General features: G+C 32.5%; 11 protein-coding genes across 14 annotated transcripts; 5 read left to right on the top strand and 6 right to left on the bottom strand.

The window, feature by feature from the left end:
* Positions 1–8,291: 8,291 nt before the first annotated feature.
* LOC132756858 (multiple epidermal growth factor-like domains protein 10) lies at positions 8,292–13,036 on the bottom strand. The gene is made up of 5 exons (XM_060748004.1): positions 12,297–13,036; positions 10,745–11,884; positions 10,417–10,558; positions 10,073–10,107; positions 8,292–9,506 (listed from the first exon to the last, which is right to left on the bottom strand). Exons 1-5 carry the CDS (start codon positions 12,412–12,414, stop codon positions 9,379–9,381), a joined length of 1,563 nt encoding a protein of 520 aa, XP_060603987.1. The 5' UTR covers positions 12,415–13,036; the 3' UTR covers positions 8,292–9,378.
* Positions 13,037–23,255: 10,219 nt separating this feature from the next.
* Positions 23,256–25,453, top strand: LOC132756861 (uncharacterized). The gene is made up of 3 exons (XM_060748006.1): positions 23,256–23,372; positions 23,809–24,859; positions 24,983–25,453. The coding sequence occupies exons 2-3, from the start codon at positions 23,831–23,833 to the stop codon at positions 25,451–25,453; spliced, it is 1,500 nt and encodes a 499-aa protein (XP_060603989.1). The 5' UTR covers positions 23,256–23,372; positions 23,809–23,830.
* Positions 25,454–34,479: 9,026 nt separating this feature from the next.
* LOC132756857 (low-density lipoprotein receptor-related protein 4-like) lies at positions 34,480–55,906 on the top strand. Of its 2 annotated transcripts, none has more exons than XM_060748003.1 (15): positions 34,480–34,644; positions 38,270–38,497; positions 40,065–40,254; positions 40,790–40,917; positions 41,777–41,930; positions 42,399–42,514; positions 42,723–42,854; positions 44,402–44,626; positions 46,190–46,379; positions 47,861–47,991; positions 48,888–49,041; positions 49,507–49,622; positions 50,622–51,360; positions 52,009–52,153; positions 52,403–55,906. In XM_060748003.1, the coding sequence occupies exons 1-15, from the start codon at positions 34,557–34,559 to the stop codon at positions 52,562–52,564; spliced, it is 2,898 nt and encodes a 965-aa protein (XP_060603986.1). In that variant the 5' UTR covers positions 34,480–34,556; the 3' UTR covers positions 52,565–55,906. The 2 variants fall into 2 exon arrangements, with proteins under 2 accessions (XP_060603986.1, XP_060603985.1); XM_060748002.1 differs by having other exon boundaries at positions 52,006–52,153.
* A 9,497-nt stretch (positions 55,907–65,403) lies between these two features.
* LOC132756859 (low-density lipoprotein receptor-related protein 5-like) lies at positions 65,404–95,409 on the top strand. Its single transcript, XM_060748005.1, has 21 exons — positions 65,404–65,556; positions 69,572–70,040; positions 71,307–71,559; positions 73,183–73,352; positions 73,383–73,486; positions 74,743–74,859; positions 75,846–75,995; positions 76,259–76,369; positions 76,806–76,962; positions 78,010–78,124; positions 78,824–79,010; positions 79,176–79,286; positions 80,347–80,589; positions 80,883–81,069; positions 82,138–82,268; positions 83,223–83,376; positions 83,892–84,007; positions 84,211–84,342; positions 91,902–93,108; positions 93,440–93,566; positions 94,063–95,409. Exons 1-21 carry the CDS (start codon positions 65,469–65,471, stop codon positions 94,342–94,344), a joined length of 4,611 nt encoding a protein of 1,536 aa, XP_060603988.1. The 5' UTR covers positions 65,404–65,468; the 3' UTR covers positions 94,345–95,409.
* Positions 95,410–99,974: 4,565 nt separating this feature from the next.
* LOC132756856 (probable maltase-glucoamylase 2) lies at positions 99,975–104,979 on the bottom strand. The gene is made up of 5 exons (XM_060748001.1): positions 104,875–104,979; positions 104,534–104,665; positions 102,561–103,113; positions 102,072–102,225; positions 99,975–101,813 (listed from the first exon to the last, which is right to left on the bottom strand). Exons 1-5 carry the CDS (start codon positions 104,888–104,890, stop codon positions 101,580–101,582), a joined length of 1,089 nt encoding a protein of 362 aa, XP_060603984.1. The 5' UTR covers positions 104,891–104,979; the 3' UTR covers positions 99,975–101,579.
* A 2,196-nt stretch (positions 104,980–107,175) lies between these two features.
* LOC132756855 (low-density lipoprotein receptor-related protein 2-like) lies at positions 107,176–169,740 on the bottom strand. Of its 2 annotated transcripts, none has more exons than XM_060747999.1 (14): positions 169,539–169,740; positions 116,149–116,617; positions 115,688–115,940; positions 114,648–114,798; positions 113,254–113,370; positions 112,404–112,553; positions 112,014–112,124; positions 111,211–111,367; positions 110,614–110,754; positions 110,044–110,158; positions 109,003–109,162; positions 108,311–108,431; positions 107,590–107,814; positions 107,176–107,314 (listed from the first exon to the last, which is right to left on the bottom strand). In XM_060747999.1, the coding sequence occupies exons 1-12, from the start codon at positions 169,624–169,626 to the stop codon at positions 108,370–108,372; spliced, it is 1,974 nt and encodes a 657-aa protein (XP_060603982.1). In that variant the 5' UTR covers positions 169,627–169,740; the 3' UTR covers positions 107,176–107,314; positions 107,590–107,814; positions 108,311–108,369. The 2 variants fall into 2 exon arrangements, with proteins under 2 accessions (XP_060603982.1, XP_060603983.1); XM_060748000.1 differs by lacking the exon at positions 169,539–169,740 and adding an exon at positions 122,892–123,042.
* On the bottom strand, positions 148,849–224,736 carry LOC132756854 (low-density lipoprotein receptor-related protein 4-like). Of its 2 annotated transcripts, none has more exons than XM_060747997.1 (21): positions 224,578–224,736; positions 218,543–219,011; positions 218,029–218,281; positions 216,983–217,133; positions 215,343–215,459; positions 214,537–214,686; positions 214,172–214,282; positions 213,516–213,672; positions 212,931–213,071; positions 212,333–212,447; positions 211,288–211,447; positions 210,615–210,734; positions 209,890–210,114; positions 209,424–209,610; positions 208,780–208,910; positions 207,675–207,828; positions 207,108–207,223; positions 206,788–206,919; positions 205,933–206,113; positions 151,012–151,165; positions 148,849–150,765 (listed from the first exon to the last, which is right to left on the bottom strand). In XM_060747997.1, exons 1-21 carry the CDS (start codon positions 224,663–224,665, stop codon positions 150,514–150,516), a joined length of 3,564 nt encoding a protein of 1,187 aa, XP_060603980.1. In that variant the 5' UTR covers positions 224,666–224,736; the 3' UTR covers positions 148,849–150,513. The 2 variants fall into 2 exon arrangements, with proteins under 2 accessions (XP_060603980.1, XP_060603979.1); XM_060747996.1 differs by lacking the exon at positions 205,933–206,113 and adding an exon at positions 151,859–152,177.
* Positions 171,272–175,457, top strand: LOC132756853 (uncharacterized). Its single transcript, XM_060747995.1, has one exon. The coding sequence runs from the start codon at positions 171,368–171,370 to the stop codon at positions 173,186–173,188; it is 1,821 nt and encodes a 606-aa protein (XP_060603978.1). The 5' UTR covers positions 171,272–171,367; the 3' UTR covers positions 173,189–175,457.
* LOC132756849 (3-ketodihydrosphingosine reductase-like) lies at positions 180,969–193,449 on the bottom strand. Its single transcript, XM_060747992.1, has 9 exons — positions 193,317–193,449; positions 190,480–190,538; positions 189,289–189,408; positions 188,110–188,205; positions 187,418–187,609; positions 186,736–186,819; positions 185,079–185,162; positions 183,340–183,441; positions 180,969–182,173 (listed from the first exon to the last, which is right to left on the bottom strand). Exons 1-9 carry the CDS (start codon positions 193,447–193,449, stop codon positions 182,060–182,062), a joined length of 984 nt encoding a protein of 327 aa, XP_060603975.1. The 3' UTR covers positions 180,969–182,059.
* Positions 224,737–231,015: 6,279 nt separating the features above from the next.
* LOC132756852 (uncharacterized) lies at positions 231,016–238,560 on the top strand. The gene has a single exon (XM_060747994.1). It carries the CDS (start codon positions 231,215–231,217, stop codon positions 233,033–233,035), a length of 1,821 nt encoding a protein of 606 aa, XP_060603977.1. The 5' UTR covers positions 231,016–231,214; the 3' UTR covers positions 233,036–238,560.
* A 13,774-nt stretch (positions 238,561–252,334) lies between these two features.
* On the bottom strand, positions 252,335–262,300 carry LOC132756850 (3-ketodihydrosphingosine reductase-like). The gene is made up of 5 exons (XM_060747993.1): positions 262,081–262,300; positions 261,396–261,479; positions 260,145–260,228; positions 254,270–254,371; positions 252,335–253,605 (listed from the first exon to the last, which is right to left on the bottom strand). Exons 1-5 carry the CDS (start codon positions 262,264–262,266, stop codon positions 253,492–253,494), a joined length of 570 nt encoding a protein of 189 aa, XP_060603976.1. The 5' UTR covers positions 262,267–262,300; the 3' UTR covers positions 252,335–253,491.
* Between the last annotated feature and the right edge of the window lie 1,084 nt (positions 262,301–263,384).

Here is a 263,384-nt window from a genome sequence, read left to right as displayed (position 1 = left end):
ACCTTATACTTACGTTAACGTGTTTCACGCCTTAAAAAGCGTGACTGATCTTAACATCAGTTGACTTTCAACTTCAGTGTAACTCAAACTCATCTATAATGGTAAAAAACTATCATTTTAATTGAAATTATTTCCCTCGCCGTATGACACAAATCAATTATTTAAAGCTCTTTATTTATTCTGAAGTAAATAAATTTGGTATTTTATATTGTTTGATATTAGACTTTTTTTTGCGTTTTCCCGGCTTATCCGAGGATATAATAAAAAAAACATACAATTACAGCGCAACAGGTTGACATATTTATTGTGAACGGTAGTGTACAATGACACTATCATGGTAAAAGTTTGTTTGTACCGAGGGATAAACTTGGAAAACCCCACACTCTCCGAGCTACGGATAACAACATATTGAGCAGTGTCAAGCAAAAAAGGTCTAAAAATGAATCAAACCCATTTGGATAATGATGGTATTAAAATAATGCTATGGCATTGAAGTTTGCGATTAAAACATTTGTTTATTACGATTATAGGATATTGGATTTAAAAGAACAGAAGAAGTGAAGTATAAAATCTGAGCTCGAAATCATCGAATCCAACTAGACCAGGAATAGATAAAATGTGTATATCAACTTCGATTTATTCAGCAATTGTCATTGTGAAATATACATATAGGATTAATTAGATCTTGCAAAATGATTTCATAATATTATTGAAATTCCAAATATGTATGATATAAACAGTTTGATTTATAGTCATATTGCAAAATTCACCCCATAATTCCAATTGACAATCACTACACTTCCCACAGTCCGGGTCAACAAGAATAACATTTGCCATCAACTTTATCATCACCATCAACAATATAATCGTCATCATCACTGTCAAATACTTCTGCTAATCATTACCTCCATCACTTTAATCATCATTATCATTACTATCAACATACTTCTGTTCATCATCAATATCATCATCATCATCCTACATATTTACCATTATCAATAACTGTTCAATCGCCATTATAACAGTCAGTGTTTTGAAATACAGCTACAAAATGTATCTCAGCTTGACAGTTAAAAGATAAGCATGTGACTTTAAAGGAACCCTAGCTATGAGAAACAGAATGTTGAAAGCAGAGCGTTAATTATCGTGATTGCCCATTATCATTTTCGTATGTATGTACTTATTTTATTTTTTTTTCGTATAATATACATGAATAAGTTGTAGTAATAAATTAAATTAATTTTCTGTTCTGTTCATATTATATGGATGGCCTATTAACACCTTCACACAGGTTAAGTGTGAAGATATTTAAAATATGACTATTTCCTGTTAGTAATAAAGTAAAACAAAAATTGCACGGCTTTCATTCTCTAAATTAAGAAAGTATACGAAATATATATGTTGGTTGTGTGGTAAATAAAATATACTGTTCTTCTAAATTCAATTACTTCTCGTTAATCTAAGAACAATTTACATTAATCGATCATACCATTTTGATATTATAATGTGTTGTACAAGTTCTTCAATTATTACATTTTGCATTTTAATTGCAATATAGAAGATAGACATATAAATTCGAGTAGCGTAGTGGTTAGAGAGTTCAGATAATGAAGATCTCAGGTTTTGAACATATTTTTTTTCGAGTTCAAATCTGCGATTGGGCACATTTCCCGAACAACAGTTTTACTTTCAGAATACGTTTTTACATTGTGTCACGTAAATTTTCATTTTTTCTTATATAATGTTTTGCACAATTTAAAGATAAACGTATGATTGTCGAGCAAAATTGATTATATTTAACTTTAAACTGTCATTGGACAGTGTGAATAGTATTATCGATTTTATTCTGTTTGAAACTCTGAATTTCATTCGCCACATTTTAAACAATTTTGGCTCAATGTATATACATGTATATTTTTTTCCATTGCTCATTTATCACCATAATTAGAATTAACTGTGTTATATTATGCTTAACCTGTTGAACGCGAATTAGAGTATAACTAAACGTTATCAAATAGCATTTTGTGAATGGTGTTAAAGGGGAACTAAATTCCAGTTCGTTGAAAAAAAGAACAACAAAAAAAAAAAAAAAAAAAAAAACATGAAAGAAAAGAAAGAAATGTCTTTTCAGGATTCGAACCAGGGACTCTACACTCAAAGAGTGAACATTCTTCCATGCTAAACGCATAAATAGAGATTCATCGGGTGGTAAAAATTTAATTTAGGCGATGTATAGTATGTTTTTATATAAGAATTATCGACACCCCTTATTTGTCAATGTTGATGTAAACAGATAATATAAGAAATAGCGAATTCGAGCTGTATCCGATCGTATAAGCACATCAAACGGTATGTTTTTTTTTTGTTTTAGGGCATAATTAACCTTCACTCCTAGCGATTTTAAGAGAATTAATTGACACCTACATGCATTAATATGTATTATGCATTCAACCAAGGTTATAAATAAATTCCTCCGGATATGACACTGATGATTTTGATCTAATGGAAAACTATTTCTTTATTATTTTCCACATGAACAAGATATGTTTATCTTAGAAAAAATAAAGCAAAATTATGACAAACTTTAAATCATATTTTTTCTACTTAGAAATATGGATGGATGATCACCATACTTTGTCTGTAGCGTTCTTAGATTATCTATTATCAAATTTGTTGAAATTAATTTGAATGGCCTGTAGTTTAAATTTAAGAGACCTGTAGAACTAAAATTAGAGAAACTTTTAAACATCTTCTGCTAATGAACTAATTGAGCTCAATATAAAAAAAATCTAGTAACCTGAGATGACATGCTTATTTAGCAAATGTCAGAATTTCACACCAATTTTGACCAACATTTGCTTTGAAAATTTTGCCTTTTCCATCAACACATCTCAGGTTAGCGACCCGGGGCCATTCTGGCTCTCTTGATACATAGTTACTCCAGTTTAGCAAGTGTACTAGCTGTGTTTCATTTTTTTTCCAAACGAGACAATTTTTTAAAATATTTTTTTTGCTATGCCAGTTTCCCAATTTCTGTCTAGGATATTGGAGCTTGATTTAATAAATAATAATTAATAATAATTAATGAATAAAATCAAATATTTTACTGCTGAAACAGTACTTTAGGATTAAGCAGGGTTTTGTGCGGTGAATATTTTTGTATTTATTTATTTATTAATAGTATTATTTTTTTTCAATTTTTGTAACAAATACAATAATTTTGTTATTTCATTCTATTATTTATTCCTTTTTCTCAAAATTGGATACTTAGAACACGTAATTCAAAAGCTATAAATAACTTTAAATGGAACACTTTTGACTTTTGAAACTTATACTTTATACATTTAAAATATTTAAATAACTTAATCTAATCACTCTTAGTATCATAAATTTATTATAATGCTTATCTATATTTCTATTCTATATATATATATATATATATTTTTCTCTGTTAAATGTTCATTTGATTAATTTATATTTACATATAAAACATTTTTTAAATTAGTTCATGAAAATTAGTTCCTGAAAATTACTTAAAACTGAAAGTGATAATTATTTGATATCACACATCTTTATTCAAATAGTATAAACTTATTTCTGACTGACCTCAGGGAAGGGCCCACGATAATGTTGTTAGAACTTTTGGCCCAACCCTTTTGTATGTACACTTGATTATGTCTGTAAAATTATGAAATTGTATATTGTGTGTATAGTTATACAATAAAATATTATTAAACTAAACTAGGATATTGGAGCCCACACTAAATACCGTATTCTGGTATATACCGGACAAGGCGCTTGGATGATAAAATGTTAATTCTTGCCTTTTTCCCAACGGGATGAACTTTAAAAGGTCTAATGCATCTTTCCACACCGATTTATGTATGATAATGAATAAAAAAAGTAATTATCGGCGAAAAAAACAGGTACAGGCTGTACAGCTCCAGTCGTGCAGTTCGAGTTCATGGAGCTAAATCACAGATATATACATCTAGCTCCATGTATTTATATACAGTATGAATAAATATATATGTAGTCAGTTCCTTTTAGTTTGAATATGGCTGCTAGTGAAAAGTGAAAAGAATTTGAAGACATGCCTGTCTTTTAAGGCGAAGCGCTCGCGCACTTATTAAAGCGCCTATCCGGACTATAAAACGCTAACAAATCGTCCTGAACGAACTCGCCGACACAGTACCGTTCAATACGGAATATAGCCAAGAAAAGAATGGCAGCCCCATTGAGACGGATGACACTTTTAAAGTTTCCTGCATTGATTTTGGTTAGTTTGGACTGCAATTCAGAACTGGTTGGTTTTATTAGCAAAATGCAAACAATAAATATTTTACACCTGAGGAACAATTAATCTGATGCAGTTCAAAGGAATAATAGATTCTTTTTTTTTTTGGGGGGGGGGGGAGAGACTGTTTATCGAGGGGAATCCGGAAGAGGCGAACTGTCGCCAAAATTATAGCTTATGGTCTTCAGCGTACCCGTTTATATACTATGACATGCCGCATCAGATGAAAAACAAAAATGTTAAATAGCGGCTTATAAAGTTTTGGAAGCCAGAACTACCAAAATTATTGTAGATCTATTTTGTTTTAGTAAAAAACCCCAAAGAACTGTTTTGCCTAAAAATCATTAGGGTAGGAAGATTTTGCAAGGTAGGAACGACAACGCTTTTTAGGCCTTAACCAACGTCGTGAGACTACCCATGGTCTTTAAAGTTGGTCCCCGGTCCAAGCATTTGAATAAGGAAGTGGCTAGCCGTACGGGCCAGTATGGCTAGGAAAAAGTTCTAGGCATAAGTGAGTCATGTATGGCTAGCCAAGACACACTATTGTCTAGCGGCACAGCTCTTAAAATTGTATGAAAGTTGAAAATGCATATGTTATTTTATGTTTAAACGAGGATTTTAACCAAGAAACAACAATTGTCGTCGTATGATTACTTTTATACGCCCGTTTCAAAAACAGGTCGTATTATAGTTTCCCCTTGGGGGCGGCTGGGCGGGCAGCTTTGTTAACCACTATGAGAAGCCGTTTCACGCGCATGAACCAGGCCTTTAGGTTAAAGGTCAAGGTCGCACTAAGAGGTCATTGAAAAACGCTTGTCCGGAGCAAAACTTCTACATGGATAAAGGGATTTCAATATAACTTGGCACAAATGTTCACTATTGTGAGGCCTAGTGTCACGTGCAAAATTATGGTCCCTACGATCAAGGTCACACATACATATGTAGCGCCCATTTTGTGCCCTACGTGCATATGTAGGGGTCAAAGTTCAGATAAAAATATGACAATGTGTATTAGGACCATTTAGTCATCATTTATTGAGGGATTGAAACACAAATGGTCATTATCATGACTACTGGTTTGAAACATGTAATTTTGATTAATATATGCGAGGTCAAGATCACTAAAGATGATTGTCAAGGTTACTTAAGATGATAAAAATTTAAAGATTTTGTCCAGAGCATACCTCCTACACATATGGAGGGATTCTAATGAAACTTCATACAAATGCTCACCACTAAAAGAAGCCGTGTTGTGCGCATGAACCAGGCCTCAAGGTCAAATGTCAAGGTCACACTTAGAGGTCATAGAAACACTTGTCCGGAGCAATATTTCTACATGCATAGAGGGATTTCAATATAACTTGGCATAAATGTTCACTTTTGTGAGGTGGAGTGTCGCATGCAAAATTTAGGTCCCTGCGGCCAGGGTCAATGTCACATATAGGGGTCAAAATTCAGAGTAAACATCACTAGAGATGATAATATTTCCAGATATTTTCTGGATATAGCCCAGAGAATGTCGACTATATGCTTATCGTTTATGCCCACATCTCTGTCAAAAACTTCTGTGACGGGCGTATATTGTGACAATGTTGCCCTTGTTAAGAGATGAATTGCCATGTTGGCTGAAGAAAGTACGGATACCGATTGTTGTCATTTTCCAGACGAGAAAAAAGAGAGTTTAGTAACAGTTGAAAAGCATCAATTGAAATCATTGTACCAGGGTGTTCGTTTGACCCCTGACACGTAAAATTTTTGAAATGCACTTGTTTGATCCGTCATAAAATCAGCTTGCATGTCATTTTTGACACGTTATAATTTCCGATGGATGCATGTGTCAATCAATAATTGCCGATGCAAGAATTTCGCATCAACAATTAGCCATTATCCCTGCCTACAGGTACAGTAGGTGTGTAATGATTTATCCGCATTAAAGCGGTTTAAGCTAATCACTGACGTGTAACTAGTGGTGGCTTGCATCTGATAGCGAGAAGTAAAACTGAAAGTATTCCGCTAATCAATATGTCGGCATATGATGTGTACATAATAATTTTCATTAATAAGTAAACAATAGTATTATGTACGCGTGCCGATTTATCAAATTTTCGTATGAAGTAACACTGAGGTAATTATTGTAATTTCAATTGTAATTTCATCGGTTAGATTCAAGCATTTATACAGGTAGAATTTTAGACTGTACCATTATTGTTAATTATCGACGCCTTTCTTTACATATCGTAACCTCGTTTTACTTTCTGGCGATGAAAACAGAAAACAATGGTTTGTTCAAAATATTATGGAACTGTTCGTTCAAGATTCTCAGCATAGTTGAAATAATGTCCATGTAGCGTTCAGGTCTCAAAATTCGAACATTCAATACCTACTTTATGCTGTTGACTAGCACGTCTTCATTTTCTCTTTGTAAAGCCTGTTCGACTTAGGATTTTCTGGCACTAAACATTCTCAACAAAGTAAAATTCAGGGAAACTTAGTTAGAAAAATTCATTCAAATTTTGTCAGTCCCTGTATAGGCTTTTATTTAGGCCACAAATATATTAACAACGAATAGGAAGCTCCGAAAATAGACAATAGTCAGATTCAGATCTACAATCCTTTATGTGCTCCGGCGATAATCAGGTTTTCTCGCAAGTCTCCGATTTTCGCGCTCTAGTCTTACTTTTCATTTGTCAGATTGCTTTTTTTACTATTTTTTAAGCACAATTCACACAGTTATAATCAAAAACGTTAAATACACTATAATATCCAGCCGAAACTGTTTGTGAAAAGCACTGTCTTTGACAGAATGACAGTCATGTAACACAAGTCAGTTTATCTTTTAAATTAGCATTAAACATTTTATTTCTCTCATTAACTAATTGGAAATTGAGGTTTACCCTCTGTCTCTGTTCGCTTATATGTCCATCCTCTCTCCGTCCACACTTACAAGAATAATGCGGCTACAAGAACAAAAGGTATGTCATCCATTCTGTCAGATTTTATGTGACTTATTTCTATTATGTAGCCAAAGAGAACATTAGAGAGGGCAACGTAGATCTCGTAACCACATAAATACTGTCTCGTCTTAAACTGGATCCCGTGATTATTCAAAGAGTACTGAAAATACGTTTATGAAACTTGAACTATGGATTGATTTAAATACGGAGACTATGAACGTCTTCTTTTTCTTCCGATGATAAAAATTCAAATTGCTTTGAAAAAATATATAACAAATTTGGTTAAAGGGTATAAAGCTATATCTTATGAGATATTTTTATAAAAATTTTCTACAGTAAAATTATATTGGTTGCATTATAAAATGGTTGATTCCCGAAAAAGTTGTATAGAATGTCTCTGTTATTTAACACACAAGAATAATCTACGTAAATAAAATATATTGTTCCGGAAAAAAACATTATTTTGCTATTTTAAGTAGGGTTTTATCCGTTTATCAATGATTTTGTCCATGCACAACTCGCCTTAAGGCAATTAATAACCATATTTATTTCATACAAGCATTTTGACAGTATTCTGCTTTAAAATTCAAACAATAATTTAGTATCAGATATACAAGTATAGCTTTATATACACTTTAAGGTACAAATATATTGTGATTATTCAAAAGTACTTTAAATATTTCTAGGCGAGAGTTATATTGTCCAATACCGTTTATATACGGCCATATAACCTGTCAGGAAACGAATCTAACATAGAGCAAACTTTATTTATGAGAGAGAAAAAAAGAGTTGTTTTTCAGCAGTCGTGAATATAAAACTGTACAAACGTCATGATTATCCAATGAAAAGCTACGTTTCAAACGTTCAGTATTATATATTTTGATATATCATTAACTTAACACCACACCCGACGAGAATGACATGATATGTTGAACAGTAGACCAAACGCATTTATTTTAATGTTTTATTTTTGCACTAATATATAGATAACTACATATCTACATTTAAATTTAACTATGATTAATTCAAGTACAAGTACATGTTATAAATATCATGAATACGGTTGCTGAAATGCTCCATGTGTTTATTTCTAAGAGAAGCTCCTATAACAAATAATGTTGAACAAATTTATAGTTTTGATACATCATCTAATATTACTTATATTAAGAAATAAATGAACTGGTGAACTGGTGACTCACTCTTTATCCTACTGTTACACTCAAATGTGTATGTGTTATGAATGATACAAAAAAATTTTGGCTGAAAATGTAAAGCATATTTAAAAAGCTGAACCACTTGTGCAATGTTCCTTTTTTGGAAATATAGAATATTTATCTATGAAAGCATAATAGTATCTAATCTTAGGTATGGAATACAGGCTATTGAAAAAAACGATCAAATTTCAGGAAAAAAACTTCTAGAAGAACAAAAATTCAAACAGTATATATACTGATACACTTAATTGTACGAATTATAAAAAATGTTTATAAGTACACGATTTTAATTTGATTGAAACACACGTTAGGGAAAATAATTTTTTAGTAATAAATTATTAATTGATTAAGATCATCAGTTGATAAGTTGAATATCTGAGACATAATACAACGAAACAATCGAACTGAGATAGGCATCTCGTTATCTTCTTATCCAATCAGGCGCAAGCGCCACGATCATTGCAAAAGAATATTTTTTGAGCGTGACAAGCAACAATTATAAGCCAACTATTATAAGCCAACCTTTTGCATTGATATGGTATTATCAGTAAGTATGAAAATGTTTCAGCGTTTTCACTTCAAATACTAACGTCGTGTGTATATTTGATGTACACACTTGAGCTTATCTGGTCGATAGTTGCATGTCCCATTATGTTATGTCCCGGCAAAATGTTCAGATTCCTGTTATTTTTTACATCAACCACTAAGGCATTTTTACAATATCTATCAAACAATCTTATAAAATTTCTTTTTAAACATTTCAACAAAGCAATTGTGTTGTTGTTTCCGAATTTTTAAACCAAGCATATTTTGTTAAGATTGATATGTGATATGATAAAAAATTCTTCAGAACCTTTTTTGCACATCAAGTGGTACTTTGTGCAGTAAAACTGGTTCTACATAACATTCTTTATTATTTTAGTTTCTCGTAAGTATGATCATCTGATGTGTTAACAGGCTCCGCAACATCGATGTTCATCTCATTTCTTGTACCTTGAGATGTTTGTGTAGTGGGTGTACCAGACATCTCTGATAAAGAACCTTCAAAAAAATAAAAAGAAAGCTGTATATCAAATATAACGCTTTTGAAACTGAGTGCAACAATGATGTATTATTATGTTATCGGTGCTATCTATCCATTTAAAGTATCATACTGATTGGAATAAATAGTTCTTATGTATGTGAAATAAAAAGATGGTAATACCAGACAAAGCAATCATTGACGTTTGCAAAGCTGCCCTTGTTAACGCATCGTTTAACCTTTCCCGAACGCCCACTTTAATGGAAATGAGAAAAATTGGAATCTATGATTCACAAAGAAGTTATAACATTTTACTTTCAAGTAAACTTGTAAGAACTACCAAACCTAAATGTTTAATGGTATAATTATAGAATGTTCGACTGTAAAACATATTGGCAAATATGAGGGGTCAGATTTTCTTTGAATGGGATATCTACTCTTAAATTATATACATAAGGGTATAAAAGCTAAAGAGTATTTTATTACATTCAGTGCTAGTGTGAAATAAAGGTCAGTAAAATATTAATCAATGTAAATTGTAAACAGGATAATAAATGGAAATTCAATAGCTATTAAGAAAATATACCTTGCATGTCCGCACTTTTCTTGCGTTTTGTTTGCCTAAAAAAGACAGAAGCATGTTGTATATTATGGTCAATGTAAAATATTTGATGTTTTTATTATGGAACAAAACAAAACTAGATGTCATATAAGAACCTCAATGATAATTTATTATAAAGCTTGAAGAAATTCAGCAAAATCTTGAAAATAACAAAGTTAATGAGCAAAAACCTGATTGTGCTTTTGATGTCAAAATACAATATTTAAATATTATGTAGTATACCCAAAACATTTTTAAACTATATAAAACCAGGTTAATATATTTGTAGAATGTTTATGGCCTTTATTTAATCTTTCAATGTTATTTACCTGAATCTAGATTTAAGGAAGATAAATGTTCCAACTCCTGTTACAACAACAACCAAACTAGTAACCACAGAGATTATAACTGTTATGTAACTTATTCCTTGTGCCGGCTCCTCACTGACTGTCAATTTATTGCCAACCGCGTCTGAGATATAAAGAAACACGTTTTAACCAAGATCATGAATATTTTCATACAAATAATACATGTAATAGATAAACAATATGCACATTAATCGTAAAGTGTGGAATATTTAAATAAAGTTTATGCAATTGAAACATTAATAACGAAAGTTGATTGAGTTTATATATTGTGATTTCATAATATACTTACCAATTGTACCCGGGCAACTAAAGGAGCATGCTCCAGAAGAGATGCTGCAACAAGGACATCCATGTCTGCATATATTCTTACAAAGTGTTCCAAATCGTCCAAGTCGACAAACACTGCATAATCCACTGTCGATATAGCATTGAAGGCATGTACCTGACTTACATTTAAAGTCGCACCTAACGCCCCAAAAGCCAGGCTTGCATCTTGTACACAATCCATCTGCTTGTGAGCATACATCACAATTTGATTCATTGCACATGTTCAAGCAATCTGTACCCCAGTATCCAGCTTTACATGCACATTCGCCTGTCTGTTTTTTACAGTTCCAGGAGCACGATTTCCTGCACAAATTTTCACAGTAGCTTCCCCATTTACCAGTTGGACAACTTCTGCATTCCCCCGAATCTTTGTCGCATGCATTTGACGAACAACTCCCGACACATTTATTTTTACATGATATACCCCAGTAACCATTTTTACAAATCGAACAGGCACCATTGCTTCTATAACAACTCTGACAATTTTTACTGCATGTTTTATTGCAATTGGTTCCCCAATATCCATTATTACACGAGTCGCAATATCCAGTAAATCTTGAGCATGTATTAGAGCAACCAACACGACAAGTGTTATTACAGAATGTACCCCAGCGTCCATATGTACAATAATCACATTGTCCAGAGTTTATATCGCATCTCCTACACGGGAAATTGCAAGTATTATTGCAATAAGGACCCCAATTGTAGCCTTTACAAGAATCGCAACGTCCATTATTTTCATCACACGAATAACAAGTTGAAGCACAAGTCTTATTGCAAAATTCACCCCAAAATCCCAATTCACAATTACGACACTTCCCATTATATCTATCACAACTGGTACAGTGAACAATGCAAGGCCTATCACATATGTCACCCCACAATTTGTTTCTGCAAGAATAACATTTTCCGTCATCTTTATAACAGCTTCCACTGCAATAAACACTGCAGGTGTTGTTACAATAACTATCCCAAAATCCTCTGTGACAACGAGTGCAGATACCATTTAACTTGTCACATGACCTGTCACAATTTGTCGGGCATTTTTTATCGCAGTTATCTCCCCAAGAGCCAGTTTCACAAGCTCCTACTGCGCACTTGCCTAAAATAAATATCAAAATCAAATTGTGTTCAACATAAGCAATAAAATGAGTAAAATAGGTACACATAATACATATTGTGCATCCATGTGCAACATATTTATATTTATAACTTGAAATACGATGTAAGAATGTCTATGTCTCATCCCTGTTAGTAACAAGTTGTTAACTTCTTATGCTTGTATCCTTACATACTTTAGATAATTGTTTTTTTATGCTTCCACCACCCTCAATCAAATGTGACTAGTGCCACTGCAGTGAAATTATATTTGACATATCAGTATACTGTCAATCATCATAGCTACATTTCAGTACATAACGATGAATTATGTAATAAAAAGATTTTTTTTGTAAATTTAAACATCATTTAGTAAATCATAATCTAAAATTAAAAAAGGTTGTATTACTACTCACAGCGTAACAATATCACCAAAAATAATATTATAAAGCGAACGTTCGTCTTCATCGTCGATATGTGGGTAACTTTCCATGTACTTTTCACAAATTGTAAATTAAAATTGGTTTTAAACATCTATTCTAAACTTCCTTGTTATTCAATCTAAAAAGAGGCTAATAGATATTTTGCCAAACTAAAAACAAAATATCGGTCGTTGTTATTATGTAAGTTTCTGTTTAATCTATTTTCAATCCCTATAACACATAACTCTTTCGTGATCTTCCTGCTGAAAACATCCAATAGAAATAATCGTGAAGGCAGTGTTTACACCACAACTTTAAAATATTTGAATGTTTTTACGTAATATTGGTAAAGTGACATTGACGAATTATATATCCATAATGGGTACCTGGAACTATATTTAACAAGTCAAGTTAAATACAAAAATGTTGTTAAAAGTTTGAAGTTACAGACACGTGTCAGAAATGCAAATTTAGCATTAATTTAAAATAGAAATATTTAAATTGGCAAAAGCAGAATATTTTGTGCCAACAATCGAAAACAATGCGTTTTTTTAAGATATCCCGTACCTTTTTTAGGCTTTTCATAGAGTTCACAAAAAATGGAAGACGGACAAAACTCCACACCTAAAAAATGTAAAGAGTAGATAAACCCCATACATGGATTTTATAGAGTGGACAAAAACCACACATCTTTAATTTTGTAGACTGGAAATAAACCGCACTTTTTATTTTTTATTTTTACAGACCTTTGATTGACAAAAAAACTGGCATTGTTGAGTGTAAGTTATGAATTAATAGATGTTACCCTTTAATTTTTATTTAACAGTTTGTAATATTTGAATATTTACTTTTTGAGTTTTATTTAACAGTTTGTAATGTTTGTATAGTCTTTTATTATTCAATCACATTGTATTGTATATTGAAATAAAATAAAATATAAGATACAATTAACAACCATGATCAAAGGCTATGTAAAGGAAAATAATCTAAATGTAACTATATCAAACTTTCGTTAATCTTTTCTCACAATAACTTGCATGATCAAAGTCATATGAATTTTATGGAAACAAAAATTGGAAAGATTTGGGTAAAAAATAGATGTGAAATATTATGATTTCATGATATTATGAATAAATATTTAAAATTTCATCCAATCAAAATCATAACATTTCTCATTTATTATGAATCGATATGAAATATTATGATTTTGATTTGATGAAATTTCTAATGTTTATTCATTAAAAATCCCAATGTTTAGTTATTCTTATACAATTTAAGGCCTAATATATTGAAAACCGGGAGTACGAGGACTTACATACAAGATAAGATAAGATAAGAATATTTCATTTCAGTCTCATTCACATTATATATACACATTTTACATATCTAATCTACAATTTGCATATAAGTGACCAATCAATTAATGATTTGTAAGAGACTATATATTTATATTGATATAGAACACGTGTACATTGTAACATCTAAAACCTAAAACTGTCTATGTATTAGTTAGCACAAATCTAAAAATATTAAGATTGACTAGAATTTGTGCATTTACCTTATGCAATACAATGTATATTTCACAATTTAAATGTGCACACTCAAATCTATCTTACATATACGTATATACCTAAAATAAGATTTTTTAAAAGAAAAAAAATTTTGTAAAAAATGCCCTTTGGCGGCTTGATAGAAATAAAAAAGGGCTTTTCCCCCATCTTTTAAAATGTTATGGCAGGTTTTGCCAGCAACACACATTAATTTTTCATTACTAAGAGTCAAAATTAGTTCATCATTGTCTGATATATTATCATCTGATATATCAGTTTAAGCTAAGACAGAAAAACCCTGACTTCATCATATAAAGGGCAATACAAGAGAACATGTTTTTCATCCTCAACAACACATTCGCAGTTAAAACCGCATCTTTTATCTAAAGGTAAGTTTTCATATCTTCCCGTCTCAAATCTAAGAGGAGCTACACCACATCTAAATTTAGTATATGCAGATTTATATTGAAAGGGTATATTCTTAAAAAGGTATTTTCAGTTTCAAAATCTGAATTAAACAATCTATATGTTCTGAGTTTGTTACCACAATTTCATCTAACAGACTGATCCCTAACTAACATATCTTTCCATTTTTCTTTTTCTAACTCAAACAATTTGGACTCAATCAAGGATATTGCAGGCTTTGCATTCCCAATATGTTCAATCATCAAGTATTTATAATCAAGATCTTGCAACAATTTCAACATTCTACTGAAACTATTTCTAACATTAACATTCCTTGACCATATGAAAATGATTTTGTTTTTTCTGTAATTTTGTATATTACAAACTCTAAAATACTGTCTAAAGACTGAACCCCATAGTTAAACATTTTTGTTGTTTCCAGCCCATCTCCCCATTAATTGCTGCATTGGGAGTGTACCTTCCACCCCCCCCCCCCCAAAAAAAAAAAAGGATAACGCTCTATATTGAACAGCATTTATACATGAAAAATTCCTATCTCCCCAAATAGGTGCACTGTAGTTAATAATGGGCAACACCAATGAATCATACAATTTTGTAAATGTTGATTACTTGAAACCACCAAAAATCTTACTTTTTGAGATGATCAAACCAAGTGGCCTTGAGGCTGACATAGCAACATTCTTTGATATGTCTTTAAAATCGAAAATTCATTTTAAACAATACCAAGATATTTATAACTATGGACATATTCTAACACATTTGAGTTTATTCTAAAAACATGATCAGATCGTTGCATACTATTTATTCGAAAGTGTGTTATATTTGGCTTTTCACAATTCACAGTCATTTTATTATTGGAAAATCATTTATATACAAGATGAAAACAACCATTGGAAACAGGTGACATCCTTGTTTCAATCCACACTTAATATCAAACAAGTGGGAATCAAAACCATTTACACGTACACTATATTTAACATCCTTATACAATGACATTTTGGCTTGAACAAGTCTACCCCCCAGTCCCAAATGCCGCAACTTTTCCCATAAACAATTTCTATCTAACAATATATCATATGCCTTTTTAAAATCAATAAAAGAGGCAAAAGTAGTAAAGACATGTACATGTACGTAAATAAGACTAAAATGAGGACAGTAACAATTCTGGATAAATTATAGGAAGCGGTTAGTTATTGTTTTAAGATATATATTAATGTTGGAGAAAAGTGATATTTGTATGTTGGATATAAACATGTAAGTAGGGTTTACTTTTTCGTTAAATTAATGACTTCATAAGTTGAACACAGCACAGGGGCTATGGTTGTCTAGTTCATCGTCGCTTTCGGAGGTAAAAAGTGATTTTGTAGGTAGCACTTGTTCAAGCATATAATGGTGAAGTACATATGGATCTCCGTCAGCGATTTTGATATAGATTATACACAATGTTCATAAAATCAATTCATATTACGGGAAACACTTCGTTATCATGAACTGTTATGATTTTACAAAGCAAATACTAAGGCAATAACCGATAATTTTATGTTTAAATTGTGAAATATAAACTAACTCAAGTGTGTTCTACACGATCAAATATAAAATTTAGTATGTAAATATGATATCCACTCAGATTTGAATCAATACCATATATTATATGATATAATAAATTATAATGTTCATCTTCATGTTTGTAAAATAAAAGGACGTATATTTCATTATTTACACATTACGCAAATTTGCGTCTTCAAAGGGATAATGTAATTATGCGTGCCTTAAAACCCACGTATTCGGTTTATAAACAAAGGCGGAATTATACAATACGACCTAGTTGATTAATTGGAACTTGTGCTACAATTACAGGTTAATGAAATACAAGACTGCTTCTTTAAAAAGAAGCATGCAATGGGTCTTTTTGCAGCTTAATTGTCCAAATGGCGAATTGCATCTGTGAACAAAAGAAACATATCGGCTATTTCCGTCAACCTCCAGATAAGTTCTTTTCATGAATAATTGGCGAGGTGTTCCGAAGTTAAAAGACCAGCACAATTTTGGCGCACTGTCCATATAACAATACTTGGTTGTATTGAAGCTTTAGTGTTTACTGTTACTATTTTTCGAAATATGAAATAGTAAAACGCTATTCAGAAAATAAAGTCAGTTAAAAGAATAAACATGAGCTACCACCGGACGGAGACAAAGCACGGCATTTTTTTCTTGCATATCAGACTGGCGTTTCCGTTAGTTTTACCCATGCCGGAAATTTCATCTGGCATGGGGGGTTCCAGATGAGTCGCGTGCTGTACAATGGCACGATAAAGATGACGTCATTTTACCATTATGAATGATTTTTTAAAAGAAAATTATAGAAAATAATAAATAAAAAAGCAAAAGTAGGTCATTAGGTCAAATTTAGATCATACGGGGTAAAAAGCACGCAGTTCGTTACCCAAACAAACAAGATGGCGGATGCAGCCGCCGAAAAGTAAATTTTTCATTTTCTTCTCTGAAATTTGTCATGTTCTAGTGTAAAGGTATCTATAATAACTTTCTCCACAATGTTCCGTGCACAAATGATTTTGTTTCATGATATTTTGTCCCGTACGTCATCTGAAATGCGCGTCTAAGTATCAATGCCCATTCTATCTAGGACAACCGCTGTAAATATTAATATCGGGGCATTTTCTGAAATGATAACGTATGGTGCACAAATTATCAGTGATAACGTACGGCGCATTTTTCTGCATTATAATTTGCCAAATATTTCACTGCGTAGTTTGCTGTATAATGTACAATGGAGTAAAAAATGCGTTTTATTTTCAATTTCATTACTAAAACACTGTGTACATATTCTATCATGCAATGGTTTATTTATGTACCTCCCAGTTTCAATTCGTCACGGAAGTATACCGCAATGCATTTGAGTTTTTGCCGATCGATCATTTTTCGGTAAGTTCAAGATAATATATTGTTCAGTTACAAACTCTTGTTTGAGTAGTCTATATGTTCTTAGTTTTGGATATTATTGTAACGCTGATTGCCATTTAACTGTTAAATGATTGTTGAATTTATTTCTTGCCAATTGTATATCAACAATAGACGATCTATTGGTAAATTGTCTCGGAAGCCAAGTATGTCCATGACAGTTTTTATATCATTGCTCCAATAATTTTGACACAGTCTATAGTCTATATGAAGTATTCTCTTGGTCAGTCGATTATCATCCATTAATTGTAATCTATTCCAATATCTAAACATATTTAGCCATCGTCTGTAACGACAATATAACCATCCTAAATCTCCTGAAAGTGCTGTAACCGGTGCAAATCGGTGAACTTAGAGAAAATAACGTATATAGCCAGATGCTGTACATTGTCTGATGCTTGATATTGTTTAAATCCCCAGATGCTTGAACAAAAGTCTAAAACAGGGACGACACAACTATGATACAGTTTATCAAAAGCCTTAAAACCAAAATCTTTGTGTGATAATACTGTCGAGTGCTCGCCCGCAACCTTTACTAAGCGCTGTGGAGTGATTGGCAAAATTACACTTTTCGGTAAAAATAACCCCCAATTATTTATATCTATTCACCAAGTTGCATTGTCTTAGCTTTTCTTCAATAAATCGCAAGATTTTACTTTTATAACTTTTATCTTTTTCTTTAGGGCATACCACGACATTTCAAATTTTGTATTTCTGTCTTTTATGCTATTTCGATGCTTTTATGTTCTGTTTTCCATTTTTTACATTTTATTGGCAAAACTGTCCAACTTTTTGCGATGCTTATTCATTTCCACAAACTTTGACAATCGAGGTCGCGGTCTTTACTTTGTTTTCGAGTTCACTGACCTTTAATTCCATTGTTTGGATATGCATGTTTATGCTATCAACATACATTGAATTGAATCTAATGTGGAAAGTTTACTGTCAATACTTTTATATCAGTTTTGCATATTCTATCAGTAATTGTAAAAACTATTTTCACAGCATATTGTTACATTCCTTTGGTGCGATGTTTCCTACTGAGATTGCTCTTTTTGTATTTACAACTGATAGGGGATATTTTTTGCATAATTATATAAAAAACTATTTACAATATTGTAAATCTAAAATATTTCAGAAATTACAATAAAGAATAATAAGTTGTCGAACTCATTTAATTTTGTTTTGCATCATTTTATCAAATATATATTTCACAATTTTTTGTAGCAAATTGTTTTCAATGTAAAAATAGAAAACAACTGTCAAAATACTCTTTTTTAAGATGTATCCTTTCTCAAAAGAATTTCTGTATAAAGATATATGTTTAAATTTTCTCCTCTTGCAAACAAACAAATGAACTAATTTCAAAAAACCTTTGTTACATAAATAAAATATTAAAGAATTATTTTATTTCAAAAGAAGATTTTTTCAGTGAAATTCACCCTTGTACAGAAAGGTTTCAAAAAAGCTGTAACATTGTAACCTGTCTTCCATACAAAGACTAAATTGCTTTTATTTATTTATTTTTGTCGTTATTAAATTATTTCTTAAAACGTTTGTATTGAAAGTTGTAAATAGTGTAATACTGATTTACACAACCACTGTGTACTAGTATATCCAGTCACGCTGGAATGTGAAAATAACGCACGATTCGTGTACAAAAAAAACACTGAATTGTGCAAGAAATGACGGTCACCTTACAGGATTTACAAGGTGTATGTCATTTATTGCACAATTCTGCGTTTACTTTTGCACGAATCATGCGTTATTTTCACATTCCGGCGCTACAGGATATGCACGGTGAATGTGTAGTTCAGAAATTATACTCTATTTACAATGTGACAAGTTAGAGTCATTAACCGACAAAACGTTAAGTACTAACGTTTAAAGAATTAATTTAATGAAAAATATAAATTTCATTCGGTTATAAAAATGTCTTTGTAAATCAGGCATTCTATAGAGATGCTTGTATGATATTCAAAACATTATTTACATTTTATCTTACTGGTAAATCCAACTTTTACTTAATCACCTAAACCGTATTTCATATTTCAACTTCTGTTATATTTATTAAATCAATTGGTATGGTCTGTGTTTGTGTTTTAAGATTTCCGTAGAGTATACACGGCTTATAGAGCATGCATGATTATATGCAGAAGAAGTTCACGAAACTTGAACACAATGAAATAAACGTCTTGTTTGACAAAATGTAGATGTAGATGAACATATATTATATTAGGGATTGATTTAGAAGCATTTATTAAAATAATGCAAAATGAAAAGCATTTTAATACTCCTTTTATATTGTTATATTGTAATAACACAGTAAGTAGTGACTTACATTCTTCGTGATTTTGTCACTAGAATAAAACAGTGTTAAACTGCCAAAAACACCGGTAAGGGACGGCATGCGGCAGTATTTTTTTTTCTATCTCGATAAGGTAGTGTACAAAGTCCTTTTAGGACAACAATTACAATGCAATTTATTTGTATTTTCCGTTTTCATTATGTTTTCTTTTCATATGATGCTATATAAATAAAATAACATCTCACACACACTAACACCATAGGTTTAATCCAGATTAGTTGATTATTGTTGGTTCAAGGTAATTGTTCTTAATTACTTTTCAATTTATATTTCATTATCTTGTTAATAATTTGCATTACATTTTTACTATCTGGTATTTCATATTATTACTAAATGTAATAAGTCACACTTCAGCTGTATCACCGATTAATTTATTTCTTAATTATTATAATAGTAGATGATGAATCAAAACTTTTACTTGTTTATCATAATTTGTTATCAGTGTTAGAAAAAACACATGAAGTATTTTAGCGACTGCATTTATGATATCTATAAGATGCATGCACTTGACGTTTCACATGCGTATCATTTAATGCCCAATTAACGATGACATGGGTAACTGGGTATAGTTTATGAATAGACACATGCTTGTTCGTAAAATGCGTGTTGAAAAATTCTATTACGATCGAAAACTTCCCCATAGCATAAATTAAGCAGGAAGATTAATCGCTGTCGTAAATGATGTTAATAGTGAACAAGGAAGATGATGGTTCAATACTCATGAAATCTATACCAACATTTAATAAATGTTTGATCACGTATGTACATTTATAATCTGTAATCATTTATGCATGGATTACAAAGTATAATGTAAATAATGTGAAAGCATTTTATAAGAAAATCGTAAGAATTTATCAACATAAATTCTTGCAATGATAAAATATTATTATACTTAAACTTATGATGTACTTTATTTGATCTTGAATCTATTATTTTCAATACCAAAACGTAAAATTCAAATGTAAATGTAGTTGTTGATACAGAAGAGTAAAAATAAAGAATATAAATAAATCTGTTAGGTCTGCTTTTCTATAGACCTTTTTACGAAGCGGTCCGTTGCTATGAAAAATTGACCGGAAGTAGTAGTTTTTCGCGCATGCGCAATTTGCGTAGGGCAAAAAAGCCTTGCCCTACATAGAAATGTAGTAGAAATTCATAGACAATTCCGAGTTAGTTTAAGGTAAAAATTAGAAAATCATATAAAATAGCTTTTAACAGAAACACAAAAGATGCCTTCATAGCTTTATGGCCAAGATTGTCCAAAAATGGTACGGAAAGACGATTTTTTAAGAATTCCCCCTTACGATCACGGACCTGACATTGAAATTATTGTTGTAAAAATGTGGAAATAATATATATTAGCAAATAAAGAAGTCAATTTAATTGTTGTTGAAATCGTCCATATAAAAACTATTTTATTAACACATATAATATATAACATTTTATATAAATTTTATAACATTTAAAATCGAGGTTAATTATCATTCTGAAAAAAGTCGGAACATGTGTTATAATGCACTTTTAGTTTTCAGTTTAGCTAATTTTATCCTTTATCCGACTTGACTGAGATGCCAAACAATTTTTTAAGTCTCATATTGTGTCCGGTTCCTTGTAACACATGGAAATGCACGTCACGTACACTATTTGTCACTTCACAAAATCAATAAACATTGATGAGGTTGGTATAAATAAAAGTTACTTAAATTACGATTAATTATTTTCATAGGTTTAAGTAAATAACTATGTCATGTTACTAAAACGACCCAGTTGAAGGATAAACTAGCTGGCAAATAACAACCGGTCACGTGTCAACCTGTTTGACACTTACCGCCTTGCCAATCCACTTTCAAAGGAATACCAATTGTGTAATATTATGTAATACATGGGTAATAAAATGTGATCTTTAACACCCTGCTGTTTTAATTTAAATTATTGATGAAAAGGTCACCTAATAATACCTAGAACAGAGGACTTTTGGTCGTTGAATTATAAGTCCCGCTAATTTTGTATATCTGTTATAAATATCAATTTACGCTTTAAGTACTTACCGCTTCAATTCATCCCAAAATTTCTTTTTTCTGGATGACATAACTTGAAATCACGCCTTTAAAAGCCTTTAAGTACACTAACATGTATTCTATCTTTATTGAGCTTTTGTCCTAAGCAGGATGCGCATGCGCGAAATGCAACATACGTTGCTATGGAAAAATCGTACTGTAAAAAGGTCTATATACATCATATCATCTTCTTCGTACATGATGCGTGTTATTAAAATACATAAAACTGCACGTTTGTAACCACGCTATTCATTGATTATATTATACTTTATTTTGGTTTTGGAGTGATATAATTATGTAGATATACAACATGCCGAGATTTTATATCACCCGAGACGTTAGACTCTGATGAGAATTTTAATTTTGTGGTTAAGATTCACCATGTCCATTACTCTATTTTGGTAAATATTTTATGTTTGACAATTTAAAAGTGCTTGTATAACTAAATTTACACTGCATAGCCAGCCCGCATAGCTCAATATGTTAAAGCGCGAGACTTGTAATCTCGACATTGTAGGCTCGATTCCCGGGCTGGCCAACTAAAATTACTAATCAGTCTTTCGGATGTGACTTTAAATCGCGGTCCCCTATATGAGTGCTTTAACACTTGGCACGTAAAAGAACCTTGCGGCATCTTTCTGTATCTGTATCTTGCACAATCCTCAAAAAATCTAAAATGACTAATACTCTTCTGGGGGACTCGTCCATATGGGCAAACTGTGGCGAGTATAAACAAACTCAAATACAAACAAACAATTTACACTGCGCAACATAATGCCGTACGCGCATGTGGTTTACAACGTAGGGTATCCAACGGGGGGAATATAATGTGTATATGACCTGTCTGGCTCGGTTATATCAATTTATTTCGGCGGATCAATATCCAATCAAAAAGGGGGGAAATCTGGAAGGATAATAAAGTTTGATCTTAACGGCAGCTGTAAACTCATGAAGATTTTGTTTTCTCCAAATTGAAGTTTGCAGTATTATAAATTCGTTATGAGGATTCCTGACATGTTATATGACCGTCTATAAATGGCTGTTAGCAATATAACCCTCGCCTAGCGGCTTGGGTTATATATGCAAACATATGTACAACCGTTTAAAAGGACATATAACATGTCAAAAAGCTTTATAAGTAACCATATATATTCAGTACCTTTTGGTTATTACATGATCTAGTTTTTGCGGATGAATAGACAAGCTTTAAGGCAAACCTAAATACCAACCGTTTAAACTGGTTTTCCAAAATATGTTGCTTTATTTGCCATGGTTTAAGCCTATTTGTTGTTACAACAATGAGAATTTTCAACAAATTTATGAAATAAAAATACATAGGAAAATGAAAAGAAAAACGTGTGTGATCGCCATTTAAGTTTCATAGAAATATTTAAAGTACGTTTTGAATGATCGCAATATATTAGTATTTCAGATATATTTCATGTAGCCTCAGTGCAGTAGTCTTCGTACGTGTAGTAGTCCTCGTACGATTACACTATAAACACCGTTTATTATGTCATACATTAATATTTGAGAAATAAACTAAACATGGGTGTTGACAACTGCTATTAATTTTCCTTTTGTTCATTCGTTATTTTCACAAACATCCGGTTTTTCACGTGAGCGTAAAAATGTAAATAAGGAACATCGCTGGCTTGGTCTCCGTACATCGCATGAAAATAAACAACTGGTAAAATCTTATTTTACTTAAAATATTTATAGAATTTATATCAAAAGGTAAAAAATATTTATAAAAGTAAATCTGCCAGAATTTTTATTTGTTTGTAAACAAACAATTATTTTTAGACTGGGATTCCCAGTGTTGCAGACGAGGTAAACAAAGATGCAGTGAATAGCTTCTTCTGCTTCTTTTTTAAATAGGGTATCAATCCCCTAAATTTTATCATGATGCTAATTTCCTATTTTTTTAACATGAAAATTTATACACTTAATCACTTAAATAAAACTATCATTGATAATAACAGTGTTAAAAAAGTAATTTTTTTTATTTTGTATGACAAATTGCTGATTTAAATCAAACAAATTATTCAGTTGTAAATATTGCAATTAAAGTGCAAAATAATTCCCTAGAAATATTTGTTTATACATTGTTTATCATTTAACAGATGATAACTGTTCATTGAAGACATGGGGCCTAAAAAATACACTCAAGATGAATTTGCTAAAGCCTTAAGACAAATTAGAAATGGATGCTCAATTTCAAGTGTTTCTAAATCAACTGGGATCCCGAAGCAAACTTTATATGATCATTCAAAAGGCAAATACAAGAACAAAATCACACAGATGGGTCCAAATAGAGCATTGACTGAAAGTGAAGAGAAAGCCTTAGTAAATTATTCTTTGTATATGTCTGACAGGGGCTATCCCTTGACTAGAAGTATGATTAGAGCTTTTACAAGGGCAATTATCAAAAAGTCTGGCAGAGATACTAAAATTAACATGCTTAATGGTCCTTCCCATGAATGGATAAGAACATTTCTAAAAAGACATCCAGAATTGTCAGAAAAGCACCCTGATGTTTTAGTCAGAGATAGGGCACATGTTACAAATAAAGAAATTACTGAATACTTTAATCTGTTAGATAAAGTTCTTACATCAAAAAATCTTCTTGATAAGCCACAATGCATATTCAATTGTGATGAAAGTGGTTTCAGTGCTAGAGAAAAATTTAGAGGCAAAGTTATCAGTCGAAAAGGCAAGCATTCATACCAGCAAGTAGTTAAATTCACAGGTCATACTACAGTTCATCTGGCAATATCTGCTGCAGGTAAAGTCATTCCACCTTGCATTATATATGAGAAAACACTGCCACGTAATTGCGACTTTGCTCCCAAAGAATACCGACTATCTGCAACTCAGAATGGTTACATCAACATGAAATTGTTCTTCGAGTGGTTCCGTGACATATTTGTACCCAACTGTGGGTCTCAACGTCCAGTTCTTCTAACTATGGACAATCATGCCTCACACTTTTGCCCTGATTTGGTAGATCTTGCTATTGAGGAAGGTATTGAACTTTTGTTTTTGCCTCCTCATGCTACTCACTTGCTAGAACCTCTGGATAAAGGTTTCTTTCATCTTCTGAAATTGAAGATGGCAGAATCAGCTTTATCAGTTGGCTATGCTGGGGCCCGTGTAGTGCCAAGAGATAAATTTGCAAGTCTTCTTTACCATGGGATTAACCGCATTTCACCTCATGATATCATGTCAGCATTTCACAAGACTGGCATGTTCCCATTAAATCCAACATAGGTGTCAAACCCTATTGAATTTGCCTAGAACATTTCTAGTAGTGGTGAAAATCCATTGGAAGAAGATGAATCTTGTCAAGAATGTGGAGGACATTCTGTTACAAACCGTCTTGTAAAATTAGGTATTGTCCCTGCAGATTTGGCACATATCCTTGTTGAACCTCCACTTGTCAAATCTAAACAAAAAAGAAAAAGAATTGAAGGTGCAAGGTGGATCACGATTGCAGACCTGAATTCATCCGAATCTCAGAGTGCCTCAACATCCTCAGCAACAGCTGAAATACATATGGAGACAAACTCCGATTGTGATTACGTTGATGATGGTATTGACTGTTCAATATGCAAATTAATGGACATGGGCTTTTTGGTAGGATGTGACAACATCATATGTGATAGGTGGTTCCATTATGAATGTTTACCAAGTAGTCAACAAACTCTTGTTGACTTGAGTCTGGTTACAAAGGATGAGTGGCTTTGTGAAATGTGTCAGGAAGAATAAATCATATTAAAACACAACAAAACAATAAAAACAAACACAGTGACTTGTTTGATTGTTTTATTCATTGACAGAAATATAAAGTGTTAAAACTTTGTTCCAGTATTCACAATATTCATTTTGTCTAACAATTATATACATGCAGTTACAATATTTACTAACCTTGTTTGTATTGTTAAGCATTTCCACAGAAGGAAAAAAAATAGTGTTCTGTACTTTAAGAATTTGAGTGAAACTATTCACTACTTGTTGTTGTTGTGTTATTACCCAAAAATAGAAAGAAAATGATGCACACACTATTTGAATTTGAGATATTTTATCAGTTTAGGTATATATGAAGTGATTTCAGTTTAGTTTGTGAAAATTATACAGTTAAATGAGATAAAAACCGGGTGTACGAGGACTACTTCACTTGGGACTAAAATAGTGTGCAGTGAGTACACTTGTAATTAAGTGTCCTATAAAACGGATGCATCTATGGAATCGGTTATTTCTTGTTTCAAAAGTTAAGGGATTATCTAATGTTGATTTTAAAAAGGTAAGTTCCCTTTCATGTTTTCCTGTATATTTTTACCATGTCATTTCTAATAAATTTCTCCGAGGACTACTGCACTGGGGCTACATTAATTTTTTTATAGCAATCTGAAGTTTCAACATCAGAATAGAAAGAAGACGTTCGTTATCTCCGTACTACAATTAATTTATATTTCAAGTTTCATAATAGTATTTTCCGTACTTTTTGAATTATTATTGGATACAGTTTAAGAAGACGGACTAACTGACAAACGTCCGTTTAAACGAGACTGTACTTATGCAGCCACTCCTTTGTTCTCTCTAATGCTCTCTTTAACTACATAAAAGAAATAAGTCATGTAAAGTCTTACGTAATGAATTATATAATAGAAATAGTATAGTTACCTATTGGCTAGACAGAAGAGCAAACGGAGGGCAAACCTGAATTCCCCTTTGGTTAATGGTTAAACTGGGAAATGTTTAATAATGAATATGAACTGACTTGTGTTCCATGACGTTCATTCCGACAAACGCAGTCTACGGAAATTTTGATGATGATGACGTACATCTGTGTTATGAAATATTTGTTGATAATCTTATGGTGTATGTGATGTTTAATTTTAACGTTGTGATATGTGCTTAATTAATACTTTAAAATAGCAATTTGATAAAGGAAAAGTAATTTTATTACTTTTTACTACATAGTTAGTTGTAAAGTAGGGAATTGTAATTGCAAAATTATATTGTTATTATTAGAATGCATTAATGTCAAATAAAATTTCACGGATTCGAAGTAAAACAATATAATATATAGAATATAGAAATAGAATTTTCATTATTCTTATAAGCTTTTGTTTGTTTGTTTGTTTCATTTTACGCCTTTTCCCAACAGTATTTCAGTCATATAGGCGGGTAGTTTCCTAACCATCGTTTCTGGAGCGTTACACCAGTACTAGACTACCTTCCTCCGTGCTAAACTACCAAAGCAAATAATCCATACAAATTGATGTTTTTTGATTACTTTGTTTGTATACATCTAGGCAATTATGTGCATATGATTCATTTGCAATAACCCTAACATGTGAAAATAATTTTACATAAGTTACTTTATTTTTCTGTCCATTATATTTTTACTGTGTTATATTATGTGCTTATTGTTTATATTCATGTTGCACAATTTGGAAATAGAATATTGTTTAAACCAAGAGTCATGGGACAGACAGCAAAAATTGTTCAATTGGCAAATGGCGGAAAAATTGTGAAAATGTAGGCAAGAGGTCATGATCATGATGTGTCATATATTTCGGTGTTCCGACAGGTACAATGTTGTATGCTGGCAGGCAGATGATTTGTATACAAATAGGTGCACAAGATAAGATTATAAATGTAAGTCAGAAAAATGTTTTTATTGCACTTTGGGCAATAGAATCTGCAATTCAAGTCAACACCATGTTGAAGGAGATAATTGTAAGAGCAATATATAAAAATTTCAATGAAATATTAAAAGTGGCAAAATGACTGACTCACAATCACCCAGTTCATAATGGCGTAGATTTTTCTACATGTAGCGTTGGCTTCACAAACAAACTTAAAGGCTGAGTTAAAATGAAAATCAGACCAACTTTCCTCGTAATGGCTCTTTCATAATTGCCGAGTTTTCTTTACATAATTCCGTAGTCAAATTTATATCAGCCCTAAATTGGAAGTGTTAACGCGCTCAATATTGCATGGTTTATTATTCTAAGCTTATAATAACTAAGTATATTGTCATTATAGATTTAATTAGTTTAATTAGCTGTGAACTATTTATTTCATTGGCTTTGTTGACATTCTTACTCTTTATATGATATGTTTTTCATTTGCTCTATTCAAAGAAATTATTGTATTTTGACACCTTTTTCACCATACACAATTCAGTTCAACATTGTTTTTTTTTCTTGTTTTAAAAGCAAATAAATGTTTAAATGAACAAGGAACACAAGTACATCGAGTGGCATCAATAATATTAAGGAAGTCATCATCATAAAGTATTTTCAAAATTGTTACTTGTATGTTTGTGTTATTGCCTTTTTAATACTGAAAAGATCTTCTAGAAGCAAATGTTGATCTGTCTTGTTAGCATTTAATCACAATTGACATGGTAAATCTTAACCACAAGTGTGTTGTTTAATTTTGATTTTTTTTTCATATAAAACATTGTACACAAAAGTAGAGCTCATTAAAGATAATAAAAGACGCGTCAACTAATAGGCATATCATAGTAAAGAAATATACAGTAAGGTTATCACTCTTTTTATAAGACCTAACATTAGTTCTACATAATTTGCTATATGATTTTTACCGGTAATATGTAAAACTGTTGGATGTAGTATTATAGTTAAGTTTGAATTTCATGAAAATTAAAAGTTAACCGGTGTAAAGATCAACCATGTTGAACAGCTATATTGTATAATATTGTTAATTAATAGCTTATTTCAGCGAATTGATAAATGCAAAGAACATTAATGTTATTTGTTTTATTACACGATATATAATCAACTAAAATTATTGAAATGTTATAATAGTGAATGATAGTTTCATTTTTTCGCAATTTAGTGTTTGAAATTATTTTTGGTCGTTTTATGCCATTCTTTACCGATTAAATGTTGTTAATAATTAACCTACACATAATTGTCAAATATAATTTCATTGATGTACAACGGTATGTGCGGGTGAATAATATATGTCATTAAACAGAAGCCAGGGTTGTTTTAATCACAATTGTGCACATGTTAAAATATTATTTATATGTGTACGTACACACAGACAATGATAATTTTGAAAGTTATATAAATAAGTGAAAACAGAACGTCCATAACGTTAATTGAAAATGTTGCAGGATCGGTTTGATTTAACCTGTTCATGCATGGTACTTAAGTGCAAGCTACCATCCATGCCTTCCCATTGGCTTCAGCAGAATTCAAAATTTAACTCATACGTTATTGGCTAATGGCCATATCTGTTAAGAAAAGTGATCTGTTATTCTAGTTTTTGATGTTGTAACAATATTGCGAAACTGTACTTTGTGTTTTTCTTGCACATACGAATTATAATTAATCATCACATTTTGAAATTGTATATTATATACTATTTGACGTTTCAAATGACGTTTATTGAGGAACAGGGGAGGCTCTTCTGCCTCGTTTAGCCTTTAATTAATATAAGTCCGCGCGCATTACATGATTCCGGACTCAGAAGGTACCACCTCCGAGGCTAGTGACGACCTTCTACATACTCTAACGTTTTGTAGCTTTTACCACGTCACACTACAGCCTATTATTTATCTCAACCTGCCGTTGAATATATTTTGACGGTTTAAAATATTTTCCCACTCTTCGCGATGGTTTCGGGCTGTCATATTTGCTTGTCCCGACCTATCTGGATAAACATAGCGGCGATCTTATAATTCTGCTCATGATCGCTGGGTTGAGGAACAGACACCTTAACATAACAGCGTCTGGTCCATTTTGATGAATTTTCAATGTCTCCAGTGCAAACAGACCAGTCTGCGAATTACTGGCGGTTTAATGTTAATTACTTTGATAATAGAGTATGAGCTAGAAATGAAAAAGGTTACCCCCTCTGGGTATTTTATTGGACCCATGTACTTTTTAAAAATAAACATATAGGAAGACATTTGCAACTTGTTGTCTGACTGAAACGTAACCTTTAAGACGATTCCTCTAATATCAATCTTATCAATTGTTTCTTATTTTTATTATTATTACAAAAACCTGTCCAGTCTTGCAGAACTTTGGTGTTTTTTGCCTTTTATCAGGCATGTATTACTCATTCCTGTTTGTGACATTTCTGCAGATTTAATAAATTCTGCTTTGTACTATGTCACAAAGTCTGCACGCTCACATTTTGGTAATATCTCAAAATCTTTTTCAGCGCGTCTTAAAGGATTGAAGGGAGACAAGAAATTGTTTGATACATGTATACCGTATAACTGGTTATTTCTGCGGATAGCTAATTTCTGCGATATCTTGCGGGTTCCTGCGGACCGCAAAAATTAAATTCGCAAATTTTTCGTAGTTTTATATGTAATTTAACCCGTTTGTCACCTCAATTTACCTGTTAAAGATATACTATGCTCAAATTTAATTAAAAAATATTGATAATTGCTACACAGTCATTTTTAAATATATAATAAACATGTTTTGACTTCACACAAAGTAGATATGTCATGTTAAATACGCTACACACTGTAGGTGGTCACAATATGAATCTGTAGTGTCTTTAAAAAAAACTTGCATTTTTTTGAAAGAAAAGACCATCTTTACCTGTCCTGTAATAGGGAACATAGCTTCCAATCCATAGTTTATTCATTTTTTATTAGTTTTAGGCATATTCCGTAAGAATTTTATAGATTTCAATAAATTTCTTTGAATAAAATATTTTACTCACTGGTAGCCTCTCGCTCTAGTGAAAATCGATAAAGAATTGTGAGATGTTTATAACACGTTCTCGGTGTAGTCAATTTAACACAAAGGATTTTATATGTAGTTTATCGTGTAATAAGTTAAGCAAGTTTGTGTTTGTAGACTGTATATCTGCCAAGTTGATTATCATTTTCGGTATTCTGCTTTTAACTTGTATATTTAAATGTGCTATATGAATATATTTTATCATATGAAATACATACTTTTTAAATTTTATACCTTACCTCTCTCTTCAAAGAACCTGCTCCCAAAAGTTTAATAGAAAAACGCAAAAATTTTTTTATAAAAGTTTTTGATGAAAAACGCAGAAATTAAATTCGCAAAAATTAGTATACCCATTTTCAGTCCCAAAACGCAAAAATTTGCACCGCAGAAATAACCGTCATACGGTATTATGTTTTTGTTACCTGGCCTCTGTGCATTGTATAATCGCCTTCGAGATCATGCATTAGTTTTGCATTGTCAGTCTTGGTTGGTAAGCCATCTGCTGTAGCTAGAGACCAAGGGACTGGTCCAAGCGGGTACGTTAGTGTGCTTTTAATGGTAATGACATTTTCTTCTGATAGCATGATAAGCAGACAGAAGAAAATGCGAGCGGGCCTAACTTCGACAAGATTGTCCTGAGTTTATGTCACTTTCTTAACTTTCTTTTTGTATCGGCATTAAAACTAACGGTTTTATCAACCAGACGTTCTTGGGCGAGCTTTTTGTGTACTTCAACTCCATTTCGGTAGGCAACAAGCAGACTCTTTTCGATCTCCTCTGGCGCAGGAGCCCCTGAACGAACTTAAACAGCACAACACGTCCCTATTATCTGTTGCAAATATAGTCATAAAGTTAGTTATTGGTTCTTTGAGTATCGTGATATTTTTTTTCAAATGCAGTTTTATTTGCTGGTTGTGTATCAATGTGTGTAAGAGAATCCGCTAATGATATGGCCATGCGGAATGTAGCCCCAACACAGCTGGCTCTCGAGTGTCGTGTTTGACTCAATCTGTAATAGGCAGCAAAATTTCTGCTGAATCCTGTTATGCCTTTAGGAGGCGTTGCATGACTGTTTATTATTTGCTCAATAGTTATTTAAAAAGCATTACAAGAGCCAGGTACATTGAATCTGCATACATTGAATCCGTTATTTTGAAGAAGCGTTCTTGATTCTGGGTGTGTTGAATCAATTTATCAACCTGAAAACATATACAGATTTATATGTTTGATAGTTTTGATGATAATATACAAAGAATAATTGTAGCACATTTTGCAATGTTGTAATGTATAAGTCAAGATCTTTTTCCTTCGTGGCTTTCATAAAACGAAGAACCAGCCAAATCTTAGCAATAAATTTATTCAAAACTGTGCTGTCTTCTTTGAACTCTTGATACCTCTTGTAAAGTTCAATGACAGAATAATTAGCTAACACATCTTCAAGGTGATCACGTCTCTGATTCTCAGCTAGTGCATTTAACGCTTGGTTGATATCTTCCAATGCATTAGGGTTGTGGATTTGGATAACTGTTGCTACAAACTCTTCAAAAAGCAGTCTTTCGAGGGCTTCAACTGTTAACACATAAATACATTAACTCAACTCTATCAGGATTTCCGAGAAACCACTTCTACGAAGCCGTTTGCCAATCGCCCCTAGGTATGAGCCAAGCAAACGTAAAGACCCTAAATGTATGCTATACAATATGCTTTTTAGCAGCAGCCAAATCAAAGGTCACAAATGTGTACTGTTGGTTTACAGCTCTTGAAACACTTGAAATTTCTAGAATTTTCTAAACAGTGGCAATTTTTGTACTTTTGGTATAAGTAGGAGGCTATACTCTTCTGTAGAGGATGTTTGATCTTGCAACTCAGAGGTTAGAGAGATCAAGCCAGCCCAACAAGGGAATACTCTGCTTGTCATGTACACATGAACCAGAGACAGTCAGAGGAAACAGCTAAACCCGAAACATTTTCTTTGTCGAAACTTATAAGTAAACGGTTCTTATTTCCCAATAATTAAGCATTCATTCATTTTTTTCAGGTTTGTATTTAACAGTGCGTGCCTTAGTCGCCTGTATATTTGATATATTAGTGGATGTTTGTTCTCTTTTAGTATCATCATCATCTCCTTACGGCTGTTCTCTTTCTTGAATGACAATTCCGTGTGCGGTATGAGCTGATTTTTAGGTGGAAATGGTCCCAGCAAATATGTGTTATCAAATTGCTTTTTGCAGAAATAGCATCACGGAGAACAATGTCCCGATCAAGAGTACTTTTACACAGTTTCCAACTCTAAAATCTGAGAGTATGACTGACAACATCCGAAATGATTCATCAGTGTCATGAGTTCTGCACTTCTGTCATATGACGTGTTGCATTTCAAAAAAGATTTAATCAACAAAATTACTATTAAACAATTGATTTTAAGAGAGAAGCATACTATACTGTTGTCTGCCTTTTTTCTAATGGCGCAATGAAAATAGAGGAAGTTACTTTATAATGTTTTTAAAGAGCAGTAACAATGATAATGAAATATTATACGTTAATCTCAATTATTACTCTAATAATAATGAAAAACTACAAACTAAAGGCTTAAGTCTTTTTAAAAATAAAATAAGAGTAAGAACAGTTTCCTTTGGTGGAACTCAGCAGCGTTTCAGTCAAATAGTCATTGTGGTGCGGATAAGCTATACAATTCAATATAGTCATATGGATATACAGAAGCAGGAACGGAACGGAGAAGTCAAATACCAACTTTTCAAATTGTTTCTCATATAAGTGAGTATATTAAGTTTCTAGAAAGGACAAAAAAACATGTTCGCAGGAAATTCAATTAAAAGTATCTTATCCAACTCTAAAGGCAGCTCAAATCGACCCCAAAAACAATAGTGGTTCATTTCTCTATAACATTGAAATAATATTCAAGAGCAGACTATTTAGAATTTTACTTAGCATAGGGTTAATTTCACTAAGAATGTCATATATAATCAATAATTACATCAAACTATGTATACGAGTAAATGGGTATAAACACATTAAATATTGTTATGAATTGTTTATCTGTTCAATAATTGGCGGCCATTTTAAAATGGCTGACGCCATTGATTATGTTATTTTTTATGTTAAAACTTAAATTTTCTTTTTGTATAAATCATAAAACATATATTTACAACTCAAAACAATGTTTAGATCACAAACTTACTCCGTCATAGAGAAGATATCTGAAGAAATCTTATAAAACTCAATATATCGAAAAAAAATGATTCGAGGAGAGATAATCATCTTGTTCTATTGGATTCAAGGTTAATGTTTCAGCTCAACAACAAATGCAAATCGATAGCAAATACCCTTAGCTTCAATACTATATAGGTGTACAAAAATAACCAGGGGGGGGGGTGTAAGGGGGGTATGCTAGCCCTGCTTCTATAATAAGAATTTCCTCAAACATTTTAATGGGTGTTTCCAAATTCATGAAATAATCTGTAACAGTAAATTGAACAGGCGACGGATAAAAAGGGATGTAAGAATATAAAATGATAAAATGTATAAGCAATGTTTGTTCTTAGTTTATGTGGAATATCTTTCACTGAACATAAATTATTTGCACGAGTCTTACGTTGAATTCACGCAAAGATATGTTCGGCAGATTATGTGAAATAAATTCCATTTTTTAGTTATCACATTTAAATATGAACTAAAGTTACTGTGACTGAAAGACCCTCCCTTAAGCACTCGAGCAGTCTTGTTGTGTTTTTCGTTTAATGACGTCAGCTTAAAAGATTTACAGTAAAACAGTAATTCGATGCAAGAATGATTCAACATTTTTGCGATACAATGTACTAATTTCATAAATCACGTTATTTAACATATTTCTTAAATAATCTTATCTTTTAATCATACTTTTCATGTAAGAAGTTTCTCTACATCTCCTAAATAGATTTAACGTATATTTATTCATGAGTATTAAAACTTTCTTCTTTTTTGCGTTATGTTTTAACGATCATGTCTATAGAAAAGACGTTCAACTAGGAAGTTTAAAACGATTGACCGGCCAGTGAATCGTTAAAGCCGTGGATATTTGTCCGACATATCAGTTCTGTTTTGGATTAAGTTATATCTTTTTAATAATGGAAATTAAAACGGATGCCCTTATTCTAACAGTGCTGTTCCTGTCGGCAGTGCCCTTACGAACTGTTGTTTTGGTGCAACTAGCCGGTACGTTAAAATTGTTTTATGAGGGGTTTGACAAATATGAAAACTCGTTTGCGTAGTTATCAATTTCTTCATTGGCTTCATTTCAATACGAAACTATTGTTTGGTATATGAATTGTTTAATTGGAAATTGTCTATGGTTGTCAGAAATGCTTTTTATTTTTACAAAAATCTGAAAATTTTAGATTTAAAAAATCTGAATCACGATTATAATTATAGATCTAAAAGAAACAGAAGAACTTTCAATCTAAACATAAAATAAGAAACTGATGTGCATAAATATAAAATAAGTAATTTTTACCCTTTTCGTTAAGCTCGTCTGTAATTTTTATTGGATACTATCGTCTTTTCGCAATTCGTTAAAACCGCTTTAATTTTCGCCGTTTGAATGTTGTCTTAAACGTCAGGTCACCGAACGATACGTAGTCGTGTTTTCACGCGCCGATTCAAAATGTATGAATATCGAGAAATCTACTTTATTCGAGTCTGTCATGTCATCTTTTTCGGAGTTTTCAGAATTTGAAACTATCATCCTTGGGGATTTTAATACTGATGTTTTAAACCGTTCAAGTACTTGTGTTTTAGTGAAATCATTAAATACTATTTTAAGTTTTATGAATTACACCCAGTTAATCTCAGAACCAACAAGATGCACTGTTACATCAGCAACAGCAATTGATTTGATATTAGTATCCGACAACAGCAGGATCTCACAAAGTGGTGTAGTACCTATTGGAATTAGTTACCATTATTTAACCTTTTGTACAAGGAAATTAAGGAGACTTGACAAAGATTCTACTGATCATAATACAGTAAATTTACGTTCAATGAAAAATTACAGCAAAGTTATCTTCCAGGAAAAATTATCAACTCTTGACTGGATGTCTATTCTATATTGTGATGATGTTATCAAAGCATGGTCTATTTTTAAAAAACTATTTTTGAGTGTTATTGATGAAATTGCTCCAGTGAAGCAAACACGCATGAAAACTCGAACAGAACCTTGGATGAGCAGTGATTTACTTGATTTGATTCAACAGAGAGATAAACTTTGTGAAAAATTTAAAAAAATCCCGTAGTGAAGAAGATTTCATACCTTATAAACTAATTAGAAATCAAGTGCAATATCAAATAAAAAAGTGTAAAACTGATTTTATCAAACAAAATATTGAAGACCACAGAACTGACTCGAAAAAGTTATGGAAAACATTAAAAGGTTTAGGTGTACCATCAAAAAAAGACTCTTCGACTTCAAATATAGGTTTAAACATCAATAATAGTTTATGTTTTGATAAATTTTGTGTTGCTGAAAAATTTAATGAATTTTTTACGACTGTTGCTCAAAAGTTAGTTGAAAAACTTCCTACTGGTATGAATAATTTTGGAAGAAACTTTATATTATATTTTTATAGTAAAAAAGGTGTTGTACGTAACAGCTTTTCTTTATCTGTTGTTACTAAGGGAACAGTAATTAAGTACTTAAATAAACTAGGGGCCAATAAAGCTACAGGCTTGGATGGTATACCTGCGCGATTTATAAAGGATAGTGTTCACAACATTGCTGAACCCCTTACTCATATACTTAATTTGTCCATTATTACTGGTATTGTTCCAGATGATCTCAAGTCTGCCCGTGTTGTTCCATTGTATAAAAAAAATAATAAGACTGAACCTGGTAATTATCGACCAGTGTCTATTTTAAGTGTAGTGTCAAAGGTCCTTGAGAGAATTATTTATGACCAAGTAGGGAGTTACTTATCAGAGAATAACGTACTTTATACCCATCAGTCTGGTTTTAGACATAGATATTCTACTGACACTTGCCTTTACACCTTACAGATTTCATTAAATTTGAAATGGATAAAGGTAATTATGTTGGTATGGTCCTTTTAGATTTACAAAAGGCGTTCGACACTGTCGATCATAATATTTTACTCATGAAACTTGATGCTATGGGTTTTTCTAGTGATGTTATTCACTGGTTTAGGTCTTACTTATCTAACCGTACACAAATGGTCAATGTCTCCGGTGTACTTTCATCTAGCACCAATGTAACTTGTGGGGTACCCCAAGGTTCGATCCTTGGCCCTCTCCTATTCTTGATTTATGTTAATGATATGGAGGCTGTGGTTCGTAATAAATTGCTTCTGTATGCTGATGACTCAGGTATTTTAGTATCAGGTAAAGATATCCAGTATATTACCTCTCAGCTTACTGATGATCTCAGCAGTGTGAGTAAGTGGCTCACTGATAATAAACTTTCCTTACATCTTGGAAAGACAGAGTCTATTTTATTTGCGTCCAAACCAAGACTTAGGTCATGTGATCAACTAAATATTGTATGTAATGGTACTACAATAACATCCACCAAATCTGTTAAGTACTTAGGTGCTGACCTAGATCAATGTCTATCTGGTGAGTCTATAGCCAACCAGGTAATTAAGAAGGCCAATGCAAAACTTAAGTTTTTATATAGAAAAAGTTCATTTTTAAATAGGTATACTAAACAGCTTTTAGTTTCTTCATTTATACAATGTCATTTTGATTATGCGTGTGCCTCCTGGTATTTAGGGTTGAGTCAAAATCTAAAAAATAGACTTCATGCCACACAGAATAAGTTGGTGAGATTTATACTTAATCTCAGACCCCGTACTCATATAGGGAGGGCTCATTTTGAGGAAGTTGGTTGGTTACCTGTACATCTGAGAGTAAATTTCCTTATTCTTGGTCATGTACACAAGATACATAACAATAGTGCACCTAGTTATTTAAATGAGCATTTTCAAATTGCAAATGAGGTACACTCTTACTCCACTCGATTTAGAGATAGTAACAGTTATTCTATTCCAAGAGTTAAGGGGTTCGGTAAGAAAACATTTGTATTTAATGGTTGTCAGGAATGGAACAGGTTACCAACACATCTTAGGTTCATAGCAAGTCGTGATAATTTTAAAAAATCTCTTAAGGAACATTTAATGCAATCAATATCTGTTTAGTCATTTTAATCAAGTCATCTTACCTAGTTTTTATTTATATATATTTTTTATGTTTAGTGCATATTTTAGTAGAACCTATTCATTGTCAAACATATCTGTCATAATAATTATGATTATAATACATGTGTGATAAATTTTGTGATGGAAATACTTATGTGCAATAATTGATATAAGAAATTGTGATTGAATAATTTATGTGCAATACTTAAATTATAATTAGTAAATATTTTGCCTTTCTGGTGCCATATGATCATTTCTAAGGACCACAATAGAAATAAGTCGGCTTATGCCTTCTTTTTGTGTCATCCTTGGTATTGAATATATGGCATCAACACATGCACTTTCATGTTTACATGTATCTCTTGATGTTGACATTGAATTTGTAGTTGTTTTATGGCATGTATTTTTTACCAGAATAAAACTATCTATCTATACTCTGCTATTTCTAACGACATTTAATGGTTCATTTAAAAGGACATTCATTATGATAAAGGTAGTCGGGAATTTATAAAGCTATTGTAAATGCTGTTTAGCAGCACTTAACGAGTATATTTTTTATTTAAAGGAATAAAATGACGTTTATTTTTTATTTATTCTTATTTTTTTTATAAAAAATGTCTCTTCTCTTGCAGCTCCTATGACAGACAATATTCTCGTGGTTACTGAATTGACACATAATACGATATATCAGGTTTCCCTAGTTAACGATAAAGAAGTCAGAGCTATTGACACGGACAATTTCGGGAGCCCAATCGCTATTGCGTATAATTATATTACAAGGGAGCTGATGTGGAGTACCAAGGAACTGATTCATCAATTAAGTCTGGAAAATCATAATTATAAGGTTTTCTTTAAAACTGGTAAGTATCAAATCGAAATATGGCCATATTTTATTGTAAATTTAAAATGTTGGTAAACAATATTGTTTCCTAATTATTTCAACTTCATAAAATGATTTAATATTATTAATTATTGTTTTTAGAAGGGTGTTCAAATATGAATGCAACTGTGCCAATATCTCGCTTTTTAAGACGTTTTGCACGAACTATGTACATGTAACGCATATATGGTTGTGTAAGCTCTCAATTGATACAATAGTTTGTAAATCAGTTCAGTTTAGCTTTGACAATAGCGTGATTAACGCTATTTACTTGTGTATACTAAAGCTAAAATGGTTGGGAAAGTGTTTCCTTTCACTGACCAAATACGGTTCTATATCAACAACTGCTGTATTCCTGGTATACATGCGAAAGACACATGGTGGTGTAAGAAATTTAATAGTGGTGTGGATTCACTAAAAGATGCACCTCATGCACGCCGTCCGAAAACTGCAATTTCGACAAAAATTGTTGAAAAAGTAAAGAATTTGATTGCTACTGATGCAAGATTTACAACCAGGTATATAGCTAAATGCGTTGGTATTTCTGTAGGAGCATACAATTCTCAGACTTGATTTAAAAATGAAAAGGATAAGTGCCAGATGGATACCCCGTCTGTTTACAAAAGAGAAAAACCTTGCTCGGGTAAAAGTATCCAGACAATTATTGAATCAGTTCCCTAAATACAACAACCGATCTTTTGCAAAATATCATCACTGGCAATGAGACGTGGGTTCACTTTTACGAGCCCAAGCGAAAGATAAATAACAAAATATGGTCAACCAAAGGGAGTCAAAGACCTTGAATAGCAAAACGCAACTTGAGCGTCAAAAAGGTCATGTATGTAATTTTCTTTCCCAATCAAGGTCCTGCTATTCAAATTGCCGTACCAAAGGGTAAATCTGTAAATGCCAAGCTTTACAAAGGTAAGGTCCTTTAAGAATTAAAGACACATTTAAAAAAACCGTCGACCAGCATCTGGTCTTCGTGGTGTCCGGTTGTTGTATAGCAATGCTTCGTCTAACAAAGCGGCCATTGCACACAGGAAAAGGCTGTCGAGCTCCCTCACCCTCCTTATTCCTTATTCGTAAGATCTGTCCCTTGTTTTCCTATTTCTGAGGCTCAAAAAACACATTGCTGGAAGAAAATATCAAACAATCAAATGCGAAAATATCTCGGTACGGCTATTTTCCAGTGTCTGAACATTATACCCCGAAAGTATTATGAAAACGCATTTAAAGATTTGATTAAAATACTTATTTTAAAACTGTGTATATCTCATGGTGGTGAGTATTTTGAAGGATTGAGATGATTATTTTTACACTGTTCTTTAAGCACTTCTTAAAATTGACATAGTTGCATACATATTTGAACAACCCTGGTATCAACATTGTTTGTTTTTCTCAGACTATTGAAATCTATGTAGCCTTAATTTACCCATATTTTGTTTGATTTTATTTTTGTAAATTCTCGTTTACTATGTTGCAAATACTATGTTGCATATATTTTGTCTTTTAATTTTGAAGTTTCATTAATAAAACAATTCCAGCAGAGTTACTAGGGTTTCATGCAGAACGTTTTGCTATCGACTACCCGAGTGGAAACTTATATTACACCGCTAACCCTACTTCAGAGACAGGATTTGTTGGAATTGGTGTTATTTCACCGAAAAGCCTCCACAAACATCTTCTTACTATTCAATCAAAACCAAAAGATATTGTTCTCGATTCCGATGAAGGGTAACTATAAACTTAGTTATGTTATTCGTTAAACTACTTTTTCATCTTGCAAAAGAAGTTTTATACAAAACTAAGAATATAATTTATACCCAATTTTACATTGCTTCTATCCCATCATATACATGTATATCATAAAACTTCAATACATAGATAAACCAATAAAATAGCTCCGAATATGCCTAACAATTCCTCACTTTGGCAATTGGAGCATCATTTGAGTATAAAGGGTTATATTTCAAAGCAAACCAGTGACAAATAAGCTGAGAAAAGTATTTTGTGTAAATCGGCTGTTTTTGGTACTCAAATAGTAAAACAATATGACAGACAGATTTCATTTTATCATAAGACTAAATTGCAAAAAATCAATCCCTTTTAATTAAGATACCATTAATTCTTTGTGTTCAACGACAAGGAAAACTCAAAGAATATTAAACATGTATGGAAATTAACTATATGCTCTTAGTTACACGGTTTGTAGAATCATACTTATAATATTCTAAATATTCTGATATCAATATTGTTGTTTTCCTGACAGACTTATGTTTTGGACAGACCATGGATATGATACACCCTATGTAGCAAGAGCAAACATGGATGGTACAGACGCTAAGAATATTACCAACGATCTTGTCTGGCCAAATGGTCTGGCAGTTGATACAAAGGGTATAGTTAATCACTGTGCTTTTATTTAAAGAAAAATGAAATATTGTGTCATTGTCACTAACTAGCATTAGAGAAATAGTACTCACTTATCATAAAGCATATTATAAAACAGGCCTAGTGTTTTCTCAATGTTTCGAATTAAGGTATGTACTTCATTTTCAAACGACTTGGTGTCGGGAAATTTTTAGGACATTCGTCCAATGGATCGCTTCATTGGTCTAAGATTAACGTTTCTATGTTGTTGTTTTTTTCATTTAAATAAAGGCAGAGGTTTGTTTAATATAACAGTATTCATTAATTTGTATGATTAATTATAATTACCAGACACTTGTGTAATTTGATTACTGATTGCAAGTACTATTTTACTAACAGTTAAAAACAAACGTGAATCAATAAAAAATGTAATGTCAAAAGATACATTGATAAAAACTGAAATGTGTATTGAAAATATAGGAACCGCATTTCCCCCTGATATTCGTGCGAGTGGTACACGAAAAAATAATTTAATAGTTAATAACTGTTATTATGATTGATTGATATGACGGAGAATGTTAATGAAAAAGGGATACAAGTTTAAACAAAATTAGCAACTTAACTCCATACAAAATCTAACTTACATTCAGTTCGTATCTATTTTGGTACTTATCAAGTTATTATCATTTTATTGAAAAACAAATAACCTCTAAAGATGAAAATGATAGGCGATACAATATGTCAAACGTTTATACATTTGTATATCTAAAAAAGAAATAACTGCAGCTTAGGGTTATTGTGTTAATTGAGAAAAAGGAATCGTTTATGATCTCCATTGCATTATTCTTTTTAAATGCTTAAAAATATTTCTGATATGTTGTTTCAGAACAAGTTTTGTACATAACCGACGGTAAAAAAGATATTGTATACAAATGCTCATACGGTGGTGATTGCACGAAACATTTTACAGGCAGTGGGTCTCACCTCATGGATATAACACTACTTGGTGATTATATGTATTACACCGCTTCGAATAGACCGTAAGTTGCATGCAAAATATTATGTCTTGCTTAAAGGTCAATTTCCGTTCATTTTGTAAATATAAATACGTACTTTTATAGTCTTCTCATTTTTTCTCAATATTATATATTAACTTAAAGACAATTCTGAATATTTCCTGGAAACAATGGGTCAATCAAACAGTATTTAAAAATATTGAACAGTCCCGACTTCAATTTTGTAACATATTAGATCCTAGGAACTGGCTAGATTTTTCTTAATTGAATGTATTAAAACAAAATTATTTTTTAAATATATAACTCCTAGTACAGCGTCAACTTTTGTTTAAATTGAAATATTAAGGACTATTTTGTGTTTATCTTTCTAATTACATGATGTAAGTTGTATTTGCAACTTAAAATAAAAAAAACCGTTAATTGTATACTAAACGTTCGCAGAAATATGACATACATTGATCATAATATGAAGTATGAACATTTTATATTTAGCTATATTTCCAAATTGTCCAAAACAAACCCTTCAAGTGTTATTGAAATTGGTTACAATGAGGAATTTGGGAGATTGGATTCGCTAGCAATTTATAGTTCAATGCTAGACCCATCACGTAAGTTATATTTTTCTTACTGGTTTACATTTTATACAATCATGTTTATAACTTAAATGGAATTTCTCATTTTTTTAGGGAATATGAAGCGATAGTTATCAATAAGAACATTTATAAATTAAATTCTTTTTCTATTTCTAAAGTTCATTGCACTTCCTTCTAATAGGTGTCTACCGTCTACTGATGATTAACATTTGAATATTTACAGAATCAGCAGCCTGCTTTGAGAATAATGGGCTTGGTCCATGCAGTACATTTTGTCTTCCTAAAAAAACCGGATACACGTGTGCATGCGAAGACAAAGTAGCACTAAAAAGTGATGGCAAAACATGTGAAAATGGTATTGTATTTTATAAAGCATGTATGTTTTATATTACTGATGCAAAAATGTAATATTGATACATGTTTCTTCCAAGTTTAGCTTGCATCTATGATCAGATGTATTTAAGGTAGAGAAGCAATGTTTAAAAGATACATGTAATCTTATCACGATTCATATTCCTTAGCTAAGCGTTGTAAAATACCTTGTTCTAAGGTAAATGATAGGCATAGAGCATTTTTCTTGTTATGTATAAAAATAGAAAATTTATGAAAATCTGGAAGGAGGTTGATCCCTCTGAAGCATTAATCACAACAAAATTACAATGACAAGTGTAGACTCGGTTTGATTGAGTCTGTTTATGACGGATAATGAGAAAGTGCAAAATCCCTTACGTCCTCTTACACTGGCTTGGGATGAAAACAATTTTCAACACTTAAAAAAGTGCTGAAGTCAATCATCCCAAAGTGAAGTACTTCATTTATGTTTGAAATTACATGTTTTATTTATAAAAAAAAAGCTATTGTTGTGAAAGCACTAGTGTATTGTTGAACTTTATCTTAAAATTTGCATAGCACAATTTTTTCAGTTTATAATTATTAGCATCAAATTTTTGGGTAAATGTCAAAAATTTTATGTAAAGATGTTATTGAGTACATGTTTAGAAGTGATAAAAAGATTATGTTATATTTATTGTAACAAATGAAACAATTGCAACTGCTCCTTCTATTTTACCAACTACTCCTGCTACAACAACTACATCTACTACAACTTCTACTACTACAACTACTTCAACTACTCCTTCCAATAAAATTCTGGAAACAAAGTGATCCCTCGGAAGCATTAATCACAACAAAATAACATAAGAATTGCATAATCGGTTTGATTGAGTCTGTACATAAGGGATAATGAATAAGTGCAACATCCCTCACGCCCCCAGAACTACTACTCCTACTACAAATACTACAACTGCTACTACTACTCCTTCTACTAAAACTACTCCTTCTACTTCAACTACCCATTCTACTTCAACTACCCCTTCTACATCAACTACACCACTACAACAACTACTACTACTACTACAACTTCCTCTAAAATTTAAAGTTTAAAAAAATATGAATAACGATTATAATAATATCTAAAAGGAGCAGAAGAAATTTAAATCTAAACATTAAATGAGAAACTGGTGTGCATAAATATCATATTATTAAGTAATTTTGACCCTTTTCGTTAAGCTTGTCTGTCATTTTAATTGCATGTTATCGTCTTTTCGCCATTCGTTAAAACCACCTTGATAATCGCCTTAAACGTCAGGTCGGCGCACGACGCGAAGTCGTGTTTATTCTCACCCCGATACAAAATGTTTAGAATCTACTCTGTAGTTCCTAACGACATTTAATGGTTCTTAACAAAAAAGCATATTATGAAAAAGGTAATCGGGAATTTTTAAAGCTATTGTAAATGCTGTTTAGCAGCTCTTAACAAGTAGATTGATCTTTTTAGAATAAAATGACGTTTATTTTTTATTTATTATACTTTTGATAAAAAAAATGTCTCTTCTCTTGCAGCTCCTATGACAGACAATTTTCTCGTGGTTACTGAATTGACACATAATACGATATATCAGGTGTCCCTAGTTAACGATGAGGTTAGAGCTATTGACACAGACACTTTCGGGAGCCCAATCGCTATTGCGTATAATTATATTACAAGGGAGCTGATGTGGAGTACCAAGGAATTGATTCATCAACTAAGTCTTGAAAATCATAATTATAAGGTTTTCTTTAAAACAGGTAAGTATCAAATCGAAATATGGCCATATTTTATAGTAAATTTAAAATGTTGGTAAACAATATTGTTTCCTAAACATTTCAACTTCATAAAATGATATAATATTATTAATTATTGTTTTTAGAAGGGTGTTCAAATATGAATGCAGCTGTGCCAATATCTCGCTTTTTAAGACGTTTGCCCCAACTATGTACATGTATCGCATAGATGGTTGTGTAAGCTTTCAATTGATACTATAGTTTGTAAATCAGTTCAGTTTAGCTTTGACAATAGCATGATAAACGCTATTTACTTGTTTATACCAAAGCGAAAATGCTTGGGAAAATGTCTCCTTTCACTGACCAAATACGGTTCTATATCAAGGACTGCTGTATTCCTGGTATACATGCGAAAGACCCATGGTGGTGTAGGAAATTTAATAGTGGTGTGGATTCACTAAAAGATGCACCTCATGCACGCCGTCTGAAAACTGCAATTTCGACACAAATTGTTGAAAAAGTAAAGAATTTGATTGCTACTGATGCAAGAGTTACAACTAGGTATATAGCTAAATGCGTTGGTATTTCTGTAGGAGCATACAATTCACAGACTTGATTTAAAAATGAAAAGGATAAGTGCCAGATGGATACTCTGTCTGTTTACAAAAGAGAAAAACCTTGCTCGGGTAAGAATATCCGGACAATTGGTGAATCAGTTCCCTTAATACAACAACCGCTCTTTTGCAAAATATCATCACTGGCAATGAGACGTGGGTTCAATTTTAAGAGCCCAAGCGAAAGATAAATAACAAAATATGGTCAACTTAAGGGAGTCAAAGACCTTGAATGAATAGCAAAACGCAACTTGAGCGTCAAAAAGGTCATGTATGTAATTTTCTTTCCCAATCAAGGTCCTGCTATTCAAATTGCCGTACCAAAGGGTAAAACTGTAATTGCCAAACTTTATAAAGGTAGGATCCTTTAAATATTAAAGACACATTTAAAAAACCGTCGACCAGCAACTGGTCTTCGTGGTGTCCGGATGTTGTATAGCAATGCTTCGTCTAACAAAGCGGCCATTGCACACAGTCAAAGGTTGTCGTGCTCCCTCACCCTCCTTATTCCTTATTCGTAAGATCTTGTTCCTTGTTTTCCTATTTCTGAGGCTCAAAAAAACACATTGCTGGAAGAATATATCAAACAATCAAATGCGAAATGCGGTTCGGCTATTTCCCAGTGTCTGAACATTATACCCCGAAAGTATTATGAAAACGCATTTAAAGATTTGATTAAAATAGTTATTTTAAAACTTTGTATATATCATGGTTGTGAGTATTTTGAAGGATTGAGATGATTATTTTTACACTGTTTGTTAAGCACTTCTGACAATTGACACAGTTGCATACATATTTGAACAACCCTGGTAGCAACATTGTTTTTCGCACACTATTGGAATCTATGTAGCCTTAATTTACCCATAATTTGTTTGATTTTATTTTTGTAAGTTCTCGTTTACTATGTTGCATATACTATGTTGCATATATTTTGTCTTTTAATTTTGAAGTATCATTAATAAAACAATTCCAGCAGAGTTACTAGGTTGCCAAGCAGATCGTTTTGCTATCGACTATCCGAGTGGAAACTTGTACTACACAGCTAACCCTACTTCAGAGTCAGGATTTGTTGGAATTGGTGTTATTTTACCGAAAAGCCTTCACAAACGTCTCCTTACTACTGAATCAAAACCAAAAGATATTGTTCTCGATTCTGATGAAGGGTAACTATAAACTTAGTTATGTTAATCGTTAAACTACTTTTTCATCTTGCAAAAGAAGCTTTGTACAAAACTAAGAATATATGTTTTATTATGTTTATCCTATCATATACATGTATATCATGGACACTCAACGTATAGGTAAATAAATAATATAGAAAATAGCTCCGAATATGCATGGCATTTCCTCACTGTTGCAACTAAAGCATCATTTAAGTAAATTGGGTTATATTTTAAAACAAACCAGTAACAAATAAGCAGTGAAAAGTATTTTTGTGTAAACCGGCTGTTTTTGTTACGCCAATAGTAAAGCAATATGACAGGTAGATTTCACCTTAAGATTCAATTGCCAAGACGTCCTTGAAAATTGAGGTATCAATAATTCTTTTTATTACCCCTCACTTTTTTCGTAATGCTAATTTCCCATAGGCCTCTGGGAGTTATTCTTACTGTTAATGCAAGTGTACCTCGTGACTACGAATTTTGTACTGATACATACTACATAGGTAACAGTATTTTTTAACAGTATAAAATCTGGTCACGTGGTCTATTTTCTAAATAAAATGAAATAAAACGGCCGCCATTTTTTTTTCTCGATTCATTCTTATTTTCGACGATAGGGCATCGCCGAAGTAACTATTACTCTGATAAAATTTAGTTCTTTGCACCCTGGAGTCCCTTTCGCGAATTAAATATCTTTTTGTTGAATAGTCAACAGGAAACCTCCGTTTTCAACGGAAGTAATTGTAATGTAAATAATTTTGTGTCAAACTGGAACATGCAGACAATTAAAGCATGCAACAAAGGATAATTTAAAAATTTTAACCAGTGAAACGTTACAGATAGAGTTGGTGGACAGACATCTGTAGGATATCATCGTTATTTTCTAAATGCACTTTGTCAAAAACCATGCGAAGAATATTCTGGATGCAGAAGGATCAGATTTCACAGATCATAACCTTATAAATGGGTTAGTGTTTTGTTTTCTGAATAAAACACAGCTTATTTTATGTTTATGACTGGTAGATATCATCACTTGCCTAAAGAATAAAAGAAAAACAGCTTCTCAAGTAGGCCTACAGTGCACTTAAAACTTGCAAGGTAAGGACAGTTTAGTTATTGCTTCTCTTGGCTTATTTTTGTTACAGTTAGATTTAGTTGCCAAATTCAGATCATCACAGTATTTGTTCGGGGTAATAAAATAAATAACACATGGGTTTGTGGGTAACAGTAAAAATATCATCCCTCGTATAAATACTGTTACCCTCGGCTACGCCTCGGGTAACAGTATTTTCCTCGGGATGATATTTTTACTGTTACCCACGAACCCATGTGTTATTTATATAATGTTCAACGAAAAGGACAACTGAAAGAAAATTAAACATATAAGGTAATTAACTGTATGCTGTTAGTGACACCTTTGGTAGAATCGTACTTATAATATTCTAAATATTGTGATATCAATATTGTTGTTTTCCTGACAGACTGGTGTTTTGGGCGGACCATGGGTATGACACTCCCTATGTAGCAAGAGCAAACATGGATGGTTCAGACGTTAAGCAAATCATTAACAACGGTCTTGTCCGGCCAAATGGTCTAGCAATTGATACAAAATGTTTGGTTAATCACTGTACTATTACGTAAAGATATATGAAATATTTTCAAAATATTTTATTCAAAATTTAAAATAGAAAAAATGTTATTGTCACTAACTAGCATTAAAGAAAACCTACTCACTTATCAAAGCATATTACAAAACAGGTCAGGTGCTTTCTCAATGTTTCCAAATTAAGGTATGATATACATCTTCAAACGACTTGGTGCCCTTAAATTTTTAGGACATTCGTAAACTTGATCCCATCATTGTTTTAAGATTAAAATGTTTCTATATTGGTTACATGAATTCGTTTTTACTCACTAAAGTTTAGGCAGAGGTTTGTTAACATAAAATTAAATTAAAATCAGACATTTGTGACATTTGTGTTACCACATTTACTAACAGTTAAAAACGAACGTGAATCGATACAAAACATGTAATAATGAAACATTGGATACAATTTTAAACAACATTAGCAACATAACTCCCTACAAAATCTAAAGTCAAAAGATACATTTATAAAAATTGCTATGTGAAAATATAGGAATCACATTCCCCCTGATATTTGTGCGAGTGTTGCAAATGGTACACGATAAACTAAAACAGAGAACAGTTTCTTATAACAATTGTTTTAACTATTGTTATATTGTAATGATTGATTGATATGACGGAGTATTTTAATGAAACATTGGATACAATTTTTAACAACATTAGCAACATAACTCCCTACAAAATCTAAATTACGATCAGATCATATCTAATTTGGTACTTATCAAGTTATTACCATTTTATTGAAAGACATATAGTTTTCAAAGATGAAAATGATAGGCGGTACAAATATGTCAAACGTTTATATTTCTAAAAAGAAATAACTGCAGCTTAGATGCTTGAAAATTTTTCATATGTTGTTTCAGCTAATTTTTTGTACATAACCGACGGTCAAACAAGCATTATATACAAATGCTCATACCATGGTGATTGCAAGGAACATTTTTCCGACAGTGAGTCTCATCTTATGGACATAACATTACTTGGTGATTATTTGTATTACACTGCTTCGGAAAGACCGTAAGTTGTATGCAAAATATTATGTCTTGTTTTTAAGGTCGATTTCCGTTCATTTTGTAAATATAAATCCGTACTATTATAATCATCTCATTTTTCTCAACATTATATATTAAGACAATTCTGAATAGTGCCTGAATGAAAACAATGGGTGGATAAAACAGTATTTCAAACTACTGTGCAGTCCCGACTTCAATTTTGTAACATATTAGGTCCTAGGAATTGGCTAGATTATTCTTACTTGAATGTATTAAACAAAATGATTTTTTTTTCAAAAATAACACCTAGTGCAGCGTCCACTTATGTTTAAATTGAAATATAAATTATGACTATTTTGTGTTTATCTTTCTAATTACATGTTATTACAAGAAGTCAGTTGTACTTGCAACGTAAAATTAAAAACCGTTAATTGTATACTAAACTTTTCATATGACATACATTGATCACCGTATGAATATTTATATTTAGATATATTTCCAAATTGTCCAAGACAAATCCTTCAAGTGTTATAAAGGTTGGTTACAAGGCGGAATTAGGAAAATTGAATTCGCTAGCAATATATAGTTCAAAGTTTGACCAATCACGTAAGTTATATTTTTCTTACTGGTTGACATTTTATACATGTACATAACTCAAATGGAATTTCTCAATTTTTTCAGGATTATGAAGCGATAGTTTTCAATAAGAACAATAAAATTATTATAAATTACATTTTGTTCTATTCATTAAGTTCATCGCGGTGTCTATTGATGTTGAACATTTGAATATATCAAGAGTCAGCATCCTGCTCTGAGAAAAATGCGCGAGATCCATGCAGTACATTTTGTCTACCTAAAAATAACGGATACAAGTGTGCATGCGAAGACAACGTAGCACTAAGAAGTGATGGCACAACATGTGAAAATGGTCGTATTAACATGTAGGCTTTATTACTGATGCAAAAATGCAATATTAAAATATGTTTCTTTCAGGTTTAACTTGCGTTATAGACCAGATGTACTTAAGGTAGAGAAACAATGTTAGAAATACATGTTAACTTATCACGATTCTTAAGACAAATATTCCGTAGCTAAGCGTTGTAAAATACCATGTTCTAAGATATTAGAAAATGATAGACATAAAGGATATTTCTTGTTTAATTTTTAAAAATCTTTGAAGCATTAATCACAACAACTTACATGAGAATTGTAGACTCGATTTGATTGAGTCTGTTTATGAGTTTGTTAATGTGGGATAATGAGAAAGTGCAACATCCTTTAAGTCCCCTAACACCGGCTTGAGCTGAAGCAATTTTCAACACTTAAAAGTGCTGGAATCAATCATCCCGAAGGAACTGAAAAATGTAACAACACTAAAGTGAAGTACTTCATTTATAAAAAAAGCTATTGTTGTGAAAGCACTAGTGTATTGTTATACTTTATCTTTGAATTTGCATAGCACAATTTGTTCAGTTTATAATTGTTAGCATCAAATTTTTGAGTGAATGTCAAATGTGTTATGTTGAGTGAATGTCAAATGTTTTACAAGATGGTAGATACATGTTTAGAAGTGATTAAAATATTATGTTATATCTATTGTAACAGTTGAATTGACAAAAACAACTAAAACTACTTCTACAACTACTACACCTACTACTACAACTACTACAAAAACTACACCTAGTACTACTACTACAACTACGACTACAACTACTACACCTACTACTACAACTACTCCTACTACTACACCTACTACTACAACTACTTCTACTACTACTACTACACCTACTACTACATCTACTTCTACTACTACTACTACACCTACTACTACAACTACTCCTACTACTTCTACTACTACACCTACTACTACAACTATTCCTACTACTACAACTACACCTACTTCTACAACTACGACTACAACTACTACACCTACTACTACTCCTACTACTACAACTACACCTACTACTACTACACCTACTACTACTACTACTACTCCTCCTACTACTACAACAACTACTACTACTACTACTACTACTACTACTACTACTACACCTACTACTACAACTACTCCAACTACTCCTACTACTTCAACTACTCCTACTACTACAACTGCTTTCACTACATCATTAGTACCTTCAATTAGTTATCCCAAAACAACCTTATCATTATCTGAGGTGCAAACGACTACGACAAATTCAAAGGTGGCAACAGTGTTTGAAAAAGCCAGTCCGTCAACACCCAAACCGAAAACTACGCTACCGATTGCAGCTATTGTTGGGAGCACTGTCGGGTTTGCAGTCTTCATCATTGTCATAAATGTCCTTGTTTGCGTTATCGTTAAAAAGTAAATATTTTTACTATTATGATGCAAACGCCAGAGTCATAGATTTTGTTTAAGAAATAATATATCTCAAGCTGTGATTTTATCGCTCAATAAAAATACTGTTTGGAGTTCGGATGCAAGGAACGACAAACAGTGATTTTATCAAGCGATAAAATCACCGATTTGGATATATTATTTGATTCTAACACGACATCAACTAACAAATGCTGCCGTACCTGATATTAAACTGAATTATTCCTGATTTGTTTCCGTACTTATTTTTAGCGCGTCACATTTTTAGTGGTTACGTCACGTGTATAATGATTACTTCACTTGTCTTATTATAGAACGTCAAACAGTGATTTTATTGCACAATGACACACACTTTAGGTTCTTCTATGCGGATCGTGTTAGAATTCATAATAATGCATGACTTTCTTCAAAAAGTTCAAATCAAGACTGACATGTTCTTGTTAATTTGATCACATAATCTTTTCGGAAAAGATTTAAAGAATTACAACGTATTGTAAAGTAAGGACAAGGAGTATAAATAATTTTAGTTAAATTATACACGTAGTGTCATCATTATTTTGAGTTGTACCTTTTTTCTGTCACTCATTACCATTTTATTTTAGAAAAATTAAATCTCTTGACTTTGACATTAAGCAGACGCAACAAAAATGGAAACAAAGGCGATGACCGTGTGACTTATGCTTCTGACATAGCCTATATGACACCGCCTGCTAATAAACCAAGCAGAACCGATTCAAGTTATGATGTTATAAGCAACTTTGATGAGCTGGGGAATCAGAAAGTTAGTATGTTATAAATGGTCTTTATTCATAAATTCACAAAACAAAACCTTATTTTAAATACCCAATAAGCAAAATGACTCACTCAAATCGTCTCGAATCTCAATTTTGTTTTTTAAATTGCTATTTAAAGTTTTAAAAAAATTGATATAGTAGACACTGATTAACATCTACTTTTAAATGGTGGGACGTTTGAAGTACATTCTTTCAGTGTCAAATTTCTAATGAACGATCATCAATTTTATTTTAAGAATCAAGAGAGTGAATACATGAGCTTAAGTAAGAAACAGAATGAGTATGAGCAATTAAGCTTCAAGAGGATTGACGTTCCAACAAGCCAGCTCAGTCCATCTGCAGTTCCAAACGTCTATGAAAGCATTAATGAGACTACATTGATTACAGGCGAACCGTAAGAGCCATCTCATGTAAATCCAACTTTCTCTGTCGATGATGCCGACTTCAATAACTCGGTTCATTTAGATGAATGATCTGTATCACAAACAAAAATTTTAGGTTTTCTTACATAAAGTAAACTACAATAAGCTAAGCAATAATATACATATATACTGGAATCGTGTGTAATTAGACCTTGTGCGAGTGACAAATATATTTGATTATAGCCTGGTTTTGTAACAAGTTATACATATAAATTGATACACCTCTACAAGTGAACACATTGTGTATTGTTAACACGCCACTTGCATGCTTATTATACGGTGAATGCACACACAATATATTAATCTTCGATGGACTTTCGGTAAGTTTAATGAGATGTACGCAGTAAGGTGTAATTAAACTTTATACGTGTCTATGAAATACTTAATATATGAGCGTATAAAATTATAATAGCGGTATATGTAAACTAAGGAATGTCCTACGTGTTGTTAGTTCAAGACCGCGTGGGTCAATGTTTATTTCTTGCTTATATTTTCAACATTATTGAAGCTTTGATTTTTTATGCTGTTTTTTTTTGTTTAATTATGTTTTGCACTTATTTAGGTAAAGTTCATATTTTATAGATAACGTGGTGTGATAATAAATATTAAAAACCATTAGGATAAATGTCAATAAATGTCATTTCAAGGCCATAAAGTACAATTTAAAACGATTAAAAAGGGAATTTCTAAGTTGCTTCAAATGCGTGTAGACAATTTTTCAAGCACTTTGCCATTTCCATTAGGATATACTGCAAAAAAGAGTAGATCTAAAAACAATGGCAACACTAGGAATTGAATCACATACCTCTCATATATAAGCTGTGCTATTGCGGACATGACGACGTCAAAAACATTAGGCTAGTATGACTTTTCAAAATATTTGTTTTACACTCGAAAACTCGACGTAGGATCGAATATTTAAATTAGTGATATAATGTATTCATAATTGACAGATCAATAAAATCAGACTATAGCTATATACACTGAAATATTACACACATTTTTTACAGTACTCAATCGGATTAAATTATGTTAAAGCGAATAGTAAATATGTACAAAAACTAAATTTGATATACATTTTTAGCGCAGTGTGATCTGATTTTATTTGGACTATGTGCCAAAACACAAGACTGACTTGTGTGGCTTTTGTATGCACCACCTTCTCTTGTACATATTGTATATAAGGTATATTGGCTGGGTTAAGGTTAATTAATTACATTGTTTTATCATTGTAAATATGTTACGTTACTATACTGTTGTACCCAGCCAATTATATATGTCAATTATATTGAATCGTCATTTATATATGTAAATAAATGACATAAGCACAATACAATTGTTGTTGTTGCTTCCCTTAAGGATGCTTGTATTTAAATCAATGTAAAAGAGAACAAGCTTCGAAATGGCATCCTTTTAGGAATTTCAATTGTTGTGTGTATAAAGGCAGTTTTAATATAAAAGGTCTTTCATTAATGATAACAGAGAGGGTAAATGCAATATAATTAGAATTATGTATGATACATTAAGATGTATGAACGAATTATATCAAAACACACATTTTGGGTGGCTATTGTTCTTTAACCAATCTGTTCACATGATTTTTTAACCTTTATTTATTCTTGTATTTGAAACTTTTATTGAGATTTAAAAAAATAATGTAAGATCAATGTTTTAATCAATAGAGGATTTTTTCTCTATGTAATGATATTTGTGTTGCTTTCAATTATGTTATAAGTGTAACAATAAACATCCTTATCAAAGCAGTTATAGAAAATGATAAGTTAGAAGGAGTGTTACCTTTAACGATGGGGTCATATTTAACTAAACTGATTTTCCGTTCTGTTTCTTAACCTAAAGGTACATAATGCCTTATAAACAAATAAATGTATCTTCTTTTGAAGGACAAACTTGTTACCCGAAGAAAGTATCGATTAATGTAAAATAACTTTTTAAAGTCATAAATGTATCAGAATGTTAACAAAATAGTATTTTGACTTCCATACAAAATTCTAATTCACTATAACTATACTTGCCAAAAAGCAACAGATGAAAAAAAAAGTTTAGGTAATTGGCTAATATCTTCTTTTGAAAGACAAGCACGGAACTTGTCACCTAAAGAAAGTATCGATTAATGTGCAATACCTTTATCAAGTCATAAATGTATCAAAATGTGAACAAAGTAGTATTTTGACTTCCATACAAAATACTATTTACTATAACTATACTTATTGTCAAAAAGCAACAGATGAAAAAGATGGTTTAGGTAATTGGCCAATAAGTAACTTTTATTGATACAGTAAAAGTACAACAGTTAAAAGGTTTTTGAGAAATAAACATAAAATCATTTGTGAGGCATATTGGGCCTTTAAGAAATTAATGGTAATTTTTTTTAATCATTTGATTGAGCATGAAATTCATTTTGAACAATGTAATGAACATCAGTTATGGTTTAAATTATAACTGAACTGACATGTCATTTGAACTGTTCGGAATCAAAAGTGTTGTGTCTTTATTTTAATATAAAGGGATATTCTTGGTAACATATTTTTCTGATTTAAATATGTTCAATCCAAGACAATATTCAATTGTTTGATATGTATATATGTTGAATTTGCGCGTGTATATTGATGGCCTTTATGAACTTTATGTAACAAGATTGTTTGGGTATTTATAATACTGTAAACGTGCGATTGCTGTTTTACTGTAATAATATATATAATATCTCCTTCTGGTTTACAGATCATTTTTATAAAGATACGCCCGTACATAACTGCTACATTCAGACTTTAAAACGAAAAGAATAACTCATAAGAGATCGATTGTTTATTGTCTAGGACATTCTATTAAAATATGTAACTATACACAATGTTTAAGGACCGTATTTTGCTGTTATTCGGCTGCCATAAATTCAATATAGAACTGTAAATAACTAAATAACTTAACATCTTATTTATTCCTCGAAAATAACTCAAATATCCGTATTACTTTAACGATTTGACAATATCTGCTTGTTATATCAATTTTCAATGAACAGACCGGTTTAATTAAACAAGGTCAGTGACCCAGTTGTTATGGTGTTCGTCTCTCAACCTACGGATCATGGCTTTTTGTCATGACCATATTGCCGTAAACATGTTTTTAATCCTGTAAATCAATTTTGGTTTTATCTTAGGTTGAAACTGCTATACTCAGTTGCTTTAATACACTTGTTAATCTAATTTCAAAATCTGATTTAATCCAAGATATTATCATTTTTTACAAACATTTTGTAGTGTGGAGTATATTACCAAATTATTCACCCTCTTTTTCGTTTTCTTCTTTTATAGCGTGTTAGAAAATAAATAAGATTAACAAAAGTATTTTAGTTCTTATCTATTTTATACGTATAAAGCCAGGTTATATGTGATAATGGTTACATGTGTCTCTTATAAATTTCAGTTGATTGACCTCACATGTACTTGAAATGTATATGAATTGTATATACTGTGTTCAACTTGGTAAATGTGAGAAAGAAACTTAAATTAACGAATAAACTAAACATTACAAGAACATATTTGACTAAAAAATAATGGTTTATGAAATTTGAGAATGTTTAATGAGACAAGAAATTATCTAAAACTCATTTAAATACATTATATAATGCTCAAGAATTTGTATATCTTTACCTAACGTTATCACATTTTGCTACATTACATTAATTGTTGTTTTAGATTTGAAAACTTTGCTAAAAGATGCCTATCACACAAAAAATACAGTTTTAATGAAAATTATGATTGTGACAAATGAAGGGGAATAACTGGTTTAGCTTCACATAACAATTATATGTACATAAAATCTTACCAAAAAAAACAAAGCAAAACAAAAAACAACAACAAGAAAACACAAGTAGAGATTTTGATGCTAAAGCATCACATCGCCGGATAGAAAAATGATTGTATTATCATAAATATAAGAAAATATAAGTTTAATGGTTCAAGTATAAAAATAAGAGGAACAATGAGTTGAGTAATGTTTGCCACTGAGGCTTGTAAGGCAAGTGCTATGCTTGTAATTCTTCTTGTAATTATACTTTATACATATACTGTTGTACCATACATTGAAATCCGTATAGGTTACTAGTTCAGATTCAGATACTTACCGACAAATAATTACCGATCATCGAATATTTGCAAAGTGACTATGAAAATATATATTTAATTATTACATGAAACAATACAATTTTACTGTAAAAGTGTTGTACATCATTATTATGTGCTATGAAAAATATATTATTTAGTTGAAATCAATACACGTATTCCAATCGTTACATACGATATATAAAATTAACGTTTAATTGCCCTTCAGTGCGATAAACTATCAACACAAAGATAGTTTATTATTTTTTTCAAGTATATCTAATACGATTCCGGACCCTGACGTCATACCGTTTTGGAAACCTGGGTGACGGAAACCGACGGAATATACCGAAATCAACGATTACCATTATATATTTCAATAATGTGCCTCTTAAGCATAACATTACTTTGGGATGTTCAACCTAAAGTAAACAAATGAACTTTCTTGTCGAATGTTTGACAGAAAGGGCCAAGTTAAACCCTTTACCAAGAAGAAAGGAAAAGGTTTTGAAAATGTATTTTTAATGTAAACAGGTTTCTCTTATGATATAAAGTATGAACCTGATTAATGAAAAATAACTTATGTAATTATCTGTACAAAATTACAATGATATACATCTTATCAGTTACCACCATTAACAAGTTACCTGTCTTACCAGCAATCTGTAACTATTAATAGATTTTATAACGATATACAACATATATAAACATGTAGTCACGTGATTCTTACAAAAGACCAGGGAGCATTTGTTTATAATTAGATAAAATAATGTAATATAAAATGTCTCATAAAAAATAAACAATAAATAATTCTAAAGTGTCATTTCAAATATCATTCATGATTTATTTATTATAAAATAGCAATGCTTGACACATAGAAAAAAGTAAAAGTATCTCTAATATTCAATGACTGATCCTTGGGGATACGTTATTGATTCATTTTATGAAAATTGTAATGTTGCTTTTTAAGACGTCAGTTTGTGCATATTTCATCCCACTGAGCAAAGTTATCATATGTTTGATTTTTTGTGATTACTGAAAAAGAATTGTTGTCTTTGATTGTTCAATGATTGATATGCTTTTATTTTCAGATTTTAAGGGCTACTCCTACCATAGGTATAATATTAAACTATTACAAATATAGTCGCCGGTTTCTACCGGCGACTAATAATTTTTTAAAGAAAACCAGACTTATTTCCAACACTAACGAAATATAAATATCAAGATAAGATCTAATTTTGGTATTTATTATTTATTATGTGTTGGAAAACAGACAGATGACACTTTTTTAAAATTTAATTTTATAAAATACGAATATAAATCCAAAAGAAAATAAGTACAATATCAGATTCACATATAACTTAACACATCTACTGGATGAGTGTACAATGGGTATTTAATAGTGACAATGTACATTTAATCTTACCAAAAAGATAACAAAAGCAAACAAAAACAGAAAATCAGAGCAAAACTTAAAGTTAGTATATAATCATATACTGTCCCTCAATCTAAAAGCTTTATCACAGAATACATAAAAAATTTACGATGAGTTTGCGTTAATAAAATGAATGTATTCATACTCGTGTTGGAATGTTACCTTAGCTCAGACTTTATCGGATATTTAAGGATAAAGAGAAACCTGACTATAACATAAAGTGCACTTTCGTTAATTCCTTTGTAAAAAATACAAAAAATACTAAATTTAAACAAAACTAGACATAATAATAAAGATTTCCAACACATAACTTAAAAAAATATCAAGATAAGATGGTATTTATTGGCGTCCGCACCGAAGCGCGACGCCCCTTATAGAATGAAATCAGATTTTGTGAAAGGGCAATTGCAACTTCTCGGGCCTTTTAGTCGGTCATAATCATAATCATTCTGATTGGTAAGATGTTTTTTTATTAAAAATGAAATGCCTCGATAATATTGTTTTCCGTCAATTAATCGCGCTCTTCGGGTTTTTTTTAATCATTTTGTAGTACACAGTGGGTTATTATGTATGTTATTGTTTTACATGTATCCGAAAGCTATAAATAGAATGACGACCTTATCATTGTGAAAGTCCGAAAATCTATTTATTTTGAAAGTGGCTAGCCGTATCTGTTGACTATTTAACTTATTAAATAAACATACTATTGTTTATGTATTTGTTAAAAAAACGTCTGCATTCATAAACCACCATACTTCACAACTAAACATTTGAATACAGAAAATACTAGGACATGTGCAGCCAGTTCTGTTGTGAGAAAGTCACAAGTGTTGGCAAGCAAGCGGCAGTGTACGAAGAACCTAATTTACAAGGCTATCTGAAAGAGAAAAAATATGATCAATGCAACCTAAAATATCATTAATTTTCTTTTATATTATTAATATTTAATTTATATTTAATCTCTGGCATAAACTTGGTTTCATAGCTACAAGTCAAAAACTACCAATGTATCAGAATACAGAAAATGCAAACAACAGAGGCTTTAATACATAATTATTATATTTGTAAAACACCTATCTAAATTATACGCATATTCTTTGATTTCTGAAATGCATGGTCTAGTTAAAATATTTGTACTTCTGCAGAAAAGCCTGTAAGAGACCAAAATTAATGCTAAACCTCGATGTTTTGTTAACAATGTATTTACTATGTTGAATGGCGAAATAATTCTGTCAAGAAACATATTAAAGGCCATGTGGCAAAACAAATGGTCACGTTATAAAACGTATAATGCATACAAAAAATTACTTTTTGGTTGCCAGGATTTCAGATTTTCTTATCCCATCGTTTTATAGTGTTCGTCAATGTCCACCTTCTTCACAAAAAGTATTCAGGAATCTAAGTAATGACATTGTGTTTTCTGTGTTTTGCCAATTTGAGCATCCATATATTTGGAGAGAAAAAAATCCAAATTAAAAACCTACGTAAAGAAGCAGCATAATATTTTGTCCCGGAACATTTTGTTCTGTTTATGTTTTTTATATTAAAAAATATTCTATGCTTTAACTCTTAAGGGAGCAAACCATGAGATTCATCCATTTTTGAATTTCATAAACAAAATCATTAGATAATCATCAATAAACACCTTTCTGTCCTCACTAAATAAAACATGAGTGACCTCAAATTGACCTAAGATTCTGCAAAGCGTCTATATTTTATAACTGAAACGTTTACAAGTTTCCATTTCAATTAATCAATTAAATGCTGAGTTGCTCGAAGTTTTCAAAATGTTGAGTTTGATTAAATTGGGCGCTGGATAAAGATTTCATTTCAGGATATGATTAGATCTATATCTTTATAAGAGCTGTCATTGATACATTATCAAACTTCAATATTTACTTCAATACAGACTAACACATTTTGAATATCTATACAGTTTTAAACCCATTTATCCCTTTCTTATGCAAATATCTCTATATTTTTCTGAAAAGAGAAATCAATTCTTCCCCTCAATACTAACTTTATTTATTGAACTTTATAAATAAACAATATTGTGCTCGTTTATATGACTTTATAAAAAGAACTAGTCTTCAATGGGTACATTTCCATAATTACTTTCACAATTTGATTATCCCGTTGTATATTGTCTTAGATATCAACTTATTCTAAGTCACAAAAACAATCTTGATAAATTAATTATTTCATAATAACAATTTCTTTTCCACTAACTTTCGTTACAATCAAATAAAAAGTTTTGTACTTATAAATATGTTCTGACAATGTTAAAATATATTATGCTAGGATTTCTTTCTACTCGAAGTTTTTTTCTGAAATTTGTTTTTGTTATCAAAGCCTTTATTCCATTCCTATGATTAGATACTGGTAAAGATTCTAGGTTAATATAAAAAAGGAAAACCTGTACAAGTAGTTAAGCTTTTAAAATATGCATTACCTAGTCAGCCAATTAATTTCTTTTATCATTTATGACACAAAAATCATTCGAGTGTAAGAATAGGATAAAGAGTGAGTCACCGATTATTTATTTTTTAATAATAGATAATGCATCAAAACTTTTTATTTGTTTATCATAATTTGTTATCAGTGTTTAAAAAAACACATAGAGTATTTTAGTGAATGCATTTATGATATCTATAAGATGCATGCACTTGACGTTTCACATGCGTATCATTTTAATGCCCCATTGACGATGACATGGGTAACTGGGTATAGGTTATGAATAGACACATGCTTGTTCGTAAAATGCGTGTTGAAAAATTCTATTACGATCGAAAACGTATCATACCATAAATTAGGCTAGGAGATTAATCGCTATCGTAATTGTTAATAGTAAATGAAGATGTTAGTTCAATACTTACGAGCTTTACCAACATTTAATAACTTTTCAATAAAGTTTGTACATTTTTAATCTGTAACTATTTATGTATAGACATAAATGTTTACTCTAAATAATGTGAAAGCATTTTAAAAGTAAAATTTAAGTATAATTATGTAGTAGTTAATACAGTAGAGTAAAATATACATCATATCATCGTCAGATGTGGTGATCAGTACATGATATGTCAAAATTCATAATATTATACTGTACATTTGAAACATCGCTTTTCATTGGATAATCGTGACGTTTATATATTCACGGCTATTGTCAGTTTATGAAGATTTGTTTTCTCAAAATTGAAATTTGCAGTATAATAAATTCGCTATAAAAATTCCGGAAATGTAATATGATCGTTTATGACCGGTCGTTTCATTTTAGCCCTCTCCTTGGGGCTTGGGTTATATATGCAAACAACCGTTTGTAGTGTCATATAACATCAGAAACCTTTATAATTTATAATATATCCAGTACTTCTTTGTTATTACAGGGTCCAATTCTTGCAGATGAACAGACAGGCTCTTCGGCAAACCTGAAGTGCCAACAGTTTAAACTGGTTTTCAACAATATATTGCTTATTTGCCATATTCTAAGTCTATTTGTTGTCATAGCAACGAGTTTTTTTTAAATACATAGAAAAATAAAGAAAAAAAACGTGCGTGATCGCCATTTAAGTTTCATAGAAATATTTAAAATACCTTTTGAATGATCTCAATATATTAGTAATTTAGATATATTTTATTTATATTTGCTTTCAAAACAATCTGAATTTTCAACATCAGAATAAAAAGAACACGTTCGTAATCTGTTTACTATATTTCAAGTTTCATAAAAGTATTTTGAGTTCTTTTTGAATTATCATGGGATCCAATTTAAGAAGACGGACTGACTGACGAATGTCCTTATCAACGGTTAAACCTGGAAGGGACAATGAAATATTTAATATGGAAGATGAACTGACTTGTGTTCCAGAACGGTCATTCTGACAAACGCAGCCTACAAACAATTTGATGATGAAGACGCACATCCGTATAATGATTTTTTTTGTTATTCTTATGGTATATATGTTGTTTAATTATTACTGTGTAATATTGGCTTAATTAATATTTTGAATTAACAATTTGATTAATGAAAAGTAAGTTTTATTACTTCTCACTACATGATTAATTGAAATTTACGGAATTGTACATGCAAATGATATAATAATTATTAGAATGCGTTTAATTTATTGTCAAATATAATTTCATCGAAGTCAAACAATGTAATATATAGACTATCGAAATAGAAATTTCTTAATTCTTCTAGGCAAAAATAATGAAGACAAATTGATTTGTTTTGATTACTGGTTTATGAATCTAGCTGATTATATGCATATGTTTTCAATTGCAAGTACCCTAACATGTGAAAATGTATTTACAATAGTGACCCATGATATTGTTACTGTGTTTGATTGTAATCCTTATTGTTTATATTCATGTTGAACAACTTGGAAATAAATTGTTTAAACCAAGATTTAGAGGACAGAAAAAGTTGCACAATTGGAAAATTGGGGAAATATTGTACAAATGTAGACAAGAAATCATGTTCCTGGAAATGTGGCATATATATACAGATGGATACAACTGTAAAGCTGGATATTTCAACAGGTGCAATTAATGGAAATGCGTTTTATGCTGGCACGCATCTGACCTGTACCAGTATATAAGTTTCAAGCAGTTTTGGTTATAAGTGTTAGTCAGAAAAATGTTTCTATTGCACTTTGGGTCGTGGAATATGCAGTTTGTGTCAACACCGTGATGCCGGAGATCTGAAAATTTACATTGCAATATTAACAAGAACACAATGACATCTGCACCTATTGTTCTAAAATATTGCAACAATTTCAATGAAATATTAAAAGCTGCAAAATGACTGGCTCGCAGTCACCCCTTTCATAATGTGATAGAGGTTTTGTTTGTGTAGCGTTGGCGTCTTAAAGGTCGAGTTAAAAAGCAAATCAGAATGTCCAAATCGTGTAAAGACCAACCTTTTTCGTTATGGCCGTGCTCTTTTATAATTGCCGAATTTTGTATTCATTATGCCGTGGTGAACTTCATATCAGCCCTGAATGGAAGTGTTAACGCTCCCATTATTGTATAGTTTATTATAAAAACCTTATAATAACTATGTATCTTGTCATAAGAGATTTAATCAGGAGTTTTAGCTGTGAATTATTTGTTTCATTTGCTCTGTTGATATTCTTATGTTTACATTAGCTCTATTCAAAGAAATTATTGTATTTTGACATCTTCACATTTCAGTTCAACATTGTTTTTATTCTTATTTTACAGGCAAATAAATGTTTTAATGAGTTCACCAAGTGGCAACAATAATATAACGGAAATCATCTTCGTAAAATATTTTCAAAATTTTAACCTGTATGTTTACATTATGGCATTAAGAGAGATCTGCTAGAACAACATATTAAACTGTTTTGTTATTTAACAAAAATGACATGGTGAATCTTAACAACAAGTGTGCTGTTCAATTATGGGTTTTTGATATTTTTAATGTACAAATTGTACACTAATATAGAGCTCATTGATTTTTGAAATTATTATTTGTCGAATAGGATTGCAGTATTTAATATGAATCGTAACAATTTAACTTTGGTAAATCGGCAAACTATTAATCAGTCTAGTAAATCGGCTATTTAAAAGTAATTTAAAACACTAAGCTGGTTTAAATACATTCTTTTTTGTTTCAATGTAGGCATAAACTCAGAAAGTTCACGTGAAACTGGCTATTTGGGAGAGAACTGCGATAAGAAACATTGTTTATTAACTTTCTTTATTCAGGCCTAACGTCAGCAAGAGATCTGACAATCGTTTGCCTAGTGCTTACATTAAAATAAAGCTCTCATTTTGTATGATTTAAATTCATGTCGCATTTTTGTTGGTTGTAACAGAGATTACACCGAAAATGTAGTCGTTATTTTAGAATTGTGAAAGGAAACAGCGGTTAATCCATTCCAGAAGCGCGGATCCTGTTATTTTACATATATTTTACATGTCAGCTGGGACTTCGGGTTTTAATGTTTCATCCCAAATACCACCAGCATAGTTAACTGAGGAGCAAAATAAGCTCTTCTGTCGGGCTTAGTCATTTAATTAACATTTAAAGCCCGCGCATAATGCATGATTCCGGTTTCAGAACGTTTGTAACGACCTTCTACGTACTGTCACGTTTTGTAGCTTTTACCACGTTACACTACGGCCTATTACGTATCTCAATCGCATATTGTCTGCGGTGGATACTATTCTGAGGATTTAAAAACGTGTCTCGCAGCCACGGTAGTTACGGGCTGTCATGTTAGCCTATCACGTCCTATCTGGATAAACAAAGCGGCGATCTTATAATTCAGCTTATGATCGCTGGGTTGAGGAACAGACACCTCTGCTCCATTTTCATAAATTGTTAATACCACCAGTGCAAAAAGACCAGTCTGCATATTACTGGCTGTTTAATTTCATTACTTTGAATAATAAGAATCTCGTCAAACATTTCAATGGGTATTTCCGAATTCATAAAATAATCTGTAACAGTGAATTGAACAGATGACGGAATAATAGCGATGTAAAAGCAATTTTTGTTCTTAGTTTGTGTTAAATATCTTTCATTGAACACAATTATTTGCACCAGTCTTACGTGTAATTCACACCAAGATATGTTCGGCGCAGATTTTGTGAAATAAAGTCCATTTTTGGGTTATCACATTTGGTTAATACAGAATTTATTTTAGTTCGATTGTGTAGGAAGCTATAAGCTTATAAACACACTTTCGAATCCGTTCTTGGAACCAACCAGTACTGTGCAATGAGTGTAAAGTTTCTTGCTCAAGGAAAAAACGACTTGCCCCTGTCAGGGTTTGTGAACCCATGCGGCTAGTGATAATAAGATTACTAGTCCGAAGCGTTAACCATTCGGCCATGCCGCCACTCTTTATCACATTTAATCACATTTAAATATGAAATAAAGGTTACTGTGACTGAAAGACACTCCCTTAAGCAGCCGAGCAGTCTTTGGTTTTTTCCGCTTACTGACGTCAGCTTATAACAACAACACTAAAAAAATTACAGTAAAACAGCAATTCAGTGCCATAATGAATTAACATTTTAGCGATACTAATTTCTTAAGTCACGTTTTAAACATATTAAATAATGTTAACTTTTAATCATTCTTTTCATGTAAAAAGTTTATCTACAACTCCTAAATATATTAAACGTATATTTATTCATAAGTATTAAAACCTTTTTTCGTTATGTTTTGACGTTCAACTAGGAAGTTTAGAACTAGGAAGTTTAGAACGGTTGACCGGTCAGTGTATCGTTAGAGTCGTGAATAGTTCTCCTCAGTCCTGTTTTTGATTAAGTTATATCTAGTAAAGTTATATAAATTATGGAACTTAAAACGGGTACCCTAATTCTAACAGTGTTGTTCCTGACGACAGTGCCCTTACGAAATGTTGTTTTGGCGCAACTAACCGGTATGTTAAAATGCTTTTTTATGTTGGGACTTTAAAATACATGAAACAAGTTTTTGCGTAGTTTCTAGTTTTCAATTTCTCCGCTTCGAAATAAAATATTTGGGTATTTGAAATTTCGTGACAGTAAGACGATTTCATTACACAATTTCAGCAGTTTAAACGTTACATTTGACCAAGTCATTGGGGCTCAAAAACGATTGATATCAAACTTTTATCAAAATTTTCCCGTTAGTGTTAAGTTAGGTAAATGACGTATTTACCATACAATTGTTTAAATTGCATTTTTATCGTATTGTTAATACAGTATCACATTACATTTTAAAACTGTAATTACTGTGCTAGATTTAAATAAAGATGTTCTGCGGAGTGTTTCTCAATTCGTTTTACGTGTGCATATTTGAAGTAATAGGTACATAAATGATATTACATTTTAGTTTACATTATTCAAACGGAAATATTTAAATTGGTCTACGACCACTGGATCTGCTTTTGTTTGTTTGTTTGTTTGTTAATTTATTGGGTTTTACATCACACCGAAACAGTAAAGGTCATATGGCGACGTTCCAGTTTTACTGGTGGAGGAAGACCTCAGGTGCCATTCCGTGTATTATTTCAGGCACGAACGGGCACCTGAGTAGAACCACCGACTTTCCGGAAGCTAGCTGAATAGCTTTCTCACTGTCGGGATTCGAACCCACAGAGGTGAGGGGCAAGTGGATTAAAGTCAACGACCTTAACCACTAGGTTACGGACGCCACCATGGGATCTGCAAAACTTATATCCCACTCTCGCTAGATCGAAGATTCTAGCGCACCGGAAAAATATAAGCGTTAATTCGGTAGGTGGTTTGTAGTTAAGACATTCTAATACCCAACTCCCCACTAGCTGATTGTTGGTTACTTATTATTCACAACTATCTAACAGCTGGCAAATGTTAATTTAATCCACTATCACTAGAATGAAATGTTCGAACACATCACACGTTTTATACACACACGGAGGAGACCTAGTTGTGTCTTAGAAGGTAAAAGGTAATCCGGACATTAAAAGTATTCTTCTGAAAACAGAAAAAAAAATCTGGATTATTTGTAACGGATATGTAACAAGATAAGTGTGTCCAACAAGATGGTTATACCCACTTCCCAAAGCCGACGAAGCGACTCGCGGTAATCCTAAACTACCAACCCAAATATGTTTTTTTTTTAAACATTACATCTGGGTTTTTTTTTCTCAAAATAAAAGGTACATTTCAAGTATTAAATTTACGAATATATAATAAGATAGGTGTGTTTTGAGATACGTAGTAGGTAATTGGAAACTAAGTCACCCGATGTATAAATATAAGGAGGCGGGGTGTAACCAGTTTTCAAAACACATATTTTGTCATATGTCCGTATTTGTTATTCCAGGATATATGTTTCAATTTTTTTGGGGAAAACATGCATAGTTTGAATAACCAATACCTTCTGATAGCTTCTTGCAGTTAGTTGTAGATCCGCGCAAATAGCCAACTAGGTCCCATCCTTTATACTGTTTTGAAAAAGAATGATGTGTTCGAACATTTTATGCTGGTGAAAAATTATCAACTATCAACTTTTAAATAGTACGGAATTACGAAAAACCAACTACCAGCTGGTTCATGGATTAAAGTTATTTAATTAGTTGTCAGCGACATGTGGAGAACAGCATTACGTACTTTGGTATAGAAGGGAATTTTATTGTTTATATTCCTAAACGTACAGTACCAAATCACAGTTACAAACCAACCTCAACATAGGCACAAAGAATTAAGAAGCCATATCTTCAAACCGGGCTGATCTAGTTCTATATAACGATTTTGAATACAAGCAGTGCTTATACTATATTTTTAAATTGAATTGCGTTTTTTAAAAGTATCTGCAGTTACTGTTGTTGGTTATAATTTGTGTTGTTTTATAAAAACCGGCATGCATGCGTTGTGTATCACATTTCCATGGTCCAAACATCTTGTCATGATTGAATTGAATTGCAAGTCTTGCAATTTAATACAATCATATTCTTTGTTTTTTAGGAAAATGTCATAGCATTAAGAACTCTTGTCACACCAGGCCATCGAACGTATTATGCAGACAATAGATATATTATTTGTGAAATCTTACATAAATCTACTATTTAAATCTTAATTATTTTTCCATGAGGGATAGCGCAACATGCACTACGACTGTAATGAAATATTTGTTTAAGCAACTCGATATTTACTCACACGCGACAAATATTAAAATAGTTGCCGTTTTCAACGCAACCCTGCATAATTTCCCATTAAAAACACTGTTAATTCACGTCATTACGTCACACCGACGCAGTATAGGTCATGGAGACGTTCCATCTTTACTGGTTGTGCATTGTTTCAGACACGAACGGGCACATCCTTTTTAATGTAACTAGTTTAATTTAAATTAATATTTTCTAAATATTGCACTTAACAATCGAGAAGATTGAATATTTGTGCATGTGTTCTGCCTCAAAAGACTTTTTTGTTCTTTGCTTTTCCTTGAGATGCCGACGGACAATCAAAATATAAAATATAGTTATGAAGTTATGCTATTGAACTATTACAAGCAAATTTATGAAATCACCGATTCAAATTGTTTTAAAATGTAATGTTAGTAATTAAGAGTTTTCATAATTGCCTTGTTATTGGACTTCAGAGAGTCATATTAGCCTTTTGCCTTGACACATGGCAATGTTTACAAAAAGTACGATACACGCAATTCCTCTTTTTAGTGCTACCGCTGAAAGGGGTCTTGTAGTTTTGGAAACAAATTTTAGAATAATCCTTTTTACAATGACGTCGAGTATTATGTGAAGCGTTTGCTTAATACTGATCGAGTTAAACAGCCAATCAGAATACCCGAATCTCATAAATGTTGACTTGTGTTATTTCATCATGGCGCGGTTTTCTATCCGTAATGCCGTCGGTCCTGAATTGGACCAATAGTGCATAGTTTATAAAACAGTATAATAGTTCATAAAAGTGGCATTATGTCCGTCCTAGAGTTTAAAGTGAGTGAATAGGTGAAAGTAAAAAACAAAAGATTACATTTTGTCACAATTCCTTTCAATTGTAAATTTGATTTTGCATGAATGATAAATAACGCACGAGGCCAAATGAAATTTCTATAAATATATATCGGTATTTACATGTAACGTTCTATTTATAAAAAGAGTTGGATAGTCTATTTATATTTAAGGCCTTTAAATATTTTATCCTTATCAGTGTCAAATATTAACTATTGGTCAATCAACATTAGAATAGTCAATCTTTTGAAATATATAGTCAGCTCAGTGCAACTTGACAATGATAAAATGAACATAATGTCACCAAATAATAAAACCATGTAAAAAGAAAATGCGGGCAAGTTGTTAAAGACATATCCTCACATGAATATATATATATATATATATATATATATATATATATATATATATATATATATATATATATATATATATATATATATATATATATATATATATAAAAATCCAACAGCAAAAGTAAATAAAATGATGCAAGAATTTATCTAAATGGCCAATAGCCTTAACAATAAAGGTCAAGTTAATTGTAGATCTCTGCTTTTTGTGTTAAATCGACAATATTTATGGATATATATAAAGGGGTAATTCACCATCAAAATCTAAAACCGGGAGTGATCAGTCTTTGCCAACAGAATACAGCCAGGTCAGCCTGCACCAAAACTCGTAGTCTGAAGAAACTCTATATTATTTGTTGGTTAACTTTAGATTTGATCATGTCAATTTTTATTTTTTATTTTTTCCTTATTCACGTATTTCAAGCACTCAATTGTCGTATCATCTTTGATGATGATGTATATAGCACATAATTTCAATTATTTTCTGTTTTTCCTGATCCAGGTACTGATTTCGAACACTTTGTTGTCGTCAATGACTTTGCTGCAGGATGCATTTGTATCTAAAAATAATCACATTATGTCAATTATTTTTTCCCTTTATTCAGGTGCTGATTTCGAACACTCAATTGTCGTCTCTTCCTTGATGAATAACGTATTTACAACACAAAATAAGCACATAAACATGTTGCCAGGAACCTTGCATGACGCGGGCAATATTACTGCTACACGATATATTGGATTGAGTAACGTCAACACTAGACTTCTCAACATTGATGTCGACTATGCAAGAAGTCGACTATACATTTATGACTCAAACACGGCTTCTATATATGCAGTGGAAAATTTTAACTGGAGAGATTTCTTTTCCAACCTTGCCTTGACTGTAATTCATTCTGGTTTATCAAGGTCTTCAACTCGTATATCTGTAGATTGGGTTTCAAACAATATATATTGGACGGATGCTTTATATAGTTGGATTGTAGTTCAGTCTGCAGACAAAGATGGGGAGTACAAAATTTTAATAGATAATGACATTGAAAAGCCATACGCATTGGTGGTTGATCCCATTAGCAAGTAAGCTAATTTTGTAAATCTTTCTAATATATTGCAATCTTAATAACTAGGCTATGATTCATGTACTTCATAATGATAAAGCATGGGACTCTGTCTTATTGACGTTGTTAAAGTTTTCTATATGTCGGCATTGAATTTTACTGATGAATTTAATAACTGATATTTTGTGTGAAGCAGAGGGGATTCAACTAAACATTGCATTTTTGGCCGATTTGCACATGCTCAAACGCGGGTTATAGTATGGCGAATGATTTGGCGGACGTGCGTTGAAAATTTTCGTTACAGTTTTCTCAGCAACTACTTATTGCTATTTTTGACACATGGTCCCATACTGTGGGATTCGGTTTCAGGTCTGTCGCTCATCCACTTCCTGTTTACCGACTTAGTTAAATTTTCAGCAATAATGGTGAATGGAAGAAAATTTTCGTAACAGTTTTCTCAGCAACTAATTATTGCAGGCTCTTGATATTTGGTATACAGTATCAACGAGTGGTCCAATACCGTAGGATTTCATTTCAGGTCTGTCGCTCTTCCACTTCCTATTTACCGATTAATTAAATTTTTAACATTTATGTCAATGATAGGAAATGGTCGAAACAGTTTTCTCAGCAACTACCGATCACGGTCTCTTGATATTTCGCATACATCTTTAACTAGTGGTCCCATAGATTCGATTTCAGGTCTGTGGCTCATCCACTTCCTGTTTATGACTTCAAACCACTTGCCCCTCACCGCTGTGGGTTCGAGTCCCGACAGGGACTTTGGATTCTTTCATGTGAGGAAGCTATCCAGCTAGCTTACGGAACGTCGGTGGTTCTACTCAGGTGCCCGTTCGTGCCTGAAATAATGCACGGAAGGGCACCTGAGGTCTTCCTCCACCAGTAAAAACTGGAACGTCGCGATATGACCTATACTGTGTCAATGTGACGTAAAACCCAAAACAAATGTGACGTAAAACCCAAAACAAAACAAAAAAACTTCCTGTTTACCGACTTAGTAAAAGTTTCGACATTAATAGTCAATGGTAAACATTTTTTGTAATATCACAGCCTCATGATATTTGGTTTATAAATGCAACCCGGCCTTTTCAATCCTTGACCCATTTTTTTATTGAACGAGATCAAAGAATTTTAACTTCAACGTATGCATGACTGCACGTGACAAGATATTGAGTGATTGTCGGTGATAATACAGAGGTCGAGTATATAATTTTTATTAACATTTACATTTCCAATATTTAATCTATATGACATTATTTATTTTCAGGTATATGTTTTGGAGTGATATTGGTCGCAATGTGAAGATTGTACGAGCGTCTTTATCAGGTACTGACCAGGAAGCAATCATCACAACTGGGTTGGTGTTTCCGATAAGTATTGCCATTGACCAAGATGATAGCCGATTGGTTTGGGTAGACGCGTCACGTGACACGCTGGAAACGAGTGATTTTAACGGGACTTCGCGGCGTGTTATTCGCAGATTGTCACACACGGAATTCTATGACGTTGCAGTGTTTAAGGTTTGTGAACCACCAAATTTTTTAACAGCATTTAGCCAAACTCCTCGCAGCGGTTACTTCCCCTGATCTGTACAGTAACCACTGCCACCACAAGAAAATTCGGTCGAATATAGCCGGATATATTTTTTTCAGTTTTAATTTTAAAATAGAATATTTTATATCATTTTAGTTTTCTTTCGTTAAATAGTTATGCTTAATGTACAAGAAAGTAAAAAAATATACGTATAAAAATTATTTTGTAAACATAACGAAAGATATTTTCACTGTGACACCGTATGCATAGTAAACAATGGCAGAATATAAACAGTTATTGAACGATTGCACAAAAAGATTTGATCCGGCACTTGTTTTAAAGTGAAAGCAAATTGTGTGTCTTGAACTTATTTTGTCTGGTAAGGATGTAATTATTAATCTGCCAGTTTGATATGGGATCCCTGGCGTTCTGAAACTGGCCGCCATGTTTTTGTCACATGATACAACTATCATCACGTGATTTCAGTGGTGGCAGTGGTTAAAGTAGCAAAGCGTGACGTAACCGCTGTGAGGAGTTTGGCATTTAGCGTCGGGGCGCCAGTCAAAAACAAGAAAATAAGACAAAATGTGACCATTTCGTCGTACTGTTGCTCCACCAGACGAAAAGAAAACACGACAATATAACACTTTTGTCTCTGTCGTTCTATAATGTCTTTGCCTTCCTGTGCCCCGCCGGCTTTAATATATAAATGTAAATGTTTTTCATTGTTTCAAACTTCAATAATTACCAATCTTGCTAAGACACACACATAAAAAAATCGTTAAGATTGGCATTATTCCAATCCACGGGTTAATAGCCACTGAAAAGGCGAAAGTCATAAAACTTTAGATTTTTTCACAAGTTGCTTTCAATGTTATGATTTACTTGGCAATAGCGAAAAATAATTCACGCGGCCCAAATACTGTTTGAATAAACTAGGTACAAAGCAAAAATTAAAAAAAAAACGAAACGTTTTGGTCTATGGACACTGCAACACAATATTAAATGATCTCTTCAATTAAAAAACAGTTTAATATTTTCTGACAGCCAATGATTACAATTTTACAATTCTTACGATGATATATGCATATCAACTACATGATGATACATGACTTATTTCATACACTTATAAGCAATATACTTACTTGCTAATGGAAATCGCAAGGAAAGGAAAGGATAATTTAAACATTATGCTCTATAACCAAGAGACCAGATGCGTTTATTTATTTATCGGAAAATCAGACGTGAATTGGTATTTGAAGAACAAACAAAAACATATGAGTAAATATAAAATGTAATATAATTAGAATAATATGATTATTGGTTACTTATAGACCTTTGGAACCTATATTCCTACAGGCCAAATAGCCTATATATCGCATCTTAGTACAGGGGTAACTTCATCAGACCAATATCATAAAAAAGGATAAACAAACAACATACATGTCGCTCGTATGTGACCTACTATGTATAATTACCTTCGCAAGTATATTCAAACGAGCTATTCAGCAATTCCTGAGCAGTGTTTGAGTCGTCACTTTGTCTTTAGTGATTTTTGTTTTCTCTGTTTGGTAACCGAAGTCCATAACACTAAATACTTCATTTGCTAGGATCTGGTGGCTGTAACAGAATTGACAAATGGAACTTTATTAGTGTTCAACAAAAATACAGGAGAATTGTTTCAAACTATCCGGTTGACAGATGGTGAACCTTTTGTTGCTGTTACACTATATACTGCACAAATTCAACCACCGCAAGTTGGTGAGTTATACAATACAAAGTTGATTTAATATGAATATAAATCCATGTTCAACAAAAATACAGGAGAATTGTTTCAAACTATCCGGTTGACAGATGGTGAACCTTTTGTTGCTGTTACACTATATACTGCACAAATTCAACCACCGCAAGTTGGTGAGTTATACAATACAAAGTTGATTTAATATGAATATAAATCCATACTTTAATTGAATTTCAAATTGAATGCATTTTATTTTCAGTATGGAAATGGCTAATGCCTGGGTGACTTAATTTGTAAAGAATATTACTTAAAAAACTCACCGTAAGATATCGGCAAATATTTTAAAGTATGCCTATAGATTATGCAGTTTGAATACGTGTTGTTTGTTTTTTCAACCTCATAAAAATCAAGAGTTTAAGTCTTAAACTTATTCATGCGAGCAGAAAAGTCGAACTTTAACATAAATTAACATAATCTAAAATATTCTAGCATGTGACTTATAGGACATGTACTAGATCAGTGTCAGATGCATTCTGTTTTAATAGCTCGTTCGCAATGGAACAAAAATGGATGGAACAAAATGCCCGAGGGTTTGGATCTCCCTATCTTCTATCCAACCCAATGATTGATTATATTTCTCACTCATGTGGGCTCACAAGGAACGAATATATGAATATCAGTGAAACAACTTGCTAGCCAGTTTGAAGGGCGGGGCGGGACTTAGGCGTTTGACTTTCTATGGTTGACAAAAAGCAATTTTTACGTCCGCAAACATTCTACTGATCCAGTTTATGTGTGAAATATTCAATGAAAAATAAATTCATAAAAAGCAAGTTTATTATGATAAAATACATCGAAATATTACATTTGAAAGTCAGAAAATGTCATAAAATTAGTGTTTATAAAGAATTCAGTCCTTACTTCAATGGTTGTCAAAAAGCGTTTTACCGTTCGCAAAGATTTTTCTACTTTTCTATATTTTGGCCAAATATTTTATTAAAATACATTGAAATGAGATTCGTCATCAAGAAGCATCGTTATCATTACAGAGAACATGAATGTTTTCAAGGCAAAGTGTCATAATATCCGATTTAATGAAGGATTTCGCGATATTTTCAAGTGTGCTATTTTAACAGATCGATAAGGAAAAATCTGACTTGGTAGAGTAGGACTCATTGCATTTACCTGAGTGTAATATCAATTTATTTCGATTCTGTAGACAATGTTAGGATAAGCTCACATATTTTACATATGATTTGGCCCTCTTGACGTTTCGTTTTTGTCAAAATAAGGGTGAATATCGCGTATGTGTAGGAATACGTAAAGATTTTCACCTTTTCTTGCAATAAATTAATAATATATATTCTATATTTGAATGTTATATTCAAAAATCTCTTAAATGTGACGAATTGTTTAAACCCTTTTTCAGATGGTTGTTTAAGTTTCGGTTGTAGCGATATTTGTATTAACGAGAAGAATGGTCCAGTATGTTTGTGTAAAGAAGGTTATACTCTCAATCAAGATGGCGTTTATAAAACGTGTTCAGGTAACGTATGCAGTATTTATGCACGAGTATTTTGTGCCCCAGCTCCCTTTCACGAAAAATAACAAGTACTTTGACTGTATATATAAATCAATATCCGATCAGTGGCAAAAGTGAGATACCTAAAAAACAAAACCTGTACCTACAGTAGGTCGGGTAAAAATTATTCCCAAAATATGCCCCATTCTGCCAAATACTGAAAGATGAGATCAAATTAATTGCTGTACATGGAACTGGTAAATATTGCTGGTTTATTGGTTAAACAATTCAAAATTTTAGGACACACGCATTTTTTCCGTGAGGACCATACGCCGCTTTTCATGGAATGACTCTACCGTGTAACAATGAAGGTTCCATGATAACTGCCATAGAACACATCTGTTTCTAAATTCAAAATTCTGCCATTTAATCTTTTAATGTTGAATTCTGCTTAAGCCGGTGCTGCGGGGCGTGGACGGGAGTTTGCACTTGACAGTACCGTTCAAGAATAGACTCCATCAAACCGAGTCTGCAACATTTGCAACTTTGCCGTTTTGGACTATCTTTATGGATTCTTATTTTCTCTATTCTATGTCTTCTGTTACCAGTTTAATTTTGAGTTGTCATTCCGAAATAGAAACAATACAAGTACTGAGGTTTTTTGTTTATCCATTCGAGCTTAAATTTCAAGTAAAATCCAATCAGTATGAATAGTGGCAAGATGAAAGAAATGTTAACAGTGCAAAAGTGCCAAAAGAGCCATTCGCACATAATGAACTTGAAAATGGTTTTCTGAAATGTATACCGAATTGTGTCTATAAAGTAGTATGAAATATGAGTATTGAAGAAGTTTGGGTGACCAGAAATAATTGCCTTCTAGCTAAAATAGCTAATCATGTCCTTTTGTGCTAACATCTATCAATGGACATAAGTCAATGAAGTGCTCATTTCTCATATTGTTCATATTCTCATATTCTTATTACCCTATTCAATGTAAATCTTTTTTTCAGAGGACCTAGGTGCATACCATCGTGCGGTTGTGACTTCCAATGCCAATAGCATATGCTTAATGGATTTTCGAACTCTAACTTCTAACGTTAATGCAGGCACTTCCGACTGCTTTTTAGAAGGTGGAACCGCCATCTCGCAATTTGACATAGGTAACTTACGCATGCAAATGTATATCCTAATAGATCTAGACTTGTTTCGTTTTGCAAAACCAAATATCGGCTAATTATGTAATGCATTTCTTCACTTGTTTCAAAGCTTGATAAAGGGACACTTTATGTGGTATATGATTCGGCGTTATATAATTTTTTGCGATGTCTTAAAATCAAATGTGCAGGAGCTACATAATATGATACGCATTTTTGAAAACATAAAGGTATTGCTTACTCATTGGCACCACTTCTTTTCTTTGAAGATATGAATGAACGCCAGCTAGTGTATGTTGACGGCAGAGAAATAATCAGTGTCAATATTCGAGCGAATCCCGTAAAACGCAGACTGCTATCAGCTACAGGAACAATTACAGGTGAACATTCTCATAATTTGATAACTACAGTGACGTAAATTGACCCATTGACGTTATATTGGCATAGAGAATTTTTAAAAGGGCTTATAATTAGCATTATTTGATTTAGGTACAAATAGTCCAAACAATATCGTACAAAGTGTATGATATCTGTTCTACCAAATAGGCCTTCCAATTGAATGGCGGCAAGTGAATAGTTACTTTTCTTCCCTAGGTCATTAATCGATCGTAAAGTAACTTCTCTACCAAATAGGTATTACATTTACTGACAAGCGTAAATTTACTGTTTTACCACAAAGATATTCTATGGCTGACAAACGTAGAGTAACTGTTCTACCCAAAATGTAATGCCATTTTCTGGCGAGTGTAAAGTAATTGTTATACCCAATTTTATCACAATTGTCTGGCGGATGTATAGTTTTGCTCTACGCCATAGGTATTGCCATCGACTGGCGGGATAACAACGTGTACTGGTGTATGGGAGGACTCACGGGTAAAATCAGCGTGGTTTCACAGGATACAGGAATGGCATACAACTTGATCGCAACTAATCTCGCGTACCCGAAACATCTTAATATTGCCCCCTTTCACAGGTAACTTCACATTGATCAATTTTTAAAACCAGTTTCAAATTTTCATGTTATTCGATGGCATCGTATTGTAATAATCCAATTTTCTAAAGCGAACAATTTATAATTGATCTTACAATAAACTAAACAATATTCTTAGGCTTTATTACAGCATGGTTCGTGTTCGTAATCAATAAACAAATACATAAATCCCACGTGCATAAATTTGCTAAAATACGCTGGAATATTGATCATTTGACGTATTAACAACCTCTATGATGATTATAAATGTTTTCAGTCCTTTTCAATTATATAAGCATATCAACTATGAAATATTTGTTTTCGATTACCTTTAAAACCGGCATTGAAGGTTTTTTTGAAAAAAACTATTTTAAACTTTAAATTATTTCTAGAAATGAATGTAACCCAAATTAAACAAAATTCCCTATTAAATTAAATTAAAGTTTCACTGAAATTTTTTTTTCATTACCTTTTCCGAAACAGCGGGTATAGAAATTTCTGTTTTCTTTAATTACTTCAGTTTTTTAGTAGGGATATCAGGGCAGCTGTTCACAAAATAGAAAAGGCTAAAATTAATTTAAAAAGGGTTACATTTTTTACCAGTCCCTCGCGGTTGATATGAAAGTTTACGTTTGATTTACCAACGACCACGGCTTATTTTTTTAATGTTTAATTTAAATTTTAAATTAATGTTATCAATTTTTTTTAAGAAAGGGTAAAAAAAATTTTTGGGTTTAAATTTAGTACCCGAAGAAAGTCGGCGAAATGTTTAGTTTTTATACTGTTTACCGAAAATATTTTTTTTAAATAATTAAACAAATTGAGATTAAACACCAAGTAATACTTACAAAATTCATAATAAATGATAATTATATCTGAACTTAATTAATCTTTCATGAAGTTCCAGTTAACATTTACGAAACTGTAACATTAAAGCAGTTCATTTATTATCTGTGCGTTTTCACTAGAAATATGAACATTTATATACCAAATTGAACCAACCATTTTGCAATTATACACATAATTATATTACTTTATTGTATTATTCAGTATATACTTCATTGATAATACCCAAGTCAAAAGTTGTGACTTTGAGGGGAAACAATTGACGACATTGGCTTCGACATCAACTTTAATATCGCCGATGCTCGTCCTGTCTTACAAAGTAAGAGCTTTGATATGTTAATGCGAATGTTTTGCTGCCTTGGCTTCACATTTCAACCACTCTGACGCCTGCTTTAGAAATAAGTTAAGTATCGCCGAATTACATACTTGAGCAATAAAGTGCCGCGTGACATAAGAAAACAATTTCGATTATGTCATCCTTTCGTTTTTGTTAGTGCCGCATGACAAGATGAAAACAAAGAAGTTAGGCCTCTTTTTGTTTAGATATTTAAGAGATATATATAATATTGGCTTTCATAGAACACATATCGGCACCATTAATCACGTAAATACTGAGATGAGCGATCCCGGAAGTCCTGGAGCAGAGCATTAAGATTGTTTATACTATTATATGTGCTGTAAACTTTTGGGTGAATAATCCATCCGTGAAGGAGAGAATAACATAAAGAACATAGTAAAATAATAAATATCTTGACCAAGTTCAGTATAATTTATTCAGGTTATCATGCAAAACGTATGATGTGATCAAATTGTCTTTCACATACCTGTTTAAAGATAAGAGGATGAACTGTCAGTTTAAGCTGATAAAAACAACATTTTGATAATATTCAAATTATATACCAGTATCAATGTGTGCTTACCGTTTTAGAGATTCCAGTGCTTTACTTTACAACTACAACATCATCATCAGTAATTCATATTTAGCCACATATTTCATATGGTCATTGTTCCATTTCAGAATTTTCTGGTCATTGTTCCATTTCAGAATTTTCTTATCGTTGCCGACAATTCTTTCGCTAGCAATGTTATAAAGGTTTTTGAAAAGAAATCTGAACCAGTATTAAAGTACCAGATGTCCAACATTGACTTGGTTTCGTTGACGGACTTTCATGTGTTAGATGCAGCACTTCAGTCCGAGCAGCAGGGTATGTTTCTTTATTACAGCATAATAGCTACACCTACTTCTGTTTTGATTAATTTGACTACGAGTTACTTTGCTTATAGAATGATATACATCATGTTGTTTGATACTTTGTAGCAAATACTTTTAAAGAAAATATGTTTGCCCAATAATAATAATAATAATAAAGAAGATTCTGATGCTTTTATTGTTGTCTATGGTGTTGTTTCTGTGGTTGTTGGTGATGATGGTAATGATGATGATGATAATGATGATAATTGCGAAGATGGTGATTATTATGGTATAAATCAAACATCATAGAAAACCTAATTGAAGTTATAACCTCATATCATAGTAAAATGAGCTTCTACCTCTTTGTCGTTTCATGATTTGGTATGTTTGTCATATAGGTCCATGTGCTATACTCAACGGAGACTGTGAACAGATTTGCATTTCAATTGGCAGAAATAGGATTTGTCAGTGTGAATACGGGTACCAGTTGACTTAGATGCTAAAGAGGAAATGTTCTCAAGTAAATTTATATGAGTTATATTCAAGCACGGATTTTTGTTTTGAAATGCTTTAAATAAAAACAGTGTCAGTTTCATAACTTAAAGATACTTATTTTGGGAATATGTCGATGACAAAACAAAGTAATGATCAAAAAAAGAAAATGATCAAAATGGATAACAAAGTCTCCTTGTGATTTCATATAGAGTTCATTCCAATGGAGCTACATCTCTGTAGAAATTTCTGAACTGCTAAAAAGCTTATCATTTCATTGTATTCTAAAAAAGTGTAACCGTATGATATAAATGATGGTCAGGAATCTACTCTGTAATTGCTAACGACAAGTTAACTGGTTCTTAACAAATAGGCACATTATTGAAAAGGTAATCAGGCATTTATAACTTTATTGTAAATGATGTTTAGCAGCTTTTAACAAGTGGATTCAAAGAAATAAAATTAATTATTTTGTCCGGCTTTCGCAGATCAAACTGCTGGTAGGATTTCAATGAACCTCCAATGAGTGATCAGTAACATCCCTAGTTGTGCATATTTCCAGCACGTTCCGCTCCACAGCACAAAATGGCCGCCAGAACTAAAAGTAGAAAAAATTTTGTCCGTCTTTCACAGGTCAAACTGCTAACGGGATTTAATGAAACTTCAGAGGAGTGATCAGTACCATCCATAGTTGTGCATATCATGAGCATGTTCCGCTTTGCTGCAAAAAATGGCCGTCAGAGCTATAAATAGAAAAATCTTGTCCGGTGTTCTTAGGTTAAACTGCTGTTCCATACATTTTTCGGAGACATATGTTTTTGTGACAAAGAACCCTTCTAGTTATACTTTTTATTAAAATGTCTCTTCTCTTGCAGCTCCTATGACAGACAATTTTCTCGTGGTTACTGACTGGACACATAATACGATCTATCAGGTGTCCCTAGTTAACGATGAGGTCAGAGCTATTGACACGGACACTTTTGGGAGTCCAATCGCTATTGCGTATAATTATATTACAAGGGAGCTGATGTGGAGTACCAACGAATTGATTCACCAACTAAGTCTTGAAAATCATAATTATAAAGTTTTCTTTAATACAGGTAAGTATCAAATCTAAATATTGCCTAATTTTATAGTAAATTGATATTGTTTGTAAACTATTTTGGTCCACAAACATTTCAACTTCATGAAGAGTGATACAATACCATTAAGTATTGTTTTTATCATCATTGTGTGGCACATTATTGGAATCTATGTGGCATCAAATTACTCCTATTTGTTTGATTTTGTTTTTGTTAGTTCTCGTTTACTGTGTTGCGTATATTTCGTCTTATAATTTTCATTCAGAATTACGTAGTATTCATTAACTGGTATCATATATAAATAATTACAGAGTTACTAGGGTGCCATGCAGATCGTTTCGCTATCGACTACCCGAGTGGAAACTTATACTACACCGCTAACCCCACTTCACTGTCAGGATTTGTAGGAATTGGTGTTATATCAACTAATAGTCTTCACAAACGTCTCCTTACTGCTGGATCAAAGCCAAGAGATATTGTTCTCGATTCAGAAGAAGGGTAACTATAAACTTAGTTACAGTCAAACGTGTATTAAGCGACCAGGCAAGGGAAACACCAAAAACGGTCGCTTAATGAAACGGTCTCTTAAGACAGTCAGCATGTTATAAAAGTCAAAATTTATAAATGACATCTTTTTTATTCGATGGGATTGTTTTTCAACTTCATTTTTATATAAATGTTGAATAATAAGTACGCTCCAATAATTTAAACGGATGCAAATGTGAAAATAACGTTCTGATATTTATTGACAAAATCTGTTTTGATCCATTACGTACATGTTTGACATTTTTTCCAGAATTTTTTAACTTCTCCGTTGTTATTCCTTGTCTCCAACACGAAAACCCTATTAGTGAAGATGTTTTCTGTTGTGCATTTTTTCATTTGAAATAAACAAACTAAATCTATTTGTTACGATTAATTTAATGGCTGATCAAGTTCAAGGTCAATTCAATGCAGTCTAAATGTCAACAAGCGAAGCGTTTACACCATCTCAGTATGGGCGGAGCGTTGCATTGTTTATCCGATATTATTGGATAATACACGTCACGCGTATACTTAACTTCATTTGCATACGCTAAAACGGTATGAGAAATAGAGTTTTTCACACGTTTATTGTTGTGTTTTGATTGCTGACACTTGTGACATAACGAGGTGGCGTTCTCTAAAAACACAATTACTTGACAGGTAAAAGTGGTCGTTTAATGAAAAGATTGATGTCAATTAGGCGACTAATAAGCGGTCGCTGGTCGCGTTGAGCAAAAGTCGCTTAATACATTAAAGATATAGAGGGAAAATGATCGGGGGGAATTTAAAGTGGTCGTTTAAGACAAAAGTCGCTTAATACACGTGGTCGCATAGGCAAGTTAGACTGTATATAATTCGTTAAACTATTTCTTTATCTGACAGAAGCATTCTATACAACACTTTTAATATCATTTTGCCTAGTATGACATTGTTTATTATCCTATGATATATATCATCGGTACTCAACATAAACACTTTTGGTAAAATCATCCTTATAATATTCCAAATATTGTGATATCAATATTGTTGTTTTCCTGACAGACTGATGTTTTGGACGGACCATGGGTATAATCCTCCCTATGTAGCAAGAGCAAACATGGATGGTACAGACGTTAAGCAAATCATTAACAACGGTCTTGTCTGGCCAAATGGTCTGGCAATTGATACAAAAGGTATAGTAAATCACTGTACTATTATTAAAGCTATATTGATTCCTTTCTCTTTTCAGAATATCTGACTAAAATAGAAAAGAATGTCATTGTCATTACCTAACATGAGAGAAACATGACTCACTAGTCATAAAACTTATTACAAACCATGTTTAGTTTGTTTCACAATGTTTCAACAATTCAGGTAATACGTATTTAATTTAACGACTTGGTACCGGATGATAGCAAGAGAAAGGTTCTTAAGACATTCGTTCCATCTTCATTAGTTTAAGATTAATGTTTCATTATTGGTTATATAAATTCGTTTTTACTCACTTTAGCATATTGAGAGGTTCATTACTTTTTGTTTATGTAAAAGTATTTATTAAAGTATATGATTAAACGCAATTATCAGACATTTGTGTAATTGTATTACAGCTTGCAATAACTACATTTACAAACAAATAAAATCAAACGTGAATCGATACAAAACATGTAATGTCAAAAGATACATTTATAAAAAGTTCACTGTGTATTGAAAATATAGGAACCACACTGTCCCCTGATATTCCTGTGAGTGTTACAAATGGTACACAAAAGATAATTCTATGAACTGTTTGTTTAATAATTGGTATGATTGATTAAGATGACGGAAACTAGTATTATAATGACAAAATAATACAAGTTTAAACAACCTTAGCAATATAACTCCCTACAAATCTAAATTACATTTCATATCATATCATATCTAATTTGGTACTTTTCAAGTTATTATTTTTCTATTGAATGACAAATTAATATAATTAAAGATGAAAATGATAGGCGGTAAAAGTATGTCAAAGGTTTATATATCTAAATAAGAAATAAAACTGCCTTACTTTATTGAGTAAATTGATAAAACGTCATATTTTATTAACTCTTTTGTAATATTCTTTTTGCTTAAATGCTTAAAAAAATGCTTCTCATATGTTGTTTCAGCTAATGTACTGTACATAACCGACGGTCAAACAAACATTATATACAAATGCTCATACCATGGTGTTTGCACGAACCATTTTTCAGACAGTGGGTCGCATCTTATGGATATAACATTACTTGGTGATTATATGTATTACACAGCTTGGAATAGACCGTAAGTTGTATTCAAAATATCATGTTTTTTTTAAAGATCAATATTCGTTCATTTTGTAAATAGAATTACCTACCATGATAGTCATAAAAATCGGCACGCTGCAATATGTTACAAAATTGAGGGCTGGACTTTCATTTGTGTTTAATACAGTTATATTTACCCTAGCCATCTTTCTTCAGGCAATATTCAGATTTGTTTCAATTTATATAAACAAACCCTATTGATCAGTCCTGCCCTCAGTTTTTTAACATATTAGGTTTTAAGAATTCTCTAGATTATTTTTAATTGAAAGTAAAAACAAAATGATTTTTTAAAATATTACCACTAGTACATCGTCCACTTAGATTTAACTTGTAATATTTTGTGTTTATCGTTCAAGTTACATGCAATTACACGAAGGTTATTGTTATTGAAGGTAAGGTATTCTGTATATATAAGAGTACCGTTAAATATATACCAAAGTCTTCCCACAAATATGTCATACATTGTTCACACTATGCACATTTTATATTTAGGTATATTTCCAAATTGTCCAAGACAAACCCTTCAAGTGTTATTAAAGTTGGTTACAGGCCTGAATTAGGAAGATTGGATTCGCTAGCACTTTATAGTTCAATGCTTGACAAATCACGTAAGAAACATTTTTTCTAACTGGTAGATATATTATACATGTATATAAATTAAATGTTATCTCTGAATTTTTTTTCAGGGAAAATTAAGCGTCAGTTATCAATAAGAACATTTATAAACTACATTATTAATTCTCATTTTTAACATTCATCGCACTGCCCTTTAATGGGTGTCTACTGATTGTTCACATTTGAATATTTACAGAATCAGCAGCCTGCTCTGAGAATAATGGGCGTGGTCCCTGCAGTACATTTTGTCTTTCTAAAAATACCGGATACACGTGTGCATGCGAAGACAACGTAGCACTAAGAAGTGATAGCATAACATGTGAAAATGGTAATAGTATTTCTAAAAGCATGTAGGCTTTATTACTGAAGCAAACGTGTAGTATTGAAATATGCTTCTTTCAGGTTTAGCTCGCATTAATGACTAGATGTATTTAAGTCAAAGAAACAGTGTTAAAATAAATGTGAACTTATAATGATTTTTAAGACAAATATTCTTTAGCTTAACTATAAATTACGATGTTCTTAGGTATAAGGTAATGATAGACATAGACTATATTTTTATGCTCCCCGAAAATTTTCGGGGGAGCATATAGTCGCCGCCTTGTCCATGTTGTCCGTCCGTCCGCTTTTCTTGTCTGGGACATAACTTTGAAACAACAAGAGGTATCAACATGAAACTTTGTAGGTAAATAGATCTCATTGAGTAGGTGTGCAGTAGATCTCATTGAGTAGGTGTGCAGTGCACAAGAACCGTAACTCTGCCTTGCCTTATGTTTGAATTATTCCCCTTTGTTTATTTTTACACTTTGAACTTTGTCCGGGACATAACTTTAAAACTATAAGGGTTATCATCATGAAACTTTGTAGGTAGAAAGATCTCATTGAGTAGATGTGCAGTGCACAAAAACCGTAACTCTGCCTTGCCTTATTTTTGATATTTTCCCTTTGTTTATTTTTACACTTTGAACTTTGTCCGGAACATAAATCTAAAACTATAAGTTAGAGGTATCAAATGAAACTTTGTAGGTAGATAGTTCTCATTGAGTAGGTGTGCAGTGCACAAAAACCGTAACTGTGAAACTTTGTAGGTAGAAAGATCTCCTTAAGTGAATGTGCAGTGCACAAGAACCATTACTCTGCCTTGCCTAATTTTTGAATTATTGCCCTTTGTTTATTTTTACACTTTGAATTTTGTCCGGGACATTACTGTAAAATTATAAAAGATATCAAAATGAAACTTTGTAGATAGATAGGTCTCATTGGGTAGAAGTGCAGTGCTAAAGAATCATAACTCTGCCTTGCTTTATTTTGAAGTTATTGCCCGTTGTTTACTTTTGCGTTTTGACTTTTGTCCGGGACATAACTCTAAAACTATAAGAGATACCAACATGAAACTTTGTAGGAGGTATCAACATGAAACTTTGTAGATATATAGATCTCGTTGAGTTGGTGTGCAGTGCACAAGAACCGTAACTCTGCCTTGCCTAATTTTTGAATAATTCCCCTTTGTTTATTTTTACACTTTGAACTTTGTCCGGAACATAAATCTAAAACTATAAGAGGTATCAACATGAAACTTTGTAGGTAGAAATATCTTATTAAGTAGGTGTGCAGTGCAAAAGAATCGTAACTCTGCCATGACTAAATTTTGAATTATTGCCCTTTGTTTATTTTTACACTTTGAATTTTGTCTAGGACATAACTCTAAAACTATAAGAGTTATCAACATGAAACTTTGTAGGTAGATAGATCTTATTAAGTAGATTTGCAGTGCATAAGAACAATAACTCTGTCTTGCCTAATTTTGGAGTAATTGCCCTTTGTTCATTTTGACACTTTGAACTTTGTCCTGGATATTACTCTAAAATTATAAGAGATATCAACATGAAACTTTGTAGATAGATAGGTCTCATTGGGAAGAAGTGCAGTGCTTAAGAATCATAACTCTGCCTTGCCTTATTTTGAAGTTATTGCCCTTTGTTTATTTTTACTTTTTGACTTTTGTCCAGGACATAACTCTAATACTATAAGAGATACCAATATGAAACTTTGTAGGTAGAAAGATATCATTGGATAGAACTGCAATGCTTAAAGAACCTAAACAAAGCCTTTTCTAAATTTGGAGTTATTGCCCTTTGTTCATTTTTACACTTTTGATTTTACCTGGGACATATCTCTGAAACTATAAGAGATATCATCAGGAAACTTTATAGATAGATAGATCTCATTGAATAGAAGTGCAGTGCAAAAAAGCATAACTCCGCTTTGCCTAATTTTGGGGTTTTAGCCCTTTGTTCAATTTTTTATACTTTCCTGTGTCCAAAACCTTCACCCGATTCAACCGGTTCTTGTTTTGTTATGTTTGTAAATAGAAAATTTATAAAAATCTGGAAGAAGGGTGATCCCTCGGAAATATTGGCCTCAGTACAGTAGTCTTCGTAAGTGCAGTAGTCCTCGAACGATTACATCATAAACACCGTTTATTATGTCATACATTAATATTTGAGAAATAAACTATGTATGGCTGTTGACAGTTCCTATTTCTTTGTGTTTATTCGTTATGAACACAAACACCGGTTTTTCACGAGATCGTAAAAAGTAAATAAAGAACATTGCTGGCTTGATATTCGTACATCACATGAAAATGAACAATAGGTAAATTTTTATTCTAATTTAAATATTTATACAATTTTTATTAGAAGGTAAAATAATATAATCATAAAAGTAAATATCCTTGATTTTTTACCGTTAAATAAAGATTATTCATTTTATAATATTACAATTAAAATGAAATTTCTTACCTAGAGATATTTGTTTATCATTTGACAGATCATTACTGTCCATTGAAGACATGATGCCAAAAAAATACACTGAAGACAAATTTACTAACGTCATTAGACAAATTAGAAATGGATCCTCAATTTCAAATGTTTCAAAATCAACTAGTATCCCAAAGTAAATTTTAAATGGCCATTCAAAAAGCAAATACAAAAACAAAATCACACAGATTGGTCTATTTAGACTTAAAGTAAAATGAAAACCTAGTTAGTTATTCTTTGTATATGTCTGACAGAGGTAATCCGTTGACTAGGAGTATGATTAGAGCTTCTTTTACAAGGGCAGAGATACTGAAACTAACATGCTAGATAACTCATCCTATAAATGGATAAGAATATTTCTAAGAAGACATCCGGACTTTTCAAGAAAGCACCCTGATGTTTAAGACAGAGATAGAACACATGAAACAAATGATGGAATTATTGAATAATATAATCTTTTTAATAAAGCTATTACATGAAAAAATCTTCATGACTTCGCCACGTAATTGTGAATTTGTTCCCAAAATAATAAATGGTTACATAAACATGAAATCTTTCTTCAAAGAATAGTAAAATAAATATGAAATTTTTCTTCAACAGGTTCCGCGACATATGTGTACCAGAATGTGGGCTGCAACGTCCAGTTCTACTAACTATGGACAATCATGCACCACACTTTGCCCAGAATTGGTAGATCTTGCCTTTTATAAAAGAGTTGAACTTTTGCTTTTGCCTCATCATTCTACTCGCTACTACAACATCTGGATAAAGGATTCGTTCATCTTTTGAAACATAATATGATAGAATTGGCTATGCTGGGGCCGTGCAGTGACAAGAGATCAATTTCCAAGTATTCTTTATCATGGGATCAACCGCATTTCAACTCATGATATCATGTCGACATTTCACAAGACTTGCATGTTCCCATTAAAATAGAGAAAAACAGAATCCCTGAAGAAAGCCCAACACGGCAAAATTGAAAAGGTTGCTCGGTTTGATTGAGCCTGTTCATGGACGGTACTGGAAAGTGCAAGTTACCGTCCACGCCCCCTAGCACCGGCTTAAGCAGAATTCAACATTAAAACACAAAAATGGTGAAATTTTGAATTTAGAAACATCCACAGATGTGTTCATACGGCGGTTATCATGAAACCTTTAATGTGACACAGTAGTAGTGTCATTCTATGAAAAGCGGCGTATGGTCCCCTAGTAAAAGAATGCGTGTGTCCTAAACGAGAAAACAATGAGCGGAACTAAATAAAATGGAATTTTGAAAGAGTATCTGAGGTTATGAACATCAAATCAGGTGCCAAACCCTATTGAACTTGCAATGAACATTTCTAACAGTGGTGAAGGTTTATTGGAAAAAGATGAATATTGTCGGGAATGTGGAGGACATTCTGTTACAAATCGTCTTCATAAATTAGGTTTTGTACCTGCAGATGTAGCACATATCGTTGCTGAACCTTGTCAAACCATAACAAAAAAGAAAAAGAACTGAAGGTGCAAGATATAAGGTGGATCACAGTTGCAGACCTGAATTCACCTGAATCTCATAGTGCCTCGGCATCCTACAACAACAGCTGAAATACATATGGGGACAAGCTCTGATTCTGACAATACTAACGACGGAATTGAATATGCAATATACAAATTAAGGAACAGGGGCTATTGGGTAGGATGTGACAACATTATAAATGAAAGGTGGTTCCACAATGAGTGTTTACTAAGGAGTCAGCAAACTCGAGACAGACTTGAGTTTGGTTACAAAGGATTAGTGTAAAATGTGTCAGTAATTATAGTTCGTAATAAAAAACAACAGAACAAAACAATAAAATCAAACACAGTTACTTGATTTTTTTTATTTATTGACAGAAATATTAAATGTAAAAACTTTGTTCCACTATTCACAATATTTATTTTCTTTAACAACTGTACGAGTGGTTATCCAAAAAATCGTAGATTTTCTTTGTTGCGTAAAATATATTTGAGATATTGATTTGAAATTTTTTCTCTGCTTAGAAGAATTAATAAACAATAAACACAGAAAAAGTAATTAGCTTCTTATATAACAACAATATCTAATTTTACATAAACACATGTCGGCAACAGCGGCGCACCCCAAAAGGTTATTGACATCAACGTCATAATAACGAAAAGCTTTTGCTTCAACGTCACACAATGACCATTACTGATTCTCAAAGTAATGTACTCGGCCTGCACACATCGTTCTTGACGATGAATCAAACGCTGGTTCATAGTCCAAAACCATTGGTCATGTAACTGACACAGAATACGCTGTGTAGCCTTCAGTAGATCGGCAATTGTCTGGAACCGGCGACCACGCAGTTGTCCTGCAATTAGCATGTAACGAATACATTTATCATTTATTAATAAATGTTAACAAAAATGGTGTTTGTTTTTTATTATTCATTTGTTTTAGTCTTGTATTATTAACTTAAAACAGAGTTTAAGTTGATTTTTGTTAATTATCTTAAATTAAGTGTAAATGTTAACTCTGGAAATACTGCAACGTCCATTAGTGCTAGGTCCGGTAAATATGTGGGATGTGGCACACACTTTACATACATCGTGAAAACTCAAGTCTGGTATCCACGGCCGCATGGGCCGTAAGGGTTTGTGCATTATCATGATGTAGCAGAAATTGGTTAATCATACGGCCCGCTCTCCATAATTCCTGCTATAGTTGGCTCATATCTGTATCAAGGCACATTTTGACGTCGTCAATCCTGTGCGCGTTGATTATTGTATTTTGTCGGCATCTTTTATCGTCCTTTATGCTTTTCAGCCCATCACTTAATCTCTTATGCCACTTCAACACTAATGATCGTGAAATGTTATTTTCTCTGTTCGCCTGCTGATTATTTTCAAATGTATTTGTCGGTATCATTCCCAAATTACATCAAAACTTCATGATCGTGTCCGTCTTTATGCGTGTCCGTCATTTTCCCGTTGTAAATAATATCGGTATATTCTGATTTTATTGACCTGTCAATTATGAATACATTATAGCACTTATTAAATATTCGATTTTGTCCGTATAGTTTACGAGAATTAATATGGAGTATTTATAACTAATGTATGGAAATTCACACTAGTGTAATGTATATGTTAAGTTTATTTTAATGAAGATGGACAAGTGCTTGCAAACTATTTACGGATATAAAACAATTTAGAAACACTGATTTGTCTCGTTTTGTATTGTATTTTACGGCACTGAAATGACATTTATTGACTTTAATCCGAATGAATTTTAAATATTAAGTCTTAAACTATGTTATTTTAAAAACGAATGGTCTTTACCAAAATAAGTGCAAAACATATTATAATACAAAAAAGACAACATAAAACATTATAGCTTCAATAATGTTGAAAATAGTTATGAATAAGAAAAATATATTGACTCATGCGGTCTCGATCTAACAACACGTAGGACATTTAGAAATTATAAAACTGCAGCTTACCCAAACATTGCGCTATAACTGTAATTGTATCATAGTTTAGGGACCTTTCTGTTGAAAAAGTGTCAGAGTTAAATCGTATACATATACATGCACAGTGCGGTAACTGGAGTGCAGGTATCAGTTACCCGCACTCCAGATAATGCCCGTTGATTGGTTCATTTTTGCTGGGGTTTACATATTGTGACGGCAGAGAAAGGGAAAGGGGCAGAAATATCATATTCAAATGCTCGTTCATTGGTTCATTTTTTCTGGGGTTTCGTATTATGACAACAGGGAACGTGCTGTCATGTTTGACTATAATACAAAAGAGAAAGAACACCAAAAAACTCGGCAATCTGATTTATACTCGGGGGCTACGCCCCCTCGTACAAATCAGATAGCCTCGTATTTCGGTGCTCTTTCTATTACATGTATTTATTTTTTGAAAATTTGAATTTAATCACATCTTACTACTCACATCTCACGAAATTTACCGAACATTTATCGAAGATTAATATATTGTGTGCATTGAAGGCATAATCAGTATGCAATTGACAGGTTAATAAAATAAAACAATAATATAAATCATTATTTATTTCAAAGATGTTGATGATATTCTACAAGGTATGCTGATAGAATTTCATTACAATGCACTTTGACCTTTAAAAGACCACGAATATTTTCATAACCCCTCGCATTCATGTAGTTACACTATTTACTAACCTGTTGTCTTGTTAAGCATTTCCAAAGAAAGGAACAAAATAGCATTTTGTACTGTAAGTTTTAGAGTATAACTATTCAGTACTTTGTTTTTGTTGTCCTAATACCAAAAAATAGAAAGTAAATGATGCACAAACTATTTGAATTTGTAATCAGTTTAGGTAAATATGGATTGGTTTTAGTTAAGAAAAAAATATGCAGTTTAATGAGATCAAAGCCGGGTGTACGAGAACTACATCACTTAGGACTTAAATAGTTTGCTGTAAGTTAACTTGTATATAAGTGTAATTATAAAACGGACATATCTATTGAATCGGTTTTTTCTTGTTTCAATAGTTACGGGATAACCTTGTGTTTATTCTAAAAAGGTAAGTTCCATATCATGTGCTCCTTTATATTTTTTAACCGTGACATTTGTATCACACTTGTCCGAGGACTACTGTACTGGGCTAATCAAAACAAAATTACATGAAAATTGCTTGGTTTGATTGAGTATGTTCATTGGGGATAATGAAAAAGAGCAACTTCCTTCACGTCCCCTAGCACCAGCTTGAGCGGTACTCAATTTTCAACACTTAAAAGTGCTTGAATCAATGATCCAGAATGACCAGAAAAGGTTATATCATTGTGAAGTACTTCATTTATTTTTGAAAATACATGTTTAATTTATAACACAGCAATGGTTCAGATCATTAGTTTATTGTTTATCAGGCAATTTAATACACTTATCATTTGAATATTATAGCACTTAATTCTTTCGGATTATAATTGTTAGAATCAAGTATTTAAGAGTATGTCAATTTCTTATGTAAAAATGGTTATTGAATTAACAAAGACACATGTTTAGAATTGATAAAAAGATTGTGTTGTATCTATTTTTACAGTTGAACTGCTGACAACAAGAATAACTACTACTACTGGTCCTACTACTACAACTACTCCTTCAACTACTCCTACTACCACAACTACTACTACTACAACAACTACAACTTCTACTTCAACTACAACTACTACACCTACTACTACAACTACACCTACTTCTACAACTACACCTACTACTACAACTACACCTACTACTACAACTACTACACCTACTACTACAACTACACCTACTACTACAACTACACCTACTACAACTACTACACCTACTACTACAACTACACCTACTACTACAACTACACCTACTACTACAACTACTACACCTACTACTTCAACTACTACACCTACTACTACAACTACACCTACTACTACAACTACTCCTACTACTACAACTACTACACCTACTACTTCAACTACACCTAATACTTCAACTAATACACCTACTACTACGACTACACCTTCTACAACAACTTCACCTACTACTACAACTACACCTTCTACTACAACTACACCTACTACTACAACTACACCTACTACTACAACTACTGCTACTACTACAACTACACCTACTACAACAACTACTTCTTCTACTACAACTACTCCTTCTACTCCAACTACTACAACTACCACACCTACTACTACTACAACTACACCTACTACTACAACTACACCTACTACTACAACTATACCTACTACTACAACTACACCTACTACTACAACTACATCTACTACTAGAACTACTCCTACTACAGCAACTACTACAGCTACTACTACAACTACACCTACTACTACAACTACATCTACTACTACAACTACACCTACTACTACAACTTTACCTACTACTACAACTACACCTTCTACAACAACTACTCCTACTACTACAACAACTACACCTACTACTACAACTACACCTACTACTACAACTACACCTACTACTACAGCTACTGCTCCTACTACTACAACTACTTCTAGTATAATAACTTCTTCTAGTACACCATCAGTACTTTCAACTAGTTATCAAAAAGCAACGTCATCTGCTTCTGAAGTGCCACTGACTTCGACAAATTTAATGGGACCAATAATTTTGCCAAAAGCGACCCCGTCAACACCAAGTCCGAAAACGCTACCGGATGCGGCTATTTGTGGGGGCAGTGCCGGGTTTGCAGTCCTGATCATTGTCATAATTGTCCTTGTTTGTGTTATCCTTAAAAGGTAAATAGTTCTTTGAATATTATGTTGCAAATGCCACCGAGACATATATTCAGTTTAATAAGTATGCATGAATTTCTTTAAAAGTTCAAATCAAGTCTGATATGCCTTTGTTTAATTGATCATACACCCAGCTACTTATTCCTTTTTGTAAGGAAATGATTTAAAGAATAACAACGTATTCTAAAGTAAGGATGAGGTGTGTAAATAATTTAAAGTTAAAGTATGCGCGTAGTGTCATCATTGTTTTTACGTTGTAGCTTTTTCTGTCACTCATTACCATTTTTGTTAACAGAATTAAATCTCTTGACTTTGACATATATCATTTAAACAGGCGCAACAATAATGGAAACAAAGGCGGTGACAGTGTGAACTATGATCATTTTCCTTCTGACAGCCCAAGTAGACCCGATTCAACTTATGATGTTATAGGCAGCTTTGATGAGCCGGATAATAAGGAAGTTAGTATGTTATAAATGAGCCATGTCACGACAAAACCAACATAGTGGGTTTGCGATCAGCATGGATCCAGACCAGCCTGCGCATCTGCGCAGTCTGATCAGTATCAATGCTACTCGCTATCAGTTTCTCTACTTGTAATAGAGTTGGTAAGCAAACAGCATGGATCCTGATCAGACTGCGCGGATGCGCTGGCTGGTCTGGATCTATGCTGGTCGCAAACGCACTATGTTGGTTTTATCGTGACGCTGCTCAAATGGTTTTATTTCTTAAATTCACAAAAACACAAACTTATTTTTAATACCAAATAAGCAACAACACTCACTCAAATCGTCTTCAAGTTCAGATGTTTCGTTTTTCATTTACTGTTTACATTTTTTTTAAATAGATACCTTAGACACGGATGAACATAGATACGTTTAAATGGTAGGACGTTTGAAGTACATTCCGTCATTTTTAACAAATTTTTAATGAATGATGATCAATTTTATTTTTAAGAATCAAGAGAGTGATAACATGGGCTTGAGTGAGACACAGAATGAGTATGAACAGCTAAGCTTCACGAGGAACGAAGTTCCAACAAGCCAGTTTAGACCACCTGCAGTCCCAAACGTTTATGAAGACATGAATGAATTAACAATGATTACAGATGAACCGCAAGATGATTACTTGCAGCCATCTTATTTAAATCCATGTTTCTCCTCCGATGAAACTGACTTCAACAACCCAGTTTATTTAGATGAATCTGATAGAAGTATTACAAACCCAGACCTTCAATAGATCTACATCAAGCTAAGCAAATAATAAAACCTGAAATCATAAGTTATGAGCCTCAGTGCAAGTGAAAAAGATATTTGTTCATAGCTTTTTTGTTACATGTTATATATGTTAATTGATTAGCCTCTTAAGTTCTAGGTACAAGTGCAAATGTGCAAATAATGTGTATACACTGGAATATTACACGTATTAAATTGCCTGAAATCAGTGAAGTAATTGTTTGAATCGTCTTGAGGATATCTTCAAAGTACTAAATTGGATTAAATCATGTTGAAGCGGATAGTTAATATGTTAAAATAAAGATACTACTAACAGTTATAAAAGCAAGGGAATGTTTTTTTTTATTGTTTTTTACATTCCCTTACTATAAATCTATTAACATGTGTTAACTTACTAGGAAATAAGATACAGATTTTGCTTTATTCTCCAGTAATACCCATAATGGTAAGAACATAACACTTGACTGCAGACATTTTATATACTTTTTATTGACATTTTTAACGTAAAAGCCCTTTCATCAACGATAGCAGAGAGGAAGAATGTAAACATAATTAGAACTATGTATAGTATATTTTATTAAGCTTTCAAACAAAAAACATGTAAGATCAATGATTAAATCAATAAGTGAATACATGAGCTTGAGTAAGAAACAGAATGAGTATGAGCAGTTAAACTTCAAGAGGAAGGACGTTCCAAGCCAGTTCAGACCATCTGCAGTTCCAAATGCTATATAGCCAAGATTGTGTTCTCTATGTTATAATATTTGTGTTGTTTTCAATTATATTATGATACGAGTGTAACAATATACCACCTTATCAATGCAATTATAGAAAATGATTGAAAGGATGTTAAAAGGATTGTTACCTTTAACGATCGGGTCATATTTAACTAGGCTGATATTCCGTTTTGTTCCTCAAATTAAAGGTACATACTACCTCAGGAACAAATAAATTGTATCTGATTTTGAAGGACCATCACGAATCTTGTCACCTGAAGAACATATCGATTAATGTAAAATAACTTTATAAAGTCATAAATGTATCAAAATATAAGCAATGTATTTTTGACTTCCATACAAAATACTACTTCCCTATAATTACACTTGTTGTCAAAAAGCAACAGATGAAAAAGATGATTAAGGTAATTGGACAATAAGTAACTTCCTTTTTACAGTAAAAGTACAACAGAATTTAAAAAAACTTTTGGGAAAAAATATACAAGCATTTCTGAGACAAACTAATGGTATTTTTCATCATGTGTTTGATCATGAGATTCATTTTGAAAAATGTAAGATGCATCGTTTATGATTTATCTTATAACTGAACTGACATATCATTTGAACTTTTCGGAAACAAATGTAGTGTGTCTTTTTTAAATATAGGGATCTTCTTGGTAACACATTTTCTGATTTTTTTATATAATCAAATTAGTATAATATATAATATATCCAAGATAATATTCAATTGTTTGAGATGTAAAAATGTTGTATTTGCGCATGTACATTGGTTGCCTTTATGGATTTTATGTAACAAAACAACCTGGGTATTTATAATACTAATAAAATCGAATTTAACCGTTCAATTGTTGTTTCTCTGTAATGATATTAATAATTTCTCCTTTTTGTTTTCAAATCATTTATATATTGTATATTCGCCCGTACATGACTGATGAATTGCCAATTTAATACAAAAATGATAATGCTGAGTAGATCGATTGTTTTTTTGGTTTTTTTTGTTGTTCAAATGTGTGTACACAATTTTAAAGATCGTATTGAGCTGTTATCTGGCTGATATAAATTCAAGATATAGCAGTAAATAACTAAATAACTTTACATCTGATTTATAACTCGAAAATACCTCAAATATGTTCCTGCAAACCTACAATCTTATTGTGACATAACATTGTAATGAACAGATCGGTTTAATTTAACATTTGCCTAATAAACAACTTATGCATTCCCCTCAAACTTTGTCGCATGCATATGGAAAACAACTTCTATTACATTTATTTTCACACAAAATACCAAAAAACTTATTATACATATGCTACATGCACCACTTCTTATATCACAACAATGACATTTTTTTGCGGCATGTTTTATTGCAATAGGTTCCTAAATAACCATGACTTGCAATGTCCTGAAAATATAGAATAGAGAGAAATACAGAATCCCTAAAGAAATCCAAAACAAGACAAAATTGAAAATGTTTCAGCCTCGGTTTGATGTAGCCTGTTCATGGACGGTAATAAAAAGATACCGCCCAATGACTCTGTCGCATCTCGGACACTGGGAATTACAAGATTTACTGCAAGTAGGACCCCAAAGATTGTGTCTAAAAGAAAAGAAATATCCGTTACATTTAGCACAACTATTTCAAGTAAAATCACAAGTCATATTGCAAAAGTCACCCATAGCCCGGTTTGACAACTACTGTACTGTCCACTATTTCTGCCACAATCAACACTGTGTGCCTCGCACATTTTATTCCAAAGAGAACCCCACATGCCGTATTTACAAGGAGTACAATTTCCATCCTTATAACAGTTGCTGTTGCAATAAACACTGCAAGTGTCATTACAACAATTATCTGGAAATCCTTCGCGACATCGGACACCACTGAACCGGTCACATGAACCATCACAATTTGTCTCACATTTTGTCTCGCAGTTATCTCCCAAATAGCCAGTTTCACATGCAGTTATGGTGTATCTGTCTAAAATATAAAACTGAATAAAATTGGTCCCAGGAATTAACATCATGTGTTCACTACCTATCACCAATAGCCGTGCAGCAAATATATAGCACTTTTTTCGGTATAACAATAATATTTAATCACCTGTACGATGGTTTTGATGTTCTTTCTCTATTGTATCATAGGCAAAAATAAAAACACGTTCCCTGTTGTCACCATATTAACCCAAGATAAAAAACTAACCAGTGTACGAGCATCTGAATATGACTTTTTATCATTGCTTCTTTCCCTGTCATCACAATAAGTAAACCCCAGAAAAAATGAGCCAATCAACGAGCATGCTCTAGACAGACAGTAAGTACCGGTATACCATTTAACTCCAAGACAGTGAGTATACGATTTGACACATTTTCAATAGTAAAGTCTCTAAACTATGATACAATATCATATTACATATATACCCTAGTATACTCTCCAAACTATACATTTACATTTTAATGTATGCATATATAGTTATACACAAATGTATAAATAAAAACATTTGAATTAGCATGCTTCAGATTAAAAATGAGATTTACTGAACCGACGGAGCTTTCCATTCATCTGGTAATAAAAGTCTTCTTTCGCATTCAAAAATAGTACGGCTACTATAATAAGACAATTATAAAGTGAGATTATGAAGACATTATTCACTTTCACGTTTTAGTAATTAACAGGTATTAGAAACATGTAATAGAAAGAAATAACTCCTATTGTTCACTTGTCAAATTGTAAAAAAAGTAATAATTATTTAAAAACATACATAACAACTTAGTTGTGTACTACTCACAGCATAAGTAAAACATCATACAATTACACAGTGAAAGTGCGTCTCCATCGTCTAAATATTTGTAAACAATTTATTACACAATACTGCCTCTGTTACCGCCCTCCAAAAAAGAATATTTAAACGTGATTTAAGCAAAACTAAGTAGGAAGCGATTGATACATGTAGTTAAAATTACAATGAGATAAATCTTACTTCGTGTCATCACCAAACAAAGTCTCTATAAAGCTTCGTAACAGTCTGATAATTACACTTGTCTCCACTGGCGAAAGTACTCTTGAAGACATATATAAGTATAAGTGTGGCAAACACAAGATACTATCAGCAATAATTGTAATATATAATGTATAATATATAATAAAGAAAAACAGAATCTTTATAGAACGCCCGAAACGACAAAATTGAAAATTCTGCCGGCTCTTAAGCTGTCAATTAATAAAAAAAATGTTATTGCATCCTTTAGGTAAATAATTCACTGTTAGATAAAAAGGAAAAGGGATAATACAAAACTTAATATAGCTTTTAGTTTATATTACTACTTACTGTTAAATTATTGTTTAAACGTGAGTAGAGGTAGATGTGTTCATAGTATGTTTGGTAAAATTATAAGAAGGTATTTTCAATGGGTCAGATGATGATAATTTCCGCGCAAAACTGAATATTAAAATATAGATAATAAATGTCATCTACTGAACACTACATTAGACAATGCGGATTGAATTTAAGAAGATCTGCTCACCTGAGGATTTTTTGCTGAAACAATTGTATGATAACAATTTTATACTTTTCAATAAAAACAACAACAAAATAAAAGTAATATCTAAAATGAAATATAAGTCAAATTACACCGGGATATAATAGATTGGTTAGCTTTTTCATGATGCCATATTAATTTGAAATATTGGTAACGTTTTACAAGTTTTAATAGTTATTGACATGCTTTACGTGACTAGATTGTCTGTGAATGTCCCACTGCCTTATTGGCTTGTTTAATCTTTGTGTTCAATGACGGAAGATACAAAAAGCTTAATATAGAAAGAAAATGTATTTTTATTTTGAAAAAAAATGGTATGCATAAAATTTGCAATTGAGATGCGCATATCCCTTTGCCAAAAGTATCAAACAGAAAACTTCTTTTTGGTAAACGATAGCTTTTTAAAAATAAGTAATTATAGTTTAGTTTAAACTGATAAATTTTCAAAAAAAGGTTTTTCAGATGATGAATCTTTAAAATGATTAATCCTGCAACATTGTGAATTCTCCGTTCTCAATGGTGTGTGTTTCATGTCTCATAGTATTCAGGAGTAATGTAAGTTTCTGACTTGACATTTCAGTACACAGTCAAAATTTACAATTTCGCTCAATGCTTTAGATGTATATTTTCATTCAAGACAGTCTTCTATTACGGATTTTTATCATCATTTATGAATTTTAGATTTTCATCAATTTAAATAACATGATGATTTCTTGGGTTTACGTGCAAGTATGTTGTAATAAACGTTTTCAGTTCATTTTAGCAATCATTGGACATCTCTTGAAAAAAGGAGAATTATGAGGTTTAGATTAACCCTATTTTCAGCTTGATTATGATAAAAGCTTGAAGTTCTCAAAACTGGTGTCAACGTATTTGAGAAAATATGGTTATGACTAAAAGCCATGATCCGTATCTTGAGTGACGAACACCTTAACAACAAGGTCACAGTCCCATTTAAATTGATTCAATCTGTTTATAATAATATGATTTAACAAGAAGATATTGTCAAATTGTTGAAGATATACGGAATATATTTGAATTATTTTCGAGCTATAAATCCGATGTTAAGGTATCTGGTTATTAAAGGGTACATCTTGAGTTTATAGCAGCCCATTAAGAACTTTGTTCCTTCTTTCAAATTGAGTGCACACATTTTAGTATAATTTCCTTGACAATAAACTATTGTTCTACTAAGCGTTATCCTCATTTGTATTACAGTCAATTTAAGCATTTTTCATTTTTTCTATTTTTCTTTTTGCAGCATTTATTTACGGAAGAATATACATTCCATTCCTAATATAAATGATCAGTGAATGCAAAGGAGAAATTATCAAAAATATTATATAGAAAAACAACAATCTTACGATTACAGTCGTTTTATTAGCATTATAAATACACCACATTCTTGTTCCATGAAGTTCACAAAGGCGACGCATGTACATGTACAAATACAACATATATATTAACATCTCAAAATTTGAATATATAGTCTTGGATCATACACATTAAAATTATACAAAACTCTAAAAATATCTTACTAAGAAGATCACTTTATATTACAAAAAGACACATCATTTCAAACATTTGAATATAGTCTTAAAAATTATATACAAAATTCTAAAAATTATGTTACTAAAAAGATCCCGTTATATTACAAAAAATCTCCGAATAGTTCAAACGACATGTCACTTAAGATAAACCATAAATTGTTCAAAATAAATCTCATGCTCAATAATAACATTCATTTCTTAAAGGTCCATCTTACCTCAAAAAATTCTTTATGTTTATGTCTCAAAGCTTTTTAATGTTCTTGTACTTTTACAGTGTCAATAGTAGTTACTCATTGGCCAATCACCCGAACAATTATTTTTACATGTTGCTTTTTGACAATATATATAATTTAACTGAATGAGTATTTTGTATTGAAGTCAAGAACTATTTTGTTTTCACTTTGATACATTTATGACAAGTTATTTCACATTTATCTTCAGGTAACAAGATTCATGTTTGTCCTTTCAAAAGAAGATAAAATTTATTTGTTTCTGAGGCATTATGTACCTTTAATTGGATAAACAGAATGGAATCTCAGACTAGTAAAATGAGACACGATCGGAATATTAGACTAGTAGATCCGATCGTAAAAGTTACCATCCTTCTAACTTATCATTTGTGCCATATATAATTGCTTTGATAAGAAGGTTAATTGTTACACTCGTATTATAATATAATTGAATAAAAAATATCGCTACATAGAGAAAAAAGTCATCTATTGATTTAAACATTGATCTTTCAACTTATTTGAAATGGCAATAAAACATTAAAATACAAAAATAAACAAAGGTTAAAAAATCATGTGTATAGATTGGTAAAATAACCAACGCGTGTGTTTGGTATAATTCATACATACATCTTAATATACAATACATAGTGCTAACTATTTTTACATCAACCCTCTTTGCTATCAATAATGTAAGGGCTTTTTAATCAACAAATGTACAAAATGTATACATAATTACTGAAGTGAAATGTTCTTTTCATACCATTAAGGGTATTACTGAAGAACAAAGCTTAAGCAATATCTGTATCTGATTCTCCTAATTAACTAACACAAGTTCATATGGTGAAAGAATAAAAAAGTTCTCTAACAAAACATCACCTTGTTAACTGGTTAAATTATACAGTTGTTAAAATATTTACTATTCGCTTCAACATGATTTAATCCGATTAAGTATCAAGATTATTCAAACAATTACGTCACTGACTTCAGGCAAATTTAATACCGTGTATACACAATGTTTTCAATTGTCCCTTGACCTGGAGAGACCTATGACAAAAACAAGTTATAAAAAATATCATTTTCACTCGAACTAGGGCTCAAAACTCGCGATTCCTGTGTTTATTATTTGCTTAGCTTGTTGTAGATCTGTTGATGTTAGAAAATTGGAGTTTTGGGTTTGTGACACTTCTATTCATCTAAATAAACAGGGTTATTGAAGTCGGCATCATCGGAGGAGAAACTTGGATTTACATGAGATGGCTGCAAGTAATCATCTTGCAGTACACCACTTGTAATCATTGTAGACTCATGCATGTCTTCATAGACGTTTGGAAATGCTGATGGTCTAAACTCGCTTGTTGGAACGTCTTTCCTCTTGAAGCTTAACTGCTCATACACATTCGTGTATTCACTCTCTTGATTCTAAAATAAAATTGATCATCATTCAGTAAAACATTTGTCAAAAACTGACAAAATGTACGTCAAACGTCCAGTTATTTAAACTTAGATTTTTATCAGTGTCTTAGGTATCTATTTTGAAAGGCTATAAATAGCAAATGAAAAACGATACAGCTGAGCTTTGAGATGACTTGAGTGAATACTTATTTTAGAGTGTATTAAAGCTAAATTTATTTTTATCTCTTTAAGAAATTAGATCACTTATAACGTAGATTTACTTACTTTCTTGTTTTCCAGCTCATCAAAGCCGCCTATAACATCATAAGTTGAATCAGGTCTGTTTGGGCTATCAGCAGGCGGTGTCAAAAAGGCTATGTCAGAAGCAAAATGATTATAACTCACACTGTCACCGCCTTTGTTTCCATTATTGTTGCGCCTGTTTAAATGATATATGTCAAAGTCAAGAGTTTTAATTCTGTTTAAATAAAATGGCAATGAGTGACAAAAAAGCTACAACGTAGAAATAACAATGATACATATATTACGTTCATCCTTTAAATGAATCATTTACACTCCTGACTTTACTATAGAAAACGTTGTAATTCTTTAATTCATCTCCTTACCAAAAATGGATTAAGAAGCTGGTTATATGACCAATTAAACTAAAACATATCAGACCTAATTTGAACTTTTTAAAGAACGTTTATCATCATTTTAAAGCAAAACAAATGTCTCAGTGGGACTTGCAACATGATTTTCAAAACTATATACCTTTTAACGATAACACAAACTAGGACAATTATGACAATGATCAAGACTGCAAACCCGGCATTGGCCCCACCAATAGCCGCAATCGGTAGCGGTTTTGATGTTGACGGGGTCGTTTTTGGCGAAGTCGTTGGCACTTCCGATGAAGATTGTGTTGTTTTTGGGTATCTAGTTGAATCTTCTGATGGGTTAGTAGTAGTAGTTGTAGTAGGAGGAGTAGTAGTAGTTGTAGTGGTAGTAGTAGTTGTAGTAGGAGTAGTAGTAGTTGTAGTAGTAGGAGTAGTTGTAGTAGTAGGAGTAGTTGTAGTTGTAGGAGTAGTAGTAGTTTTAGTAGTAGGAGTAGTTGTAGTAGTAGGAGTAGTTGTAGTTGTAGGCGTAGGTGTACTAGTATGAGTAGGAGTAGTTGTAGTAGTAGTAGTTGTTGTAGTAGTAGGAGTAGTAGTAGTTTTAGTAGTAGGAGTAGTAGTAGTTTTAGTAGTAGTAGGAGTAGTAGTAGTTGTAGTAGTAGGAGTAGTTGTAGTAGGAATAGTAGAAGTAGTTGTTGTCCGCAGTTCAACTGTATAAACAGATACAACAATCTTCTGAACATGTATAGTTGTTACCTCGATAACCATTTTGTACATGAAAGATTTGATACCCGCTCTAACACTTGATAATAACAATTATTATCCGAAAAGGTTAAGTGTTATACACATTCAATGATAAAATACAACAATAAACTAGTGTTGTCAAACATTACTGTGTTATGATTAAACATATATTTTCAAACATAAATTAGGTCTAAATAAATTTTCATTTATAACAAGAAGATATTCTCTATGTCTATCATTATCTAATCCCTAAGAACATGGTATTATACATAGTTAAGCTAAGGAATATTTGTCCTGTGACTCTGGGTACATCTGGGCTGCGTTTCATGGAGAGTCCTAAGTCTTAAGTTTGTCTTAAGATAAAAATTGTGACGATTTTGCGTTTCAAAGAAAGTCTTAAAAAAGGTCCTAACTTATGACTCCTATACTTATGACAAATAGAAGTCCTAAGTCTATGAGTGTTTTAAAGGTATCTTAAGATTGTCCTAAGTCAAAACCACTCCAAAATCAAACAAATTTTTGTTGAATTTTATTTTGAAAACTATCTAGAATGATAGATAATGGTCTAACTAAGAAAATAAATCCGAACACCAATATCTTTAATTCAGTCATTAATGCTGTACAGATGTTTAAAGAGTTGTTTACATGACGTCACAATGTAGCGCCAAATATCGCGTGCAAAACAAGACGCATCTATAAATAGTAATATTACTGCACGCTGTACAATTGCAGTTGCGTAGCAAGCAAGGGGTTCCATTTTTACTATGAAATTAAATAAAACAGTTATTTTATCGTTTTTTGTGGAGTATGGTTTATATTTTCACTCAACATGATAAGAGGGCAATACATTGCTTTTTATACTTGCTATAATCAATTACAAAGTAAATCCAATCCGGGATTATGCGCGTGCCATTGTATTTTGTAACTTTTTTCAGGAGAGCAAATTGGTCATAAGTCTTAAAGTTTAAGACAAAAGATAGGACAGTTACTTGAAACGGTCTTAAGTGCAAAAACTTTTTCTCCTAAAGTTGGTCATAAGTCCTAGGATTTAGGATTAACTTAGGACTCTCCATGAAACGCAGCCCTGGTCTTTAATTCAAACTTAACCTTGAAGAAGCATATGTCAATCTTACATTTCTAATTTATACAAATTTATTTTAGTTCGATTGTTTTGGAAGCTTATCGAAACACTCTTGAATCTGTTCCAGAAACCAACCAGTACTTAGCAATGACTGTGAAGGAATCAACGGCTTGCTTCTGACAGGGTTTGATCCCACACGGTCAGCAATCCTTGATTACTTGTCTGACGCATCAGCTACACGGCCAAGCCTCCACTACATTTATGCTTTAATAATAAATGCTACATGCTTTTAGAAATACTATTACCATTTTCACATGTTTTGCCATCACTTTTTAGTGCTACGTTGTCTTCGCATGCACACTTGTATCCGGTGTTTTTAGGCAGACAAAATGTACTGCATGGACCACGCCCATTATTCTCAGAGCAGGCTGCTGATTCTGTAAATATTCAAATGTGATCAATCAGTAGAAACCCATTGAAGGGAAGTGCGATGTACTTTAAAATGGAAAAAAAGAATGAAATTTATAAATGTTTTTATTGATAACTATCGCTTAATATGCCCTGAAGTAAAATATTTGAGCGATTACATTTAATTTACATACATGACTTGTAGTAAAATTAAACCAGTAAGAAAATTGTAACCTACGTGATTGGTCAAGCATTGAACTATAAAGTGCTAGCGAATCCAATCTCCCTAATTCCGGCTTGTAACCAACTTTAATAACACTTGAAGGGTTTGTTTGGGAAAATTTTGGGAAAATATACTAAATAAAAAAAATTGGCAACAATATACTGTCATTTTGGGGAAAAAGATTTTAAATATATTTAAGGGTACTTTATAAAAAAGAAATTCTTACTTTCAATTAAAATTAACTTCTGTTTACTTTAAATTTAAAGGATAACACAAAAAGTATTTTATTTTTTTAATTTAAAAAGTGGACGATATTTTAAAAGGTTTTAATTCAATAAGAATTCTACCCAATCTGGGATGATAAAAATTGGGGGGCTTGATGTTTTTTCAGTTTAAATTTTTCAAGAAATATTTAGTATTGTCTCAATTTCTATGTATATTTAGAAAAATGAGATGATTGTCATAGTACATTATTCTATTTACAAAAATGAAGGGAAATCAACCTAAACAAGACATAACATTTTGCAGACAACTTACGGTCTATTCCAAGCAGTGTAATACATATAATCACCAAGTAATGTTATATCCATGAGGTGAGACCCACTGTCTGCAAAATGGTTCGTGCAGACTCCATGGTATGAGCATTTGTAAATAATGTCTGTTTGACCGTCGGTTATGTACAATACATTAGCTGAAACAACATGTGAGAAGTACTTGTTAAGCATTTAAAAAGAATATTACAAACGGGTTCATAAAATATTACTTTTATCAATTAACTCAATAACCCTAAGCTGTAGGTTTTTTTTGTTTAAATATATGAACGTTTGACATATTTGTATCGCCTATCATTTTCATCTTTAATAGCAATTTGTCTTCCAATAGAATAATAGTAACTTGAAAAGTACCAAATTAGATATGATATGAAATTTAATTTATATTTTGTAGGAAGTTATATTGCTGTTTAAACTTGTATTCTGTTTTCATTAAAAGATATCATCCGTCATATAAATCAATCATAACAATTATTAAACAAACAGTTGCCCGAATTATCTTTTTTTGTGTACGATATGCAACACCCTCACGAATATCAAGGGACAATGTGGTTCCTATATTTTCAATACACATTGCATTTTAATTTTTTATAAAAGTCTCTTTTGACATTACATGTTTTGTATAGATTCATGTTTGATTTTAACTGTTTGTAAATGTAATTATTGCAATTTGTAATCAAATTACGCAAAGGTCTGATAATTGCAATAAATCATACACTTTTATCTAAACAAAGAGTAATAAACCTCAACCTTTATTTAAGTGAGTCGAAACGATTTTATGTAACCAATAATGAAACATTTATCTTAAAGCAATGAAGATGGAACAAATGTCTTAAAATATTCTGTTTTGCTATCACACGGCACCAAGTCGTTTAAAGATAGATTACTAACGTGAATGTTTGAAACATTGAGAAACAAAATAAACATGGTGTGTAATAAGTTTTATAATAAGTGAGTCATGTTTCTCTCGTGCTAAAGACAATGACATTCTTTTTTTTTTTAAATTAATAAATATTCTAAACCGAGAAGGGTTTCCAAAATAGCTTTAAATATAGTATGAAAATTATTATACTTTTTGTATAATGCCAGACCATTTGGCCGACAAGACCGTTTTTAAATTATTTGCTTAACGTCTAAAAACCATCCTTTTTGCTCTTGCTCCCTAGGGAGGATTAAAACCCATGGTCTGCCCCAAAACACAGTCTGTCGGGAAAATACAACAAAAATGATATCAAAATAAAATAGGTAATTATAAGTATAATTTTACCAACGTGTCATATAGAGCATTTAGTTAAATCCATATATGTTAAATATGCTTTGCGTTGTCTTTTCGTTGAACATGTGGAATTATTGGTACTTCAATTTATGAGACTGGTCATGGCAATTTAATCTTAGGATAAGGTAAAATCTGTCTGTCATATTGTTTTAATATTGAAGCTTTACACAAAAATACTTTTCTCCGCTTATGTGTTACTGGTTTGATATGAAATATAACCTTTAATACTTAAATTATGCTCCTTTTAGTTAGGAAAATTTAGGTATATGCAGAGCTGTTTTTTATAATTGTTTTATTTTTAGATTGAGTGCCGATGTTATATATATATAGGATAATAAACAATGTAAAATTGGGTAAATTGATATTTATAGTGTTGTATATAATGCTTCTGTAAGATAAAGAAATAGTTTAACGAATCATTTAACTAAGTTCATAGTTACCCATCTTCTGAATCGAGAACAATATCTCTTGGGTTTTGATCCAGCAGCAAGGACACGTTTGTGAAGATTATTAGTTGATATAACACCAATTCCAACAAACCCTGTCTGTGAAGTGGGGTTAGCGGTGTAGTATAAGTTTCCACTCGGGTAGTCGATAGCGAAACGATCTGCATGGCACCCTAGTAGCTCTGGAATTGAATTATTCATATTACTAGCTAATGAATATTACGTAAATTTGAATCAACATTAAAAGGGAAAATATTTATAACATAGTAAACGAGACCTTACAAAAATAAAATCAAACAAAATAGAGGTATATTGATGCCACATAGATTTCAATAGTGTGCCAAACAAACAATGTTGATAAAACAATAATTCACTTCATGAAGTTGAAAAGTTAATTTTGTTCATAAACAGCAATAATTTTCAATAACATTTGGCCATATTTCGATTTGATCCTTACCCGTATTAAAGAAAACATGATAATTATGATTTTCCAGACTAAGTTGATGAATTAATTCGTTGGTACTCCACATTAGCTGCCTTGTGATAAAATTATAAGCAATAGCGATTGGGCTCCCGAAAGTATCCGTGTCAATAGCTCTGACCTCATCGTTAACTAGGGACACCTGATATATTGTATTATGTGTCCAGTCAGTTACAACGAGAAAATTGTCTGTCATAGGAGCTGCAAGAGAAGAAACATTTTAATAAAAATTATAGTAAATAAAAAATGAAAGTCATTTTATTCCTTTGAATCTACTTGTTAACAGATACTAAACAGCATTTACAATTACATTATAAATGCCTTATCAATAATGTGCCTATTCGTGAAGAAATAATAAACATCGTAAGCTATTTCAGAGTAGGTTTTCGACTTTCATTTATACCCTTCTTACAGTTGTACTTTTTATAATACAATGAAAAGATCGTTATTTCGACAACACCCTTCTAGCAGCTCAGATAACAGAAATGTAGATCCATTGGAATGAACTCTCCATAAAGTCACAAGGAGGTTTTAATAATACTTTGTTATCTATTATGATCTTTTTCTTTAAATATATGACTGCTTTGTGTTATCGTCATATATATTTACGAAATAATCATCTTTAAAGTAATGAAACTGACACTTTTTATGAAATCATTTCAAACAAAAATCTGTGTTTTGATATAATATAAATTACTTGAAGAACATTTCCTCTTGTCTAAGTCAAGCTGGTACCCGTATTCACACTGACAAATCCTATTTCTGCCGATTGGAATGCAAATCTGGTTCACAGTCTCCGTTGAGTATAGCACATGGACCTATATGACAAACATACCAAATCATGAAACGACAAATAGGTAGAGCTCATTTTACTATGATATGAGGTCATCAACTTCAATTAGATTTTCTATGATGTTTGATTTTTATTATAATAATCACCCATCATTGCAATTATCATCATCATCATCATCACCATCATCACCAACAACCACAGAAACAACAACACCCATAGGCAACAATAAAAGCATCAGAATATTCTTCATTATTATTAATGGGCAAACATATTTTCTTTCAAAGTCTTCATTAGATTTTCCATGATGTATGATTTTTAACATAATAATCATCATCTTCGCAATTATTATCATCATTATCATCATCATCATCATCATCATCATCACCAACAACCACAGAAACAACAACACCATAATCAACAATAAAAGCATCAGAATCTTCATTGTTATTATTATTGGGCAAACATATTTTCTTTCAAAGTCTTTGCTACAAAGTATCAAACAAAATGATGTATACCATTCTCTAGGCAAAGTAACTCGTAGTCAAATTAGTCAAAACAGAAGTAGGTAACTATTATGCTGTAATAAAGAAACATACCCTGCTGCTCAGACTGCAGTGCTTCATCTAGCACATGAAAGTCCGTCATCGAAACCAAGTCAATGTTGGACATCTGGTATTTTAATACTGGTTCAGATTTCTTTTCAAAAACCTTTATAACATTGCTAGCGAAAGAATCGTCGGCAACGATCAGAAAATTCTGAAATGGAACAATGACCGCATGAACTAATATGGTTAGACATGAATTACTGATGAAGTTGTAGGTGTGTAGTTAAGCACTGGCATCAATAAAGCGGTAAGCAAACCTTTATATAATATGAATATTATCAAAATGTTGTTTTGATCAGCTTAAAAAGGCAGTTTATACGCAAGTCTTATCCTCTAATCCTTACACTGTTATGTGAAAGAAAATTTGATCAGATCATACGTCTTGCATGATAACCTGAACGAATTATACTGAAATTGGCTTAGAGATTTATTATTGTCTATGTTCTTTATGTTATTCTCTCCTTTACGGATGAATTATTCACACAAAAGTTTACAGCACATACATCAGTAAAAACAATCTTAATGCTCTGCTTCAGGACTTCCGGGATCGCTCATCTCAGTATTTACGTGATTAATGGTGCCGATATGTGTTCTATAAAAGCCAATATTATATATATCACTTTCAAATGCTTAACTTGTTTTCGTCTTGTCATTTGGCGCCATGTTGCTAACAAAAACAAATAATGACATAATCAAAGTTCACTTGTTTACTGTCGCGCGGCAAATTATTGCTCAAGTATGTAATTCGGCGTCTCATCGTAACTTAATTTAGACGCTCGCTCGACGAGACAAAATTAAAAGAATTTTGGACAGCTGTTTTTTGCTAATCATTTGCTGTAGTGTCCGTTTATACTTCTTTTATTTCTTATTCTTGGATACCTTGAATGTATGATTCTACGACAGCAAATTGCAGTAAATGGTTTAAAGCATACATTCGGCGATACTTAAAATATTTCTGAAGCAGGCGTCAGAGTGGTTGAAATGTGAGGCTAAGGCAGCAAAACATTCGCATTAACAAATCAAAGCTCTCACCTTGTAAGACAGGACGAGCATCGGTGACATTAAAGTTGATGTCGGCGCTAATGTCGTCAATTGTTTCCCCTCAAAGTCACAACTTTTGACTTGGGTATTATCAATGAAGTATATACTGAATAATACAATAAAGTAATATAATCATGTGTATTGCCAAACGGTTGGTTTAATTTGGTATGTAAGAGTGTAAATATAATATTACAATGCACGGTCAATATTTACCTTCCGAAACACGCTGATCAATAATTATTTGATTATTTATATACATATTTCTTGTGAAAACGCACAGATAACAAATGACTGTAACCGCTTTAATGTTACTTTAATAAATGTTAGCTCGAACTTCATGATAGGTGAAATTCAAAAAGTTGAGATATAATCATCATTGAAGTATATATTACTAAGTGTTTTATCTCTTTTACAAATATATTTTCAGTTAACTGTATACAAAATAAACATTTCGCCAACTTTTTATCGGCTACTAATCCGCAACAAGAATTATATTTTACCATTTCTTACTAAAAATTGATAACAATATTAAATTATTAAGTCATCATGAATAAAACTTACGTGGCAGTTGATAAATCAATCGTTAATCCTCTCATATCAACCGACGACGTACTGGTAAACAATGTAACTCTTTTTGAACCATCTAATTCAGCTTTTTCTACTTTCTGTGAACCAGCTGACCCTGATATCCATACCAAAATACTGAAATAATTAAAGAAGACAAGAATTTCTATACCAACTGTTTCATCAGAAGAGGTAATGAAAAACATTTTGACAGAGAAACTTAATTTTAGATTGTTGGAAAAGCTTGAATATGAATATATGTTAAATTTGATTTCAGTGAATTATCTAGAACTAAGTTTTATGGTATTTAATAATGAGTCAAGCAAAACACTGTTTCATAATGTACTCGAAGTCACAAATATTTTTATAATTGATATGCATATATAATTGCAAGGACTGAAAACATTTTTGTCATCAAAGACTTTTAACCTCATATGATTATATGACAAATCAAAGATCCCAGTATATTAATGATATATTTATGCACACATGCACGGTATTCATGTATTTGTTTATTTGTTACAAATCATGTTATTAAACAAATTGAGAGTCTTATTTAGTTTATTTAAAAAACAATAAAAAGAATTTTGAAACCTGTGAAAGGGGGCAATATTGAGATGTTTCGGGTACGCAAGATTAGTTGTGATCAAGTTGTATCCCATTCCTGTTTCCTGTGAAACCACGCTGATTTTACCTGCGAGTCCACCCATACACCAGTACACGTTGTTATCTCGCCAGTCAATGACAATACCTGTGGTGAAGAGCAAAAGCTATACACTCGCCAGTCAATGGCGATACAAATTTGGTATAACAATTATTTTACACTCGCCATACAATGGCAAAACCTATGGACGACAGTTATTTTACACACGCCAGTAAATGGCAATTTCTATGGTGTAAAGCAAACGCTATACAATCGCCAGTCAATGGCGATACAAATTGGGTATAACAATTATTTTACACTCGCCATACAATGGCAATACCTATGGAGGACAGTTACTTTACACACGCCAGTAAATGGCAATTTCTATGGTGTAGAGCAAACGCTATACAATCGCCAGTCAATGGCGATACAAACTGGGTATAACAATAACTTTACACACGCCAGACAATGGCAATACCTTTTGGGTACAACAGTTACGTACTCTACGCTTGCCAGTCAATGGCAATACTAATGGGGAGGAATAGTAACTATTCACTCGCTTTTCTATGGAAAGGCTTATTTTGAGGAATAATAATTATTACTAGACACTTTGTTCGATTTTTTTGTCTAGGCTACTTGTATCTTAGTCCGATATTGCAAGTTATGAGTCTTTTTTATTTTAATTTCTGATGTCAATATAATGTCAATGGGTCAAATAACGTCACTGTTGTTATCAAATACTGAGAATGTTCACCTGTAATAGCTACTGTAGCTGATAGCAGTCTCTGTTTTACGGGATTCGCACCAATATTGACACTGATTATTTCTCTGCCGTCAACATACACTAGCTTGCGTTCATTCATATCTTCAAAAGAAAGTAAAGTAGTGCCACTGAGAATATAAACTCTTTATGTTTTCAATAATTTGTATCATACAATACAGGTACTGCACGCTTGCTTTTATGACATCGCAAAATATTTTATATCGCTGAATCATATACTTAACAAAGTGTCCCTTTATCAAGCTTCGAAACAAGTGAATGCACACATCGTTACATATTTAGCCGATATTCGGTTTTGTAAAACGAAACAAGCCTTTATGTTTTAGTATAAACATTTGTATATGTAATATATATGTAAGTTACCAATGTCAAATTGCGAGATGGCGGTTCCACCTTTTAGGAAGCATTCTGAAATGTTTGCATTGACGTTTGATGTTAGAGTTCGAAAATCCATTAAGCAAATGCTACTGGCATTGGAAGTCACAACCGCACGATGGTATGCACCTAGGTTCTCTAAAAACAAGATTTACATTGTATAAAGAAATACGAGTATGAAGATAAAAAAGGCTCAATGATCTTTAAACAATTCAGTCTAGCTTCAATCGATTGAATTATGTCCTCCATTGTGAGTTGTAAACACAGCAAGAGGGCATGCTTTGGTTGTTTCAGCTATAGGACGATTATTTCTGGTCATGTTTTTGCTTGAAAAGTTTATCAGAAGTAAACAAGTTAAAAAGAATAAAACTGTTTTCAATACTCACAGTTCATGCTAGTTTATAGACATAAGTCGGTAAACATTTGACAAAGGTTATTCAAGTTCACAATGTGCAAAAGACATTTTTGCATTTTTAATCTTTCTTCCGCTTTGTAACCATTAAGGTTTTTAATTTAAATCTACAAAATACATGCTGGCATGCATATACACAAGACCTCAACATTGCTTCTCTTTAACATTAAACTTGTAAAAAAAGGCATAAAACTCCTAATTGTTTATAATCATCAGTCAATTTTATCTCATCTTTAAATCACTGGCAGAATTGGGCACATTGTGGGAATACTTTCTACCCGCCCTATCATTCCGGTGCGTAGGTTTTGTTTTGACGTCCCATTTTCTCCTAACGTCGGAGCTTACAGCGGGAAATGATTTATACAAAAAGTCAAAGTACCTGCTATTCATCGGGGCGGGGAACGTGTATACTACAGAATACGTTACCTGAACATGTTTTATAAACGCCATCTTGATTGAGAGTATAGCCTTCTTTACACAAACATACTGGACCATTCTTCTCGTTTATACAAATGTGGCTACAACCGAAACTTGAACAACCATCTGAAAAGGGTTTTAAACAATTCGTCTCTTTTGAGGTTTGAGGTTTTTGAATATAAAATATTAAAATTCAAACAACTTCAAGTTTTATAATACTAAAATTCAAACTATTTCAAGCTTTATAATACATTTAATGAACAATAACATAAAAGTATATTAATGTGACATTATGCCCTTACAAGCGTAGATGTTGAGATCACATGTAAAATTATAAATAATTTATATTTTTTCATATTTGTTTCCAATTTTATATTCTAATTCATGTCAACAATTTTAACATGGCACATGGAAATTTCTTTAATTATCATTCAGAGTGTACATGTTACGTTCTGTTCAGTTGATACAAAGAGTGTGCCATCTTTTTATGTTTTAGACAGTTTTTATTAACATCTTTTATCACCAAAACTAGTCAATCACCACCAAAACAGTCAATGCTTTGAAATATATCATCTTGACAACGAAACAACGAAGGTAATGTCACTAACAAATACTCTGGATAACCTACATACTGCAGTCTACAACAAAAGACAACGCTTTTCTAAATCAAGCGTGAAAATTTTATGTGAAAATGAGGATGTTTAGAGAGATTTAACTTTCACCTATTTTTATATATCATTTATTTTGTGGCACGAAAAGGGAGAAACCTTTTGTCACTAGCATTTATTAATCTTATAATTAAACAAATGCGAAAATGTACGCTAATATTTTATCCTAGTTGTGGGACAAAAAGAAAAAGAAAAAGTAGAAATATCATATCACAAGTTCCGCAACAGATTTATCTTTATCTTCAATTATTGCAACTGCGGTAAATTAATGTTGAAAATGCTGTGACGAAGAAATAAGCTTGTCAAAGTCTTAAGGTTGTTTAATTAAAGTAAATTATAATGAGCCCATAATTAAATGCATTTGACACAGGACCATTATATGTCCTGTAAGTAACATGCTAAAATGTTTTATACTGTATGTATATTATTAGTTTTGGTGTTTAAAACGCGACCAGGCTACTGGCGAGTCTAAGTTTAAGAGTCTGAATAACTGTGGTTTGAAAAATATATATTCAACCTGCATAATTAATAGGCATATTTATTTCAAATGATTGCCGATATCTTTCTTACATTGTGTTATTAAGTAAAATTACACCATTCTTCATTTTAGAAAGAAGTCATTCAAGCACTGGTCCTTTCCATACTGAAAAAAAGGCATTCATTTTGAATTCAATAAAAAATAAAATGTATGGATTTAAATTACATATTAAATCAGCACTGTATATTATAACTCACCAACTTGCGGCGGTTGAATTTCTGCAGTATATAGTGTAACAGCAACAAAAGGTTCACCACCTGTCAGTCCGAGGGTTTGAAAAAGTTCACCTGTATTTTTGTTAAACACTAATAAAGTTCCATTTTTCAATTCTATTACAGCCACCAGATCCTAGTAAATAAAGTTTATAACGTTATGGCCATCATTCTTACGGCAGTGACAAGGTAACGACTCAAATACTGTTTCAGGAATTGATGAATAGCTCGTATAAACATGTAAACAGAGCAATATACTTGCGAAGGTTATTACTGATTTTTGATCACATACATGTGATATTATTTTGTGTATCATTCATAATATGTGTCTGATAAAGTTTAAAACACACCCCTATACAAAGATACAATATATATGACCCATTGGCCTGTACGAATATAGGCTTCATTGCCCTATAAGTAACCAAAATCATATTATTATAACTATTTAACATTATGTTTTTACTCATATGTATTTGGTTTGTTTTTCAAATATTAATTTACGTCTGATTAACCTATAAATATTACTGACATTAAACTTTAATAGAGATGATTGTTAAAGCTAATGATAATTAAAACTAACGTATCTTGGTCAAAAGAATGGTTTAGCCATTCTTTTCCTTAAGATTGCCTTTAGCAACTCAGTATATTGCTGATAAGTGTTTTAATGGGTCCTGTATCATTATGTATTTGATATACATTGAAAGAAATGTAAAATTGTAATCATTGACTGTAGGAAAATATTAAAGTTAACTGGTTTTAAATCGAAAAGCTTGTTTAATATAATGTGGCATTGTCTATAGACTACAACGTTCAGGCTCTTTTCGTTTTTCTTTGCCCTGCAATTTATTCAATTATTAATGAACGTGTTTTGCGCCAGGCGAAAACACGAAAGTACGACAAAGTAAAAAGGTCACATTGTCGAATTTTCTGGTTTTCGCCAGGCGCGAAAAAATGCGACATGGCACAAGTCTGCCACCATAAACATTAATTATGAATGCTGTAAAGGTTATAAGTGGTTCACGAACCTTAAACACTGCAACGTCATAGAATTCCGTGTGTGACAATCTGCGAATAACACGCCGCGAAGCCCCGTTTAAATCGCTGGTTTCAAGAGTGTCACGTGACGCGTCTACCCAAACTAATCGGCTATCCTCTTGGTCAATGGCAATACTGGTCGGGAACGCTAACCCAGTTGTGACGATAGCTTTCTGGTCAGTACCTGATAAAGACGCCCGTACAATCTTCACAGTGCGACCAATATCACTCCAAAACATATACCTGAAAATAAAGAATGCCATAAACATGAACTGTATTAAGGACATTCAGAAGTAAAAAGGTGTTGTTGTTGTTGTTTTGGGTTTTTTTTAATGGGTTTTTTTGTTTGTTTGTTTTTTGTTTTTTTTTGACATTACAAAAATTTATTTTAGTATCATATTCTAGTTATTTAGATTGGAATATATTAAAAAGATTAACAAAATTAACTTACTTGCTAATGGGGTCAACCACTAATGCGTAAGGCTTTTCAATGTCATTGTCTACCAGAATTTTGTACTCGTCTTCTTTGTCTGCAGACTGAACAACAATCCAACCATATAAAGCATCCGTCCAATATATATTGTTTGAGACCCAGTCTACGGATATACGAGTAGAATACCTTGATAAACCAGAATGAATTACAGTCAAGGAAAGGTTGGAAAAATCTCCTCTCCAGTTGAAGTTCTCCACTGCATATATAGAAGCCGTGTTTAAGTCGTAAATGTATAGTCTATTTCTTGCATAGTCGACATCAATGTTGAGCAGCCTTGTGTTGAAGTCCCTCAATGCAAAACTATGTGTAGTAGTAATATTGCCAGCATCATACAAGGTTCCTGGTAACAGGTTTATGTGCTTATTTTGTGTCGCAAATATATTTCTCATCACAGAAGAGACGACAATTGCGTTCTCGAAATCAGCACCTAGAAGTAATGGGAAAAGGAATTGACATTATATGTAAGAAAATGCATCATTCATCAACGAAGAGTGCTCGAAATCAGTTTCTGAATAAGGAAAAAAGAAAAAAACTGACATGATTAAATCTAAAGTTAACCAACAAATAATATTAAGCCTTGCCAGACAACGAGTTTGGTGCAGTCTTACAATAAACATTGTCTATTCAACAATCTTAGCTACAAATAGAAGCAGTGATCTACAATTAAATTGACCTTTATTGCTAACGCTTGTGTCATTTATTAAATTAAATTCTTGCATTATTTTGTTTTAATATTGTGCTGTTTTATATTTATTCGTGTGAGGATAAGTTTATTGGTCTGCCAACATTTTGCTTTTTATATGCTTTTTAACTAGTTTGAAACTAGGCACTATTGGGCGTATTAATACTTTAAATTCAGGGCCTATATGAAGTTCGCCACGACATTATGGGCAGACAAGAAGTATCTTTAAAAAGATACTCGGACGAGTTAAAACTGCTTTCACTTGCATGGTGTCTTTCGGTATGCGCATTGTCTTTCAGGAATCGTGGCTCGTCATTTAAGAATGTCATCTACAACTCGGTAATTTTTATGTTGAATATGATACTCCCGAGAGAAATTATGAAATTTTTAAGCAGTGTAAAATAGTTCACAGTTTTCAAATATCCAACAAATGGAAAGTTCGTTTCCGATACTCCTTTAGATTATTTTATAAATTGGATGCGTATACGTTTCAGAAAAATGACCAATGAAAAGCCTTCCAATATTAAGTACTTCCCTGTAAGTTTAATTTACGGGAAGTTAAACCAATCTCCGACAGACTTCGTCCGAAAAAAAGCGATCATTATGAAAGAAATACGGCAATTACGAGAACATTCGACCTTTTTGAGATTCGGACGTTCTGATTGACTGTTTAACTCGGCCATTATGAAGCCAATGCTACATAAAACTCGACGCCGTTTTGAAAAGGATAATGTTGAATATTTATTTTTTAATATAAACCGCCTTTTAGCGGTAGCACTAGAAGAGTAACTGCGTGTAAAAATGTTATCGGTTTTTTTGTTGTTGTTTTTTTTGTTGTAAATATTGTCATTTGTCAAGGCCGCATGCTAAAATGATCGGCTCTCTGAAGTCCAATATGAAAACCCATAATTATTAACATTATATGGATTGATCGATTTTTTTCATACATTTGCTTGTACTGGTTCAATTGACATGACTTTATGACTATATTGTGATGTTTTGTTTTTTTCTTTCGACCTCTCGATGAAACGCAAAGAATAAAAAACCTTTTGAGACAGAACACATAAACAAATATTAAATCTTCCTGATTGTATTGTGCAATATGCTTTGAAAATATGTGAGTAAACAAGTTACGTAATATTTGCGTGACTTTACAGTGTTCTCATTGGAAAATGATAAACAAATCTGAATAACGTTTATTTTAAATGGAGTATTGGTGTTGAAACGTTAACTAATAATATGCAACTTTAAAAAATGTGTTGCTTGCGACAAAATACTGAGTTGCTAAAATAAGTATGATTTCAATACTGTCGGAGTCCTTCATAAAATCAATTTTAAATTTAACATGTTTGTAGTTTAAATATATTTTTTTTTAAAATTGACAAATGCGTTTTATATGTTCGAAAGAATTTCGGGTATATTATGTTATTCCCCTTGGCGTCCGTCCGTCCGTACGTATGTCCGTCCGTTAGCAATTTGGTTTCCAGAACATAACTTAAGTTTCATTTGGTCCACTGTATTTAAATTTCATAGGATGATTGTCCATATTAGGAAGAAGACCCCTATTGATTTTGGGGTCACAAGGTCAAAGGTCAAGGTCACTATTACCTTAAAACTGAGCATAACTTAAGTTCGATTTGGCTCACAGTATTCAAACTTCATAGGATGAGTTTCCATATTGGGTAAAAGACCCCTATTTATTTTAGGGTCACAAGGTCAAAGTCACTATTACCTTAAAACTGAAAATGGTTTCCGGAACATAACTTAAGTTCCACTTGGCCCACAGTATTCAAACTTCATAGGATGATTGTCCATATTGGGAAGAAGACCCCTAATGATTTTGGGGTCAAAAGGTCAAAGGTCACTAAAACTATAAAACTGAAAACAGTTTCCGCTCAATAACTTAGGTATTAATCAAGCTACAACTGTAAAATATTATAGGATGAACAACTTGATACCTCTGGCGTCTTTCCGTTCATCCGTCATCGCATTTTTACTTACAAGATGACAACTTGATTCTGTATTTAATTCCCATGTCTTACAAATGCTTCGTCCTTCCTAAAAACAACACTTTCGGGCATATAATGCTCCGCTTATCGGTGCTCTTGTTTTAACAAGGATCATGAAAAATAGTTCCGTTTAAAAATCATAACAATAGAGAATATTTGATCATATCTAACGATAAAGTACACGTGTTCACGCACCCAAAAAGAAAACTCAAAGGAAAAACAATGAGAAAATATATAATGCGTGTATGTGGTAAAGCATATAAGAATCATGAGACGAATAAATGTAAGATTTCAGAAATAATATATTTAATGAATGATGGCCTTGTGTGATAAGTGTTCTTAATTCTATGAAATTTTACTTAAAATAATAACAAAGAAAACTTATTAAATTGCAAGTTGTGCTGACAATTGAAATGTGATGAGCAACGCATGCATGCCAGTTTATATTAAACAAAAACAGCCTTTAATAATCAACTACTACAGATACTCTTTAAAAACGCAATTTAATATAAGCATTATTCAAAACCTTTATATTGAACTAGGTCAGTCCGAAAAGAATGTATTACTATATTCAATATGTTTGAGTTGAGATTGTACTGTTTAGAAATAAAAACAAACTACATTTGTAATTCTCTTCTATACCAAAGAAATTCTGTTTTCCACATGTCGCTGACAACTTCGCCGCGTAAATAATTTTAATCCATGATTATTTGTCCGTCCCGCTAGAATTCTTGATCTAGTGATCGACCCCAAGGTCGAAGACCAATCAATAAACATAAATATGCTATTTCCGTCTAAATAATGCAGACAAAAATGTAAACAATTCATTTCAAATATTCAGACGGATTAAAACTGAGAGACACCCCTTACTTATCTCTGCGAGATAAATAGATAAATCTAGCGCAGTAATAGCAATTTTAAGTTCTAATGTGATACTCTCTTTACAAATGAGATAGAAATAAAGATTAAACAATTTTGTGGTAACACTAAACGGGATCATTTTATTTGTGGTGTGGATCGTCGGGTAAGTGACGATCCGATCTGATCCACGATTCAGCACATGCGATTTACAAATCGAACCACGAATCTTTTGTTATCAAGACACCCATAAAAACATGAACATTAGTTCTGAAAACATGTTAATTTTTCTTAAAGCAATGCTAAATATTAATTTAATTATTCATAAAACATATATGCAATGCAAATTTAAACTAGGTTGAAAACGAGACGCCCCAATATAAAATTCCAACAGCAAAATTTACTTTCAATGAAAATGAGGAAAAGCAGTTTGTAACACATGCCATGGCAAATTGACTTATATAGAGGTGGTACAACAAACTTGTCTAATCACATGAAAAGACAAGTATTTCCAAAATGGAAGTAAATTTTGCTGGTGGGATTTTTATATTGGCGCTACTCCTTTTTAGCCAATACATGTAATGTCACACTCACGTATTAACTTGCGTTTAGCAAATTGTGGATTCCTTAAAATAAAACAGTCTTCAATACATGTCATGTCATTATAGATTTATACATAGCGACTAAAAATATTTAAAAACAAGTGCTCAATAAAGATAAAGTGATTCCTTCTTCGAAACTAATAACTTCCTAGCTCAGCATCATGGTACATGTTTGTTTACTTCCTGTCTTTAATGAGCAAATTGTATTTAGTTAAACGTCGCATAATTAATACACAAATTGATTATTTTTTACATTTAAAGTGTAAAAAACAGCGAATGTATAATAAACAAATAAGATTGCCATCCACGATCTCTGGACTGACGAATATGCGTACTCGATTTTTCATTTTGATTCGTGATTATCCGAGTACTCGAATACTCGCCCAGCCCTACATTTTAATCACAATTTGATATAAATCGTTTTATTTTTGTTTTTTTTTTGCTGTTTGGTTTTTGTTGTTGTTTTTTTTTTTGTCTCAATAATTTGGTCATAATCAACCTAAATCCTGATGAAATTGTGTAAAGGAATTGTCTTACAGTCACTTTCGGAATTATCCATTATTATGGGATTAAGGCATTTTAAATACCCGAATATTAGCATTAATTAGGGAACAGTATACGTGTTTGGTCAGATTAAATATATTTAAACAAGAAGTATAAAAAAAAGATGGCCGTGGTAAATCTGTTTGCACTGGCAAAAATCGTTTCCATGAAGAAATGTTAGCAATACCTGTTTAATGACAGTTATTACTTGTACCAAATCAAAAGTGTGATTGCAAACAGTTATACAGGGCAATTTATAGGGTTAGTCCAACAAACTTCACTACAAGTTGGTGTATTGTATCATTTTATATATAGGCAATATCTCACTACTACGACGTAGAAGCAATATTCTTGTCCAGAAGAAGACGTAACCCCAGAATCAGACGGTTCCGAATAACTCCAACTGATAACTTTTTGGCCACAGTTTTTATGACTCAAATTTTTTTTTTCATGAATGCGTGTATCTCAATTATCATCATCTGTTTTTAGATATATTTTTATGATATAGATTTCTAACTTAAATTTTGAAATAGATAAATGATTGTTAATATCAAAAATATTAACAGCTAGCCATATTTTAACCAATAAGACGTATCAAAATTACCTATATAATTCCGCTATTAACCCTTTCGCTGCCAGAGGGTTATTGTTTTATTGATCACCTATTTGCCAGAGGGTTTTCTAAGAAATTACTATATTATTAATTAATATAATTATTATTATTTATCATTAGTAATATAATAATTATATATATTTCCAAACCTTTTAGTATTATAATAATTATTGTCGATGGTATAATTTTCTTTATATTTATTATTATTTTTATTCTTATTATTAGTAATTTATTATTATTATTATTATTATTATTATTATTATTATTATTGTAGAAACGGCAAAAGCCGTCCATGTGGTAAATACTCCAAAATTAACAGGGGTGGCGTGAGCCGTCCCTTTGCTAGTTAAAGAATTCATTAGCATAGATCGGAGGCGCCACCACGTACAAAACATATACTTATCCTTATAATTTTATTCCTACTAAAATAATTGGCTGTCTCGTAAGTGTGTACACAATTTTTTAACTTACTAATGAGATTTTAAAATCAATGTAAATAAATCTGTCAAGATTAAATTAGAAAGTGATAGAACTTGAAAATCTGATAAATCTGAGGAGAAAGTTCGTTACTGAAACTCCTCTTGATTAATTAAACATTAGACGCGTAAGCTAGTTCGTTTCTATTATATTCTATTTCTTTTACATCATTTACTTATTTTAGAATGGCCAATGACACTCCCAGATTTTAGCATGTAATTTATAATTGACCGATGGCAGTTAAAATTCTACTTATATTCAGTTCTTCACTGAAAAGATTACATGATCAATCTGATTTTAGACGGCCCTCGACCGGAAAAAAGTTCTTCACACAATTGTAGAAATTAACTCGAGCATATTAAATGCAAACGATTAATTTGAAATAACATGGCTACTGTTTAAATCACCTTAATTTTGTCGTCTTTTAGTCAATTCATCGACAAAATGCCATTTCTTACCTATTCATACTTTTAGTATCGGCGCGCGGCGTGTATCAGCGAACAACACGGCACCGCGTCATGCCGAGACACGACTTTAAGAAAGCATTTTAAGACAGCACCGATTAAAAATACAAGGTAGCTTAACAAAAAATGCCAAAATTAATTATATTATGTTTATGTACATTAGTTTTTATTTAATGAGCAAAATAACTAAAGTCACGGAATTTCTTTTTGCTCCTTTAAGATCAACTTATGTGCGTACAATTATTATCGTTATTCAGATTTCTTTTGAATCTGGAAATTTTCAGATTTTTGCATGAGGAACAAAACATTGCTGACAACCATGTCAATATCCAAATTTACAATACACATACCATAACATTTTTGCAATTAAATGAAGTCATTGATAAAATTGAAAACTACGCAAAAACTTTTCTTTCATAAATCACAAAATCCCATAAAAAATTTTTAACGTACCAGTTAGATGCGCCCAAACAACAGTACGTAAGGGCACTGTCGCCAGAAACAACACTTTTAGAATAAGGGCATCCATTTTAATTACCATAACTAAAAATGGTACAACTTAACTTAAAACAGAACTGATATGCCGGACAAATATCCACTGCTTTAACGATACATTTGCCGGTCAACCGTTCTAAACTTCCTAGTTGCACGTCATGGCTATAGACAAAAATAGTTTTAATACTTATGAATAAATGTTTTTCTATTGAGGAGATGTAGAGAAACTTCCTTTGTGAAAAGTATGATTAAGAAATATAGTTAATTGGGAAATATGTTTGAAATCGTGATTTAAATAATTAGTATGATTCAAGTGATGATTCATTTTTGCACTGAATTGTAGTTTTACTCACAAAACCACGTGCCATGTGACATGCTGTGAAATTTTTGAAGACGGCAGAATTCTCCTGGCCGATAAAAACAATAAGAGTATAAAAATTTTCAACAAGAATTGTAGCAACATCAGCCACATAGTGCTCACATATAGACCTAACGACATTTGTGTTACAGGAGAGAAAGAAGTTGCAACTTCCCTAATTGATGAGAGCGCCGTCCAGATAATAATTTTTAATAATTATCTTTCTGCAGACCGCATAGACACGGGATACCCTTATCACGGTCTTGCCTATTGTAGCGGAGGAAAGCTATACGGATTCACCTCCGTGAAGGGTGGAACAGGAGGAATACATGTGCTAGATATTACTGGAAAGATATTAGAGTCGATCAAACATATCACCGAGCAGGTCAACCTCGTTCGACCATCAGCGATCCGTATAGACTGCAAGAAGCAATTGATGTATATCAATGATATGGGAAGGAATTGCGTGTACTGTACGGACATTTCAAATAGAGAATTACATTATGAAGAGGTGTTTGCCTACACAGACAGAAATATAGAGCTTAGAAGTGGAATTACCATAGACTCAGACGAGACGTTTACATTTCTAGTGAAAATATGACTGTTCATCAAATTTCTCCCGACGTGGTCAAAGTTCACGAAATTCTGACTGCAGCCGATGGTTTGGAACTACCACACTGTCTAGCGATTTCATCACAGGATAACCACCTTCTAGTGTCAGAGTTCAAAGAGAATAGATTCAAATTTTTTGCCTTAAGATAAAAATGGAGAATAGAAATTAAATATTTGACAGCTAATTAATCCTTTTGAAGCGGAGTGAAACAAGACATAAAGGCAGTTTGTGGAAAAGAAACAGGAAAGTGTGTTAGTTGCATAAAACTGTATCTGAAATATGAATTTCTAGATGCAATGTGACGTATAAAGACATTGTATGTAAATGATGTTGAAGCTTTGTATATAACTAAGGCTGGATGAAAGTGTACATTCATAAAATCATTATCAAAAACGATGCCGCATTTTAACTTTTGGTCCTTATTATAAACAAATGTTCACAATTGTTATCCTACATGGTCAATTTCACGAGATATTAAAATTCCATACACACTTGTTTAAGCAATTAGGCAAAGAAATTCATTAAAGACATTTTCATTCAGTTTTAAACGCTAAAATAACGACTTGTGTACTATATCAATTATTTGAACGAAAAAAAAGTTGTGTAACTATAAATTATATGAAATCGTTTGTAACAAGAGTTTTAATTTAATGCTACGTTTACACATATTCCCTTCAGCCACGGCAATCACGGGATGAACGTACCACAACGCTCGGTGACAAGATAGGCAAACATGACAGCCCTAAACTATTGCGGATGCGGGGCAAAAATCTTATACCGAGATACTACATATTTTCCACCGCAAGCAAGGTGCTGTTGAAGAACGTAATAGACTGTACATAGTAAAACGGGGAAAATGCTTCAAAACATGGTATGTAATCCTTGGAGGCGGAACGTTCTGGGACGGGAAACATGTATCGCGCGCGGACTTGAACTGTTAATTGTTGCTGTTTCTTGCCATTGCTCTGAAAACAACAACAAGGTTTCAGAGCGCAGTTACAGGCAGTAAATAATCATATGAAATGAGACCTTCATTTAGTCTGAGCACATGATGACATCGGACACAGGATTGTAAGACTTCTTGGTGACGCAAAGACTAGGTTATTTAAGTTATAAAATAAGGAAACAGAATCTTTTTCGTCATGTTTACTCATATCTTACAATGTTTACAACAATTGATGTTGCTTAAGGGGTTTTCTTTTACCGTTGACACAAATATTCTACAAAACTCTCCGACGTTAAGGTCTGATCTATAGAATGCCTCTACCGAACGTGGAAAGCGCATAAGACTTGAGGGTAAAAAATGAACAAAGTTAGAGATCCTATCAGAACATGGAAGCAACAAGTATTTATGTATCCCTAGTAGAATGCGACTTAACCCTTAGCGCGCCTTCGGGGAGCCGCTTCTAAATCACAATAGCTCTGTCCGGATACGGTAATAAACATAGAAAATTCATTATCGCAACGAGACAAACTTGGTTACGGAGACAAAAATGACTAAATACCCACGACGCGAAAGGTTTTCGTTCAAATGGGAATATAATAGAAGTGTACACATAGCAAAACCTTTACTTATACAACCATTTAGATTTTCTTTAAGATTTCAAGTTTTACCAATTTTTATTGCCTGACTGGAATTTATATTCCGTTTCGTCGAAACGCCCTCGTGATATAATTCCCCGCATCCGAACTCCAAACAGTGATGTTATTGAGCAATAAAATCACAGTTTGGGATATATTATTTCTTAAACAACGAACATGTTCTCTCTTGCATAATGCGCAACATATCATTTTTATTCTTTAAATCAACTCATTTTTGAAGATCTTTCAGAAAAGGTATGCATGTGGCGTACTGTATGCGGCGGATTTTGAGATATTTTGCTTACTATACGTTATATATAGGGGGAAATATTTGGTAGTCATTAACCTCCACATGATCGGATTAGTTTTCGTAGTATCAGATTTGTGAACACCGGTCAGGGAGCGGTTATTATTTTTTACATTTTAACCAGTTATTTCCCATTGATTAAAAGGGCCAGTTCTAGCGCAAAAACCTTATTAATTTTGAATTATACTTCGAAACTCTAAGTGTGCTATGCAAACTGCTGTTTCGAATACATAATACACAATGTCAGCATGGGACTAAAATTACCATGATTTTTGTAAAATAAATACTGAAACACTGTAAGAATAAAATGTGTGTCAAATTAATTTTAGAAAGCAAATTCAAATTAAGGAAAATTTATTTGAAAGCTAGCAAATTAAATATCTAATTATAGTTTGCATGTTTACAGTCTTAGATCTGAAATGTAAATTGAATGTTCGCATATTTCAATAAGAACTCGAGTAACGACAACAAGTACAACATCTTAATCTTGCATAATGATTACAACGTATTAATAATAATGTATTCATATTAATAACAATGTTTTCTTAATAATAATAATGTACTCCAATCAATATGAATGTCTTCCTATCCATTAGAATGTCTTCAAAATAATAAGAATGTCTTCATATTAATTAGAGTGGCGAATAATCCCTTCCATAACATATAGTTATTTTAATCTGTTAAAATGTTTGTAACCAATTGATAATATAGCACGATTTTACTTTTAGGTAGGGGATATTAATTCATAAATAGCCGGTAGCCATGTGTATAGATTATATAAACGTCATGATTATCCAAATTAAGTGAAAATCAACATTATTAGCAGGCAGTAATAAATATAATAAGATAACTAAATAAAACAATATATCTGATAGATACATGTAACCATATCAATGAATTACATTGTATAAATACATGTTCATGTATATACTTGAAGTATTAAAATAACATACTGTATAGGCTTCAAGTTATATAATGCAAATGACTTTAGGATATTAACACTTAAAGAAAAAGAATTTATAGTTCATCCTTGTTTCATATGTATGTAAAAACATCAATAATATATGTTTATATTCTCAACCAATGTCAGTGTGAATTTTCTTATACTTTGATATCTGGAAAATCCCGAAATGAAACTGTTAGTTTCAGTTCGGGATTTTCCAAATACAGTAGTTTATTTTATGCTTTTCAGTGGATTACTGATTTATCCGTGAAAATTATGTTTGATAATTTCACAGTGAAAATTATCAAAATATAATTTCACACTTTCCAATGACGAAACTACTTTTTTTAAAGATTTTTCCCATGTGGTACCTCAATTTTATTTTTGCTAACAATTCTGACAATATCAGGCTGTTTAAAGAAAACGCAAGCTGAAATTGATAAATACCTTAAACGTCAAAAGTAATAAAAAGAAGAAAACTTACTTCTATTCATTCAAATTTCAGTCACCAAATTTCGTCTCTAAATTTTTTGTTTTATTTTTTCAGTCTGAAAAATACATTCCTTCCACATGTTAACTGCTCTTGATGACATTTGGGCATATTAAAGTATCCTACGAGTAGGAACTGCCGTATGCTTTATGAAAAATTGAAAAGCAATGACAGCTACAGCTCGTAGAACAAGTAAACCACCCAGCGTTCCGAGCAAGTTCCAAGTCTTCCATTTTCATAGGCTGCTTTTTTCATGTTTTTCAAATCTGTCAACACTTATTTTTTGTCTGTTTTAATCCACAAAATATGTTTTCTTTCTTTTTAAAAAAGGTGTATGACTAACAAATCTAAAATGATATCCCTCTGAATCAAACACAATTATTTTTCCTCCCGTGAAATACACAACTTTAAAAATGGCTGCCGTTTACATTTAACAAAAGCCAGGTCTAATACAAATTCGCAGTAAGTAACAGAAATATGGATGGATGGTTGGAATTTTCTCCTACACGAATTGTTTGTTTTTATTATTAAAACAAGCGATCATTCATATTTTTTAAACAAAATAAATAATATCACTGTCATTTAACGTTGAATGTCGGGCTTATTTTTCAGCTCAAGACTTCTTGTTTTTAATGAGAAATTCGCACAAAATGGGGCTCTCAATGAGGAAACAGATTTTAATATTTATGTTAATATTATGGAAATTTCGTTTAAACTTGTTTTTTAGCATAAAATAAAAAGAACATTTGTTTGTTTGTTGTGTAAGCTGTAATTTTATTTCATCTCGTGAACTTTAAAAACAGTATTCTCACTCGTAGCTACGCCACTCGTGAGAATACTGTTTTTAAAGCCCACTCGATGAAATAAAATTTCATCTTACACACAAACAAACAAATATCCTCTATATAATATTCTTGAAATAATCGTGAAATAATCTTGTTATTCAGGCACACCTGTATTTAGAAATGAGTACGGAATCCTTTTTCGTCCACAATATTTCACTAGTAACACGCGATAAATATCGCCTCTAAAGGACAAAATTTATTACTTAATTTGGCATGTCTTAAATTTCGCTAGTCTCTAGCCGTTTAAAAAGACCAGAGACACTTATACTAGCGAAATTTAACAATTTCGCCTCGAAAAATATCGTCTGTTGTATGTTTCTCACGCGATAATTATCGTTTTGAAGGGCGCTAATTATCGCATAAGAGTCTAGCGAAATTTAATACATGCGAAATTTAGTATCTGTTTCTGATTAATATCTCAATAACTCATGGCCCCTTTACCTTCAAACTTCACAGGTGCATTGGTATTGACCAGTAGATAACCTCTGTTGGTTCAAAGGTCAAAGTCACATTTGCCAGCTAGCTTACGGAACATCGGTGGTTCGACTCGGGTTACTGACTGTTCGTGTCTGAATTAATTTACAGAAGGGCACCTTAGGCCTTTCAGCACTAGTAAAGCCACATCACTAATAATATGTCGGTGCAACAGACAAATAAAATGGAGTAAACACATTTAAAAAGCTCGCCATGCAACAATTGCTAAAAGGTTTGTTTTTTGTTGTTTTTTTTTTTTCATCTTTATGATATTATTTTTTTCTGAAAAATTCTTATACGAAGAACTTAATGAATATATTTACTTGTAGAGAGAGTACAAAGGTCATAAAAAAACAATGCAAAGATGTAGTAGAAATAATGACCTAACCACTTTAATCATGACTGCTAGTTGACAATTTTTGCCCTGTTAGAGCATAGCACTTTTGAACTCAGTTGTTCAGACAATTTAAAGGGTATAAATATATATCTTATGAAATATTTTTATAAAATTTATCAACAGTGAAATTAAAATGGTTCCATGATTATATTGTTGATTCCCAAAAAACTTGTAACATAGAATGTCTCTGTTATTTATCACACATGAATATTCTACGTAAACAGAATAGAATATTCCGAATAATGACATCCCACCATTTTTACCATACCCTTATGTTAGCAATTAAGGCCATCATGACTCTTTGCAATCACTCAACATGTTACAAGAGAAATATATTTTTCTTGACATTTGATGTCATTCATCTGTTTTTATTCCCCCAAAAATGACTGCAGGTTTTCAGTGTTGTTATATTTTTCTGGTCCTTCGGGATCATTGATGCCAGCACTATTGAGTGTTGAGAATTGAGTACCGCTCAAGCCGGTGTTAGGGGGCGTGAGGGATGTTGCACTGATACATTATCCCTCATGTACAGACTCAATCAAACCAAGTCTGCAATTCTTATGTTATTTTGTTGTGATTAATGCTTCCGAGGAATCACTTTGTTTCCAGCATTTTATAACTTCTACGAAGGATACATATCAAAGTGCTGAAAGCACAGAGCGCGACAGACATGTATGCTAGAGTATAACTTGGGATAGCATATATTACTAGTATGTAAGAAAACAATATTGGTCAAATTGTAATTATGGCATGCCGCATATTTTTTTTTTATTTTGAGCAAAATAACAGGAGCGAAATAATCTGAATTATTTTGAGCAATACATCTAGCTCCGAAAATTGAACGTACTGAAGATGTCATTCTCTATATATATTAAATTAAACGATGATTCTGTATCTGAAATGTATGGGTTTAACTTTGTTCAAAGTAGGATATAATTCATTTTTATACTTATGCATGCACAATGCTTCGCGAATCGCAACATTCCAGGGCTGGAACAAGACACTTTACCCCTCCTCCTGCCCCCTATAAGGATTTATTCATTCAAAAAGCCGAAAATGGATAAATTGCGCGTTTTGTTCAGCTAGTTTGTGCGGAACATGTAATCTTTAAAGCATTTTAAGTTTTGATATATTCATATTTTAGACACTTTAAAGCTTGTTGTCGAGTCAGTTTTTTCGAAGAGCTGTGAAGCAATTTTTTAGGATACATCGCCAATGCTCTTACAGACACCTCACCTCAACACACTTCACACTCCAGAAATCTGAAACACTGTATTAAAAGGAGAAATATTCTCAATATCTAAAATTTAAAATTTAGTGTATGTGTGTGTGGGGGGGGAGTAAAGTGTCTTGTTCTATCGCCAATATACCGGTCCGGAATGTTGAGATTTGCAATGCATATTATATGCATTTCTTATAAAGTCTTACGTAGGACTTATAAATAGAGAAAAACAGAATCCCTAAAGAAAGTGCAACACAACAAAATTGAAATGTTGCAGGCTCGGTTTAATTGGGCCTGTTTATGGACGGTACTGGAAAGTTCAATTTACGCCCCCGAGCACCGGCTTAAGCAGAACTCAACAGGAAAATGTTGAAATTTTGAATTAAGTAACATCCGCAGATGTGTTCATACGGCAGTTATCATGGGACCTTTAATGTGACACAGTAGTGCCATTCCATGAAAAGCGGCGTATGGTCCCCAATTAAAAGAATGCTTTTGCCCTAAACAAGAAAACAATGAGCGGAAATAAATAAAATGGAATTTTGAAAGGAGATCTGAGGTTATGAAGCCTGCATATCACAGATAAAACGTCAAAAAACAAATTTTAAAAGCAGGCAACATATCCTCAGGGTGATTATACAGTATTCAAGTAGGATTACTGGAACCAGTACCCAAGTTGAAATGGCCGAAAAGACGAAACAAAAGTATCAAATAACATGTATACACAACAATTATGTCGTGCTGAACGATCTTCAAGGATCAAGTCATTCGTAGATCTTACAAACACTTTTACAATTTGTATTAAAAACTAATGCCCTTTTATTATCTTAAAAGGTCCATTTTGCCCTAGAAATGCTTTCATTTGTATCTCAAAATATTTTTATTGTTGGTATTCTTTTATATTTTACTAACAAGCAACTTACTGGCCAATTACAATAACGGTCTTACCCTTCTGATGCTTTTAGGCAATTACTAAATTTCTAGTTATTTAGTGTTTTGTATGGAAGTCAAAATACTACTTTGCTTACATTTTGCTACTTTATGACGTTTACTTTTACATTCAGTCCTATTTTCTTTAGGTAGCAAGCACTTAACATTCTTTAAAACCATGACTTAAATGTTATAAAATGTTACAATGATTTTCCTAGAGAAGTAAATATTTGTTCATTTCTCAGGCATAGTCATGCCTTTAACAAGTTTCATTGAAGGTTCCTTTATCTTCTCGTACGTCAGAAGAAATCAAGGTCCTGCAATAGCTAATAAAGTACAGAAGTTAGTCTCAAGTAATTTAATGCACGTATGTTGATAGAAAACATACTGAGATATATAATGCACATTATTTGATTATTTTCCTTTTTTCAACTGTTGTTTCTATGGTAAACATATCTTTTTGAGAAATAACTGAAATAAATTCTTGGATCCTAACGCGTAACTCACAGTGTAACTAAAATGGAGATTATGAACGCCATTTAAATGTTCTCACATGAAAAAATGTGGTTTCTATTGAAATCAGGAAATAAATAGATGTGTTGCTTCTCTATAAACTTTAACAATTGATCATATTTTGTATTCCATTTATTGGATTTTACTCCATATTTATTTACTGATTGAATTATGCATGAATTTTAGGAACATATACGGACAACATCCACGTGCTTAATAGTTCTAATTTGACCTTGACTATGAAATGACTTATAACCATGAAAGTTACATTATTGTGCTTAAATTGTGATTTTCTGAAATATATTGAACATATCTTATTTAAAACACATACAAAAACATTTTAAATGAATACTTTGAAATTATTCATTTGAAATGAACCATGATGTTCAAGGCCTTTTAATTAAATGTTGCGTTAATTGCCATAACTTTGTCAATAGTTGAACAGATTTTGATTCATATTTGGATATAAAACAACACTAATAGCAACACTTACATCTTTAATAATTAAAGTATAATCTTATCCCCCCTAAAATTGACCTTGATGGTCAAGGTCAGATTATAAAATTTAATTTAAGATGCTTACTTGTAAGTCGTGATCCTAACTTAAAACTGTTTGGAGACAATGACAAAATGTTTTTAATTTTTACATAAAGATTGGGTTGAAAGGAAGGGAATCAGACAACATTTTATCAGTGGGGCACCAGTCCTCGTTTCTAACTGGATGTCAGGTGAGTTGTCTTCGGCTATCATGACCCTCTTGTTATTTTTGTTAATTATTACTCTCACAGACAGTACTGTAATAATAAACCAACAAATAAGTTCATAGTTTTGATTTTTCAACAAATTCATATAAAGGAATAAAGTGTGTTTACACCCATATCCCTAATGGAGCTTGTGGTGGTATGACATGACAGTGATACTGTTTGACTTGTTTTACTATGTAAGATTCTCGCAATTTCAAATTTCTTGCTAAAATAAAGATTGGCCACTTCCTAGATATTCCAGCATGAAAATTCACTTCCCTTGCTATTGCTGTATTGAAAACTGCCACCACTTTCAACATTTCGATAAAAATGTTAAGTGACCAACTAGCTACTTAATGCACTAAACTCATAAATGTTAATCTGATGGCAAAAATACTAAAAAATGCCAAAAGTTTTCTGTTACCAGATTAATATCAGATAACTGACTCCATGACTCAAAGATTCAAGGTATGTAGTTCAGCAATATTATGTAGAAAGTGTGAGGTTTTGTTCCAATTTTTAGACAAGAATATCGATAAAGGTAATGAAAAGGTAATGCTGTTCCGAAGATGTTTCCCGAACCTGAACATTTGTCAATGTATTCAGTGGACACTGTATTAATGTAACCAAAGGGAAATAATCAGTTGTAGTTTATTGATTAAAATCTGTAGGAGTGATTTCCCTTGGCTGTTTTATTAGTTAATCATGCGTATAATTGTTCCCGCCGTTTTCTGAGTTGTCATCAGTTTTTGGTAGAAGGCAGACATCTTTTTCAGTTGTTTATAATAATAAGTTGGTTATTAATTCTTAAATAGGATTGTGGATTTTGGATTGAGGTTGGTGAAGTTTTATATTGGTTGCTTACTTTGTTTAAGTGAGTTACAAATGAGCTGTGTGTCTAAAGTTTATTAAAATAAGATATTCATGTATATTGTACATGATTTGTTTACAATGCATCTGATAATGGCAGCATATTTAAAGTAATATCTATTTGCAGTAATTAATATAAATCACTGTCATTCTCTATTGTGCACATGTTTAATTACAGTATGTTGCAGTAACATCACAAGACTGAGAGGGTTTTTGAATGAGTGTCATTGAGTCCAATCCACTATTGGTATGTATAATTGTACAAGTCATAGTATTGTTTTACTATTTTATAAGTTTACTATATTCATTTAACAGGCCACTGGATTGAATTATTTCATATTGAATATAATACAGGAAACTGTACTTGGAATGTTCATTAATTAATATTAAAGTAATTAATTGATGTAATGGTTAAATGACTGTTATATAGGCTATTTGGTGTGAGATGTATGTTATAATCATGCTATGACTTAAATTGTATATATTGAGTTGTGTTAATGATCTCAGTATGTACATGTATTTAGTATTGCTATATTTGTTTGTTTCAGGGCTTGATCTTCATATTGATATCTTCTTGATACTGATTATATATTGATTGGTGCTTTAACAAGTGCTTGATGTGAAGTTGTGTTGTAACTTTAACCTCTTTGGTTAAATCTACTGGAAGCTTTATATTATATAGTAATATACTGAGATCATACACTGAATAGACATTTCAATTAAAAGTATTGAACGAACTAAGCCTCGTTGATAATTTATACCTTTACATCTTTAAGGGCATAATTTTAACAAAGGTAACATTAACAAATGTGAAAACATTTATTTCTTAGCTCGAATGACTAGAACCCCAGCAATCCCATACTCCATGGATAAGCCAAGATGTATGATACGAAACTTAGGACGATACTTATCGTGGCGAAATTGTTTAATTTCGCTAGTGTAAGTGTCTTTGGTCTTTTGAAAGGGCGATAATTATTGCGTTAGAGACTAGCGAAATTTAAGACATGCGAAATTTAGTACTAAATTTCGCCCTTTAGAAGCGATAATTATCGCGTGTTACTAGCGGAATATTGTGGACGAAATAAGATTCCGTATCAAACTACTAAATTGGATTAAATCATGTTGAAGCGGATAGATAATATGTTAAAATAAATATACTATTAACTGTTATAAAAGCAAAGGAATGTTTTTTTGATAGTGAACATTATCTTACCATAAATCTATTTACATGTTTTAATGAACTAGAAAAATTACATACACATCTTGCTTTATTCTTCAGTAATAATGATATGAAAATAACACTTTACTGCAGGCATTTTATATACTTTTTATTTACATTTTTAACGTAAAAGCCCTTTCATTAAACGAAAGCAGAGAAAGCGAATGTAAACAATGTATATTGTTTATCTTTATGAAGCTTTCAAAACAAATATAAGATCAATGTTTAAATCAATAAGCGAATACATGAGCTTGAGTAAGAAACAGAATGAGTATGAGCAGTTAAGCTTCAAGAGCAATAACGTTCCAATAAGCCAGTTCAGACCATCTGCAGTTCCAAACGTCTATATAAAAACATGATTTATTTCTATGAAATGATATTTGTGATACCTTCAATTATGTTATGATACGAGTGTAACAATATTCCTCCTAATCAAAGCAGTTATAGAAAATGATAAGTTAGAAAGACTATTACCTTTGACGATCGGGTCATATTTAACTAGGCTGATATTCCGTTCTGTTCTTCAAATTAAATGTACATAATGCCTCAGAAACAAATAAATTGTATCTAATTTTGAAGGACAAACACGACTCTTGTTGCCTAAAGAAAGTATCGATTAATGTAAAATAACTTTATAAAGTCCTTAATTTATCAAAATGTAAACAAAATAGTATTTTTGACTTCCATACAAAATATTACTCCCAATTAACTTGTTGTCAAAAAGCAACAGATGAAAAAGATTATTAAGGTGATTGGCCAATGAGTAACTTTTATTTATACAGTAAACGTACAACAGAATTAAAAAACTTTTGGGAAAAAATGTTCAAGCAATTCTGAGACATAATGGGTCTTAAAGAAACTAATGGGTATTTTTTCATCATGTGTTTGATCGTGAGATGCATTTTAATGTAATGTACATCGTTTTGGTTTATCTTGTAACTAAACTGACACATCATTTGAACGATTCGGAATCAAAAGTAGTGTGTCTTTTTTAGATTTAGGGATCTTCTTGGTAACACATTTTTCTGATTTTTTTATATAATCAAATTTTTATCATCCAAGATAATATTCAATTGTTTGAGATGTAAAAATGTTGTATTTGCGCATGTATATTTGTCGCCTTTATGGATTTTATGTAACAAAACAGCTTGGGAATTTATAATGCTTATAAATTCGAATTTAACCGTTCGATTGTTATTTCTCTGTAATGATATTAATAATTTCTCCTTTTTTTTCAAATCATTTATATAGTGTATATTCGCCCGTACATGACTGCTGAATTAAGATATTGATACAAACAAAGGATAACGTTGAGTAGATCGATTGTTTATTGTTCAAATGTGTGTACACAGTTGTGCTGTAACTCGACTGATATAAATTCAAGATAAAGCAGTAAATAACTAAATAACTTAACATCTGATTTATTACTCGAAAATAACTCAAATATGTTCCTTCAAACCTCATAAATTTGACACTATCTTATTGTTACATAACATTGTAATAAACAGATCGGTTTAATTTAACATTAGCCTAATGAACAACTTATGCATTCCCCTCAAACTTTGTCGCATGCATATGGAAAACAACTTCTATTACATTTATTTTCACTGATAACTGATATTTCAATTGAAGTTTCAGATATGTGTGTCTTGCCTAAGGCGGATTTAGCTGATCAGTGTTTACCAGGGATTATCCAATATAATAGGTGTAGCCTACATAATATAAGGCAATTATCACCAGCCAAACTTGATCCTTGTGTACTGGAAAAAACATTGAAACAGCTAGACATACTAAAGCAATATAGGGGTATCAGAGGGGGTCGTGTCATTGAAAGACGAATATGAGACACAAATGATGGAGTTCACCTTCATAATATTAGAAATTTACCTCAGAATGTGTCAACAAGAATAACAAATTTTGAACATAGATAAAATCCCAAAATAAACAGTGTTAATCCTGACAATTTGAGAAAGGTCACATTTAAACCACTGTCTGTTTGTAAAGGGCAAACTAAGATTAAAATATGTTGTCACAATTTAAGATCAGTGAAAATAAGAGTTAGGCCTTTTCTGATTACATCATATCCAATGATTTTGACATCGTCGCTGTGACAGAAACGTGGCTTGGTGGTCCTGGTAACACAGCGTGTATTGCCGAATTAGTACCTAGATGATACAAAATTGCCCATGTTCCTCGCCAAGGTCGTGGTGGTGGAGAAGCGGTTATTTATAAGGCACCCCTAAAACTTACTATGCGTGCATCCAGTCGCAATACTAATGTTACCTCGTTTGAATATATGGACTGCAACATCACTCTAAACAACTTTTCTCTACGATTATCTGTGGTATATAGGCTGCCTCCAAACAAACAAAATGGCTTAAAGACTGATGATGAATGGCCGACATTTCTTGCAAACTACTGAGAACGACATTATTGTGGTGGGCGATGTTGATTTTCACCTGGACAATCTTCAAACCCTAATACCGCAAAATTCAAAAGTGTCTTGGAAGCGTGCGGCATGCGACAACACGTCACTGAACCAACCCATGAAGCAGGCCACATACTAGATTTGCTTATTACCAGAGATACAGACTCAACGGTATCAAATATAGAAATATATTATCCTGGACTCCAAGTCAATAATGGAAACACGTCTCGTGATCACTTCGCTGTTGTATTTAATGCTAGTGTGTCAAAACCACCACCAGTACGAAAAACTGTGACTTACAGAAAATTAAAATCAATAGATGTTGATGAGTTTAAAACAGATATTTTGACATCAGATATTTTAAATAGTGTTAAAGAAAGCTCCAATGTTGATGAACTAGTTGATGCCTACAACAATGGTCTTTCTCTCCTCCTTGACAAAGATGCACCCCTTAAGTCCAGGAGCATTGTACTAAGACCAATGAATCCGTGGTATTCCCAAGAACTTCATGATGCTAAACATTTAGGACGTCAGTTAGAGCGAAATTGGCGCTTGACCGGATTGAAAATTGATCACTCAGTTTATAGAAACCATTGCGCTGTTACGAATAAGCTTCTAAATAGGTCCAAAGTCAAACACTGAGAAAGTAGAATCATGTGGTCGTGATATGAAAAACATTACCAAAATGACCCGGAATTTGATGGGTGAAAACACAGATGTTGTGATGCCATCTGGTAAACCTGCAAACATTCTAGCACAAGACTTTAGTGACTTCTTTGTGATAAGGGTGAAGGCATACGTAATGGTATAGCCAGACCAAGTCTCACCAACAAAAAGACAATGTTGTCCCTGAAGCACCTTTCAATGGAGAGCAATTTTCAAACTTTTCAGTAGTCTCTGATATAAAAATTTAAAAAAATATTCGCAGTTCTTCTAACAAATCCTGTGAACTTGACCCCATTCCAACATGGCTGATAAAAGATTGTTAAAATCAACTATTACCATTGATCACAAAAATCATAAACACTTCACTTGAGAGAGCCTATCTACCAACCGCTTTTAAAAGTTCTAGAGTCAGACCTTTAATCAAAAAGTCAGGGTTAGATCAAGAGGTTATGAAAAACTACCGGCCTGTATCTAATTTACCGTTTGTCTCCAAAATTCTCGAGAAAGTTGTCGATTCCCAAATTGAAAGACACCTATCTGCACATAAACTTCATGAAGAGCATCAGTCTGCTTATAGGCTGTTTCATACAACAGAATCGGCTCTATTATGTGTACAAAATGACATGCTCCGTTCTCTTGATCAGAATAATGCTAGTGTTCTAGTAATGTTAGACTTATCTGCTGCTTTTGATACGATCGACCATAGTACCCTCCTTTGCCGGCTCGAACAACACTTCGAAATAGTAGGCAAACCTTTACAATGGATGAAATCGTATCTGTGTGATCGTAATCAAACTGTCTGCGTCAATGGTGAACTGTCTAAACCTGTACGTATGACATTTTCTTTGCCACAAGAAGTTCTTGGTCCGAAGAATTACATCATGTACACCAAACCTGTGGGCGCGGTCTGTCGGAAGCATAAACTTCAACATCATTTCTAGGCTGACGATTCGCAATTGTACATGGAAGCCATTTCACGCATTGACACCTTGCGACAGATTGAAGCATGCCTGAATGACATCATACTATAGATGAATAATAACTTTTTGAAACTCAATGCGAATAAAAAGGAAGTGATTGTTTTTGTACCAAAACAAAGTGACGTTGAAGATCTTACTGTCAAAGGCGGTGATTCTGTAATAAAACCATCAACAACAGTTAGAAACATTTAGACAAAGAAAAACATGTGAACTCAGTTTCTCGTTCATGCTTCATGAAAATTCGACATATAGGTCGAATTCGGAAATACATTACTGTTGATTCAACCAGAACCTTGATAAACTCGTTAGTGACATCAAAATTAGATTACTGTAATTCGTTGTTTTGTGGATCTCCAAAGTATGTTGTCAACAAGCTCAAAATTTGTTCAAAATACGGCTGCTCGTGTTATAACCAGGACACCGCGAAACTGCCACATAACCCCAGTTTTAAAGGAACTACATTGGCTTCATGTGCACATCAGAGTCGAGTTCAAACTTCTTACATATGAGTTTAAGGCGCTTCATGGACAGGCACCTACTTACATAAGAAAGATGCTAGACATCCCATCCAGACTACTTAGGTCCCAGAATGATCGCTTAGCACTTGTATTACCGCGTAGTAGGACTGTGACTTATGGTGATCGTGCTTTTATGACGACAGCCCCTAAACTCTGGAATGCCCTACTTAGAACACTTAAAAGCTGTGAAACACTAACAGTGTTTAAGAGAGCACTTAAAACTCACTTAGTTAAGAGGTTTTATTTGGACGGATCATTTTTAAGGCTCGCTTTTTTAACAATTCTTAAGTCTTATTTGTATTATATTATTTATGTGGTCTTTTTAACTTTTTAAACTACATTTGATTTGAATTTGTGACTTTAGCAATATTGATGTTTTAATTTGTTTCTTTTGTTCCCAAATAACCATGACTTGCATTGTCCTGAAAATATAGAATAGGGATAAAATTAATAAAGAATCCTTATATAAATCCCAACAAGACAATATTGTAAATGTTGCAGCTTCGGTTTGATGGAGCCTGTTCATGGACGGTAATGAAAAGTGCAAGTAACCGTCCAGTGACTCTGTCGCATCTCGAACACTTGGAATTACAAGTTTTATTGCAAGTAGGACTCCAAAGATTGTGTCTAAAAGAAAAGCAATATCCGTTACTTTTAGCACAACTATTTTAAGTAAAATCACAAGTCATATTGCAAAAGTCACCCATAGCCCGGATTGACAACTACTGCACAACTACTATTTCTGCCACAACCAGCACAGTGTGTGTCGCACATTTTATTCCAAAGAGAACCCCACATGCCGTATTTACAAGAAGCACTGTTTCCATCCTTTTAACAATTGCTGTTGCAATAAACACTGCAAGTGTTATTACAACTATGGAGGCTATTCGTTGCCAAAAATCGATCCTTGTTGATCTGAGTTAAACAGTTTGTTAACGGACAAAATACAATTGTATTTCTTTGTATGTAAATTCCAATGTTGAATTCTTGGATTGAGTTTGCCGATTTAACATTGTAAACATGCATTTAAACAAAATACATTTTGTTAAACGACAAAACATTAACTGTTTTGCTGATAGTAGCAATACCAAGTGTTCGAATACTCATTGTTCGTGTATTCGCCGACAAAACAGACGGTACATTCTTAGCTTTACATTGTCGAACCATCATGATTCGAATCAGCATAATCCAGCTTTACACGTTTTTCAATAGGAGGTAAAATAAGCTCCGCCAATTTTCCCGCCCACTACATCATCGTAAATAAACGTATTTATCCGCTCATTTTTCGGTATTTACCATTCGGCGACAAGAAACGGCGTAGTTTCCGTTTACCGTTTAGTTATTCACCAAAAATAATTCACTTGCATGATTGCTATTATATTCCTTTATACAATCAACATCAGCGGACTTTAAAGTATTATAGGAATATAAGTTTTAAAACGTTGGTGATACCACATTTCCTAGTAAAAAAAAAAGATAATAAAAAAAACTCACCAAGCTACTTACTGCCTGAGGTTCAATATTTTTCAAGGAAGTAAAATCTATTGATAAGACTATATATTCAACGACAAATAAACTTTACTGAGGGTATTCCAATTTGCATAGGAATGAGTAACATTTACAGTTAAGCTGCTACCTTACCACTTTCAAATTTCAAGTCAACATCTGATTTCGAATAATTACTAATACAGACCAAATTCTGGCTGTTGTCTTTCCTAGTAGTAGCATTTACTATTACATTAGTAACCTTAATTCTAGCGTATGAATTGACAAGAAAAAACGTTTAACAATAGTAAAATTATAACCAAAGTTGTATGTACCCTTTCGTACATAACTTTTTATTTTTTACCATACTGTATAGATATATTTTCCCATTTCGATTTTCAATAATAATATTTAAATGAGTCCAAAGGTATGTATGTTGATTATCAATTTAGGTATACCTTGCTCATTTTCTCTCTTAGAAATCCATCACTTACAAAACTTAATAAATATTCTGTGTAGTATTTCATGTACATAAAAATAGTCAGATAGACAGCAAGTCTAGGTAACAGCTATTGACAGCATGTATACACAGATTTTAGAGTTGCTATCGATTCAGTATAATTCATAAAAAGACCTTTACCTACGTCAGCTTACATATATTTAATAATAAAAGGCTAAAGCACATCCTGTGACTCAAATTACCTCCCATTGGAGGTAAACAGAGATGCTAGGATACACTGAATATTTATTTCAACATTAAATGTGACAAATTCACAAGTTGTTGGTTATACAACGGAATTATCGATAGTAAACTTTGAATTGTTCCTTGGTTATACATTTGGTCAAAAATATGGGTTTTCCTACAACCTAACATAGTTCTTTAAAGAAAGAAGGCACAGGCTTACTGTTCAGTTCTCTTTATTCGTGTTGCCAAAAATGACTTCCATGTATCGCATTTTAGTACTATTTAGTACGAGTATTACCGTGTAACATTTGAAGGGACACAAACCTTTTCGTTCATATTAACCAATAGTGGTGTGTGTTCTTATATATAGGAAACACATTCCCTTATGTTAATTCACCAACTTTAGTTTTTGCATATTATTATGCTCATTATCAGTATAAACGTTGCTACATTGTTACATTATATCTTAACCAATTTTGCATTACTTTAATATCCTGTACTAGAATAAGTTTTAACAAATCATAGGATGTTCAAAGTCAACTGAAATGCAGTTAATGTATGTGAAATTTATAACAGGTTCTACATAATTTGAAATATTTTTGTACCAGCAGGAGTTACCTCTCTTTATATTCTGCTTTCGTGAAAATTGGCTCCGCCTATTAATTTTTGTCTATTTCCGTGATAATTCCATATATGGAAGTTGCAAAATCGTTTACAAATGTTAATCGCGTTAGAATGTAAAGGGAAAGTGTGGTGTTGTAAAACTGAGTGCAGTTACATTCTCAACGTCATGATGCACAGCATTAAATGTATTGTGTACGTTCTATCGTTTACTTTTCTACATGTTGCCAATTTGAAGTTATACATTTATAAATACAGTTTGCATTTTTTATAAGTTGCATGTTTACAGCTTCCATTTTATCAAATCGAGGTAATCAAAATGCTTAATACAAGTGCAGTATGTCACTCTCGGATCGACAATTAGATTTGAACTTATTTGTTTAGTAGAACCGAAGTATGCATTGTCAAGTTTCAAAGGCTGGATTTTTGGCAACTAACAGCCTCCATATACAACAATTATCTGAAAATCCACTGAACCGGTCAAATGAACCTTCACAATTTGTCTCACATTCTTTCTCGCAGTTATCTCCCCAATAGCCAGTTTAACATGCAGTTATGGTGTATCTGCCTAAAATATAAAACTGAAAAATGGGTCAAAGACAGAAAAGTTACACCAAATATCATGGGGCTGTAATTTTACGAAAAAAAATACCATTGACTATAAATGTCGAAAATATTATTAAGTAGATAAGCAGGAAGTGGATGAGCTACACAACTGAAATCGAATTCCACGGTATGGGACCATATGTAAATGCTGTATCCAAAATATCAAGAGGCTGTGATAAGTACTTTCTGAGAAAACAGTTACGAAAATTTCCTACCATTGACCATTAATATTGAAAATTTAACTTAGTGGATAAACAGAAAGTGTATCAGCTACAGAACTGAAATTGAATCCCACGGTATGGGACTATGTGTCAATGCTGTATGCCAAATATCAATAGGCTATGATAAGTAGTTGCTGAAAAAACTGTTACGAAAATTTCCAACCATTGAACAGTAATGTCGAAAATTTAACTAAGTTGGTAAATAGAAAGTGGATGAGCTGCAGACCTGAAATCGGATCCCAAAGCATGGGACCATGTGTCAATGCTGTATGCAAAATATCAAGAGGCTGTGGTAAGTAGTTGCTAAGAAAAACTGTTACGAAAGTTTCCTACCATTGACCATTAATGTCGAAAATATAACTAAGTTGGTAAACAGGAAATTGATGAGCTGCAGAACTAAAATCAAATCTCACGGTATGGGACCATGTGTCAATGCTGTATGCCAAATATCAAAGGGCTGAGAAAACTGTTACAAAAATATTTCCCCACAGGCCGGCCCGCCCGCCTGTCCGCCCGCCGCCCGACATTCACCATACTATAACCCGGGTTTGCACCAGTGCAGCCCGGCCAATAAAATTGGTCCCAGGGGAGCCGTGAATTAGCATCATGTGTTCACCACCTAACACCAACAGCCGTGCAGCAAATATATAGCACTTTTTTGTCGGTATAACAATAATATTGAATCACCTGTATTGACAGAAAGAGCACAGAAACACGAGGCCATCTGATTTGTACGATGGTGTTTTGATGTTCTTTCTCTATTGTATCATAGACAAAAATAAAAACACGTTCCCTGTTGTCACTATATTAACCCCAGATAAAAAAACTAACCAGTGTACGAGCATCTGAATATGACTTTCTATTATTGCTTCTTTCCCTGTCATCACAATAAGTAAACCCCAGAAAAAATCAAAGTGCTGAATGCACTGAATGCGACGGACATGCAACCGGGGAGACGATCAGGCTTTTCAGAAAGAAAAAAACACAGAAGATATAAAAGAGACAATTTGTTCCATATAAGTTCGAGATTTGTAGAGCAATCTATTTTAGGTGTCCCAATCTGATATCATTCAGATTTTCTACTTTCAAGCAGAACACGTCCAAATTTTTAAATACAGAATGAAATCTATGCCTCAAAACTCTGGTCAAACGTGTCACTTCAGTGTCGTTATATTTTCTGGTCCTTCGGGATCATTGATGCCAGCACTATTCAGTGTTGAGAATTGAGTACCGCTCAAGCCGGTGCTAGGGGCGTGAAAGATATTGCACTTATTCATTATCCCTCATGTACAGACTCAATCAAACCGAGTCTGCAATTCTCTTGTAATTTTGTTGTGGTTAATGCTTCCGAGGGATCACTTTGTTTCCAGAATTTTGTAAATCAGTGTCCTTATCGCCTTATTTGTTTATAGCAAAAAGAAATGTCAACAAAATATTTCTAAAATAAAAACATGCAAATAAACTTCAAGCATAATACATAATAATGCGAGAATGGTAATAAGAATTGCTTCGTGTTATATCATAGTTGGCATAAAACCATCAGCAATTAATGGTGTATTTTTTATATATTTTTTTCATTTACAAGATGTAGAGGCCAGAGCACATCGTTTTAATTTTAATATAAATGCCACTTAAGCACTACAGTGTTAAGTTGTCCCCTTTAATTTCACACTAAATTCCATTTTCAACTTGTTTGTTTCTTACAATTGAATAAAATTTCTTGAAGTTGCATGTAAACAAAGTAAGTATCCGCTGATTTATTAGACGCCGCTTGCAATTGGCGTCTAGTAGATATGCATTTGTCCATACACAATGGGGAAAATTTTAGCCTTGATTTTGTTTAATTTTTTTTGTTTTAACAAAATCACACTGTTCTCAAATTTTCTAATAAAAAATAGCTTTTCTGATGTACAACATGTCACGGAGCTTTAAGGGATTTGGATAAACGTCTAACTGAAAAGATAATTTGCCATGTTTGAATATCATATTCTTTTTATCATTACCTAATTTTATCTACATAATAAATAACGTGCCAATGAGCCAGTCTGTAGTCGATCGTTCTAAACCTTAAGAGTTGAAAGACGACTGGGGCAGTGACACTTACTTCATTTGCTCCGCCTCTGTTGATGTTCGGCTCCGCCTTAAAATGTCACAAAAATTAAAATGATGCTGTGTATGCTAGCATTTAGTCTTCGTTGACGGGGCAGAAGGGAACCAAACAACTTTGATCAATATCACTTGTCGAATCATTAAATTACAAGTCACAAAGCCTAAAATATGAAAAACAAGATCAACAAGGAAAGGCGGCGTTCAATGAACGCAACCCCCATATGACCCAGCAACAAGAACCATTGGCAAGGAGCCCAGGCGGACCACGCACCAATCAGACAGGCGGATCTTCCGCAACCGCTACGGCCAGTAAGGGGAGATCACTGCTGACAGTTCGTCCTCAAAATCATTCAAACATTATGCAATTCGTAGCAATATTTAATTGGATATATTCTCGGCACATAATTATTGTCTTGAATTCATTTTAAGTATACCAATCATTTCCATTTTACTTGTTATCTAATTAATTTTGCTTCGACCAGACGTTTCAATCTTTATCGCAACCGAAAACATTTAAGAATTTCAGACATGGCATTACTTTGTGAATTTATGCATTAGGTTCTACCTTTTAACAAAAATATGCAACATTATTATAAACAACGAGCACATTCCAAGAACATGGAGAAACAAAATGATTTGTGCTTCGGATATTCAACTGTAATAGAGAACCATTTTCAATGCTGATTGACTGTTCACATCATTTGGCGGCGTCTTTGATGTCCAGCATCAACATTTAACTTGTTACATGTATAATGTGTAATACCTAAGCCAGCACAGGTGATGTAGCGGTGATTTGGTAAAATCTATTTTTAGAATAGTGTTATCCCATATCGAAGGCTATTATAATATCTCACAAATCACATTAGCAGGTTATCTCATATCGTGACCTAGAAAATTATGTAATTATTGCGCGAGATATTCTAGAATTTCTGAGTCACGAAAATGGAGAAATATTTATTTCCTACTTATAATTTGTAGGAATTATATATTGAGCTTACTCCATAATTATAGCATAATTTGCTGTCCTATTGTTTCGACAGCGGTAAATCGTTTCAGCACTTATTTGCATATTGCACAAGAATACTACGGTGCTACAGCGTTTTTATCAATCAAATACGTTCATATTTTAACTTGGATAACTTAATTTAAAAATGAAAAGGCTAAATATGGAAGTTTTTAAGATATCCCGACAAAGTATGGAAGTTTCATAAGATCAAATTCATGTACTATTTCTTAGGCTGTTATTCGGTTTGGGACACTTGCTCGATTGAAACCGTCGATGTTGACGGTAGGTGTGCGGATTTTTTCCGGCGAACATTTTTATCTTGTGTATTATTATAAACTTTGAAATTTGATTTTTTTTTCAAAACGGCTTATATTAATTTTTTTATATATATGATCAGTACATGCGCTGGGATTGACAAATATACATTTTATTTGGATTTTAAAGGCGTTTTAAGCTTCACACCCCAAGTGTCTGTGTAATTAACAGGCAACAAGAACATGTAATAGAAAGAAATAACTCCTATTGTTCACTTGTCAAGTTGTAAAAAAGTAATAATTATTTAAAAACAAACATAACAACTTAGTTGTGTACTACTCATAGCATAAGTGAAAACATGATAAAATAACACAGTGAACGTGCGTCTCCATCGTGTTAATATTTGTAAACAATTTATTACACAATACAGCGTCTGTTACCGTCCTCGAACTTACGTCAACTTATCAAACGCCTTGAACATGTCTTTACACAAAGTCTGAAGTTCGTAATTCTTCAAACTAAATAATGATAATAATAAATATTAAGAAGAAGAAGAAGAAGAAGAAAACGAAGAAGAACACAGAAGAACACAGAAGAAGAAGAAGAAAAAAGAAGAAAAGGAAGAAGAATTACGATTATAATAAGAATTCAAAAAAAACGCATGGAACACATACAAATAGTATACTATCGCTTTTGTTTCTTTTTGTTGCCATTTATCTTATTCTTTTAAGTTTGATACACAATTGCAACAGTAAATTGTCGGTTAAAGAATTAAAAAAGTATTTAAGTTGGTGAGAAGGAAAATTAGCAGTAAATATTTTTTGCATCATTCCAATATAAAATCAATGCTTTCACACTTGTATTCTTATCAAAAACGGCTTTATGGTGTCATTCAATGTAGGTGCAATATATATACACATGTTGTAAAATATTTAACTCGAAAGCTGAAATTTAACTACCAAAAAAGAATATTAAAACATGATTTAAGCAAAACTAAGTTGGAAGCGATTAATGATTAAAATTACAATGAGATAAATCTTACTTCGTGTCATCACCAAACTTAGTCTCTATAAAACTTGGTTAGCTTCGTACCAGTCTGATAATTACACTTTTCCCCACTGGCGAAACTACTCTTGAAGACATATATAAGTATGGCATATATATATAAGTATACTATCAGCAATAATTGTAATACATTTGTATACAATAACGTAAAGAAAACGGAATACTCAAATAACGCCCAAAACGACAAAATTGAAAAATTTGACGGCTCTTAAGCTGTCAATTGATAGAAAAAGATATTATTGTATCCGTGAGGTAAATAATTCACTGTTAGATAAAAAGGAAAAGGGATAATACAAAACTTTATAGCTTTAAGTTAATTTTATCCTTTACTATTAAATTATTGTTAAAACGTGCGTAGAGGAAATTGGGCTCTTAGTACGGTTGGTAAAATTATAAGAAGGTATTTTTAATGTGTAAGATGATGATAACTTTTACACAAAACTGGATTTCAAAATATAGATTAAAAATGTCATCTACTGAGCAATGCGGATTAATTGTAAAATGAACTGCTCACCAGAGGATTTGTTAATACAATTTTATGATTTAATGCTTTTCAAAAGAAAATAATAAAAAAAAATAGTGAATTAAAAATATGTAAATGAAATATAAGTCAAATAACACCGGGATATAATAGATTGGTTAGCTTTTTCATGATTTCATATTAATTTGATTATAAAGGTAACGTTTTACAAGTATTATTAGTTATTGACATGCCTTACGTGACTAGATTGTCTGTGAATATCGCACTGCCTTATTGCCTGGTTGATCTTTGTTCTCCCTTAAAGAATATAAAAAAGCTTAATATAGAAAAAAACGCATTTTTATTTTGTAAATATGGTATGCATAAAATTTGTAATTGAGATGCGCTTATACCTTTGCCGTAAGTATCAAAAAGAAAACTTTTTTTGGTAAAAGATAACTTTCGGTGGTGTGTTTTTCATGTCTCATAGTATTCAGGAGTAATGTAAGTTTCTGACTTGACATATCAGTACACAGAACAGTCAAAACTTACAATTTCGCTCAATGCTTTAGATACATATTTTCCTTTCAGACAGTCTTCTGTTACGAATGTTTATCATCAAACTACGAATTATAGATTTTCATCGATTTAAATAACATGATGAGTTCTGGCGTTTACGTGCCAATGTGTTGTAGTTCATTTAAATAATCATTGGACATTTGTTGAAGAAAAAAGGAGAATTGTTAAGTTTTGGTTAAACCTATTTTTAGCTTGATTATGATAAAAGCTTGAAGTTCTCAATACTGGTGTCAACAGGTTTAAGGCAATATGGTCATGACACAAAGCCATTATCTGTAGTTTGAGAAACGAACACCTTAACAACTCGGTCACCGCCCCTTTTAAATTGATTCAATCTGTTTATTACAATATAATATAACAAGAAGATATTGTCAAATTGTTGAAGATATACGGAATATATTTGAATTGTTTTCAAACTATAAATCAGGTGTTAAGGTATTTTGTTATTAACTGGTATATCTTGAATTTATGGCAGCCAAATAACAGCTGAATTCGAACTTTAAAATTGTAAACACAAATTTTAGTATAATTTCCTTGACAAAAAGAACTATTGATCTACTGAGCGTTATCCTCATTTGTATTAAAGTCTTTTTAAGCATTTATTTTTTTTCTCTCTTTTGAAGCATTTATGTACAGAAGAATATACATTTTATTCTTTATATAAAATATCTGTAAACGAAAAGGAGAAATTATCAAAATTAATATAGAAAAACAAAACAACAACCGTACGGTTACATTTGATTTTATTAGCATTATAAATACACCGCATTCTTGTTCCATAAAGTTCACAAAGACGACCAATGTACATGTACATATACAACATATATATTTACATCTCAAACATTTGAATACATGTATAGTCTTGGATCATACACATTCAAATTATATACAAATTTCTAAAAACGTCTTACAAAGAAGATCCATTTATATTACAAAAAAAATCACAACACTTTTCATAATATCTCAAACATTTGAATATAGTCTTTGAAATTATATACAACATTCTGAAAATAATGTTACTAAAAAGATCCCGTTATATTACAAAAAGATTCCGAATAGTTCAAACGACATGTCAGTTAAGATAAACCATAAAGGATGTACGTTACATTGTTCAAAATGAATCTCATGCTCAATAATAACATTCATTTCTTAAAGGTCCATCATACCTCAAAAAATTCTTTATGTTTATGTCTCAAAGCTTTTTAATGTTCTTGTACTTTTACAGTATCAATAAAAGTTACTCATTGGCCAATCACCCGAACCATTATTTTTACCTGTTGCTTTTTGACAATAAATATAATTTAACTAAATGAGTATTTTGTACTGAAGTCAAGAACTATTTTGTTTTCATTTTGATACATTTATGACAAGTTATTTCACATTTATCGCTATTTTTTCAGGTAACAAGATTCATGTTTGTCCTTTCAAAAGAAGATAAAATTTATTTGTTTCTGAGGCATTATGTACCTTGAATTGGATAAACAGAATGGAATCTCAGACTAGTAAAATATGACACGATCGGAATATTAGACTAGAAGATCCGATCGTGAAAGTAACAATCCTTCTAACTTATCATTTGTGCTATATATAATTGCTTTGATAAGGAGTTTAATTGTTACACTCGTATCATCAATATAATTGAAGGTAACAGAAATATCGTTACGTAGAGAAAAAAGTCATCCATTGATTTAAACATTGATCTTTAAACTGTTTTGAAATGTCAATAAAACATTTACAAGTATAAACAAAGGTTAAAAATCAAGTGTACAGATTGGTAAAATAACCAAAGTGTGTGTTTGGTAAAGTTCATTCATACACCTAAATATACAATACAAAGTGAAAACTATGTTTAAATCAACCTTCTTTGCTATTTATAATGAAAGGGCTTTTCAATAAAAAAATGTACAAAATGTATACATAATTACTGCAGTGAAATGTTCTTTTCATACCATTTAGGGTATTACTGAAGAATAAAGCTTAAGCAATATCTGTATCTGATTTTCCTAGTTAACTAACACAAGTTCATATGGTAAGAGAATAAAAAGTTCCCTAACAAAACATCACCTTGTTAACTGGTTTAATTATACAGTTGTTAATATATTTACTATTCGCTTCAACATGATTTAATCCGATTAAGTACTTTCAGAATATCATCAAGATTATTCAAACAATTACGTCACTGACTTCAGGCAAATTTAATACCGTGTAAAATTTCAGTGTATACACATTGTTTTCATTTGTCCCTGGACCTCGAGAGACCTATGACAAAAAGTAGTTATAAACAATATCATTTTCACTCGAACTAGGGCTCAAAACTCGCGATTCCAGTGTTTATTATTTGCTGTAGATCTGTTGATGTTAGAAAATTGGAGTTTTGGGTTTGTGATACTTCTATTCATCTAAATAAACAGGGTTATTGAAGTCGGTATCATCGGAGGAGAAACTTGGATTGGCATGAAATGGCTGCAAGTAATCATCTTGCAGTACATCACCTGTAATTATTGTAGACTCATGCATGCCTGCATATACGTTTGGAACTGCAGATGGTCTAAACTCGCTTGTTGGAACGTCTTTTCTCTTGAAGCTTAATTGTTCATACTCATTCTGTTTCTTTTCCAAGCTCGTGCATTCACTCTCTTGATTCTAAAATAAAATTGATCATCATTTAGTAATACATTTGTCAAAAACTGACTTTAAACTTCCAGTTATTTAAACGTAGATTTTTTTATCAGCGTCTAATGTATCTATTTTGAAAAAGCTATAAATAGCAAATGAAAAACGATACAGCTGAGCTATGAGGTGATTTGAGAGAATACTTATGTTAGGGTGTATTAAAGCTAAATTTATTTGTTATCTCTTATTAAATTAGACCACTTATAACATACTTACTTTCTTATTTTCCAGCTCATCAAAGCCGCCTATAACATCATAAGTTGAATCGGGTCTGCTTGGGCTATCAGCAGGCGGTGTCAAATAGGCTATGTCAGAAGCAAAATGATTATAAGTCACACTGTCACCGCCTTTGTTTCCACTATTGTTGCGCCTGTTTAAATGATATAATTATGTCAAAGTCAAGAGAAATAATTCTTCTCAAATATAATGATAATGAGTGACAGAAAGAGTTACAACGTAGAAATAATGATGATTCATATACTACGTTCATCCTTAAAATGGAATCATTCACACACCTGACTTTACTATAGAAAACCTTGTAATTCTTTAATTCATCGTCTTACCAAAAATGGATTAAGAAGATGGTTTTATCACACACCCGTGCCGATTTTGCGACTCTGTAAAAATGGTATTGCACGGCCGTGCATATATTTTGACATGACGCCATTAGCATTATACAAACATAGTGTAAAGACGCGCTAAATGTTAGCGCTTTACTAAAGGCGCGTCAATGAAAAATGACTCTTATTTCACTTTAAACGGTCTTTATTTGGGTATGTGATAAATAGAATATTAAATTCGTGTAAGTTCATAACTGAATTTATTGCACTCGTTGAACAAAATAATATTATGCGAGCCTCTGGTGAGCATAATATAATTTTATTCAACTCGTGCAATAAAGTCAGTATTGAACTTACACTCATTCAATATCCTCTATATATGATCAATTAAACTAAAACATATCAGACCTAATTTGAACTTTTTAAAGAAAGTTAATTATCATTTTAAAACAAAACAAATGTCTCAGTGGAATTTGCAACATAATTCTTAAAACAATATTTACCTTTTAACGATAACACAAACTAGGACAATTATGACAATGATCACGACTGCAGACCCGCCAGTGCCCCCACCAATAGCCGCAATTGGTAGCGTTTTCGGTTTGGATGTTGACGGGGTCGCTTTTGGTGAAGATATTGGTCCCTTTGGACTTGGCGAAGTCGTTGGCAGTTCCAATGAAGATGTAGTTTTTGGGAAACTAGTTGAATGTTCTGGTGGTTTAGTAGTAGTAGTTGTAGTAGTAGGAGCAGGAGTAGTTGTAGGTGTAGTAGTAGTGGGAGGAGTAGTAGGAATAGTAGGTGTAGTTGTTGTCCGCAGTTCAACTATATAAACAGATACAACAATCTTCTGAACATGTATAGTTGTTACCTCGATAACCATTATGTACATGAAAGATTTGATATTTCGATATCCATTCTAACACTTGATTATCCGAAAGAGTAAAGTGTTATACACATTCAATTAAAAAATACAACAATAAACTAGTGCTCTCAAACATTGTTGTGTTATGATTAAATATATATTTTCAAACATATTAGGTCTTAATAAATCATTATCTAATACCTAAGAACATGGTAGCTAAGGAATATTTGTCCTAAGAATCGTGATAAGTTAACATTTATTCTTTTATTATGGTTTGTCTAATTCAAGTACGTACATCTGGTCTTTAATACAAACCAAACCTTGAAGAAGAAATCGTACATCTTATCGAAACACTCTTGAATCTGTTCCTGGAACCAACCAGTATTAAGCAATGGCTGAAAAGTGTTTTCCTGAAGGAAAAAAACGGCTTGCCCTGACGGGGTTTGAAACAGGGGGCAGAAAATTTTAAATAACTAGCCCGACCTTAACCCGCGGCACCCCGGGCCACTCTTTTTGGGCTTCAGTAATAAACCTAAAATGTTTTTAAAGAAATACAAAAACCTTTTTCACATATGTTTTGCCATCACTTCTAAGTGCTACATTGTCTTCGCATGCACACTTGTATCCGTCATTTTTTGGCAGACAAAATGTACTGCATGGACCACGCCCATTATTCTTAGAGCAGACAGCTGATTCTGTCAATATTCAAATGTGAAACATCAATACACAACATTAAAAGAAATGCCATGAACTTTAAAAATGGGAAAAAATAATGTAATTTATACATGTTCTTATTGATACCTATCTCGTTATATTCCCTGAAAGTTTGAAATTTGACAGATTACATTTAATTATATTTACATGTAAGACAATATAGCCCAAGTAAAGAAAAATGAAACTTACGTGAGGTTCAAAGGCATTGAACTATAAAAGTGCGCTATCGATCCATCTTCTAATTCCGGCTTGTAACCCCGACTTTAATAACACTTGAAGGGTTTGTCTTTGGAAATTTGGAAACCATACCTAAATATAAAATAATTATTAGGCTGATCAATTGAATTACTGTCTTTGTTTGGGGGAAAAATTAAAAGTATAAAATTTAAAAGGGTCCCTTTATAAAAAAACAAAAATTCTTACTTTCCCAATTTTCAATTTACTTCAGAAATTACATGTTTTTTTAAAAAGATAAAACAAAAAAAGAAATTTAATTTTTTAAGTTAAGGGGAAAGTTTTTAATTTTTAAAAATTAATTTTTTTTTAAAACATTAAATAAAAAATTTGTCAAACATTCCTGGGAAATTTTGATACAAAATTTAGGGGGGCCCCCTGAAATAAATTTAAATTCATTTTTAAAAATTTATTTTTTTCAGGCAATTTTAAAGTATTGTCATTTTTTTATTTTTTTTAAAAAATTAAAATTGTTTTATCATGTACTAATTTTATAAAGAAAAGGAACTCAATTAAAAAAAGCATAACATTTTGCAAACAATTAGGGTCTTTCCCCGGCGTGAAAATACTTTATAATCCCCAAAGGAAATTTTTATATCCATAAGTTTGGAACCCCTGTCTGTAAAATGGTTCGTGCAAACCCCCAAATGGAAAATGGCTTTTTGAAATTTTAATGTTTTTTTTTTTAACCGGTTTAGTACATACTTAGCTAAAAACAAAAATTAAAAGAAGCATTTTTTAAAGCATTTAAAAAAAGGAATATTAAAAAAAGTTCATAAAAAATGACTTTTTTTAAAAACTCAAAAAATAAGGAGTTTTTTCTTTTTAGAAAATAAACTTTGACATATTTGTAGCCAAATCATTTCATTTTTAATTTAGAATTTTGCCCTTTTCAATAGAAAAAAAATTTTTTAAAAAAGGGGAAACCAAAATTAGAAAATGATATAAAAATGTTTTTTAAATTTTTTTTTGGGGAGTTATTTTGGGCTAAGGTTTTTAAACTTGAAATTTTTTTTTTTCATTAAAAAATTTTTCCTCCGTCATTAATAAATCTTTCCCAATTATTAACAAAAAGTTAAAAATTTAAATTTTTTTTGTGAAAACCATTTGAACATTTTCCGGGTTTTTTAGGGGAAAATTTGGTTCCTATTTTTTTCAATACACATTGAATTTTTTTTAAAAAAGTTCTTTTGACATTAAAAATTTTTTTGTATGATTCACGTTTGATTTTAACTGTTTGTAATGAAATTTTTGGGCAAAATGAAATCATTAAAAAAAGGTCTGATAATTGCTTTAAATAATAACTTTTAAAAAATTTTCTTTTTAAACAAAAAGTAAAACCCCTTTTCTTTTTTTTAAAGGGGAGTAAAAAACAAATTCATATAACCAATAATGAAACATTTAATCCCCCTTAAACTAAATGAAGATGGAACTAATGTCTAAAGAATATTTTCTCTTCCTAATCGAATCCGGTACCAAGACGTTTAATTAAATAACGTAATTACTAAACATTTTGAAACAAACTTAAAAATTGATTTGTAATAAGTTTATTGACTAAGTGAGTCATGTTTTCCGTTTGTTTAGGTAATGAACAAATGATATTCTTTCCTATTTTTTAGTTAAGATAATTCTGAAAAAGAAATAGGGGAATCCAATATAGCTTTAATAAAATTGGTACAGTGAATATAAATTATAACCTTTTGTAATCAAATTGCCAAGACCTTTGGCCAGACAAAGAACCGTTGTTAATGATTTTGCCTTAAACGTCTGTACCATCCATGTTTGCTCTTGCTACATATGGGAGGATTATAACCATGGTCTGTCCAAAAACCCATCAGTCTGTCAGGAAAACAACAATATTGATATCACAATATTTAGAATACTATAAGGATGATTTTACAAAACGAGTTGTTCAGTTTTCCATATTTTGTTGATATTCTTTGTCTTGTCCTTTTCAAACATATGTAATTATTGGTACTTCAATTTAAGGAGCTGGTCTTGACAATTAAATCTTGGGATAAGGGTTAAATCTTAAATCTTAGGATTAGGGTTAAATCTGTCTGTCTGTCATATTAGAATATCATCAAAAACAGCCGGTTTAGACAAAAAATACTTTTCTCAGCTTACTGGTTTTTGGGGTTTTGAATATATAAATCAATTTTTAACACCCTTAAAGTTATGCCCCCTTTTTTCTGGTAAAAGGGTTGGTTTTTAAGGCTATTTTTTTTAATTGTTTTACCTTTTTGGGCCGATATTATATATAATAGGGTAAATAAAAAATGTAAAAGGGGGAAAATTGATATTTAAAGTGTTGTAAAAATGCTTCTGAAGATAAAAAAATAGTTTAACAAATTTATTTAACAAAATTCAAAATTTTACCTCTTTTTTGAATCGAGAAAAAATATCTTTTGGTTTGACCCGGGAAAGAAGGAACGTTTGTAAAGACTATTATTTTAAATTTTAAACCCCAATTTCCCCAACAAATCCTGGGGGAAGGGGGGTTTTAGCGGTGTAGTATTTTTTCCCAAACTCGGTAGTCGATAGCGAAACGATCTGCATGGAAACCCAGTAAACGGGGAATAAATTTATTTTAATACTAATAAAAATTTTACTTTAAATTTTGAAAAAAAAATTTAAAAAAAATATTTCAACAAAATAACAATTTTTTAAAAAAAAATAAAATCAAAAAAAAATGGGGGGAAATTTGTTTCCCAAACAAGTTTTCAAAAAATTGTGCCAAAAAACAATGAAAAAATAAAACAATTTTGATTCCATTTTTATGAGTTGAAAAATTTTAAAATTTTTCAAAACAGTATAATTTACTATAAAATTGGGCCAATATTTTTTTTGATCCTTCCCCGTTTTTAAAAAGAAAACTTTAAAAATTATGTTTTTTAAGATTTAAGGGGTGAATAAAATTTTTTGGGTACTCCACTTTAAGCTCCCTTTTTAAATAATTTTTACGAAAAATAGCAAGGGGAACCCCAAAAGTGCCGTGTCAATGGCTCTGACCTCTTTCTTTTAACAAAGGGAAAATTTAAATATATGTATTATGTGTCCAGTCAGAAAACCAAGAAAATTTGTCGGGTTCATAGGAAGCAAAAAAGAGAAGAAACTTTTTAAAAAAATTTTTATAAAAAAAAAAGGCGGGTAAAAAATTTTTTTCCTTTTGGAATTACTTTTTAACGGAAAACCCCCTTACGCATTTACCTTAAAAAAATTTAAAGTTTTTATAAAAAATGTTGCCCTTTTTTTGGAAGAAAAAAAAACGCCCCGAAAAGCAAAACGGGGAAAGGTTTTCCGGATTTTTTTTAAAACCCCCCTTTACATTTTGATTTTTAAAAACAATTTTTTCTTTTTTTTGGGGCCATTTTTTTTAGCAAGCTCGAATACAAAAAATGTACCCCATTAAATTTTTAAAATCTCCCCCAAATTTTCCCCAAAGGGAATTTTAAAAATTTTATTTTTTGGGTTACTTTTAAAAGCTCCTTTTCAAAAAATTAAAATGCCTGTTTTTTTCTTTAATGTTTTTTTAACAAATAAACCTTTAAATTAAGAAATTGCCCATTTTTTTATAATCTTTTAAAAGAAAAACTTTTTTAAAATAAAAAAAAATTTTAAGTTTTTTTCCTCTTTCAAAAGAGTGGTAACCCTTTTAAATACAAATTTTAATTTTGAATTAATTTTCAAATTTTTTGTTTTTTTCTCGGTTATAACCAAAAATAATTATTGAAAAATACAAATTTAAAAAACAAAGAAAAACCTCTTTTTTGATATAATTATAAAATTATTTTTAAAAAATTTTTGTTTTTTAAATAAATAAATAAATAAAAACCCATTTTCCCAATTTAAATAAATCTTTCACATCCCCAATCAAAACCAAACAAAAACAAAAAAAAATTTAAAAAGGGGGAAGGGCCAACAATAAAAGCATCAAACTTTATTAAGTAAAAACTTTTTTGGGTTTTTTTTCTATGATTTGTTTTTTTTTCAAATTTTCATAAACCCTTTGGAAATTATCATCATCCCTTCATCTCCATCATCCAACGAACCAACAAAAACAAAACCCAAACACCAAAAAAGCAACAATCCCAAAGCATTTTTTAGCATCTTCTTATTATTATTAAATTTTTTTTTTTGGGCCAACATATTTCTTTTTAAAAGTCTTTGCTAAAATGCATAAAAATGTATATCATTCTTAAAGCAAAAGTAACTTGTAGTCAAATTTAAATCAAAACAAAGGTATGCTAGTATGCTGTAATAATAAGAAAACATACCCTGCTGCTCGGACTGCAAGTGCTGCATCTAACACATGAAAGTCCGTCAACGAAACCAAGTCAATTTGGACATCTGGTACTTTAATACTGGTTTAGATTCTTTTTTCAACAAAACCTTAACATTGCTTAGCGAAAGAATCGTCGCGCAATGATAAGAAAATTCTGAAATAGAACAATTACCGTTATGAATATATGGCAAAATATGAATTAGTTGATGAAGTTGTAGTTTGTGTTTAAAACACTGGCATCAATAAAGGGGTAAGAAATTGATATAAAATATGAATATTATCAAAATGTTGTTTTGATAAAGTTAAAAAAAGGAAGTTTTTTTGGGCCAAGTCTTACCCTTTTAATCCAAAAACTTTTATGGGAAAAGGACTTTTTTATCAAATCATAAGTCTTGCATAAAAAAACCAAAAGAATTATACAAAAATTTTTGGCCAAAATTTATTATTTTCTTAGTTCTTTATGTTATTCTCCCTTCAGGGAGGGTTTTATTCACCAAAAGTTTACAGAAACATAAAACCTTTTTAAAAAAATTTTAAATGTCGCCCCAAAGGATTTGGGGATCGCTAAATCTAAGTTTTTATTTTGATTAATGGTGCCGAAAATGTGTTCTTTTAAAAGCCAATTTTATTTATTCCTTTTTAAAATTTTAAATTTAAACTTTTTTGGGTTTTCTTTTGTCTTTTGGGGGCCCCAATGTTTTTTAACAAAAAAATGAGGGGACATAATCAAAATTTTTTTTCCCCCTTTTGCCGGCAATTTTTGCTAAAGGGTTATGTAATTAAAGCGTGTCGCCGTAACTTAATTTAGACGCTCGACAAAAACAAAATTAAAAAAAAATTTGGCAGCTTTTTTTTTGCTAATTATTTGCTGTAGTGTCCGTTTAATTCTTTAAATTTTTATTTTTAGATCCCTTTAAAATGTATGATTCTACAAACAGAAAATTGCAAAAAAGGTTTTGGGAAGGGAAACTTTGGGGAAATACTTAAAATTTTCTTAGAAGGGGCGTCAGCGGGGGTTAAAATTTGGGGAGGCTGGGGGCAGCAAAATTTCGCATTAACAAACAAACTCTCCCCCTTTAATGACAGGACGAGCATCGGTGACTTTAAAAGTTGATGTCGGGGCCAAGTCTTTAAATTTTTTCCCCTTCAAAGTACAACTTTTGATTTGGGGAAATTATCAATGGGGGGTATATACTAAATTAAATAAAGTAATAAAAAAAAATGGGGAAATTGCCAAAGGGTTTTGGTTTTTTTTGGTTTTAAAAATTTGTAAAAAAATTTTATTACAATGCAGGGTTTAATTATTTATTTCCAAAACACGCTGACAAAATTTTTTGACTATTTATAAAACAATTTTTTGTAAAAAAGCCCCAATAAACCAAATTGACTGAAACCCGGGCTTTTTTTTTTTAACCTTTTATAAATAAAAAGCTCGAATTTAAATAAAAGGGTGAAATTAAAAATTTTGAAAATAAAAATCAAAATCATTTGATTATAAATTTTCAAGAATTTTAAAAAATTTTGGGGTTTTTTTTATCCCATTTTTTTCATTTTGTACAAATATTTTCAATAAACTGTTTTTTTTTTTTTTCGGCTACTTATTCGAAAACAAAAATTTTTAATTTCCATTTTTAATAAAAAATTGATAAAAATTATTAAATTAATTAAATCTTTTAAAAAGAAACCCAACGGGGGCTTTATAAATAAAATCTTTAAAAATCCTTTCATATAACCAAGGGAGGGAAACTGGAAAACAATGAAATTTCTTTTTAAAACCATCAAATTCAGTTTTTTCTACTTTTTTGTGACCCAAACTGCCCCCTGATATCCATATAAAAACTGAAATAATTAAAAAAAAAATTTTTTAAAATTTTTTTAAAAGGAAAATAAAAACTTTTTTTTTGAAGAAAAATTAATTTTTGGTTTTTTCAAATTTAAAGGAATAAAAAGGGTTTTATGATTTTTTTTGAATTACAAAAAATTTTTATGGAAATTTGCATATTATAATTGGGGGACGGGAAACATTTTTATCATCAGAGAATCATAGATCCCAGTATATTTATAATATATTTATGCACATGGAATTCATGTATTTGTTTATTTATTACAAATCATGTTATTAAATAGACTTAGAGTCTTATTTAGTTTATTTAAAAATCAAAAGAAATATTATTTGATATAGAAAATGGGTTTCATACAACAAGATGCCACCAAATATCAGGTGATTCGAGAAACTGTTTTATAAATTGATTAATGTGAAGAAAAAAACCTGGTGAAAGGGAGCAATAATTGAGATGTTTTCGGGTAACGCAATGATTAGTTGTGGATCAAAGTTGTATTCCCATTCCTGTATCCTGTGAAAACCACGCTGATTTTACCTGCGAGTCCACCGATTTACACCAAAGTACAAACATTGTTATCCTCGGCCAGTCAATGGGCAATACCTGTGGTGTAGAGGAAAAGCTATACACTCGCCTGTCAATGGCGATACAAATTGGGTATAACAATTATTTTCATACTCGCCATACAATGGCAAATACCTGTTAACTTTTCACGTCGCCAGTCCAATGGCGATAACAAACTTGGTACTAGTATAACAATTTACTTTACATCGCCAGACAATGGCAATAGCTTTTGGGTAAAAAACAGTTACTCTAACGCCTTGCCATCAATGGAACAATACTAATGGGGAAGAATAGTAACTTATTTCACCTCGCTTATTCTATTGGTAAGGCCTATTTGGAAGAAACATTTACTATACACTTTGTACGATTTTTATTTGTTTAGACTACTTGTATCTTAGTCCGATAATGCAAATTATGAGTCCTTTTGTAACTTTCTAATGTCAATATAACGTCAATGGGTCAATTAACGTCACTGTAGTTTTGATCAAAATTATGAGAATGTTTACCTGTTATTGTTCCTGTAGCTGATAGCAGTCTCTGTTTTACGGATTCGCACCAAATATTGACACTGATTATTTCTCTGCCGTCAACATACACTAGCTTGCGTTCATTCCATATCTTCAAAAAGAAAGTAAAGTAGTGCCACTGAGAATATAAACTCTTTATGTTTTCAATAATTTGTATCATACAATACAGGTTACTGCACGCTTGCTATTATGAATCGCAAAAATTTTTATATCGCCCAATCATATATTAAAAAGTTTCCCTTTTTTAAAGTTCGAAAAAGTTAATGCACACATCGTTACAAAATTTTTGCCGTTTTTTGGTTTTTAAAAAAAAACCATGTTTTTATAAAAATTTGATATGTAATAATATGTTTAAATTTTCCAATGTTTAAATTTCGAAAATTTGGGGGTTTTTCCCCCTTTTTTGGAAGGGATTTTGGGAAATTTTTTGGGATTGACGTTTGTGTTAAAAGTTGAAAATTTCCTTTTAAACAATCTAAATGGCATTGGAAGTCACAACCGGCCCCGATGGTAAAGCACCTAGGTCCCCTGAAAACAAGATTTAAAATTGTAAATTTAAAGAAAAAACGAGTTTTAAAAAGAAAAAAAATCATTGATCTTTAAAAAATTCCGGGGTTTTCTTCAATCGATTGAATTTAAATTCCCCCATTGTTTAGTTGTTAGCCAAAAAAGGGAATTTTTTTTGGGTTTTTCGGGGAAAAGGGCGAAATTAAATTTTTGGTCATGTTTTTTTCTTGAAAAATTTTATCAAATAAACAAGTTAAAAAGAATAAAAATGTTTTTTAATACTCACAGTTTTATGCTAGTTTAAAAGAAATAATTTGAAAACATTTGACTAAAGTTTTTCAAAAAACCCCTTTTTTATTTTAATCCTTTTTTTCCGCTTTGTTTCGGGAATCATAAAATCGGGTTTTTAAAATTAAAAATCTGGGAGGGATTCCAATAATAAACCCAAAAACAACTTGTAAAGAAGGCATAAAATTTCCCAAAATTGTTTATTTTCATAAATTTAATTTTATCTCAAACCCTTTAAAACATTTGGCCAAAACATTGTGGGGAAAACTTTCCACCCCCCCAAACATTCCGGTGCGTAGGTTTTTTTTTGAAAGTTTTTTCGTCGGAGCTTAAGCGAAAAATGATTTATACAAAAAGTCAAAGTACCTGCTATTCATCGGGGCGGGGGGCGTGTATACTACAGAATACGTTAACCTGAACATGTTTTATAAACGCCATCTTGATTGAGAGTATAGCCTTCTTTACACAAACATTACTGGACCATTCTTCTCGTTTATACAAATATGGCTACAACGAAACTTGAACAACCATCTGAAAAGGGTTTTTAAACAATTCGTGACAAGTAAGAAGGCTTCTGAATATTAAAAACGCGAACCAATTTTATAATACTTAAAATTCATACCATTTCAGCTTTATAATACATTTAATAAAAGTATATTAATGTGACATTAATGCTCATCCAAACGTAAATGTTGAGAGTACAGGTAAAAATTCTAAATGATTTATATTTTTTCATATTTATTTCCAATTTCATATTTCTACTTCATATCAACAATTAGTTAGTCACATGACACATGGACATTTCTTCAATTATTATTCAGAATGTTCCTGTTACGTTCTGTTCAGTTGATAAAAAGAGTGGGCAGTCTTTTTATGTTTTAGACAGTTTTTATTAACATCTTTTTTTTTCATCAATAACTGGTCAAGCACCATTAAAATAATGTTTTGAAATATATATCTACTTCAACTCAACTTTACAACGAAACAACAAATGTAATGTCACTAACAAATACTCTGCATACCTAACCTAGCCTACGTGATGTATTCTACAACAAAAGAAAAAGCTTTTCAAATCAAGCGTTAAAATTAAAAGTGAAAATGAGGAAGTATAGAGAGTTTAACTTTCACCTATATTTATGTATCATTGATTTTGATGCACGGAAAGGGCACAAGCATTTATTAAACTTCTAATTAAACAAATGCGAAAATGTACGCTAGTATTTTAACCTGGTTGTGGGACCAAAAAAAAAGAAAGTAGAAATATCATTTCACAAGTTTCGCAACAGGTTTATGTTTATCTTCTATTATTGCAACTGAGGTAAAGTAATGGTGAAAGTTCTGTGACGAAGAAATAAGCTTGTCAAGGTCGTAAGATTGTTTGATTAAAGAATTAGAATTTACATCTGGAGACTTGAAGCAAACATATAACCTTCAACATGACACTGAATCATTCAATGATTTTTTTCATCTACGTGTTTACCATTGCAAGCGCGTAATGAGTCTGTCAAAAACATCTATTCTCTCTTCTGCTGTTTTTGTTTTGTTTGTTTTTATTTGTTTCTTTTTTGATTGTTGTTGTTTTTGTTGTTGTTTTTGTTGGTTTTTTTGTTTGTTGTTGTTGTGTATAGTGTTGTTTTTTTTGTGTGTGTTTTTAAAACACGCAATGTAATGAGCCAATAATTAAATGCATTTTACACAGAACCATTTATGTCCTATAAGTTACATGCAAGAATGCTTTAGATTGTGTGTATTATCAGTTTTGGTAAAGTGTTAAAATACTATTCTGCTGGCCTGTCTAAGTTTAAGAGCCTTCAACATGCATAATAAATAGACATGTTTCAAATGTTTGCCGATATCTTTCTTACAGTGTGTTATTAAGTATAATTTACACCATTCTTCATTAAAAAATGTCATTCAAGCACTGGTCCTTTCCATACTGAAAAAAATGCATTCATTTTGGAATTCAATAAGAAATAAAAAGTATGGATTTAAATTACATATTAAATCAGCATTGTATATTATAACTCACCAACTTGCGGGGTTTAAATTTCCCCAGTATATAATGGGAAAGCAAAAAAGGGTTTTTAACACCTGTCAAATTTTGAAAGGGTTTTGAAACAGTTCACCTTTTATTTTTTTTAAACCCCTAATAAAGTTTCCCCTTTTTCAAAATTCCCGTTACAGGGGCCCCCAGATCCTAGTAAAATTTAAAATTTTTTAAGTTTTTGGGGCCCTCATTCTTAAGGGCAAATGACAAAGGGAACGACCCTTTTAAAAATTTATGAATAGCTGGATAAAACCCCGTAAACAAAGGGAAAATACTTAAAAAATTTCCGATTTTTGGTCAAATACATGTGATAAATTTTTTTGTGTATATTCTTTTATAAATTGGGGTTTTTGATAAAGTTTAAAAAACCCCTATACAAGAAAATTAATAACCCAAATTTGGCCCGTACAATATAGGTTTCCCAATTTCCCCATAAGTAAAACCCAAAAAACATATTTATTTAAACTTTAATTTTTTAAAACATTTAAAGTAATTTTAAACCCCTAGGTTTTTTTTTATACCAAAATTTTCGTCTGATTTACCCATAAATATTACTGACCCTTAAACTTTAATAGAGATATTGTTAAAAAACTAATGAAATTAAAATAACGCATCTTGGTTTTTTAAAAAAGAATGGTTTTGGCCCTTTTTCCCTTTGGGTTCCCTTTTTGCAACTAAATATAAATTTTTGATAAAGTGTTTTAAAGGGTCCCGGATCATCATGGATTTTATATCATTTTAAAGAAATGTTAAATTTTTTCAATTTTACTGTAAAGGAAAAATTAAAATTCGGCAAAAGCTTGTTTTTAAAATAATGTTGCATTGTCAAAAGACCTAAAAGTTCAAAGGGTCTTTTCCTTTTTCTTTTCCCTCCAATTTATTTCCCAATTAAAATTTCTGTTTTTGGGGCCAAAGGGGAAAACCCCGAAAAGGAAAGACAAAGTAAAAAAGGTCACATTCCCAATTTTTTTGGTTTTCGCCAAAGGGGCCCCGCCCGGGGCAAAAAAAGGGGGCAAAGGGAAAAAAATCTGCCCCATTTAAAAAAAAAAATTTAAAGAAGTTTTAAAGGTTTTTTTAGTGGTTCACGAAACCCTTAAAAAAACTTTCAAAAGTCAAAAATTCGGGGTGTGAAAAATTTTGCTCTAAGGCACGCGGAACCCCCGTTAAAAACGCTGGTTTTCCCCAACGTGTCCCCGGACCGTCCACCCAAAATAATCGGGTTTCCCCCCTTTTTGGGCAATGGGAATACTTGTCGGGAACACCAACCCAGTTGTGATGATAGCTTCCTGGTCAGTACCTGATAAAGACGCCCGTACAATCTTCACAGTGCGACCAATATCACTCCAAAACATATACCTGAAAATAAAGAATGCCATAAACATGAACTGTATTAAGGACATTCAGAAGTAAAAAGGTGTTGTTGTTGTTTGTTTTGGGTTTTTTTTTTAATGGGTTTTTTTGTTTGTTTGTTTTTTGTTTTTTTTTTGACATTACAAAAATTTATTTTAGTATCATATTCTAGTTATTTAGATTGGAATATATTAAAAAAAAAGATTTAACAAAATTAACTTACTTGCTAATGGGGGTCAACCACTAATGCGTAAGGCTTTTCAATGTCATTGTCTACCAGAATTTTTGTACTCGTCTTCTTTGTCTGCAGACTGAACAACAATCCAACCATATAAAGCATCCGGTCCCAATATATATTTGGTTTGAGACCCAGTCTACGGATATACGATTAGAATACCTTGATAAACCAGAATGAATTACAGTCAAGGAAAAGGTTTGGAAAAAATCTACTTTCCAGTTGAAAGTTTCTCCAACTGCAATATATAGAAGCCGTGTGTGAGTCATAAATATAAAGTCTATTTCTGGCATAGTTCGACATCAATGTTGAGCACCTTGGTGTTTTTAAAATTCCTTCAATTCCAAATATTCGTGTAGTAGTAATATTGCCAGCGTCCATACAAGGTTTTCCTGGTAACAAAGTTTAATGTGCTTTTTTTGTTGTCGCAAATATATTTTTCATCAAAAGAAGAGACAACAATTGGAGTTCTCAAAAATCAGCAACCTGGGAAGTTAGGGAAAAAAGTATTGAGAATTTATGTGTTAATTTTTGTTTTGCAAATGCATCCTTCTTCAAAGAAGTGGTGACAACTGACGGGTCGAAAACAGCACCTGAAAATAAGGGGGGAAAGAAAAGAATTGACATGAACAAATCTAAGGTTAACCAAATAATAATATTGAGCCTCGTCCGACTTCGAGTTTGGCGCAAGCAAACCTGGTACAATTTTTGTTGCAACAGCTAATCACTTTCGGTTATAGGCCTTTGCCACAAGGATATGTCTATAGCCATTGTATATAAAACACTCTTAGCTATGAATAAAAGCAGTGATCAACAATTAACTTGACTTGCATCATTTAGATAAATCCTTGCATTATTTTGTTTTAAACTTTTACTTTTGTATTTTAATTCGTGTGAGGATGTCTTTATTACCCTCGCAACCTTTTACTTTTCATATGGTTTTAAACTTTTATTTTAACGAAGCACTACTGGGCGTCTATATTAAGTTCGCCATGACATTATGGATAGAAAAAAACGGTCATAATGAAAAAAACGGTCATTACGAGAAAGTTCGACCTTTATGAGATTCGGACGTTCTGATTGACTGTATGATGCCAATGCTACACACAAACACACACAATGCTAAAACTCGACGTCATTTTGAAAAGGGTAATTTTGAAAGTTTATATTTTTTTTTGAAATATAATTCCCCTTTTAATGGTATAACTGTGTGTAAAAATATTATCTATTATTATCAACTTTAAATTTTAAAACGATCTGGATTATTGACATGAATATATAACTATATTTGATATTTTTATTGTCTGTCGACATCTCAAGAAAAAGGAAAGAACAAAAAACCTTTTGAGACATAACACATAAACAAATATTCAATCTTCCTGATTGCATTGTGCAATATTGTTTGAAAATATATACGTAAACAATTTACGCAAGGTAGACGTGACTTAATATAGTTTTCAATGGGGAATTTGATAAACAAATCTGAAAAACATTATTTTTTATGTACCAGGTTTGGGTTAAAACAGAAACTACAAGTAATTTTATGCAACTTTAAAAGTTCAATTGCGTGTGACAAAATACTAAGTTGCTTAAACGAGTATGTTTTCAATACCGTTTTTTATATGTTTTCAATTTTCAATTTCATATATTTTTAGTTAAAACAAGTTTTTATTTCATAAATTGACAAATGCGTCATTTGGTCGTTTTTTTTAATCAGGAGCATGAAAAATAGTTCCGATGTAAACATCATAAAAATAAAGAATATTTGAACATATGTAACGATAAAGTACAAGTGCTAACGCACGCAAAAAGAAAATTCAAATGAAAAACAATGTGGAAATAAAATGCGGGTATGTGGTAAAGAATAATAAGAATCATGAGAAAAATAAATGTAATATTTGGCAAATGATATATCTAATGAATGCATGATACTTTTGATGGCCTTGTGTGATAAGAGTTCTTAATTCTATGAAATATTCCTTAAAAACAATAACAAGTTATATGTATTAAATTGCAAGATGTGTTGACAATTGAAATGTGATACGCAACGCATGCATGTCAGTTTATAGTAAACAAAAACAGCCTTTAATAACCAACTATTACAGATACTTTTTGAAAATGCAATTTAATATCAAAGTAAAGTATAAGCATTATTCAAAATCTTTATATAGAACTAGATAAGCCCGGAGAGAATGTATGACTTTATTCTATACGCTTGACTTGCGTATTTAAAATTTTGCTGACCCCAAGGTCGTAGACCAATCTATAAACATAATAATGCTATTTCTGTTTGAATAATACAGACAAAAAAATGTAAACTATTCATTTCAAATATTCAGACGGAAAAAAACTGAGAAACACCCCTTACTTATCTCTGCGAGATAAATAGATAAATCTAGCGAAGTAATAGCAATATTTAAAGATGTAATGTGAAACTCTCTATACAAATAAGATAAAAATAAATATTAAACAATTGTTTGGTAACACTAAACGGGCTAATTTTAATCAAAGTTTGATATCATTCGTTTTTTGGTCCTGGTCCCAAGGACTTTGTCATAATTAACCTTAATCCTGATGAAATTGTGTAATGGAATTTGTCTTACAGTCACTTTTGGAATTATCCATTATTATGGGATTAAGGGATTTCAAATACCCGAATAATAGCATTAATTAGGGAACAGTATACGTGTCTGGTCAGATTAAATATATGACCCGCGTCATGACATAACCAAAATAGTGCGTTTGCGACCAGCACGGATCCAGACCAGCCTACGCATCCGCGCAGTCTGATCAGGATCCATACTGTTCGCTATTAGTTTCTCTACTTGTAAAAGGGTTGGTAAGCGAACAATTGGATCCTGATCAGACTGCGCGGTCGCAAACGCACTATGTTGGTTTTGTCATGACACGGCTCAGATGTTAAGAAGAAGTATCTTTCAAAAACAGAGACAGACTTGGCCGAGGTAAATCTGTTTTCACTGGCAAAAATCGCTTCCATGAAGAAATGTTAGCAATACCTATTTAATGACAGTTATTACTTGTGAAAATTCAAAATTGTGATTGCAAACAGTTATACTGGGCTCTAAATAGGGTTAGTCCAACAAACTTTACTATGAGTTGATTTATTGAATTATTATATGTATGGGCAATATCTAATCACTACCACGTAGGTCCAGAACAAGAAGTACCCCAGAATCAGACGGTTCCGAATAACTTGAATTGAATACTCTCCGGCCAAAGTTTTCATGACTCAAATCATTTTTTTTTCATGAATGCGTGTATCTCAATTATCGTCTGTTTTAAGTTATATTTTTATGATATAGATTTCTAACTTAACTTTTGAAAGAGATAAATAATTGTAAATATCAAAAATATAACAACTGTATTTTAACCAATATTGACGTATCAAAAATATGGTATACCCATTACCTATATAATTCCGCTATTGAATTCATTAGCAAAGATCGGAGGCGCCACCACGTACAAAACATTTGAGCCGCGTCACGACAAAACTAACGTTATGCGTTTGCGACCAGCATGGATCCAGACCAGCCTGCGCATCCGCGCAGTCTGATCAGGATCCATGCTGTTCGCTATCAGTTTCTCTACTTGTAATAGGGTTGGTAAGCGAACAGCATGGACCCTGATCAGGCTGCGCGGATGCGCAGGCTGGTCTGGATCCATGCTGGTCGCAAACCCATTATGTTGGTTTTGTCGTGACACGGTTCATATACTTATTCTAATAATTTTATTCGTACTAAAAGTTATTGGCTGTCTCGTAATTGTGGACAAGATTTTTAACTTACTGATGAGATTTTAAAATCATTGTAAATAAATCTGTCAAGATTAAACTATAAAGTGAAAGAACTTGAAAATCTGAGAAACCTGAGGAGAAAGTTCGTTAAGTACTGAAACTCCTCTTGATTAATTAAACAACAACGCATAATCTATTGCATAAAGATCCTTTATATTATTTGACATATTTTAGAATGGCCGAAACATTCCCAGATTTTAGTATGTAATTTTAAATTGGCAATGGCAATGAAAATTCTACTTATATTCAGTACTTCCCTGAAAAGATTACGGGATCAATCTGATTTTAGACGGCTCTCGGCCAAAAAAGTTCCCAACACAATTGTAGAAATTAACTCGAGCATATTAAATGCATAAGCATTAAAATAACACGACTGCTGTTTTATATCACTTTAATTTAGTCGTCTTTTAGTCAATTCATCGACAAAATGCCATTTCTCTATACTTTTAGTATCGGCGCGCGGCGTGAATCAGCGAAGGTGTCAGCGAACAACACGGCACCGCGTCATGCCGAGACACGACTATAAGACAGCATTTTAAGACAGCACGCAATTAAAAATACAAGCTAGCTTAACAAAAAAAAGTGCCAAAATTAATTATATTATGTTTATGTACATTAGTTTTTATTTAATGGCCAAAATGTGTAAAGTTACGGACTTTCCTTTTGCTCCTTTAAGATCAACTTATGTGCTTACGATTATTATCGTTATTCAGATTTCTTTTGAATCTGCAAATTTTCAGATTTTTGCAAAAAGAAACATTTCATTGCTGATAACCATAGTCAATATCCAAATAAACAATACACATATGAAAACATTTTTCGCAATGAAATGAAGTCAGCGATAAAATTGAAAACTACGCAAAAACATTTTTTTTCATATTATCATAAAATACCATAAAAAACATTTTAACGTACCGATTAGTTGCGCCCAAACAACATTTTGTAAGGGCACTGTCGCCAGAAACAACACTGTAAGAATTAGGACATCCGTTTTAATTTCCATAATTAAAAAAATGTATATCTGAACCGAAAACAAAACTGATATGTCGGACAAATATCCACGGCTTTAACGAAACGCTGGCCGGTCAACCGTTCTAAACTTCCTAGTTGCACGTCATGGTTATAAACATGATCGTTATAATATAACGACAAAAAATAGTTTTAATACTTATGAATAAATATATGTTTATCTATTAAGAAGATGTAGAGAATTAAACTTCCTAGGTGAAAAGTATGTTTAAAAAATAAAATTGAAATCGCGATTCAAATAATTGGTATGAATCAAATGATGCTTCATTTTTGCATTGAATTGTAGTTTTACTGCAAGTTTTTTTTATTGTTGTTGTAGTAAGTGCCAACCCCTGTAAGTCGAAAAATAATATAATTGTCGGGAGTGTCTTACAGTCTCACTAACCTATATTGAAGCGGATGCTTTCCTGTTAAGGTGTCTGCCCCTCCACCTAGCGATCGCGGCTATCTTTATCCAGTACGTGTTAGTTCCAAATGATGATTAATAATATAGTTGATTAGCGATCAAGTTTAACATCATAGTTATGAAAGTGTTTTAAAACAAGCAAGACATTTTTAATGAATTCTAAACATAAAATACATGTAAATGCAGATGAATCTCAGACAGTTATGCATTATACTGTAGAACTGGATTTATTCGCGTTAGATTAATTTTCTTTGATATCCGTGAATCAATTTCTTCACGGATTCATACTTATCGTGAATGAATATTTATGCCTGAATTCACGTACAACACTTCCGTTTTAGTATCTAAAATATTTCTTTTCTTTTTTAACGCAATGTCCGCATATCCTCTGCCATTGACATGTATATTCTCTACGATACCATAATTTTTCAATTAAATTATGAACATATAGAGATGTTTCAATGATAGAACAATCTTTTAAAAGTGTAAATACAAAATCCATCATGAGCAATACGAAATAAATCAGATAAAAATTTATACTCCCCTTGAACCCCCCCCCCCCCCACACACACACAAACACTCACCCAACATCAGCTTAAAAGAAGTTTTCATGTTTCACAATAAAATCACTGGAATCAATGACAACAAAAAGGATCAGCAGGAAAATATAAAAATATAAACGCTCTCTGATGAGAAGAAATGAGAAGAAATAATAATCATTGAAGTCAAGTTCTCCATACAAACGTGCTCATTTAATCTTCAGATAATTACACGGACACATTTACTTCACTTTCTTAATTGGAAAAGGAAGCATTTCTAATTGTTTACAGTTTTGTCTACATAAAACCTCCGCTTTTGGATGTCAGTATTTTCTTGAAAGTTATTACTGTTTAACTACATGTATAACATTTATTATGTAAAGTAGATATTGTTTAAATCTATTTTTTAGTATCCTTTCCTTTTCTTTCTCAAAAGACAGAGATTATTTCAGATCAGATTAAAATGTGTAAAAAAGATATGTTTAACTAGCCAAATGAGACCGCTACTACTTGGTTAAAAGTATGAACAATCAGCGATCAGATTTGAATGAAAATGGGCAGAAAAAAACTCCTATGTCAAATTCGATGAACTAGACGGTAGATACACTTTATAAGGAGATCAGGAAATAGACTTTTGTACGAATGCGCTTCCGAGAACAATTAAGCTCCTTGTGAAAATGTGAACCAACATATTGTAAAGTTGTACATGAAGGGGTGATAGTGTTTATTTCTATCGGACTAAACAAGGACAACGACGATTTAGTAGAAAAATGGATTCACCAAACAAATCCGAGATAAGGATTTCATTAACATTGGCAAACGACCATGGGACTGATAGTTTGTGCATGCCGTGTCTCCAGGAAGAAGGACAGAAAAATAAATCCGTTGTTTTCTGTTTGGAATGTTCTGAGCGTCTGTGTAACAGCTGTAGACAACACCACCGAAAATTAAAACTCACTAGCACTCATCATTTACTGGATATTGAAGATGACAGCAAGACTTCAGCAAATAGTTCTATGACGGAATCTTGTCCAGAACATCCGGGTCGATGCATCGAGTACATCTGTGAAGGTCACCAATCACTTTGTTGTAAAACGTGCAAAGATATAAGTCATCTCGGATGCAATAATATCAAATATATCATAGACGAGGTCGACCAGTTTGCTGAAAGTGGTGAAATGGGTAAAGTAGAGAAGTCTCTAAAAGGTTTGCAGACAAAACTTACAGCCCAGTTTCAGACTAAGAAGATACACTCTGCTAATATATCAGACCAAGTTTCTGAAACACTAAACAAGATAAAGACCGAAACAACAAATGCTATAGAAAGAATTAGTAAGCTTGCTGAAGAAGCCGACAATACTGTAAAGATGAAAAGTTCGGATGTAAAAAACAAACTTCAAAACGAGATAGATACGATTCAAAATGTACTGGAAACATTAAATGACACACAGAGAGTACTAACTACAGTTAAACAGAATGCTAGGCAGCCTCAAGTTTACATAGCTTTTAAAAAGGCTGAACACCAGTTGGATAAGTATACTTTATATGCAGATGAAATTGAAAGTAACATGAAAGAGACAAATGTTCACTTCAAATTTGATAAGACATTTATATTGATTAAAGAAAATCTACACAGCGTTGGTGACGTACAAGTCGGCAAGAATGAACGCTCAGAAAAGAAGTTACAAAGACAGAGTTCCGTGTTACTCCGAGTCGATTCAAATCAGCGATACCAGAAAAGGTTGTCCTCTACACCATCAATATCGAAACGAAAGAAGGCGATTCCAGTGGGTGGTCATTCCGTCCGGATTCCAGGTGACAAAACCACGTGCCATGTGACGGGCTGTGAAATTCTTGAAGACGGCAGAATTCTCCTGGCCGATTACCACAATAAGAGTATAAAACTTTTCAACAAGAATTGCAGCTACATCAGCCACATAGTGCTCACATCTAGACCTAACGACATTGTGGTTACAGGAGAGAAAGAAGTTGCAACTTCCCTAATTGATGAGAGCGTCATTCAGATAATAACCGTCAACACGACCCTATCTTTGTGCAGACGCATAGACACGGGCTTTCCTTATCACGGTCTGGCCTATTGTAGCGAAGGAAAACTATACGGATCCACTTCAGTGAAGGGTGGAACAGGAGAAATACATGTGCTAGATATTACTGGAAAGATATTAGATTCTATCAAACATGTCACCGAGCAGGTCAACCTCGTTCGACCATCAGCGATCCGTATAGATAGCAAGAAGCATTTGCTGTATATAAATGATTTGGGAAGGAATTGCGTGTACTGTATGGACATTTCAAATGGAGAATCACATTATAAAGAGGTGTTTACCTACACAGACAGAAATTTAGAGCTTAGAAGTGGAATTGCCATAGACTCAGACGGAGATGTTTACATTTCTAGCGGAAATATGACTGTTCATCAAATTTCTCCCGACGGGGTCAAAGTTCACGAAATTCTGACTGCAGCCGATGGTTTGGGACTACCACATTGTCTAGCGATTTCATCACAGGATAACCACCTTCTAGTGTCAGAGTTCAAAGAGAATAGCTTCAAATTATTTGCCTTAAGATAAAAATGGAGAATGGAAATTAAAGTGTTGACAGCTAATTGATCCTTTTTAAGCGGAGTGAAACAAGACATAAAGGCAGTTTATGAAAAAGAAACTGGAAAGTGTGTACGTTGCATAAAACTGCATGTGAAAAATGAATCTCTAGATACAATGTGACGTATTAAGACATTGTATATAAATGATGTTGAAGCTATGTATATAACTAAGGCTGGATGAAAGTGTACATTCATAAAATCATTATCAAATACGATGCCACATTTAAACTTTTTGTCCTTATTATAAACAAATGTTCACAATTGTTATGTTATCGTCCATGGTCAATTTCACGAGATATTAAAATTCCATACACACTTGTTTAAGCAATTAGGCAAGACATTTTCATTAAGTTTTCAACGCTAAAATAACGAATTTGTGTATTATATTAATTATTTTAACGGAAAAAAAGCTGGGTACCTTTAAATTATATGAAATCGTTTTGTTACAATAGTTTTAATGTAATTCTACGTTTACACATGTTCCCTTCAGCCACGGCAATCACGGGATGAACGTAACACAACGCTCGGTGACAAGATAGGCAAACGTGACAGCCCGTAACTATCGAGGATGCGTGGCAAGAATCTTATACAGTCAAGATATTTCCCACCGCAGGCAAGGTGCGGTTGTGTAGTGTAACGGGGTAAATGCTGCAAAACACGAAAGTATGTAGAAGGCCGTTACAAACCTTGGAGGTGGTACATTCTGGGACAGGAAACGTGTATTGCGCGCGGACTTGAAATCTAAGCCCTGCTGTTTCTTTTCACTGTTCTGAAAATAACAACTAGCTTTTCAGTTCAGAGCGCAGTTACAGGCAGTAAATAATCATACAAAATGAGACATTCATTTAGTCTCTGATCACTAGTTGACACCGGGCACTCGATTGTAAAATCTCTTGGTGACGCAAAGACTAGACTATTTCAGTAATAAAATAAGGAAACACAATCTTTTTCGTCATGTTTACTCGTATCTTACAATGTTTACAACGATTAATGTTGCTTAAGGGTTTTCTTTTACCGTTGACACGAACGTTCTATAAATCTCTACGACGTTAAGGTCTGATTTATTGAACGCCTCGTCAGAACGTGGAAAGCGCATTAGACTTGAGGGCAAAAAGTGAACAAAGTGAGAGATCCTATCAGAACCTGGAAGCAACAAGTATTTATGTATCCCTGGTAGAATTCGACCTAACCCTTATCGCGCTATGGAGGACCCGCTTCCTAATTACATTAGCTCTGTCCGGATACAGTGACAAACATAGAAAATGTATTAACGCAACTGAACAAGTTTGGTTACGGAGACAAAAAAAACTGACTAAATTCCCACGGCGCGAAAAGTTTTCTTTCAGACGGGAATATAATAGAAGTGTACACATAGCAAAACCTTTACCTATACAACCATTAAGCTGGCAGATTTTCTTTTAGATTTCAAGTTATACCAATTTATATTGCCTGACTGGTATTTATATCCCGTTTCGTCGAAATGATTAAATGTATTTGGATAAACGCCAGTGCCCTTAAGGTTGAACAAAATACATAGAATACACCAAAAGATAACTGAAAATGTTTATTTTAATAATTTTACGCGCGGAATTTAATATGTAAAAATAATTGTCGTATTAGATTTACTGTAATTGATAAATAAGTAGTAACGAACCATTACAGAATATAGGAAATGTATTATATGTATTGCATTTAACATTCAAAGTAAGGTAATCATCAAGGCTGAATATAAATACAGCAAATAACCGTCTTATATATGGTGATATTAACCTGTTAAACTGTTTATAACCAATTGATTATACAGCACGATTTTATTTTTTAAGTAGGGGATATTAATTCATAAAAACCCGGTAGCCATGTGTATAAATTAAACGTCATGATTATCCAAATTAAGTGAAAATCAACATAATTAGCATGCAGTAATATAAGATAACTAAAAAAAACGATATATGTATCTGATAGATATATGTTACCATATAAATGTATTACATTGTATAAGTACATGTTCATGTATATACATTATACGTGAAGTATTAAAATAACATACTGTATGGGCTTTATGTAATATAATACAAATGACATCTCATTGACTTTAGGATATTAACACTTAGGAAAAAGAATTTATAGTTCATCCTTGTTTCATATGTATGTGAAAACATCAATGATATATGTTTATATTCTCAACCTATGTCAGTGTGAATTTTCTTGTACTTTGATATTTGGAAAAAACCCGAAATGAAACTGTGTGTTTCATTTCGGGGTTTTCCAAATAAGTAGTATACGACGTGATATAATCTTGTTATTCAGACATTCCTCTACAAGCGGACCATAATCGGCTATTATACATAAATTATACCCGAAGACTGACGGAAAGGGTCCAAAAGTTGCAATTGACATCTGTATTTGAAAATTAGCTTCATTTAACCTACCATTGATCCGTGTATCAATCGAAACGGCGGTTGATTATAAAGCGGGCAAAGGCCTAAAATTATTCTTCGGAGTTAGATTATTGACTTTATGAATAGCAGTAGATCTAGCGTGTTTTTTTTCTTTTTTTTTTACTTAAAAATTGTCTTAAGCTACAGTCTCACATACATCCCGGCAGAGCCCCGGTAGAGTCCGGGGTGATCCGGGAACGACCAGGGTACGACCGGGAACAACCGGAGTACATCCGTAACTCTGCCGGCAACGTCCGGGATGATCCGGGAAAATCCGGCATTCGACCCCGGATGGAATAAAATATTTAATATCACCGGGGTGGTCCGGGATGATCCGGGAAGGTTTCATCCTTAGCTCTGCCGGGAACGACCGGGGTTATACCGGGGAAGCACCGTAGCTCTGCCGGCACAAACCGGGGATGATCCAGGGTATGATATAGCCGGTAGAGCTACGGTAGAACCACGGTATATGCCGGCAGAGCCCCGGTAACTACAGGCAGAGCCCCGGAGGATAAAGGTAGAGCTACGGTTGATCCCGGTAGAGCCCCGGCAAAGCCCGGATCATTTCAAAAGAATAACGATAATTTGCGATGATTGCACTTGTTTGTATTAAAACCCTTCCCATTTCCTTTCTATCCAGTATGGCATAAGGATTTTTCAGATAATCATCACGAATTACTATTCTGTAACAATAAATATTATATTAAATAAAAATTATGTATTAATGTTATCATTTTCGGGCGTTTTCAAACCACCGGGGTTCTACCGGCGCTCTTCCTGGATCGACCGGGCTCTGCCTGGGTCAACCGGGGCTCTTCCGGCGTCATCCGGGAACGACCGGGGAAGTACCGGCATAAACCGCAGCTTCACCTGGGCTCTGCCTGGATGATCCGGAGCGCATCCTGAGTGGTTAGTTGGGAACTACCGTAGTGCTGCCGGGGTAAGTGTGACCGCAACAATAATTTCACCCCGGATCGTCCCGGATCATCCCGGTAACTTACCGGGATGGTCCTGGGCTCTGCCGGGAGTACGTGAGACTGCAGCTTTAAAAATAAATGGTTTGTGACAGATTATTCGAAAGAAATTTATCTATCCCGGGCTGGGCCATTATACGTACATGTACATGTATATTTCTTTAAGCTAGTTAACTATTGGTCTATATTCGGTATTTTTTCATTTTGGAAGATTGACAAAAGTTTATCAATAAATACAGTGCACGTGGTTCTTATTGTACATTTTAAATGTGAAATCGTATTAAATCTTGAATTAATTTTGCGAACAGGAAGTGTTTACATTTCAGATATATAGTTTTTTCAACCTATAATGCGAATTAATGTATCATACTTGATCAGTCTTGCATTTCATACATTGTATGTCGACATGATATATTTAACAAATAATCAAGTTCACCTTTGAAAGTTATACTATGTTAACACCGGTTAATGATGTGTATTTAAAAATATCAGGTTTTTCCATTTATATAAACTGTGAAACTTATTTCAACATCCAAAGCTGCCTGTATCAAATTCCGACCTCTAGTCAAAATTATAGTCAGGTTTATATGAGCCGCGTCAAGACAAAACCAACATAGTGCGTTTGCGACCAGCACGGATCCAGACCAGCCTGCGCTTTCAGTTTCTCTACTTGTAATAGAGTTAGTAAGCGAACAGCATGGATCCTGATCAGACTGCGCGGATGCGCAGGCTGGTCTGGATCTATGCTGGTCGCAAACGCACTATGTTGGTTTTGTCTTGACGCGGCTCAATTATTGTAGTTGACGACATATACGAGAAAAATATAGCTTGAATGATATGAATCTGACCAGAGGCGCTTGTTTTAATTAATGTACCAATTCGAACAATCGTGTATTCCCAACCCCCCTTCACCACTACGAAAACAAAATACTGTTACATTAGATCAATAAAAACGGCCTTGTTACATTTAAAAAAAAAACTCTCAGAATTTAATTTCACATTTTCGGGTACTATCAGACCCAGTCACCTGCTACTGATCTCATCTCTCCGTAATTAAATTGATGTAAACTGGTGTTTAAAATGGGTCTAACGGGGATTTTGCGTCTGCAAACTGAAAACAATAATTATAAAAAATGAAAAAAGAACTTTAAAAAATCTGTCAAAATATTTATTCTTATTATCAAAAGTAAGGAATTCTAATTTAATTGTATAATGCTACATATACTATCAACAATTTCTCTGAAACTGTTTTACATTATTTTGACAGAAAAAAGTATATTTTTTAAATCATAATGTTCATTATTATATTAGCGGTATGCGAAGTATAGTTTAAAGGCATATAATACCTCAGATATACATATTTTTCAATTCTTTAGAAATCAAACATTTGTTTAATAATGTTAAAATATTAAATGGATTAAGAACCTTAAAGATATTCATAACAACTGAAGAAAGTAGGGCTGAACGTGCAGTGATGTGTTGTAAAGGTAGCAAAATGTAAACAAAGTAGTATTTTGACCTCCATACAAAATACTCATTCACTACAATTATACCAATTGCCAACAGAACAAAAGTAGAAAAACAAAGGTTTAAGGTTTATGCATATGGCAAACAAGTATATTTCCGAAACTGTAATCAAATACTAAAAATAAGTTTTTGACAAAAAATTGATAGTATTCCGGACGCATAATGTGCCTTTAATGCCAAATAAAGCCCCATCACACCTGTTTAAAAAGATATTCACAAACAGGATATACTACCAACTTGCATCTTTAATTTACATTTTATCACAATGTAAAACTACTTATCGACAGCCCAAAATAGTTATGACTGTGTTACTTATGTTAGTATTTTTTCTACCTCGACTAATTCTTTGTATAAATTTCATCAAATTACTATTTTATTGTCATAAACTGTGGTTTATTCAGAATATTCTACTTCAGTTTATTATACTTAAAACTTTACGATCGATAATAAAATGCATATTTTAACACAAATAAAACCCATTTGTTCAGTTTAAATTTACATTTTTTAAGTAAAAACATTGAAGTTGAAAGCCCCTTTTGCGACAGCCTAAGACCTTATAAGATCACTAGCGACCTGTTTGATCGCAGGGAGGTTGTTGTGCAAGCTCAAAAACCTCTCTACGACTGAAATTGGTCGTGGGACCTAAATAAGATAACCTGCGACTATCGAAGATCACCGATGACCGTCGTAAGATGTTTTAAAGATTGTCCGCGATCAGTGGTCGCTGGTGATCGTCAACTGGTCTTTTGTGGCCGTAAGCTCTAAAATGACTGGGGCTTAAGCTCATATCAAATTTGTAAATGAATAACAAAGTTATAAAAATTTAAGCGAAATCAATATTTTTTACTTTGAAGGTTACGGACAATTAGACGTCAAATCATACACGTCTGTATTGTCAAGTGTTCTTTGTCAAAGTACAAATCAAATATGAAAATAAATAAAAAATGTTCTGACAATTTAAGCAATTCAATAATTTGACTTTGACGGTCCAGGTCAATTTCAGGTCAAGGTCATGTCAGAATAATTCAACATATAAAGTTTCTTTAGTCCAAGTAAAAGTCAAATATGTAAATTTGACAATTTAAACACGTTTACTGAAGGTCAATGTCATATTTGAATAATTACATATATGTGTTTTGTTATAATAAAGGTTTAAGCAAATTTCAATAATTTGACATTGACAGTAAACGTCAGTTAAAGGTCAATGTCATTTCAGACTAATTCAACAAACTGGTTTTGTCATACATGTGCATGTTCTTTTGTCCAAGTACAATTTGAATCTGTAAATAAATAAAAAGTTATGGGTTAAGTTTTTTTTTGTCCCAGCATTAATCATACTCGTACATAATCACGTTGACCTACATCAAATGGTATAAAATATCTGAAAAATATTTCCAGTCTGGTGATGCAAAAAAAACTCATTGCAGTCCCTTCAATTTAAAATATAATGCTTTTCTGTGTATGTATTTGTAAAATCTGGGCCATTATTTTTATATTAGGCATTGTGAACACAACCTGTATCAGGTAAATATGTTTTTGGCAAGGATTCAAATAATCGGTCTTTTAAATATTTTTGACAATTAAGATGTAGTTTTTACTTCCTTGTATATATTTGAATTTGTTCAGTCTTTTAATATTGAAGTGAAATCAGCAGAAATAGTTCTACTTCACTAATCCAGGTTAATGGCACTCCACTGACGTTCACAAGCCTTAAAACATAAAATTTGAATTTATAATATAGATCAAACACTTAAAGCTACATTCCTCCTGATGAATCAAAATATTTCAATAAAATCAAAATTGAGAAAAATGTAAAGTAAAAAGTTAAAAGGTTCAAGTAATATTTTACATTCTATGTGCGATTAATGACTGATTTTTCAGTATTTACAACTATATATCTACTGCGTTACTAACGCAGCAAATGCTATATAGGCATATTTTGACCCTTTTTGGTAATTTACATGGTTTTTAAGTGCCATTGATAATGGGTAAATTGATTCCTTTTGGTTACTTAAGTACACAATATTACACATTCAACTACATTTTCAAAATTTTCATAAAAATTAGCATGTATCTGGATGAGTGCTGCTTTAAAACAGAAAGATATGCAAAGGATAATTAAGAAATGTTCTCTGAAAAATATTGAAAATCTATTTTTGAGCTTTTCTTGGTCTGATTGGAGTGAAAAGTGTTGATACACTTTTCAAATTAGGGTCAATTTTCCCAAATAATTATTCTGAAAAAAAAACAACTGTTACAGAATGAGCAAATGATCTAGAATTTTGTGTTACTTATATAGACCATCATCAAATAGGAACATTTATCTTGATAAAATTATTTCCAGTTCTGTCATGTAAAAACACCACAGTTGATTCCCTTTAAGGTAACGGTGACCAAGAAATTGGTAACCATGAACATTTCCTAGGTACAAAGATATCACCCCAATTTCTGTCCAACTTCCAATTTGTTTGAGTTTATACTGTTCTACCTTAATCTTTTCATAGCAGTTTAAATAGCTTACAAGTAACTGATAGCGAACAGCATGTATCCTGATCAGACTGCGTGGATGCGCAGGCTCGTCTGGATCCATGCTGGTCGCAAACCCATTATGTTGGTTTTGTCGTGACACGGCTCAAATGTTTTTTACTAATAAGATAACAAGTCAAAATACAGTAAGAACTAGGTAATCAAAAGAATAACATTGGACTGTTTAGTTTTTTTATGATTTTATTAAAACATTTTTATATAAATGTTTATATACACATGTATATAAAAACTTACAATTTGTTTAAATAAATATATTAATGAAATTTCATAAATTAATATACAAAATAAAAAAGCACTAAAATGGCGAGCCTATATATGCCCGAATGAAACTTTGTTTGAGTGATCAAAAATAATCTTTTAATAAGGATAGAGACCCATTCATAAAAACTTTTTTTGTTATTAATTATACATATTATACTGACTGACCCAAAGAATGGGGGCATTTTTGATCCCAGATACATGATTTATAAAACTTTAGTTTCAATGACCTTCTTTCAGTTCAAAAGATACAGTGGTCACAAATTTGTAACAGACAGACGGACGACCAGGTGCAAAACAATAAACATGTACGATGAAAACAATTTCAGGCGTATAAAAACACAGAATCATCAAGGATGCCAATCTTAAAAAAAACTTAAAAGGTACTGTCAAAACAGAACAAGGGATACTATTTCATTTAGAAAATAAATTCTATATTAAGCAAAGCAAGAGTTATGTTCTCTTGACAGTATTGGCAGTATAATCATGCACTACAATATTATAATAAATAGCAAGTCAACACTTGCATGTTAACTTTCATACTTTCACTAACACATCATTAAAATAAATTTCCAACAAAAAATTAAAGCTGCATGCCGGATTAGCCAAAAAAAATCCAAGAAAATTAAACTTGACAAAAATGTACTAAGATTTTTATAAGAAAAGTAAAAAGATTTAAGATTAAAGTGATAATTTACAAGTTGTACGAGATTAATGACAGATTTTGCATATATCTATCACCATATTTCTTCTGCATTATTAACACAGTAAGGGTTCAGTAAGTGAGCGAATGATCTGAAATTAAGCACACATGTTATTGTTATGTTAGACTTACATCAAATGGAATATTAACCTTGAGAAAAAAGCATTTACAATATGGTCACTTGAAAAAACCTCAGTGGCGTCCCTTTAAAGACCATTTGTAAGTTTTACTCCAGCTTGGCACAATCCTAATTTTCAGCAGTTTGAGTTGACAGATGCATCACAGCATTTTTTTTAGTTTTAAAGCACCTGCAACTTTGTTCAATTAGATAACCAGATATTGTTCATGTATACAGTATATGTGCGTACGTACATATATATAAAGTATATGCACTAAGACTTCTTCTGTTTCTCAACCTCTCGCTCTTTCTTACACTTCAAGACAATGCTGTCAAAACTTGCTAAATAGAATAAGCCTACCACACGTAGAATTCCCATTAACAAAAACTGAAATTACAATAAAGCATATTAATTATCATGCATTATAATAATGCAAATAAATTTCTCGAGTTTTCATTGGCTTACACACTTTGTATAGCTTTTTGTATATATCTTGAAGTAATGAAATGTATAAACAAGGTGTGCGCACATTGAGGCATGGAACAGGGAATAATGGAAGCTAAGTTTTATCTAAGCTGCATTTGAACTCAAACTGTGTATTATTCTACAACAACAACAAAAAATTTAAGATACAGTCGACTCCACTTATAACGAACTCGCTTATAACGATTCGTTAATAGCGAACTAAATCTGATATCCCCGGCCGATTCCTTCTTTATTTTATATTAAAAAACATCGCTTAATACGTACTCGCTTATAACGAATTTTCGGCTATAGCGAACCATTTTTCAAGTCCCAAACGGCGAAAAACAAGTAAATTTCCTCGGTTAAAACAAACTGTTATAATTGAAATAAAGGGATGCTCTCGATAATGATCAGTACATGAATACCGCTATCCGATAATTATTCAATCGGGTGTTAGCACGGGTAAGAATAAAGGTTTTGTTAAAATGTTCTCACAACATAATTTCCTACTTGTTACTGAAAATTTGTATTTCGCACCCTCAGTGCACCCATGTCTAAATACATGCACCATGTTCATAGTATATTGTTTAATCGAATAACCCGCATTAAATTACTGCTGTCTAAAATATAGATTATACTGGTAACTAGCGACAGGTTTGCCTTTTTCACGGCAAATTTGCCCACCCAAACAAGTCAGCAAGTTGTTGCTACTTCGCTTTTAGCGAACTTCGGATATAACGAACGATATTTAAATGTCCCATTGAGTTCGTTATAAGCGGAGTTGACTGTATATATATATTTAAAATGGTATGCCAAAATATTTCAAGAAAATTACACTGGAGAAAAATGTACTAACATTTAAAGAAAAATAACACAAATTAAGACTCAAGAAATAATTCACATGTCATGTGTGATTAAGATCTGATTTTGCAGTATTTTTAACAATATATATCTACATGTACTGCACTTCTAACACAGATTACAAGTGCTGTTTGCAATGTGTAAATTATTTTCTTTGTTCACTTCACAATATCTTACTTCTAAATACATTTTAACAAATTTTATGATAATATGCTTTCAAGACTTACCTGTTCTATAACCTTGTATAATGAGGTAGCCGGTGACATACCAGCACTTATATTAGCTAACATCCAACCATCTATACCCTGATAACTTGTAAACTCTCCTTTCTGAGCAATATATGAAATAAAACATGTTCATCATTACATGCATTAGTCATATAACAAAACAAATTTTACAAATGATGCAAACGCATGCAGTAGTAAATGAAGTGATATACAATATACACAGTCAGCTTTTCTAAGTGGGAAAAGTCATACAACCAAAACTCATTTTACAAATGATGTCATCACATGAATTAGTAAATGTACGTAGTGATATTCAATATACACAGTGCTTTGAAGCACACTGAGCAAAATGGAAAGAGACATGATGGATTTTTCACCCAAGTTGCCTAGAAACATGATCCAAGCATACATGTATGTTTTACAGAAGACAAAGTAATTCAAACCTTAATTACTGTTTTTAACTTATTTATCAGCTAATAAACAGTGGTAGTATTGTATGTTTATACCAACTAATATCATAGTATCATGTTACAGTTAAGAAATGTTACAATTTTTATTTCAAAATTTTCATGTAACAAAGAAAAGTTATAAGTTTATTTGTCCTTATCTACACCCTGGCCATAGCTTTCACAGAAGCCGTGGGTCCATCACTTTGGCGGTGGAGCATTTGTTGCAGAAGTAGTGAAGCAGTGAATAAAATTGGCTTCCAGTTCATCTTTTGCAGTCATTGGTAAGTTTAAACTGAATTTTCTTCTTTTAAGTTAACATTTTACCGAGACAGGAGCCCTTACATGTACTCTTTCAGCTTCTAACACATACAAAGGGCAATTTTTTGCCATTAATTATATAATGTAAACACTTCTGTACAGTTTGTCATTTATTTATCGGTTGTAATCAAGTCCCATCACTAGGCTACAACAAAATGAACACCTCAACCACTAGACTACAACAAAAAATGAACACTACCAACACTAGACTACTACAATTCATGATTAACCTTCAGCAAACAGGTAAGTCTAACTCAATCATCTAATTTCATCCTACATATAAACTCATTTATGTGCCCCACAGAGATTAAAGTGTCATATTTGGATATATTATGGGAACAACATTACATTCTAGGCAAGATACATGATTATGTCCATTTATGTTATGTCAAAGAAGTATGTATATTTTACAAACTTGTTCTACTGTGTAATGAAGATAATATATCAATGACTCTTTTTCTACATTAGACTACTACAAAATGAACACTCCTATCACTAAACTACTACAAAATGAACACTCACACCACTAAACTACTACAACATGAACATTCCCACCGCTATACAACTGTAACTGCACTATTTTAGATAACAGTTTATAAGTAATAGATATACCATTGCTGCGTTGACGATTTCTGGGTTTGCGTAAATTATACCATAATTACGTGACCTTTCTTATGCCTTAACCTCACGAGACGAAGTCTTATGCCTTAACCTCACGAGACGAAGTCGAGTGAGGTTGCATAAGAAAGGTCACGTGATTATGGTATAATTTACGCAAACCCAGAAATCGTCAACGCACCAATGGTGTATCTGTTTTAACCTATAGCTCCGCCCAGAAACACTTACTCCTTCACTGAAAATTATACCATAGTCTGGGTATGGTATAATTTACGGTTATTGGAAATTATACTTAGAAGAATTTTACATGAGAAGCGCTGAAGAGCTATAGGTTAAAAATAGTATAATATTTACCAATGAGTCTGAGATTATAGTATGAGCAACATCTTGTGGTTTCAACAAACCAGCAGTCTCGGATATCAACATTGTCTCCTTTGGCTGTAAAACATACAAAAATAATATTAGGGCCTGCAGGCACTATCATACTTTTCAAACAGTTATCACCTAAAAGTAAACTCTTAAAACATATTTTGCTGAATATTTATACAGTTCTCAGATCCATGCTAGAGTTTGTTTTTTCTTTGTGGTTTTTCCTGGCTTTCCTAGATAACTTACAAGTAATTTAATTTCCCAGAAAGTGATGGACTACTAATCCCAAATATATTCTGAATCAGCAGTGAAAGAAACTGAGGTGAAATGCCTCAAGATCAGTAATTCATTTTAATCAAACTTAAAAACAAAATGCTAAAAAATCACAATAAAAAGCATAAGTAACAAGAGGGCCATGATGACCCTGAGGTCGCTCACCTGTATATAGGCCCCCGGAGCGGGGCCAGTTTAAACCCCAGGGCTTTTATTTGAACAAACTTGGAAGACACCCATTAAAAAAATGTTTCATGATGTTAAGTTTTTACTACATTCATATAATGAAAAACAATGACCCCCCCCCCCTTTGGCAGGGCCAATTTTAACCCAAGGGCTTTTACTTGAACAAACTTGGTAGACACCCACAAAAAGATGTTTCCTGCTTAACAATCTAACCTCTAGCTCATTGGATTTTTTGAAAGAAGATTTTTTAAGTTTTTACTATACACATATAGTTAAAAACAATGACACCTCTGGGGCGGGGCCTGTTTTAAACCCAGGGCTTTTATTTTAACAAACTTTGTAGACACTTACTAGAAGATGTTTCATGCTTAATATCTTAACTCTAGCTATTTGGGTTTTTTCAAAGAAGATTTTTAAGTTTTTGACATACACATATAAGGAAAATCAATGACCCCCGGGGCGGGGCCAATTTTGACCCCAGGGCTTTTATTTGAACAAACTTTGTAGACACCCATTAGAACATGTTTCATGATAAATATCTTAGCTCTAGCTCTATGTGTTCTTTAAAAGAAGATTTTTTAAGTTTTTACTATATGCATATAGGGAAAATCAATGACCCCCTGGGGCGGAGCCAATTTTGACCCCAGGCCTTTTATTTGAACAAACTTGGTAGACACTAATTAGAACATGTTTCTTGCTAAATATCTTAGCTCTAGCTCTATGTGTTCTTTAAAAGAAGATTTTTTAAGTTTTTACTATATGCATAGAGGGAAAATCAATGACCCCCTAGGGCGGGGCCAATTTTGACCCCAGGGCTTTTATTTGAACAAACTTGGTAGACACTCACTAGAAGATGTTTCATGCCAAATATCTAAGCTCTAGCTCTTTGGGTTTTTTAAAAGAAGATATTTAAAGTTTTTTCTTTCGGTTGCCATGGCAACCAGAGTTCTGCATGGAATTAAATTCTTTGAACAATTTTTAAAGGTGACCACCAAAGGAACATTCCTGTGAAGTTTGGATGAAATTGGCTTAGTGGTTTATGAGGAGATGTCATTTAAAGTAAAAGTTTACGGACGGACGCCGGACGGACGGACGCCGGACGAAAAGCGATCACAAAAGCTCACCCTGTCACTTTGTGACAGGTGAGCTAAAAATGTCTTAATATAAAACATGATTAACAAACCTTTCCCTGCAATTCATGCTGGAAACCAGGTGTGTCTGTATCTGGAGGAAAGGCCACAGTTACCCTGACATTGTGAGGGGTCATCTGAAAATAAAAATAATTCAGAATCTCTTTAACAGCTTCTGTGGCCAAGTGGTTAAAAGTGCTCACTTCAAATCCTTTAACTCTAACTGCTGTGGGTTCAACTTTGGATACTTGTATGTGGGGAAGCTATACAGTTAGCTTATAGAAAGCCTTATACTCAGGTTCCCACATTTATTCAATGACCATTTAAACATCATCTTTTTCATCAAGAGTTGTTGGTAGGACAGCATGCGCCACCATTCTCAGTTCTTGATAGTAAAACTAGAGTCTGTTTAATGTAAAAAAATTAAGTTCACTTTAGTTCACAAAATCCATGTCAGAGTTAAGGGCCTTGGATATACCAATTATGCTCTCAAATATATGTGTGAAGATTCAACCCATTCCCTTCAGTAGTTTTTGAGATACCAACTTGCACACAAACACTTAACAAAAGTGTAACACCTAGGTGAGATCAATAGCTCTCCCTATTCTTTGAATAGTCAAGCTAAAAATAAATATTCATATAAATAACTTCCTACAAATCAAATTCAGATGTCATTCTTTTATATTCATCATACAAAATATTTTTCATTCATGAAAACAAAACATAATATCTTACTTCCATCTGTAACGCCTCGGCAAGTCCTCGAAGAGCAAATTTTGAGGCGGAGTATGCAGAAAAACCAAACAGTCCAATCTGTCCAGCCTGGGATGATAGGAACACCACTCTACCAGCTTGCTGCCCTACCATTGAGTCAATAGAAGCTTTAGTGGCATTTACAGCACTGTAATAATTGGCTTCCATCAATTTCTGGAGATGAAAATTATAAACCAAAATTAGCATTACATGGCATACTAAGCATACAAAGAAGCTATCTGTTTTTTCTATATCATGATCTTTCACGGAAAAAGAAATGATTAACAGAGACAAAAAAGATCCTTTGAATTAGACAAAAGTTTATAACTGTTACACAGTTTGGTTTGAAATATATGACAAAAAGTTACTAAAGAGTATAGAAGTTACAAGTCATGTAAATAGTGTTAACAACAAGGAAAAACACTTTTGGGTAAGGTATTGTAATAAATGAGTAAACGATAACATGTGTTTTAAACCTACATCAACATGAATGCCTGTGATATAAGCTTCTTGAAACGGAATAATCATTACGCCTCGTAAATTTATGCTTAATTTAAGGTAAACATGCAATACTGATATAGCTGTGTTGTTCTACTTCTTTCATTCCTTTATAATATAGTTTGTTACATCTTTAAAAGTTTTAATAAAACTGTACAGTTAAAGCTATTTATTACCTTGAACTCTATAGCATCCAAGTCTTGAAATGAACGACTCACTGAAGTACCAGCAGAATTCACCAACATAAACACTGGGCCAAACTTTTCTTCAGCCTATATCAATAAGAATTTAATAAGCTTAAAAAATACTTTTTATCTATCAAAGGCTTCCAAAGTGGTGTGTTAAAATAAATAACATTAAACCTGAGTGGTGTGCTTAAAGTCCCTGACTTCAAATTACTTGCCCCCTCACAATTTTGGACACTTTTATGTGTGGAAACTATTCAACGGACATATAGAAATTCAGGCGCATATAGATGCCTAAAATCACACAGTGAGGCCATGAATTCTTCATCCCACCCATAAAGTCTGAAAGTCACCTTATCATATTTTAAGTGTCAGTACAAGTTAAAACCGAACTAATGATTAACTGTCTCTTATGATAATAAGAAAAATTCGGGTCATTTCACTTAGTCTTTTAACAATTAATGAATAACTATGAAACATGGTAACAAAAGTTGAGAAAACGACCATTATAAAATATTACAATAACACAATCTCCTGGAGTGAGTAGCCCATATGGTTAAAAGTGGTGTATATATTAACATAAATGTAAATCACATCAATAGCTTCTGTTATAACTAGGGCTGTCATTGATTCAGTGCAAAGCATATTGACAATATATCTATATCGGTTCACAAAAATTGGCGATACACCGATATATTGATAAATATTCTTTTCTTGTTTATAAATACTTTTTCATACCTGTTTAAATGATTTTAGTAAAATAAATGTTCTGTTCACACAAATATGTTGTTTCCTCTTTCTAAAGGACCATTGCATTGTATTTTGTTATCACTGCTATGAAATGTGTCCATTATGTAACAAAAGCTTAGTGTAAGACAAGGCCACCTGCTTTTGTATATGTTTTTAGTGAATTTTCATAATTTATATACATTTAAACAATTAATCAAAATAATCAATTTTTTCAAATGTGTATGATTATCGATTATTGATCAACAGAAAAAATACATATATCAACAATACATTGATATTGTCTCTATCGATGATAGCTCTAGTTATAACCTTTTCTTTCAACTATTTTGTATATGTAATAGATAAATACTATCAAAGAAATCATTCTGTAAACTATACAGAACATAAAAAACAGACAAAACAATTGTTATTAATACCTACCTCAGTAACACAGTTTTTAACATCATCATAATTAGTTGATAAATCTACAGAGAAACTTTGAACTTTTCCATTGGGCTTTAAATGTCCCTGTATCTCAGTTTTTGCTTCTTCTAATCTAAGCTATAATCAAGTAAATAGAGGATATCCAATCAATGAGTTTTAGTTTAATACTAAATATATTGAACAATTGAATAAAATTATATTATGCGAGACTCTGGTGAGCATAAAATTGTTTTACTCAACAAGTTAAAAAAATTAAGTATTGAATCTACATGAATATAAAATTCTATTTATCACATATATAAAATAATAATGGTAAACTGTTAAAAAAGTGTATATTTTCAATGACACACCTATAGTATAACGCTGACATTAGCGCGCTTTAACGCTATGTTTATATATAATGCAAATGACGCCACGTCAAAGTGTTATTACACTTATGTAATGCCTTTTTTATTTAATGGCTTATAACAATTCTGTGCTGCAGTTTATGTGATGAAACACATTAACAACATCATTTTATAAAGAATGTTTACAACAAACTTGTAATCTAAGGAATTCTGGCCGCATGGGTTAAGTATGGCATATATATAAGTATACTATCAGCAATAATTGTAATACATTTGTATACAATAAAGAAAAACGGAATACTCAAATAACGCCCAAAACGACAAAATTAAAAAATTTGACGGCTCTTAAGCTGTCAATTGATAGAAAAAGATATTATTGTATCCGTGAGGTAAATAATTCACTGTTAGATAAAAAGGAAAAGGGATAATACAAAACTTTATAGCTTTAAGTTAATTTTATTATTTACTATTAAATTATTGTTAAAACGCGAGTAGAGGAAGTTGGGCTCTTATCACGGTTGGTAAAATTATAAAAAGCTATTTTTAATGGGTAAAATGATGATAACTTTTACACAAAACTGAATTTCAAAATATAGATTATAAATGTCACCTACTGAGCAATGCGGATTGATTGTAAAATGAACTGCTCACCTGAGGGTTTTCTAATACAATTTTATGATGTTATGCTTTTCAAACAAAGAAAACAAAATAGTATTATGTAAATGAAATATAAGTCAAATAACACCGGGATATAATAGATCGGTTTATTTTTTTTAAGTCATATTAATTTGATTATAAAGGTAACGTTTTACAGGTATTATTAGTTATTGACATGCCTAACGTGACTAGATTGTCTGTGAATATCGCACTGCCTTATTGCCTGGTTGATCTTTGTTCTCCCTTAAAGAATATAAAAAAAGCTTAATATAGAAAAAAATGCATTTTTTATGTAAATAAATTATGGTATGCATAAAATTTGTAATTGAGATGCGCTTATACCTTTGCCGAAAGTATCAAAAAGAAAACTTCTTTTGGTAAAAGTTAGCTGTGTTAAAAATAAGTAATTATAGTTTAAACTGATAATTTTTTTAAAAAATCTTTCAAATGGCGAATCTTTTAAATGATTAATCCTGCAACATTGTAAATTCTCCGTTCTCAACGGTGTGTATTTCATGTCTCATAGTATTCAGGAGTAAGTTTCTGACTTGACATATCAGTACACAGAACAGTCAAAATTTACAATTTCGCTCAATGCTTTAGACGTATATTTTCATTCAAGACAGTCATCTATTACGAATGTTTATCATCAAACTACGAATTATAGATTTTCATCGATTTAAATAACATGATGATTTCTGGCGTTTACGTGCCAGTGTGTTGTCATAAACCTTTCCAGTTTATTTATATAATCATTGGACATTTGTTGAAGAAAAAAGTAGAATTGTTAAGTTTGGGTTAAACCTATTTTAGCTTGATTATTGATAAAACCTTGAAGTTCTTAATACTCGTGTCAACATGTTTGAGGCAATATGGTCATGACACAAAGCCATGATCTGAGAGACGAACACCTTAACAACTAGGTCACCACCCCTTTTAAATTGATTCAATCTGTTCATTATAATATAATATAACAAGAAGATATTGGCAAACAGATGAAGGTATACGGAATAAATTTGAATTGTTTTCAAACTATAAATCAGGTGTTAAGGTATTTGGTTATTAACTGGTATATCTTGAATTTATGGCAGCCAAATAACAGCTGAATTCGAACTTGTAAATTGTAAACACAAATTTTTGTATAATTTCCTTAACAAAAAACTATTGATCTACTGAGCGTTATCCTCATTTGTATTAAAGTCTTCTTAAGCATTTATTTATTTATTTTTCTCTTTTGAAGCATTTATGTACAGAAGAATATACATTTTATTCTTTATATAAAATATCTGTAAACGAAAGGAGGAATTATCAAAATTAATATAGAAAAACAAACCAATCGCACGGTTACATTTGATTTTATTAGCATTATAAATACACCGCATTCTTGTTCCATAAAGTTCACAAAGACGACCAATGAACATGTACAAATACAACATATATATTTACATCTCAAACATTTGATAACATGTATAGTCTTGGATCATACAAATTCAAATTATATACAAAATTCAAAAAATATCTTACTAAGAAGATCCATTTATATTACAACATTTAATTATGAATGAATTTCACGCCTATTATTCGAAGCCAGACCAATTGGCACAGATCCACTCGCTTACCAGTCGACTTGTGAAAAAATAAACAGTCTTGCGTGTATTTAGACAATCATGATAATTACGATTTGTGTGTTTTAATCAACTTTAATTACCAGAAATGAAAAGCTATGCACCATGTCCGATTGGTATTGCTTGAAGCTGACAGCAATAATTTTCATACATACCGTATATGTGAATTTGTCAAAACAACCAAAACAATTAATTGTAATGCTACATGAGAGCCTTCACCCTAATCGAAAATACCACAGTTTAGCTGTAAATACCGAAGTGAAAACACGGCCATTATCAAGGCTGTGCATGAAACAAAACGATACATAATGTAGAATAAAATGCAAGTATTTATGTCTTCAATGCCAATAAAATAATTTTTACGTATCTTTTCTTTAATATTTATTTTTCTTAATTGATTGCAGGAAGTAAGTGTTGCAAACGGTAGTTTTGCTATGATTGGTCAAAGTGGAGTATTTGTCGTCTATCACAATATTCCGATTTCGATTATTCGAAGCTATCGGTTATTCGAAGTAAATTTCCAGTCCCAGGCATTTCGAATAAGCGGGGTTGCACTGTATATAATTGCTTTGATAAGGAGGTTATTAGTTACACTCATATCATAATATAATTGAATAAAAAATATCGTTACATAGAGAAAAAAGTCATCTATTGATTTAAACATTGATCTTTCAACTTTTTTGAAATGGAAATAAAACTTTAAAATACAAAAATAAACAAAGGTTAAATAGTCACCTGTACAGATTGGTAAAATAACCAACGTGTGTGTTTGGTATAATTCATAAACAAAACATAGTGCTAACTATTGTAAAGAAATCAAAACTGCCATATTTTGTACATGTATGTTTTTGTCTCATTAACTTGTTAATTTCGTATATTTGTTGTTAAAAACTTATATTATCAATTCAGTAAGTAATTTTGGATACTTATCTACCTAAAATGTTCCTTTAATTCAACTTGAAGCACTGCTTATCTTCTTATTTTTATGATTTTGTTCAACAAAACACTGTAAATTTCATGGAGGCAGCCATTTTTGGTTGTTATTGTTTGTTAACTGTCACAGAAATAATTACGAATCTGTGATATTTACTAAGATAAGGTTTAAGGGACCTATCTGAGAACCAATATGTTCTCAAACTTATCTAGCTAGCATAAGATTTAAATACATTGCATATATAATTGTGATTTTAATAATGTTTCATTCAAACACAGTGAGAATTTTTACCGTTCAATCTGAGCGTCTGCAAACTGCTACACTTCGAATAGTTTTTCCACGATTGCAATAGAAGTATTGCATAGTTTTGGAAGTATCAAAACATTTGTCGTGAAATAATCTATCACTCTAGATGTATAAGCACTGATCATATTGTTTATGTTAAACATGATTTGTAATAACGTTTGACTGAACGTCCGTTGAAGGGAACGGTGTCCTGGAATTCCTGCCAGTCGCCGTTCTGCAATTTCATTGGAGAACGACAACCGGTACAAATCTGATTGGTCCCTAGGTACACACCTTCCTCACCGGGCATTCATTCATTGGTCAATTTAATCACGTGGTCACATCTCAGAAGCCTATATATATTGGCTGGATTCAAGATGATGTCAGTATCTGCGCCTGCTGTCAGACACGTAAATAACTTAAGAGCGGCAAATACAAATATAAAATCTAGTACATGTAAGTCCCTTGGTAAACAATTGTCCTGAGCTGTGTCCACAAATGATTAACTTTAAACATATAAACTATTGTTGATAAACAGTCTAGATCTATATTTTTCTAGACTTATTTACAGAGTGATGTACAGTTCCGCTTTAGATCTATATAAGAGACGAGCGCTTAACGTTATTACTATATTTATACGTTTTTTGTGTTTTCACCTGACACCCGCCGGCCTGTTACACTTTGGTGTCAGAAGTGCAGATGTTAATTTGTCAAATACATCGCGGACAGATTAATTAAGCGGGTAGTTTCTGGCTTAATAATGTATACAGATTGATAGTAAATATCGCGCTTTGAACATTTACGGTGTAGATCTATAGAAATAGATTAAATTTATATTGGTTTATATAATCCTAACTTTGAACTGAAAAAAAAATTAGTTACGATCAAATGACAAGAAAATAACATTTTTTAATAATTGGGCTTACAATAGGCGCTATTTTAAAAGCTTAATCAGAATAGCGTATATCAACAAAAATTTGAATTTTTTATTTTTGAATAATTGGACAATGGCAGGGAAAACTCAGATTCTGAAGTACTTTTCAACACATGTAACCATTATAACATAAGTCCTAGACAATATGATACTGGTGAAAATGGTGATAAAATCTGTAGTGACAATAATAATACAGACAATAACAGTTGTATTTTAAACAGGGCATCCGATAGGACATCAGAGCAATTAAGTGAGGTTGAAGACCACCAAATTACAGATATTTGTATACCTTTACAAAATGGCAAATAAACAACCAAGATCTAATATAAGAATGGTCAGCGAATCTCCAAAGTCTGACAATTCACATAAACATAGAAGGCGCCCTCATGGATCCTATAGGAGACGCAACCAGTCTAGATCAAGGTCGTCTAGGTACCATAGACAGACCGGAATACGTTACCATTCTAGTTCATCTGACATGAGCCCTAGTCCAATGCGCTCTCCCAGATCACATAATAGACATTACCAGTCTAGTCCTTCACCTTGTTACCAAAGGCGAAGTGAACATCATCACAGAAGTCAAAAAATACCATTCTGGGGACAGACGCTATCATCTTGAGAGACCTCAAGAAAGATTTGAGCACAGACAAAATATTAATCATAGTAACATTTATACAGGTGGTCACACGCATCATGATGATAACTTTGAAAGGTGCCAACCACCTCACTCTTACCGTCCAAGTAATTCTTCATTGCCAAGTTTGAAACCCGAACCATATTCTGGACATGAATGTTGGGAAGAATATTGCTCACATTTTGAAAACTGTGCTGAGTTGGGTAATTGTGACAATAGAAATAAGGTCCTATTTCTAGCAGCATCTCTCCGTGGCCAGGCTCGAACCTTTTACATGAGTATAGATCAACATCAGCGTCAAGACTACAATTCACTGGCATACCAGATGCAGCACAGATTTGGCAGCAGTATTCATGCTGGTAAATGGCTAAGCATGCTTGAGGCAAGGCAGCGAAAACAAGGTGAGAGTATAACTGCATTATGTGATGATATTCGCCAACTCACCAAGAAGGCATATTATCAACTGGATAGCAAAGCTCAAGTTGCCATAGCACTTAATCATCTGTATAAATTGATACCAGTTGAAATGAAATGTAGATGCATTGATAATAATTGCATCACTTTGCAAGATGCTGCCGCAGTTATTGATAGGTATGAGTCTATCATAGGCGAGGCTGCAAGTAAAAGCTCTAGGAATAATGTTCGTTCTATTGTTACAGCTGGTGTTGACACTAACATTTGCAAACTTCTTCAAAAATTAGATTCAAGGCTTGAGAGACTTGAACATGCTGCTGCCCAATCTGCTGAAAAAAGACCAACTGCAAGGCCCAGACCTACTCGTCACTGTTATACTTGCAACGCCACTGACCATCTATATAGAGATTGCCCCTCAAAACTCAAATATCCAAATTATCAACATCAGATGAGCCCAACAAATCAAGGCAAGAATGTTACAAATATACCTGTAAATTTGGGAAACGGAAACTTGTCGACCCAGTAGGCCATGAGCCGACAAACGAAACAAAAAGGCCTGATGAAGTTAATATTCAATCAGATACTGTAGGAACAGGCCATATATTAGATAAGAAATGGGATAATGGATTTTATACAAATGGTAAAATATTAGGGCAACAAACTTTGATAGATAATGGTTCTACAGTAACAATCATTTCATTTGACACCTTCAATAAAATAGACAAAAAGCAACAGCCAAAAATTGAACCTTTTATTTCTCCTGTTCATGATGCTAGTGGTTGAATTATCAAAACAATAGGCAAAACTATTATAAAAATTGAATTAAATGGACATTTCTTTGAACAGTCTGTTCTTATATGTGACATTGGGCAAGAAGGTATAATTGGCCAAGACTTTCTCTTGCAGTATGTAGAGACTATCAATTATAAAACTGGAAAACATAATCAAATAAACTGTTAGGTAGGTAGTGATAAATCTGTGACAAGTAGAGTTCTAGTAAGAAGAACAACAGTAGTTCCTGCAAATTCAGCAGTATGGTTACCTGTTGAAATAAATAAATCAGACAAATTAACAGAATATGGTCTCACAAAGCCAGTAAAAATGATGACTGATGATATTGGTATTGTCCCTGGTGTAGTTAAAACATCAAAAAGTGATGTATGTGTTAATTTTGTTAATGGTTCAGACAAAAGTGTGACATTATATAAAAATCAGGATGTAGGGTCTTGTGAACCATATATTGATTGTGATGTTAATAAAGAAGCAGTAAGAATAACTAATAAAGATATTAAAGAGAAGCAAAATGAACTACCCGAACATTTAATTGATTTACACAAAAGAAGTTCCATACATCTATTAGAAACTGAAAGTAATGAATTAAAAGAACTGCTTATTGAATATGAAAATATATTTGCCAAAACATCAAATGACCTCGGAAAGTGTGATCGCATTCAACATAAAATACATACAGGCAATGCCATACCAGTTAGACAACCTGCAAGACGCCAACCTATAGGCAAACGACAAGCTGAAAGAGAAGAAATATACAAAATGCTTGAAAAGGGTGTAATCGAGCCTTCTAATAGTCCTTGGAGCTCGCCGGTGGTACTTGTTACGAAGAAAGATGGTAGCATACGATTCTGTGTAGACTACAGGCTTCTTAATGACTTAACAGTTAAAGATGCATATCCTCTTCCACGCGTTGACGAATGTCTTGATGCATTGGCAAATTCTAAATTTTATAGTTCTATGGACCTATGTTCTGGTTTCTGGCAAGTGGGTATGGCACCAGAAGATCGACAGAAAACAGCATTTGCCACTAACTTGGGTCTCTTTCAATGGACTGTTATGCCCTTCGGATTAGCAAACAGTGGTCTTCAATGGATTGAACTTTTACTTTACATGGATGATATAATTTCGCCAAGTAGTGATGTAACCGAAGGTCTCAATAGATTAAGAAACATATTCGACAGACTTTTAGATGCTAATCTAAAGTTAAAGCCTTCTAAATGTGCCTTTTTCCAAAAACAAACTAAATTTCTAGGTCATATTGTGTCAGAGCAAGGTGTATCAACTGACCCTGACAAAATAAATGCTGTAGAGAATTGGCATGTACCAAGAACTATTAAAGAAATTCGGTTTTTAGGTCTGTGTTCATACTTCAGACAATTTATTGAGGGATTTGCTAGCATAGCTAGACCACTCCACAAGTTATGTGAAAAAGGTGCAAAATTTCAATGGAATGAAACAGCTCAAAATGCATTTCAGCAGCTGAAGTCAGCCTTAACTAGTACACCAATTCTTGCATATCCTCTTCCTAATGTACCATTCATTTTAGACACAGATGGAAGTGACAAAAGTGTTGGTGCGATTCTTTCGCAGAAACAGAACGGACAAGAAAAAGTCATCGCTTACATGAGCAAGTCATTAAATAAACACGAGGTTTCATACTGTACTACGCGAAAAGAACTTTTAGCTGTTGTCGTTGCATTAAGAACTTTTCATTCATATCTTTACGGTCAGCCTACACTTTTACGTACAGATAATGCTGCTGTTTGTTGGTTAAAACAATTAAAAAGACCGTCTGGTCAAATAGCACGATGGGTACAAGAATTAGAGACATATGACTTAACTATTGTTCATCGCCCTGGATTAAAACATTCAAATGCAGATGCAATGTCGCGTAGACCTTGTCGCACTTGCGAAAGACAAGAAAAATTAAATTGTAATGACAGTGACGAAGACTGTGAAACTTCTTACAATGAGTATCTAACTAAACAAAATAACACTGTTCAAGAAAAACCTGCAGAACACTTAATGAAAATTATTGTCAATCCTCAAATTACTCGTTCATACTTAGATGGTTGGACACCAGCCGAAATACGTGAGGCCCAACAAAAAGACCCTGATATTTCTCTTCTCATTGGTGCAAAAGACAAAGACGAAGTAAGACCTCTATGGGATCAAGTGTCATCCGGTACATCAATACTTAAAACTTTATGGCGTCAATGGGATAGATTAACTTTGATTGACGGAGTTCTTCATTGTAAATTTGTAGATGTTGACTTGAACAATGAAAAACATCACTTAGTAGTGCCTATTGATAAGAGAAATGATATAATGCATTACTTTCATGACATACCATCAGCTGGACATTTAGGTATTGAGAAAACCCTTTATAGATGTAAACAGTCCATGATAACCGCCGTATGAACACATCTGCGGATGTTTCTAAATTCAAAATTTTACTATTTCATGTTTAAATGTTGAATTCTGCTTAAGCCGGTGCTAGGGGGCGTGGACGGTAACTTGCACTTTTCATTACCGTCCATGAACAGGCTCAATCAAACCGAGCCTGCAACATTTTCAATTTTGCCGTGTTGGGCTTTCTTTAGGGATTCTGTATTTATCAATTTTATGATCACATCCGTGTTATTTGTGCCGTGTGGCGGCTGTAAAAAGTCTCCCCGTACATTTAATCAATGATGTTATATTTTCGATCCTTGAAGATCGTTCAGCACGACATTATTGTTGTGCTTGTGGTATTTTTAGTTTCAACTTTTCGGCATTTTCTAGTTGGGTGGTTCCAATATTCCTACTTGAATAATGTTGAATCACCCTTAGGATATGTTGCCTGCTTTTTTAAATTTGTTCTTTTGGCGTCTTATCTGTGCATACGCAGGCTTCATAACCTCTGATCCCCTTTCAAAATTCCATTTGATTTAGTTCCGCCCATTGTTTTCTCGTTTAGGGCACACGCTTTTTATTACTTGGGGACCATACGCCGCTTTTCATGGAATGGCACGGAAGTGTCACATTGAAGGTTCCATGATAATCGCCGTATGAACACATCTGCGGATGTTTCTAAATTCAAAAATTTTACTATTTCATGTTTAAATGTTGAATTCTGCTTAAGCCGGTGCTAGGGGGCGTGGACGGTAACTTGCACTTTTCATTACCGTCCATGAACAGGCTCAATCAAACCGAGCCTGCAACATTTTCAATTTTGCCGTGTTGGGCTTTCTTTAGGGATTCTGTAATTATCAATTTTATGATCACATCCGTGTTATTTGTGCCGTGTGGCGGCTGTAAAAAGTCTCCCCGTACATTTAATCAATGATGTTATATTTTCGATCCTTGAAGATCGTTCAGCACGACATTATTGTTGTGCTTGTGGTATTTTTAGTTTCAACTTTTCGGCATTTTCTAGTTGGGTGGTTCCAATATTCCTACTTGAATAATGTTGAATCACCCTTAGGATATGTTGCCTGCTTTTTAAATTTGTCTTTTGGCGTCTTATCTGTGATACGCAGGCTTCATAACCTCTGATCCCCTTTCAAAATTCCATTTGATTTAGTTCCGCCCATTGTTTTCTCGTTTAGGGCACACGCTTTTTATTACTTGGGGACCATACGCCGCTTTTCATGGAATGGCACGGAAGTGTCACATTGAAGGTTCCATGATAACCGCCGTATGAACACATCTGCGGATGTTTCTAAATTCAAAATTTTACTATTTCATGTTTAAATGTTGAATTCTGCTTAAGCCGGTGCTAGGGGGCGTGGACGGTAACTTGCACTTTTCATTACCGTCCATGAACAGGCTCAATCAAACCGAGCCTGCAACATTTTCAATTTTGCCGTGTTGGGCTTTCTTTAGGGATTCTGTATTTATCAATTTTTATTGGCCTGGAATGAAGGATGACATAACAAAATATTGCAATACATGTGACCAATGTGTTGCCCGCAAATCATTAGCAGCAGCAAAGGCTCCACTTCAACAATATTTGGTTGGTGAACCCATGGAAAAGATTGCTATGGATATTCTGGGACCTTTGCCTCTTACTAAAAATAACAACAAATACATATTGGTTATTCTAGACTGTTTCACTAGATGGACAGAAGCATATGCAATACCAAATCAAGAATCAAAAACAATTGTTGAAGTAATTGTCAATCAATTTATTTGTCGCTTTGGAACTCCGCTTCAAATATTAACGGATCAAGGTACCAATTTTACATCAAACCTTTTCCAAGAAATATGTAACTTTTTACATATTGATAAAGTCCAAACAAGTAGCGTAAGGCCACAATCCAATGGAGGTGTGGAGCGTTTTAACCGAACGCTCCAGTCTATGTTAACTATGTTTTGTGACAACGATCAGCGTAACTGGGATGTTTATCTGCCTCAATTACTTATGGCTTATCGCGCATCTAAACATACAAGTACTGGTTTAAGTCCAAATGAAATGGTATTTGGGCGAAATGTTGTAATGCCATTAGAAGCTGTAACTGGTGTACCACAACAAACTGATGTCGAAACTAAAGGTTGTTGTGATTATATTGATGCTTTACGAGAAAATATTGCAAAGGTTCATGAACATGCAAGAAAATCCTTAAAAACAAGTGCTACCTATCAAAAACGTCATTATGATCTTAAAGCCAAGAAGAGGGCTCTCTGTGAAGGTCAACTTGTATGGCTGTTTAATCCAGCAAGAAGGATTGGTGTATGTTCTAAACTTACATCTAAGTGGAAAGGTCCCTATATTATTGTTAAACGTCTAGATGATGTGACATATCTAGTAAAAAGTTCACCAAAAATGAAGCCGAAAGTTTACCATGTTGACTGGCTTTTACCATATAACGGTAAAAACCCACACAAATGGATCTCCTGTGCCTAAACACTGATCATATTGTTTAAAAAAAAAAAATACTGAAAATTTGACAAATTAATCGTTATAATTTTTGTTGAACAGTTAATTATGTTACTGTTAACCTTACATTCCTGGAAGTAATATACAGGTGATTCTTTGTCAGAATTAATGATGAAGATTAAACGGTGAAATAAGAAATTAACCATAATGAACCTAAAAATTAGTTACAAGTATATTAAACTGTGGTCTGGAACGATGTTTCTTACTAAAAGGGGTGGCGGTTCTCTGGACGCACCAATTCGCGAATGAAATGAAGAGTTTTCTGTTGATGTAGATAATGCGCATCAAGTAAAAGATTTTGACCTGTGTTTATAGTGCGATTAAATGGAAATATTTATATACTTGGCAGGAATTATCTCCCTTTGATTGACTTATGTGTTAATAAACATTTGAAAAAATAAGAGGACACAGCTCAGTGCCATTTAGCAAATAACAGTAATTTTATATAAAAAACAAAAAAAACAACAACAACAAAAAAAAACATTTCATTAAAGAAATTGACATTTAATATGAATGTAATAAAATCAACTATATAAAAATATAAGAAGATAATAACTTGATATATATTAAGTAAATATGAAAAAATACAAAGTGCAAAGACAATGAACAATGTTTATATTCTTTCAGAATGGAATCCTGCTGGGTTTGTAAGTCTACTTTTACAAACAGGAAACAATTAAAACAACACGTTGGTAAAGAACATGCTATATTATCAGTGGTATGCCCTTTGTGCATAAAAAAAGAGGTTCAATTTAAACGAGTATCAGACTTAAAAGTACATTGTGCAAAAGCTCATCCTATTGAATTCAAAGAACTGGATGATGACACATTTAATGAGAGTAATGGGTTTTACTTATCTGTCTTTCCAAATGATTATAGCAAAATCATCACCAAATCTGACAGGCTTAGTCCAAATGTTGTTAAGATTAGAACTCTGATGTTAATGTGGGCCAAGAAGATGGAAGGAAAATGTTCAAAAACCAGACAACAGCTTTTGGATGGTTGGGATATAGATGAGGAGATATACTCCATGCCAAAAGAGTTAACCATGCCAATAGTTCACAACACTGATATAGTCATAAAACAAATTTCTCTAAACACGTCATGTCCACATGTTGATTTTGAACAGGGGTACCACAAAATAAGAGCAACCTTAACAAGTGACTTCTTTGATGACAAGTTTGCCATGAGAGCTGTCGCTCGCAGACTAGCCACTTTAAAGAACCCATCAGGTCACAAGGAATTTGACATTAATATTGCAAAAAATAAACCAGAGCTTAAATCATCTGTTGCTACAGTCCTTGGTATTCACAGAAGCCTTGTAGAAAATGTAAAAATAATTGAAATTGAAATGGGAACCAAGAAATTAAAGCTTGCCAGTGATGCTCCATCTTCACCTGAATTACCTGAAGAATCCTCAACAAAACTACAACCTGTATCTATTTCTTCAACAAGTGTTTGTGAACAATTATCTTCACCACCTGTAATATCAACTGTAAATATAAAGCCAGCTAACTCAACAAGTGCAACTGCTTCAAAACAGAAAATGTCTATCATTAGCACTATGAACTCTGATATGTTGGCACAACAACCACCCCGTGCAACAGTTAATACTAAGAACTTGCCTTATCATGCAATGAAATTGTTGAGAATGGGTGCCATGCCATTATTCCCGCCTGCGAGAAGAGAATGGACAACCTCTGAAGCAGTCACTTTAACTGAAGGAAGCCTGTCAATTAAGTGGCCCCCTAAAAATTGGGTCGCTCTTTCACCTGATCAAAAACTCCTTCAGTTGGAATTTCTCTCATTCCAAATTCTTCAAGAGCGTGGTATAAACACCAGCAACTTGGACAGATCTGATATTCTTGATGAGTTTAACTTCTTGGCACTGCCAGGTACAAAGGCATATACACTACCCGATAGAGTCAAGCATCCAGCCTCTCATTTAAGGTTTGACATGTATACCACTCTCAGGTTCATTGCAAATGGAAAAGGTAAGAAAGATGAGAAATGGCTGTCTATGGTAGAATGTGGTTGTATGTTAAGGGAAACCAAAAATGACAAACTTTTAAGGCAATGCCAGAATGTACCACTTAGGATATGAAAACCATACATGTAACAGTAAATCAAATTAATACCATTCATTAATGACAGTTAAAGGTATTATAAACACCTACTAATTGTATGTGTTATATTATGAAATTATCACTAGTAAATATTGTTTTAATAACTTATAGCATATATCAAAAATGAAACTTGTCGTATATATGTTACATTTATCATTTAACTTATCTCAAGTTATAGTATAGACTGTGCTATAAGTAATATCTTACAAGAATTTATACTGTTCAAGTTGATATATTGTCTGTGCTTAAGAGGAAGCACCTTAACATTTTAAGCCTATTTAATAGTTTAAGAAAAATTCAGGAGAATTTTGTTTTTGAAAGTTGGGGAGAGTGTAAAGAAATCAAAACTGCCATATTTTGTACATGTATGTTTTTGTCCCATTAACTAGTTAATTTCGTATATTTGTTGTTAAAAACTTATATTATCAATTCAGTAGGTAATTTTGGATACTTATCTACCTAAAATGTCCTTTAATTCAACTTGAAGCACTGCTTATCTTCTTATTTTTATGATTTTGTTCAACAAACACTGTAAATTTCATGGAGGCAGCCATTTTGGTTGTTATTGTTGTTAACTGTCACAGAAATAATTACGAATCTGTGATATTTACTAAGATAAGGTTTAAGGGACCTATCTGAGAACCAATATGTTCTCAAACTTATCTAGCTAGCATAAGATTTAAATACATTGAATATATAATTGTGATTTTAATACTGTTTCATTCAAACACAGTGAGAATTTTTACCGTTCAATCTGAGCGTCTGCAAACCGCTACACTTCGAATAGTTTTTCCACGATTGTAATAGAAGTATTGCATAGTTTTAGAAGTATTATATATCAAAACATTTGTCTTGAAATAATCTATCACTCTAGATGTATAAGCACTGATCATATTGTTTATGTTAAACATGATTTGTAATAAAGTTTGACTGAACGTCCGTTGAAGGGAACGGTGTCCTGGAATTCCTGCCAGTCGCCGTTCTGCAATTTCATTTGAGAACGGCAACCGGTACAAATCTGATTGGTCACTAGGAACACACCTTCCTCACCGGGCATTCAGTCATTGGTCAATTTAATCACGTGGTCACATCTCAGAAGCCTATATATTGGCTGGATTCAAGATGATGTCAGTATCTGCGTCTGCTTTCAGACACGTAAATAACTTAAGAGCGGCAAATACAAATATAAAATCTAGTACACGTAAGTCCCTGGTAAACAATTGTCCTGAGCTGTGTCCACAAATGATTAACTTTGTTGATAAACAGTCTAGATCTATATTTTCTAGACTTATTTACAGAGTGAAAGAGACGAGAGCTTAACGTTATTACTATATTTATAAATTATTAATTAACGCATGATAGATGTTAAATAAACTGAGAACTTTTTGATCAAATCGTTTATATTAGTTGCGTTTTGTGTTTTCACCTGACACCCGCCGGCCGTTACACTATTTATACATCCAACCTCTTTGCTTTCAATAATGAAAGGGCTTTTTAATCAACAAATGTACAAAATGTATACATAATTACTGCAGTGAAATGTTCTTTTCATACCATTAAGGGTATTACTGAAGAACAAAGCTTAAGCAATATCTGTATCTGATTCTCCTAATTAACTAACACAAGTTCATATGGTGAGAGAATACAAAAGTTCTCGAACAAAACATCACCTTGTTAACTGGTTAAATTATACAATTGTTTAAATATTTACCATTCGCTTCAACATGATTTAATCCGATTAAGTACTTTCAGAATATCATCAAGATTATTCAAACAATTACGTCACTGACTTCAGGCAAATTTAAACCGTGTATACACATTGTTTTCAATTGTCCCTGGACCTCGAGAGACCTATGACAAAACGAAGTTATAAACAATATCATTTTCACTCGAACTAGGCCTCAAAACTCGCAATTCCAGTGTTTATTATTTGCTTAGCTTGTTGTAGATCCGTTGATGTTAGAAAATTGGAGTGTTGGGTTTGTGATACTTCTATCAGATTCATCTAAAAAAACCGGGTTATTGAAGTCGGCATCATCGGAGGAGAAATTTGGATTTACATGAACCGGCTGCAAGTAATCATCTTGTAGTACACCACCTGTTACCATTGCAGACTCATTCATGCCTCCATAGACGTTTGGAACTGCAGATGATCTTAACTCGTTTGTTGGAACGTCTTTCCTCTTAAAGCTTAACTGTTCATACTCATTCTGTTTCTTATCCAAGCTCAGGTATTCATTCTCTTGATTCTAAAATAAAATTGATCATCATTCAGTAAAACATTTGTCAAAAACTGTTATTTAAACGTAGATTTTTTATCAGTGTCTAAGGTATCTATTTTGAAAAGCTATAAATAGAAAATGAAAAACGGTACAGCTGAGCTTGGAGATAATTTGAGTGAATACTTATGTTAGGGCGTATTAAAGCTAATTTTTTTTATCTCTTTAAGAAATAAGACCACTTATAACATACTTACTTTCTTATTTTCCAGCTCATTCGCGCCTATAACATAAAATAAGTTGAAATCGGTGTCTGCTTGGCCTATCAGCAGGGCGGTTCAAATAGGCCTATGTCAGAATGTCAAAATGATTATAAGTCACACTGTCACCGCCATTGTTTCCATTATTGGTGCGCCTGATTAAATGATATATGTCAAAGTTAAGAGTTATAATTCTTCTCAAATAAGATGATAATAAGTAACAGTAAGAGTTACAACGTAGAAATAATGATGATTCATATACTACGTTCATCCTTTAAAAGAAATAATTTACACTCCTCGCCGTTACTATAGAAACGTTGTAATCCTTTAAAGCATTTCCTTACCAAAAATGGATTTACAAGCTGCTTATATGATCAATTAAACTAAAACATATTAGACCTAATTTCAACTTTTTAAAGACAGTTAAGCATCATTTTAAAACAAAACAAATGTCTTAGTGGAATTTGCAAAATAAAATCAAAACAACATTTACCTTTTAACGATAACACAAACTAGGACAATTATGACAATGGCCAGGACTGCAAACCCGGCAGTGCCCCCACCAATAGCCGCCGCAATCGGTAGCGTTTCCGGTTTGGATGTTGACGGGGTCGCTTTTTGTGAAGACATTGGACCCTTTGAACTTGGCGAAGTAGTTGTTGTCGGCAATTCAACTGCATAAACAAATACAACAATATCATTTTATCACTTCTTAACATGTATAGTTGTTACCTCGATAACCATTTTGTACATGAAAGATTTGATATCCGCTCTAACACTTGATAATAACAATTATAATCCGAAAAGGTTAAGTGTTATACACATTCAATGATAAAATACAACAATAAACTAGTGCTGTCAAACATTACTGTGTTATGATTAAACATATACATTGTATTTTCAAACATACATTAGGTCTTAATAATTATCTAATACCTAAGAAAATGGTATTTTACAAAGTTAAGCTAAGGAATATTTAACCCAAGAATCATGATAAGTTAACATTTATTCTTTTTAATATTGTATGTCTAATTTAAGTACATCTCGTCTTTAATGCAAACTAAACCTTGAAAAGCAATCATACATTTCTAGTTTTTATTTTAGTTCGATTGTGTTTGAAGATATAAGCCTATCGAAACACTCTTGAATCTGTTCCTGGAACCAACCAGTACTAAGCAATGACTGTAAAGTGTTTTGCTGAAGGAAACAACGGCTTGCCTCTGACAGGGTTTGAAACAACGCGGTCAGCAATCCTAAATAACTAGTCCGACGCGTTAACCACGCGGCCATGCCGCCACTACATTTTTGCTTCAGTAATAAATCCTACATGCTTTTAGAAATACAATACCATTTTCACATGTTTTGCCATCACTTCTTAGTGCTACGTTGTCTTCGCATGCACACTTGTACCCGGTATTTTTAGGCAGACAAAATGTACTGCATGGACCACGCCCATTATTCTCAGAGCAGGCTGCTGATTCTGTAAATATTCAAATGTGAACAATTAGTAGACACCCATTAAAGGAAAGTGCCATGAACTTTAAAAATTTATACATGTTCTTATTGATACCTATCTCGTTATATTCCCTGAAAGTTTGAAATTTGACAGATTACATTTAATTTATGTACATGTAGACAAAATCAGCCAGTGAGTAAAAAGTCACTTACGTGATGGTTCAAGCATTGAACTATAAAGTGCTAGCGAATCCAATCTCCCTAATTCCGGCTTGTAACCGACTTTAATAACACTTGAAGGGTTTGTCTTGGATAATTTGGAAATATACCTAAATATAAAATAATTATTGGCTGATCAATGAATTACTGTCATGTTTGTGGGAAGAATTAAGTATACAATTAACGGTACTGTTATAAAAATACAGAAATTCTTACGTTCCAATTTCAATTTACTTCATGTCATTACATGTTATTAAAAAGATAAACACAAAATAGTATCTAATATTTTAAGTTAAGTGGACGATTTTATATTTTAAGTATAGTTTTGTTTTTACATTCAATAAAGAATAGTCTAGCCAATTCCTAGGATGATACAAAATTTAGGGAGGGACCGTGAAATGGCATTTGATTCAGGTTTATTGATATTCTTTCAGGCAATATTTAGTATTGTCATATTTTTATTTATTTATAAAATGAAATGATTATCATAGTACGTAATTCTATATAGTAAATGAAGGGAAATCAACCTAAACAAGACATAACATTTTGCAGACAACTTACGGTCTATTCCGAGCAGTGTAGTACATATAATCACCAAGTAATGTTATATCCATAAGATGAGACCCGCTGTCTGTAAAATGGTTCGTGCAAACACCATGGTATGAGCATTTGTATATTATGTTTGTTTTACCGTCGGTTATGTACAGTACATTAGCTGAAACAACATATGAGAAGCATTTTAAGCATTTAAAAAGAATATTACAAAAGAGTTCATAAAATGTTACTTTTATCAATTAACTCAATAACCCTAAGCTGTAGTTTTTTCTTGTTTAGATAAATGAACGTTTGACATATTTGTATCGCCTATCAGTATCATCTTTAATAGCAATTTGTCTTTCAATAGAATTAAAATAATTTGAGAGGTACAAAATTAGATATGATATGAAATGTGATTTAGATTTTTTAGGAGTTATATTGCTAAGGCTTTTTAAACTTGTATTCTTTTTTTTTCATTAAAAAATATCCTCCGTCATATCAATCAATCATAACAATTATTAAACAAACAGTTACCCGAATTATCTTTTTGTGTACGATATGCAACACTTCCGCGTATTTTAGGGGACAATGTGGTTCCTATATTTTCAATACACATTGCAATTTAATCTTTTATAAAAGTATCTTTTGACATTACATGTTTTGTATAGATTCACGTTTGATTTTAACTGTTTGTGAATGTAATTATTGCAATATGTAATCAAATTAGGCAAAGGTCTGATAATTGCAATTAATCATACACTTTTATATATTCTTTATTTAAACAAAGAGTAATACACCTCTACCTTTACTTAAGTGAGTCAAAACGAATTTATGTAACCAATAATGAAACATTTATCTTAAAGCAATGAAGATGGAACGAATGTCTTAAAATATTCTGTCTTGCTATCACCCGGCACCAAGTCGTTTAAAGATAGATTACTAACGTGAATGTTTGAAACATTGAGAAACAAACTAAACATGATTTGTAATAAGTTTTATAATAAGTGAGTCATGTTTCTCTCGTGCTAGTTAAAGACAATGACATTCTTTTCTATTTTATTAATAAGATATTCTGAACCGAGAAAGGAATCCATATAGCTTTAAATAATAGTACTGCAATTTATTATACCTTTTGTATCAATTGCCAGACCATTTGGCCAGACAAGACCGTTGTTAATTATTTGCTTAACGTCTGTACCATCCATGTTTGCTCTTGCTACATAGGGAGGATTATAACCATGGTCTGTCCAAAACATCAGTCTGTCAGGAATACAACAATACTGATATCACATCATTTAGGTTATTATAAGTATAATTTTACCAACGTGTCACATAGAGCATTCAGTTAAGTCAATATATGCTTAATATGCTTTGCGTTGTCTTTTCGTCGAACATGTGGAATTATTGGTACTTCAATTTCTGAGACTGGTCATGGCAATTTAATCTTAGGATAAGGTGAAATCTGCCTGTCATATTGTTTTAATATTGAAGCTTTACACAAAAATACTTTTCTCCGCTTATGTGTTATTGGTTTGATTTGAAATATAACCTTTTATACTTAAATTATGCTCCTTTTGCCGTAGTGAGGAAATGTTAGGTATATGCAGAGCTATTTTTTATAATTGTTTTATCTTTAGATTGAGTGCCGATGTTATATATATAGGATAATAAACAATGTAAAATTGGGTAAATTGATATTTATAGTGTTGTATATAATGCTTCTGTAAGATAAAGAAATAGTTTAACGAATCATTTAACTAAGTTCATAGTTACCCTTCTTCTGAATCGAGAACAATATCTCTTGGTTTTGATCCAGCAAGAAGGACACGTTTGTGAAGACTATTAGTTGATATAACACCAATTCCAACAAATCCTGTCTGTGAAGTGGGGTTAGCGGTGTAGTATAAGTTTCCACTCGGGTAGTCGATAGCGAAAAGTTCTGCATAGCACCCTAGTAGCTCTGGAATTGATTTATTCATAATACTAGCTAATGAATTTAACGTAAATTTGAATCAACATTTAAAGGGAAAATATTCATATCATAATAAACGAGAACTTACAAAAATAAAATCAAACAAAATAGAGGTATATTGATGCCACATAGATTTCAATAGTGTGCCAAACAAACAATGTTGATAAAACAATGATTCACTTCATGAAGTTGAAAAATGTTAAAATATTGTTCATAAACAGCAATAATTTACTATAAAATTAGGCCATATTTCGATTTGATCCTTACCCGTATTAAAGAAAACTTTATAATTATGATTTTCCAGACTAAGTTGATGAATCAATTCCTTGGTACTCCACATTAGCTGCCTTGTGATAAAATTATAAGCAATAGCGATTGGGTTCCCGAAAGTGTCCGTGTCAATAGCTCTGACCTCATCGTTAACTAGGGACACCTGATATATCGTATTATGTGTCCAGTCAGTAACCACGAGAAAGTTGTCTGTCATAGGAGCTGCAAGAGAAGAAACATTTTAATAAAAATTATAGTAAATAAAAAATGCAGGTCATTTTATTCCTTTGAATCTACTTGTTAACAGATGCTTAACAGCATTTACAATTACATTATAAATGCCTTATCAATAATGTGCCTATTCGTGAAGAAATAATAAACGTCGTAAGCTATTACAGAGTAGGTTTTCGACTTTCATTTATACCCTTCTTACAGTTGTACTTTTAATAATACAATGAAAAGATCGTTATTTCGACAACATCCTTCTAGCAGCTCAGATAACAAAAATGTAGCTCCATTGGAATTAATGAACTCTCCACAAAGTCACAAGGAGGTTTTAATAATAATTTGTTATCTATAATGCTCCTTTTCATTAAATATATGACTGCTTTGTGTTATCATTATATAGATTTACGAAATAATTATCTTTAAAGTAATGAAACTGACACTTTTTATGAAATCATTTCAAACAAAAATCTGTGTTTTGATATAATATAAATTACTTGAAGAACATTTCCTCTTGTCTAAGTCAAGCTGGTACCCGTATTCACACTGACAAATCCTATTTCTGCCAATTGGAATGCAAATCTGTTCACAGTCTCCGTTGAGTATAGCACATGGACCTATATGACAAACATACCAAATCATGAAACGACAAAGAGGTAGAAGCTCATTTTACTATGATATGAGGTTATAACTTCAATTAGGTTTTCTATGATGTTTGATTTTTATCATAATAATCACCCATCTTTGCAATTATCATCATCATCATCATCACCATCACCACCAACAACCACAGAAACAACAACACCATAGGCAACAATAAAAGCATCAGAATCTTTATTATTAGTAATGGGCAAACATATTTTCTTTAAAAGTCTTCATTAGATTTTCTATGATGTGTGATGTTTTAACATAATAATCATCATCTTCGCAATTATCATCATCATCATCTCCATCATCACCAACAACCACAGAAACAACAACACCAAAGGCAACAATAAAAGCATCAGAATCTTCTTTTTTATTATTATTATTATTGGGTAAACATATTTTCTTTCAAAGTCTTTGCTACAAAGTATCAAACAACATGATGTATATCATTCTCTAAGCAAAGTAACTTGTAGTCAAATTTATCAAAACAGGTAGCTAGTATGCTGTAATAAAGAAACATACCCTGCTGCTCGGACTGCAGTGCTGCATCTAACACATGAAAGTCCGTCAACGAAACCAAGTCAATGTTGGACATCTGGTACTTTAATACTGGTTCAGATTTCTTTTCAAAAACCTTTATAACATTGCTAGCGAAAGAATCGTCGGCAATGATAAGAAAATTCTGAAATAGAACAATTACCGTATGAAATATATGGCTAAATATGAATTATTGATGAAGTTGTAGTTGTGTAGTTAAACACTGGCATCAATAAAGCGGTAAGTAAAGTTTGATATATAATATGAATATTATCAAAATGTTGTTTTGATCAGCTTAAAAATGGAAGTTCATTCGCAAGTCTTATCCTCTAATCCTTACACTGTTATGTGAAAGAAAAATTGATCAGATCATACGTCTTGCATGATAAACGGAACGAATTATACTGAAATTTGCTTAGAGATTTATTATTTTCTTAGTTCTTTATGTTATTCTCTCCTTCACGGATGAATTATTCACACAGAAGTTTACAGCACATATATCATTTAAAACAATCTTAATGCTCTGCTCCAGGACTTTCGGGATCGCTCATCTCAGTATTTACGTGATTAATGGTGCCGATATGTGTTCTATTAAAGCCAATATTATATATATCACTTTCAAAGGTTAAACTACTTCTTTGTTTTCGTCTTGTCATTTGGCGCCATGTTGCTAGCAAAAGCAAATGATGACATAATCAAAATTCACTTGTTTACTGTTGCGCAGCAAATAATTGCTCAAGTATGTAATTCAGCGTGTCGCCGTAACTTTATTTAGACGCTCGACAAGACAAAATTAAAAGAAATTTGGTCAGCTGTTTTTCTGCTAATTATTTGCTGTAGTGTCCGTTTATACTTCTTTCATTTGTTATTCTTAGATACCTTGAATGTATGATTCTACGACAGCAAATTGCAGCAAATGGTTTGAAGCATACATTCGGCAATACTTAAAATATTTCTAAAGCAGGCGTCTGTGGTTGAAATGTGAAGCTAAGGCAGCAAAACATTCGCATAAACAAATCAAAGGTCTCACCTTGTAAGACAGGACGAGCATCGGTGACATTAAAGTTGATGTCGGCGCCAATGTCGTCAATTGTTTCCCCTCAAAGTCACAACTTTTGACTTGGGTATCATCAATGAAGTATATACTGAATCATATAATAAAGTAATATAATTATGTGTATTGCCAAATGGTTGGTTTAATTTGGTATTAAAAAGTGTAAATATAATATTACAATGCACGGTTAATATTTATCTTCCGAAACACGCTGATCAATAATTATTTGACTATTTATATAGTTACATATTTCTTGTGAAAACGCACGCACAGATACCAAATGACTGTAACCGCTTTTATGTTACTTTATAAATGTTAGCTCGAACTTCATGATAGATGAAACTCAAAAGTTGAGATATAATCATCATTGATTATGAATTTCAGAAGTATAACTTAGTGTTTTATCTCCATTTGTTCATTTTTGTACAAATATTTTCAATAAACTGTATACAAAATAAACATTTCGCCAAGTTTTTTTCGGCTACTTATTCGCAACAAAAATTATAATTTACCATTTCTTACTATTAAATTGATAACATTATTGAATTAATTAATCATTACAAAAGTAACGCACGTGGTCGTTGATAAATCAATCGTTAATCCTTTCATATCAACCAACGACGTACTGGTAAACAATGTAACTCTTTTTGAACCATCTAATTCAGCTTTTTCTACTTTCTGTGAACCAGCTGACCCTGATATCCATACTAAAATACTGAAATAATTAAAGAAGACAAGAATTTCTATTAACAATTGTTTCGTCAGAAGAGGTAATGAAAAACATTTTGACAGAGAAACTTAATTGATTTAAGATTGTTGGCAAAGGTTTAATAGGAATATATGTTAATTATGATTTCATTGCATTATCTAGAACTAAGTTTTATGGAATTTGCTAACAATCCAAGCAATACTCTGTTTCATAATGTACTCGAAGTCACAAATATTTTTTATAATTGATATCCATATAATTGGAAGGTATTCATGTATTTGTTTATTTATTACAAATCATGTTAATAAACAGACTGAGATCTTATTTAGTTTATTTTAAAAATCAATAGAAATATTATTTGATATAGAAAATGGGTTTCACACAACAAAATGTCACCAAATATCAGGTGATTCGAGAAACTGTTTTATAAATTGATAAATGTGAAGAAACCTGTGAAAGGGAGCAATATTGAGATGTTTCGGGTACGCAATATTAGTTGTGATCAAGTTGTATCCCATTCCTGTTTCCTGTGAAACCACGCTGATTTTACCTGCGAGTCCACCCATACACCAGTACACGTTGTTATCTCGCCAGTCAATGGCAATACCTGTGGTGTAGAGAAAAAGCTATACACTCGCCAGTCAATGGCGATACAAATTGGGTATAACAATTATTTTACACTCGCCATACAATGGCAATACCTATGGACGACAATTACTTTTACACGTGCCAGTCGATGTCAATACCTATGGTGTAGAGCAAACGCTATACACTCGCCAGTCAATGGCGATACAAACTGGGTATAACAATTACTTTACACTCGCCAGACAATGGCAATACCTTTTGGGTAGAACAGTTACGTACTCTACGCTTGTCAGTCAATAGCAATACTAATGGGGAAGAATATCAATTATTCACTCGCCATTATATGGGAAGGCCTATTTGGAAGAAAATTTATTATACACCTTGTACGACTTTGTTTAGACTACTTGTATCTAAGTCATAATAATGGTAATTATGAGTCCTTTTTTAAAATTCTCTATGTCAATATAATGTCAATGGGTCAATTAACGTCACTGTAGTTATCAAATTATGAGAGTGTTCACCTGTAATTGTTCCTGTAGCTGATAGCAGTCTCTGTTTTACGGGATTCGCACCAATATTGACACTGATTATTTCTCTGCCGTCAACATACACTAGCTTGCGTTCATTCATATCTTCAAAAGAAAGTAAAGTAGTGCCACTGAGAATATAAACTCTTTATGTTTTCAATAATTTGTATCATACAATACAGGTACTGCACGCTTGCTTTTATGACATCGCAAAATATTTTATATCGCTTAATCATATACTTAACAAAGTGTCCCTTTATCAAGCTTCGAAACAAACGAATGCACACATCGTTACATATTTAGCCGATATTTGGTGTTTAAGTATATAAATTTGTATATGTAATATATATGTAAGTTACCAATGTCAAATTGCGAGATGGCGGTTCCACCTTTTAGGAAACAGTCGGAAATGTTTGCATTGACATTTGATGTAAGAGTTCGAAAATCCTTTAAGCAAATGCTACTGGCATTGGAAGTCACAACCGCACGATGGTATGCACCTAGGTCCTCTGAAAACAAGATTTACATTGTATAAAGAAATACGAGTATGAAGATGAAAAAGGCTCATTGATCTTTGAACAATTCAGTCTTGCTTCAATCGATTGAATTATGTCCTACATTGTGAGTTGTTAGCACAACAAGGGCATGCTTTGGTTGTTTCAGCTAAAGGACGATTATTTCTGGTCATGTTTTTGCTTGAAAAGTTTATCAGAAGTAAACAAGTTAAAAAGAATAAAACTGTTTTCAATACTCACAGTTCATGCTAGTTTATAGACATAATTCGGTATACATTTGACTAAAGTTTTTCAAAAGTCTTTTTTCATTTTTAATCTTTCTTCCGCTTTGTTTGTCAGTAATCATAAAGATCGGGTTTTACTTAAAATCTGCAGCATTCATGCTGGCATGCATATACACAAGACCTCAACATTGCTTCTCTTTAAAAATTCAACTTGTAAATGAAGGCATAAAACTCCTAATTGTTTATATACATCAGTTAATTTTATCTCATCCTTAAATCATTGGGCATATTGTGGGAATACTTTCTACCCGCCCTATCATTCCGGTGCGTAGGTTTTGTTTTGACGTCCCATTTTCTCCTAACGTCGGAGCTTACAGCGGGAAATGATTTATACAGAACGTCAAAGTATACTACAGAATACGTTACCTGAACATGTTTTATAAACGCCATCTTGATTGAGAGTATAGCCTTCTTTACACAAACATACTGGACCATTCTTCTCGTTTATACAAATGTGGCTACAACCGAAACTTGAACAACCATCTGAAAAGGGTTTTAAACAATTCGTGACACGTAAGAGGCTTCTGAATATTAAAACTCAAACCATTTCCAGTTTTATAATACTTAAATTCATACCATTTCAGCTTTATAATACATTTAATGAACAATAACATAAAAGTATATTAATGTGACATTATGCTCATCCAAACGTAAATGTTGAGAGTACAGGTAAAATTCTAAATGATTTATATTTTTTCATATTTGTTTCCAATTTTATATTCTACTTCATATCAACAATTAGTTAGTCACATGGCACATGGAAATTTCTTCAATTATCATTCAGAATGTACCTGTTACGTTCTGTTCAGTTGATAAAAAGAGTGGGCAGTCTTTTTATGTTTTAGACAGTTTTTATTAACATTTTTTTCATCAATAACTGGTCAATCACCATTAAAACAATATTTTGAAATATATATCTACTTCAACTCAACTTTACAACGAAACAACAAATGTAATGTCACTAACAAATACTCTGCATACCTAACCTAACCTACATACTGTATTCTACAACAAAAGAAAACGCTTTTTCAAATCAAGCGTTAAAATTAAAAGTGAAAATGAGGAAGTATAGAGAGTTTTAACTTTCACCTTTATTTATGTATCATTGATTTTGCGGCACGGAAAGGGGAAAACCTTGTGTCACTAGCATTTATTAAACTTCTAATTAAACAAATGCGAAAATGTACGCTAGTATTTTAACCTTGCTGTGGGGCCCAAATAATATAAAAGTAGAAATATCATTTCACAAGTTTCGCAACAGGTTTATGTTTATCTTTTATTATTGCAACTGAGGTAAAGTAATGGTGAAAGTTCTGTGACGAAGAAATTAGTTGTCAAGGTCATTAGATTGTTTGATTAAAGAATTAGAATTTACATCTGGAGACTTAAAGCAAACATATAACCTTCAACATGACATTGAATCATTCAATTATTTTTTTATTATCTGCGTGTTTACCATGGCAAGCGCGTAATGAGTCAGTCAAAAACATCTCTTCTCTCTTCTGCTGTTTTTGTTTGTTTGTTTTTATTTGTTTTTTTTTCTTTTTTAATTGTTGTTGTTGTTGTTGTTTTTTGTTGTTTTTTTTTTGTTGTTGTTGTTGTAGTGTATGGTGTTGTTTTTTGTGTTTTTAACACACGCGATGTAATGAACCAATAATTAAATGCATTTGACACAGAACCATTATATGTCCTATAAGTAACATGCTAGAATGTTTTAGATTGTGTGTGTACTATCAGTTTTGGTGATTAAAAGCTGGTAAAGTGTTAAAAGACTATTCTGCTGGCGTGTTTAAGTTAAAGAGCCTTCAACATGCATAATAAATAGGCATATTTCAAATGTTTGCCGATATCTTTCTTACAGTGTGTTATTAAGTATAATTTACACAAAGTCATTCAAGCACTGGTCCTTTCCATACTGAAAAAATCATTCATTTTGGAATTCAATAAAAAATAAAAAGTATGGATTTAAATTACATCTTAAATCAGCACTGTATATTATAACTCACCAACTTGCGGCGGTTGAGCTTCTGCAGTATATAGTGTAACAGCAACAAAAGGATCACCACCTGTCAGTCTGAGGGTTTGAAACAGTTCACCTGTATTTTTGTTAAACACTAATAAAGTTCCATTTTTCAATTCTGTTACAGCCACCAGATCCTAGTAAATAAAGTTTATAACATTATGGGCCATCATTCTTACGACAGTGACAAGGTAACGACTCAAAATTGATGAATAGCTCGTATAAACATGTAAACAGAGCAATATACTTATTACAGATTATTGATCACATACATGTGATATTATTTTGTGTATCATTCTTTTATAATATGTTTCTGATAAAGTTTAAAACACACCCCTATACAAAGATACAATATATATGACCCATTGGCCTGTACGAATATAGGCTTCATTGCCCTATAAGTAACCAAAAATCATATTATTAGAACTATTTAACATTATGTTAACACTATTTAACACTATTTAACCCATATGTTTTGGTTTGTTTTTCAAATACCAATTTACGTCTGATTTACCGATAAATATTACTGACATTAAACTTTAATAGAGATGATTGTTATAGCTAATGATAATTGAAACTAACGCATCTTGGTCAAAAGAATGGTTTTGACCATTCTTTTCCTTGAGATTCCCTTTAGCAACTCAGTATATTGTTGATAAGTGTTTTAATGGGTCCTGTATCATCATGTATTTGATATACATTGAAAGAAATGTAAAAGTGTAATCATTGACTGTAGGAAAATATTAAATATTAACTGGTTTTAAATCGAAAAGCTTGTTTAATATAATGTTGCATTGTCAATAGACTACAATGTTCAGGATCTTTTCTTTTTTCTTTGCCCTCCAATTTATTCAATTATTACGTGTTTTGCGTCAGGCGAAAGCACGAAAGTACGACAAAGTAAAAAGGTCACATTGTCGAATTTTCTGGTTTTCGCCAGGCGCCCCGCGGAGCAAAAATGCGGCATGGCACAAATCTGCCACCATAAACAATAATTATGAATGCTGTAAAGGTTATTAGTGGTTCACGAACCTTAAACACTGCAACGTCATAGAATTCCGTGTGTGACAATCTGCTAATAACACGCCGAGAATCCCCGTTGAAATCGCTGGTTTCCAACGTGTCACGAGACCAGTCAACCCAAACTAATCGGCTATCCTCTTGGTCAATGGCAATACTTATCGGAAACACCAACCCAGTTGTGATGATAGCTTCCATGTCAGTACCTGATAAAGACGCCCGTACAATTTTCACATTGCGACCGATATCACTCCAAAACATATACCTGAAAATAAAGAATGTCATATACATGTAGTGTATTAAGGACATTCAGCAGTAAAAAGGTGTTGTTGTTGGGGTTTTTTTGTTGTTGTTGTTATTGTTGTTGTTTATTGTTGTTTGTTGGTTTTTTGTTTGTTGGTTTGTTTGTTTTTTTTGTTTTTTTTTGTTTTTTTTTTGTTTTTTTACATTGCAAAAATTTATTTTAGTATCATATTCAAGTTATTTAGATTGGAATATATTAAAAAGATTTAAAAAATTAACTTACTTGCTAATGGGGTCAACCACTAATGCGTAAGGCTTTTCAATGTCATTGTCTACCAGAATTTTGTACTCGTCTTCTTTGTCTGCAGACTGAACCACAATCCAACCATATATAGCATCCGACCAATATATATTGTTTGAGACCCAATCTACGGATATACGAGTTGAAGACCTTGATAAACCAGAATGAATAACAGTCACGGAAAGGTTGGCAGAATCTCCTCTCCAGTTTAAGTTTTCCACTGCATATATAGTAGCCGTGTGCCAGTCATAAATGTAAAGTCTATTTCTGACATAGTCGACATCAATGTTGAGCAGCCTTGTGTTGAATTCCGTAAACCAAATATATCTTGTAGTAGTAATATTGCCAGCGTCATACAAGGTTCCTGGTAACAGGCGTATGTGCTTATTTTGTGTCGCAGATATATTTTTCATCCAAGAAGAGACGACAATTGAGTGCTCGAAATCAGCACCTGGAAGTTAGGGAAAAAAGAATTGACATTATGTGTTTATTTTGTTTGGCAAATGCATCCTTTTTCAAAGAAGTGATGACAATTGAGTGGTCGAAAACAGCACCTGAAAATAAGGGGGAAAAGAAAAGAATTGACATGATCAAATCTAAGGTTAACCAAATAATAATATTGAGCCTCGTCAGACTACGAGTTTGGTGCAGACTAACCTGGCACTATTTTTGTTGCAAAAGCTAATCACCTCCGGTTATAGGCCTTTGCCACAAGGATATGTCCATAGCCATTGTATATTAAACACTCTTAGCTATGAATAAAAGCAGTGATCAACAATTAACTTGACCTTTATTGTTAAGACTTGCATCATTTAGATAAATCCTTGCATTATTTTGTTTTAAACTTTTACTTTTGTATTTTTATTTGTGTGAGGATGTCTTTATTACCCTCGCAACCTTTCACTTTTCATATGGTTTTAAACTTTTATTTAAACGAAGCACTACTTGGCCACGACATTATGGATAGAAAAAAACGGCCATAATGAAAAAAAAACGGTCATTACGAGAAAATTCGACCTTCATGATATTCGGACGTTCTGATTGACTGTATGATGCCAATGCTACATACAAACACAAACAATGCTAAACTCGACGCCATTTTGAAAAGGATAATTCTGATTGTTTTTTGTTGTTTTTTTTTTCAAATATAAGCCCCTTTTTACGGTAAAACTAAAAATAAGAAGTGTGTGTTAAAATATTATCTTTTATTATTAACTTTAAATTTTAAAACGCTCTGGGTCGATAATTTCATAGATTGCATGTAATGGTTCAATAATTATTGACATGAATATAAAGCTATATTTGATAATTCATTGTCTGTCGACAATAAAGGAAAAGCAAAGAACCAAAAACCTTTTGAGACAGAACACATAAACAAATATTTAATATTCCTGATTGCATTGTGCAATATTGTTTGAAAATATATACGTAAACAATTTACGCAAGGTAGACGTGACTTAACAAAGTTTTCAATGGGAAATTTGATAAACAAATCTGAATAACATTTATTTTTTATACCAGGTTTGGGTTAAAACGGCAACTACAAGTAAGTATATGCAAGTTTAAAAGTTCAGTTGCGTGTGACAAAATACTGAGTTGCTTAAACGAGTATGTTTCCAATACCGTCGTAGTACAAGATGCACTATCCTTCATAAAATCAAGGAGCATGAAAAATAGTTCCGGTTTAAACATCATAAAAAATAAGAATATTTGAACATATGTAACGATAAAGTACACGTGCTAACGCACGCAAAAAAGAAAATTCAAATGGAAAACAATGTGAAAATAAAGTTTCCTTTTAAAAGGAAAGGCTTGCTCAGTTGTGCCATCATCCCAACCCTTTTTTTTTGTTTCAATTTATTATCACAATTTTTTTGAATTACGGTATTTGTATATCATAAAGGGTTTATTTAGTTTTTTGTAAAAACGAATATTTTTTGTCAAAAACGATTTGAAATATATCCTCTATTGTATAAAACTAATAAAGAAAATAATCAATCGTAAAAATACTAACATTGGCTCTCCCACGTCGAGAGCTATCGATTATACTGAAGGGAAACAATTAAGTGTGCCAATTTCATTTCCACTTTTTTCGCAGAGAGAGTCATTCGTTTTGGCATTTGCTAATTTCATTTATATAGCAGCTTTGTAGACAAGTAAACTTCGTTACGTGGTACCAATTAATAAGCATGTATCAACTATGTTACACCTGAAATATCTATGACGCTATCTGTAGATCAGCATGTGGTAAGGTTAATGATATGCATGGGCTATTTTTAGATTACCTCACCAAGACGTTTAAACTCTTACTTAAATAAAAGACTCAGTAGATCTAAATATAACTCGATCATGCACTAATATTCTGTGTGATTGACCGCCCTTTGGAGACGGAAATACTACTACAGTAACCATTCTCAATTGTATAAAACTAATAAAGACAAAAACCAATTATAACAGAAACTAACTTTTGCGTCTTGAAAAAGAATTGAAACGGAACAATTTCGTTTATAATTTATTTCTTCCTTCTACTTACGCTTTCAACCGATAAATCAAGTAAAAATAGAAATCCTATTTATATAAACAAACTGGGATAAAATAGCTTAGATTTCCTCTGATTCCGCAGTATGACGGAATCGCCCGAATTGTCACGATTGCAATCGGAACTGCCTCGGCTATTATTATTAATCCGAAGAGTGACGGAAAGGGCCGAAAAGTTGCGATTGACACGATCATAGATTGGTTTCCCGTCCAATCATGCACTAACAAATGTAAGCAGGAAATCACCTAACCGGAACAACTTTTCCAAAACAAATGCCGTGCCTGCAAGCCAATAAAATGCGGGTATGTGATCAAGAATAATGAGAATCATGAGAAAAATAAATGTAATATTTGGCAAATGATATATCTAATGAATGCATGATACTTTTGATGGCCTTGTGTGATAAGAGTTCTTAATTCTATGAAATATTCCTTTGAAAAACAATAAAGAATATGTATTAAATTGCAAGATGTGTTGACAATTGAAATGTGATACGCAACGCATGCATGCCAGTTTATATTTAAAAAAACAGCCTTTAATAATCAACTACTACAGATACTCTTTAAAAACGCAATTTAATATCAAAGTATATTATTTATAAGCATTATTCAAAACCTTTATATAGAACTAAATCAGCCCGAAGCGAATGTATGACTATATTCTATACGCTTGACTTGAGTTTTGTTTTTGACTGTGTTTTACATTGTACCGTTTAGAAATAAAAACAAACAAAAAATCCCTTCTATACCAAAGTACGCAATGCTGTCCTCCACATGTCGCTGACAACTAATAATTTAAGTAAATAATTTTAATCCATGATTTTTTGTCCGTCACGCTAGAATTTTCGATCTAGTGATAGCGGATTTAAAAGTTTGCTGACCCCAAGGTCGTAGACCAATCTATAAACATAATTATGCTATTACCGTCTGAATTATACAGACAAAAAATGTAAACTATTCATTTCAAATATTCAGACGGAAAAAAACTGAGAGACACCCCTTACCTATCTCCTCGAGATAAATAGATAAATCTAGCGCAGTAATAGCAATATTTAAAGATGTAATGTGATACTCTCTTTACAAATAAGATAAAGATCAAGATTAAATAATTGTTTGGTAACACTTAACGGGATCATTTTAATCAAAGTTTGATATCAATCGTTTATTGTCCTGGTCCCAATGACTTTGTCATAATTAACATTAATCCTGATGAAATTGTGTAATGGAATTGTCTTACAGTCACTCACTTTTTGAATTAGCCATTATTATGGGATTAAGAGATTTCAAAACCTGAATATTAACATTAATTAGGGAACAGTATACGTGTCTGATTAAATATATGAGCCTCGTCATGACAAAACCAACATAGTGCGTTTGCGACCAGCATGGATCCAGTCAGTCTGCGCATCCGCGCAGTCTGATCAGGATCCATACTGTTCGCTATTAGTTTCTCTACTTGTAATAGGGTTGGTAGCGAACAGCATGGATCCTGGTCAGATTGCGCGTAAGCACTATGTTGGTTTTGTCATGACGCGGCTCAAATGTAAAGAAGAAGTATCTTTCTAAAAACAGATACTTGGCCGAGGTCAATCTGTTTTCACTGCCAAAAACTTTTCCATGACGAAATGTTAGCAATAACTGTTTAATGACACTTATTACTTGTACCAATTAAAAATTGTGATATACTGGGCTCTTAATAGTGTTAGTCCAACAATCTTTACTACGAGTTGATGTATTGTATTATTTTATGTATGGGCAATATCTAATCACTACGACGTAGAAGCAATATTCCGGCCCAGCACAAGAAGTATCCTAGAATCAGACGGTTTCGAATAATTCAAATCGATTACTCTTCTGCCAAACTTTTCATGACTCAAATCATTTTTTTTTTTCATGAATGCGTGTATCTCAATTATCATCATCTGTTTTTAGATATATTTTTATGATATAACGTAACGTTTTACTTTTGAAAGAGATATATAATGAGGGACAAAAGTGGATTATCTTTCCTTGATAAAAACTGAGGTTAACCAAAATGTAAGTAGGTCCAAATATTTGGAATCATTTGCTTTTATCGTTGAGTTTTATGTAAGACAGGTTGATATGTTTTAATAAATTATTTCCACATGCATCAACAAATATGTAAACAATAAGAAAAAAAATGTTTCATTTATGTCAACAGATTCTACATCTTATCGCAATATTTAATCTGAATATTACAAATGATAATAATTAGCCCTAATTAATTCAGTTTGCTACAAAGAAATAGGCGATAAAGTCCGAGTAATCCAATTGCTTAGGACCTATCGATTTATAGGGAGTATTCAGGGGAGGTTATTCACTAATGTCCCCCATTGTAAATATCAAAAATATTAACAACTGTATTTTAACCAATATTAACGTATCAAATATAAGGTATACCCATTACCTATATAATTCCGCTATTAAATTCATTAGCAAAGATCGGAGGCGCCACCACGTACAAAATATATACTTGATCTAATAATTTTATTCGGACTAAAAATTATTGGCTGTCTCGTAATTGTGGACAAAATTTATATCTGACTATTGAGATTTTTAAGTCAATGTAAATAAATCTGTCAAGATTAAACTAGAAAGTGAAAGAACTTGAAAATCTGATAAATCTGAGGGGAAATTTTGTTACTGAAACTCCTCTTGATTAATCAAACATTAGACGCGTAAGCTATTTCGTTTCTATTCTATTCTATTTCCTTTAAATCGTTTACTTATTATTACACTCCCAGATTTTAGCATGTAATTTTTAAATGACCAAATTCAATGAGAATTCTACTTATATTCAGTTCTTCCCTGAAAAGATTACAGGATCAATCTGATTTTAGACGGCTCTCGGCCGAAAAAAAGTTCTCATCACAATTGTAAAAATTAACTCGAGCATATTAAATGCATAAGAATAATTTAAAATAACCTTGGCTGCTTTTTCATATCACATTAATTGTGTCGTCTTTTAGTAAATTCATCGAAAAAATGCCTTTTCTTACATATTCATACTTTTAGTATCGGCGCGAGGTGTGAACAACACGGCACCGCGTCATGCGGAGACACGACGTTTAAGACAGTATATAAAACCGGTTTTAGCGAATGGGGAAAACGCGATACCACGAAATTAAAATAACCCAAAAAAGTGCCAAAATTAATAATTTTATATTAATGCACATTAGTTTTTATTTAATGACCAGTAAAGTCACGAAATTTCACTTTCTTTTCACCTTTTAGAACATATGTACAATTATAACCGTTGTTTTCAGATTTTTTTTTAATCTGGAAATTTTCACATTTTTTATAAGAAACAAAACATTGCTGACAACCATAGTACATATACAAAATAAACAATATGAAAACATTTTTCGCAATGAAATGAAGTCAGCGATAACATTGAAAAGTACGCAAAAACATTTTTTTCATATATCATAAAATACCATAAAAACATTTTAACGTACCGGTCAGTTGCGCCCAAACAACATTTTGTAAAGGCACTGTCGCCAGAAACAACACTGTTAGAATTAGGACATCCGTTTTTATTTCCATAATTAAAAAAAATGTTTAACTTAAGCGAACACAAAACTGATATGTCGGACAAATATCCACGGCTTTAACGATCTGCTGGCCGGTCAACCGTTTTAAACTTCCTAGTTGCACGTCATGGTTAAAACATTATCATTCTAATATACCGACAAAAAATTGTTTTAATACTTATGTAATAGTTACCGTACGAGGAATAGGTCTGCACAGTATTTACTGACCCGGGTGGCGATTTGAAGACCGAGAGAGCGTAGCGATCGAGGTTTTAAAAAGGCCACCGGGTCTGTAAATACTATGCAGACCTATTCCGAGTGCGGTAACTATCTAACCTACATGCTCTTTTGTTTTTCTATCCATACATCAGTTTTTAGCTCAGTATTTATTAATATTACTCACAAGAAACATATTACTTATGTACTTTATCATGTTTAAGAAAGCATTCCAAAGCCAAGCAAAGATACCATCCGTTACGCTCTTGTAATTCATTCGTTCACAAATCAGGTGTTATTTGAATATTCTCGAGATTTTCGTGGGGTTTCATTATGTAATAAGGTCAGGTAATGTACTTATTGAGTTAATACACAGAAAATGAAAACAGTTTGTAGATCATTATTTTGATATATGAATACATAACATATTAATAATATGAATGTCACGGTTCAGAACTGTTCACTATTTAGGGGAGAAGATGTGTAAGCGGCCGGATAGCTCAGTCGGTAGAGCCGCGGTACGGTATTCCGAGGGTCCCGGGTTCGAGTCCCGGTAAGGCTGCACATTTTTCTCACCCTGTGACATTTGGCGCCCAACGTGGGGCCGTGACTGATATAGCTCAGAGTTTAATTTACATTGCTCTGTAACTCTGTGAAATTCGAGGACGAATTTCAATATAACAGAGGAGTATGTCATGGTTCAGAACTGTTCACTATTTAGGGGAGAAGATGTGTAAGCGGCCGGATAGCTCAGTCGGTAGAGCCGCGTTACGGTATTCCGAGAGTCCAGGGTTTGAGTCCCGATCAGACTGCACATTTTTCTCCCCTGTGACATTTGGCGCCAACGGGGGACCGTGACTGATATAGAGTTTAATTTACATTGCTCTTTTTGTGAAATCGAGGACGAATTTCAATTAGCAGAGGAGTATGTCACGGTTCAGAACTGTTCACGATTTAGGGAGAAGATTGTAAGCGCCGGATAGCTCAGTCGGTAGAGCCGCGTTACGCCGAGGTCCCGGGTTCGAGTCCCGTCAGGCTGCACATTTTCTCCCCTAAATAGTGAATAGTTCTTCTCTTAATCCCAGAGAAGATTGAAGGAAGCAGCCTTAAGTCTATTGATTGGAAGAAGGAGCAGCAAGATGATCCAACACTTTCCCGTTTAGATCAACTCTTTGAAATTGGTCATAGGTTAACTGAACGCCAAAAAGTCACATGAAACGGCCAAGGTTCGATCGTTTCTGAAGGAATGGAGCAACGTTTACTTTAAGGATTCAATTTTTTATCGTAAAGGTACTTCAAATGGTTATCCTGTTACTCAGCTTGTTCTCCCTGAACATATGCTTGATTTAGCTTTCCAGGGTTTGCATGATGAGTCAGGACATCAAGGTTGTACAAGGAACGATTTCCTTGTTCCGTTCACGTTTCTTTTGGCCTCAGTTAGAACAGTATATCGAACACAGGGTTCGAAACTGCCCCAGATGTATCTGGAGAAAGTCATTGGATAAAACGACTGCTAAGTTAAATCCTATTCAGTCGAGTTATCCAATGGAAATTGTCTGTATGGATTTTCTTTCTCTCTGGAGATGTCTCGGGGTGGTTATGAAAACATCTTGATCATTACTGATCACTTAAATCGTTTTGCTCTGGCTATCCCTGCCAAGAACCAAACTGCACATACTACCGCTAAACTTCTCTTTGAAAATTTGTTTGTCACTATGGTTTTCCTAGTCGGTTCCATAGTGATCAAGGGCGGAATTTTGAAAGTGAAGTTATCCGGGAGTTGTGCAAGTTGGCCAATATTGACAAAACCAGGACTACTCCGTATCATCCACAGGGTAATGGGATGCCTGAGCGCTTTAACAAAACCCTCTTGAATATGTTAGGGACCCTGGAAGATGACAAGAAGGTCAATTGGAAGTCTCATGTTCCCGCTCTTGTCCATGCCTATAACTCTACTCCCCATTCTTCTACTGGTTATTCTCCCCACTTCCTCATGTTTGGTCGCCACCCTAGGCTTGCCATCGATGCGTTTCTTGGCATCGAACCAGACAAATTTTCCTGTCAAGGACCATTCTTACGTCTCAGGTCTCCAGAACCGACTAAAATTCTCATATTCTGTTGCACTCCGAGAGGCCAAGAAACAAGGCAAGAAACATAAAAGGTACTATGACCTCCGCGTGTGAGAGAAGCGGAATTGAAGCCCGGGGATCGAGTACTGGTCCGAAATGTAGGTGTTCGGGGAAAATCCAAACTTGCCGATAGATGGGAAAAAGATGTTTACACCATTCTCAGCCAGCCCACCTCTGGAATTCCCATCTATGAGGTGAAGAAGGAAAACAGCAAGGACAGGTCCAGGGTTTTGCACAGGAACCTTTTACTTCCCTTTATGGGGATGCCTTTGTGCAAAACAACTGAGTCCTTATACAAGCCAGCTTCCTCTGACTTACATTCGGATCAGAACTCGTTCTCCAATCCCTCCTCTGATGTTTCCATTACAGCTCCGTTAGATTCCAATACCTCACTTACATCAAGTCCATCAAATGTTTCACAAAGCAATTCTTCCACAATACATGATTCTAACAATTTTATGTCAACTTTTTTTACAGGAACATCAAACAGCAAACAAGATGCCACGTCAACAACTCAAACTTCTCATTCTGTTACAGGTTCAAAATATGTCATTCCTGCACTGAAAAATCCATCTAAGGACAACAACAACAATTTACAGAGGCAGAAACGTACAAGAAAGAAACCCGGATGGATGCTTAATGATAACTGGAAATTAAATTAATGCTTTTTCTTCTTTTTTTTTATAGTATAGGTGTGTCTCAAGTTAGGCGTTGTTCAGTACCTGATGTGTTTCGTTTTATGTTTTATACCATATACCATATATTTTACCTTGATAATTTATAAATGTACTTTACAGTACTTTAAAAATAAAGGATTTATTGTTGAGAGTGCACCTCTTAAATGAATTCTCAGTTCTACTGATAAATTAAAATTTTGTTTCTGCGTGACATATATTTTTCGCGATTCGCGGCATTCGGTATTTTTGTGGAACATGCTTGAGTTTAAGGTATTTTGCCCGGGTATTATATATTTACTCACAGGTTGTAATTGCCTTCAGTATTTATATTTAGTTATGTAGTGCCTAGTAGTTTAGTTACTTTATGGTATAAGCTTACTACTTGCAATATCTGATTCAAGCTCTTCCTCTTTAATATTTTATGAATGTCGGGGCGACATTCCCCAAAGTGGGGAAGTATGTCATGTGGTCGATATTCGTGTTTTTGAATATCGTTTTTATGTATCATTTTGTCCTTGTATTTGTATATATATATCTCTTGTATTTGTCTGTTTACAGTCCGATATACAAAATCCATTATCCCATATCATTCCTATATCATTCCGTTTCATCATCTCATTATAACAATTAATTTCTCAGATTTCATTTGACATAATTTGCATGCCGGGCCTCAGTTTTTACAAACTTCCCGGAAAATCCACCTCACGCATGCGCACTTTGATATAAATATTTCTCTTGGTTTGCGCCAGAAATTGTTATCTTATTTATTTATTTATTAATCAAGGCGTATGTTTATGTCCTTACAGGTAATTGTTGTTATTCATTATGTTTCATTATCATGCATATTTCCATTGATCGTTTATGTATTTCGGATCTGTATTTATGCACTTTGATATAAATATTTCTCTTGGTTTGCGCCAGAAATTGTTATCTTATTTATTTATTTATTTATTTATCAAGGCGTATGTTTATGTCCTTACAGGCATAAACAGACCATTCATACATTTGAAAAGGACCATACGACATAAACAAATACTGAGGAAGATAAAAATGTTTTCTAATCATAAAAAGGGAACACTTTATCATTATTATATAATAAATTTCATGGTAAATAGATTATCAGGCTATTTCTTATATAATTAAATTATACGATTTTTTCAAAGGAAATTAAAAGACGGGGTTCTATGAATAAATATTAGTAATAAATGAAGTTACACCGTTATGTAAGATGGTTTTGTTGTTGTTGTTTTTTATGATGGCTGATTTTAAATGTTCTTAGAATTTCATCCATTTTTGGAAGAATTTTCTTTCCGTGTATTCTTAATTAGCATCATCCGTTATAAGACCGCATGTAAGCACGCGGTCTAGAATGGAAGCACAAGTCGTATTCTTGGTACTGGTATACAAAATCCAAATTGTAATGTAAAAATAACTGGGAAAAAATGAGAAAAACGGTCTAATACTTAAGATGAACTATACTCTCTCTGAAAGTAATATTTTGGGAAAGAAAATTGCAGAAGTTGACTTTGATTCGATATGCACCAATAATATAATCGTCGTATATATCCTATAATGCAAAATTGTTAAAATAATGCAGGATTCTGCAAATTCAGACATAGTTGTGGAAATAAATACCGAAAACTAGTATCTTATGAAGCTATATAGTTCGGCAAATGTGTTAGGTATACCGACAAGCAAACTTTAAAGAAAGGCTTAATGTGCATTGTTATACTCATTAAAATCGGCGAAACACAAAACTTTAACGCCAGAACAGTAACGTTAGCCAGTTCGTTTTTCTCACAAATAATCTGGAATATAAGTTATGAGGGTACTTACAGCCGTATGCGCTAATTTATTTCGATTAATCTTTAAAATATATATCGACCCTTTTTCCTATTCAAAGTGGTCATTATCCCCCTCCCCCACAATTTAGCGTTATTTTACGGTGAATATTGTGTAATGTAATGCACGAGTTTCTCGACTTCACATATTTCTTGCATATCAGACAGGATTATCTACCGTTTACACCGGTGCTAGAAAACTCTATCTTACACCCCCCATGTAAGACAAGTCGCGTGTTTTAAATAACGTCATTGACGCGACCCTTTTATGAATGAATTGCGTTCTTAGGATGACGTCACTTAACCGTTATGAATGAAATTGTCAGTTCATACGCTACTATAAGTAAAAAGTGCGTTATAAGAATATCCGTTTTTGTAATTTCTGCTTGAAAATAATTGACATGTTATATGCAAGAAAAAGAATCAAACACCGGTTGTTGGTACAGACAGGAATTTCTAGCTCTCGGGTGACTTTACAGCGGAAACTCGGCAGAGCCTCGTTACCGCCGTAAACAGTCACCCTCGAGCCAGATATTCCGGTCTGTACCGGCAGCCGGTGTAAGATTCTTATATTCTATTGTATAGAGAACAATAGTACAATAACCGGTCGGTATCTATTTGCAGACCTGTTAACCGGTCGGTAAGTGATTAACTAGACCGCTTTTAACAAAGGAGCCGGTAGGTAAAAATAAATATATGTTTATCTATTAAATAGATGTAGAGAAACTTCCTAGGTGAAAAGTATGTTTAAAAAATATAATTGAAATCGCGATTCAATTAATTAATATGAATCAAATGATGCTTCATTTTTGCATTGAATTGTAGTTTTACTGCAAGTTTTTTTATTGTTGTTGTTAGTAAGTGCCAACCCCTGTAAGTCGAAAAAATATAATTGTCTTAAGGGAGTGTCTTACAGTCTCACTAACCTTTAGTTCATATGTAAATGGGACCCCCAACCAAACCACCCCCCCCCCAAAAAAAAGACTTTATTTTCGCGTGATCTGCCACCGAACATCTTGAATCCCACATAATACTAATAAAAAATAGAAATTATATATATATACATCGCTATTTATCCGTAACCTGGTTTATATTAACTGCGTCATATGTCGTTTATGAAGTCAAGTTCTCCATACAAACGTGCTCATTTAATCTTCAGATAATTACACGGACACATTTACTTCACTTTCTTAATTGGAAAAGGAAGCATTTCTAATTGTTTACAGCTTTGTCTGCATAAAACCTCCGCTTTTGGATGTGAGTATTTTCTTGAAAGTTTTTACTGTTTAACTACATGTATAATATTTATTATGTAAAGTAGACATTGTTTAAATCTATATTTTAGTATCCTTTCCTTTTCTTTCTCAAAAGGCAGAGGTAATTTCAGATCAGATTAAAATGTAAAAAAGATATGTTTAACTAGCCAAATGAGACCGCTACTACTTGGTTAAAAGTATGAACAATCAGCGATCAGATCTGAAAGTGAGTGGGCTGAAAAAAAAACTCAAGTGTCAAATTCGATGAACTAGACGGTAGATACACTATATAAGGAGATCAGGAAATAGACTTTTGTACGAATGCGCTTCCGAGAACAATTAAGCTCCTTGTGAAAATGTGAACCAACATATTGTGAAGTTGTACATGAAGGAGTGATAGTGTTTATTTCTATCCGTCTAAACAACGACGATTTAGTAGAAATATGGATTCATCAAACAAATCCGAGATAAGGATTTCATTAACATTGGCAAACGACCATGAGACTGATAGTTTGTGCATGCCGTGTCTCCAGGAAGAAGGACAGAAAAATAAATCCGTTGTTTTCTGTTTGGAATGTTCTGAGCGTCTGTGTAACAGCTGTAGACAACACCACCGAAAATTAAAACTCACTAGCACTCATCATTTACTGGATATTGAAGATGACAGCAAGACTCCAGCAAATAGTTCTATGACGGAATCTTGTCCAGAACATCCGGGTCGATGCATCGAGTACATCTGTGAAGGTCACCAATCACTTTGTTGTAAAACGTGCAAAGATATAAGTCATCTCGGATGCAATAATATCAAATATATCTTAGACGAGGTCGACCAGTTTGCTGAAAGTGGTGAAATGGGTAAAGTAGAGAAGTCTCTAAAAGGTTTGCAGACAAAACTTACAGCCCAGTTTCAGACTAAGAAGATACACTCTGCTAATATATCAGATCAAGTTTCTGAAACACTAAACAAGATAAAGACCGAAACAACAAATGCTATAGAAAGAATTAGTAAGCTTGCTGAAGAAGCCGACAATACTGTAAAGATGAAAAGTTCGGATGTAAAAAACAAACTTCAAAACGAGATAGATACGATTCAAAATGTACTGGAAACATTAAATGACACACAGAAAGTACTAACTACAGTGAAACAAAATGCTAGGCAGCCTCAAGTTTACATAGCTTTTAAAAAGGCTGAACACCAGTTGGATAAGTATGCTTTATATGCAGATGAAATTGAAAGTAACATGAAAGAGACAAATGTTCACTTCAAATTTGATAAGACATTTATATTGATTAAAGAAAATCTACACAGCGTTGGTGACGTACAAGTCGGCAAGAATGAACGCTCAGATAAGAAGTTACAAAGACAAAGTTCCGTGTTACTCCGAGTCGATTCAAATCAGCGATACCAGAAAAGGTTGTCCTCTACACCATCAATATCGAAACGAAAGAAGGCGATTCCAGTGGGTGGTCATTCCGTCCGGATTCCAGGTGACAAAACCACGTGTCATGTGACCGGCAGTGAAATTCTTGAAGACGGCAGAATTCTCCTGGCCGATTATCACAATAAGAGTATAAAACTTTTTAACAAGAATTGCAGCTACATCAGCCACATAGTGCTCACATCTAGACCTAACGACATTGTGGTTACAGGAGAGAAAGAAGTTGCAACTTCCCTAATTGATGAGAGCGTCATTCAGATAATAACGGTCAACACGACCCTATCTTTGTGCAGACGCATAGACACGGGTTTTCCTTATCACGGTCTGGCCTATTGTAGCGAAGGAAAACTATACGGATCCACTTCAGTGAAGGGTGGAACAGGAGAAATACATGTGCTAGATATTACTGGAAAGATATTAGATTCTATCAAACATGTCACCGAGCAGGTCAACCTCGTTCGACCATCAGCGATCCGTATAGACAGCAAGAAGCATTTGCTGTATATCAATGATTTGGGAAGGAATTGCGTGTACTGTATGGACATTTCAAATGGAGAATCACATTATAAAGAGGTGTTTACCTACACAGACAGAAATTTAGAGCTTAGAAGTGGAATTGCCATAGACTCAGACGGCGATGTTTACATTTCTAGTGGAAACATGACTGTTCATCAAATTTCTCCCGACGGGGTCAAAGTTCACGAAATTCTGACTGCAGCCGACGGTTTGGGACTACCACATTGTCTAGCGATTTCATCACAGGATAACCACCTTCTAGTGTCAGAGTTCAAAGAGAATAGCTTCAAATTATTTGCATTAAGATAAAAATGGAAAATGGAAATTAAAGATTTGACAGCTAATTAATCCTTTTGAAGCGGGGTGAAACAAGACATAAAGGCGGTTTATGGAAAAGAAACTGGAAAGTGTGTACGTTGCATAAAACTGCATCTGAAATATGAATTTCCAGATACAATGTGAAGTATTAAGACATTGTATATAAATTATGCCAAAGCTATGTATATAACTAAGGCTGGTGCGTTTGCGACTAGCACGGATCCAGACCAGCCTGCGCATCCGCGCAGTCTGATCAGGATACATGCTGTTCGCTATCAGTTTCTCTACTTGTAATTGTTAGTAAGCGAACAGCATGGATCCTGATCAGATCCCGCATCCGCGCAGTCTGATCAGGAAACATGCTGTTCGCTATCAGTTTCTCTACTTGTAATAGTTAGTAAGCGAACAGCATGGATCCTGATCAGACTGCGCAGATGCGCAGGCTGGTCTGGATCCATGCTGGTCGCAAACACATTATGTTGGTTTTGTCATGGCACGGCTCATATTATCGCAACGAGACAAACTTGGTTACGGAGACAAAAATGACATAATTCCCACGGCGCGAAACGTTTTCGTTCAAACGGAAATATAATAGAAGTGTACATTACCTATACAACTATTAAGCTGGCAGATTTTCTTTTAGATTTCAAGTTGTACCAATTTATATTGCCTGACTGGTATTTATATCCCGTTTCGTCGAAATGATTAAATGTATTTGGATAAACGCCAGTGCCCTTAAGGTTGAACAAAACACAAAAAATACACCAAAAGATAACTGAAAATGTTTATTTTAATAACTTTACGCGCGGAATTTAATATGTAAAAATAATTGTCGTATTAGATTTACTGTAATTGATCGAACCATTATAGAATATTGGAAATGTATTGTATGTATTGCATTTAACATTCAAAGTAAGGTAATCATCAAGGCTGAATATAAATACAGCAAATAACCGTCTTATATATGGTGATATTAACCTGTTCAAATGTTTATAACCAATTGATTATACAGCACAATTCTATTTTAAAGTAGGGGATATTAATTCATAAATACCCGGTAGCCATGTGTATAAATTAAACGTCATGATTATCCAAATTAAGTGAAAATCAACATAATTAGCATTCAGTAGTATAAGATAACTAAATAAAACGATATATGTATCTGATAGATATATGTTACCATATAAATGTATTACATTGTATAAGTACATGTTCATGTATATACGTGAAATATTAAAATAACATACTGTATAGGCTTTAAGTAAAACTACAAATGACATCTCAATGATAGGATATTAACACTTAAAGAAAAGGAATTTATAGTTCATCCTTGTTTCATATGTATGTGAAAACATCAATAATATGTGTTTATATTCTCAACCAATGTCAGTGTGAATTTTCTTATACTTTTATATCTGGAAAAACCCGAAATGAAACTGTTCGTTTCATTTCGGGATTTTCCAAATATTATATGTTATTTTGGTTTTGGAGTGATATATGTGGATATATTACCTGGCAAGATTTTATATCACCCAAGCCGTTACATATATCACTCCAAAACCAAAATAACAATTTTATTACCCTTTCCATGCCGAGTCAGATTTTAAAATAAATCATTGCTTTTTCAATTGAAACGTCGAGATAAGATTCCTTTCACCACAACATGACATCACATAAATACATGACGTATTTGCTTTCGTACCTAACGAATGTAAACAATAGAAAGGGGATAGTCTGTCGAAGACACTTTTTTGTAATTAATATCAAGCATTGTCGAGGCCATTTTTGTTTTCAATACTGATGAGAATATTCATCATTACTTTCTTTTGGTAAATATTTTTCATTTGACATTTAAAAAGTGCTTGTATATCGGAATTTACACCGCGTAAAATCGAACCGTACGCGCATCGCCACAACGCATGTTGTTTACAACGTGGGGTACCAAACGGGTATATTTAGTGTGTATATTACCCGTCAGGCTCGGTAATATCAATTTCTTTCGACGGATCTATATCCAATCAAAAAGGTGGAAAAAATCTGGAAGGGTAATAAAGTAGTATACGACGTGAAATAATCTTGTTATTCAGGCACACCTGCTTTTAGAAATGAGCAATCAAATTTCTGCTCCATTTACCCGACCATTGTTCAGAGTATCAATCGATAATCGATGATTATAAAGCGGGCAAAATTTAAGAGCATGTGCCTAAAATCATTCTCCGGTGTTAGATTTTTGACGTTTTGAATAGCAGTAGATCTAGCGTGTTTTTATTTTTAACAATACAATTTTCTTATAAATAAATGGTTTGGACAGATTAATCGAAAGAAATTTATGTATCGCTTGGCTGGGCCATTATACGTACATGTACATGTATATTTCTTTAAGCTAGTTAACTATTGGTCTATATTCGGTATTTTTTATTTTGGAAGATTGACAAAAGATATTTATAACAACTGAAGAAAGTAGGGCTGAACGTGCAGTGATGTGTTGTAAATGTAGCAAAATGTAAACAAAGTACATGTAGTATTTTGACCTCCATACAAAATACTCATTACTAAAATTATACAAATTGCCAGCAGAACAAAAGTATTAAAAAGGTTTAAGGTTTATGCATATGGCAAACAAGTTTATTTCAGAAACTGTAACCAAATACCAAAAATAAGAAAGTTTTTGACAAATAAAATTGATAGTATTCCTGAGGCATAAATTATGCGCCTTTAATGCCAAATAAAGCCCCAGCATACCTGTTTTAAAATATATTCATAAACAGGATACACTACCAACTACTCAGGTACCCGTTCGTGCCTGAAATAATGCACGGAAGGGCACCTGAGGTCTTCCTCCTACAGTAAAGCTGGAACGTCGCGATATGACCTATACTGTGTCGATGTGACGTAAAACCCAAAAACAAACAAACAAACAAAATACTACAAACCTGCTTATTTAATTTACATTTTATTGCAATATAAAACAACTGATCGACAGCCCAAAACAGCTATGTGTAACTTATGTTAGTATTTTTTTTCTAACTCGACTAATTATTTGTATTTATTTCATGAAATTACTATTTTATTGTCATAAACTGTGGTTTATTCAGTATATACTACTTTTGTTTATTATACTTAAAACTTTACAATCCATAATAAAATGCATATTTTAACACAAATAAAACCCATTTGTTCAGTTTAAATTTACATTTTTTAAGTAATAAACATTGAAGTTAAAAGCCCCTTTCCTTTTATTTTGAATCCATATATCCAGATATGAATAAGTAATTATGTACATGTTCTTTTGTCCAAGTACAATTTGAATCTGTAAATAAATAAAAAGTTATGGGTTAAGTTTTTTTGTCCCAGTGGTATAAAATATCTGAAAAATATTTCTAGTCCAGTCATGTGAAAAAACACATTGGAGTCCCTTCAATGTAAGATCAAATGCTTTTATTTAGGAAATAGATATCAATTCTGAGTGCATTGTTGAATAATAATGCACGGTTAGAGTTCAAATGCGTAGTAATATAATCACGAAGGCCGATAGGCCAGAGTGATTAATTACAAAGCATTTGAACGAAAAACGTGAATTATTATACAATAATGCACGAAGAATTAAATATCTATTTCCATTCTAACACGTCAAGAAAAAATATAATTATTGTTATAAAGTTGGACTTTATGTTTGGTGGTTAAATTTGTTATCGCCTCAGATTTTCCAATAGAAACGTCCTTTAAAGGCCGTTCCAGTGGGTTGAAAAAAAACTGTCGTTAAATCCACCGTGTGTAGGAACATTTTGAGAATAACGAATTTTGAAAACGTTAATAAAACTTTGTTTGTTTATTTTATTGCAGTCTATAATATTTCAAGCGAAATACAAATTATTAAAAGTGAAATAAATATAAAACTTAACCCGTTTGCGACATTAAAATAGCGTACTTAATTTGATTGTTTTGCACGTGCTGTTTGGCGCTACATTGTGACGTCACGTAAACAACACTTTAAACGTCTGTACAGCGTTAACGACTGGATTAAAGATATTGGTGTTCGGATTCATTTTCTTAGTTAGACTATTTTCCTTCATTCTAGATAGTTTTCACAACAAAATTCGACAAAAAATTGTTTTTATTATATACTTATAAATGAAATATTGAAAAATATTGATGAAATAAAATGCGTATTTTCATTTTCCGTATTTTCACTGTAAAAATATATTTTTCACTGCAGTGAAACATATTTTCCGTATTTTCACTGGTGTCTTGCCGGACTACTTTCTTTTAAATTCTGCCACTCACTGTACACAAAATTTAAGGGAAAGTCTTTCCAATTTTAATGTCAAAAAAGAGAAAAATGTATATAATAAACAGAAAATTCAAGTTTTTTCTATAAATACATGATTTATTTTCATCTTGTGGCATGAAAATTACCATATTTCACTTGTGGCTACCGCCACTCATGAAATATTTATTTTCATACCACTCGATGAAAATAAATCATGTATTTATAGAAAAAACTTGAATATCCTCTATTTATTTATCAGATTTTTAAACTCAATGTGAAAATACACAGGGAGATAATTGTAGAATAATGCACGCTTCGGGACTTCTTTGTTTATATAGAAAAAAATCCGATAGTGTTAGAATTGTATGTATTTGTAAAAATATGGGCCATTATTTTTATATTAGGCATTGTGAACACAACCTGTAGCAGGTGAATATATTTTTGGTAAGAATTCAAATAAATGGTCTATTAAATATTTTTGACAATTAAGATGCAGTTTTTTACTTAGGAAGTAGATATCAATTCTGAGTGCATTGTTGTAGAATAATGCACGGTTTGAGTTCAAATGCGTAGTAATATAATCACGAAGGCCGATAGGCCTGAGTGATTAATTACAAAGCATTTGAACGAAAAACGTGCATTATTATACAATAATGCACGAAGAATTGATATCTATTTCCATTCTAACACGTCAAGAAAAAATATAATTATTGTTATAAAGTTGGACTTTATGTTTGGTGGTTAAATTTGTTTTCGCCTCAGAGTTTCCAATAGAAACGTTCTTTAAAGGCTGTTCCAGTGGGTTGAAAAAACTGTCGTTAAATCTACCGTGTGTAGAAACATTTTGAGAATAACGAATTTTGAAAACGTTGGTAAAACTTTGTTTATTTATTTTATTTCACTCCATAATGTTTCAAGCGAAATACAAATTATTAAAAGTGATATAATGTAAAACTTAACTCGTTTGCGACATTAAAATAGCATACTTGACTTGATTGTTTTGCACGTGCTGTTTGGCGCTACATTGTGACGTCAAGTAAACAACACTTTAAACGTCTGTACAGCGTTAACGACTGAATTAAAGCTATTGGTGTTCGGATTCATTTTCTTAGTTAGACCATTTTCTTTCATTCTAGATAGTTTTCACAACAAAATTCGGCAAAAAAATGTTTTTTATTTATCAGATTTTCAAACAAAATGGCGCCCTCAATGTGAAAATACACAGGGAGATAATAAGAACGGCGAGTGCATTGTGTAGAGGTTATTACATGGGGCAAGTGTGCCTTTAGTCCATATTGGCACACTTGGTGACTTATTTGCCCGAGGGCTTTAGCCCGAGGGCAAATTCGAACCAAGTGTGCCAATATGGACTAAAGGCACACTTGCCAAATGTAATGACCTGTTTATTGCATATGTTCCGCAGCATTTTTTCAGACTGGAATAAAATCAAGCAATAAAGTAATTGTTATATTTATATTTATTAATTGCTTGAAAATAGATATTTCAATGTATGTTTAAGCAGATAAAATATATAGTTAATCCACAGTTCATGTATTAAACAATATAATAGTGAAATAAATAAATAACTGATTCAAAGTAAGCGTCTCTTTCATGCGCAATCACAGAAAATAAAAATAAAGAAAGATATAGTTTCTTCTTTCGATTTCTATGTAATATGTCCAATTTCAGTCTCTATTTAAGCACAAATTGTACTGAAGCATTGAATGTACAATTTACAAACATTCGACTTGGATCAAATTTTCTGCCAGATGTTTCTTTATCCCGAATACATGTGCTTAATGTTCCATCTGGATGATGAACTATAGGGAGATTTAGAACCTGTGCGCCACTACTATTTCACAACTTTTCTCAAATTGTTCAATGTTGTTTAATGCTTCTTCGATTTCTTGAGATGCGGCTAACAACTCGTGTCCAACTCGGTATCAGCCATTTCTTGCTCCTCCATTCTGGCAATGGTAGATGTTGATGCAGTTACTTTGTTTAATGCGTGTGCGTTATCAGACATTGTTATCTGTTGCTCTATAGACATGGTGTTATAAGAGTTTAGTGACATTAGATTTTTATGTCCAACCAACTTGGCAACATGAATTGCTGGTACTTCATTTCTTAGTTGCTCTGTAACAGTTGTTTTCCTCCCACTGTGGTTAGTATGTCTACCAGGCAGTTTGGCTTTCTCTGACATGACTTTTGCAATTGTTCCTAACTTGTTTTTTGCCCATCGCCGAATTCATGAACCAGCTTATGTCACTTCCTGGCTTGTAGTTAGGATTCAACCCAACATAAAACCTAGAGCCAGGGTCTTCATCTTGTCTGGGCGCTTTTCTGCATATCGTTTGTACATTTCTACTGGACAGTCCTTGTCTCCTACAAAGCACATTCAAAGATAGTTAAGTCAATACATCAATATAAAACACAGTTTTTTCATAGTTAAAATGTTTGCGAAATTTTAGATTAAATTTGATTTGTTTTGAGTTGTTTCAAGTTTTAACATGAGCTGTGTATGTCCTGTCTATTTAGAAGATTGTTAATATAGATTACGATTTTTACGATTTTGATATCATTTATACGATATACAATGTATAAGTAAAACACCAATTTCATCGGTTTATACATAATAAACTCACAAACCTGGTTGTGCGAACATTTTGGGCACAAAATCCCTTGGGTCACTAGCGATGCCGTTTCTTGTTTTAGTCAGTCTCTCTGTAAAAGCTAAGTATTCTCTCCCTGATGCAGTTGTAAGTAGCTCTACATCTCCCACAACATTGTTTGATGCTCCTGTCTTCCACGTAAACCAAAGTGCTGAATGTTGTTCAGCCAGATAGTGGTTAGACAAAGCTTCAGGCGTTTCTGTAAGTTGATAAAAATAAAGATAAATCTTATAACAGTATTATGCGATAGAAGGCAGTAAATTAGTTACCCTGCTATTGTATATCTGCCATTATTCATATTGAGATCGAAAGAACTTATGCTGGTTTTTACGAATTCTTAGAATAGCCAATGCTGACAACAATAAATTGATAATTATGACTGATTGACAGTTGTATTGATTGACATTCAAACGATACGTCACAGTTTTCATGACGTCACTTTTACTGTGATAGTCTATGTATAGTGTACATGAACGGCTATTAATGTAAACAAGACATTTTAGTGATTTTATTGTGTGTTAATCATAATGTAGGATATTTAGTGGTTGTGGATTTCATCAGATTGTTCATCATTGACCAGGTAGATAGTTTATTTATAAACAGTATTACTAGAATAACAGCTGGATCTAGATCTACTGCAGATATGTCATTCTATGAACATTAGAAATATAACATGTAGGCTAAGAGCTATTAGATCTGATTTTATAAAGATGACACGGGCCATTTTCAGAATGATGCATGTTAAGACATAGCCTATTTAACTTATGGACCTTTACTTACCATTGCCAAGAAGCCCCTTTTGCTTCAAAATTGCGATCTCTTCACCAGTGAATGGATCTGCACGATTTTTCTTGTTGCCTTTTTCCGTGGGATTTGGATATTTTCCTTTTAGTCGCAAACCACATCACGGGTGTGCTTAAACGTATTACTGGTCATGATGTTTGTTCCGTAGTCGTGGTCCTTTAGATATCTGTTGACACTGGCGAGAATGCTACCCATACTGTCTGGCTCGTACTCGGAGCCATCTACCTTTCTCAAGTTCATAAAAAACCTTGCAAGCAACATATTTAGCTCAGTGGTAGGAATTTCTAAAATATCTCGTTCTTCTCCTTCAGTTTGAAACCAAGTATTCAGTCTGTTCATATCACTTTTGGTTTTCTTTTTTGTATTATCGTTTTTCATACTTTCAACAAAAGCAAAAGTGTCAGCTGGCTGCCCTTGTTGTTCGATTATATTATCTAGATCCATCAAGCGATTCGCCAAAGATTGCAACGTCCTTTCTACGGCCATTTTTTTTTTTGCAATGCGGTTGTCAATTACGTAACGTGTATATACGCGCTGACGTTCTGCCGTTACTGGACAACAGGTGCGTGATGACCGGAAATAGCCTCAATATGGGATTTTGGCACACTTGGCAAGTGCGCCAATATGGCATATTGGCACACTTGCTCAAATACGGGATATTCGCATGGCATATTCAAAAAAAAGAAACGCATTTTTGTTACTAATTATAGTAACATATGCAATAATTAGGAAATAGATATCAATTTTGAGTGCATTGTTGTAGAATAATGCACGGTTTGAGTTCAAATGCGTAGTAATATAATCACGAAGGCCGATAGGCCTGAGTGATTAATTACAAAGCATTTGAACGAAAAACGTGCATTATTATACAATAATGCACGAAGAATTAATATCTATTTCCATTCTAACACCTCATGAAAAATTATTATTATTATTATAAAGTTGGACTTTATGTTTGGTGGTTAAATTTGTTCTCGCCTCGGAGTTTCCCATAGAAACGTTCTTTAAAAGCTGTTCCAGTGGGTTGGTTAAATCTACCGTGTGTAGAAACATTTTGAGAATAACGAATTTTGAAAACGTTGATAAAACTTTGTGTGTTTATTTTATTTCACTCTATAATTTTTCAAGCGAAATACAAATTATTAAAAGTGAAATAAATGTAAAACTTAACTCGTTTGCGACATTAAAATAGCCTACTTGGTTTGATTGTTTTGCACGTGCTGTTTGGCGCTACATTGTGACGTCACGTAAACAACACTTTAAACGTCTGTACAGCGTTAACGACTGAATTAAAGATATTGGTGTTCGGATTCATTTTCTTAGTTAGAACATTTTCTTTCATTCTAGATAGTTTTCACAACAACATTCGACAAAAAATTGTTTTAATTTTTCAGATTTTTAAACAAAATGGCGCCCTCAATGTAAAAATACACAGGGAGATAATAAGAACGGCGAGTGCATTGTTGTAGAATAATGCACGTTTCCCGCCTTCTTTGTTTATATAGAAAAAATTCCGATAGTGTTAGAATGTAGAATAATGCACGCTTCGGGCCTTCTTTGTTTATATAGAAAATTGTCCGATAGTGTTAGAATTCCTTGTTTATATTTGAAGTTGTTTAATCTTTTAATATTGAAGTGAAATCAGCAAAAATAGTTCTACTTCACTTATCCAGGTTAATGGCACTCCACTGACGTTCACAAGCCTTAAAACATACAATTTGAATTTCTAATATAGATCAAACACTTAAAGCTACATTCCTCCTGATGAATCAAAATATTTAAATAAAATCAAACTTGAGAAAAATGTACTAAGATGTAAGGAAAAGTAAAAAGTTTGAAGATTCAAGTAATATTTTACATACTATGTGCGATTAACGACTGATTTTTCAGTATTTACAACTATATTTCTACTGCGTTACTAATGCAGCAAAGGCATATTTTGACCATATTTTGGTAATTCACATGGTTTTTAAGTGCCATTGATTAGGAAATAGATATCAATTCTGAGTGAATTGTTGTAGAATAATGCACGGTTTGAGTTCAAATGCGTAGTAATATAATCACGAAGGCCGATAGGCCTGAGTGATTAATTACAAAGCATTTGAACGAAAAACGAGCATTATTATACAATGATGCACGAAGAATTAATATCTATTTCCATTCTAACACGTCAAGAAAAAATATAATTATTATTATAAAGTTGGACTTTATGTTTGGTGGTTAAATTTGTTTTCGCCTCAGAGTTTCCAATAGAAACGTTCTTAAAAGGCTGTTCCAGTGGCTTGATAAAAACTGTCGTTAAATCTACCGTGTGTAGAAACATTTTGAGAATAACGAATTTTGAAAACGTTGATAAAACTTTGTTGGTTTATTTTTATAATTTTTCAAGCGAAATACAAATTATGAGAAATGAAATAAATGTAAAACTTAACTCGTTTGTGACATTTAAATAGCGTACTTGATTTGATTGTTTTGCACGTGCTGTTTGGCGCTACATTGTGACGTCACGTAAACAACACTTTAAACGTCTGTACAGCGTTAACGACTGAATTAAAGATATTGGTGTTCGGATTCATTTTCTTAGTAAGACCATTTTCTTTCATTCTAGATAGTTTTCACGACAAAATTCGACAAAAAATTGTTTTTTTTATTAATCAGATTTTTCAAACAAAATGGCGCCCTCAATGTGAAAATACACAGGGAGATAATAAGAACGGCGAGTGCATTGTTGTAGAATAATGCACGCTTCGGGCCTTCTTTGTTTATATAGAAAAATTTCCGATAGTTTTAGAATTAAGAAATAGATATCAATTCTGAGTCACAGGGGGAAGACGCTGTGATCTGACATTATCCCGGGCCCCCTCCCCCCTAAGGCCCTGCTACAACCCATAAAAAATATCAATGCAAGTTGATTTGCACAATAAAAATTCATAAAAACAATATTCTGACACGTTTCGACGATTTTCATTATACCCCTATACTATATATTATAACAAGGGTACCGTCTTCTGTGCGCTTCCAGCGCTTTGATACTGCCCAAGTTCATATCTATCGTCAAAACTCAGCCAAAACTCAATATAATTTTAAAAACATGGTCTCGATCAACGCAGCATTGATAAATGTATGTAATAACAACAGTCAATTTTGGAAATGTTGGCAACTTATTTTGATACAACTCCCGAAATTGCCGGTGACTTGAAATCTGACAAGATCTGATTCACGTAAACATTAAAATGTTCACGACTGAATTGCATCAGAAACGCTAAGATGCGTAGAAAATTTAATTGCATCTGTTAAAACAAAATATTCAATAAACATTACCACAAAAATACACTCCGAATATATTTCCTATCGTGGCGTAACGATCAAAGTATAATCCGATATTCCCGTCTTTTCTCATGCCTCCATTACACAAACTTGACCCGGAAACGGTAATGCACAACTCTGTATGGTTCTCGTCCTCGCTTATACGACGGCGTACGATTCGGTACCAGTACTTTGTAAACATAAACACGTGTATAAAATATTGGCAGCTCCAGTGTACAAATACAGTGTTTTATTAATATGTTTACCATGAAACTATTGACATTTTGTGATTTCTGTACTATATCGACAGAAAATGTGCGAAAACAGTTCTAGACAAACTTTCGAAATTGGCGCTATATTTACACGTGTTTATGTTTACAAAGTACTGGTACCGAATCGTACGCCGTCGTATAAGCGAGGACGAGAACCATACAGAGTTGTGCATTACCGTTTCCGGGTCAAGTTTGTGTAATGGAGGCATGAGAAAAGACGGGAATATCGGATTATACTTTGATCGTTACGCCACGATAGGAAATATATTCGGAGTGTATTTTTGTGGTAATGTTTATTGAATATTTTGTTTTAACAGATGCAATTAAATTTTCTACGCATCTTAGCGTTTCTGATGCAATTCAGTCGTGAACATTTTAATGTTTACGTGAATCAGATCTTGTCAGATTTCAAGTCACCGGCAATTTCGGAGTTGTATCAAAATAAGTTGCCAACATTTCCAAAATTGACTGTTGTTATTACATACATTTATCAATGCTGCGTTTGATCGAGACCATGTTTTTAAAATTATATTGAGTTTTGGCTGAGTTTTGACGATAGATATGAACTTGGGCAGTATCAAAAGCGCTGGAAGCGCACAGAAGACGGTACCCTTGTTATAATATATAGTATAGGGGTATAATGAAAATCGTCGAAACGTGTCAGAATATTGTTTTTATGAATTTTTATTGTGCAAATCAACTTGCATTGATATTTTTTATGGGTTGTAGCAGGGCCTTAGGGGGGAGGGGGCCCGGGATAATGTCAGATCACAGCGTCTTCCCCCTGTGTTCTGAGTGCATTGTTGTATAATAATGCACGGTTTGAGTTCAAATACGTAGTAATATAATCACGAAGGCCGATAGGCCTGAGTGATTAATTACAAAGCATTTGAACGAAAAACGTGCATTATTATACAATAATGCACGAAGAATTAATATCTATTACCATTCTAACACGTCAAGAAAAAATATAATTATTATTATAAAGTCCAACTTTATGTTTGGTGGTTAAATTTGTTTTCGCCTCAGAGTTTCCAATAGAAACGTTCTTTAAAGGCTGTTCCAGTGGGTTGAAAAAAACTGTCGTTTAATTTACCGTGTGTAGAAACATTTTGAGAATAACGAATTTTGAAAACGTTTATAAAACTTTGTTTGTTTATTTTATTTCACTCTATAATTTTTCAAGCGAAATACAAATTATTAAAAGTGAAATATATGTAAAACTTAACTCGTTTGCGACATTAAAATAGCGTACTTGATTTGATTGTTTTGCACGTGCTGTATGGCGCTATATTGTGACGTCACGTAAACAACACTTTAAACGTCTGAACAGCGTTAACCACTGAATTAAAGATATTGGTGTTCGGATTCATTTTCTTTCATTCTAGATAGTTTTCACAACAAAATTCGACAAAAAAATTGTTTTTTATTTATCAGATTTTTTAAACAAAATGGCACCCTCAATGTGAAAATACACAGGGAGATAATAAGAACGGCGAGTGCATTGCTGTGGAATAATGCACGCTTCGGTTCTTCTTTGTTTATATAGAAAACTTTCCGATAGTGTTAGAATAATGGATAAATTGATTCCTTTTGGTTACTTCACAATATTAAACATTTGTTGTAAAGTTGGATTCCAACTACAACAGGTTATATAATCATTACATAATGTTGTATAACATTACACAAGAAGTATAACATATACAATCATCATATATATTTTTCAAGAAATATTTAGGGTTTAAACTTTAACTTAGATTTAAGTTTATTTTAAAGTTTAATCATATTGAATATTGTATTGTTTTATAGACATTTCATTCTTTTCATTCACTAGTTTAATGTTGATTACAATTGTACTAAGTAACGTTGTAGAACTTATTGATACATTCTTTAACAGTAACTTAGCATGACCTAAGACTCTTTACATGCAATATATAGAGAATGGTTCTACTTTAATTTACACTGGCCTTTAAACTTAGTGAGATACATTAAGTTACTAATTTAGCATTTATATATGTTTGTAAATATGTTTAGTAATAGTTTTATTGTTAGTACAAATATTTTGTAAACTTTATGTGTAAACTTTATTATTTTTATAATCATGGTCATTGATGCTGCTGCAAAATTTTCCATGAATCATAATCTATTTTTAGAATAGTTATGTAAAGTACTGATAAGCCTAGAGCATTTGTTAAGTAAATTCTGGTTGGCTGTAATTTGACCAATCAGATAAGTTGTTACATACAGTGCCACCTGTAGGTAGATGCTAGCTCCCTCTGGGATTCAGAAGCCCATTTATACAAGCATCTCAGACAATTTTATCATTCTGCTGCTAATTTTTGGAAAAGTAACATCTCTAAAAGCTCTCTAAGGTTAATTAATTAATTAATTATTTAATCTATTTTAGACACTTTGGCATTTAAATGAACCTTAGAGATTATCTAAATTCACTAAAACATTTTTGATAAATTTGTAAGTAATTTAAGTAATTATTTTTACAGAATTAATTAAGATTAATTAATATCTTTTCTTTGTTTTAAGTGGCAGCCATTTTGAATTAGTAGATCTTTATTTTGTTCATATAGATTAAAACAGGGCTTGCTACTATTCAGATTTATTAGTTAAACAGCACAGAATCATTAAGGTTATTTTTCATATTTTCATTTATAACAGTATAAACAACTTGCAATTGGTTTAAATCTTTTATTTAACTAGTTTATTCTGATTTTCATATTTTTGGTTAAATAAAAAACAATTTATATCACAGTACATATTGTCAACTTGTTTAGTTTTAAGTAACTTTTAGTTTAGTGTAAATAAAAACTTAGTTCATTAAAAATTTGGTTGATTTAAAGAGCTAGGTTCACTAACCATGGATTTTTGCCCAAGATTTTGGCAAAAAATAATTTGATGAAAAGTTCTTGTTTTTAGGTTTTATTTATAAGTTCAATCCTTAAACTGTTAAAAAGTTATGAATTTATAGACATATGTTTACATTTAGTATGATTTATGTTCTATGGAAATACCCCTATTTCCAGCAAAATTAGGAAAATTCACGTATTTTTGGTGTTTTAAACGAAAATTAAAGTATCAGCACAGTCCAGCCCCAACAAAATCATTACACCATTGTGTTGTAATGTATCAAAGGCTTCAACTATATCAATATAAAGTTGGGGCTTGCCTGTGCTCTATTCCAAAATAAGATTTTTATCTAATATCTAAACGTCATTTTCTGGCATTAATTTCAGTAAATGCAAATCATGGAGCATGTAACTATATTGCACTCAACATTATTAATTTTTATTCTAAGTTGTTGAAATATGATTCATAACATACATTTTAATAAATGTTTGCAGGAAAATCATTTCTAGTAAATTAAAGGCACTTTCACTAAAATAAGTACGATTATGTTTTGGTACGAGTTCGACGGTTTCCACTGTAACAGTTGTAAACAAAACTCTGGCAGGTTAAAAGAATTATATGTAAACGCTTATAAATAAATGCTGAAATTCTACTTATGCCTTAAATATTTCATTCTTAGAATTAGCAAGGTGCTGTTATGTAATTTTATTGATTCATTGAAAGAAGTTATGCTGTTCAAGCTATTTTATTGCTGAATACTTGATCTGGGTCCGGTTCTTTCGCCCTCACAAAAAAACAACAACAACAACAAACAACTGTGGTCGTTTAACACACAGTGATTAAGAGGTTTTTATGTCTTTTTAAAAGGTAGATAAGAAGAATTCAATTTACTTTGTGAAAATAAAATTATCGCAAGTCTCAAAACAATTTAAAGATATTGTATATAGAGTATTTAAACTTTATAATTCGGCACATCGTCTGCATTGATGTATATATAAAACTACTTGTTAAATGATGTCATAGCATCCCGGAATGTGGCATTAGCTCAGTGGTAGCATGGGAGCCTCTCACCCAGGAGAATTGAGTTCAAAACCTTGATCGTTAATTCTTTTTTTTTTTTTTTTTTTTTTTTAATAATTAATAAAATAGATAGTGCTTTTTCAGTAAATAATGTTATTTCATTAATGTATTTATTCCTTCAGATTTTAAGTCAGTGCTATTTCATAGTTATTAAGGTATTAAAGATTTGTTAGACATTAAATTGCTTAAAAATTCAACAAGAACTTTCAAATCTTATTAATTTAGTATTATTCTCATTAAAAAATATTCACAAGAAATTGCCAAAGCAGGAAGTATGTTAGGAGTCAACGGACGAAATGTCTTCAGCCCACTTTCCCAGGATGAGAAAAAAGCATGTTATTAAGCTCTAGCTGTTTCCAAGAATAAATAGACAGAAAGTCTTGACTTGTCCTTTTTCACAATTCAAAAGGATCCTTTTATTTTGTGCACGAAATTGCAGAGCATACATGTAAGCAGCAATAACTACATGAATTGGATTATCTACACGAATGACAGCATTGATGTGTATTACTGCCTTTCTTATGGCTGGTGCACACGTAGTTTAAATGTGTTCCGCGGTCTCCACCGTTACATGGTATCTCGCATATGGACACCATGAGAAGTTGTGAGACTCAGTCAGGAGTGAGAAAATGGGCTGATAATCTTGCTGATCATGTAGCGGTATTTTGAAATTGATAGCCATTCAATACAGTGTGAAAGAGAATCGTTAAAAGTAACAGTAAAAGAGACAATGCTAAATTAAATTTTTGATTGTAGGCTTCCTTATGTTAAGTGTTTAATTTACACTCATTATGAAGCTGTAAGGGCATATTGGAATGATATAAACCAAATCTTTACTTTTATCTTTCATGTCACATAAATTATGAATACATGTAAATAAATGTGTTATGCCCTCGAAGGATGGCATATTAAAATCGAACCGTCCGTCTGTCAGTCTGTCATTCCGTCAGTCATTCAGGCTTTATACATATAGACAGTGGTGGTCATGTCCGCTCTGATTCAGTATGCATGAAAGGATTTTAATTTTTCTTTCATATATGAAATAACCATAGATGTATGGTGTGTCGCGAACAAGACTGGTTTCTATGACTTAGGTCCAGGTAATTGTGGGGGTTCAAACTTTGTTAATTTTGATATTAATATACATATAGGCAGAGATGGTCGTGTCTGCTCTGAAAATAATATGCATGAAAGGATTATATTTTTTATTTCACATATGAAATTATCATAAATGTATGATGTGTTGCCCTTAAGACCCGTGTTCCTAGGCCTTAGTTTAAGGTCACTGCTGGGGTTTAAACTTTTTCAATATTTATGTTATATACATATAAATGGTGGTTGTTGTGTCCGCTCTGTAACTTCCGTATATACATGAAAGTTTCAATTTTTATTTAAAAATATAAAGTCACCATAGATGGACAATGTGTTGTGAACAAGACCTAGGTTTATTTGTATAACTTATAGTTCACTGCTGGGGTTCAAACTTTGTCAATTTTTACCACCACACTTAACATGTAATAGTTGGTTTAGAACTAGAATCCTTCAAGGGCATTTGTCACGTTCTGTGACAGCTCTTGTTTTTTCTCAGTTCTCATATCGTCATGGATCATTACATTACAATTGTAATAAAAATGTCTGATTTCCATAATTATAAATAACACGAATCGTTTTCTGGATTTGGCTGTATCATAATTCATAAAAGAAAATAGTATCGACTTTGCAGTTCAGTATCAAATATTACGTATACTCCGAAAGAGCATACAGTCAAACATTATTTTTACTTGACAAAAAAATTTCTAACGTACTTTTATATCTATAAATTTTACTTAATTTAGGCGGACTTTACACTATATATTGGAATAAGTCAACAACTCCTAGTATTTTACATTATACTATTTGCTTACATGTATATAGTTACTCAGTGTAAGTTTAGTTAGGTTAGACAGAAATACCTATCTGTTTTGTGTTATTATAATATAATAATAATAATAATTATCATTATTATTATTATTATGTTTAACGTCCTTGTCTAAAGACTGACTAAAAAGGCCGTTAAAATTGCGATTGATTCTATACACCCTTATTTTAAGCGTAATGTAAGAAGTAGATGAATATAACAAGCAAATTAGACATTTATTATTAAAAAATGAACAAACTTACAGTACATGTATTTATAAAAGTAAAAATAAATACATTTAGTTAGGCGAAAAATAATATGCATGCACATTTTTATTTCTAAATATCCGAATTTGGAATATCCGAAACGAGCCCCATTTATCTTTTATATTAGTTTTGTGACACACTAGTCTAATTTTAACTAAACTATAATTTTGTTTACAATATATAAGAAATATATTGCTATCTTTATGAGTTTAATTCAGTCAAACACACAAATTTATTAGTCTTGTATGAAAATTGTCGTCAAATTTGTGATTTAATTGAATTAAGCAGGTGCTCTAATTATGACGTCATTTTGTCGTCATAGTAACCAGAAATGCCTAATAAATGTCTATTTTGAAAATGTAACACATTGTACTATACACCTTTAGGTTTTTATCAATATCTAAGATGGGGCCATTTTTGGTGCTTAGTGAACCTTGCTCTTTATTCAAATTTGTGTTTTATTTCCCTTTGCATTCAAAGGGTGGTGTCATCCTGACGATTAGATTTTTCCGTATTCAAGAGTATTCCTGAGCAAACTAAGAACATTAGGTAATAAGTAACTAAATTCTATTAATAGAAATCAAAAAGGTTTTAATTTTCAACACCACAACAATGGTGCCAAGTGGGATAGAGGCCTGCTTCTATTTTTAGAAACCACTTATTAACATATTTTTTTCATCACCACAACACATTCAACTACATTTTCAAAATTTTCATAAAAATTAGCATGAATCTGGATGAGTGTTGCTTTAAAACAGAAAGATATGCAAATGTTCTCTGAAAAATATTGAAAATCTATTTTTGAGCTTTTCTTGGTCTGATTGGAGTGAAAAGTGTTAATACACTTTTCAAATTAGGGTCAATTTTCCCAAATAATTATTCTGAAAAATGAAACACAACAGAATGAGCAAATGATCTAGAATTTTGTGTTACTTATATAGCCCATTATCAAATAAATAGAGGATATTCAAGTTTCTTCTATAAATACAGGATTTATTTTCATCGTGTGGTATGAAAATAAATATTTCACAAGTGGCAGTAGCCACGAGTGAAATATGTTAATTTTCATACCACAAGATGAAAATAAATCCTGTATTTATGGAAAAACTTGAATTTTCTGTTTATTATATAGATCTACTTTTTTTCCTCATTTAGCCTATGAATAGGAAGAGTTCCCTTTTAATTTTGTTTATTAGCTGAATTTAGAAGAAAGTAGTCCGGCAAAACACCAGTGAAAATACAGAAAATACCAGTGAAAAATAAATTTTTACAGTGAAAATACGGAAAATAAAAATACGCATTTTATTTCATCAATATTTCTCAATATTTCATTCATAAGTATATAATAAAAACATTTATCTTGATAAAATTATTTCCAGTTCTGTCATGTAAAAATACCACAGTGGATTCCCTTTAAGGTACCAATGACCAAGAAATTGGTAAATATGAACATTTCTTAGGTACGAAGATATCACCCCAATTTCTGTCCAACTTCCAATTTGTTTGAGTTTATATTGTTCTACCTTAATCTTTTCATAGCAGTTTAAATAGCTTACATAATAAGTGTTTTTACAAATGAGCCACGTCACGACAAAACCAACAAAATGGGTTTGCGACCAGCATGGATCCAGACCAGCCTGCGCATCCGCGCAGTCTGATCAGGATCCATGCTGTTCGCTATCATTTTCTTTACTTGTTATAGGGTCTGTAAGCGAACAGCATGGATCCTGATCAGACTGCGCAGATGTGCATCCATGCTGGTCGCAAACCCATTAGTTGGTTTTGTCATGACACGGCTCAAATGAGATAACAAGTCAAGATACAGGGAGAACCAGGTAATCAAAAGAATAACCTTGGACTGTTTAGTTTTTTTATGATTTTATTAAAACTTTTATATAAATGTTTATATATACATGTATATAAAAACTTACATTTTTTTTTAAATAAATATATAAATGAAATTTCATAATTTAATATACAAAATAAACAAGCACTAAAATGGCGAGCCTATATATGCCCGAATGAAACTTTGTTTGAGTGATCAAAAATAATCTTTTAATAAGGATAGAGACCCATTCATACAAACTTTTTTTGTTATTAGTTATACATATTATACCGACTGACCCAAAGAATGGGGGCATTTTTGATCCCAGATGCATGATTTATAAAACTTTAGCTTCGATGTCCTTCTTTCAGTTCAAAAGATACAGTGGACACAAATTTGTAACAGACAGACAGACAGACGACCAGGTGCAAAACAATAAACATGTACGATGAAAACAATTTCAGGTATATAAAAACACAGAATCATCCAGGATGCCAATCTTAAAAATAAAACTTAAAAGGTACTGTCAAAACAGAACAAGGGACCCTATTTCATTAAGAAAATAAATTCTATATTAAGCAAAGCAAGAGTTATGTTCTCTTGACAGTATTGGCAGTATAATCATGCACTACAATATTATAGTAAATAGCAAGTCAACACTTGCATGTATACTTTAATAATTTCACTAACACATCATTAAAATACAATTTCCAACAAAAAATATTACAGCTGCATGCCAGATTAGCCAAAAAATCCAAGAAAATTAAACTTGACAAAAATGTACTAAGATTTTTTTAGAAAATAAAAAGATTCAAGATTTAAGTGATAATTAACATGTAGTGTGAGATTAATGACCAATTTTGCATACATCTATCACCATATTTCTTCTGCATTATTAACACAGTAAGGGCTCAGTAAGTGAGCGAATGATCTGAAATTTTGTACACAAGTTATTGGCATATACCTACATTAAATGGAGTATTAATCTCAAAAGAATTACTTCCCTATCCTGTTGTGTCAAAATATCTCAGTGGTGTCCCTTTAACAAATATTTGTAAGTTTTACTCCAGTTTAATCTTAATTTTCAGCAGTTTGAGTTAAAAGATGCATCACAGCATTTTTTTTACTTTTAAAGCATCTGCTACTTTGTTCAATTAGATAACCAGATATTGTTCATGTATATAGAATATGAACTAAGACTTCTTCTGTTTCTCTGTCTCTCTCTCCTTCTTACACTTCAGGACGATGCTGTCAAAACTTGCTAAATAGAATAAGCCTACCACACGTAGAATTCCCATTAACAAAAACTGAAATTACAGTAAGGCATATTTCATACATTTTAATAATGCAAATCAATTTCTCAAATTTTGATCGTCTTACATGCTTTTTTATACTGTAGTGAATATACCGTAAAGAACTGAAGCGTATAAGGTGTGCATTGAGGCACCGAACAGGGAATAATAGAAAATAAGTTTTATTTAAGCTGCAATTCAATCAGGCTTATCAACAATGATTATATTTCTGTGCATTTGAACTCAAACTGTGTATTATTCTAAAACAATGAAAAATTTAAGATATACATGTATACATTTATTTAATAAAGTATACCTCCAGATGAGCCAAAATATTTCAAGAAAATTACACTGGAGAAAAATGTACTAACATTTTGAGAAAAGTAAAACAAATTAAGATTCAAGAAATAATTCACATGTCATGCATGATTAAGATCAAATTTTGCAGTATTTTTAACAATATAAATCTTCTGTACTACTAACACCGAAAATGCTATTTCTGCGTATTTTACACAGATTGCAAGTGCTGTTTGCAATGTGTAAATTGTTAATGTTTTCTTTGTTCACTTCACAAAATTTTACTTTCAGATACAAATTCTAAAATAATCTAAAATGATATTTTAAACTAATTCATGAAAATAAGCATGAATCTGGAGGTGTGCTGTTTTACAAGACTTACCTGTTCTATAACCTTGTATAATGAGGTAGCCGGTGACATACCAGCACTTATATTAGCTAACATCCAACCATCTATACCCTGATAACTTGTAAACTCTCCTTTCTGATCAACATATGAAATAAAACATGTTCATCATTAGTCGTATAACAAAACTACATGTACATGTATGTTAAAAATGAAGTTATTTCATGAATTAGTAAATGAAGTGATATACAATATACACAGTGCTTTGAAGCACACTGAGCGAAATGGAAAGAGACACAATGGATGGATTTTTCACCAAAGTTGCCTAGAAACATGATCCGAGCATACATGTATGATTTACAGAAGACGATGCAATTCAAACCTTAATTACTGTTTTTAACTTATTTATCAGCTAATAAACAGTGGTAGTATTGTATGTTTATACCAACTAATATCATAGTATCATGTTACAGTTAAGAAATGTTACAATTTTCATGTCACAAAGAACAGTTATAAGTTTATTTGTCCTTATCTACACCCTGGCCATAGCTTTCACAGAAGCCGTGGATCCATCACTTTGGCAGTGGTGCATTTGTAGCAGTGAATAAAAATTGGCTTCCAGTTCAGTTTTTGCTGTCATTGGTAAGTCTTAAACTGAATTTTCTTCTTTTAAATTAGCATTTTACCAAGTGAGACCAGAGCCCTAAGGCCCCTTATATGAACTCTTTCAGCTTCTAACACCTACATACGGCAATTCTTAGCCATTATTGTAAACACTTCTGTACAGTTTGTCATTTATTCAACTTAGGATATGGTTTTAATCAAGTCCCATCACTAGAATACAACAAAATGAACACTCAAACCACTAGACAACTGTAACTGTACTATTGTAGATAAGAATTTATAAACAAGAGGGCCATGATGGCCCTGAGGTCGCTCACCTGTATATAGGCCCCCCCAACCCCCACCCCCCCAACGTTGCAAGGCCAATTTAACCCAAGGGCTTTTATTTGCACAAACTTGGTAGACACCCATAAGAAGATGTTTCATGCTAAACATCTAAGCTCTAGCTCATTGGGCTTTTTAAAAGAAGATTTTTTTTTTTAGTTTTTACTATACACATATAGTTAAAAACAATGACACCCCTGGGGCCGGGCCAGTTTTGACCCCAGGGCTTTTATTTGAACAAACTTTGTAGACACTTACTAGAAGATGTTTCATGCTTTATATCTAAACTCTAGCTATTTGGGTTTTTTCAAAGAAGATTTCAAGTTTTTGCTATACACATTATAAAGAAAATCAATGACCCCCGGGGCGGGGCCAATTTTGACCCCAGGTCTTTTATTTGAACAAACTTTGTAGACACTCACTAAAAGATGTTTCATGCTTAATATCTTAACTCTAGCTATTTGGGTTTTTTCAAATAAGATTTTTTAAGGCGACAACGGACACTTTCCGTGGTACTCGCATAAATGTCATTTAAACCAACTTATTTTAGTAATAATTGTTATTTATTTAATCTTTGTGCATTAAATGTCGTTGATCATCATAAAAAATAACATATTTGAAAAAAATGCCTTTGTAAATGATTGATTTTGAAAAATAATCCTAAAATTTTAAATCGTCATATCAAAGTCATTTTTTACTTTTTTGTCATCAAACTTTTGGAATATAAACATACTTATAATATCTTGGGAACCGTGTCTCAATTTTTTTCTATCTTTTCTCAAAAAAATATTATGTAACGTCAAACATTTTATACGACTTTTTTCACCATACATATTACGTAATTAAAGATAATTAAGTCGCTGATTGAGCAAACAAAAATCCCTGACACGGTTCCCTCCGTAAATGAATTTCCTTTCATGTGCTTTAAACCGCATGTTAATTGCTTGATTATTAAAAAAGTTATGCCGATTCAAAGTTAGTCCGACCCGCATCAAACGAAGTGTCATAAATCGGCTGTTGTCTCTCGGACCCCTACGTTTCACGCTAATTACGCTAATTAATTGCATAACACACAAATACAGGGCTAGCACTGGCAATTTTTTTCTTTGAGCCAATTTTTCGCGTTGAAAAATTGCCTGCCTGTATTTTATTTTCAAATCAGGCAATGGTACAGCGAGGGATATTTAGAAAAGCATTAACTATATCCAACTTAATTTTGGTAGCTACATTTTTATTACATTAACAAATCTTACATATACAAGTATAATTTACAGTCAGTAATCATAATTTTAAGCTTAGAGGTCAGTAACTATAACATTTGCCAAAAGTTACATGAAGGCAGCAAGGTTCCCTTAATTAAAATCTAAGTCTGTGGTATGGTAGTGACATCAGGTCAATATTTTTTTTTCAGGAATACTCTTATGTCATATAAATTCCTTCTTAATTTTATATTTTTGGGGCCATAAAATACCTTTTTTTTGTAGTGGCCCAATAAAGGCTGCTTCCCCAACCAAACTAGCCTCTTTTTTTCCCAAGTTTGGTCCTCAAAATTCCCAAAGTCTTTTGAAATTTCACATAGAATTTAGAACAAAATAAAATGAGGTCTTTTACTGCCTCATTAGTATTTTCCACTGCTTTTTGCTGTCCTATTTTGAAGAACATTCCCACTGCTTTTTGCTTTTTTATTTTGAAGAACTTGTTAAATTTTTTTGTTAAATTTGAGACCCCTTTTTACCCCAAGAAAAAGGCCGAAACCCCTTCCTCAAAAATGGTGTTTTGGCCCTGGATTTGATTGGCAATAACACCCCCTCCCACCACCACCAAAAAAAAAATCAACAACAATAACATTATCAACTCGTAATTCATCAACAACAATAAAATTTACTGGTCAAGTTGCCAACTTCAGAACATAATTTGTCGCCATTTCATACCCAAAATGCTGATTTGATTAGCGATAATCTTGAGATGCTGCTAGTTGTTGTTTAATATTGAATATTAAGACCAATTATCCAGTGCATATTCAACAAACTGCCACAGGTATTTTTCACACCAATTAGTGTCGTATTTATCAGCTGATAAACATGTCAACATACCCTGAGCCTGAGGTCAGTGTACTAGACTGTGTTACTGTTCATATCAATATTTCGTTCGGAACGGAAGTTACAAATATAAACCAGTCAATGACCCACAAAAAGTAGACTGTGTCGCTCTGTTTTGAGATAAGAAGTGATAAAACGGAAGTTGTAGATGGAAAACCAGATGTGTACTTTTCCATTCTTAAAATAGAAAATGCTAAATTTAGACTGGAGATTCCAAAAGTCATACTTTTCGTAAGTTTGAGCCAATCGTCATTTTCTTGAGCCACTTTAATTATTTTGGAGCCAATTTGCTCATTGGCTCCTGCCACCGCGAGCCCTGCAAATACAACAACAACAACAACAACATTTATTAAGCATTAAACACCTGAAAGGTGCATATAGCCAATATTTACAATCATATACTGATGTGAACTTGAACAAATATCGCACCAGAGAGGGTCACAAGTTGCGGTAACATGCTCTAACAACATTTTATGACCCAGTGACAACTGACCAATTAAAAAGCTGCTGATTAATATCAATTTATAGCAGAAATTTCTTCAAAACTTAAGGTGATTTACTGTCCGTCTGGTATCTGTCGCACATGTCACGTGACTATCGGTAAAATTTGAGGCACTCGGTGGGGGGAAATTGAACGCATTTGCGCACCGCTAGCGGGGTATTTAATTGTTTCACTTTTGAAGTTTATTATTATCACCAGCATTATTATTATATAATACCAGTGTCACTCTGCCAGTGTATTCGTGTATGAAATTCTGTTAAAATATAAATTAAAATAACAAAAAAACTGAGCTTCTGACAGTCGTTTAAAGCCCATGGTAGATGAACAAATAAGAACGGGATATTATATTTTTTCCACCAAATTGATCTGAATTTCTTTACTTCTATTCTCATGAATATCATCTATGCATGGCATAGAGATCCAGTTTCATACTTTGTCCCAGGTTTATTAGTACTGTCACGGATTATTATATATGTAATATAAATCCATGGTAATTAATGTGTTCGATTTACTGGCGAACAATTTATTCAAAGCATTCACTGATAATATATTATAATATCTTTTTTTAATGGTTCATAGAGAAATAATCATCCTTAGACAATCGTAAAAATGGTTTACAAATTTGTCAGGGACACCTTACCACATGTCATATAGGCGTTCACATAAAAAATGTTGTCTGTTTTTTGTTATTGTTTTACTTGACTTTATGAGAAAACGAGGTTGAATGTAAAGCATTGGCTTTTGAATCCGTACAAAAAGTCCATAAACTCAATGTAATATCTATCAGATTGACGGGACAAACAAATTATTATTTCACACATTATGGATATTTTAGCAACTATATTTTTTAATCAACCCTGCTATGCTTAATTATTTATGTTACATACATTATGTAATTTCTTAATTTATAAAAAAAGCTAAATAAAAGGTAGACAGGTAGACGATATTATGTTGAGATATTCATAAAAGATGTACAGTATTTGTACGATACATGTATTACGGGTAGTATGGAGCGGTAATTCACGGATATATGGAACTACCGATTTCCCTCATTGATGCCTCAACAGGGGGCGGAGCGTAATCGATAATTGACAGGTTACGCGAAGAGCAGATAAAAATGGGATATGTACCGTTTTAAAACGTTTAAAAACACATTTTTTGGACTAACTGCTTCCAAAATTAAATCACGAATGTGTTCAGAAAAGGTTGATAAATCTACTAAGCAAAAAATCTCATTTTAGGTATTTTCAGTGATAATTGACTCCGTTGTCACCTTAAGTTTTTGCTATACACATATAAGGAAAATCAATGACCCCCGGGGCGGTGCCAATTTTGACCCCAGGGCTTTTATTTGAACAAACTTGGTAGACACCTATTAGAACATGTTTGATGCTCAATATCTTAGCCATAGCTCTTTGAGTTTTTTTAAAGAAGATTTTTTAAGTTTTTACTATATGCATATAGGGAAAATCAATGACCCCCGGGGCGGGGCCAATTTTGACCCCATGGCTTTTATTTGAACAAACTTGGTAGACACTTATTAGAACATGTTTCATGCTAAATATCTTAGCTGTAACTCTTTTGGTTCTTTAAAAGAAGATTTTTTAAGTTTTTACTATATGCATATAGGGAAAATCAATGACCCCTGGGGCGGGCCAATTTTGACCCCAGGGCTTTTATTTGAACAAACTTGGTAGACACCTATAAGAACATGTTTGATGCTCAATATCTTAGCCATAGCTCTTTGAGTTCTTTAAAAGAAGATTTTTTAAGTTTTTACTATATGCATATAGGGAAAATCAATGACCCTCCGGGGCGGGGCCAATTTTGACCCCAGGGCTTTTATTTGAACAAACTTGGTAGACACCCATTAGAACATGTTTCATGCTAAATATCTTAGCTCTAGCTCTTTGGGTTCTTTAAAAGAAGATTTTTAAGTTTTTACTATATGCATATAGGGAAAATCAATGACCCCCCGGGGCGGGGCCAATTTTGACCCCAGGGCTTTTATTTGAACAAACTTGGTAGACACTCACTAGAAGATGTTTCATGCCAAATATCTAAGCTCTAGCTCTTATGGTTTTTTAAAAGAAGATATTTAAAGTTTTTTCTTTTGGTTGCCATGGCAACCAGAGTTCTGCATGGAATTAAATTCTTTGAACAATTTTTAAAGGTGACCACCAAAGGAACATTCCTGTGAAGTTTGGATGAAATTGGCTTAGTGGTTTATGAGGAGATGTCATTTAAAGTAAAAGTTTACGGACGGACGGACGGACAGACGGACGGACGCCGGATGAAAAGCGATCACAAAAGCTCACCCTGTCACTTTGTGACAGGTGAGCTAAAAAAGTATAATATTTACCAATGAGTCAGATATTATAGTATGAGCAACATCTTGTGGTTTCAACAAACCAGCAGTCTCTGATATCAACATTGTCTCCTTTGGCTGTAAAACATACATAGAGGATATTTGTTTGTTTTGCATGTAAGATTGAAAGATAATTTCACTGAGTGAACACCAGATGCAATATTTTCACGAGTGGCGTAGCTACGAGTGAAAATATAATAGCTGGTGTTCACGAATGAAATATATTTCAATCTTATATGTAAAACAAATAAATTTTCTTTTTATTTCATGCTTTTTAAGTGATTTTAAGTATTTTTTACTGATTTTGCCGCGTAACGTTGCGCATTCTCCTTTGTGACGTCATCACATCATGACGTCACATCATCAATTTTGAAATATAGTTCTGTTAGATTTCTCTAATTTTGTTACATTTTAAACATGATGTATGGTGAAATCGACTTTCTTTTCCTAAAGAAGCAAAATTTACGTATGACAGCATTTATTTCTGCCTGTTATTCCATTTAGTTATGATTTTCTTTTCATCCGCATTCAAATATAGTCCGGCTACAGTGAAAATTATATTTTATAAATTTCACTAGTGGTTTATCAGAATATAATCATCTGATATATTACAATAAAACACTGGAAAGCATGAAATAAAAAATAATATTAGGGAATGCAGGCAATATTATACTCTTCAAAAGGCTAGCACCTCTAAGTAAAATCTTAAAACATATTTTGCTGAATATTTAGACTCTTCTCAGATCCATACTAGAGTTTGTTTTTTCTTTGTGGTTTTTCCTGGCTTTCCTGGATAACTTACAAGTAATTTAACTTCCCTGCAAGTGATGGACTACTTATCCCAAATATTTTCTGAATCAGCAGTGAAAGACACTGAGGTGAAATGCCTCAAGATCATTTATTCATTTTAATCAAACTTAAAAACAAAATGCTAAAAAATTATAGAAATGTTTAAAACTTGTTGCTTTCATTTTTTAAGTAAAACATGACTGAAATTACTATTTTCAATATCATTACTGTACAATGTTATTTACAGAGGAATGACTATTCCTGCATATTTAGATACCATTAAGATAATGCATGTAGCTTAATTCAATTTATTTATACACTTAACTTGATTATCAAAACATTGTTGAAACTTTTCATAAAAATAAGCAAGAATTTGGAGGCAATGCTGTCTTTTACCAAATTTTCACAATAAAAACATAATTAAAAATGTCATAAAATAAATCATGTATAACAAACCTTTCCCTGTAATTCATGCTGGAAACCTGGGGTGTCTGTATCTGGAGGGAAGGCCACAGTTACCCTGACATTATGAGGGGTCATCTAAAAATATAAATAATTCAAAATCTCTTTAACAGCTTCTGTGGTCAAGTGATTAAAGTTGCTTGCTTCAAATCTTTTAACTCGAACTGCTGTGGGTTAGACTTTGGATTCTTTTATGTGGGAAGCTATACAGTTAGCTTATTGAATGCCCAATATTCGGGTTCCCACATTTTATTCAATAACTATCTAAACATCATCTTTTTCATCAACAGTTGTTGGTAGGACAGCATGTCCGTAATTCTCAGTGCTTGATAGTAAAACAAGAGCCTGGATAATGTAATTACATTTAAGTACACATAAAGTTCACAAAATCCATGTCAGAGTTGCGGGCCTTGGACAGTGACCAATTATGCTCTCAAATATATGTGTGAAGTTTCAACCCATTCCCTATAGTAGTTTTTGAGATACCAACTTTGCACACAAAACTTTAACCAAAGTATCATCACCTGGGTGAACAAAATAACTCTCCCTTTCTTCAAATAGTCAAGCTAAAAATAAACATTCATATAAATAACTTCCTACAAATCAAATTCAGATGTCATTCTTTTATATTCATCACACAAAATATTTTTTATTCATGAAAACAAACACAATATCTTACTTCCCTCTGTAAGGCTTGGGCAAGTCCTCTTAGAGCTAATTTTGATGCGGAGTATGCAGAGAAACCAAACAATCCAATATGTCCAGCCTGGGATGAGAGGAACACCACTCTACCAGCTTGCTGCCCAACCATTGAGTCAATTGAAGCTTTAGTGGCATTCACAGCACTGTAATAATTAGCTTCCATCAATTTCTGAAGATAAAAATTGTAAACCAAATTCAGCATTACATGGCACATTTAACATACAGACCAGCTATTTGTATTTAACTTTTTCTTATAGCATGGTCTTTCACTGCAAGGGAAGTATGATTAACAACAGCAAAAATTGAATAATACAAAATTTTGTAACAGTTTGACAGTTTGGTTTGAAATATATGACAAAATGTAACTATAGACAGTAAAAGTTACATGCAAATAGTTTTAACAACGAGGAAAAATAACTTATGGGTAAGGAATTATAACAAGAGGGCCATGATGGCCCTTAGTCGCTCACCAGAAACAACTGTTTTTTAGTGTTAGAAAGCTCAACTTTAACTTGCCCATGTAGCTATATACTTTACAGCATTGATTGTTTTTTCCTTTCATAATAAACCATATGGCCAAGATGACACTAGATCATTCATATGGCCCACCATTCATTGTCCACTTTATAAACTGAAAATATTTTCTAATATTTTGGAAAGGCTTTATTAAACATATTTATGTTGCAAGTGTATTCCTATGAGACTATGTAGAACAAGCAAATTCGTTGAATTTATATCCCCCGCCAAGTACTGGTTATTATTAACACAACAACTGAAGACATAAGGCTTTATTTATATATTAATCATGGCATAAACTGTAATATTCTTTGAACTTGAAGCCTTGTACCTTCAAACAAGAAGAATTTTTAAGTTTTCACTATATACATATAAGGAAAATCTATGACCCCCTGGAGTGGGGCCAATTTTGACCCCAGGGCTAAAATTTGAACAATTTTGGTAGAGGACCTATATCCAGACGAAAATACCCAGGTGCACAACTACACATACTGATCAACATTCCTGTAAAGTTTCATGACTCTAGGTCAAATACTTTTTGAGTTACATGCGACACAAGTTGAAAATGACAAAATTTTACTAAGTCAAGGGCAATAACTCTAAAACTACTAAAAATATCCAGACGAAAATACCCAGGTGCACAACTACACATACTGATCAACATTCCTGTAAAGTTTCATGACTCTAGGTCAAATTCTTTTTGAGTTACATGCGACACAAGTTGAAAATTACAAAATTTTAGTAAGTCAAGGGCAATAACTCTCA

Source organism: Ruditapes philippinarum, unplaced genomic scaffold (assembly GCF_026571515.1).
Source record: "Ruditapes philippinarum isolate M1 unplaced genomic scaffold, ASM2657151v2 ctg2286_1_1_1_1, whole genome shotgun sequence".
Lineage (NCBI taxonomy): Eukaryota > Metazoa > Mollusca > Bivalvia > Venerida > Veneridae > Ruditapes > Ruditapes philippinarum.
The sequence above is the reverse complement of the archived record's forward strand: the minus strand, read 5'-3'. Positions and strand labels throughout refer to the sequence as shown.

Excerpts from the sequence above, each read along its gene's own strand:
- LOC132756857 (XM_060748002.1), top strand. The coding sequence starts at position 34,557 with ATGGAAATTAAAACGGATGCCCTTATTCTAACAGTGCTGTTCCTGTCG. Across the intron at positions 34,645-38,269 it reads TGTTTTGGTGCAACTAGCCG|CTCCTATGACAGACAATATT; the intron begins GTACGTTAAAAT and ends CTTCTCTTGCAG. Across the intron at positions 44,627-46,189 it reads TAAGGTTTTCTTTAAAACAG|CAGAGTTACTAGGTTGCCAA; the intron begins GTAAGTATCAAA and ends AAACAATTCCAG.
- LOC132756849 (XM_060747992.1), bottom strand. The coding sequence starts at position 193,449 with ATGCCCGGTGAGGAAGGTGTGTACCTAGGGACCAATCAGATTTGTACC. Across the intron at positions 189,409-190,479 it reads TTCACAGACAATCTAGTCAC|CTTAGATTAGAAGAAGCAAA; the intron begins GTTAGGCATGTC and ends ACTTGATTATAG. Across the intron at positions 182,174-183,339 it reads TATACAAGGTTATAGAACAG|TTTTTGTTAATGGGAATTCT; the intron begins GTAAGTCTTGAA and ends TTGTAATTTCAG.
- LOC132756853 (XM_060747995.1), top strand. The coding sequence starts at position 171,368 with ATGGATTCACCAAACAAATCCGAGATAAGGATTTCATTAACATTGGCA.
- LOC132756858 (XM_060748004.1), bottom strand. The coding sequence starts at position 12,414 with ATGTTTAAAACCAATTTTAATTTACAATTTGTGAAAAGTACATGGAAA. Across the intron at positions 10,559-10,744 it reads TAGTTGCCCGGGTACAATTG|ACGCGGTTGGCAATAAATTG; the intron begins GTAAGTATATTA and ends TTTATATCTCAG. Across the intron at positions 10,108-10,416 it reads TTCCTTAAATCTAGATTCAG|GCAAACAAAACGCAAGAAAA; the intron begins GTAAATAACATT and ends TGTCTTTTTTAG.
- LOC132756850 (XM_060747993.1), bottom strand. The coding sequence starts at position 262,266 with ATGGAAGCTAATTATTACAGTGCTGTGAATGCCACTAAAGCTTCAATT. Across the intron at positions 261,480-262,080 it reads CCCAAGCCTTACAGAGGGAA|ATGACCCCTCATAATGTCAG; the intron begins GTAAGATATTGT and ends TTATATTTTTAG. Across the intron at positions 254,372-260,144 it reads CTATAATATCTGACTCATTG|AAAGGAGAGTTTACAAGTTA; the intron begins GTAAATATTATA and ends TATGTTGATCAG.
- LOC132756856 (XM_060748001.1), bottom strand. Across the intron at positions 102,226-102,560 it reads GTTTGTGTTATCGTTAAAAG|GCGCAACAATAATGGAAACA; the intron begins GTATATAGTTTT and ends TCATTTAAACAG. Across the intron at positions 101,814-102,071 it reads ATGAGCTGGAAAACAAGAAA|AATCAAGAGAGTGAATACAC; the intron begins GTAAGTAAATCT and ends ATTTTATTTTAG.
- LOC132756852 (XM_060747994.1), top strand. The coding sequence starts at position 231,215 with ATGGATTCATCAAACAAATCCGAGATAAGGATTTCATTAACATTGGCA.
- LOC132756859 (XM_060748005.1), top strand. The coding sequence starts at position 65,469 with ATGGAACTTAAAACGGGTACCCTAATTCTAACAGTGTTGTTCCTGACG. Across the intron at positions 93,109-93,439 it reads GTTTGTGTTATCCTTAAAAG|GCGCAACAATAATGGAAACA; the intron begins GTAAATAGTTCT and ends TCATTTAAACAG. Across the intron at positions 93,567-94,062 it reads ATGAGCCGGATAATAAGGAA|AATCAAGAGAGTGATAACAT; the intron begins GTTAGTATGTTA and ends TTTATTTTTAAG.
- LOC132756861 (XM_060748006.1), top strand. The coding sequence starts at position 23,831 with ATGGGGCCTAAAAAATACACTCAAGATGAATTTGCTAAAGCCTTAAGA. Across the intron at positions 24,860-24,982 it reads TAGTGCCAAGAGATAAATTT|AACATTTCTAGTAGTGGTGA; the intron begins GCAAGTCTTCTT and ends GAATTTGCCTAG.
- LOC132756854 (XM_060747996.1), bottom strand. The coding sequence starts at position 224,665 with ATGGAAATAAAAACGGATGTCCTAATTCTAACAGTGTTGTTTCTGGCG. Across the intron at positions 211,448-212,332 it reads TGCTCGTCCTGTCTTACAAG|AATTTTCTTATCATTGCCGA; the intron begins GTGAGACCTTTG and ends GTTCTATTTCAG. Across the intron at positions 210,115-210,614 it reads CAAGAGGAAATGTTCTTCAA|CTCCTATGACAGACAACTTT; the intron begins GTAATTTATATT and ends CTTCTCTTGCAG.
- LOC132756855 (XM_060747999.1), bottom strand. The coding sequence starts at position 169,626 with ATGGAAATTAAAACGGATGTCCTAATTCTTACAGTGTTGTTTCTGGCG. Across the intron at positions 115,941-116,148 it reads GTGGTTGACCCCATTAGCAA|GTATATGTTTTGGAGTGATA; the intron begins GTAAGTTAATTT and ends CTTTATTTTCAG. Across the intron at positions 113,371-114,647 it reads AATTCAACCGCCGCAAGTTG|ATGGTTGTTCAAGTTTCGGT; the intron begins GTGAGTTATAAT and ends AACCCTTTTCAG.